Genomic DNA, 221,425 nt, shown 5'->3' with positions numbered 1-221,425 from the left:
CCTAAAGACTTAAACATAAGACATGACACCATAAAACTCCTAGAAGAGAACATAGGCAAAACATTCTCTGACATCAACCATACATCAACCTACGTTTTCTTAGGTCAGTCTCCCAATAACAACAAAAATAAACGAATGGGACCTAAACAAACTTACAAGCTTTTACACAGCAAAGGAAACTATAAACAACAACAACAACAAAAGACAAGCTATGGAATGGGAGAAAATAGTTGCAAACAATGCAATCAACAAGGACTTAATCTCCAAAATATAAAAACAACTCATACAACAAAAACAACAAAAAACAAAGAATCCAATCAAAAAATGGGCAAATCTAAATAGACATTTTTTTCAAAGAAGGCATACAGATGGCCAACAAGCACATGAAAAAAAATGCTCCACATCACTAATTATTAGAGAAATGCAAATTAAAACTACAATGAGGTACCACCTCACATGGGTCAGAATGGCCATCATTAATAAGTCTACAAATAGCAAATGCTGGAAAGGGTGTGGAGAAAAGGGAACCCTCCTACACTGTTGGTGGGAATGTACATTGGTACAACCACTATGGGAAACAGTATGGAGGTTCCTCAGAAAACTGAATATTGAAGTACCATATGATCCAGTAGTCCCACTCCTGGGCAAATATATCCAAACAAAACTATAATTCAAAAGTATACATGCACCTGTATGTTCATAACAGCACTATTCACAATAGCCAAGACATGGAAACAACCTAAATATCCAATGACAGATAAATGGATTAAGAAGATGTGGTACATATATATGATGAAATACTACTCAGCTATAAAAAAAGAACAAAATAATGCCATTTGCAGGAACATAGATGCAACCAGAGATTCTTATACTAAGTGAAGTATATCAGAAAGAGAATGATAAATACCATATGATATATATGGAAACTAAAATATGGCACAAGTTAACCTGTCTACAAAACAGAAAGAGACTCACGGACATAGAGAATAGACTTGTGGTTGCCAAGAGGGAGGAGGGAAGGAGTAGAATGGACTGGGAATTAGGGGTTAGTAGATGCAAACTATACATTTAGAATGTGTAAGAAGGAGGTCTACTGTATAGCACAGGGAAGTCTATCCAGTCTCTTAGGAAGATAATATAAGAAAGGGAATGCATATATATGTATGACTGGATCACTTTGCTGTACAACAAATATTGGCACAACACTGTAAATCAACTATACTAAAAAAAAAAAAAAAATCTATTGCACACCTAGTACACGCCAGACCCTAGCTAGGCATGAGAGATGGGAAGAGAAAACAACCTCTAGCCTTAAGAAGTTTACAGTCTATTGGGGTGGCATGGATGGGGGAGAGAGTGACAGGAAAGTGAAAAGTTATTACAATATGGAAAGAAAAAGGCAGTGAAAGAGGGAGGTGTAAGAATCATGGAAAGCCAGAGAGGAACACTCCCTGCTGTATCTTTAATCAGGCTTTCTGGCCTGGCGAGGGAGCAGGTGGGTAAAATAGAGTGGCAGACTCCCACCCAGGAGCCACCCCTAAGCCTCTTCTTCTAGGGGTGGCCATGGAGATAGGAGGGAGGGGGCAGGGCACAACCTTTAAAAGAATGTCAGAATCAATGAAGATATGACAAATCAAAACCACAATGACATACCACCTCACACTGGTCAGAATGGCCATCATTAAAAAGTCTACAAATAACAAATGCTGGAGAGAGTATGGAGAAAATGGAGCACTCCTGCACTATTGATGAGAATGTAATTTGGTACAGCCACTATGGAAAACAATAAAGTCCTCAGGAACTTAAAAATAGAATTACCATATGATCCTGCAATCCCACTCCTGGGCATACATCCAGACAAAACTGTAATTCAATAAGATGCATGCAATCAATAAAATCCTAGGAGTTCCCGTTGCAGTGCAGCGGAAATGAATCTGACTAGAAACCATGAGGTTGTGGGTTCAATCCCTGGCCTCGCTCAGTGGGTTAAGGATCCAGCATTGCCGTGAGCTGTGGTGTAGGTCGCAGACACCACTCAGATCCTGCATTGCTGTGGCTGTGGTGTAGGCCTGCAGCTGTAGCTGCCATTCGACCCCCAGCCTGGGAACCTCCATATGTGGCAGGTGCAGCCCTAAAAAGCAAAAAAAAAAAAAAAAAAAAAATCCTACTGTATATCCCAGAGAACTATACTCAGTGTCCTATGATAAACCATAATGGAAAAGATTATTAAGAAAAAAGGAATTCCCTTGCAGCACAGCAGGTTAAGGACCCAGCATTTTCACTGCAGGGGTAGGGGTCACTGCTGTGACACAGCTTCAATCCCTGGCCAGAAATTTCCATATGCCACAGACACAGTAAAAAAAAAAAAAAATTTAATTAAAAAAAATTTAGGAGTTCCCGTCATGGCGCAGTGGTTAACGAATCCGACTAGGAACCATGAGGTTGTGGGTTCAGTCCCTGCCCTTGCTCAGTGGGTTAATGATCCGGCGTTGCCGTGAGCTGTGGTGTAGGTTGCAGACGCGGCTCGGATCCTGCGTTGCTGTGGCTCTGGTGTAGGCCGGTGGCTACAGCTCCGATTGGACCCCTAGCCTGGGAACCTCCATATGCCGCGGGAGCGGCCCAAGAAATAGCAAAAAGACAAAAAAAAAAAAAAGAAAAAAAAATTTAAAAGAGTGTATACATACGTACATCTGATCACTCTGCTGTACAGCAGAAATTAATACAAGACTGTAAATCAACTATACTTCAATTTTAAAAATTCAAAAAGATACATGCACTTCTATGTTTAGCTGTGCTGTTCACAGTAGCCGAGACGTAGAAACAACCCAAATGTCCATTGACAGATAAATGGATAAAGAAAATGTGGTGTATACACACACACCCAGGAATACTACTAAGCAATAAAAAAGAACGAAATAATGCCATTTGCAGGAACATGGATGCAACAAGAGGTTATCATACTAAGCGAAGTAAACCAGAGAAAGACAAATATCATATAATATTGTTTATATGTGGAATATAAAATATGACACAGAGGAGTTTTCTGATGGTACTAGTGGTTAGGACTTGGTACTTTCACCACTGGGCCTGGGTTCAATCCCTGGTCTGGTGAGCCCACATCAAGCTGCTTCACACCGTGGACAAAAGTAATAGTAATAATAATAATAATAAATGACACAAATGAACCTATCTACAAAACAGACTCAGGGATAAGGGGAACATACTTGTGGTTGCCAAGAGGGAGCGTGTTGAGGGAGGAATGGAATGGGAGGCTGGCTTTAGCAGATGTAAGCTATTTATTATACATGAAGGGGATAAAAAACAAGGTCCTACTGTATAGCACAGAGAACTGTTTTTTGGGTTTTGTTTTTGGTCATTTTTTTAGGGCCGCACCTACAGCCTATGGAAATTTTCCAGGGTAGGAGCTGAATCGGAGCCGCAGATGCCAGGCTACACTACAGCAACACAAGATCTGAGCCGCATCTGCGACCTACACTGCTGCTCATGGCAATGCTGACTCCTTAGCCCACTGACTGAGGCCAGGGATCGAACCCGCGTCCTCATGGATACTAGTCCGGTTCGTTACCACTGAGCCATGAGGGGAACTCTGAGAACTGTATTAAATGTCCTATGATAAACCATAAAGAAAAATTTGTTAAAAAGTGTATATATGTGTATGTATAACTGAATTACTTTGCTGTGCACCAGAAATTAACACAACATTGTAAATCAACTGTACTTCAAAAAAAAGTCAAATCACACACACACAAAGAATGACAGAGCCATTGAAGATACAACAGAAACTGGTTAGAACCCATTATGCCCAAGATGGCAGAAGACTGTCCTCCCAGTAGACCCTGATCCTCATTACCCGCTCATTGTAATACATTAGCTAAAGGACACACCCACAGGCGCCATAACAGTTTCAAGGCAGACCATGAAAGAGCACCAAGGGGGCAGTAGTCCAAATCCTGGAAATCCCCACCCCTTTCCCCCAAATAGTTGGAATAATCCTCCCACTCATGAGTCTATGAAATTACCCAGCCCATAAAAACCGAACACCCCCTACACCACAGGGCTGCTCTCACCCCTTCCAAGATGCCCACACTCAGTCTTTGGAGGTTCCGGGGCTGCTCTTGCCTTCTGAGACCGACCTCATTCTGCCTACGGAATGTGCACCTCTGCTTTCATTTTACCACGGCTCGCTTTGCTCTTGAATTCTTTCCTGTGTGAAGCCACTTGGAACCTGCCTGAGACCTAAGACATGACCATCCTCTCACACCCCATTTCCCTGCAACCTCTTTACAAAGGTATTAACAATATTTACTTCTTACCGAGCACTTTGCCTCTCGCTGAATTCCTTCTGTGCAGAGACCGAAAGCACCTGAGCTTTATTAAGTCCTGAGATTCAGTTTTAGTTGGAACTAAAACTATTCGGTTTTACTTGGAAGATTGTAGGCTCGCGTCCCATCGGAGATGTGCAGTTTCACCATAAGCAACACACCGTTGGCTGTGCTGGGGCTATGGTCCTTCCCAGTCCCCTTGCTGGAGGTTGGGCAACAGACCGAGCTCTGACCAGGTAGGAGGGCGAGCAGAGTGCGTCACTTCCGGTCTGAGGCAGTTGCAGCTGGTGCCACTACCTCCATCTCTTTTTCTCTTTTTCTTGACCTTGGAAGCCTCCAGTTACAAGTGGTGTAGCTACAAGGTGAAGGCAGGTCCCCAAGACACAAGAATTGTGAGATGAGCAAGGAAGAAACCTATATTGTCTTAAGCCACTGAGACTTCAGGGCTTACTTTGTACCTAGCCTGGCCCAGCTGTACGGTCAGGACACTCAAGATGGCTGTTCTCTTGCTTTCTGTACATCGCCTGCCCGACCACTGCCTGCTTCACCTACACCCTAAGCACAGGAGTGACCTTCCTAGTCCTTGCCCCAGCCCCAGGTAATGATTATTCTTAGCAAAGGAGCAGTGAAGGACTGCCCCTTGCTGGTTTCCCTGGTAACTAACGAGCCAACCTGAAGTTAATTCCTCCTATAACTTGCAATCTCCCCTTGCCCCCCTGGAGTGAAGCCTGCCCCCAGAACTTGCCCTCTGTCTGCAGCTCAGGTAGGATGGTAGGATGTTGCTCCAGGACCTCGCTTCAGATGTGTAAGATCCCCCAATCCATCAAACCACTGATGTCTCTGTTGCTCACTCCTGGCTCTTTCTTCCGTCTTGAAGCTGGGCAAGCACACAGGCCTTGTAGGTCTGTGGGGTGCAGCCCAACACTGTCCTAATACCACTGTAATCCAGCTCTTGTCAAGGAGATCCAAGGGAAGTGTACTGTGGAGTTTCTGGATGGCTATTTCCACGTCCAATAAATTTCCTTTTATTGGATAAAAGGAGAGGGACATAGAAGGAGTGAACATTCATTACCTGGACTAGCTTGTCGGCTTCTTGGTTGTGGAAAAAAAAAAAAAAAAGTCTCATTAGATTGTAATGTTTGGAACTGCAGCAGATATCATGTGAGCCTAAGTAGGGGCCAAGAGAATTGTAGAGATCACAGCCCAGAGCCTTTACATTGTGAAATTGATGCTCTAAACTAGGATTATCTGATTCTGGGCTGCCTTTTTTTTTTTTTTTTTTTTCCAGGGCCACACTTGCGGCATAGGGAAGTTCCCAAGCTAGGGTCGAATTGGAGTCACAGCTGCTAGCCTACATCACAACCACAGCAACTCCTGATCCAAGCTGCATCTGCGACCTACACCACAGCTCACGGCCACGCCGGATCCTTAACCCACTAGTTGAGTTCGTTAACCACTGAGCCACGAAGGGAACTCCCTAGGTTGATTTTTTAACAAACGCTAAATGTGCCTGCATGGTGTCAGCCTTTTCTGTTATGTGCATCTGAGTGCATCTGCACTGATACTAGTCACAAATGAGTATGAGGAGTGGTTTCAGTGAATGAATAAAATGAGCAGCTGTTCTTGAGGGTAGGTAATGTCACTGCCATCTCCTGTCTTCATCCTCATCCACACTATAATCATTGCTGGAAAATAATAATCCTGGGCAGTATTTCCCTGTCCGCAATGTTTTCATGTACACTTTCTGGCTCTAAGGTGTGAGGTGAGTGGCAGCAGAATGTAGGAGGTAACCACTCTGTCTCTAGAGGGAGACACACTTGGGTTCAAATACCTGCTCTGAACCTCTCTTTGCTATGTGACCTTGGACAAATAAACTCACTCAACCGGTTTCCTAATCTATATAATGGAATAATTATAAAAATCCCAGGTTATGTCACTGTGAGGATAAAATGACATGACACATAGGAAGTTTTTAAGCATATTGCATGGGACATTAAAAACACTTAATACAGGAGTTCCCATTATGGCTCAGCGGAAACAAATCTGACTAGCATCCTTGAGGACGAAGGTTTGATTCCTAGCCATGCTCAGTGGGTTAAGGAGCCAGCATGGCCGTGAGCTGTGGTGTAGGTCGTAGATGCAGCTTGGATCTGACGTGGCTGTGGCTGTGGCTGTGGCATGGGCCAGCGGCTACAGCTCTGATTCAACCCCTAGCCTGGGCACCTCCATATGCTGCAGGTGCAGCCCTAAAAAAACAAAAATAAAAACACTTAATACATAGGATTCCCTAAAATAAATTGGATTTTTTTAAGAGTTAAAGTTGTATTTGGATTATGTCTTGGTTACTTAAGAACAATAAATTGGATTTTGATATTCATGTCAGCCTGGGAAGAGAGGTATGAACATTCCCATTTTAGAGTGGAGGAAGCTGAGGCTTAGGGAGTTGAAGGGACTTGCCCAAGGTTGGAACCAGATTTTCACCCCAGCTCCAGTGGTTCCCATTTCAGGGCTCTTTCCATAGTAATATGCTTCCTTAAAATTACCAAAGAAACAATACAAAATAAAGTTTAAATGTTGAGATGCTTCCTTTTTGAACTACAACAAGTAGAACCACTTCCTTTAGGAAAAGGGAATTATGGTTGTAGCATATGTGCAAATGTGAGAGGTTATACTGAAAATAATATGCTCTGGAAGTTTGTCTTTCTTTTTGGGCCGCACCCACAGGATATGGAGGTTCCCAGGCTAGGGATCCAATCAGAGCTGTAGCTGCCAGCCTACGCCAGAGCCACAGAAACTCGGGATCTGAGCCACGTCTGCAACCTACACCACAGCTCATGGCAACGCCAGATCCTTAACCCGCTGAGCTTGGCCAGGGATTGAACCTGCATCCTTGTGAATCCTAGTCAGGTTTGTTAACCAGTGAGCCACCACAGGAACTCCTGGAAGTTTTTTCTTGAGCTTCTAGTGTCAGCTCCACCCAACTCCACCACCACTTACCTCCACCTTGTAAAAATCAGGTGAAAATACACATCTTCCTAATCTACACAAGATGGCATAGGTACCATTCTACAAAATCTGTAAATCAAACAGCAAGGCTGAATTTCTTTTTTTCTCCTTCACTAAAACCTTTATTATCCCTTCTGATATTTAACATTCAAAACCATTTACTTTCTGTATCTCCATGGCGACGTGTCTCTCAGCATCATTAAATGAACAGGATAGGAAGGAACATTTTCACTGAACCACAGTCAGGATCTACCTCACTGCCCTTCCTCTACACCCTCATCCTTTGTCATCAGGAAGTGACTGATATAACACAGGCCATACTTTTTTTTTTTTTTAAGGTTCTGTTTAATGATTCACTTTCGACATAAGCCCAGGAACAAACATTATTAAAACTTGAGTATTATTTGTTTTCTTAAACTTAGCTTAGTCATTATCCCCTTCAGAAAGCCTCTCCTCTCTCAACTGTGGGGTGACCTCTAACAGGGCACGCACTCTGCTGTCATTGGTCTGCCTTGATGTTCACCTTGCTTTGTTTCTGCTACAGGTGGCCTCTGCTTCTCTCCACCTCTAGTGCCTTGCTCCACACCTTGCCCATTGCAGATGGGTTAAATGTTTGCCGCATCAAGTGGTGAGATTAGTGCTTGGTGCATGTCCTCAATGGATGAGAGTCCATCAGGACACTTAACCTGTAATACCTTTTCTTTCTTGCTCTTTCTTTCTTTCTTGCTCTTTCTTTCTTTCTTGCTCTTTCTTTCTTTCTTTCTTTCTTCCTTCCTTCCTTCCTTCCTTCCTTCCTTCCCTTCCTTCCTTCCCTTCCTTCTCTTTTCTTTTTTTTTTTTTTTATGTCGTTTTAGGACCGTACCCATAGCATGTGGAGGTTCCTAAGCTAGGGGTCAAATTGGAGCCACAACGGCCAGCCTACACCACAGCACCAGATCCGAGCCACATCTGTGACTTACAGCTCACGCCAACGTCAGATCCTTAACCCACTGAGCAAGGCCAGGGACTGAACCTCCAAGGATGCTAGATTCGCTTCCACTAAACCATGACAGGAGCTTGTAATACCTATTAAAATGTCTCCTAGTGGAAGACTGTGCTGGTCCTGGGGTTAAATCATTACAGTGAGTCTGGCAGGTAAGAAGATGAAGGTTATTACGAGATGCTAACTCTTACAGTGAGTGCCATTCCTTCTTCCTCTGGTTGCTGGGTTTGGGAGACACAACTTTAATCTGATTCTCTGAGTACTCCTGTCTATCGTGGACCACTTGGGGTGTACCCCAGGGCTCAGCTTTCTCTGCTCCTTTCTCCCTCATCTCTCCAGATCTATGCAAACCCCTAGCTTGGTCCTACCTTTCACCTTTGTTGGGGTGTCACCACCAGATTAGACACTTTAGTATCTTACTCATATTTCCTGCTTAACCATCCAAAGCCAAAAATATCATTAGATTCAAGGCAGAGAGCACAGTACAGAGGTAAGGAAAAATAAAGAGACACAGGGCAACAAACCACTGAATTTGCCTGAGGAAGACAGAGCATCTTGCAGGAATCATGGCACACAAACCAAGATGGTAGGGGCTCTAACAAACCACTGCCATTGGGAATCCGGGCCTCCCTTGCTTTCCTGCAAACTTGCTATGTGGTCTTGGTAAGTCATGCCCCTAAGACTCCATTTCCTCAGGGAGTCAAGGTTGAATGAGTTCAGTGGTTCTCAGTTTACAGTGAGACATCAGAATGCCCTAGAGAGCTTGCTACTAATGGGTATTCCATGCTTCCCACCCCAGCACTCTGATTTAGGAGATCTAGGAGAGGCCAAGGAACCTTTTCAACACACTCCAAGGCTGAGGTGGTTTCCTGGATCCAAAATACTTAAGTAGATTACCTCATAGTTCCCTTCCAGCCGTGACATTCCCCCAGTTGTCAGATTTGGGGAGTAGAGGAAATGCTGGCAACCAACAAGTTGTTAGGGAAATGTAGCCACAAAAGAAAGTCAGATGGCAGGTAAACAGGGCTGGTGAGGGAGGGCCATGTTTACTCCGTGTCCCTCAGGGCCTCTGGACTGAACCTGACTTGGGGAGACCTGTCCTAACACAGCAGGCAGGACTGAGAGCCTACCCTAAGCTTCCTGCCCATTGGGCTGAGCTAACCACTCCTTTTGCCCCGTGCAGGTGCTCTAAACAAGTCATAACCTGGAAGTGCATTTGGCCCACACAAGGTTAAATTTTTCCATCATTTAAACATTGCAAAATTTCCCACTTTAAAAAACAAAACAAATTTCTCTTGTAAAATCTGAAAGATCAGTCACACTGGGTTAGTATTTGCATAGGATGTTCACTGGAGCTGAGCAGCTGCGCCCCCTTTAGGGGAAGACAGGCATTTTCTAGTCTCCATGATCCAGCTGGCTGGCTGGCTCATTCTGTTTCCATCTGGCCCATCAGAAGGAGCTTTTGAGTTGGCTCTGAGATAAGCCAGAGCAGCGAGAGCTACATCCCAGGAGAGTATGGCATTGCCTGCACTTCAGGATTACAGAACTGCCTCTGGACACGAGTTTTCTTCTCCACTGTTAAGAAATCAGCAGAGTGGAATTCAGTGCTGTTCAAGGCAGGGTGGTTGTTGAGGCCATGGATCTCTGGTTAACGTGTTTCTTCTCTACAAAGGCATGCTGGAAGAATCTATAATCTCAGCACCAGGATTGCTAGAGCAGTTTTTTCTCAGCCTCAAACTCAGGGCTCCCCTCTCAGAAGTGCACCATGGCCTGCCTTGGGCTACCATTTCACTTCTTAGTCTTGTTTTACTATTGTACTTTGCTACTTTTACATTTTATCTTAGTATGAGGCTTGTATCTTTGAAGAGTCAGACCCTCAATTTTTTTTTTTTTTTTTTTGCTTTTCAGGACTGCACCTGCAGCATATGGAAGTTCCCAGGCTAAGGGTCGAACCAGAGCTACAACTGCTGGCCTATGCCACAGCCACAGCAACGCCAGATCCTTAACCCACTGAGCGAGGCCAGGGATCGAACCTGCATTCTCCTGGATCCTAGTCAGGTTCGTTAACCACTGAGCCACGACAGGAACTCCCACACTTACCTTTTTAGATGTTGGTCTCTTCTACCAGACTGTGAAGACGGGGCTGCACTGTATCATCACTGTGTCACTAACACCTAGCCCAGAGCCTTGCATGTAGTTGCCATTTAATAAATGTTTCGAGAATGAAATTAAAGAGGTTGCAGAATTGGCAGAGCACAGATCCATGGAACAGGTGGAGGACTATGACAAGGCAAAACTTCCCTGACCAGAGGGATGAAAGAGACCAGCTGTGTTCTGCCATTTTTCTAACTCAAGAAATATCCCTTACTCCAATTATGATAATACTTAAGGATATGAGTTTGGAGAGTTCAAAAGGGTTTTCTGGTGGAAAGAAGATGGGCTTTGACGTCAACCTGGATCTTGAAATCCAAGAATGTCTCTCTTTCTTATGTTTTTTATATTATTATGGACAATCTGCTTGAAATTTCTGACTTCATATAGTTTTTGGTTCCATCCTTAACCACTTCACTGTTTTATACTGTGTGTTTATCTGTCACTCCTTGGCACCCCTCTCGGGGTAGAAGTCTTAGAATATTCATTTGTATATATACATTACACATAGCAAAACTTATTAAATAATTTTATTCTTTTCTTCTTTATATTACTAACAGTAGCCCAGTGTTAAGCATTTTTTAAAAAACTGAAGAAATAAAAAATGTTTTGGTTTACTCACACACGTATAAAAATATATGTTCAGATAAGCAAAGATCTGCTCATTACAGTGCCCAGCTTTAGAGTGCCAAAAATAAATAAATAAAACATCTGCAAATCAAAAGAGAGGGCCAGGTGGTTTCGTTAAAATTCATTTTAACAATTTTAGCTAACCAACATGTGCTGATGAAGTTCAAGTTATGGTTACAGCCAGTTAACGTTATAGAAAACATGGTGTGTGGCTACATAAGAGTATTCCTTAAACTGAATCTGCTTTGTGCTTAGAACATAGCTGGGTTTATAATTTCAACAGCAAGCAGAAATAAAGATCAAGAAAGTCCTAACTTTTCTAATAACCACTCTATCATAGGAAGGAGAAAAAATGAAAAAAGTATCACCATCTTTTCACAACAGACATCAAAGTCAGAATTGCAGGTTTACTAAGTGCTTGGATTAAAAAAATACTAATGACACAATAAGATCCCTGGTTAATTACCTTTGATTTTAAAAATCCATAAAACATACAATGTTTGCTTGCTGGTGTAACAGAGTTGACCCACAAGCAATAACCTGAACTGTCTTTTCTCCATCAAGTACTTTACCAGTGCAAATGTCAGTCATCTCAGCATTCAATGCTCTCCACATCACATCATGTCACCAAAGCCTGAAGATGAACTATCTCAGGGAGGTATCACTGCCAAGCAAGATGCAAAGCAGGCAAAAAAAAAAAAAAAAAAAAAAAAAAAATTCACTCCTATGTCAGAGTCTCAAAGGTAGATAGGCAGTTTCTGATCTGAGGTGAAATAAGTAATTCAAAATGTCCATAAGATACAGTATTGAATCTTTTGACCCCCAAATTGAGAATAATTATATTGCTACTTGGAACAATATTCAACGTGGACAAGCAGATCTCGATGTTCGGTGGCTGGATACTGGATATTGCACTTGGGACATTCCACCAGGCTTTCATTTAGTGCAGCAGTAGGACTTTTTGGTGAGGCAACTTTTCCTCTGTTTTCAGTCTCTCCTTGGAAAGTGACCAATGGTTCTGTGAAGGCAAACTCACGAAACTGCTTCTAAAAAATGAAAGTCAAATGAACACTTCTTTGCATAGAGGGCCTACCTACCATTCAGGGGTTGTAACTGCTCTGTAACTGGAGTTGTAAATACTCCAGTTGTTTCAGTCCTATAGACAGATTTTCTTTTAAAATCTCTGCTCACTAGTATTATGTGCGAACATACAAGGTAGTTATAAATTACTCAAATTATGTAGGAAGTATTAGGGTTGGGTGTTTATATAGATAGGTTTTATTAAAATGCTTAGAGCTAAATGTAAAGGTGGGACAATATATTAACTGTAATAGTCCATTATCCCTAAAATCAGCATTTTTCTCTTTCTTTCTAAATAGAAAAGCGTAGTTTCCAGTTCAGGATCTACAACTGCCCTGCCCGGCCCCTTGCATCACACAGGCCAGGCACTATTTCGTGCCTCTGGAATCACAGTGCCCAGGGTGGGCGGGGGAGGATCACAGGCACTGGTAATGTTGTCATTACCAAGAGGTCCTCCTGTCTAGTGCTCTGGACTGATGCTCAAGGGGCAGCTGCTTCACATGAGGCAGGGGATATGATCTGATTGATCTGAGAAACAGCCATTCTTTTTTTTCTTTTTTGGCAGCACTCGTGGCATAAGGAAGTTTCTGCCAGGGATCGAATCTAAGCCGCAGCTAGGGCAACGCCAGATCCTTAACCCTCTGTGCCACAGCAGGAACTCCAAGAAACTGCCATTCTTTAAGCTGTATCCTCATAGTCTGGGAACTGGTTTGACACATAAATAGAAAGATGGCAGAAAGAAAAAGATGAAAATCAGTTTTAGTTTAACCATTCCAGACTCACCAAGGATTCCAACTGTGTTATTTGATTTCTTGCTTTTCGGAGCTCCTTAAGAATTACATGCAATTGATGCTGCATATTTTGACGGTCAAGTTTTTCATTTTCAAAGTCTAAAGTACATGCCTGTATCTGGAAAAAAATGCCCAGGAAGAGACAATTACAGCTAGTGTATACTGTCTAGTTTTCTTAAGTGAATACTTGCTTTTTTTTTTTTTTTAATTAGCTCAAGAAGCAAACGTGTGTCGTGCCATCAGAGCAAGAATTCCTCTGAGCACAGAGAGATGTTGATAAATGAAGCTTTACCCAAGAAGCAAAGCCAAAGCTCGACGTATTATAAGTGAGTGAGGAGCAGCTTAAGAAGTTGCTGGTTAGAATCTGTCCTCTCCATCCTCCTTTCTGTGGGAAAGGAGGAGAAGGAAAAGAGATGGCTGTTCCCTGGTTGGGAATATACTAAAAACTCTTCTGTTTTTCTTCTGAGAATAACAGTTGTCTCTTTAAGTTCTACTTGAGGTTATCAAGGAGCCCTATTAGGGACATCCTGTCAGAGTAGAAGCCATTTAGGGAAGAATAAAATTTGCTTAGGCAAACATCTACCTGTCAAAAAAACTGCCATATCATCTCAGAGAATCTGGTTTGGCCATAAGACAGTAACAGGGATATACGGCTGGCACAGATAGTCATTTTAAATATTTTAGTTAAAAGTTTTTTAAAACCATTTTTCTTAACTTTTAAATAGTTCTTTGAAGAACAGTGTAAAGATGAGAAAACATTCCATTTTCTAAAAGGCTACAGTGAATTTAGAAGCAACTGCAATGAGTACCTGTTGTTCCAACAGAGCCACCTTTGTTTGTTCCTCTTGCTGCTTCAACAGAGACGTGTAAAGAAATTGGACCTGTAGGATGCAAATAGAACCAACACTGTCACAATGACTTTTTATGGCTTGACCTTGACCTAGGACACACGAGAGGCTCACAAGTTTCATCATATCTCCAACTAGGGCAACACCTGCTCTTCCTGGTGAGTCCTTCCAGCCACAGCTAGACAGCTATCTCTGCAAGCAGTTGAGCAGCACCACCCAGGCTGAGGCTTCCCTCAAGGAAAGACTGATAAAAAACACTAAACTGCACTGGACACACCCACTTTCCTGTAGGTTCTGACAACCACTAATATTTCTGAGTAGACAACGAAGCTGGCAATGCCTTGCCTCCTCAGCCACAGAACTGGAACAAAATTCTCACTTCTGCTTAATCTTTTGTAAATGTCACTGCTCACACCTGTAGGCAGAAGTGAGGTTCATAAGCACTAAGACAAATGGTACAGACTATTTTCTTCCTCTCTCTCAACTTTTAGAGGATTTTAAAAATTACTATTCTAGTAGTTGCAACAACTAACATTTACCTAGCCCTTTAATTTACAAAGCATTTTCACATTCTTTCAGTCGACCTTCACAAAAGTCCTAAGAGGCAAGAAGAGGTTGTTAAATTTTGTGTTGTTAACCTGACACACAAATAACCTGCATGTCAGAGAAGTTAGCTGATTTTCTTAAGGCCACACACCCTCAGCAAGAGACCTGGTGTGGACCCCAATTCATGTTTTTTCCATAATTTCATACTCTGGGGCAACTTTTTTCTTTTTGCTTTTAGGGCCACACCCGAGGCATACGGAGGTTCCCAGGCTAGGGGTCTAATCAGAGCTACAGCTGCCAGCCTATGCCACAGCCACAGCCACAGCCACATCAGATCAAAACCTCGTCTGCAACCTACACCACAGCTCATGGCAATGCCAGATCCTTAACCCACTGAGCGAGACCAGGGATCGAACCTGCCACCTATGGTTACTAGTTGGGTTTGTTAACCACTGAGCCATTACGGGAACTCCCATCCCTGGGCAACTTTTAAATTAATGAGTTTCTGCTGAAGTAGCATTTAATGCTAATAATCCTAACTCAGTAACGCCAATATTACTGAGACATTTTGGATCAAGGAGGATAATGAGAACTTGGATGGTACATGGTGGATTAACTTGAGCACAGCGTCATCACAATTGTGGTGCCAACCTAGGAACCAGCTGGATCCCCTCTTTATTTCCCGTCTTTCGGCTTCTCACACACACCTACCTCCTTCTCACTCAGAGCCTTTGTGTCTACGATTTCCTCCACCAGGAGGGAATTCCCAGTTACTCACCTCACAGATTCTCTCCCCCCATCAGGTCTGTCCAAGTACCATCTCCTCAGTGATGCCTCCACTGGCCCCCAGTTTCCCTTGGTCATATTACCCTGTGTTATCTTCTTTAGTTTCCCAGTTTACTTAGGTATTTGCTTATGGTCTGTGTCCCTTCTAAACATGAACTCCCATGAGGGGGCAGGAACTCGTGTTGTTCCCTGCAGTTCCCAAGTAGTTAAAATACAGTCCCTGACAGTAAGTACCATGAAAAGTGTGAGTTATACACCCTGGAAAACCTTGCTGCTTAGACTCACCTGAGATAAGAGCTCTTCAGATCTCTTCTTCTCTTCTCCCAGTTTTTCCCTGGCAAGATCATTCTCTTCCTTGAGCCTTTGTATTTTCTCTGTTTTATGCCTATCGTCTTCCAGATGTTGTACATCTGCCTTTCTTTGTAAACACAACAGCTGGTTTAAATCTTGCACTTCTTTTTGGGTTTCTTCGTATTTTCTTCGAAATTCACTAAGTTCAAAATTCAACTGAGTTACAGTTTGTCGTTCCACCTCTAGATCCTTTTTTGCATTTACCAAGAGATGGTTGTAATATTTTTGCTTTTCTTCTTGAAGATAACCTATGACAAACAAACCACAGCACAACTCACTTTATAAAATAGATAATTTTTCCTGAAAAAAAATGTAAATGTGTTCCTATGAACAAGATCACATTATTTCCTTACCTTCTGAAATGAAGAGTCAAGAAATAGGGACTATGGTTATATTTAATAGAACAAGATACAGAAGTTCAGGTACATTCCTTGTACATCTGAAGTTACAAAATGAATAAACAGAAAACTAAAAACATTAATATAATTATTCTGAGGGAGGGAAAGTCACTAATGTCTAGAGAAAATAAATCAAAAAATAGGGCCATTAGCTCATTATTTATAGATATGGAGATAATTACCAAAATCAAAACCAGAAACCTTAGAAGCAGCTGCCCTGACGGGAGGAAGAAATAGGGATTAAGATGGGATGGAAAGGTGGAGCAGGGCCTTCTGTACTATTATTAAATTATATTATTAAATTATTTCAACAAGTGCTTATATTACTTTGATAAAACAGAGAAAAAAGCAAGAGCAGGAGAGAGAAAAACAAAAAACATAAACCTATATTACCAAAGAAAAAAACTAGACTTTGGCCATAATGAAAACCCTACCTTTATGTGTAGTAAACTTATAAAGCTTTGAATTATCTCTAGAGACAATCCTTTTCTTTTTTTTTAGCATTAGCTGCATTTTAAATATTCAAATGTGAAGCTCTGAGTGAATGAGCTTGCTGGGTTTTCTTTAGCCTTCTCTTTCTACAATTCAGGCTCCAGTCCCACTAGGGCTGTCAGACATTTAAATGAGTGCTTTTCATGGGGGCTTTCTCTTTTCCTGGCACTTCACCTGGAACTACTGAACCTATTTGTAAAATGAGAATAATGGTCCTTCCTGCCCTACCTCTTACGGTTCTTGTAAAACTCAATGGAGATCAGTTCAGGGAAACAGCAAAGCACTTGGCAAAAAGATAGCATCACTCATAAAAGACTTCACCTCGATTCTAGGGTGAGATTCAAATGACTGAAGAATCATCTATAAAATGTAATCTTTCTCCTGAAATTGATATGAATAAGTACTAAAGGGAAGCAAAGTAAAAAGACAGTCGGTGACAAGGCCAGCACTGGGGGAATTAAAGGTGGAGAAGGGCTTTGAAGGAGGGGAAGGATATACAAGGAGGAGAAAACTTCACATGCCTTCAGAGCTGCAAGCTCCTTTACCCTAGGCCTCATGCCCTCTGGTGCTGGAAATCAAGAGGAAATATAACAGACTGGCTAAAATGGTACTTAATTCAGGGCTAGCAGACCTGCTTTTACTTGACTCTCTAACATATGTGTATACAAATCTAAATTGGATGAATCTCTCCTTGTGAAAATGTCAGGCAGGCCAACCCAAAAGAACATTTGTGTACCAGTACCTTCTGACTCAGTCTTTTTTGTCTGCTGTGGAAGCACATGGGCAGCTGTTTCCGATTTCTGCTGCTCCAACTCAAAGATCTTCGCTAAAAGTCCTTTTACATAGACCTCTCGCTGCTGATCATATACAAGCCACTGCTGATTTTTCTCCAGGGCCTCAAAGTGAAAATGAAAGCAAATCAATAATTTTAAAAGAGCAAACTCTTTTTTTTTTTTTTTTTGTCTTTTCTTTTTGTTGTTGTTATTGTTGCTATCTCTTGGTTCTTGGGCCGCTCCCGCGGCATATGGAGGTTCCCCGGCTAGGGGTTGAATCGGAGCTGTAGCCACCGGCCTACGCCAGAGCCACAGCAACACGGGATCCGAGCCGCGTCTGCAACCTACACCACAGCTCACGGCAACGCCGGATCATTAACCCACTGAGCAAGGGCAGGGACCGAACCCGCAACCTCATGGCTCCTAGTCGGATTCGTTAACCACTGCGCCACGACGGGAACTCCAAAAGAGCAAACTCTTAAAGCAGACAAGGGAGTCCAAGTGATGCAGTCCTTTCCAGTATATAAAACTCTTCAGGCTCATATCACAGAATGATTCTAGGCAACCACTGAATGGCTTCCGACACACAGGTACACTCTAATGGTGCACTCCTTCAGAATACCTAACAACCTGGCAAAGTCACGTTCACACAGGGTTGCGTTCATTTGTCTGCTGGCTTCCTATACACAACTTCCTTTGTGTGTGTGCCCAGATCATTCTCTAAAAACTAGAACGTCTTTGGGGCAGAGGTGGACATTCTCTGCTCAGACAGATGTTCTTTAAGAAAGAGCTGTTTTGCCCAACATAAGGTTCTGCTTGGGAGGTCTCCACGGGGTGGAGAGGTGCTGTCAGATTGGCATCCTGGTCTGACAGTGCCCCTGCCCAATCCTGCCGCCTTTTCTTTTCACAGCTGTCACTTCTCAATAAACTGTTTGCACTGCTAACTCCATCTCAGTGTCTGCCTCCCAGAGAATCACACTTACATTCCATTCTGCCCCCCCCCTTTTTTTTTTTACTTTTTAGGGTTGCACTCGCAGGATATGAAGGTTCCCAGCCTAGGGGTCCAGTCAGAGCTATAGCTGCCGACCTACACCACAGCAACACCAGATCTGAGCCGCATCTGAAATCTATACCACAGCTCACGGCAATGCCAGATCCTTAACCCACTGATCCAGGCCAGGGATCGAACCCACAACCTCATGGCTCCCCTAGTCGGATTCGTTTCTACTGAGGCAGGATGGGCACTCCCTGCCCCCCCTCTTTATCAGCAACTTTCGTCCTATAAAGGACGAATTTTAGAACTCAATTAAAAAATATCAAACTGGGACTACTCACCTGTTTAGGGGCTTATGAACTTAAGCTGTTATCTGTATATACGTCTACATGTTTTAAAAAAATTATTTTACCAACCATCCTGAACTGTGTTTGCTGTTTCTCTCCAATAGACAGTAAACTCCTTGAAATGGCAGACCATGCTTTTCTCACATTTTCTTCCCTTTTTTTTTTTTTTTTTTTTTTTTGGTGTGCCCAAGGCATGTGGAAGTTCCTAGGCCAGGGATCAAGCCCAAGCCACACTGGGAGTTCCCATTGTGGCTCAGCGGTAATGAACCTGACTAGGAACCATGAGGTTGTGGGTTCGATCCCTGGCCTTGCTCAGTGGGTTAAGGATCCGGCATTGCCATGACCTGTGGTGTAGGTCACATACATGGCTCAGATCTGGCATTGCTATAGTTGTAGACTAGGCCGGCAGCTGCAGCTCCAATTCAACCCCTAGCCTGTCAACTTCCATATGCTGCAGGTGTGGCCCTTAAAAAAAAAAGCCACAGCAGTGACTTCTGGAGCCACAGCAGTGACAATGCTGGATTCTTTTTTTGTTTTAAACTTTGTATTAGAGTATAATCGATTTATAATGTTGGGCCAATTTCTTTGCAGCAATATGGATGCAACTAGAGGCATAGGTTCAATCCCTGGCCTGACGCATTGGATTAAAGGATCCAGTGTTGCTGTAGTTGTGGCGTACATCGCAGCTGTGGCTCAGGTTCAATCCCTGGCCATATGCCATGAATGCAACTTCCATATGCCATGAATGCAACCATTAAAAAAAAAAAAAAAAAAAAAAAAAGCCTTGAGATCCTTATACTACAGCAACAATATGTAATGAGGTTTTATCTCCTCTCTCTCCTTTCCAATCTAAGTATTCACTCCAAGAGGAAAGGACTGTCCCCCACTCGTGCTATGTTCCTGAGAAACTGGGGAAATAAGACTCAAAGACTATTTGTGTAAAGAGAACATGTGGATACTGAAACTTGATGCCACAAGTGTAACACATTATGGATGAAGGGCCCCAGGAGGCACACACAGGGATGCTAACACTCCTCCGCAATGGCCAAGCTCATTGCTACTGGGCTCTCTGCCCCTGCCACCCATGCTATGACCTATGCCCACAGGAATGCCTGCATGAGCAATGATTCACTGTTAGGTATAGGTAAACCCTGACTGTTGGGGATTTAGAAATCCTCAGATGGAGGGGGATTTCTCCATCAAGAAGTGGGAGAGGAGGGAGTTCCTGTCGTGGTGCAGTAGAAGTGAATCCAACTAGGAACCATGTGGTTTCGGGACTGATCCCTGGCCTCGCTCAGTGGGTTAAGGATCTGGTGTTGCCATGAGCTGTGGTGTAGGGCACAGACGCAGCTCGGCTCTGATGTTGCTGTGGCTGTGGAGTAGGCTCAGTGGGTTAAGGATCTGGTGTTGCCGTGAGCTGTGGTGTAGGGTGCAGACACAGCTCGGCTCTGATGTTGCTGTGGCTGTGGAATAGGCTGGCAGCTGTAGCTCTGATTGGACCCCTAGCCTGGGAACCTCCATATGCCATGAGTATGGCCCTAAAAAAAAAATAAAGAAGTGTGAGAGGAGATGAAGGCCACAACCAAAACTTTGGATTAATTAATGATCACTCAACGTTTTAAGGCAAAATAGCTACTGCTAATAAGTTCAGTTCAACCTCTTCTTTGGTCCCCCAAAGTACTAAAGAGTTTTAATTATATTAATAACTGAGAACTTTTTAAAGCTTCAGGACATAACTTGCTGAAACTGAAGTTATGTTCCCTCAGGCTGTCATTAAAATTGTCCACAATCTGCTGCTTCCCATCTCTTCAGGTCATAGCCTGGCCTTTCCCCTCCTCCTCTGCTGTCTTGTTATCTGCACAACTATGCATAATCTCTGTGCCTCTTCCCTTTGCATAGAGTGCCTGAGAATCCTTTCTGATGTTATCTGCCCACTTAAATCCCATCTTTTCATCAAGTTCTGGCGAGTCCAGGCTTGTCTTTCAAGCCTCCTCACCATAACTGTCCTCATCAAGCCTTTTCTCCTTCATAAACCAAGAGTGATTTTTTCACATCCAATCAATCTATTTGGCATCTTATACTCATGATCTTGATTGCTTCCTGATGCTACTTCTTATCTTAACCAGATCCTGAGCCCTCTGGACAGCTGGGTTTAGGCTTGTTGAGATATTTTCTTTCATAGTTCCCTTCATGTGTATCTGCAGCAAGTGGCTGCCTGATAAGTGTTTGTGAATGAGGATAACACGGAGTGGGAAAACTGGCTGCAAGAACCAACAAGGTCCTGAGAAAGCCTTGTAGCCCCAAATCAGAGTGTGTGAGTGTTCAGGGAAGGAAGGAGAGGACATGAAAGAATCTAGCAGTTCCTCACACACAGTAGAACAATCCATTTAGAGTGACTCACAAAGAATAAAACACTTCCAAAAATCTCTTACTCATTAAGTAATGTATGAAACATAATCAAACACCTTTGTAATGGAACAATCACAACTATTTCTATAATCTTACAAGTGTATAATATGTATCCTTTGTGTTACAATGCATCCCAGACCTGTTGGAATGTATGATTATCAATGACTAAAGTGTGGCAGCCAGGATGTATTACCTTCTTATCCTTGAAGGTTGCCAGAAAGAGATGATACAAACACAGATTTCTTTAAAAAGTTGCATGGTATAACTTTACTGAAGTAAAATATACATACTGGAAAACATTTTTTAAAATGGTCACTTCTTAGAGGTCCCGTTGTGACTCAGTGGTTAACGAATCCGACTAGGAACCATGAGGTTGCGGGTTCGATCCCTGGCCCTGCTCAGTGGGTTGAGGATCTGGCGTTGCCGTGAGCTATGGCGTAGGTTGCAGACATAGCTGGGATCCAGCGTTGCTGTGGCTCTGGCGTAGGCCAGTGGCTACAGCTCCGATTGGACCCCTAGCCTGGGAGCCTCCATATGCCTCGGAAGCGGCCCTCAAAAGGCAAAAAGACAAAAAATAAAATAAAATGTCCAATTCTTTTTTAATCACCCTGCATTTATTGGAGGTACACTGTAAAAGGACGGGCTCCCCTTCCACACCATCTTACTCTAGAAGGGTGAGATGCGATAAGTGGTAAGGAACACGGTGGAAGTTTTTGGTTACATATCAAGGCATCTTCTTTCATGTAGAAATTTCCATCCTTTAAAGATAGAGGCAATTGAGCTCCATGTCCAAAAAGATCTACTTATCTATTTATTTATCTATCTAGAAAGTTCCTCCAACTTTTGCTAAGCTGCTTCCACAAGGAGCCCACAAACTTATGAGCAAAACTTCTAGGTATGGGGCTTAAAGGATTTTCAATGTCTATTCTCTACAGAACTAGGAAATGGGTTGGGAAGACAGAAGCAGCCTATGAAATCAAAGACTTAGTCCAGGGCCCTTCCTCCAGCGACTTTTCTCTCTGTACCTCAAGCAGTTATAACATCCCATCTCCTAATATGGCTTGAGAGTCCATTTATCAAGTGCAGATACTATATAGCCACTTTGTTTTATACAAATTTAGTTCATAAGAGATGTAGTACTATATGACTCAAAAAACACATATATATCCAAATACTTAAAAATTGTGTTAGATGCTAAAGATACCTAATTTTATACCAAATTTAAAATCTGTCCAGGAGTTCCTGTTGTGGCTCAGTGGAAATGTATCCAACTAGTATCCATGAGGATGCAGGCTCAATTGCTGGCCTCACTCAGTGGGTCAGGGATCTGGCATTGCTTTGAGGTGTGATATAGGTCACAGATGTGGCTCAGATCCTGTGTTGCTGTGGCTGTGGTGTAGGCCAGCAGCTGTAGCTCTAATTCAACCCCTAGCCCAGGAACTTCCATATGCCGTGGGTACAGCCCTCAAAAAAAATTTTAAAAGTCCATATTTAAGAAATACAGGAGTTCTCCTGTGGCACAGCAAGTTAAGGATTTGGTGTTGTCACTGCAGCAGCTTAATCCCTAGCCCAGGAACTTCAACACGCCGTGGGTGCAACCCCCTTGCTCCCCGCCAAAAGGAAATGTAAATGTAAATGTCAACGTTGCATGGTCATGAAAATTTTCTTTTTTTAAATGAGTCTGACCATACATTATTTATCAGAAATAAAATTCTATCAAGATGTGAGAGGCAATATTCTAAAAGGCCATATGATGGCGATATTACTTCAATAAAGTAGTAAACAGTTACTCCTGACCTCACTATGCATCTACTCTTCTTTTTATAGAATCAATAATAAATGGATTTGATAGCTATCAGTGAAAGCTGATATGAGTTTTGCACCGTTAGAGTCCTCCTTGCATCAGTTATCTCTTCCAGCTTTGTGTCATCTACACATTTGTCAGACATGCATTTACCATTTTCATCCAAGTTATCAATAAAATTATAAAACAAGAGCACACAAAAGTGAAGCCATGTGGAATGCTTACTAATGCTCTTCCTTCTGCTTTGGCAGGGATCCATTAAATTATTTCTTGGGCAAAAATTTGAATGTAAATTGAAATTGAACCATATTGGAGAGGGAAAAAATGGGCATCAACTGACAAAACTGGAATATGGGTGGCAGATTACATAGAAGTACTGTGTCCATGTTAAATTTATTAAAGTTGCTATCTGTACTGTACTCATGTAAGAGAATATCCTCACTCTTGGGAATATACATTGAAATATACCGGCTTAAAGAGCTGTGGATATATGCAACTCATTTTCAAATGGTTCAGAAAAAAATAGTGTGTGTGCTGGGGGGGTTGGACTGAAAAAGAAAGAGAGTATGAAATTGGGTAAAATGTTAACAATGGTTTGATTTTGGTATATGTGCCATTTTCATTCTTGTAACTTTTGCATATATTTGAATTTTTTTTCCAAATAAAAAGGTAAGCAATAATTATGATTGATTTTACCTAAATTCTATGTTTAAAAATTATATTTTTAAAATTAAGAGCAAGAAACCCCTATTAGGAGTTCTCTTGTGGTGCAGTAAGTTAAGGACCTGGCATCATCACTGCAGGGGCTTGGATTACTGCTATGGTGTGGGTTCAACCCCTAGCCTGGGAACTTCTACATGCCATGGGTACAGCCAAAAAAAAAAGGAAATTCCTATTAAAACTGCCTTTTAGCTATTTGGTTTCAAAGTTACTGGCACTGGAGAATATGCACAGCATTAACTCCATGTAATTACTTCAAAATATCAGCCAGACCTAAATGGTAGCTGAGAAATGATACAGCTTGGCCTTATGACAGGTAAACATAGGTTTTTAGGGCTTATTTTAGCATAACAAATACTGATTCTTAAGATAGGTGGTCAAACTTTTTCAGGACATTTTGTGAAAGCTTGGCAGAAGGCATAGGACTAGAATTGCTGAGCCCTCAAAAACCAAAAAAATGGGACAGTGTGGGCCTGAGGAGTGAGATTTCTCTTTCCCTGCTCTTGAGTCCTCCAACTACAATTCTCCTTCTGGTCTAAAAGATCTGCTGAGGGGTTCCCACTGTGGCACAATAGGTTAAGAATCCAATACAGCAACTCAGGTCACTGCAGAGGTGAGGGTTTGATCCCAGGCCCAGTGCAGTAGGTTAAAGGATCCAGTAAAATCACAGGCTCAGATTCGATCCCTGGCCCAGAAGCTTCCATACGCTGCAGGTGCAGCCGTTAGGGAAAAAAAAAATGCTGAGGCTCCAAATGGATACCCAGAGTTAAGTCACCTCTTGCTCGTGAAGCGTAAGTAAACGGCTCTCAGAGGGTTGTCCTCAGACACCTAGCAGTAGCATCTAGAACTTACTGAAAATGGAGAATCTCAAGTTCTAACCCAGAGCAATCATCATTACATAAAAATAATTTTAGTTGATATTTGAAGCAGGTAGCATTGAGAAGCTAAAGCCTTACATATGAGTTTAAGAAAAAAGCATTGATTTTTAGGTACTTTGCTAAAAGAGACACAGTAAAATTCTAAAAACTTCACAAGATTCCATTTTGTCATTCTGATTTTCTATATGCTAGGGATAGTATACGACATACAAAAAAACTTATTTTGATAGTTCTTTAAGAATTGTGTTTCTTCATTTTAGTTATCTCTAGGGAAATTTTGATAAGGGTACTGTGGTACCCCACTACACAGATGGCTCAACATATTTAAATTCTTTTGAAGATCGAACAAACCTCAAGGTACACCTGCTAGATGAGATAAACAAGAATCTTAAAAGTATACTTAGATCAGGACAGACATGCCAATAATGTTTCTTTAAACTTTTTTTTTTAGGCCATGTGGAGATTCTCAGGCTAGGGGTCTAATCAGAGCTACAGCTGCCAGGCTATGCCCCCACCACAGCCACGCCAGATCTGAGTCTTGTCTGCAACCTACACCACAGCTCACAGCAACGCCGGATCCTTAACCCACTGAGCAAGGCCAGGGATCGAACCCCCAACCTCATGGTTCCTAGTCGGATTCATTTCCACTTGGCCACAACAGGAATTCCCAATAATATTTCTGGAATCACAATATCTACCTACTGACCTAATGATTAAATCAAGAATTTAATATTCTGCATATCTAACTTGAAAAAATACACTATGAATAATAATCCTGTGTCCCCAATTTATTTAATTTCCAATGACCCACTAATCCATTTAAGACAAAAGTTGAAATAACAAACAGCTTTAACAAATATCTAAAACAACCTCATATCAAATCCTAGAGAAAAATATTGAGTATACAAAAAATGTGTTTCCTTTTCAAACTATGAAAGCAAATCATGGTTTCAAGGGAATAATTTTACTTTTTGTTTGTTTGTTTTTTGTCTTTTTAGGCTGCACCCTTGGGACATAGAGGTTCCCAGGCTAGGGGTCCAACTGAGCTAAGCAGCCGGCCTTCACCAGAGCCACAGCAGCATGGCATCCGAGCTGCATCTGCAACCTACACCACAGCTCACAGCAACACTGGATCCTTAACCCACTGAGTGAGGCTAGGGATCGAACCCGCATCCTCAAGGATATTAGGTTTGTTAACTGCTGAGCCATGACGGGAACTCCTAAAGGGAATAATTTTAAACTAAAGAGTAAATCTTGCATTATAAATGAGAAAAGAAACGGCAAATTAAGTTATATTAAATAATAAAAGAGTTGGGCAAGTTAGATTTAGGTGGAGGAAGGACGCTAGTGAGATATTCGATAGAAATAGGCGATTTCTAGGCTTTCTAGCCTACAAGAGACCATACTTAGAGGAAGAGGCCCTCCTGCTTGCCTGGAAAGAAACTTTAAGGTAGTAACCTAGAGAGAGTTTCTGTTGTGGCTCAGCGGAAACAAATCCGACTAGTATCCACAAGGAGGCAGTTTGATCCCTGGCCTCACTCAGTGGTTAAGGATCCAGCGTTGCAGTGAGCTGTGGTGTAGGTCATAGACGCAGTTCGGATCCCGTGTTGCTGTGGGAATGGCCGGCAGCTACAGCTCTAATTCAACTCCTAGCCTGGGAACTTCCATATGCCACAGGTGTGGCCTTAAAAAAAAAAAAAAAGAATCATTTTGGTGGGGAGTTAAAAAAAAAAAAAAAGGTAGTAACCTAGAGAGATGATCTCAAACCATTCATTTTTCCGTCTCCTCAAAATGTTTTTCCAAGTCATAGCACTAGTGCTGCCAATTTCTATGAAATTTAATAATAAATGAATTATTTCTCTTTAGCCATAACTTAATAAAAGACAAATGAACTTACGTCTTTCAGCTGCACTTCCATTTCATGAATCTCACTCATCGATGGATTGAGGCAACTTGTAGCCACAGTCTGTAAGTAAACCAATATTCATTAACCTCATACATTTAATACTAGAAGTTTCCTCATTACATTTAGTTTCATAATACATACTTCACAGAAGCATCCCAAAATACAGATCAAGTACATGCTGGTGAACCATCATACCAAGAGGCGATGGGTAGCAAAGCAGAATTAAGATGTCCTGGAAGCTTTCTAAGCAGATTGGAAACCTGAGATGTCATATCCCCCCCCCCTTTTTTTTTTGGCTTTTTAGGGCTGCATCTGCGGCATATGGAAGTTCCCAGGCTAGAGGTCAAATTGGAGCTACAGCTACTGGCCTACACCACAGCCACAGCAATGCGGGATCCAAGCCACATCTTTGACCTACACCACAGCTCACAGCAATGTCAGATCCTTAACCCATTGATCAAGGCCAGAAATCAAACCTGAATTCTCATGGATCCTAGTCAGGTTGGTTAACCACAGACCCACAAAAGGAACTTCCCAGAGATGTCATATCTAATTTGATTTCTGAGGTCCTCTGGACCCCAGGATTACCAGAATAGCCTCAGGGCATATGAACAGCCCAGTGGTTTTCACTAGGAGACAAAGCAAAACAACTGGGCTATTTAAATAAAATCTGGAAGATATTAAATTGTCAAATAAAAAACAAAAGTTGTTTTCTAGCATTACATTTGTATTTGCAATAGCATTATTTAGTATTTGTTCATATAGAACTCAAAACATCTCTTTTTTCTTCACTTTCTCATAGAGGGAAAAAAGAGGGAAGTAGATGGTTAGGTATTCAGTCTAGCCAACAAAACTCATAATAAGTTGTATTTCAGTCTTTTAACAGCTATATGGAAAGAAACTTCTGTGAAGGCTGGCAAGGAAGCTCAAAACATTTTTTTTCTTATTCAAAGATGATCTAGACACTCACCCTAGTATAGCTCTTTCTCCCTCTCAATTTAGTCCTTTAGGTGGAAAACTATGACAGAGATAGTTCACCAAATTCCTTTCCTTTTCCCCTGCATACACTGTGGACTACATTTCCCAGCCTTCCCTGTGGTTATTGGGATCATGAGGCTGAATTCTGTCCAATAGAATGTGAGCAGAAGTGAGATATGCTAATTTTAGGCCTAAACCCTACACATTCCCCCAATTCTCCACATGCCCTTTAACCCACAGGTATGTATAGAGGATCTGGTGGAGGAATGCCCCCTGAGGGACGAGGGAGCCACCAGAAGGAAGGACCCTGGATCACTATGGAGTAAAGCCTCCTCCACTCCCACCTGCACTAGGCTGTGACATGAGCAAAAAATAATCATTTGTCATGTAAGACTGAGATTTGGAGATTGGTTGTCAACAGCAGTTAGACATGCTAATTAATACAGAAATTACTAGTGGCTATCCCACACAATTATTACAAGAACACATTATTAAAAACTATCATTTCTACCAAGATTTACATTTCCAGCTTCAAAAGTAGAGAAACTTGGGGGGTCCCTTCGTGGCTCAGTGGAAACAAACCCAACTAGGAACCATGAAGATGTGGGTTCAATCCCCGACCTTGCTCAGTGGGTTAAGGATCCAGCGTTGCCATGAGCTGTGGTGTAGGCCAGCAGCTGTAGCTCCAATTTGACCCCTAACCTGGGAACGTCCACATGCTGTGGGTGTGACCCTAAAAAGCATTTAAAAAAAAAAAAAAAAAAAAGTAGAGAAACTAATCCTTGAGCTTTAAGTAAAGGTTCAGTCAACCACTTAGGATCTGACTATAAAGTTTCATGAGTTTCAGCTCTACGGAACTTCCTTAGAAAAGCTTAACTTCTTTGAACTCATCTGTAGAAACACTCAGTTGTCCACCTATGAGAGTACACAACAGAGGTCTGATCAATCTGAATACCCTAAAGGAGAGAGAAAGTATGAAGACATCTAATAATGTTTCAATATTACACCTAAAAGCTACTGATATTAATAGGTGGTATTAATACTTGTATTGTTACTATTATTCAAACATCCAAATATCCAAAAGATTCAAAGCTCTGACCAATAAGAAATCATTTATTTAGCACTTACTATATGCCAGGCACTCTGCTAGGCAATTTACATACATATAACATTTAATCTCCAGTGTTCTTATCCTGATTTTACCACTGTGGAAATTAAGGTTTAAGGAGAGGGGTCTGGTGAATTCTAGCATTGTCTTTAAAGCTAGAAAGGTTAAGGAATTTGTTAAGAATCACATAGCTAGCAAGCAGAAGAACCAAGATCTGAACTCAGATCTGCCTACCTACAAATCCTTGCTATTTCTGCTACTCTAGTGACTCTAAAACAAAAGAAGGGGACAAAAAGCACATGTAGTAGGAAAAGCATACCAGATATTATAATTGAGTATCTCAAATATGAAAAATAACCAAAAAAACAAAGCCTACTGTTTTCATGAAAGAAACTATAAAAAAAAAACTCAACAAAATCTTCCTGGGCTGTTGCAGATACATAGCAGATTCTGTATTCTGAATATTCCTGAGAGCCAAACAATGGGGAGTGGAGGAAGCCATATTACCTATTTTTGCTTACAAAGTACTAGGCTATTTAAAAAAAAAAGGTAATCTGTTAATCTGTTAGTACAGTATGCTGTTTCACCATTTGACAAATGAGTTTTTTTGTTTTTGTTTTTTTGTCTTTTTGCCTTTCCTAGGGCTGCACCTGTGGCATACGGAGGTTCCCAGGCTAGGGGTCTAATTGGAGCTGTAGCTGCCAGCCTACACCACAGCAACTCGGGATCAATCTGAGCCGTGTCTGTGACCTACACCACAGCTCACGGCAATGCCGGATCCTTAACCCACTGAGCGAGGCCAGGGATCAAACCCTCAACCTTATCGTTCCTAGTCGGATTCGTTAACCACTGAGCCATGACGAGAACTCCTAAAAAATGAGTTTTAACAAACTCATTCTTCATAAGAATTACAAACTGCATCAGAAAAGATTTAAAAAACCTGGGTTTAAAGAAATTAGTACCTGTGATAAACGGAGTGTACTGGCTTTGCCTTCAAGTTCAGCAAGTCTTGCAGTTGTAGCAGACAACTGTTTTTTCAATACATCTGTCTCTTCAGACAAGGATTTCAACAGCTGTTCCCTCCTTTCACCTTCCTTCGTTTTCTCTTCCAGCTGTTCAAGCAAAGCAGTAGTACTATATTTGGCCTTCAGCTGGTCTCTGAGTCGCTGTATTTCTTTGTCCTTCTCTGTGAGGCAATAAGCATTCTTCTCCCTCTCAGCTTCAAGGACTCGAATTTTCTAGATATAAACTAAGAAGAATCTTAGAACAAGGCCAGGTCAAACACAAAAGCAAACAGTACACTAGAGCAAGCATTTGAAAAGAGTTTATTATAAATCAGTCAGCATCATACCAGATACAAGGGCCAAAAAGAAGACAAAGCCAAGGTCTCACACTCACAGGGCTCAGAGAGAGGTAATCCCAACACATTAATGCAATATGGTAAGTGCTGTAGTTATATATAAAACAAATGGGACATGGACACAGAAAGGAGAGACAAACGCTGTCAAGAGAGATGAGAGAAAGCTAAAGAAAAGCTGGCTCTCACTTGAGTATCTGCCAATCATTCCTCCATCATGCCAGTGCATTCATTCATTTATTTATTTATTTATTTATTGGTTGAGACCGTAGCATACAAAAGTTCCTAGACCAGGGACTGAACCTGCACCACAGCAGTGACAACACCAGATCCTTAACTGTTAGGCCACCAGGGAACTCCCAGTTCTAATAATCTTAAAGGCTAAAAGTGAGTCACACAAAGAGATCTGTGTTGCCTGATGTTGAAGTAACAGAACTTAAAAATTATAGAACATTACGGCTGGATAAAATTGCATTTATAAACTTGCTTTTTGTTAAATGATTTGGTATCAGATTTAGAAGGTGATCTTCAAAGGAATGTTCGACATTTTCAAGAATTTGAAAGATAAAGAAGGTATGCTTGTTAAATTCCTGCCAATATAAGGGAGAAAGCACTGAGAGAGACGATAGACAAAGTTAGCAGAATGGCTTACATGATAACAAAGGAAAAACAATATAGAACTAAAAACTTGCATTTGGGAGTGTGGGGACGAAGTAGTTGTTCAAATAAAGACAGCAAAATTGAGTTGGACAGTTGTGTAAAAATGATGAGATTTTAGTTGGCTGCAAACTAAGGACAGTAAGATGATATAATTACCAAAAAAAGCCAATTCAATTTTAAGCTTTCAGAGAGTAGACCATCCAGATTAAGGGAAATAATAATACTGTTTCAACCTGTCTTTGCCACAGTGTGCAATACTGGGTACATAATTCAAGAGAGATAAGAACACCCCACAAAGTAATCAGGAAAGTGAGCAGGACGGAAAAAAAAAAAAAAAATTAAAGCTCAAGAATATGGAGTTGATCTACAGGAAAGTAAGAAGCAAGATTTCTTTGGATATCTGAAAAAGTTGTCAACTGGGTAAAAAAATAGACTTGTTCTGTGTAGCCTTTTTTTTTTGCCACACTCAAGGCATGCGGAAGTTCAAGGGCCACAAATCAAATCAACACCACGCTGCAACCCAGACACAGCTGTGACAATGCTGAATTGTTAACCCACTGCACCACCAGGGAACTCCCTGGGTAGCTTTAATGGGTACAATTAGAACGAATGGGTAGAAGTTAACAGGAATTTTAATTTTAACTGATTATAAAGGTGTTTCAACAGCCAGTGCTCATCAGAAGTGGAATGAACTGGAAAGAGATCTCTCAAGGAAGCTATTAGATTCCTTCATCAGATTACAAAATGATCTTGATGATAAGGAGTTCCCCTTGGGGCCCAGAGGAAACGAATCTGACTAGGAACCCAGAGGTTGCAGGTTAGATCCCTGGCCTTCCTCAGCTGGTTAAAGATCCAGCGTTGCCATGAGCTGTGGTGTAGGTCACAGACTAGGCTCGGATTTGATGTGGTTGTGGCGTAGGCCAGCAGCTGAGGCTCTGGTTCAACCCCTAGCCTGGGAACTTCTGTATGACACAGGTGCAGCCCTAAAAAGCAGAAAAAAAAAAAAAAAGAATTGATGATAAATCATTTCTCAGTGCTTGAGTAGGTATTCACCACAATATGTGTTAAACAATAATAAATCATTGTTTTATGATGTGCCTATAAAACAAAATTTAAAGAACTCCAACAATATTATTTAAAACAAGGCATTTATTTTGTAACTATGAACAATAAAAGCACTTTGCAAAATAAATTAAAATCAAATTAATGATTAAATTTTTAAATATTTCCAGTGCTAACAAATTCCTAACTGCTTTACAGACTATGTCATACCAAATTGTAAATCAAGGAAATATAGTTTAATAGAATGCAAAATGCCAACATATATAATGATTTTACCTTAAAAAAATAGCTGAAAACAAAGATTACTTGGAAAGCAACCTATATACATGATAAAATGGCTTTTTAAACATTCACATTAAAATCTAAATCCCAAAGTTGAAAAGATTTGGTTTGTTAAACTAAATTATATGATCATTAAAAAAAATACTTTCTCATCTTCTACAGTAAAGCTTACAATTTAAAGAGTTTTACCTCCAAAAGTCTGTGTCTATCTTTATCAGTCAGTTTTCCTTTCCCACTTGTGATTTCATCCACCGATGTTTTTAAGGCTGCAATTTCTCCCCTAAATCTTTCTAACGCAGTTTCTGATTTGGAGTTACTAGGCTTTGACCCCCATTTACTTTTAATTAACTCTTTGGGACTTCTGGAAGACATCTCTGAAAGTGTCTGTAAAAAATAAAAATACAATTATATTTTATAAATCTGAGTCTACAAGACTTTTTCTAGGTTTGAACAGGTCTAATAACCTATTTGCTAAATACAAGAACCTTTCTATTTAAACAGAAGTGATATAGACAAATCAGCAGGGTATGGGAGCGGGACTCCAGATGGATTCTAGATTGCTAGTAACAATATGTATAGATCTTTAATCTGAGTGGTAGATACATGGGGAGTATTCAGTATGTAAACGTGTACACTTATGTTTATGCAGGACTCTATATGTGTGTCATATGTCAAAAGGAAAGTTTTGTTTTTTTAAAAAATGGAGGGAATAACCAATAGAGGGTTAAACTATTAAATGAAGCCTGAAAGAAGTAGATCACGATCAAAGACATATTTCACCCAGGAATAAAAAGCTAGTGGTAAATAATATAATACTGAGTATATGGACACTGAAACATCATTATCTGATATGATGGTGGTGTGTCCTCTGTTTTAGAAGATAGGCCTAGTTCAGATCTATCTTAGCTGAGAGCGCACAGCAGGCAGAAGTGAGAAGAATCCAATATGAGGCATTTATAGAAAAAAGAGACACAACATTCATGGAATTCAAGAATGACACAAATTAAGAATAAGGATTGGAGTTCCCGTCGTGGTGCAGTGGTTAACGAATCCGACTAGGAACCATGGGGTTGCGGGTTCGGTCCCTGCCCTTGCTCAGTGGGTTAACGATCTGGCGTTGCCGTGAGCTGTGGTGTAGGTCGCAGACGCGGCTCGGATCCCACGTTGCTGTGGCTCTGGCGTAGGCCGGTGGCTATAGCTCCAATTCAACCCCTGGCCTGGGAACCTCCATATACTGCGGGAGCGGCCCAAGAAATAGCAACAACAACAACAACAACAACAACAAAGACAAAAAAAAAAAAAAGAATAAGGATTAAGGAGAAGCTTGGTACATCTGTTAACAGTGTTAGATGACATTTTAGAAGCAAACATATACTTTGAACTCTAGGAGCAAAATATATAGCAAAACATACTGTACATATAATAAAAGTAGCTTCAATTAGGGAGCTTAAAAAAGCATTTTTCCAGTTATGGATCCCAAGATAAAATAATGGGGATGTGACTAAGGAATCTAGAGGAATATCAGACTACTCATGTATTCGAAAAATATTGGAGGAGTTCCCATCGTGGCGCAGCAGAAACGAATCCGACTAGGAACCATGAGGTTGCAGGTTCAATCCCTGGCCTTGCTCAGTGGGTTAAGGATCCGGCATTGCCGTGAGCTGTGGTGTAGGTCGCAGATGCTACATCTCCTCCGATTAGATCCCTAGCCTGGTTACCTCCATATGCCGCGGGTGCGGCCCTAAAAAAAAAAAAAAAGACAAAAAACCCCCAAAATATTGGAGAGCCTAACTGACCAGGCAGCATAATAGCTGCAGAAAGCTAGAAATGAAAGAAAAAGAAAGAGAAACACTTCTCTCATGTAATGGAATTTTCAATCTAGCAAAGAAGGCAGGTAATAACAAGAAACAAATACAGATTCTCAAGTTATAAAACGTTATCCAGGAAATGAAAAATACAGTGATAAATGATATCAGTAAAAATAGAGACCTACCTAGACACAGTGGTGGGGAAGGCTTCTCCGTGCATTTGACTTTTAGGGTCATCCTGTACGTACTCAGAGAGCATGAAAAAAACCAGAACTCGGTAAACTGAGGTGAAGAGACCTTCTACCAAAGTCAGTCCTGGATTTTTGCCCATTCTAAGGTGAAAGACTAAGATAACCAGCAAAGAGCACATGGCATCTATTACAAGCCATGTCGTCAAGTGGAGACAAATCTTACAAACCCCTCCTGTAAGACTTCACGTGGGAAGACAGGCAAAGAAAAACTGCAAAAAAAGGAGTACCTTCTTTCTCACCTCCAAATTGAAGATGCTTGTGAAATAGGCATAAAAGTGATTGCTAATTGGCTAAATGCTGTACTACGAAAGGCCTTGGCCAAATCACTAGGGCTCTCGGCACCAGTCTGAAAGATGATTGTAATACCCACCGCAAAGCTCAAAGGAGGGATCGAATTGGCGACGGTCTTGAGGCGCCCAGCCGAGTGCCACGCACGAAGTGAGCGCCAGGGAAAGATAACAGGCCCCCAGACGGATAGAGTCCCAGTAGACGCAACTTCCCGCTAACCCCGCCTCCCTCGCGGTGCCGCCTGGCCCCGGGGCTGCGGGCTCTGGCCACTGCAGCCACGCTCCGCTGTCGTCTCCCCGCAGCCAGCCGGCACCTGAGGCGAAGCTCCGCGCCAGCGTCGGCCAACTCACACCCTCCGCCGCGGGAGCCGCTTCCGGGAGTTTGAATCCCGCGGCTGCGGGGCGGGGCACGTCACTGCCGGCAGGGGCGAGGCCGGCAGGAAGGAGGCGCAGTACGCTCGGCGGGGTCGCGGCTCTCCGATTGGCTGCGGCCTCCGAGGGGCGGGGCCTAGAAGTTGAGTGCGGTCGTGAGGTGGGATGGAGTCAGGGCGGGGGCAGGAGGTAGGGGTGGAGGCTGAGAGGTGGAGCCGACGGCGGAAAAGCATCCTTCGGGACCGCCACCTCATTCTGGGGTTTTCTCGACGTTTTTCTGGGGTCTCAGGCCTGAAGCTCGTGTTTCTTTGTAAGGAACCGATTTGTGTTTATCTGCTTTGGGAAATGAAGCAAATTACTGTGCTGAATGAGGGTAATTCCAGTGACTGAACTGAGACTAATTCGTTCGGTGTCCTTGAGCCCTTCCGAATACCAGTTTCCCCCTTAATAAATGGGAGAAGTGGATTCCACAAGGGGGCGTAGCCTCCCGCTTTTCCTCTTGAGATGAGTCTTCTTCCTGCCAAAAACCAGGGAGGAGCATTGCAGAGTGTAGCAGGTGGAAGAACTGATAGGCATGGCCCAGGTTGAGTACTGACATTCAGAGCCCTGGAAGAAGTTGGGCAAGCGTTTGCTCCACATTGCTACGCTGTGGCTCGGTATCTGTTGGTTAAATCCTGGTCATGGTTAACCGCCCTGAGGACTTTCTCCTGCTAAAAAGGCAAAGAAAGCATTTGGCAGAGCCTGCCTTTTCTCAGACCAAGCATAAACTCACCAGAGACTTAACACAATAGAAAAAAGGATACAGTAGCAAAACATATTAGGAAAGCAGTGTCACACAGAGGTTAAACTCTGAATTAGAAATGAATTTAGCTCCCGAATGCCTCTTACTATCTGAGCGGTCTTGGATAAGTTATTTAACCTCTCGAAGCCTAGGTTTCCTGATCTGTGAAAATGATACAAATAATACCTACTTCATAGGGTGATTATGAGAGAATCCATGTAAAGTGCATGGTGTTCAGTAAATGTTCAACTGATGTTAGCCGTTATTACAGAAAAAGCAATAAAATCCTATGTTACTAAATAGAATGGATGAGAAACCATGTAGAAAAAAAATTTGGGGGGAGGGGGGTTGCACCTGTGGTATACGGAGGTTCCCAGGCGAGGGGTCCAATCAGAGCTGTAGCTGCCGGTACACCACAGCCATAGCAATGCAGGATATGAGGCGAGTCTGCGACCCACACCACAGCTCAGGGCAATGTGGAATCCTTAACCTAGTGAGTGAGGCCAGGGATTGAACCCCCATCCTCATGGATGCCAGTCAAGTTCGTTAACCGCTGAGCCACGATGGGAACTCCCCATGTAGAAAATTTTAAGAGTAAAAAGCATGAAGATAGCATTTAGTCCCTTCTTCCAAGGTTGAACCCGAAAACTCATGGATCCTAGTCAGATTTATTTCCACTGCGATAGGATGGGAACTCCAACAAAAGCATATTTGAGGCTGTTGTAAATGAAGATACCTATCACCTTGGAAAGGTTATATCTTCCAAAAGGAAGCTAATGAGTGCCCAGGGCCTTACCAACAAAACACGTGTGCTTTCTTTTTTTTTTTTTTTTTTTTTTGTCTTTTGTCTTTTTGTCTTTTGTTGTTGTTGTTGTTGTTGCTATTTCTTGGGCTGCTCCCGCGGCATATGGAGGTTCCCAGGCTAGGGGTTGAATCGGAGCTGTAGCCACCGGCCTACGCCAGAGGCACAGCAACGCAGGATCCGAGCCGCGTCTGCAACCTACACCACAGCTCACGGCAACGCCAGATCGTTAACCCACTGAGCAAGGGCAGGGACCGAACCTGCAACCTCATGGTTCCTAGTCGGATTCGTTAACCACTGCGCCACGACGGGAACTCCACGTGTGCTTTCTAATACAACTTTCTGCAATCATGGAAAGGTTCCTTCTGATGTATTCAATATGGTAGCACTGGCCACATATGGCTATTGAGTGCCTGAAATGTGACTGCTGAGATTGAGGAACTGAATTTTTTTTTTTTTTTTTTTCTTTTTAGGGCCATGCTCACATCATGTGGAGATTCCCAGGCTAGGGCTTGAATTGGAGCTGCAGCTGCCAGCCTATACCACAGCCACAGCAACACTAGATCCAAGAAGCGTCTGCAACCTATACCACAGCTCACAGCAGTGCTGGATCCTTAACCCACTGATTGAACCTGTGTCCTCATGGATGCTAATCAGATTTGTTAACCGCTGAGCCATGACAGGAACTCCAAGGAGGAACTGAATTTTTAATATTACTTAATTTTGGAGTTCCTGTCGTGGCACGGTGGTTAATGAATCCGACTAGGAACCATGAGGTTGCGGGTTCCGTCCCTGCCCTTGCTCAGTGGGTTAACGATCCGGCGTTGCCGTGAGCTGTGGTGTAGGTCTCAGACTCGGTTCGGATCCCGCGTTGTTATGGCTCTGGTGTAGACTGGCAGCTACAGCTCCAACTCGACCCCTAGCCTGGGAACCTCCACATGCCGCGGGAGCGGCCCAAGAAATAGCAAAAAAAAAGACAAAAATAAATAAATAAATAAATTACTTAATTTTAACTTAGAAACTGATAGTTGATTCGGTTCTCAGAAAACTTTTTTTTTTTTTTTTTTTTTTTTGCCCACGCTCACAGCATGTGGAAGTTCCTGGGTCAGGGATCAAATCCACACCACAGCAGTGACCCTGGCTGCTTCAGTGACAATGTTGGATCCTTAACCCACTGTGCCACAAGAGAACACCAAAAAACTTTTACGTTTGGAACATGTTGGGTATATAAGCCTATTTTTTCAATTATATGTTTTATGAAAGCTAAATACAGATGAGGTGTTTCTTTTTTATTTTTCTTTTTTAAAAATGTGTTTTGACTGTGCCCATGCCATGTCCAAGTTCCTGGGCCAGGGATCAAACACTTGCCACAGCAGTGACCTGAGCCATAGCAGTGACAATTTCAGATCCTTAACTTGCTGATCCACACAGGAACTCCCAGAGGAAGTATTTTTTTTTCTTTTTTTTTCTTTTTAGGATAGCACTCGTGGCATGTGGAGGGTCCCAGGCTAGGGGTCGAATCTCAGCTACAACTGCCGGCCTATACCATGGCCACAGCAACGCCAGATCCAAGCTGTGTCTGCAACCTACACCACAGCTCACATCAACACCAGATCCTGAACCCACTGAGCGAGGCTGGGGATCGAACCCAAAACCTCATGGTTACTAGTCAGATTCATTTACACTGCACCACAGTGGAACTCCCAGGTAGTTTTTCTGATCAACATTTTGTATCCCAATTGAGATGTTTGAAACACACAGCAGATTTCAAAGACCAAGTATTCTGAAAAAACAGAATAATACACCTAAATAGTGCTTTTTAATATGATTACTTGTTGAGATTATAATATTTTAGATATATTGGGTAAAATAAAATATCTTACTCTTGTTTTTTACTGTCTTTTCTGTGACTCTTAGAAAATTCAAAGAAATAAATGCGGTTTATTTTTCTATTGGACAGTGCTGGTATACACAAAATAAATGTAAACTCTTGCCTCCTTCTGCTCCAATTTCCCCTTAGCAGGGATTTTTCTCTTTTTTTTTTTTTTTTGTCTTTTTGTCTTTTCTAGGGTCGCACCCGCAGCATATGGAATCTAATTTTGTATCCCAATTGAGATGTTTGAAACACACAGCAGATTTCCCAGGCTAGGGGTCTAATCACAGCTTTAGCCGCTTGCCTATGCCACAGCCACAGCAACGCAGGATCCAAGCCATGTCTGTGACCTACACCACAGTTCACGGCAACACCGGATCCTTAACCCACTGAGCGAGGCCAGGGATCGAACGGGAAACCTCATGGTTCCTAGGCGGATTTGTTAACCACTGAGCCACGACAGGAACTCTGAATTTTTTTTTTTTTGGGCCGCACCTGTGGCATATAGAAGTTCTCAGGCTAGGGGTCCAATCAGAGTTGTAGCTGCCAGCCTACACCACAGCCACAGCACTGCCAGATTCTTAACCCACTAATCGAGGCCAGGGATTAAACCCGAGTCCTCACGGATATTCGCCAGGTTCGTTACCACTGAGCCACAACAGGAACTCCTCAGCAGGGACGTTTTGAAACAAAGCAGATCTAGTCGTGTCATGTTCCCCAGTACAAACACTTAAAACATTTCATTGACCCGCCCTCTGTTCTCAGCATAAAACACCAAATCCCCAGTTTGTCCTCTCACCCCTAGACTGACCTCCCCAGCCTGGGTCAGCCTCCCCACACTAGACACCTTTGACTCCCCTACCAGGGAAGGTTCCTTCCTATCTCAGGGGCTTTTCACAGGAGGGTCTGCCTGTCTAGAATGCTCTCACTCTTACTCCTTTCCCACCTCCCAGAACTCTGCTCAGTTCTCACTGCCTAGGGGAAGGCTCTCCTGACTCCCAGAGAAGGGGATTTCCTCTTTTTACCACCCATTTCTTCAAAGTCTTTCCTCCAGTTACAACTGCACATTTAATTACGAGTGATTCTTTGATTGGAGTCCTTTTCCCTCAATCCACAATAAATTTCTGGAGGAGTCTGATTTTGCTCACCACCGTAACAGGGTGCTTGAACAAATTAGGTAATTCCTAAATATTTGTTCAGTGAATGAATTGATAGGGGGGTCTCCTCTGCCCTCAACTATTGTGGAGAAACAAGTTCTTTACTCTCCTCCTTTCTGTTATCAATGTTCCTTAACAGGCACCAACAGCATTGTTTTAGAGCCCAGCCCCTTCTCAGGGTAGACCCTCTGCTCTTCCCTGCATCAGAGTTCATCTCCAGCCAGAAAAGACTGCATTTTATTTTATTTTTTGGCTGGGCCCAGGGCATGCAAAAGTTCCTGGACCAGGAAGCAAACACATGCCACAGCAATGACAACGCTAGGTCCTTAATCCACTGAGCCAACAGGAATCTCCTAGGGCTGCATTTTAAATTGGTGAATAAGGAGACACCCTCAGCATCCAGCTGAGATTATAGCAGCCCTATTAGTAAGTGATGCGTTTTGAAAGCCATTGCAGGGGCAGGTTGATCAGATTTTCTCTGACTGGCTAATGTCATATAGGAGAATTCTTACCAGCCAGTCAGTGATGCTTCCTGACTTGGTTCTCAATTCAGGGTGCATCCTTTTTGGAGAGGGCAGCTCTCTGGGCACTGACTGCTCTGCCTATTTTAACTCTTTTTAAAATTTAAAGTCTAGAGTGTGGAGTTTCCGTCGTGGCACAGTGGAAACGAATCTGATTAGGAACCATGAGGTTGCGGGTTCAATCCCTGGCCTTGCTCAGTGGGTTAAGGATCCGGCGTTGCTGTGAGCTGTGGTGTAGGTCGCAGACGCGGCTCGGATATTGCACTGCTGTGGCTGTGGAGCAGGTCAGCAGCTACAGCTTCAATTAGACCCCTAGCCTGGGAATCTCCACATACCGCACCATCGGCCCTAAAAAGACAAAAAAAATAAAAAAAATAAAATAAAAAAAAATAAAGTCTAGAGTGTTTTATTTGTATTCAGAGTATTGGTATGCAATTCAATCATTTTGCTCCCCTGCTGGAAAAATGCATCTTTAATAAGTGCCCACTGCTGTGAGGCCTGGTGTAAGGAGTTAAGAGCAGGGACTCTAGAGGGAGACTGCGTGTGCTCAATTCCCAGCTCCAATTACCATGAGAACTGGGCAAACTACTTAACCAAATTAGGCCTCCATTTCCTCATCCGTAAAGTGGGAATGATGAACCTACTTCAGAATTCCCCTTGTTGCTCAGTGGTAACGAACCCGACTAGTATCCATGAGGATACAGGTGCGATCCCTGGCTTCGCTCAGTGAGTTAAGGATCTGTCGTTGCCTTGAGTTGTGGTGTGGGTTGCAGACGTGGCTCAGATCCTGTGTGGCTGTGGCTGTGGCTGTGGCTGTGGTGTAGGCCGGCAGCTACAGCTCTGATTCGACCTCTAGCCTGGGAAATTTCATATGCCACAAATGTGGCCCTAAAAAGCAAAAAAAAAAAAAAAAAAAGTATTTATTTCATAGGACAGGGCCATGGAAGGATCAAATGAGACAAAATAAAATGCTTAGAATAGCACCTGGCATGTAATGAGTGCTCGGTAGATGTCAGCTGTTACTAACAGAACAGAGCTCTCTGGGCTGGGGCCCGTATGCCTGCCTAAGCTCACTGCTGGACTGTCTTCCCTTGCATGTGACATCTCACCCACATCAAATGGCTTGAGGTTCTCCATGCTCACCATGTGTATTTCTCTATTTCAGATCCTTCTCTCTCACACACAGATACACACACACACACACATTAATCCAACCATTAATACTTAGTCCAGCTGCCACCTCCTCCAGGAGCCTACTCTGCTTACCCACCCTGCCCTGCTGACACTTGTCCTCTTTCCTCTATCATCAAGCTCACACCAATGTGCTGCGATTACCTGTGAACTTTTTGCAAAGAGGAAATGCACCTTATTCATCTTTGTAGGTAGCATTGGACCAAGTAGACTTTTAGGGAAGAAAGGAGGGAAGGAAGGAAGGAAGGAAGGAAGGAAAAGAAAGAAAAGAAAGAAAGAAAGAAAGAAAGGAAAAGAAGCACCAAGTCATGCTTTCAGTGTTTGCTGAATAAATGAACATATGCATGAATGAATAAAGATGCTTACAGAAGAATGACTGGGGGGCATTTGTCTGTCAAACATTTTGAATGAAACAATAATTTGAGGAATTATCATTTCCGTAAAAGTGAACACAAATCTTAAATGATTCCATTTTTCTCTGTTCCAGTTTTTCTAGGTTTTATTTATTTATTATTTTTATTTTTTGGTCTTTTTAGGGCCATACCTGCAGCATACACAGGTTCCCAGGCTAGGGATTGAATTGCAGCTGTTGCTGCTGGAATACGCCACAGCCACAGCAATGCCAGAGCTGAGCACATCTGCGACCTACACCACAGCTCAGGGTAATGCCGGATCCTTAACCCACTGAGTGAGACCAAGGATTGAACCTGCTTCCTCACAGATACTAGTCAGATTTGTTTCCACAGAGCCACAACAGGAACTCCTGGGTTTATTTTAGAAAATATATTAACACTTATTTAGAAAATGTCAGATCAATTCTTGTCATATTTAGCTTCTCCATTTGCCTTGACTAGTGATAATAAAATGATGTCAAATGGTTTGAAATACTTTATCGCCTCTCCATGCCCCACCCCTATGTAGATTTTGTTACTGCCAGACACTTTTTTAAAGGAACAAACTTTAAATGTACTGTATATTAAGTTATTTAAAAATAGCATCCACCACTATGAAAAACCCTATAATTAAACTACTAAAACAACAGTATTTTAGTTCTAAAAAGCACCATAGTTATCAACAATGGACTCTCTGTGTTGTTCAGGTTGAAAATTGCTATTAGATAATACCTAAGATTCTCTAAAACTGGAATTGGAATAAGATATTATGAATCTGTCTTCATTTTTCTTTTGCTAAATCCCCTTTGCTACCTCTGTTACTTTTCTCCCCATGTCTAAATTTTTGCTAAGTTTCTCTTCTCTTCTAACTATTCCTCTTTCTCTCTCCCTTTTGTTTCAATGTCCAAGGCAGGCCCAAGGACACTCACCTAGATTGATGCATGAGTTTACTTGACATAAAAGGTGAGGATAATGAAAAATCAACATGTGTGATGAGCATAAGGGGCAGCTGGAAAGGGAGTAGGGCACTGAAAACATTGGATTTGAATCCTGGCTCAAGTTTTTAATGCTTCTAAACCTAAATTTCATCAGCTATAAAATAAGCCCAGGAGTCCTAGCTCCCAGAATTGTCAAAGGCAGTGGCTGATAGATACGTGAGAGCTGGCATGTGGTCTCCACTAGTTGGGAGCGCCATCAGATCCGAATTGTGACTTTTCTTCACTGCAGCCCCAGCAGCTGGCACATGGTATTCAGACTCTCAAATATTTGTTAAACAAATGGACATATTACTAATGAATAAATATTTGATGACTTTGTGTTAATTTACTCAACTCTCTTATTCTTCCTTGCTTTTTCCAAGAGGAAGTATTTTTCCTTAAATTTTTCTTATGGTGTTGGTTGGAATCTTGCACATTTACATCTAAAACTGACTGTATAAATAGGAAAAAAATTGTATTGGGAAAATAAAAAGTAAAAATAAATACAAGAGAAAAGAAAAAAAAAAGACCTGACTGTATAAGAAAAAGAGGGGCGTTCCCATATTGGCTCAGTGTTTAAGGAACCCGACTAGTGTCCATGAGGGTGCAGGTTCAATCCCTGGCCTTGCTCAGTGGGTTAAGGATCTGGTTTGCCGTGAGCTGTGGTGTAGGTCGCAAACGCGGCTCAGATCTGGCATCGCTGTGGCTGTGGTGTAGGCTGGCAGCTATAGCTCTGATTTGACCCCTAGCCTGGGAACCTCCATATGCCATGGCCACAGCTCTAAAAAGACAAAAGAGAAAAAAAAGGGGGGGGGAAAGAGCCCTGTTGGCTTTTTACATTTGAATGAAGCTGAAGAGAAATCTCCCATCATTTTCTTCTCCTTCCCAGTCTACAACTCTAACACTAGTCAGTGTGTGTCAGCAAAAAAAATAAAGACTTTCCCAAGAGAGGCCACTGGGATAGAGGATCTGAGGGGTTAGCCCCTTCTTAGGCTCACAAAGTGTAGAGATCATTCCAGCAGCCACTAGAGGCTGCCACTGTTGCTTTCTCGGCACAGGAAGCTGGAGAGCTCAGAGGAAAAAGTCCCTGAGAGCAGATGGTGTCCAGGGCTCTGATTACGATGTACCTTAGCAGAGTCATGGCTGGTGCCTTTGTCTCAAGGGTGTGTGAAGGTTGCAAAGCATGTTGTCGGTGATACATTCCAATGGACGGTGGCAGGAAAATTCACAACCAAACTGCTTGGGTTTGGATCCCAGCTCTGCCATTTCTTCGCTACAAACTGAACATGTTACCTAATCTTTTTGTGTCTCAGTTTCCTATCCTCATAAAGTGTAGGTTATTAAAGAACCTAACCCACAGGGCTGTTGTTAGGGCAAACGTAGTGGATAAAAATTAAGCCGTAAGGCAGGAACAGTCCACTGAACAACTGAACGGGGTTCAGGAGGCTGCTCTTGGGCCAGAGGTGGCAGGAAGAGATAAAGCTTGATGGCAAGGATGCCAGTTGTGATGGTGTGTAAGCATATATGCATTGCCTTTGTGGGCAGCTCTGCAGTCTCTGAGGCACAAGTTCGTATTCCCACTACTGAATCACCTCTATTCAACTTCCGACACACACACACAAACACACACACACGCACACACACACGAACACTGCAGGTTGGTGTGAAGTCCGACTGACTGGCAGCCTCTAGGCACCTCCTCCCTTCTCCAAACAGCACCTCTCCTAGTTCTGCCACTGTCTCCCACTGGTCTCAGGTCTTAAATCCCCTCCTTCCCTCTTACTCCCCAGTGAAACATATCTGAAGAGTCTCCTGGAATCTGAGTCTCAACCCCCATGACCTTGCTCCACAGCTCTCCCCGACCTCAGGAGAGGCCACACTCCTTGGCTGTCATCTTTTCTACTCCTTAGGTTTGTTTGTTTGTTGGCCCTGCTGCAGCATGTGCAAGTTCCTCGTCCTGGGAGCAAACCCTCACCACAGCTGTAACCAGAGTCACAGCAGTGATGGTGTTGGATCGTTAACCTGCTGAGCCACAAGGGAGCTCCTACCCTTTAGCTTTAGTTCCAAGTATCCTAAACTGCTTCTCCTCAAATACTTATTCCAGAGGATAAGGACAATAGCATTTCCTTCCAAGGCAAGGCCACTGCAAGCTTGTTAAAAGGAGGGCTGGTCCTTTTACAGGGTTCTATTTTACTAGTTAGCTCATTCTCTCCTGCTTGTGTTTATCCAAAGTTATATAAATCAGTGCCAAATAGAAGACTCCAGGAAATGCTAGGGATTTGAAAGTTAATCCGTTTCAGTGCTTACTTAATAATTTAACAGAATTCTACTTCCAGATATATTATTTCAAACATCCTCAAATACACTTCATGCCACACTTAAAATATTTTTTATTGTGAAAATCTTGAAAGGATTTTTTAATAGTTACATTGTTGAAAATTTGGGTTACGAGTAACTAACTAATGATAGGTTGTGATCTCTTGGTGGTTATCATGCATACTTAGAAATTTTCTTATTGTATGAGAATCTAGCTACAAGTTCTTTTCAACTGAAATGAAAATTTTATGAATCCTAAAGATTTACCATCTAATGAAATAGGCATTTTGTTTTGCCCACATACTTTTAATGAAATAATTGTTTCAATCTTGAAGTCTTTTTTACATTTCTAAGCTAATTTTTTTTTTTGGCCACGCCCAGGCAAGGGATCAAACCTGTACCACAACAGTGACAATGCTGGATCCTTAACCATAAGCAATCAGGGAACTCCCTCTAAGCCAATATTTACAAATTTGTCTTATTTTTTAACCTTTTTTTGGGGGGGAGGTGCAGCATATGGAAGTTTCCAGGCCAGGGACTGAATCTGAGCTGCAGCCTCCCTACAGCGATGCTGGATCCTTTAACCTACTGCACCAGGCCAGGGATCGAATCTGTGCCTCCACAGTGACCAGAGCTGCTGCAGACAGATTTTTTTTTTTCCCCTATTTTTGGGCCAAACTGGCATATGGAAGTTCCCAGGCTAGGGGTTGATTCAGAGCTGTAGCTGCCAGCCTATGCCACAGCCACAGCAACACAGGATCTGAGTCTCGTCTGCAAACTACACTACAGCTGGTGGCAATGCCGGATCCTTAACCCACTGAGCAAGGCCAGGTATCGAATCTCATCCTCATTTTTTGAGGGGACATACCCTTGGCATATGGAGTTTCCCAGGCTAGGAGTTGAACTCGAGCTACAGCTGCTGGCCTACACCACAGCCACAGCAATGCCAGATCCAAGCTGTGACTGTGACCTACACCACAGCTCACAGCAATGGCAGATCCTTAACCCGCTGAGCAAGGCGAAGGATCAAACCTGCGTCCTCATGGCTGCTAGTCAGATTTGCTTCCATTGAGCCACAATGGGAACTCCAAACCTCATCTTCATTGATACTAGTCAGGTTCATACAGCTGAGCCACAACAGGAACTCCATGCAGACAGATTCTTAACCTACTTTGCTATGGTGGGAACTCCAAAATCTTATTTTGAAACAATTTTAGGTTACAGAAAAGTTGCAAAGATAGCATAGTTCTCTTATGCCCTTCACTCAGCTTCCCCTCATGTTAACAACTTACATACTCTGGGAAATTGGAGTTCCCTGGTGGCCTAGTAGTTAAGGATTTACCATTGTTCCTGCAGTGCCTCAGGTTTAATCCCAGGCCTGGGAATTTCCACATGTGGTGGGTGTGGCAAAACAAAACAAAACTAAGACGTTAATATAGGAGTTCTCTAGTGGTGCAGCAGGTTAAGGCTCTGGTGTTGTCACTATAGCAGCTCTGACCACTGCTGTGGCATGGGTTCAGTCCCTGGCCTGGGAACTTCCACATGCAGCAGATGAAGCCAAATAAATAAATTCATTAATTAAATTTTTTTTTGTCTTTTGGGGCCACACCCTCGGCATATGGAAGTTACCAGGCTAGGGGTTGAATCAGAGCTACAGCTGCCAGCCTATACCACAGCCACAGCAATGCAGGATCCAAGGTGTGTCTTCAAACTACACCACAGCTCATGGGAACACCAGATCCTTAACCCACTAAGCAAGGCCAGGGATTGAACTGGCAACCTAATTGTTCCTAGTCACATTCACTTCCACTGCGCCATGACAGGAACTCCTGAATCACTTGTTATACAGAAGAAATTATCATAACATTGTAAGTCAATTATACTTCAATAAAGCTTTTAAAAATGAAAAAAATTATTTTATCAAAAAATCTAGATAGATAATACGATCATGGCAAAATGTTAATAATTGTTGAATCTAAATAATGGGCATAGAGATATTAATTGTACTATTTTTTCAGGCTTTGTATGTTTGAAAGCATTTATTATGCAGAGCTAAAAGAAACGTCAAGTTCCAACATGTCTAAATAAAAAAGATGTTCAAGGTCTTTATGAGATAATTTATCAAACTCTGCTGAGTGATGTTTAGAAAATCTAAGTAAATGAAATGATATCGTATATCTTGAACTGAAATACTTATAATGACATCGATTCTTCAAAAATTGATGTGTAGATTTAATGCAATTGAAAACAGAATTCCAACAAAAATTTAAAATATTTGCAGCTTGATAAGTTGATCCTAATATGAATCTTAAAATGTAGGAAGAGTCAAGACACTTGAAGAAAAATAACAAGATGGGAGAATTTGCTCAAAATCTTATTATGAAATTTTTATAAGACTATTATTAAGACAGAGTAGTCTTGGTACAGAGACTGGCAAATAGATCAATGAAACAGAAGAGAGAGCATAGAAACAGACCCCAATACGTCTATACATCTGATAAATGACCTAGGTTTGGGGAAAGGACAAATTTTTCAATAAATGGTACTGGATCAATTAAATACTCATGTGGGAAAAAATGAAATGTGACCTCTAACCACATATGACATATAAACAATTACAGGCAGAATATAAATCTTAGTGTACAAGATGAAACAAAATGCTTCTAGATGATAATCCTGAAGAATATCTTCATAATCACAGAGTAGAAATGATTTCTTAATATGAAAAATTTACTTATCATAAAGGAAAACACAGCCCACAAAGAACTAGTATTCAAAACACATACGCAGCTTCTGCAAATTAGTAAGAAAAACAGAGAACTCAATAGAAAAATCCACAACATATTTGAATTTGCATGTCCTATATTAGAAAATGTAGATATGAAAAGGTATGCAACTTCATTAGTAATCTGAAAAATGCAAATTAAAATCCCAATGAAATAGTGTTATAAACTCACCAGACAGGCAAACATTGAAAAATCTAACATCGCCAAGTATATGAACAGGAAGACTTCTACACTGTTGGTGGGAGTGTAAACAGTACAACCACTGTGGAAAACAATTTTGAATTACCTAATAATTTTGAAAATACACATATATGCTTTGATCCATCAATTCCACTCACAGGTTAGACCCAAAATGCAACTCATGCACATTCGTACAAGCGAACACGCACAAGCATGTTCAGAGTAGCCTTGTTTGTTATAGCTTGAAACTCTGAATAATCCAAATGTGTATCAACAGTGAAATGGATTAATAAAATGTGGTACACTTAATATGAGAAAGAGAGTGTGTATAGATGTGTGACTGGGTCACTTTGCTGTACAGCAGAAATTGAAAGAACAATGTAAATCAACTACAATAAAATTTTTTTAAAAAGAAAGGATAGGAGTTTCTGTTATGGCTCTGCAGTAACAAAACTCACTAGTATCTATGAGGATGCAGGTTCGATCCCTGGCCTTGCTCAGTGGGTTAAGGAACCGGCATTGCCATGAGTTGTGGTGTAGGTCACAGACACAGCTCGGATTCTGAGTTGCTGTGGCTGTGGTATAGGCTGGCAGATGCAGTGCCAAGTCAACCCCCAGCCTGGGAACTTCCATGTGCTGTGGGTTTGGCCCTAAAAAGACAAAAAGAAAGAAAGAAAAGAAAGGAAGGAAGGAAGGAGGGGAGCGAGGAAGGATAATATAAAAATATGAAATGAGGGGTTCCTTTCGTGGCGCAGTGGTTAACGAATCCGACTAGGAACCATGAGGTTGCGGGTTCGATCCCTGGCCTTGCTCAGTGGCTTAAGGATCTGGAGTTGCCATGAGCTGTGGTGTAGGTTGCAGAAGCGGCTCAGATTCTGCGTTGCTGTGGCTCTGGCGTAGGCCAGTGGCTATGGTTCCGATTAGACCCCTAGCCTGGGAATCTCCATATGCTGCAGAAGAGACCCTAGAAAAGGCAAAAAGACAAAAAACAAAAAACAAAAAAAAGAAAGAAATGAAAAAAATAAATAAAATGTGGTGCATTCACACACAGGAATGCCTTAGAGAAATGAGAGTAAACAAAATAGAGTTACATGGATGAATCTCACGATACAATGTTGAAATAAAAGAAGCCAAAGACAAAAGAATTCACACTTATATTCCATTTCCCTAAAGGTCATACTATATCAAAGAATTCATTCTGTGTGAATATGTGTATGCATGTACATATACATCCACGTAGGTATAAATGTACATATCTATAAAGTTCATGATGTATAAAATAAGTCCTGTGATCATCATTAAGCAAATCTAAACTATTTGGGGGACAGAAACTACAAAGCAAAGCAAAGAAATGATTACCATAAAAATCAGGACAGTCACTACCTATGGGGTGAAGGAGGTGACTGTGACATATGGGACATCAGAGGGACTTCTGGAGTGCTGATAATGTTCTCTGACTTGACCTGGATGTTTGTTTGTTAAACTGGCACATTTATGTTGTATTCCTTTTTCTGTAAATATATTTTACAATAAAAAGGAGAAATAAAAACCAGCCAGGAAAAAAACAAAAAAAAACACATAGTCTGTATTTCACTAAATATAGACTGTCATTGGTCTATGTGTTCACAAAATACAATAAAGAATATGACATTGGGTTCATTGGTTCTTTATAATAAGCTGTTGAGAAATTCACCGAGACAGAAGAAATCTTGTAGGTAAACCATACTTTTTCAGTGCACTTGAAGTGTTGGCTTACAGATGGATCTTTCTGGTGGTGTGTTCAAAGAAAAAGGAAGTCCTATGTTTTTTCACTCCTAGCTTTAGCCTTTTCTTCTGAAACACAATGAGATCCTGATTTAAACCCAACTTGCATTAACGGAAATGCTATGAAATGCTATGAATAAGCAGGAACTTCTGTTGTGGCTGTGTGGAATTTACTGTGTGCTTTTTGCTGGGCCCCACACATTGATCTTATGACAATCTTCACCTTCATTTTACAGATAACTGCAAAGGAGAGGGGTGTAGAAACCTGTGAGATGACATAGCTCAAAAGTGATGAAGCAGGGACCCCACTCAGGTCTGCCTCCTCCAGGGACTGTAATCACCAGGCTGCACCACCTAACACACCCTTCAAGTTGTAAAGATTCTTGGCTTGGCCAAACTTAGTCAAGCTCCTGAACTTTCTCCTAGGCCCATCTGTGTACTTCCTTGTAAAATTTAGTTTTAGCAAGAACTTTGCTGAGTCAGTTTATCCAGAAATCCCCTCCCTCCTTATCTAATCACTCTCTTTATCTTTTGGGGTTCTTCGTTCTCCATCACTCAGGTGATGTCTGGTCACCATGACTTATGTTCAGTAGGAATCTTGTTAGGTTGTCTGAGCCAGAATCCCCCTTTTCTCCTGAAGTTTCCTCCTAGTAATTTCTATCCACTGACCCCAACCTGCTTCTGGGTTATAAATTCCCACTTGCCCATGCCCTGTTTGGAGTTGAGCCCAATCTCTCTCCCTCCACTGCAAGATTCCAGGGCAGTGGTTCCTAAACCTAATCACTAAAGTCTTCTTTACCCACTTTAACAAGTGCCATTGTTTTTTGTTTTGTTTTGTTTTGTTTTCCTTTAACAAAGGAAAGGAAGACACTGCTGGGATTCAGATCCTGAAAGAGTGGAGTCACTTCTCCATGTTCACTGAAGATTCCCAGCAGTTTGGATGGATCAAGAACACTCAGGTCCCCAGCTCTCACCTCTTCAGGAGTTTTTAGGAAATCCTATGCTGAGGCCTTTTGTAAAGAAAAGGATCAGTCCCAAGACACCAATTTTGTAAACTATTACCGCTTCTGGATTTGGGCTTGCTTGAAATAAACTCTTTTATTTCTCTGCTGTACAATAGGGGGCACCCTTTAGCTGACTTAAAAAAAAAATTCTCTAAATTGATGCTGAGTGGGTGTGTTCCACAGTACTACAGAAGAAAGGGTAAAAGAAAAAAGAAAAAGAAAAAAAAAGAAAAGGATCGATTAAAGTTTTAAAACTCCATGAGATTCAGAATAGAATGGAAAAAAAAAAAAAAAAAGAAGAAGAGAATGGAAGGGGTAACGGGAAACCAATTAATGGTGCTTCAAGAATTGTTGCTTTTAGCGGCAGGGTCTCAGGGGTCTCCTGACCTGTCCACGTTTATCAGCTCCGAACCCTTTTCAGTTTCATTTGTTGCCCGTAGTTGTTCTTAGTTGAGGTTTTGTCCCGTTCACTTCCACATTTCTCGAATTCTTAAGTAGGTGCCTGCGGCGCTGCCTTTGGATATCAGTTTACACGTAACCTTCAGTAAATAATCCGTCAGAGACCCACCCATCGCCTCTCCTTCCCCCTTCGCCGGAGAAGTCTTCCCCCGCCTTCTCTCCCCGGGCGGCGCAGCCCGGAGCCCCAGCGCCCAGGTCTTCCTAACTTCATTGCTGAAACTTGCTCTGAACTTCGTTGCTGAAACTTGCTTTTTGCCCATCGAGAGCCATGCTTCGAGTGATTGTGGAATCTGCCAGCAACATCCCTAAAACGAAATTTGGAAAACCGGATCCTATTGTTTCTGTTATTTTTAAAGGTAAGGAAAAGCATTCTTTTTCTCCAGTGCCCTTTGGGAATGTTAGTTTCTTGGGTCCCATTCTTTGAAAGTCAGCGTATAGGTGAATTATAAAAGTCTCTGCGGCTTTAGCTGGAGTTTGTTACCTGTGCAGGTCAGGGGAGAGGACCATTTCTCTGGAAGGCATTTAATTTTCCCCAGGGCTCTGTGATTTCTGAAGGAAAGATTTATTTGTTAATCTCCAAATTCAGGTACCAAAAAGGTCTGCGTTGGTTCAGAGTAAGAGTTTCAGCAGTCTTGTGTGCATTTTTATTGCCTTTGCCTGTGAGAAATGAGTAAAGGAAAAAAAAGCCAATTAAACTTTCCGAGGTATTACTGCTCTGTAAAACAGCCCCCTGCTGCTTTTATTGTGTCTGAGTTTCTGGGAGGTGGAGCAAAATTATTTTGGTTTGTTTTCATGTTCTTTTGTGCCTTTTTGTAATTGTTCTTCATCTCTCCAAAGTTGGGTATTTTTCGTATGTTCTGTAGCTTTTAAACTGCTCGTAGAGCTTGAACAATGCAAGTCTGCAGTTTGGGTATCTAGTTTGGACTTGCTCAATGACTTGGGCAAGTGACTTCATTTCTCTGGATGTCAGTTTTCTTTTCTGCAACACAGGTGAGCGGACTTTAGACTAGGTTGTCTTTAAAAGGCCTTTGTAATCCCAACAGGTTATTTTTCATGACATTTGATGTGATGGAGGGGGACAGGACTGGAGGGTGTGATGGCATACGCCCATGCATTGTAGTGATTCCACTTGGGCTGGAGTGGTGCATCTAAATCTGAATTTAGGAGCGTTATCATTTTCTGTTTGCAAAAGGTTACTGGTAAGATTGCTAGTTAACTTTTTGGCAGTAGGGATGGACAAAGAATGAGAGGAGAGGGCAAAGAAAGTGGGAGCCTTGACGGGCATGCTGTTCCTGACCACACCTTGCCACACTTTTCTTTTCCTCCAGGAAACTACTCCCTTCCAGTTTCTTAGTAAACATGTGCCTTTCTCTTTTCTTTTGTCCATTTTATCTTTATTCCTTTTCTCAAATCTCTCCCTATGAGATGAGTTGAAAAATGCAAGGAAAAAAAAAACAAAACTCAAAGATGTTAAATGGCTGTTTAGTTTAAAAAAAAAGATTTGGGGGACAAAAGTTGGATTTTTTTTTTTTTAATGGCCACACCCAAGCCATATGGAAGTTCCTGGTCCAGGGACTAAATTTACGGTGTAGCTGCATCAGTGCTGGATCCTTTAACCCACTGGGCCAGGCAAGGATTGAAGCCCTGCCTCTGCAGAAACCCAAGCTGCCGCAGTCAGATTTTTTAACCCATTACATCACGGTGGAAACTCCTAAAAGCTGGATTCTTAAAGGACAGTGTGGTTTGAGAATCTGCTTAGTGAATATCATGTAGTCATGTTACATCAGAGTTCCTTTGCATGTATTCTTTCTAAAAATCCTTTTCTCTGGAGCTCCCTAGTGGTCTAGTGGTTAAGGACCTGGCATTGCTATTGCTGTGGTGAAGGTTCAGTCCCTGGCCCGGGAATTTTCACGTTTTGTGGGCATGGCCAAATAAAAAAACCTTTTTCTCTTTTTAATTTTTGATTTTATTTTTATTGAGGTAACATTGGTTAAAACATTTTATAAGCTTCATGTATACAACGTTGTATTTCTGCTTCTGTATACACTACAGCATGCACACCACAAAAAATTTAGTTTCCATCCTTCACCACACAGTTTATCCCCTTTGCCCATTTTACCCTCTTCCCCACTCCTCCTCTGTTCTCTGTTCTCTGTATCTACATGGTTAGTTTGGTTTAATTTGTTGGTTTTTCATATTCCACATGTGAGTGAAATCATCGGGTATTCGTCTTTCTCTGTCTAACTTATTTCATTTAGCATAATACCACGGTGTTGCAATGGCAAGATTCCTTTTTTTTTTTTTTTTTCTTTTCTTTTTAGGGCTGCACCCACAGCATATGGAAGTTCCCGGGCTAGGGGTTGTAGTAGAGCTACTACAGCTGCTGGCCTCTGCCACAGCCGCAGCAATGCCCTGATCAACTGAGCAAAGTCAGGGATTTAACCCACATCCTCATGGATACTAGTCAGATTTTTTTCTGCTGCACCACAATGGGAACTTCAATATTTTTAACTTTTTTTTAATTGATAAGTAGTATTCTATTGCATATACATACCACATCTTCTTTATCCATTCATCCATTGATGGGCATGTAAATTGTTTTCATACCTTGACTATCGTGAATAATACTGCAGTGAACATAGGGTGCACATTTCTTTTCAAATTAGTGTTTTTGTATTTTTTGGATAAACACCCAGAAGAGGGATAGCTGAAGTATATGGTAGATATATTCTTTTTTTTTTTTTTTTTTTTTTTTTTTTGTCTTTTTGCCTTTTCTAGGGCTGCTCCTGTGGCATACGGAGGTTCCCAGGCTAGGGGTCTAATTGGAGCTGTAGCCACTGGCCTACACCACGGCCACAGCAACGCCAGATCTGAGCCAAGTCTGTGACCTACACCACAGCTCAAGGCAACGCCGGATCCTTAACCCAGTGAGCGAGGCCAGGGATCGAATCGGAAACCTCATGGCTCCTAGTTGGATTTGTTAACCACTGAGCCATGACAGGAACTCCTATGGTAGATATATTCTTAATCTTTGAGGAACCTCTGCACTGTTTTCCACAGTGGCTGCACTAATTTACATCCCCACCAACAGTGTATGAGGGTTCCCTTTTCTCCACACCCTCCTCAACATTTGCTATTTCTTGCCTTTTTGATAATAGCCATTCTGATAGGCGTGAGGTGATAGCTCACTGTGGTTTTGTAAATCTTTTTTTTTTTTTTTAATTATTTTCTTGAAGCAGCTATAAAATCAGGAATTAGCACTAAAAGTTTGACATGTAAAGACATGAAAAAATATGTTGGGTTCAATCTGTTAATATATATTTATTTGAGGCAAGTCATATAGATTATAAAGGAATTAGAATTTAACAGTATATTGAAATCTGACTTGTTATTTGTCTGGAGTGTATATGCATTGGTCAAAAATTTTTAATTACTAAAGTATATCTGCCTAAGGCTATGAACATAAATACTCAATTGAAGGTGGAAAACTTTAGTTCAAGTGGACAAATATAGGCTATCTAAACCCTTACATTTACTAGATTATTTAACTTCAGTCTCTTTTCCAGTCTCCTTTGGTTATATAAATTGAGTGGTAAATTCATTCATTTATTAATCTGACAAGCAACCTAATGGAAGAAACAACTCTGCTCAGAGTAGGAACATCTGGACTCTGGCTGGTGTTGACAAAATAGCCGATGAGCCAGATTTAACCAGCCACGTCTCAAATTTCTCAGCTGTGGGAAGATGGGAATTTGATCTCCTTGAGATTTGTTCCATCTTTAAGGTTCTATAATTTTACCATTCCATGTATTGAACACCTGCGTTTAGCATGATGTAGAAGGTGCTGCCTGAGGCAGTCATAGTTATGAATATAGTACTTTTCTTGCTTTCAATCTATTCTAGTGGTTTAAACCCCTTTCCAGATGTACCTTCCAATTTTGAGCACTGGGTAAAATTAAGTAACATTAATTTCTGACAAAACTGAGGCTCCTGATACCATCATATGTCCATCAGTGGGAATGGAGCAAAGCCAGATGCAGAGGGAAAGTGGGGAGATTAAGATGTAAAAAGCCAGATTTCCCATCGTGGCACGGTGGAAACAAATCTGACTAGGAACTGTGAGGTTTCGGGTTCGATCCTTGGCCTTGCTCAGTGGGTTAAGGATCCAGTGTTGCCGCGAGCTGTGATGTAGGTTGCAGATATGGCTCAGATCTGGCATTGCTGTGGCTGTGCTGTAGGCCGGCGGCTACATGTCCAATTTGACCCCTAGCCTGGGAACCTCCATATGCCAAGGGTGTGGCCCTAAAAAGACAAAAGACAAAAAAAAAAAAAAAAAAGATGTAAAAAGCTGTAACGGAGGATCAAGAGGATCAAGGAAGTACCAAAGAAAGCTTCTGTGTACAATTTTTTCAGACTGTTATTCCCCCAGATCTTTTAAAATTCTTAAAAAATATTGTAACAATTTTAATAAAACATTTATGCATGTGGAAACAAAACCAGCTAATAATCTGGAAGGATATATACAACTAAAAAGTGAAAATTCTCACCATGTGCCTCCATTTTCTCTTTCCTCACTCTTGCTACCTAGGGGTAACCACTCTGAACAGTCTGATTTGAATTCTTTCTGACTTTCTGCTAAAGACTTTAAGTTGTTTCAACTACTCTGTGTTAGCAATGAGGCAGCAGTGGACATCCTTATGCTGAATATCTTTGTGAATGTGTGCATTTCTGAAGGACAGATTCTCTGTGTGTTTCTTGGCTTTTCATTTAAAGATGGTTTTGGTGAATATTGCCATTGACTTCTGTTTGGCTCATCTCTGGCCTTTGTGTCAAATCTCTTGAAAAGACTGACTGAGAGGAAATTTTCTTGCACAGTTTCATGTTGTACTTTTACAATGTGGCAACACTGTTCACCTGAGACATTCCACTACTAAGGAGCGTAACTGTGCAACTCTAACAGTTTTCTTATTCCTTATCATGATGTCCCATTCCATTAGCCAGAATTTTCTCTCATTTATGGTATTGTGTAGATCTTTGTGGTCTTTTTGGAATGTTTACTGCTGTAGGCTGGGTGGTCATCAAAGAATTGTCATGTTTTTACTTATTTTCCCAGATACCTGTTATTTCATCTAGACACGTTTCTGGAGTGGTATCCTAGGTATTTCTAGGATCCCTGCAATGAGCACATCAACTCTGTCATCTTGAGCAAAGCACTTGACCTCTCTGAGAATCCTTTGTCCCTCTTTTGAAAAATGGTCCTCCAATGGCTTATCTGAAAGGAAGCAGATCTGTGGAGATCCCTGGAGGCTGTGATTTATGCAATAGACACTTCTCTATTTTTAAGTAAAAACTACTTTGCTATTTGAAAGTCTGAAAAGAGTTGAACTTAAAAAATAGCCTTTTAAGTAAGCAGAAAAGCTATGAGTTTCCATTTAAGAATAGTGAAGTGTTATGGGGGAAAGATCCAGTGGGTCCCATGCACTATCATCTGTGAAGGCACCTGCTGAGGGGCCCACACAGTGACTCCCATAGGTAGGACCAGTCAAAAAGGTTCTCACCAGCTCAAACTGACAACCATGCCGTGTTGGTACAACTGTAGAACTGCTGTATTATTTGTACAATATACTCTGAAAGGCAGAAGGGTTTAATCTACTGAGTCATTCCCATCATTCTGTGAAAACAGGGTTTGGAGACTCACTAGAGGAAAGGGGTACCACCCTATCGAGGCGTGGGAGCTCTGAAAGGTACAGTTCCCAAAGGCACATTTTATAGGCTCTCCATCATTTACAAAGCCACAGCTTAAAAAATGAATCCGTGTGACTTGTTTTGCTCCTCCACAACAAATCTTATATCTTAAGTGCATGCCCTTGAGGCGTGTCCAGGGGTGCTGGTCTTTGTCCAGTTTGGGTGTACTGATGACTTTCTCCATCCCCATGGCACTTGGCTCTGCCAAGAAGGCATGGGTTTTTATATCCCTGCACCATATAGGACGTTGCTGATGTTGAATATATATGTTTTAAAGGTCGACCCTGGGAGTTCCCGCTGTGGCTCAGAGGTAATGAACCTGACTAGTATCCATGAGGATGTGGGTTCAATCTCTGACCTTGCTCAGTGGGTTAAGGATCCGGCATTTCCATGAGCTGTGGTGTACATCAAAGATGTGGCTTGGATCCCGAGTTGCTGTGCCTGTGGCGTAGGCCGGCAGCTACAGCTCCAATTCAGCCCCTAGCTGGGAACTTCCATATGCTTCAGGTGCAACCCTAAAAAGAAAAAATAGGAAAAAGTTGACCCTGCAAATAACAAATTGGCAGGAGATCTGAGACATCTTATTGCTATAACGTCATTGATCCTTGGCCCTGAAATGAACCATCAGAAGTCCACCATTCTCCCATCTTTAGGGAAGAATTACACTTAATATTCTCTCAGGTGCTTTGTGGATGAGGCTTGGCAAAGGGCCAGTTCACACATTTCTGGACACTGAGTCCCCAGCACCTCCTACCCAGGGGCAAATTGGCCTTGTATTCCTTTTTGCATTCTTTTTTGCTGTTGTTTGTTTTTTGTTTTAGGGCTGCACCTACAGCATATAGAAGTTCCCAGGCTAGGGGTCACATCAGAGCTGGTAGCTGTTGGCTTCCACCACAGCCACATCAGTGTGGGATCCGAACCTACACTGCAGCTCACAGCAACACCTGTTCCTTAACCCACTGAGCAAGGCCAGGGATCGAACCTGTATCTGCATGGATAGTAGGTTCGTAACTTGCTGAGCCACAGTGGGAACTCCCTACTTTTTGCATTCTTGATCCTGGCAAGGAAAATGTGAAGTTGCCAGTTTTTAACGTTAAAAATTTATACATGAAACATTCAGTGGTCTATAATGCATAATGCATGTATCATGATATGTCATCGGTCACCTTATCTGCTTTGTAATTTCTACTGAACAGCTGTTCTGTTGAGCCGGGATGTGCTTTGAATGGGTGTGAGTAGAGTTTTCACTCAGAAACAGCTGCTTTAAGCCTCTGACACTTTAAGCCTTATCAGCTGGCTTGGCTTTAAGCATCAGGATATAAAACCTATTGGACATGAGGGCGCACAGGCCTTGGGCTTTGGAGCCAGGGAGGCCTAGGAATGAGGATCCCAATTCTTGCCTCTGACTTCAGAAATACTCATGAGCTAGTGAATTAAAATCTTCAATTTCAGGTTCTTAATAATATCTCCTATGTTGCAGAGGTGTTTGAAGATTAAATGAATACATATGTGAATTTGCACATACGGGCAATCCCTAAATTTCCTTTCCTATGTGGTAACATTTGCTTTTATAGAGCCTTAAAATGTGCAGACAGTATATCAGGAGTCAAGTCTAGAAAAATACGTATAACGTTAGCTTTGGTCCTTAGGCTTAGGGAACCAACTGGTTAAAACACAAGAATGAGTTACAAACCAGAATAGGCATGCAAAAATGACAATGCCTAAGCAGATGGAAGTGTGAAAAGCTTCATGGAGAAGATGTCACTTGAGTTAGTTTTAAAAGATGAGTGGAGGGAGTTCCTGTTATGGCACAGTGCAAATGAATCCCACTAGTATCCGTGAGGATGCAGGTTCGATCCCTGGCCTTGCTCCATGGGTCGGGGATCTGGCGTTGCCGTGAGCTGTGGTGTAGCTCACAGATGTGGCTCAGATCTGGCGTTGCTGTGTCTGTGGCAGAGGCCAGTGGCTACAGCTCCGATTCGACCCTTACTTAGCCTGGGAACTTCCACATGCTGCAAGTATGGCCCTAAAAAAAAAAAAAAAAAAAAAAAAAAAGACGAGTGGAAATTTGACAGAAATAATGAAAAGAAAGACATTTCAGGTTCGGAACAGCACAAAAAAGGCCAGGGAGCCATGGAGGATTACAGAGGAGTAACCTGGTGTGATTGGGATTGCCCCTGACTCATAAATCAGTTGGAAGCCACTTATGGACAGATTGGTTCTAGTCAGTTAGTTAGTTCTAGTCGTGGTTTACTAGTTGAGGCAAATGCTTTCCAGGGCAGAGGGGGCTTATTTCAGGGCCAGAATGAGAAGGAAGGAACTAACGTAGAAGATACTAAGGAAGCAGCTCGATTCAATTAAATTAATAAGAAGACCTCACAGGGCAGGCTAATTGGGCCATCCTTCTCCACAGTCTTCTGTGAAATGGGACCCCCAGAAGGCTGGGTGGGGTGGTGCTGCCAGAGGCCAGCCTGAGCTTTAGCTACCTGAGACTGGAGAGGGAGGTCAGGAAGAGGTAGAAGAAAGGCACAGGAATAGCAAGTGACACAAAAGACATATTTTGCTCTTCTCCCCAAAGCCAAACAGGGAGCTTTTCCTTAACCAAGCTGAGCTGTGGTCTCACTCACACAAGGTTCAACCGGGTTGTCCCATTTGAGGGGTAAAATGTCATGATAGCTGTTGTTTAATGGCAAGGAACTCAGGTTTGTGCAAGTTTGCCCCTAAAGTTAGAAATTTTCCAGAATACAATCATGGCCCTGGGAGAAGCCAGAATCTGGTCGCATGGGGAGGTGTTTACTGCACCCCCCCCCCAGCCCGATACCCGCCCAGGGTTGCGGGCCTCAGGCCTCTGCCCCTCCCCGCACATGCATCCATTTCCTCTCTGCACTTCGGCTGCATCAGTGGGAACCCTTACCTCTGCTCCTTTGCAGTAAGCAGCTTGCATTGGGCTCTGGGTTACCATGGAGGTGACTTGGTCCTGACTTCACACCTGCTACAGCACCTGTGTCTCTTAATTGTGATTCTTGAGAGGAAGGCTCCAATTGGTTCAGTTTTGGTCAGGTGTTCACCCCTGGCCCAATCAGCTGTGCCAAGGGATACAGCCGCCCCGGAGAGACCCAGCGGGGATCTCAGATGCGTCTGAGGCACAAGGTAAACTTCTGAGGGCTCAAAACATGAACCATCCTGCTTAGCTCCCTCCATTTTGGGGATTAGACCTACTTCTGTCCGTCTTTAAGGTGTAATCTGACCTGACCCGTGCCCCTCTGTTAAGGGGCCCCCTTCCTTCCGAAATGAACGCCGTATGTGAAAAGGGATGAGCTTTGGACTGAGCAGAACCTAAGTGTCTTCTCTTGACTTTATCACTAGGAGCTAGATCTCTGGGGCAGCTATATTTTTGAGCCTTTGTTTACTCGCCTATAAAGTGGGGAGAATTATATGACCTTACAGGGATATTACAAGGATCAACAGTGATAAAGTATCTAAAACATTATCATAGTGCCTGGCACATAGTAGCTATGTGGCAAATGCTGATTTCTTGCCCCTTTTATGCTCTACTCCTTCCCCATTGCTCGGGGAACCTACAGAACCCTGGGGGACATCTGAGGTGTTGCCCAGGCTTACATGGATAAATGAGATGCCCTTTGGCGATGGCACCCAAGCAGCTTGAAGGCAGAGCCATGTCTGATTCATGTGTGAGAGTACATCATAGCCTCTCAACAAGGCACATAGCAGCTTCTTTTTTTTTTTCTTTTAATTGTGATCTAATGAACATAGCATAAAATTTATCTTTTAAACCATTTTTAAAGGTACAGTTGAAAGGCATAAAGTACTTTCACATTGTTCACTTTTTCATCTTCCCAAACAAACTCCATACTCATTAAATAATAACTCCCCATTTTCCCCTACCCTCAGCCCCTGGCAACTGTCATTTTACGTTTGGTCTCTATGAGTTTGACTGCTCTTGAGTACCTCATATGGGTGGAATTATGCAATATTTGTCCTTTTGTGACAGGCTTATTTATTTCACTTGGCATAATGTCTTCAAGTTTTATCTATGTCATAGCATGTGTCAGAATCCCTTTCCTTTTTAAGGCTAATACTCCATTGCATGTCTACACCACATTTTGTTTGTCCATTCATCTGTCAGTGGACTCTTAAGTTGCTTCAACCTTTCAGCTATTGTGAATCAAGCTATGAACTTGGGTGTGCAAATACTGTTTGAGTTCCTGCTTTTAGTTCTTTCAAGTTTATATCTAGAAGTGGAATTGCTGGATCATTTGGTAATTCTGTGTTTAAATTTTTTTTTCTGTGTTTGATTTTTTGAGATACCACCATACTGTTTTCCATTGTAGCTGCACTATTTTGCATTCCCACCAACAGTGCAAAAAGTTTCCAGTCTTCACTACCACTTGTTAATTTCTGATTTTTTAATTTGTTTGTTTGTTTGCTTGGAGTTAATAGTTACCCTAATGGGTAGATTGTTAGCAAATCTCTCTTGACTTGGATATTCAGCTCACACTTGCCTCATTAACTCAAAATGAGAATCACTGAAGTGGGAAGTTCCCATTTGTGGCTCAGCAGTAATGAGCCCAACTAGTAACCATAAGGATGCGGGTTTGATCCCTGGCCTCGCTCAGTGGGTTAAGGATCCAGCGTTGTGGTGAGCTGTGGTGTAGGTCTCAGACTCAGCTCAGATCTGGCATTGCTGTGGCTGTGGCATAGGCTGGCAGATGCAGCTTTAATTTCACCCCTAGCCTGGGAACTTCCATATGCAGCAGGTGCAGCTCTTAAAAAAAAAAAAAAAAATAGAATCACTTCAGTGATTCTGCAGCCTCAGTGGCCAGCAAGAGGCAGCCCTCCTGTGACCAGAAGCCATCCTGGCAGGGGCCCAGCAGCAGCCTGAGAGCCTGGTGGCCACTCAGCCACTGAAGCCCTGGCCTTGTGAGGTCTGTGTAGCCAAGGTTATTGTAGGAGCCACAGCAGAGGAAGGCAAGTGATCTCATTCAGTACCAGGTCTTCCAGTTGGCTTGGGCTCCCTAGGGCAAGGCTGGAACCAGAGACCAGCCTGCTTCTCCCAGAAGCACATCCTGGGAGGTCAGAGTAGCCCTCGATCAGGAGCCCTTTAATTCTTTCACCCAACATCCTGTACTCCTTCATGGCACCTATTGGAACACGTACTTATGTATTTTCTCTCTTAGTTGATTTCTCTCTGCTTCCTCCATCAGATTGGAAGCTTCATAATGGCAGGGACCATGTCTCTTTCTCTAGCATCTAGTTCAATGCCCGGCAGATAGTAGATGACTAATAAATGATACTCCTCCCTTCATTCATTCAGTTCAAGGTCTCACAGTTCAAAGGGGACCAGATAGGACCAAATGAAACCGTATCGCCATGCCCACAAACTACAAAACTGGTCTTGAGTATTTAGGACTTCAGGGTTTCCACATGCTCTTTGGGCTCCATTAAGCTGCATCTCATAGGAAGCTGGAAGGCTGGGGAACCCTAGCCTGCCTCTGACCTTGACATTAGAGCATTGGTCTAATTAATGGAAGAAACCTCTCTGAATCTCAGTTTTCCTAGCTCTGAGGTAGGTATAAGACCTACCCTTGAAGGTTATAAAAGTCAAATGAGATGATATATTTAAGGTATCTGAATTAAAAATAGATATTTATCTGTACCTCGCCTCTTGAAGTCTGCCTCTCTTTGCACATTGCAAAATGAAAAATTAGTTGGCTAGGTTAGGGACTCAGGAAATAAAAAGTTTTCAGGGAGTTCCCTTTGTGGCTCAGTGGTTAATGAACCCAACTAGGATCCATGAGGATGTGGGTTCGATCCCTGGCCTCGCTCAGTGGGTTAAGGATCTGGTGTTGCTGTGAGCTGTGGTGTAGATTGCAGACGCACCTTGGATCTGGTGTTGCTATGGCTATAGTGTAGGCTGGCAGCTGTTGCTCTGATTCGATCCCTAGCCTAGGAATTTCCATGTGCCATGGGTGCAGCTCTAAAAAGCAAAAAGCAAAAAAAAAGTTTGCAAATTGGATGAAGATAATTGATGCAGAAACTGTTCTCCTTTTAGAAAGTGAAACTACAAGTCTAGAAAAGAAGTCTAGATGATGTTCGTATTTTGTCAAAACAACTAGTCATTTTGGTGAAAAGAAAACAGATTATTTTACTAATTTTTAAAAAAAATTCAGGAGTTCGCTAGCAGCCCAGCGGGTTAAGGATCCAGTGTTGTTAGTACTGTGGCTCTGGTTTCAGCTGTGGTTCGGGTTCAATCCCTAGCCCAGGTATTTTTGCATGCTGTGGGCACAGCCAATAAAAGGGGCGGGGGATAAATTTTTAAAAAATGCATTAGTCATTTATTTGTGTGGCTACCGTGTGCTCAATTATTTAGAGCAGAGTGTCTGATGGACACTCACATAGACATGTCACATAGTGATGGACACTCATATAGGTCACTCACATAGACTGAACTTTCTATGATGGAGGGGATATTCAAGATCTGCCCTGTCCACTATGATGGCCTCTAGCCACCTGTGGATACTGATCACTGAAATGCAGCCAGTGTGACTTGATGAATTGAATTATTAATATTATTGAATTTAAATCACTTTCAGTAGACATGGACACATAAAGTTATCAATGACCGTACTGGACCACCCAGAGAGTAGGAGAACAGCCACAGGGGTTAAGCATCCACAACGTCCTCTCACTCACTGTTGCCTGGAGTGGATAATAGTCCCGACCTCAGAGAATAATTGAGAAAACAAAAACACATGGAAAATGCTTTAAGTGATTGTTGGTACTTAGGCCTTCTGGAGATGTTGGCATGGTAACAACTGTATACTGTACCCCCACCATTTACTAAATTCACACGCTATGCTCATACCCGCATGCATTATCTGATTTAGTCCTCACGGTCTTTTTAGGAAGTGGGCCTTGTTATGATCTTCATTTTACCCATGAGGAAACTGAGGCAGGTTCGGGTCAGGGTGCAACTCAGGACTCCCTGATTCCAGAGCCTCTGTGTGTCTTCCTGGAGGTCATCATGGCTGCAGAGATAAAACATAATGTGTGCTTAAGACAGCCAAGTCAAATTATGAACCCTTCCTCCTCACTTTGAATGGATTGAGTTGTTCCATGTGCTGGGATCATCTGGACCCAGTCTGAAAGAGAAAGAACAAGTACCAAGAACAAAAGAATAACAAGGAAAAGAAAGAAAGAACGAAAGAACGAACGAATGAAAGAAAGAAAGAGAAAGAAAGAACAAAACCCAGCCCCCCTGGGGTGAGTTTCCACAGGGTAATGAAAACCTTTAGGACTTTCTGTGACTCAGAAGCTCAGAGACAACATAACTTTGCAATGAATCAATTCCCCTGATAGTTAAGCAGGAGCCACTTTATTAGTGGAGACCACAACTCTTATTTATTATGTGTAAAGTATTAAGGTCCTGACCCATCATGGCTCAGTGGAAAGGAATCTGACTAGCATCTGTGAAGTCACAGGTTTGATCCCTGGCCTCACTAAGTGAGTGGGTTAAGGATCTGGCATTGCCATGAGCTGTGGTGTAGGTCGCCGACATGGCTCGGATCTGGCATTGCTGTGGCTGTGGTGTAGGCCAGAGGCTATAGCTCTGATTTTACCACTAGACTGGGAACCTCCATATGCCTCAGGTGCAGCCCTAAAACGACAAAATAAATTAAATAAATGAATAAAGTATTAAGTTCCTAATATTTGAATGACAGGGTGAGTCTCCATTTCTTAGTTTTTTGGTTCATCATCTTTTCATCCTAATAGCAGAGCTTATAAATTTAAAAAAAAATCCCTTCTCTTATTCATTATTATTCATTATTTTTTAAAGTTATTTTTTGCTTACCTTTCCTCATTGTTGGAAATCAGTCCCTGGACAGTCCCTGTCTCTCTCCATCCTCTTTTTTGCTGCTGTTTCTTCCTACTGCTCTTCTCAAGCATAAACTCATTTAACAAATATTGGTCGAGAGTGTACTCTGCCAAGCTGTGGGCTCAGCACTGAGTCAAATGGGGAACAAACCTGACTTGGCCGCTGCCTGCACACAGCTTATAGTCCAGCTGTAGATTCAGCAAGAGTTGAGTGAATTCAGAGAGAGTTAAATGAGTTTAAACTCCTGGAAAGGAGGAGTTCCCATCGTGGCGCGGTGGAAATGAATCTGACTAGGAACCATTAGGTTGTGAGTTTGATCCCTTGCCTTGCTCAGTGGGTCAAGGATCCAGCGTTGCCATGAGCTGTGGTATAGGTCGCAGACTTGGCTCAGATCTGGCATTGCTGTGGCTGTGGTGTAGGCCGGTGGCTACAGCTCCGATTAGACCCCAGCCTGGGAACTTCCATATGCTGAGGGTGCGGTCCTCAAAAGACAAAGGCAAAAACAAACAAACAAACTCCTGGAAAGGAGGTATTATTTTTGCAGGTTATATTGATGATGAGCAAAGCATTTGCAGCAAAAGCTTTGCATGTATTCATTCATTTAACTCCCACCAAAAAATGAAGTCCTTCATTTTATAGCTGAAGAGGCTAAGTTTTGCAGAGGGTGGGTTGCCTTGTTCAAGGTCCCAAAGCAGGTTCCAGGTGGAACTGGGATTCACACACCCACTCTTGAAGCTGTAACATCCCTGTGTCCTGAGGCTGGGCCTTGGCCACATCTGCATTTGACCCACCCTGGGATAGTTAGTGCTCCTGGGCTTAGGGATAAGCTCTCTAAGGCTGACAATCCAGGATCTTTCCTTGGACAAATACAGTCCTGAGGGCATCTGGTTAGACCAGTGTCAGGGCCAAAGGGGCAGTGGTCCTTTTTAAGCCAGACACCTCTAGCTTCAGAGACTTTGTCTGGGGCTTCAGATGCCCCCTGATTTTTCCCAATGTGCTGGCCACCTTAATGTGGCCTCTCATGTGTGATGTGCCCTGAGGAAGGAGCCTCCTCCCAGGGCACTGTCAGTGTAGAAAGCCTTTAGCTTGTCTTGATCGCATTTGTTCTTCACAACAACGATGACAGGTGTCCAAGGCAGGTATTGTTTACATGAATTTCACAGATGAGGACTTTGAGTCTCAGAGACAACAAGAATGGCCTAAGCTGGGTGACCAGGAAGAGGCAAGGACAAGAACCCCAGACCCTAGACTCTGCGTCCCATGCACTTTGCATCACACTGTGCCTGTCTGGCTTTCTTTATGCTTGGCGTCTCTCTTGCATTAAATCTACCCTCCATCCCCTCCTAACAAGCAGCTGTCCACGGACATGCTGACTTCCCAGCTCTCCCTCATACCTGCAGCAACTGACCAGCTTAACTTGTGCAAGAGCCCAAGGCCAAAGCCACACTCACTGTAGGAGGAAGGGCTGAATGCAGTGGATTAAACTGCTAGCCATGGCCAGAATCCAACTTAAAGAGATTGCTGGAGTTCCCATCAAATGGCTCAGTGGTAACAAACCCAACTAGTATCCGTGAGGATGCGGGTTTGATTCCTGGCCTCCCTCAGTGGGTTAAGGATCTGGCATTGCTGTGAGCTGTGGCATAGGTCACAGACTTGGCTCGGATCCTGCGTTGCTGTGCCTGTGGCATAGGCCGGCACCTGTAGCTCCAATTCGACCCCTAGCCTGGGAACTTCCTTCCATATCCCACATGTACGACCCTAACAAGCAAAAAAGAGAGATTGCTTATTCATTATGGGACACCAAGGTCTGAAGCTGAGTGTTGTAATTCAGCTAAAATTGTTGCCCAGGAGGGACAGGGTGGCATTAGCAAGCCTTTGACTCAGTCCTTTGTGCTTCTCTTGAAGTTGTTTTCGGTGACTGTTTTCTCCAGATACTATCTCTTGGAGTCAGGGAGGGCAGAGGAACTGGATCCTCTTCATGTTGTGTGTTGGAGGCCATTTATGAACTGATTCTAAGCCTACCCGTTATGTTACCTGTAGACGTGCACCCTGTGTTCTGGCACTTTCGTGCTCTCTTCTTTGATCCTCAATACAACCCTGCAAGGTGGCCTTCTTCATCCCCTTATCCAGGATGCTGAGGCCTCCAGGGGCCCTTTTGAAACTCTGGGAACTCCTCGTCCCCTCAAGCAGTGTCAAAGTGACTCTGCTGAGTACCAGCTTTAATTTAGTATCTAGAAAATTATGTCTCATGAAACATGCTAGTCAGAGATGCGAAAAGTTGAGTCTTAGGACCAGGACACCTGCATCAAGATTCTGGCTTTGTTTCTTACTAGCAGGTGATCCTGGACAAGCTACTTAATTTTCTTGTGCTTTTGGGCTTAAGTAAAGATAATAATAGCAACAGGTAACATACAAAGCCCTTAGAAGAGTGCATGGATTATTATAAGCCTGAGTTTGGGGGCTATGACTTCTAGGCATTAAGTCCCCATATTTATTAATAAAGAAATCTAGGCATAGAGAGTTGGAGTCAGTGTCCAGGGTCACCCAGCTGATAAGCGGTAAAAATGGGTCAGGTTGCCTGGCACCATCAGCCCAAGGTGGAAGAGCACAGGTTTGGAAATGAGGCAGGCTTGGGCCTGAAGCTCAGCTCTGTGATCTTGGGCAAGTCAGTTAATATCCCTGAAACTCAGTTTCCACATCTGCAAAATGGGGATATTAGTACCTCCCTTGTAAGGATTAGAAGTGAATGTTTTTATTTTTTTAATTTGTATTTATTTATTTATTTGCTTTTTAGGGCCACACCTATAGCACATGGAGGTTCCCAGGCTCGGGGTTGAATTGGAGCTATAGCTGATGGTCTGCACCACAGCCACAGTAATTCGGGATCCAAGCCACATCTGAGACTTACACCACAGCTCACAGCAACGCCAGATCCTTAACCCACTGAGCGAGGCCAGGGATCGAACCTACAACCTCATGGTTCCTAGTTGGATTCGTTAACCACTGTGCCACGATGGGAACTCCTAGACGTGAATGTTTTTAAAGTGCCCGGCACGGAGTAGACGCTCACACACAGAATAAATGAAGAATCCAAAGAGGCCCATGGTTCAGTCCTCGCCAAGGCAGCTGATCCAGGTGCCTGGCACACCTGGGCTCCTTCCACCCGTGACCGGGCAGTTGGCAGAGGTGAGATGTGACCTCATCCCAGGGTCAGCTTTTAGGAAGTAGATTCTGTGTGGGTCTTTCAGGTGGACTGGGCTTCACCACAGCTCTCTTGAGGACTGGTTTTGATTCAAGAGTTTGTGTGCCTGAAGGGGTGGGTCTTGAGGCCACTGGGGCACTGGGTGCGGAAAGTGGGGCGATAACCCAGCCTGCCTTTTCGTCCCCGCATTCCTTTTATCAGTGATATCAGTGACTGTTTCAGAAATGTACAAAACAACCTCGCTTTGTATTCTGGTTGCCATTTGGCCAAAACTTTTCCCTAGAACTTGTTTGGCAACATTTCCTGGAGCAGTAGCCCAGCCAGGAAGTAAAAAGTCAGAGACACTCCTTCAGCAAGACTTACCTGGCTGGGCCACCGTCTCCATGCTCCCCTGGGTCCCTCCAAGAACTGAGGGCAGAGTAGTCTCCTGCTGGCCCTTCCCAGAGCCTTTACTACCTCCTAGTTCCTGTGGAGGTTCTTCCAGGTGCTGGAAGCTGCCAGGCCTACTGCCAGGAAGGAGCAAGCACTACACACTTGCCAGCTGCCTCTGGCAGACCTTAGAGGCCTGGAATGGAGCCACATGAGAGAATGCTTCACCAGGGCTGTGCCAGGCCACTGGGCACTTCCTTTAGTCACTGGGGCCTCACCCTCCAGGGAGGGATGCACAGCCTGGGAAACCTCCTGGGGTCCCCACCGGGTGCTGCTCAGCTGCTGTAAGAAGAAATAGTAGCCCCTGTTGGTTTAGTGCTTACTGTGCACTGGGAACTGTGTGCTGAGCACTTTGTGTTCATTCTCTTACCTAATCGATAAGGCAACTTTAGTAATACTTATATTAGTTTATCAAGTCTAGTTCACTCAAATCATGGAGAAATGACTCTGGGGGATTAATATTAATAAACTACAGTCCCAGCCTTTAAGGAGTCACTGTCTGGTTTCAATCTCCCAGTTATCGAAATTGCTCTGTGTCTCTGTCTACCTGAGTTTACTCCACCACTTACTAGCTGTGTGACCTCTGATAAGTTGCTTACCCTCTTGTCTTGGTTTCTTCTTCTGTGACTGAGATGATCATATAATTGAAGTTAACCTCCTATGGTTTTTAGGAAGATGAACTGAGATAGTCGTGGGAAGCACTGGAAACAGTGACTAGTTCAGAATTGTCAGCCATGCATGGAAGGGCTTTGGTGGGAGGTGTCTGTGAAATTTTAGACCAAATAATGGGTGTCTTTGTGTATGTCGGTGAATGTTTCTCTGGGACCTGGAGAAGATGTAGAAGCATTTCTGAATGGGAGGTCAAGTTTAGATGCATGACTGATCTACTTTGTCTACCAAAGAGCTGAATTACTTATGGAAACTTTGTAAATTGCACCCCCACTTTTCCTGGCACCATTTCAGTAACACATCAGTCTAACCAGTCAGGACTGGGGAATTGCATAAGGCACATGTTCTACTGGACCTGGAGGAAAACTTAAAGATCATCCAGTCTATTTTTTTTTTAATTTTATTTTATCTTTGTCTTTCTTTTTTGGCTGCACCTGCAGCGTATGGAAGTTCCTGGGCCAGGGATCAAATCCAAACCAGAGCTGTGACCTGTGTTGTAGCTGCAGCATTGCAGGATCCTTCACCCACTGCACTGGGCCAGGAATCAAACCCACACCTCCACAGAGACAAGCCGAATCATCAACCCACTGTGCCACAGTGGGAACTCTGAGATCACCTAGTCTACATTCAGTTCACATGAGAGGAACTCCAAGCTCCATGGTTGAATCTTATGTCTTCCTGAGATAATAGCTCAGAGAAATAGAGTTCATTGATTTGACAGTCCAGTCAGAAAAACCGTCCTCCCTGCAGGATTGTTGGGATCAACTGAGATGGTGTATCTTTGGAAGCATGTGAAATGTGTTACCACTGTATTTACTTTTTGTAAATTGTATTTGCTGTTACTTCCAAGTGCACCTGGCGTTATCAGTTGGTTCCCTGGAACCAGTAGGATATGTGTGTGTCTGTGTGTGTCTCTGTGTGTGTGTGTGCACATGGAGAGAAATAGAGGAGAAAGGGAGGGCTCATGTAACTCTAGGGACTGACAAGTCTGAAATTTGTGGGGCAGGCCAATAGGCTGGAAATTCAGTAAGTGCTGATGTTGCAGTCTGAAATCTAGAGGGCGGGTCAGCAGGCTGGAAACTTGGGCAGGATTTCTGGTACAGTCTTGAGGCAGAAATCCTTCTCCAGGAAACCTCCGTTTTTCCTCTTAGGGCCTTCAGCTATTTGGATGAGGCCCACCCACCTTACGGAGAGTAATCTGCTTTACTTAAAGATAATTGGTTGTAAATATTAATCACGTCTATAAAATAGTGTTCATGGCAATGTCTAGACTAGTGTTGGACCAAACAACTGATACCATAGCTTAGCTAAGGTGACAAAAAAAATTTTTAATGATTTTTATTTTTTCCATCATAGCTAGTATATAGTGCTCTGTCAATTTCCTACTGTACAGCAAGGTGACCCAGTCACACATACATATATACATTCTTTTTCTCACATTATCCTCCATCATGCTCCAACATAAGTGACCAGATATAGTTCCCAGTGCTATAGAGCAGGATCTCATTGCTTATCCATTCCAAAGGCAATAGTTTGCATCTATTAACCCCCAATTCCCAGTCCATCCCACTCTCTCCCCCTCCCCCTTGACAACCACAAGTCTGTTCTCCAAGTTCATGATTTTCTTTTCTGTGGAAAAGTGATTCCAGATATAAGTGATATCATATGGTATTTGTCTTTCTCTTTCTGACTTACTTCCCTTAGTATGAGAGTTTCTTGTTCCATCCACATAGCTGTGAATAGCATTGTTTTGTTCTTTTTATGGCTATTATTCCATTGTGTATATATACCACATCTTCTTAATCCATTCATCTGTCGGTGGACATTTAGGTTGTTTCCATGTGAATAGTGCTGCAGTGAACATGCGGGTGCATGTGAAGTTGACAAAAATTAACCATCATTCCCGTCCTCTCAGCATGGATGTATCAATCCGGTCTTAATGAGTCATGGTGTCCCTCTCACCTTTTCCTTTTTTTTTTAGGGCCACACCAGTGGTATATGGAGGTTCCCAGGCTAGGGGTCAATTTGGAGCTACAGCTGTCAGCCTACATCACAGCTCACTGCAATTCTGGATCCTTCACCCACTGAGCGAGACCATGGATTGAACCTTCATTCTCATGGATGCTAATCTGATTTGTTTTCTGCTGAGCTGTGATGGGAACTCCTCACTTTTTCCTTTCTTTTCTTTCTATCCTTTTTTTTTTTTTTAATGGCCACACATGTGGCATATGGAAGTTCCTGGGCCAGGGATTGAATTCGAGCTGTAGCTGGCAACACTGTATTCTTTAACCCACTGCTCTGGCCCCGGGATTGAACTTGTGCCTCTGCAGCAACCCGTACCACTACAGTCGGATCTTAACCCACTGCTCCACATCGGGACCTCCCCTCCCTCCTTTTTAATAAGAGTTCAGCATGCTGTTTGGTAGGTGACCAGCAAAGGAAATGGTTCTGTGGAAGAGGGCGTGGAGGCTTGGCCAGGAGTGCTTGTTCACTTCTCCAGGAAGCCTTATTGGGAGGTTGGCATGAGGGTTAATTGTTGCAATGGTGACCTTCACAGAACTGAGAGAGAAGCAAGTGTAGCTAATCAAAAAACAGGAAATGTCTCAAAGAATACTTTGAGTCATGGTCCAGAGTGTATTTTGCATTAGAATCAGTTATTATGTTCTGGGTTGAAAGCATTTAACTCCTTTCCAAAAAAAAGAAATAGTCATTTTCATAGCAGTAGAGATGGGAACAGGGGGAGGCAGGGGATGTGGGAAGGGGAAGAAGTTTCCTGTAATTTAATCTGATGGTTAGCACCTGCAACTGAGACCTTTTTAAAAAAAAAAAAAAAACAAACAGGTTGAATTGAATAATTGAATAATCTAAATGTATGACTTTGTGGCTGCTGAGAAGATAGGAATTTATGCCCTTTTGGGGGGGGGCTGACATGTTTTTGTGTGAGAATAGGCTTTCAATAAAATATACTGTGTACACATTTTGATAAAAATCAGAGTCTCCTTCTTGGAAGGGATTGAGCTGGATTTCTCCAGAAAGGTAGGAGCTAATGCCAACTTCTTAATCTTTCCTTATTAGCTAGAGAAATAGGAAGTTAGGGTTAGATTAGTCTTGGGTTAGAGGGTTTCTTTCTAGCTCTGTGATCTTGGCCAGGTTATCTAACCATCCTGGGCTTGCTCTGCTCATTTGCAAATTGGGATTAAGAATGGTGCCTACTCTTCACCTTGCTAGAAGGATTAAATGAAATGATGTTTGTGGAGGATTAACACATGTCTGGCTGGGAGTGAACACCCCCTAGAGGGTAACACCACTAGGGCCAACATTATGCGCAAGTACTAGGAGCAGCAGGAGGTTCCACTTGAGAAGTTCCACCCATCTGTGGTTGACTTGACCCCTGTGATTGGTTCTCAACGTATGGCTGAATCATGTGTTCAGGAACATGTCATGGGAGCTCTGTTGAGCAACTTGGTTTTTCTCATTGGATAATGTAGTTTTTTGGGGTTTTTTTTTTTTTTTTTTTTTTTTGTCTTTTTGCCTTTTATAGGGCTGCTCTTGCGGCATATGGAGATTCTCAGGCTAGGGGTCTAATCAGAGCTGTAGCCACCGGCCTACGCCACAGCCACAGCAATATGGGATCCAAGCCGCGTCTTCAACCTACATCACAGCTCATGGCAACGCCGGATCCTTAACCCACTGAGCAAGGCCAGGGATCGAACCCGAAACCTCATGGTTCCTACTCAGATTCATTAACCACTGCACCACGACGGGAACTCCTGGATAATGTAGTCTTGAAGTTATAAAGTCCCTCCCTTCCTCCCTTCCTCCCTTCCTCTCTTCCTCTCTCCCTCTCTCCCTCTCTCCTTCCCTCCCTTTCTTTCTTTCTCTATGCCCACAGCATGTGGAAGTTCCTGGGCAGCAACCCAAGTGGCTGGCTGCAGTGACAACACTGGATGCTTAACCCACTGCACCACAAGAGAACTCCAGTTTCTAACATCCTTCTTCCTAAGTGGCTTATATCAGCCAAAGGAAGCTTTGTCTGCCATTCAGGGCTTCATGGTGTGACCATAACCTTCCCACACAGCCTGGTTGACTCAACTCCCTTACACATCGCGTGGTTCCAGCCCACTGGGCTGTGCAGTGTTGTCTTTTCATCCATGGCTGACCCACCACACTGCCCCCATCAGGAATAATCTTTTCTTCCCAGCTCTGCATTTTTCCTTCCATCCCCAGCTCAGCCCCTGCTTTCTCAGTGAGGCCTCTGGTTCCCACAGTCTGAAGTCACCTCTCCTTCCTCTGAATTTGCATCTTCATCGGTACCCCTCTGGAGCCACCTTTCTGTATCAGCCATCTCTGGCCACATCTACCTCCCTGCTGGACCACCCGGGGGCAGAAACCATGTCTTGGGTATCTCTGATCTCCCACAGTGACCAGTTCAGTGTTTGGCAACCAGTATTTCAGAAATATTTGTTGGATGGATGAAACAGGAAGTTGATTAATGTTGTGGAAGAACTCACTTAGTGGACCATTTCCATGGGTGGATCCAAGTCCTTTGGCTTGACCTGGTCAGTCATCATTCCATTTCCCCCTCTTATGGAAGGGAACTCCAAGATGAGAATAAAGCAGGAAAGAGCATGTTGGGGCTGTTTTGTTTTTTTTGTTTTTGTTTTTTTTTTTTTTGTCTTTTTAGGGCTGTACCATACTTGCATATGGAAGTTCTTAGGCTAAGGGTCAAATCAGAGCTGTAGCTGCCAGCCTACACCACAATGACAGCAACTTGGGATCCAAGTCACATCTGTGACCTACACCACAGCACACAGCAAGGCCAGATCCTTTAACCCATTGAACGAGGCCGGGGATCGAATCCGCGTCCTCATGGATACTAGTCAGGTTCCTTACCTCTGAGCCATGGCAGGAACTTTGGGGCTTTTTGTTCTTGGTGAAAACATGCAGAAATATTTATTTGCTTTTTCTATTTAATAGCCCATAAACTACATTGATGGACTGTTTTAAGACCAGGAACTATAATACACTCTTTTGTTTCCCCAGTTACTGGCACATAGTAGGTACCTAATAAATGTTTGACAATGAATGAATGAACAAGTGACCTTTCCCACACTCTTTGACTGCTGACTCTGGAATAATCCTGGCCCTGCTGGGGGAGGGAGGGTCAGTCATACCAGGCTCAGCATTGAGATAGCCTCACAGTATCACTTTCCACACTCTGATTCCCAGCTATCAGGCTTGGGACTCAGTTCAAGTGAGCAAGTGCCGGCTCTTTCCACAGCCTCCCTGGAGCTCTTGTTCCTGCCTTAGCTTCCCGCCTGGAGTCTCAGGGACTGGGAGGAGACTGGGATCTTGCTTCAGAACCATCCTTCATGGCTACCCCAAGCCTCATACCCAATTTCTCGACATTATATGTTGCTTTCTCCTTGCTTTGCCTGCTTGCTGGGACCTCTTGCAACTGCCCATCTCTCTGGAAGGCCTGCCATGATCTCAAGGTCCAGATTCACTCCTTCCTGACTGGGTTCTCCACCCCCTTCCCCAAGCCCTGGTTATGGCAGCAAGGGTGGTGGTGATCTGCAGAGAGATTAATGATGCCCTTTCATGCCTGTCAGAGGCAGAAATTCCTAACCTTTGTCAAAGTCCTAACTCATTTGAGAATCTGATGAGAGCAATAAACTCTTTCTCCAGAAGAAATCGCAGATATAGTATTTTGTGTCTTGGAACATGTCATCTTAGACACTTGCAGGATACCCTGAAACCTGACCTTGCACCTTCCCTATGGCCATTGCCTAGGATACCAAGCCCGTCACACATATTGTGTCCATGCATCTTTTTTCTTTTTTTCTTTTTATGGCCATACCTGCAGCATATGGAAGTTCCTGGCTAGTGATCGAATCCAAGCCACGGCTGCAGCCACAGCAACACTGGACCCAAGCAGCTTGTGGCAACACCAGATCCTTAACCCACTGAGTGAGGCTGGGGATCGAACCCACATCTTCACGGACACTATGTTGGGTTCTTAACCCACTGAGCCACAGAGGGAACTTCTGTGCATCTTCTTTTTCCAACATTTCTGACAGTTTCCAGTGAGGCACTGGTGCAAACAAACAGGCTTTGAAGCCAGGGAGACGTAGGTGCAGATTTGGCTCTGTTTCCTTACTAGCTGCATGACCTTGGACAAGTTAAGCAGCTTCTCTCAATTCCAAGTCTGTAAAGTGGGGATAAGAATGTTTACCTTTCAGGGTTGTTGTAAGGATTTAGAGACACTGCAGTAGAATGCACAGCCTGGCACCTGCAGTATTTATTTAGAGGGAGCAGCTGCAATTGTGGTTGGAAACCACTTTGTCCACTTTTTCCATCAATTTCAACATCCTTGGCAGGGCTCCTCTTTTTCTCCATTACTTTATGGTGTCACCTGTAACCAGGGCGGGGGGTGGGTAGGGAAGGATTCAGAGTTTTCTGTCAGATGAAGGGCAGCGTGAGTAGGGTTAATATGGAAGTGGGAGGGGAAATCAGGACTGCTATGAGATGACATCAGACTGAGATCCAGTGAAGGGCTCTGGAGGCTGCATAGAAAGATCATAGTCAGAACTAGCCAGCATAGCATAGGTCTGGGCATGAGTCGATGAACAGGGTCGTGCTGAAGTTTAAAAAGGGAAGCCAGTTGGTCAACGGGCGCCTACTCAAGTGGAAAAGTTAATGCTTAGCCGAGCGAGGGTGATGACTCATAGCTTGGCTATGCTGAGGTCGTGGAAGAATGAGGTGGCTAATCCTACAGCTGGCCCTGTTCTGGGAGCCTTAGCAATGTGACATTCAGCTGAACAAAACCCACTACCTCCTACATTCCACAGCAGTAGCGGGGAAGCCAAGGAGTGGTTCAAAGAGTGGCCACCAATCTGAGACTGTCTGGGTTCAAAACCTAACCCTACTTTGCCGACAAACTGGTGATACTAAATATGTTACTTCTCAGTTTGCTTAGCTGTGGAAGTGGAATGAAAATAATTATACATACCTCCCGGGGTTTTAAGGAGATTGGATGATGTGAGATAATGGAAAAGATACATATTGGTCTGTGGGCACCCCCCCCACCCCCTGCTTCGTGGCACAGAGCTCTTAAAACCTTTGTAATTTCCTAAGGAATAAGAGCACCAAGGCCTTCTTTTGTTCTTTTTTTTTTTTTTGTATTTTTACTATTTTCTTGGGCTGCTCCCGCGGCATATGGAGGTTCCCAGGCTAGGGGTCGAATTGGAGCTGTAGCCACTGGCCTACGCCAGAGCCACAGCAACAGGGGATCCGAGCTGCGTCTGCAACCTACACCACAGCTCATGGCGACACCAGATCCTTAACCCCCTGAGGAAGGCCAGGGATCGAACCCGAAACCTCATGGTTCCTAGTCAGATTCGTTAACCACTGAGCCACGACAGGAACTCCCTTCTTTTGTTCTCATGAAGCTACTCTGTCTGGGTGGGCTCCTGGATGGGGCCTGGTCACCAGAAAGACCAAGCCATAGGGAGAAGCTTGGAATTTTCAGCCCCACCCCCCACTTCTCTAGAGCAAGGAGAGGGGCTAGAAATTGAGTTAATAATTGATCAAACCTATGTGATGAAGCCTCCATAAAAATCCCAAAAGTATGGGGTTTGGAAAAATTCTAGGTGAGTGAACACATCCATGTAACAGAATGGAAATACATCCCAACTCCAAGGGGACAGAAACTCCTGTGTTTGGGATCCACTCAGACCTTACCCTATGTATCTCTTCATCTGGCTGTTCATCTGGATCCTTTATCAGATCCCTTAATAACTAGTAAACTTATTAAGTAACTGTTTTCCTGAGTTCTGTAAGCTGCTCCAGCAATTGCTTAATTGAACCCAGGGAGGGGGTGATGGGAACCTCAGATTCATAGCCAATTGATCAAAAGCCCAGGTAACAACCTGGACTTGCTCTTGGTGTCTGAAGTGAGGGTGGGGGCAGTCTTGTGGGACTGAGCCCTTAACCTGTTGAATCTGATGCTAACTCCAGGTAGATAGTGTCAGAATTGCGTTAAATTGGAGTTGCCTTGTGGTGCAGCAGGTTAAGGATCTGGTGTTGTCATGCAGCAGCTTGGATTGCTGATGTGGCACCGGTTTGATCCCTGGCCCAGGAACTTCCACATGCTGTGGGCATGGCAAAAAAAAAAGAAAAAAAAAACAAAAAAAAAACGAAAAAAACCCTACAAAAACCCCCCAAATCCCGACTTAAATTGTAAAGCACCCAGCTGGTGTGGCAGAAAATTGCATGGGTGGAGGGCACATGCCCCACCGAATACATCTAATGTCAGAAGGTTGTAAGTGTTCTGTGTGACAGTAACAGAGATACAGAAGAAAAAAACCTGGTTGTTTTTTTTCCCCCTGAAAACGGGTGAGCTAAGGCTTACTTAGCCTTTTGTACTCAAACACTAGCTTTCATTTTGTTAAGTATTTGGGGATTTGGGGACGCAAATAGAAGCCCCTGCTCTTTGGACTTGGCTCCAAGGAAACTTTAAGCACTAGCTGGATAAACGTTTACTTAGGAAGGCAGGAATACTGTCCAGTCTCAGATGCAGAGAAAGAATATTTTGTGTCTTCAGGAAAAATGAGCCAGGAATAAAGGAAATCCCCAATTGTCTGCTGATCCTAGGAAGTGTTCATGTACCAAGTACCTTGTTCTAGGCTCATGGGAGGGAGTCCAGCTTAATCTTTAAGCTGTGTTGGGGTCTTATCACGTGGAAAAGCAGCGTGGGCTTTGGGGCTGAAATTCCAGGCTTATATCAGGGCACCACTGCTCTATGTGAGGTCAGACATCTTTCTGAACTCCTTTGAGTTTCAGTAGTCTCATCTCTAAAATGGGATACCTGAGGATCAAAGGTTACCTTCGCTGATTTTTTTTTTTTTTTTTTTTTTTTTTTGTATTTTTGCCATTTCTTGGGCCGCTCCCTCGGCATATGGAGGTTCCCAGGCTAGGGGTTGAATCAGAGCTGTAGCCGCCAGCCTACGCCAGAGCCACGGCAACTCGGGATCCGAGCCGAGTCTGCAACCTACACCACAGCTCACGGCAACGCCGGATCGTTAACCCACTGAGCAAGGCCAGGGATTGAACCTGCAACCTCATGGTTCCTAGTCAGATTCGTTAACCACTGAGCCACGACGGGAACTCCGACCTTCGTTGATTTCTTTCAACAAAGGAAGCTGAGGAGATGCACAGACCATGGGTAACCTTGCTCTGTAGGGTTTGTTGAGGGAGAGGTGGAGGGTCACAGCATTTCTGTGATTTTTGAATCCCTCAGCCCTCAGCTCCTTATAGAACTGGGGCTGGAAAAAAATTCAGCCTTAAAAAAATGCTACTCAGTTTGGAAAACTGATTTGGGTAGCCTGCACGCAAGGGCGATGAATGGAAAAGGCAGGCACCTCATTGGCCCTAAGGGAAATGTCCTTTGAATGAACAAATGAATGGTGCAGGCTCTGTACATATTTCTTTCTGTGTGTGTGTGTTTGTGTGTTTAGGGCTGTACCTGTGGCATATGGAAGTTTTCAGGCTAGGGGTCAAATTGAAGCTACAGCTACCAGCCTACACCACAGCCACAGCAACATCAGATCCTAGCCATGTCTGCGAGCTAAGATACTTAACCCACGGAGCGGGGCCAGGGATTGAACCCGAGTCCTCATGGTTATTAGTCAGGTTCATTACCTCTGAGGCACAATGGGAACTCCTCTGTATACATTTCTAATTGACTGGGGGCTCTTATTTTTTCTTTGCAGATGAGAAAAAGAAAACGAAGAAAGTTGATAATGAACTCAACCCTGTTTGGAATGAGGTGACTTCATTGTTTTTCAATTTTATGTCACTGGATAAACTACTTCTGACTGTCCCATCTTTAGTCAGAGGTTAACTCTTCCATTTGAAAAGAGAATCTTTGCATTTCACCCCCACGCCCTCTACCTCCCTTTGTGATCACAGAGACAGCAGAGCAGTTCAAGGAGATAGAACGCAGTGCCATCTCCTTGCAGTTGTGGGGTGGCGAGTGGAGTGAGGAGGGTGGTATTCTAGCCTGGTGCAGCCGTGAGCTTTCTGTGTGACCTTGTCCACTTCGGCTGCAAACTGGGGCACATCTGTAGAGCAACAAGTGGGGTTAGATCATCTCTGGAGGCCCAGAGGGAAAGCTCAATAATTAAAAACGTATCTGCATGTGCCTAGTCAAGTTTGTTTTACATGATAGTTTGTGTCTCTGGAACAGTAATGTCATTTGTTGTTTTTTATGTAGATAAAAGTAATATACTCTTTTTTTTTTTGCTTTTTAGGGCCGCACCTGCAGCACATGGAGAGTCCCAGACTAGGGGTCGAATTAGTGCTGTGGCTGCTAGCCTAAGCCACAGCCACAGCAAACGTGGGATCTGAGCCACGTCTGCTACCTACACCACAGCTCACAGCAATGCTGGATCCTTAACCCACTGAGCGAGGCCAAGGATTGAACCTGCAACCTCATGGTTACTAGTCGGACTCGTTTCTGCTGCACCACAACGGGAACTTCAGTAATATCCTCTTAATGTAGAAATTTGGAAAACTTCAGATCAGCTTAAAAATTACTTTTGGTCCTACTCTACAGAAGCAACTACTGTTAACATCTCAGATGCATCAGTAAATGTTTATTGAGTGGATATATTAATAAAATATATAAAATAATCAAAATAATATCATATAGCAAATAGTTTCCTATCCTATTTTTTTCTATTATATTCTGAGCATATACTCTTATCATTCCAGTCAAAAAAATTTTTTTTGGCTGCACCTGTGACATGCAGATATTCCTGGGCCAGGGATTGAACCTGTGCCACAGCAGTGACCTGAGTCACAACAGGGACAATGCTGGATCCTTAACCCACTGAGCCACCAGGGAACTCCCCAAAATATTTTTAATGACTATATATTATTGAATGGATATAATACAATTTATTTTCCTACCCCTCCCACTGTTGACTTTATTTTATAAATGGTTCAGTGTTTAGTTATATTTATGGATATGTGAAATTTTTAATTCTTTCCACTAAGTAGGATTTTCCTATGCTGACTAATTTTGAAAAGTTGATCATCTGCCACGTTATTTTTCCAAAAGCCAAGTCAAACCTTTTGGATAAGTGCAGTGGTAAACATCTTTGTTATTTTGCTAAGGCACCAGGCTGTGAAGACGTCCCCACCAACTGAAAATCCCTTCCGTTCCTGATTAGTTTCAGTATCCCTAAAAGATAAAGACTACGCATTCTTATTGGATGAGGCCAAGACTAAGAGCTTCTTATGCCTTTCTGAAAAGCCCTGCTGGTCTCACGTAGGTTGAGAGGGAATTCCGCTTCTTTGCAATTTCCCTGGAAGCCAGCACACAGCCAGCTGGACTCCTAGTTCTGTGAGAGCCAGAGCCCTGTCTGGTTGGTCCCCGTGGGCACTGTGGATTTCTAGCACCTTCCACAGAGCTCCGCAACTACAACAAGTAAAAAGTACATACATGTGTGCCTTTAGCAATAACATGGCTCTTTATATTTGAGCTCAATCCCTGTGGCCCATGGCAGAGAGGCGCATGGTTACATGAGTAGGCACGTTCTCCACAGGGCATCATATGTCTCCCCCGTTTGGTTTACAGCACATTTGTTTCTCATAATGCATATGACGGGAACTCCACATAATGCATATGTGTTTATCAAGTAAACTTCCCAATTGCAGCTTTATAACTGAAACCAAACCTAAATGAACTGCCAACCCCAAACCCAGTGGGATCGGTGGGCATGAAGTTGATATATATATATGTATTTTTATATCTGCCATTAGAAAGCAATTTCCTGCATTAAGATGAGACTAACCGACTACAGCACTGACCATGTGGGACTTAAAATGAGGGGCTGATGCATTTCAGAAAATGTTTTCCTAGCTTATTCATCTTTTTGCTCGATAGTAATGTGATTAAGAAAAGCAAGTTATTTCAAGTTAACCATGGACTATGTCTCACCTGGGGTGCCAAAAATAAAACAAATACATAACCACTGAAGAAAGCATTTTGCATACACAGTTTATTCTAGTCATGCTGTCATTGTGGTAGGCACTACGTCTAGTTCTCTGCCTATGAGACCAGTTTGGTGACTTGTCCAAAGCCTCAGAGCCTAGAATACGAGAAGCTAGGAGTAGCCACCAGGTCCTTTGAAGATAAGTCTGGTTTGCTTTCCCATGAGCCTTAGCAGCCTCCAGGCTCACAATGTGATCACTTTTGTCTATAGAAGTGAGTAATTCAAAAGATTGTCATTAGTGAGGATGATCCAATGTTTAGTATCGGTGCATTTTATTATATTCCAGAATCCCTTTAAACAGCCTTTTTGTTTTCATAACCTTTCTGTGGACAGATTTTGGAGTTTGACTTGAGGGGTATACCACTGGACTTTTCATCATCCCTTGGGATTGTTGTGAAAGATTTTGAGACAATTGGACAAAATAAGTAAGTTGATCTCAACTGTTTTTTCTTATTTTACATGTTCTCTTACTATTATTTATTTGACAAAGGAACATATCTTTTTTTTTGTCTTTTGTCTTTTTAGGACTGTACCCACGGCATATGGAGGTTCCCAGGCTAGGGGTCCAATTGGAGCTGTAGCCGTTGGCTGACACCAGGGCCACAGCAACAGCAGATCCAAACCTCGCCTGCGACCTACACCACAGCTCACGGCAATGCCGGATCCTCCACTGAGCGAGGCCAGGGATTGAACCTGCAACCTCATGGTTCCCAGTCGGATTCGTTTCCGCTGCACCATGACGGGAACTCCAGGAACATATCTTTAATAACATAATATTTCCAATATAATTGTGTTTTATTTCTATGCTCTCCTCCCATTTCTGAGTCAATATCAGATATGGCTAATCAATCACAGTGCTTTTCCCTAGTGATTGCTGTATTCCTAAGAGGCTGCAGACACTAAGCCACCACCATTCTATCCCATTTGGCACTTATGGTAAAACCTGTTTATACTGCAGTTTTTTTGTTAACTACATATAGTCACTGATGGTTTATCAGAACTGTAGCTTTATTGGATGCAAGTGAAATCATTTCTTCTGATTATGTATGACCCATATATATCTTGTTCACGTTCTATTTCCAGTCCTACTTCCATTTGAATGTCTTACTTGTTTTTTAAACCTAATAGATCCAAACAAGATCCTTTGTCTTACTGCCTACCAGTCTCAAATGGGTCATGGTGGTACCTAATAGTGGCACCAAGGGTTGTCCCCTGGGCAAAGCTGAGGTTCCCATGGGACTGAATGATCTCAGTAAATTCACCCCAGTCCTTCATCTAGACTTTGGCCTTAGAACCTAGTCTTAGGGTATCAGTTCAAACTAACTAACTCACAAAAGATTTATTCTAAAACCCAAAATACTTATTTTCCAATGGAACTAAACTGCCTGTTGGGGAAGGGCATTCCTACTCCCAGATTAATGAATTTTCCTTCATCACATGGGAAGCCAAATTACTCTGTATCCTTGATCGTAAGATATCATTGTCTGTAAGATGTACTATTAAAGTAATAACAGATTTGGGGGGAAGGGAAGAAGCTGGATACTAAATGCCCATGTCAGCTCTCAGAAGCATCTCAGTTTTCATAATGTCATTGTATTTAAAAATGTAGGTCTTAGCCTCAGGTACATTTGGTATAATCAGAAGGCTTCCATGAGAGCAGTAAGTTAGAATGAGTTAGTTGAGTTAGGTTGGCCATATGCTCTGATTTGCTTTGGATAGTTCTGGTTTATTGTCGCAGCACAATGATTTATGAGGCCCCTTTTGCTGTCAACAGTGGCTTGGTTTGGACAGTAAATTAAATGGTCACCCTAGTCATTGGGCTCTTCTGCTTAATGGCGTCAGACTAAGAGAGCCTGGACAGACATCTGCCCCGTGGACAGTGCTTTTGTAGGTACTGTCCATGTTCACCTTTCATGAAGTCCTTTCTTCCAGGTTTCATTGCTAACCAATGCCCCTTGGGACCGATTCATTTTTTCCCTTGAGTTGTATAAATACATTCTGGCAGGTTCTGGACCTACTCTTTTGAAGGTCCAGAACCTGAGAAACCGTTCTGGCTTTTTAAGGTTATATTCTACCTCTCAGCTTTGAAGAGATTATGTGATTTTCTATCCCTCACCCCAGTTCCCAGAGGACAGTGTTATTTTCTGTATTTCAAAGCTTTGGGGAAGCAGGTGGTTGAACCTCACTGTAGCCTCCTATCTGTTACTAATAATAGTCCTTTCTTTTCTTTGTTCTCTTTCTGCAAGTGGAACCACTGTTTATATTCTAGTCAGCTGTCTCCAATAGAAATACAGTGCAGGCTACATTTGTAATTAAATTTTTCTAGTAGACATGTTATGAAACTAATTTTAATGATATACTTTATTTAACTCCATATGACCAATATGTTATCTTTTCAGTATATAATTAGTATTTTTAAAATCATTGAGGGAATTCCTATTGTGGCACAGTGGAAACAATTCTGACTAGTATCCACGAGGATGCGGGTTTGATTCCTGGCCTCGATCAGTGGGTAGGGGATCCAGCGTTGCGGTGAGCTGTGCTGTAGGTCACAGACCTGGCTCAGACCCTGCATTGCTGTGGCTGTGGGTGTAGCTGTGGCCAGCAGCTGTAGCTCTGATTTGACTGCTAGCCTGGGAACTTCTATATGCTGTGGGTGTGGCCCTAAAAACCAAAAATAAATAGATAAATAAATAATTGAGATGTTTTACATGCATTTTTTTTCTCACTGACTCTTTGAAACCCGGTGTGTATTTCGCACTGCCAGCACCTCTCCATCCAGATTGGCCACGTTTCATGTGCTCCCCTAGTCACATGTGGAGAGCACAGCTCCAGACCACCTGGCTCAAAACCTCAGGTCTCTCTGGATGTCTCCCTTTTGTATCCTATCCAATTTGTTGCCAAATGTGACTTTTCCTTCCTTTCCACTGTTTGTACCACATGCTTCTTACAGCCCCGGCCACCAGCCTGGTTCAAGCCTCCTGTTTGAATGTGGTGATGAAGCCTGGCAGGTGGCCTGGGAGCTCTCAAATATGTTTCATACATATAGTCGTTGCTCTCCTGAATGTTACATGCTTGAGAGTCAGAAAACAACCAGGTGAAGAAATAGAGAATATGTCAGGTACTGTGAAATGCTGTAATCTAAGGAGGAAAGTGTCATAGCCCATGAAGAAAACTAAAGCAGAGTAAAAAGATAGTTATTGAGGGTGGGAGAAAGTTCTGTATGAGATGATAATAAGGTGACAATTGGGCAGAGACCTAAATGATATGAAAGAATGAGCTATTCAGCTATCTGGGTGGGGGTAGAGGGTATTCCAGGCCAGAGAACAGTAAGTGCTAAGGCCCTGAGGCAGGAGTATTCTTGGGGCATTGGACAGAGATCAAGGAGGCCAGAGGGCTGGTGAGGGAAGGAGATGAGATCAGCAAAGCCACAACAGGCATGGCATTGTGAGCCATGGAGCAAGCTTTGGATTTCATTCCTAGTAGGACGGAAATTGATTAAAGGGTACTGAGTATGATCTGACATATTTGAAAAGTATCACTTGGGCTTTCTGTGTAGAGGTTGAATGTAGGCATGAGTGAAGAAGCAGGGAAAACCATAGTGGGAAAACATCATATATTTATTTTACACCTGTTGGAAACACGGTGGGCCCCTTGGAAGACAGCAGGGCAATATTTTTGGTATGTTTAACCAAAATATTTGTGTATTTGACTTCAGATTTTCTTCTTGACTTTTCTACTAAAGGTTTGGCTTTGAGGCAGAGTTCACAGCTCAGTGTGGGAACGTCTGCCTCACCTGGAAGCACAGGGTGGGGCAGAGGATTTTTCTACGAATTTAAGGAATGTCTTGCCTGAGGACTTTCCTGTTGCCATGGAGACTGGCTGTGCAAATGGCTCTCTCACTCTGGAGTCTGCAGCCCTGGAGTGCCTCGGTTTTGCTTGAGCCCCGGGCTCACACTCTCAGAGACTGGGCCAGGCAGTCAGCACACACAGCGCAGGCGTGTCAGCAGCGTTTCTTCCCAGGCGCTGGGAGCTGGTGGGGCTGTTCTGCACAGACTCTCGTCTTCCTCACTTTACAGTCATCCAATAAGAGATGTGGACTGAAAAGGGGTGAGGGAAGAGCCAATGGAACCAGTTGCTTACACAACGAACATGAAATGGTATTTTTAGCTGAAATGTCAGAGTGGAAGGATTTTCCCAGGGGCTGAAGAATTAGTTTACTTTGCAGCCAGGCAGTGTGGTTGTCTCTTTAGGAGCTCTTCAAATGCATTATCCCACCTAATCCTCTCGGACATCCAGTTTTTCCTTAGAGAGGTTTAGTCCTCTGCCCAAGGTCGCACCAAAGGTATGTGTCAGAGTCAGCATATGTATCCAGACCTGTATGTCTGATGTTTCCATTATATTGAAAAAACTCTGACCACCTATAAGAACTAAAATGTAGGTAGAAAGATTATCTTTTAGCTCAAATGGAAGTAATTTTTGTTTCTGATTTTGCCAAAAAAAACCACACACACACACACACACACACACACACACACACACACACACACACACACAAAACCACTCATTATCAGAGTATTGGTCCCTCCTTCCTAGGTAAAAGTTTTAAACAGGCATCTTACACTCTTGAGTAATAAGTCACTCATAGCCTATGATGGACAAGATGAGTTCAGAGAATATATCTCATCTGATCTTCACAGTGACCTTAAGAAGTGGAGATGAGATGAGACTTGAGGCTCAGGTTGAGGCCAGGACCTCATCCCTTGGCATCTTGGCCCTGTCATTCTACTTGAGTTCTTTGTGTGTGTGTGTGTGTGTGTATGTGTGTGCGTGCTTTTTTTAGGGCTGCACCCAAGGCATAAGGAGGTTCCCAGACTAGGGGTTGAATTGGAATCGGAGCTGTAGCTGCTGGCCTATGCCACAGCCACAGCAACACAGGATCCGAGCTGCATCTGTGATGGACATCACAGCTCACAGCAATGCCAGATCTTAACCCACTGAGCAAGGCCAGGGATCAAACCCATGACCTCATGTTTCCTAGTTGGATTTGTTTCCTCTGCACCACATGGGAACTCCTACTTGAGTTCTTAAAGAAGAAGCAACTTCAGGAGCCTGGAAATGTAGGCATGAAAGATTTTTACAAGTTTTCAGATTAGTGCATGAGCATGTTTGTGTTCTGCTCGTACAAAGGTGATATAACAGGGACCAGATTTATCCTCTCAACTGACATAACCAAAGAAGTAGATAAAGTACATGCATAGTGGTTTCAGATATTGGACACTGACAGGCCAGGACAGTGATCCCTAAGAGAGGGATAAATGAGATGAGCCTCTGAGTGCCCAGCTTCATGCCTAGAGAGCTTTTCTAGGCTATAGTGCAGGACAGGAAGATCCTGGCTGTCTCCCAGAGTTGGGAGGTGTAGGTAGGAGTCTAGAGCCACACACACACACACACACAATTCTACTCAGTGGTTATAGAATTAGAAAAAGAAAAAGTCAAGCTTGGGTTATGAAATATACTAACTTCCTGGGCAGGGTTTTTGTTTTTTTTTGTTTTTTTTTAACTTAGATTAAACGGAAAGACTGTGGTTTGGAGTGAAATTAATTTGCTGGGATAGAGTGGTATTGCTTATAAGAAGCTGTCATTCTCTGTTGTACAAAAGACCTTGTGTTCAAGCTTTTAACACTGATTTCCTCCAGCGACCAGACTCGCTTCTGCCATGGCCACATGTAACTGTGACAGGCGATCTGTGGTGGCAGTCCCCATGACCTTTCCTTTTCTCGAGTGTGGTTGGTGAGGAGGGTTGAGGCAGGTTTTCAGCCTGGAGTAGCTTCTCAGGCTGTGTGAAAATCTAAACCAGAGACAGATGTTACTGTGGAACAGAACTCCCAGTTCTGATTTCTTTTTACTTGCATATTTTTGAGAACGTCAAAGCTATGAAAAAAATCAAAACTCGTTTGGGCTGGCTGGCTCCCGGTGCTGGAAAGGCCAAACACCTCACTGTTTGGGGAGGCCTGGTAAGTGGCTGTCGCAGCCCTGCTACCATCTGGGGCGGGGGTGGGTAGGTAAGTGGGGGGATCACAGCCCCAGAGAGAGACCCCCCAGAGAGACTAAAAGAGAAAGGCATTTTATAATGACAAGAGCTGTAATTATCTCCTAATTGCACTTGGAGGACCATCTCTTGGGAGAGGAAGCTTTATAACCTATACATCATTTGCAGGGTCATTGGACTGTCTTCAATGGTATATCAGTTAATTTCTTCACTCAACAAATATTCGCTAATGCCTGCTGTGTTTCAGACACTGCTATAGGCATTGGGGGTAGTCCATGCCTTTCATGGGGCTCACATCTGCGTGGAGAAAAGAGGCAATAAGTAAATAAATCCACATATAGTCTAGCAGATGGTGGTAAGTATGATGAAGCAAAATAAAGCAGGGGAAAAGCAGAGAAAAAGGGTGAAGGTGTGTGTTTATGTGTATGTGCGTGTTTGTGTGTATGTGCTATATAAGGATTTGTCCTGGGGCCTGTTTTACAATGTAACATCTTAGGAACCTATGGCTTTAAAAATCCATTCAGATTCCACTAATTGGATGAGCCCTCTGAGTGCCCAACTTCATGCCAAGAGAGCTTTTCTAGGCTGTAGTGCAGGACAGGCAGATCCTGGTGTTTTAGGAAATAAAAATTGTTTTCCAAACAGATTCATTGGTTATGTGGAGGGAGTTACCTGCTGTGCATAGGAGAAATGACTGGTTTTAAGTATTTTGCACAGTGATTGTGTAGATATGGCTGTGGGTTTTTACACACAGTTCTTATCAGTTCATTCATGCCTGCCTGTCCACATTCCACATAGATAAATCTTGATTTTGGGTGTTCATGAGTTCAGACCAGCTCTCCCTACAAGAACCAATTTGGAGTCGCATTTTTTTTTTTTTTAAAGATCCCTTTTTCTAGAGCAGGGTCTGAAATAGTAATCAAAAGTGATGTTAAGTACTTACCACATCATCCTTTTAATCTGTACAGCAGTACTATTTGGTAGAAGTTGTCATTATCCCCATTTTACAGATGAGGAAACTGAGGCTCAGAGAAGTTTCAAGTCTGGTACAAGGATGATTCCAAATCAATCAGCTCTGCCTAGCTCCAAGTTCTTTTTTTTTTGTCTTTTTTGCCATTTCTTAGGCCGCTCCTGTGGCATATGAAGATTCTCAGGCGAGGGGTCGAATTGGAGCTGTAGCCGCTGGCCTACGCCAGAGCCACAGCAACACTGGATCCGAACCGCGTCTGCAACCACACCACAGCTCACGGCAACGCCGGATCCTTAACCCACTGAGCAAGGCCAGGGATTGAACCTGCAACCTCACGGTTCCTAGTTGGATTTGCTAACCACTGAGCCACAACGGGAACTCCTAGCTCCAAGTTCTTAATCGCTATGTTACCTTATAGATCCAAGGACTAGACGAATGGATAGATGAATGAGTGAATGAATGAAAAATACTACTTTGACTCTAATGGACAAGGGCATTAGGCAGAGGCAGAGCATGGGGGCTTCTGTTGAACTGTCCAGAAGAGGCAAGTGCAGACTCGGACCCTTGAGGACTAAATGATCAGGAGCAAATAGCAGCTTAGCAGGTTACAGTCATTTATTCAAGAACCAACTTTGGAACATCATCTACATGCTAGGCCTTAGGCTAGTTAACCCACACCTGGTCTTATAGCTTTGCTGCCCAGGAGGGCTTTGGGGAGAAGACTTGGGCTTCCGCTCAGCTCCTTCCCCTGTTCAGGTATGCTTGGATTGGGGTGGAGGATAGGGTGGGCTGGAGGGGTACTAGCAAGAAGGGAAGAGGTGCTGATCTTGGAATCCTGCAAATCCTGCCACAGCCTCTAGGCTAGGTCAGTGATGCCAAAATCTGGGAATGGAGTTCATTGCACCCCCACCTCAGAGGGCTTGTACATGGCCAGGTTTGGGAACCACTGTGTGGACTAGGAGTTTCTAGGTTTCCTAAAACCCCTGCCCTCTTTTGATGAACAGGACAAAGTCCTCAAGGCCCTCTGACCGTCCAGGTGTGGAGTAAGGAGGGGAAGCCTGGTGTGGAGTAAGGGTGGGTATAGGTAACCAGGCCTGCCAAGAAGATTTTGATGGAGTTTTGTGTGCTACTTTGTTCTGTTAAATAATTGCATTTCTATGTCTATTTCTTCTCTTTTCTCCCTCCCACCCCCTTTTTTTGTCTGTACCTGCAGCATGCAGAAGTTCCTGGCCAGGGGTCAAACCCACATCACAGCGGCGAGCTGAGCCTCTACAGTGACAATACCATATCCTTAGCCCGCTGCACCCCAGCGAGAACTCCTGAATGTGCTTTTATTTATTCATTTATTTATTTGAGAATTGCAGCATTTATTTCAGGTTCTCTCTTGTTTTGTTTTGTTTTTGGTTGTATTTTTCTTTCTTTTTTTTTTTTTTTCTTTTTGGCCACACAGGCAGTATGTGGGAATTCCTGGGCCAGGGATTGAACCTATGCCGCACAATGGCAACCAGAGCCACAGTGGTGAGAATGCAGGAGCCCCAACCCGCTAGGCCATCAGAGAACTCCCCTGCATGTGCTTTTAAAATACTGCACATGTTCCCCTCTCCTCAGATCATCTTTGCCAGCCGCCTTCCCTCCCCCCTGTGCTCCACCCACCCTTCCACCTGTCCCAGACCATTGTTCCTCAGACTTCCTGGGTATAAGAATTAACTGGCGAAAAAGTCTGACTCAGGTCCTGGGAACCTGTAACCGCCCTGGTGATTGTGCTGTAGGGAAATCCAGGGAACCACATGCTGAGAAACGGTTTATGAGCTAATCCTGAGGGTAAGGGTGGGCCTGTTGGGAGACTCAGAGGGTTCCCCACTGGCAAGGTGGATAGGAGACCCAGGGAGGTGCCCTCTCAGGGGGGGTAATGCTTTCCAGGGTTCCTGTGATAGGCTTCGCTCCCATGGCTGCACCACCTCTCCTACCACTAGGTGCTGGGCTTGGCTGGCCCACCTATTGGCTAGGGGCCAAGGGAGGAGTTTGACGGAAGTGTGGGGAGGGGGACAGGGCTCAGCCGAGCATACCCTCCTGGCCTTCCAGGCCTGGCTTAAATGACATGAGAGCCCTGTGCTTCAAAGGCTGGGCGAGTCCTGTTCTTGCAGGAGACCTGGAAGCCGCTTAGAGAAGTATTTGTCCTCAGCCCAGTTGGGGACTGGGGACTGTTATTCTCCCTTGGAGGATGGGAAGTTGGTAGTCCTGCAGTCCCTGGGGGCAGAAGCAGTGCGGCATGTGATTTAGTTTCCAGCCTCCAGCTTATTTTTCCTTTCCCTGATGAGGGAATTTCCAGTACGCCCTCCTGCAGTCATCCATGTGGGCTGCGTCCCTGCTGCACACAGATCAGCTCCGTATATGTGAGGTCCCCCGATTAAGAATCCAGCCAGCAAAACCCTTACTCACCACAGTGGCATGCGGTTGTTAACATTTGCATCCAGGCCAGTGGGGAGAGTGTTTTCCATTTCTCTTTTTAAAACACACCAGACTCTGTTTTAACAAGAAAGAAACAGCCCGGGAAGTCTACTTGCCATGACTTGCTTGACCAGTTTACTTTTAAACTCTTCAGTTCCCCCAAACATAGCATCTACTTTCCAAGTTGTCGCTTCCATGACTTAGAATTACTTTAATGTCACATAGAGAATCAACTCCAAACTATGTGGACAGTCATGGCCTGAAAGGAATAGGAGCAGAACTGGCTTTTTCTTTATTTCAGAGTACATCTGCTGTTTATTAGCTCCACAAGGAAAGCTGGGGAGCCAAGGGGCCTTGAGAGTCTTTCACTCTAAAGTTGCTTTTTGGATGTTTTAGTGCTGGGTGGAGTCCATGGGGAGACTCTTATTTTTCCATGAAAATACAGAGCAAAGTTTCCCTGTTATTGTCACAGCGTAACATTTTAGCATATTTATAGTGTTAGTAATATGAAAGAAAAAGGGTTGGTTTAGTGTCACTTCCTTTAAAGGCTTGTGGTCTGACTGAACTGTTCTTATTCCCTGTGTAGGAAGCCAGGTCACCATTTCTCAGTCTCTCACAGTATTTTGTATCCAAGCAACATTATAAAAAATAGGCCAGGCCAAGGCCAGGCGTGCCTTCAGAGTCTTATAGGCTCACCCATAGGGGATGTTTTCTTCAACTCACAGTGAAAGCTCTTAGAAGTTGTAACTGTTTACATTTTTCCTTCAAACCAGCCTAGCTGTTAAAAATATTTGGGGGATTAAAGTCTTTGTAGGCTTTCAATCAAACACATACTATCTTTACTATAGAAAGAAGTGTAGTTTATGTTTTCTTTTATGTCTTCCTCCTTCCCACCTCCCCACACAAGCATCAGAATTTCATGACAAAAAAGCAAATCTTAAGAAATAGCTTTAGGAGTTCCTGTTGTGGCTCAGCAGAAAGGAATATCCATGAGGACTTAGGGTCGATCCCTGGCCTTACTCATTGGGTTAAGAATCTCGTGTTGCCGTGAGCTGTGGTGTGGGTCACAGACGCGGCTCGGGTCTGGCGTTGCTATGGCTCTGGTGTAGGCTGGTGCTATAGCTCTGATTCAACCCCTATCCTGGGAACCTCCATAATGCTGTGAGTGTGGCCCTAAAAGGACCAAAAAAAAAAAAAAAAAAAAAAAAAAGAAAGAAAGAAAAAAGAAATAGGACTATAAGGTTTCTGAAAGAAGGAATTGAGGTCAGACTTTACGATTGGCTTCTTTTATTTTACTCTGTTCCTAGTGGATGTGTTACCATCCTCTCACACTCTCTCATGGGGAAGGGGAGCAATGGATAAGATGGATATGTTTGAGTCAGAAGGGAGGTTGTAAAACCATTCAGGGCCATTAAGGATCAGCAGATGGGCTTTATATCTTAGGCAAGCCTGTTCTCTTCAGTTAGTCACAAGACCCACCACTCCCTGTTGCCTTACCTAACGTTCACTGTGTTCCACACTTCTCTTATTGGTCTAGCCTTTCCTCCTGACATCTTATGTGGGTTTAAGTTTGACTCATGATATTTTAGGCCAGTACTTTTGAGGGCAGAAAGCTTGCCTCGTATTCTGGATTATTCATCATAGTCATATTCTAAGATATTTTCCCCCTAAATCAAGGAACAAACACTTGAAGAGAAAATGAATATTTAACGTGAGGTAGTTTTCTCTTTTTTTGTCTTTTTGCCTTTTCTAGGGCCACTTCCCACAGCATATGGAGGTTCCCAGGCTAGGGGTTGAATCGGAGCTGCAGCTGCCGGCCACTGCCACAGCCACAGCAACGTGGGATCCAAGCCTTGTCTGCAACCTACACCACAGCTCACAGCAACGCTGGATCCTTAACCCACTGAGCGAGGCCAAGGATCAAACCTGCAACCTCATGGTTCCTAGTCGGATTCGTTAACTACTGAGCCACGATGGGAACTCCCAGTAGTTTTCTGAGTAGACATACGTAAGCCAGTACCAGACTTTTAGAGTTGAAAAGGGACTGGAGAGTAATTTATTTCAAGCCATTCATTTACAGATGATGAAGTGGGCTCAGAGAGTTGAGTGACTTAGGCAAGGGCTCAAAGGAAGTTGGAACACAGAATTAGGACAAGAACAGGAATTGTCTAACCTCATGGTTCTCAACCTGGGGCACTTCTGCCTATCAGGGGACAACTGGTGATTTGTAGAGATGCTATAAAGATAGAGGCCAGTGACACTGCTGAGCATCTGAGAAGGCATAGGACAGCAGCCCCTCCCCCCGCCCCCCGCCAAACAAAGAATTATCCAGTTCAAAATGTCATTAGTGCCGAGATTGATAAATGCTGGTCCAACCCCAGCCCAGCCCTCTTTCCACTTCAGCACTGTCCGTGCACGCTGTATTTTTTGTTTTGTTCCAAGAATTATTTATTGTTGATAGAGATTCAGGTCATCCTGGCCTTAGCCAAAGCAAATCAGTACATGTTCAAGTGCACAGTGTTATGGTTTTAATCATAAATTGGGTTATGAAACATGGAACCATGAGGAATAAAATCCTGTGTGTTTCCTTGTCTTTCAAGGTGAGTACCAGTCAGATAACTTTTAAACCTCTAGTTTTCTCATTTTGTTCTTCTTTGTAAAAATAAATTAACCAACTCCTTGGCCTACTGTCTTATTTTTTAAACATGGAGCAAAATCCTCCTTGGGCTCACACTAGGTAGGGCTTAGGGAGATGTGGAAGAGATTTTTTTGCCAGGGGCTCTTACCTGGTGTGGGAGGTTTGTTTACCTGTTTCATCAGGTGGAGATGGAGTCATGGATAAACATCATGGGTAGACCCAGTATGTCAGGGGAATAAAAATCCAAGTGAGAAGACAACATACTCATGTTAGAAAAAAATCTAACAAACATACTGAGTGAACATACTCATCTGAAAAATTGCTCTGTGAGGGTTCTATCAGTTCTCAGCATTGAGGAGAGACCTCGTTTCTGTATTGACCTGAAAGGGCTAAGAAGTTCACTCTTAATCCTCTGGAGGCAAAATGTTTCTTTTCCATTGTCAATTATTGGCTCTACTTGTGATCTTAGAAGAGATGAGAATCTCTCCCAGTTGCTGAGCATCTTCTGTCCAAGATGGGACATGCTTCCAAGAAACCAGGTACAAGTGATTTGCATCACTGGGTAAATTAGGTGAAACAGGGCTCCACTAGCAATTTTTGGTCTCGTGCAATGTATCTATTTACAGGAAAGTGAAGTTACTTATTCAGATTGCTGAGTCACTGGATGTATGTGTTTAGGTGACAGACCCCAGATCTATCATCTGGTCCTATTTCTGAGGTCCGAGTGGGGGAAGAGAATACAGATATATGTTAGTTCAAAATGTACCTATGTTGACATCAGTTTTCACCTCCTGATTTTAAAAGAAAATGTACTACATTTTATTTTATTTTATTGAGGGCCGCGCCTGTGGCATATGGAGGCTCCTAGGCTAAGGGGTGCATCGGAGCTGTAGCCGCTGGCCTACGCCACAGCCACAGCAACGCCAGAGCAGAGCCACATCTGCGACCTACAGCACAGCTCACGGCAATGCTGGATCCTTAACCCACTGAGCGAGGCCAGGGATCGAACCTGTGTTCTCACGGATACTAGTCAGATTTGTTTCTGCTGAGCCAGGACAGGAACTCCCGAAAATGTACTGCATTTTAAAATAAAATGAGCATTTCTCTATAAGGTGAACTTTCCTGATTATTTTTGCCTGAAAGCCCAGAGCTATTTTTGTGTTCCAACTACAGTTTCTTCACCATGGTTTTTTTTATATAATGAATCCCTTCTTTCATTTCAAGGATTTGATGCTAAGTTTTCTAATTTTATGTTAATGATATTCCATGCTATCATATCTGCTATTGGTTAGTATAAGTCACTGCAAATATAGAGGGGTAAGTGGTAGGGGCTGAATGTAGTCCCTCATGGTCCAGGAAGAGAGAGAAGTACACACATCCAGCTTTTAAATGATGCTCCAGAGCAAATTGCCCCATCAGTAAACTAGCAACCTATTTATACTTCAAGAAGGTCTACTTGGGAAGCCCTTTTTTGGCTTTTAGGGCCTCACCTGCAGCATATGGAAGTTCCCAGGCCAGGGATCGATCTGAGCCACAGGTCAACCTATGCTGCAGCTCTGGCAATGCCAGATCCTTAACTCATTGTGCCATAGTGGGAATTCCTACAGTGGGCAATGTTTTATGAGTCCTTTTCAATGTCCATTACAGAATAATGCCTAAAATTAGTCCTGCTTTTCTCTCTTCCTGGATTTTTGGGGATTATATTCAGTCTTTGCCTCTTAGCCATCAATCTCATTCATAACTTGAAATTTCACACCATAGTTGACTTTGAAATGACTGTTTTGGAGAACCGATGGCTGATATCTGATGAATACTGCCAAAATGCCCTGCTAGGGAGACCACAAAATGGCCCACATTTCATTATGAGTGATGTTAAAGATAGCAGATGATGAGGGAGGAAACTGGGAAGTCCAGTGAGTAAATGGAAGCCTGCCACTTATTTAGGCCACTCTGTGCTTTCTGTTTCTCCTGCAGATTAATTGGCACAGCCACTGTAGCCCTGAAGGACCTGGTTGGTGACCAGAGCAGATCCCTGCCCTACAAACTAACCTCCCTGCTAAACGAAAGAGGACAAGAGACTGGGGTAAGCCTTTCCTTCTTGTCGTATGGCTTTGAAGTGAGGTGGCCAAGCAAAGGGTCATTAAGAGTGTGAAATTATAGCTAGCTTACTATGCACGCAAGTGCACACATACAGACCTACTGGTTTTGACATAAATAGGTGCCTTTGCAAGTGATGTGGCTTTTTTCCTGTATTCATTTATAGAACTATAAATTAGGTGAACTTGATTTTTCTCTTTCTTTTTTCTTTTCTTTTTTGCTTTTTAGGGCCATACCTTCAGCACATGGAAGTTCCCAGGCTAGGGGCTGAATCAGAGCTGCAGCTGCCAGCCTATAGCACAGCCACAGCAACACCAGATCCGAGCTGCATCTGCGACCTACACCACAGCTCAGGGCAATGCTGGATCTTAACCCCCTGAGCGAGGCCAGGGATCAAACCTGCATCCTCATGGGTACTAGTCAGATTCATTTCCACTGAGCCATGACGATTTGGTGTGTGTCCTGGTTTGTGTGTGTGTGTGTGTGTGTGTGTGTGTACACGCGGTCCTTATTTGCAAAGGCCTCCTTTTATTCTGAGGTTTGTCCTTCCTCATTTTGGTTATGAAAGGTCCTTTATTTTATGAAATGATCCTAATAGTAGATCATCACAGCTGTGGGCATGTTTGGCAAAATAAGTCAATGACCCTATGTTGAGTCCCCCAGCAAACTGTTTTGAAATTTTGTCAGTTCATGAAATATAAAAGCACAGAAATCTCTGCCCTAAAATCATACGCCATGTGAGAGACCTAAATTGGATTTTTAAAACAGAAGTAACTTTATGTCCTGTAACGAGCTAGTATATTTCTTCCTTTCTGATGATGAAAAGTTATGTAACATTCTCTGTTCTCCTTCTTGCCTGGCTTCTAGCCATCATGGGGTCACATTTAATGCAAGAAGGATAACACTTATTTTTCTTTTTAGGGCCGCACCTATGGCATACGGAGGTTCCCAGCCCAGGGGTCAAATCAGAGCTACAGCTCTCAGCCTACACCACAGCCCTGGCAACGTGGGATCCGAGCCGCGTCTGTGACTTACACCACAGCTTAGGGCAACACCGGATTCCTGACCCACTGAGCAAGGCCAGGGATGGAACCCACATCCTCATAGATTCTAGTTGGTTTGTTTCTGCTGTGCCACAAAGGGAACTCCAGGGTCACCCTTATCTTCAGCTTCATGTTTTGCATATTTGTTTCCTCTTTAATCAGACTTGTTTCCCTTTTTTAAAAGCCTTGTTTTATGAATCATATTGTTCTGTCACTTTCTGTTAGTTGCTTAAAATTTTTTTGAGAGAGAAGTGTGAGGATACATTTCAGCAGTTAAAAAGTTAATGAGCAAACAAAGAACCTAATCACTTAGAATGAGCCGCTGTGACTGTAATTCTGTGAGTGGAGGCCATTTTCAGCCTGGGAAGGAGGCTCAAGACAAGTTCATGCTTGCTTGTCACAACTTCCCTCCAGTAGGAGGATGCCCCTTAGCAATGATACACTTGGCCACCTGTACAGGTAACTGCTTTCCCAGGGTTCCCACACCACCTGGGCTCACACGTGAGTGATATCAATAGCAGAGGATGTGTCATCTTTCTTTCTTTCTCTTCTCACTTTCCCATTCCCCTGCTCATCCCTTCTAGACTTCTCCTGCTGAATTAGTTTGTGTTCAGTCTACAGCATTTTTTTTTTTCTTTCTCTTTTTATGGCCTTACCTGTGGCATATGGGAGTTCCTGGGCTAGGAGTCAAATTGGAGTTGAAGCTGAGGCCTACGTCACAGCCATGGCAACGCCAGATCCTAAACCCACTGAGTGAGGCCAGGAATCAAACCCACATCTTCACGGAGACAACCCGTGAACCACAAGGGGAACTCCTAGTCTGTAGCATTGTGATGCTCTGCCCTGATTCTGTTTGCATTGAATTATTTCTTCCCAGGCCACCATTGACTTGGTGATCGGCTATGATCCGCCTTCAGCTCCACATCCAAACGACCCCAGTGGGACCAGCGTGCCAGGCATGGGAGGTAAGCTGACCCCTTGGAAGGCCCAGCCTATGCCAGGGTGCCAGGGGGAGTCTACTAAAGGCTCATGAGGACTCTCCAAGAAAGCGTCCCTTGTCACTGTACTATCTGTAGCTCCCTGCCCTCCTAGACAGGGCCCCGAGAGGCAGGTGAAGCTGCCCTGAACTGGGACATTATAAGGGTTTATGAAATGCCCTTCAAGGGAGAGGGGACAGCAAGACAGGCCCTTCCTGAGCTTCTCACATGAGCCTGTCCAGCACACAGACTCCAGCAGAAGGTCCCAGCAAGGCTTTGCTTTGGGTTTGTGGATTGTACCCCATATGATCTCGCCTGGATGTGAATTTCAGGAGTGGCCTCTTTTCCCTGTCACGTGTCTCTTCCTCCTAAATGTGGAATCACCAGGCTGTGCTGTCAGGGCCAGTCTCATGGTCGGCCCTTGGATTGGAGCCCCTTTCTCCCTGGGCCTTCCCAGCCTCGGAACAGCCCCCGGTCCTTTCAGCAAATGCTTCCCTCCTGTGTTTCTTGTTCTCTGATGTGGGTGAGGTCATCCAGGGCCATGAGGTATTGCTCTGGATGGTGGGGTCTCGGGACTGAGGCTGAGTTTGAGGCCTTAGGTGGAAAAAAGTCTGTAAAATGGTCAGGCCTTTCATAACACTGAGTTAGGCCTCCTCTTAGTGTCTTTCCAAGGTGACATGATGCTAAACATGAATCTGTCCCTTCCTGTGCCCAGAGGCACATCTCCCCAGCCTTGGTATGTACCCCAGGCAGGAAGGGCCCCTCGTCCTGGCACACTCACCTGCTGCCTTGAAATCCTCCCTCCTAGGAAGGTGCCCTGGCTCTGGTTTCTGCCAGGCTTGGCTCCCCAGTTCCTGTCTTCTCTGCATTTGGAATAGACCAACCCTGATCCAGTCTAACCTCAGAGTAACTTGATTGCATCTTGGTTCTGAACTCAGCTCTGTGGCTGCCTATGGGGTCTTCCTGGCACCTGCAGCAGCACCTCCTTTCCCGCCCGGTGATGTCTGCCTCCTTCCTGGGTAACTTCTTGTCTGCCTCAGCCTTATTCCAGCCACTGTCCTTGCTCACCTACCCCTTGGATGGCCCAATATTAAAGTTGGGGCCTATTTCAAGCAATTGTGAATGTCCAGCATGGGTCAGCTGGCCCGCTCTTCCTTGGGGACAGCTGGGGGTGGCATAGCCCCTTTACTTTTGTAAGGGCACCAGCACATCAGCAGCATGCAGTGCCTTCACCCTCTGCCCACTGGCCCCAGGGGCATGCTGCATGGTCCTCAGACACTCTCGGCCCCACAAGGTCCCTGAAGTGGTTCAGGAGCATCCCTGGAACCCTTTGCTGCCACAGCAGTGACAGTGAATACACCACAGAGGAAACAGTGCAGTCCTGAGCAGCGTTCCATCAGGGGCTGAATCCAGTGGTCTGACCCCTTTCCTTCCTGCCTCCTCTGCCCATGCCTGCTGTCACCAGCATTCGCATTAGCCTGGGAATGACAGGAGGTACTTTCTGGCCCCCAAAAGGCAGCCCTGACTTATGGGCTATTAGGTATAGCCTCTGAATTGGGAGGATCAGGGTACTTTTTCTTATACTGATATTGTTTCTAAGCCAGATCCTGTTTATTAGTTTCCTAAGGCTGCTATGGTAAAGTACCACAAACGAAGTGGCTCAAATGGTGGAAATATATCCTCTCACAGCTCTGGAGGCTAGAATTCTGAAATCAGTGTCGACAGGGACAGTTCCTTGAAGGGACTCTGAGGGAAATAGTTCCACGCCACTCTCCCAGCTTCTGGTGGTTGCTGACAGTCTTTGGTGTCCCTTGGTTTGTAGCTCCGTCACTCTAGTCCCTGCCTCTGTCATCACAGTGTTCTCCCCATGTGTCCTTGTCCTCACAGGGACCTCTTGGTGTGTGTCTGTGTCCAAGTTCTCACGTCTTTTTTTTTGCTTTTGAGGGCCACACCCACAGCATATGGAGGTTCCCAGGCCAGGGATCAAATGGGAGCTACAGCTGCCAGTCTACACCACAGCCACAGCAACAACAGAGCCGAGCCACGTCTACGACCTACACCACAGCTCATGGCAATGCCAGATCCCTAACCCACTGAACAAGGCCAGAGATGGAACCCGCAACCTCATGGTTCCTAGTCGGATTCGTTTCTGCTGTGCCACGATGGTAACTCTGTTCTCACGTCTTATACGGGCACCAGTCGTTAGAATAGGCCCACCGCCATCCAGTCTGATTTCAGGGTAACTTGATTACATCTACACAGACTTCTGTTTCCAATACGGTCACGTGTGGTTACAAGTGGGCATGACTTTGGGAAAACACTCTTTAGCCTTGTCCACTGTTAGAAAAAAGAGTTTCATTATGATTTTTCCATGTCAAGAGCCAAAATGTTAAGTGGGCTCTTCTGTGATACCCCTTCAGCCCGGCCTTTAGGGAAAAATAACACTGTTTCATTCAAGTAGAAAGAGTAAACTTAGAGTTTATAGTGAACTGGCACCACACAACTTCTTAGTGTTTATGGAGTAACATGAATGCAACTAGAGATTCTCATACGAAATGAAGTCAGAAAGAGAAAGACAAATACCGTAGGATATCATTTATATGTGGAATCTAAAATATGGCACAAGTGAATCTATGTACAAAAGAGAAAGAGACTCATGGACATGAACAGCAGACTTATGGTTGCCAAGGGGGAGGAGGGAGGAAGTGGGGTGGACTGGGAATTTGGGGTTGTCGATGCAAACTATTACGTTTAGAATGGATAAGCAATGAGGTATAGTTCCTACTGTACAGCACAAGGAACTATACCCAATCTCTCGGGATACAACATGATGGAAGATAATACAAGAAAAAGAATGTATGCATATGTATGACTGGGTCACTGTGCTGTATAGCAGAAATTGACAGAATACTGTGAATCAACTATACCCTATTTTTTTTTCTTTTTTTTTTTTCTTTTTGGGGTTGCACCTGAAGCATATGGAGAAACCCAGGCAGGGGTTGAATCAGAGCTGTAGTTTCTGGCCTACGCCACAACCACAGCAATGAGGGATCTGGGCTACATTTGTAACCTACACCACAGCTCAGGGCAACACTGGATCCTTAACCCACTGAGCAATGCCAGGGATCAAACCCGTGTCCTCATATATACTAGTCGGGTTCTTTAACCGATGATCCATGACAGGAACTCCTATAGCCTAATTAAAAAAAAGATAAATAGGAGTTCCCGTCATGGCTCAGTGGCTAACAAATCTGACTAGGAACCCCGAGGTTGCAGTTCGATCCCTGGCCTTGCTCAGTGGGTTAAGGATCCGGCATTGCTGTGGCATAGGCCAACAGCTACAGCTCCAATTAGACCTCTAGCCTGGGAACCTCCATATGCTGCAGGTGCAGCCCTAAAAAGACAAAAAAAAAAAAAAAAAAAAAAAGATAAATAAATTGGTTGCACGATTTGCTGACACATTGCTTGTTGCTGCAGTGCTGGGAGTGGTAAATTCTTTAAGATATAGATCCTGCCCTCCAGGAACTTTCAGTCCAGGTTTAAAGACAAGACTTTTGTTTCCTGAAGGTGTATCATTATGGATCAGAGCAAGGGCTTTGCAGTCAGACTGGCCTAAGTTGCATTCTGTGTCTATTGTTAACTAGCCATGTGACCTTAGGCAAGACACTTAACCTCTCAGAATCTCAGCTTTCTTTACTGTAAGGTGGGGAGAATAGTAACATGTACATCATAAAGTGGTTGCAATGATTAAATGAGATAATGCATAGAAGGCACTTAGCTCCATACCTGGCATATAGTTTGTATTACCTTAGTGTGGTTATCATTATCATTATTATTGTTATTATCATTAAAAAATTCTGGATGGCTTGTAGTCATAAGTTCAGTTGAAAGCCACAGTCTGTATGAGCATTCATTGTTTCCTCTAAAAAGCAGAGCTGTGAGAGGAGAATGATCTGGTTTGGCTCAGAGTCATGTTGAGATGACTAAATGCTTTAAAAAAAAAAAAAAAAAAAAAAAAAAGTTCTGTCCTAGTGGACCAGAAAGACTTTGAGAATAAGCAGTTTATTTTAGCTATTTAGAGTATAAGGGGCGGTCCCATCTCCCAAGATGGTTGATTTCCTTAGAAATGAGAAAAATACCACCTCTTGAACTTTTAAACCCACTGGGGAGAAAACCCTTGCCAGCCAGGCTTCCTTTGCCCGAGGCCCTTTCTTCTCACCCTGTGGGTTGGCTTGGCAGCACCAGTGCTCCAGCAGTGCCTAAGGGCGGAGAGTCCCCCATCCTTTTAGGAAGCTGACTCCCGGTGGAGCCCATGACAGCAGTTGGCCAAGGTCTGCCTCAGAAGACCTGACACTGCTGGATGGAGATAGCAAATGAGCCAGAACTTGGCTTCCTTTTATTTGGATCCCAAACAAAGAATGTTACCAAGTGCTGACCTGCAAATGAGCCGTGTCCACAGGGCAATTTTATGTGTGTGAAATGACAAAGTGAAATTCCTTCATTTAAAAGACAAACAGGTTTCAGAGAGTCCTGCTGTGGCTCAGCAGGTTACATACTTAACTAGTATCCATGAGGATTTGGGTTTGATCTCTGACCTCGCTCAGTGGGTTAAGGATCCAGTGTTGCCATGAGCTGTGGTGTAGGTCGCAGATGTGGCTTGGATCTGGTGTTGCTGTGGCTGGGGCATTGGTGGGCAGCTGCAGCTCCAGTTTGACCCCTAGTCCAGGAACTTCTATATGCTGCAGGTGTGGCCCTAAAAAAGAAAAAAAATAAAAAAAAATTAAAAAAAGCAAACAGGTTTCTTTGATCTAGAAGCGCTATCTCTTAGGGACTGTAAGATTAACATTCACTTCAGCTAGATCAAGGGTGGCATTCTGAATGGTGACTTCATAATCTGTCTAAAAGAAACTTTTCTGAAGTTCCCTTATGGTACAACAGGTTAAGGATCTGGCATTGTCACTGCAGTGGCTTGGGTTGTTGCCGTAGCTGGGATTTGATTCCTGGCCTGAGAACTTTCACATATCACTGAGTGTAGTCAAAAAAAAAAAAAAAAAAAAAGAAAAGAAAAAAGTTTTTCTCAGTAGTTAAAAAAAATCTATCTTTCTTTCTTTATTTCCTTTCCTTTCTTTCTTTCTTTCTTTGTTTTTTTCTTTTCTTTTTAGGGCCACATCCATGACATATGGAAGTTCCTGGTCTAGGGGTCAAACTGGAGCTGCAGCTGCTGGCCTACACCACAGCCACAGCAACACTGGATCCTTAACCCACCGGGCGAGGCCAGGGATTGAACCCACATACTCGTGGATACTAGTCAGGTTCGTAACCCACTGAGCCACAATAGGAACTCCCCTAAAAAAATCTTTTAATGTCCTAGACTATTTGGATGTTTTCAGAGAAAACTTTTTAAAAAAAATCTTAATGTTCAGTGCAGTTCAACTAAGCAAAGATATCTTTGAGAACTTAGTACAACTCCATGCTAGGGAGGATGCTAAGGAAAAGAAAACCTAACAACTTATCGTCTTGGGGGGAAATAAGACCAACAAACATGAGACAGAGAAGTAAAAGCAAGGCAGCTATATGTCCTGCCACTGCAGACCTTAACATAAACAGAACATCTGGTCCAGAAGTTGTTTTTCTCATTTCCCTTAAATTGCCTTTTAAAATTTTTTTTTTATCATTTTACGTAAAAGTAATGAGTCTGCTTCCTCTAATTTATATAGATCTCTTCAAATTTTGAAACATGAACTTGGGATTTTTTAAGTTAAGAAGCAATATCTGCTTGTAAAAATGTAAACATCACAGAAGATAAGACACAAGAAAATAACAATCTCTTAGTCCCTCCTCCTGTGATAACCACTGTTCACAACTGCTAATAGTGATTCGAAAGGTTACCCTCCACATGTAGTGGGTTCTGCAAAGAAATTTGAAAATTCACCTCTACAAGTTGAAGAAACTAATTCTGACCATAGATTACAAGGATTGATACTTGAGAGGTTCATGTTTTATTTCGTTTTGCTTTTTTAGGCTCTTTTTTAAAGAGCAGTTTTAGATTTATCACAAAACTGAGAAGAAGATACGGAGACTTCCCACTTACCCTCTGCCCCACATGCGTAGCCTTCCCCATTGTCAGTATCACTCACCAGAATAGTACATTTTAAAAATTTTATTTATATTTTATTTTTTTGTCTTTTTGGGGCCACACCAGAGGCATATGGAAGTTCCCAGGCTAGGGGTTCAGTCAGAGCTGCAGCTGCCGGCCTACACCACAGCCATCGCAACGTGGAACCTGAGCCCCATATGCGACCTACACCACAGCTCGTGGCCAGGGATTGTGCCCATGTCTTCATGGATACTAATTAACCACTGACCCACGAGAGGAACTCCCTAGTACATTAAAAAAATTTTTTTTTGTCTTTTTATCTTTTTAGGGCCGCACCCGCGGCACATGGAGGTTCCCAGGCTAGGGGTCTAATCAGAGCTGTGGCTGCCAGCCTACACCGGAGCCACAGCAATGCCAGTTCTGAGCTACACCACAGCTCACAGCAACGCCAGAGCGAGGCCAGGGATCGAAACTGCAACCTCATGGTTCTTAGACTCATTTCCACTGCGCCACGAGGGGAACTGCAGCAATACACATTTAAGGTTCCTCCGTGTTTTTTCATGACTTGATAAACCATTTTGTTATTGCTGAATAATACTCCGTTGTTTGGGGATACCCACAGTTTATTTATCCATTTGCCTATTGAAGGACATCTTGGCTTCCAAATTTGGCAATTATAGGTAAAGCTTCTATAAACATCCATGAGCAGATTTTTGTTTGGACATAGGTTTTCAATTCCTTTGGACAAATACCAAGGAACGTATCACTGATTGGCAGGGTATGTGTATGTTTAGTTGTTTTTTGTTTGATTGTTTGTTTGTTTTAGGGCTGTACCTGTGACTGATGGAAGTTACTGGGATAGGGTTGCGTCAGAGCTGCAGTTGCCAGCCTACACCACAGCCACAGCCACACCAGATCCAAGCCACATCTGCGACCTATACCACATAGGAAATGGGAACTCCAAGTTGAGCTTTTTACTTGATTAACATTATCTTATCCAGACTCAAACAGAGCTCTTTGGGCTGTGTTTCCTAGTTTGGCTCACAGTCTCAATCAGTGAAAGGCAGGTGCGGCCAGAGAGTTCCCCTTGTGGCCCAGCGGAAATGAATCTGACTAGGATCCATGAGGACGCGGTTTCGAACCCTGGCCTTGATCAGTGGGTTAAGGATCTGGCGTTTCTGTGGATATGGTGTAGGCTCGTGGCTACAGCTCTGATTAGACCCCTAGCCTGGGAACCTACATATGCCCCCAGTGCGGCTCTAAAAAGCAAAAAAAAAAAAAAAAAAAAAAAAAAATGGACAAAGTCAGGTGCTGCCAGAATTTCCCTGCAAGCCCCTGTTTGTATCACTGTTGGGTTACAGGCTCTTCCATGGTACTTTCGCTTTGGTCAGTGTATTGGATTCACTCCAGAAGATTCCTAGGGCCCATGTAGTGCTGTTTACCCAAAATTCAAAGTGGAGAGTAATGAATTGCTTATGGTTCAGTGTAGGCATTTATATAACTTCTAGCATGTTAGAAACTCAGCAAAGTTATTATTCAACATTCTAGCTCAGTCAACATGTTATTTCTAATATGTTTTCATGCTTAAAAACTCTCTCCTGCTCTGCCTTGTTACTTTTTAGCTTAAACTGAAGATATCACACTAGCCCTTTGTTCTGATTTTTGCAATGACCTTTGGCCCAAAGTAATGAAATTCTGCCTTAACCAGTATCACCATTTAACAAGATCTCATCATGAGAAGCAAAATTAATATTACAGGCAGAGGCTGGCATTCTAGAACTCTGGATAAACAAGATTGCTATGAGGAAATAGTAAATATTGACCCAAAAACCTTAAAATATTCATGGAGAAAGGACTCTCCATCAAGGAAAGGAAGAGGATTAGGCAGGATGGTGGCCCTTCAGTGCTTAGGCGGAAAAGATGAAAGCCCTGGGAAGTGTTTAAATAAAGGGGCCTGCTGGCCAGGATGGCCCTGGCCAAGCTCATTGCCTGCTTTCTCAGCAAAATAAGAAGGCAAGTCATGGGCTGATGGTGAGAAGAATAGACAGTGTGTTGGAAGCTTTCAAGGTGCAAAATAGGTGGCACATCAGAAGAGTAAAGGGATTTGGAGTTCCCTTCGTGGTTCAGTGGTTAACGAATCCGACTAGGAACCATGAGGTTGCGGGTTCGATCCCGGCCTTGCTCAGTGGGTTAAGGATCCGGCATTGCCGTGAGCTGTGGTGTAGGTTGCAGGTGCAGCTCGGATCCCCTGTTGCTGTGGCTCTGGCATAGATAGGCCAGTGGCTACAGCTGCGATTAGACCCCTAGTCTGGGAACCTCTGTATGCCACAGGAGTGGCCCTAGAAAAGGGCAAAAAGTCAAAAAAAAAAAAAAAAAAGAGTAAAGGGATTTGACCTTGTTGGCTAATCAGTGGCCATCTCAAACCAGGATTTAGCATAACTTCGAACTGGGTGCCTTGAAAACATGGTAGAATGACGGGGCAATTCTGTGAGTCCACTGAAAGTTCGAGAGCATGAAATTAAAGTGACACTAGTCAGTAAGGTGTGTGTTCTGGGTTCAGTCGCCTGAGTGAAGGAGTGTGGTACATGGAAAGTCAGGTGAACCAGGTGAGTACAATGAAGGGAGGGGGAGGGAAGGATTGGGGGGCAAGTAGAGGAGCAATTGCAGGGTTAGATCATGGTATCCAGCAGGTTAGGAGAAAGGCAAGGACATGCAGGAAGTGAGGGACAGGGGATGTGATGCCATCCATAGATCGGGGCAGCCTGTGTGACTGCAGACTTGTGGACTGGAGTAATAGAGGAAGCAAACTGGAAAGATACACAAGACAGCCACTGTAGTGGGTTGAATAGTGTCCCCTGCCTCTCAAATTCCTGTCTACATGGGACCTCAGAATGTGAACTTGTTTGGAAATATGGTCTTTGTAGATGTAATCTGTTAAAATGGGGTCATACTGGATTAGGGTGGGCCCTAAATCCAATGACGGGTATCCTTAGGAGAATAGGTGAGAACCCATGGACACACATGGGGGTGGGGTGGTTGTGGTGGGGAGGTCATGGATCAACAGAGACGAAGAATAAGTGATGCAGATAGTAGCCAAGGAACACCAGGGATTGTCAGGAACCACCAGCTAGTAAGCGGCAAGGAAGAGTTTTCCTCTAGAGGCTTCCAAGGGAGCATGGCCCTGCCAAAACCTTGATTTTGGAATTCTGGGATTTGGAACTGTTAGAGAAGAAATTTTGGTTATTTTAAGTCACTTAGTTTGTAATACTTTGTTTCCACAACCCGGGGAAGCAAGTACAAGTAGTGGCTTCCTATTCAGTCAGCAGTTCCTGACCCTCCTTGGTCACAAAATTGTCATACTTAGTAGGTCTCCTTGGCTGTAGTTCCGGTGCTTGCCTGGGTCTCAATACAGGGCAGGCCAGTACAGCTGCTAACATTGGGTAATGGAACAGCTTGCACAGAAGGGTGTGTTCAGCAGTGCCCTAGGGGTCCCCATCACTCTTTATGGAACACTTAGGGTGTTAGCATTGTTTAAGCCTGTATAGCTTCCTGCCACAGAAAGGGGCGATTTCCTGCTCTGCTATCCTGTTGATGCTGCACGGAGGTGCTGGTGGAGGGCACTACTGGTGTAGTTTCCCTCTGATCCATCCCTTTAGCCTAAAGGCTGACTACCAGAAGATGTTTCCAGAAAATTGGCTCTTTGTTACCTGCAGTCTGTATCTGGAGCATCCATCATGAGCTTCATGACGGCTTCTTCAGAGTCTAGCACTGCAAAGGGCTACAGTTTACCTCTTCTGCCGTAAACAACCACAACCTCAAGTGGAACAATCCCTGGCAGGGAGGAAATCCCACTTGGGCCCGGGAGGGTCGAAGGGAGTTCATCTTAGTTGTGGGAGGAGCCTGAAAGCAGTGAGGCCTTCACCTGCAGCCTGCTTCTAGATCCAGTCTTAAACTACTGAGGGACGGTGAAGACATGGTCCTGGTTTCAGCTCAGCTCCTAATAACCTAACAAGTTGCTTCACCTTCTTGGACCTCAGTTTTTCTACCTGTAAAATGGGATTGGGGGCAGGTTGGACTGAGGCTCTCTAAGGTCCTTTCTAGTCCAACATTCTGTGGGCCTATGACTCCTTGAAAGACTGTGAAGTGTGGTTCCAGAGAACACTGGGCCAGAGGAGCAGAGGGCTGAGAAACAGAGCAGGAAGGCACACTTGATGAATAGGAGACAAAAGGGGTGGCCTCGGAAGACACTGAAAAGATGTAGTTGGAGTCCCAGGAGGAGAGCTGCACAATTCAGAGAGGTATGTGTGGGCCCCATTGTCCAATGCCATGGAAGGTGGAGCATAAGGTTCAGAAAAGGGCTCTGAGCTTAGCAAGAATAGGTCCATGGTTGACCTTTGCAGAATAGGAGCCAGGCTTGGATGGGCTGAGCATGAATGGAGTGGTTGTAGGAGGAGGGGTCTTCCTGGGCTAAAGTCTGAAGCAGAACTTCGGGGAACCTTTTACTTCCTTGTGGTGGAACTGAAACAGAAATTAAAAGACTTAACTCAAAACTGAGATTCAAACCCAAGCAACATGGCTTCAGGGCTATGTTGGAGCCAGGCTGCAAGGCAGGCTGATGGAACTAATTCATACTATGATGTGAGTGACTGACAGATGATTCCCTATGGAAATTAAATCTTTTATATGACTTTGCATTGTAAAGGAGGAGGTTCAGGATCCAAAGGTAGGGAGTGCAGGTGCTGGTATTTTTTGGACAAGGAGGTTAGTTTTCTAGTCTCTCTTAAAATATATTGTACAAATTACTAGGAGTTCAAACCTTTTGTCTATTACAAAAAAAGTATTACAGAAGTTTGTCACTGAGTTTTAAAGAGTTTCTGAATAAGAGAGGAGAGATAGAAGGCAAAGATGAGTTTTAGATGATTTTATCTGTACATATGTGAAGGCAGCAGGAAGGTCTCTATGGGGAAAGAGCCACCAGATGTACTTGAAGTGGAGGGACATTTATAGGTTCCTCCAAAGAATCAGAAGGAAGTGGGATCTCAGGCATGGGGAGGGAGTTTGCTCTACTGAGCAGAAAATGTCTTTTCCCCTGAGTGTGAAGGAAAGTTAAGGAGATAAATGAGGGGATAGATGTGTGTGAAGGTGACAACCAGTGGATAAAGGGAGACAGCATGATGACCACCGCAGTCTGCTTGGTGAGTTTCTCATCTGCCGTGAGGTCCCCGTGGAGAAGGCACTCATGATCATGAGGCTCAGGGTGAAAGCAGACAAACCCTCAACAGTTAAAAAAAAATCTATGGAAAAGACCTGCGGTAAGAAGGCTGGAGTTGAAGTCTCCCTGCAAGACTCCAGTTTTCCCCAGCTTTTCTCTACCTCACTGTCCTAACCATGGAAAGGCCCCTGACCTCAGCTCGGGGTGGGTTTCCAGGTCAGATCCGAGGAATTTCTGGCAGGGTCCCTTCATTTGCGCCATCTCCTCTTCTCACTGTCCTCACGCCTTTGACGTTCTCCGGGTCACCTTGGAGACAGCTGGAATGAGTGCCCAGATGCGTGGGAACACATCTTCCTAAAGATCTATACCCGAGTCACAACCCCTCCCAAGTCTGTGTCACCAAAAGGTGTCTCCTTCACCTGCCGCCTCGGGAACACGGAAAATTCTCTGAAGTGTTCAGATAGGTACAGGGTGAGGGCCATCTCTGACTGGATCCCTTTTTGGGGTTTTAGGAGAAGAGGAGGAAGATGGCGGTGACGAGGAGGAGTTGGACAATACCATCAAGGTCCCCGGACCCAAGGGCCCAGGAGGGATGGCGTCGGAAGCTCACCTTGCCCGGAGGCTCACCAAAGGGAGGAGCAGCCGGCGGATGCTGTCTAACAAGCCACAGGACTTCCAGGTAGGGATGGCAGAACCCCCACCCCCCCTGCTTTGCACCACTGTGTTGTCCAGCTTCTGGCAATTGTGGTGTTGCTGGGAGGAGCCACTGCCTGTGGGCGGTGATACAACTAGTAAAAAAGGACATCAGGGCATCAACCCAATAGGAAGAGCTCCCCATCTTTCTTCTGCGTGCAGCAGCAGATGTAGTCAATCCAGATGAGGCTCTTCCATGAACTAAAATCCCCTCTAGTGGTAGGAAGAGCTCATCCAAGAATAGAAGCACAGGTATGGCATTTTTCACAGCTCTGGCCACGTCCGTAGGAAACAGCCATGCAGTGAGTTGGTACCTCTACGGATCCAGGAAGACCTGGTAGGAGGCCAGAGTCTGAGCTATGGCCTCTGCCCTGTTCTGTGCTTTCCTAGGCCAGCTGTGGTGTATTGCAGCCCCACTCCTGATCTTGGTTTTGGCAGCCCCACCCCAGTTCCCAGCTTGGAATGAGCATAGGTGGCCTCTCCCAGTCCGAAACATTGCAAAGCTGGCTGGCCTGAGCAGTAGTCGTTACAGGTGAACAAGCAGAGGCAACACCCGAGGATTCTCTTACCTGTCGTGCTCAGACAGGATCAGTGACAACTCCCCTTCTGTGCTTGCAGATCCGTGTCCGAGTGATCGAGGGCCGGCAATTAAGTGGCAACAACATCAGACCTGTGGTCAAAGTCCACGTCTGTGGTCAGACACACCGAACAAGAATCAAGCGAGGGAACAATCCTTTTTTTGATGAGGTAAACGGGCGAATGCACATCCTGTTCTGTGAGTCGGTTTTATTTATACGCACCTTCCTGGCTTCCACACATGGGAGGGGAACACGTGTACAGACTTAACAAACTTCCAGCAAAACTTCTGCACTAAGAACCACTGGATCTTGAAGTCACAGGGCCTCTTTCATCATTGGTTCCTGGAGCTGCTGGTGTCTTTCTGGTGGTTTTGCAACAAAATCAGGACACAGCCCTTCCTCTCATGTTCTCGTGTCCCTTAAAATGGAGCACATGAAGCACTTACATCTGCCTTTGCTCCTTAATTAGCAGGTGTCTCTGATGGAGGACTCGGTGTGACCAAGTAACCCAACTTTTTTAAAGTGTCAAAACCTATTTGCCTATAAAAATAGCATAGGTTTTTTTTAAAAAAAAAAACAATTATGGGCAAAAAGGGTTTTTTTCTCTCCATACAGAGAATATAGCCTGTTCTATTGACTTCTGCAGCACTCTTCAAAAATACTGAGTACCTTGACAGTTGTTTTCAGTACCACGGAACTCCATGATTAGGGCTGTGAAGAGAAATGATAAGTTTGGGCACTTTCTCATAGACCAGTCTTACTCTGTGAGGAGATGCATTTCTGAGCATTCCCAGGCCTCATGCTCTGTTCTCTGAGCCCAGGCCTTTCCTACTGCAGTTTCCTCTCACAGTTCGTCTGGGTTCCTTACAGCTTGTCATCCCAGCCCTGCCTCTGGTGTTGGTTCTGTTTTCTGACCTCTATTCACACAAGGAGCTGGGTTTTTTTGTGTGATGTTCCTGTTTCTTTCCCTTTGTTCAAACTGGCCACCAGCTTTTAGAGGCCCCATCTTCTTCCCGTTTGTAACTTCTCCTTAGATCAATCGCCAATGACAGCCCAGGGAAGTAGTGTCAAAGCTGACTGGAAAATGAGGTCCTGCTGTATAGCACAGGGAGCTACATCCAATCACTTGGGATAGAATATATGGAAGATGATATGAGAAAAAGAATGTGTGTGTGTGTGTGTGTGTATAAACTGGGTCACTTTGCTGTGTAGCAGCAATTGACAGAACATCGTAAATCAACTATAATAAAAAACTTTTTTAAAGCTAACAGGAGAGGTGGGGGCACGGGAAGTGGATTTGGGAAAGGCTAGGAAAGGGTCATGTTGGAGGGCAAGACTGGATTGCCCAGAGCACGAGATACAGATACGGGATGACTTGATGCCTAAGGCATAGGACCTGTCAGTGCATTTATAACGCAGGACAAATATCTATCCAGCTACCCTCTGAGAAGACCGATAGGAATCTCCACCTCAGAATTTTCTATTTTATTGAATTCTTTCGAGATTCGATTTCTTGGCAAAAGGGAAGACTCAGATAACTGAGCCTCTAAACAGAACAATTCATAATCAACAAAAAGATTTTACTAAAAAAATCCCTAGTTTGCTCACATCTTCTTAACCAAGTGATTAAACTTAGTATCACCGATAGTGGGACGAATGGACATGTGTGACCTGATGTGAGATAATGGAAGTACTCAGCATCACCTGTGTCATTTCTTGTCCAGTAGTCAACTTGGCTCTAACAGTAAGGAAACACTGACGCAAACCCAGATTGTGAGATTCCTCAAAGCAACTGGTCTTGATGGAAATAAACAAAATTAAGCTGGGAGTACTGTTCTAAATAAAAGGAAACTGAAAGGATACAAGTGGATACAATGTAAGATCTGAAGTGGATTTGAAAAAAGAAAATCTAAGAATAATTTTCTCAGGACAACTGTAGAATTTTGAAAATTGACTTATTTGTTAAATTTCTTTTTTTCCTTTTTAGGGCCCCATGTGCAGCATATGGAAGTTCCCAGGCTAGGGGTCGAATCAGAGCTACAGCTGCTGGCCTGTGCCACAGCCATGGCAACGCTGGGTTCTTAACCCAATGAGCAAGGCCAGGGATTGAGCCTGTGTCCTCATGGATACTAGTCAGGTTTATAACCTGCTGAGCCACAATGGGAACTCCTATGTTAAATTTCTTGAGTGTGATAATAGTGTTGTCATTATATAGAGAGATGTGCTTGCTCTCAGGAGATATGTGCAAATGTATTTTTCAGACATAAAGTGTTATATTATCTAGAACCGTCTTCCATATAGCTCAGTTAAAAAAAGATAGAGAGAAAGCCAAAAGCCAGTGTCTCAAAATGGTAATAATTGGCCAATGTAAGTGAAAAAGAGTGTTTATTTGCCGTCTTTCAATTTTTTTTTTCCTGTAAACTTGAAATATTTCTAGTTAAAAAGTGGGAGAAAAGAGTCTCAGTTTAAATAAATGCTCAGGAGTTCCCTGGTGGCTCAGAAGGTTAAGGAGACAGTGTTGTCACTGTTGTGGCTCAGGTTTGATCTCTGGCTCAGGAATTTCTGCATGCCATGGGTGCAGCCAAAAAATAAATGCTCCATTTTTCTCTCTTAACATTAAAGTTTACTGACACCTAAAACTTTAGATTTATGGTATACTCAATTTTCTTCTTTTTAACTCCCTACCTCCCTCCCTTCCTTTCTTCCTTTCTCTTTCTTTCCTCACTCCACTCACACCCATGGCATATGGAAGTTTCTGGGCCAGGGATTGAATCCAAGCTACAGCAGGATCCTTTAACCCACTTGGTCGCAGCAGGAACTCCCCCCATTTTATTTTCCAAGAATCGACCTTCTTAAATTTAGCTGTTACAGTGAGTTAAAATGTGGTCCATACTGACCCTGCTGAGGCACTGCCATTATCTAACGGGAAGAGTTGGCTTTAAAGGTGTTTTGTTTAAAAGAACAAAATTAGAGTCATTGGATAGAAATGATAGCATTAAAAATGGTAGAGAGCCTCAACTTTCCAGATCATGCAAGTCCTAAGACATGAAAAAACCTTAGATCTTTAGTCAGTTACTAGATATCTGATCTCAAGTATACAATTTTATTTAGTTAAATAAACCCTACAGTTGTTTTTTAGCCACTTTTCCCTTTTTTCAACCTTCAGAGTTTATCTTGAAGTTCATGACATTTAAATTTCAGGGCCTTTTCCAAGGTCCTACAATGGGTTCAAATAGTCACACCTAATTTGGGATTGTCTGGTGTTTTTTAGGAAAGCCCCTCAGATTGTAGCATCAGACCCCACTAAACCTTAGTCGACTCCAGCTGACATTCAAACATTTTTCTCTTTTGTTTCAACAGCTGTTTTTCTACAATGTCCACCTGACTCCTTCTGAATTGATGGATGAGATCATCAGCATTCGGGTAACGGGTTGGGCATGGGTTGGAAGGCAGATTTCATTGCCAGATGAAGAGATAATCTTTTCACTGTTCTCCTTTCCTCCAGGTTTATAATTCCCATTCTTTGCGGGCAGATTGTCTGATGGGAGAATTTAAGGTGGGTGTCAACTGTCTGTTTCTTTCAGTGCACATCAAAGATGGGCACTTTCGTATTGAAGATCTGATTCCTGGCCAGGTCTCAGGATGCCCATCTTGGTGATGTGTTAAGGTTACGTGTTAGGCATTGATGCTGTGATCCTTGCTGAAGGCTGAAACGATAGCAGGATATGAATACCCCAGAGGCTAGAGACCAGTTGAGTGTCCTCGACCTGGGTCAAGTAACCTTTGAAGTATAGCACTTAGTGCCTTAAAGCACGATGCCAGGAAGCTGCCATATCCGGGCCCTTCCCAGAGTTCCTACTGTGGATGGAAGCCAATACGCAGCTACAAAGGGAAGGGGGCTTGACTCTGGCAAGAAACCCAATACCAGCTCCACTTTTCAGTGACCCATAGCTCTATCTACAAAGCCAGTTGTTGTATATCTGGAGTATGAAAGGCAAGCCAGAGAAGAGAATCAAGGTGCTTTTCTTAGTAACTCACACTGGAATTAATGACAGATTCTAGTGGATGCCTTCTTAGCAGTTCTACATGGAATGAGCTACTTCTTGAAGTTCTAGAAGTTGATCTGGGTCAGCTAGATGGGTATTCATACTCTCACTGCCATCAGCTAGCCATATGTCAACCTCTCTGACCCTTCATTTTTTTTCCTATAGAGTGGGGTCATTGTGAAGACTAGGCGATAGTGTGTAAAGCACTTGCACAGCCCGTGGCACATTGGAGTACCTGGTCAATGGTTATATTAGCATTAGCATTAGTTGGAGAAGGGAGGAGAGTACTGGATAGGTGGCTTCCTATTGGGGGACCAAAGTCCAGGTTTGCCTGGTACTGAGGGGAACCTCTGAATGTGAGACTTTCTGTGCTGCTAGAAAAGTCCCAAACAAACCAGGACACGTTTGTCACCATGTCCCATCCAGCTCTAAGATTGGCTCATTCATGCAAAATGATGGATCGAGGGCCTTCTTTGTGTCACACGTCAGGCAAGGCATTGGGTCTTCAAAGAGGGTAAGACAGAAATGTTGGGTCTCAAAGACATTGCCTAGTCAAATGCGTTATTTTTAAATGTGGTAATAAGGATGGTTTCAAGAAGTGACTAAACTGATTTTAAAATCTGTTTGAAGTACTTTAAATTATTTTTTCCCAGATTGATGTCGGATTTGTCTATGATGAACCTGGTAAGTGATATCCTTGTGTGAATGTGAATTTCTGGGAATCAAGAAATTTGGGGGATCAAGGAATCAAAAACTTTTTTCTTGATTCAGAAGAGGAAAGGATGCTTGGTGGGAACTATAATAGTAGCTTAGCATGAGTGTTTTTTTTTTTTTTTTTTAAATCTAAGATGATTATCCTAAACAGTCACTAGCAGGTAACTTTTCTGTTCTGTGAGGATATTTTGATCTTATCAAAGTTGAATTATAAAATCAGTTAATTGGGAGTTCCCATTGTGGCCCAGTAGAAACGAATCTGACTAGTATCCATGAGGATGAGGGTTCAACCCTGGCCTCGCTCAGTGGGTCAGGGATCCGGCGCCGGCATTGCCATGACCTGTGGTGTAGGTCGCAGACGCAGCTCGGATCCTGCGTTGACATTGTTTGGCTGTGGCATAGGCCAGCGGCTGCAGCTCTGATTCAACTAACCTGGGAACTTCCATATGTCACAGATTCGGCTCTAAAAAGCAAATAAAATAAGATAAAATTAAATGTAAAAGTTATTAGCTCTTAGAGAGTCTTGTTTGAGGCACACCAGGACAGGATGTGGGTGGGGAGTTGGTGCAAAGCAGCGGACTTAATATAGAGTCTCATCTGGGCAATTTGGCATGTCATGAAGACACATTGGAGGAAATGCTTATTTATTTTACAGCTGAAATCACAGACCTGTCAGCTTCTCTTTAGAGTGTCCCTGTCCTCTTACACCTTATTTTAGGTCATGCTGTCATGAGAAAATGGCTTCTTCTCAATGACCCAGAAGATACCAGCTCGGGTGCCAAAGGTTACATGAAAGTCAGCATGTTCGTCCTGGGAACTGGAGATGAGCCTCCCGTGAGCCCCAAATTCTCTACCTTTACATTTGTTTTTTTTTCTTACCAAAAAAGAGGACCAAGAGTTAGGCAAGTGGGCACCAATAGTTGTGAATCCTTCCAGTCAGTAACCCAACCCCCTAGTTCCTCAGTTTTTCAGAAGCTGTTGTTTTCTTTCCAACAGAATTACTGACCTAGTTCCCTTAGGCTCCCTCCTGGTATCTATGAGTAGGTTTTTCATTCAGTAAATTTACATGTGTTTTTAAGACTTCCTGCCTCACTTCATCCATAGAGCATGGCTCACTCGCAGAATCAGGCATTGCTGCCAAAAGGGACAGTTGTTATTCCAGAAAACTGGGGGGCAAACCAGTGGCCAGAAAGAAATGAGAACTTGAGGAACTCTCACTCTCTCTATCTGCTATTTAGTGTTCTTATTACAATAGGACACATTATTTTCTTGTAGTGTACTGGTCAGAGAAACATATGAGCATTAATTTTATAGAGCAGTTTTGAGATTGAATTAACTGGTGCTGAATTCTTCAGCCTAAAACACAGGAAATCCTAATGGAAACAGTTCTGATTGGTTTTCTTTTTCAAGTATCCATTTGGCTTCTTATATGTGCTGCTTTTCTATGTGTACAATTTGTTACCATGTGTCCCCCAAATAGCTTGAGAAACGAGATCGTGAAAATGACAGTGATGACGTGGAAAGTAACCTGTTACTCCCAGCTGGCATTGCCCTCCGGTGGGTGACCTTCTTGCTGAAGATCTACCGAGCAGAGGATATCCCCCAGAGTACGTATGGATTTAATCCTGCCCCAGGGTTGTCAGTTATCTGCATGATTAGATGTGTTAAAATCATACTCCAAATAGTGAATGGTGCTCCCTGCCACATGTCTTTCTTCTTAAAGGACTGCATGGAGTTAATTTCATTCATTCTGGCCCCATTGAAAGCTACCTAGGCAGGCTCAGGGGGTAGCCTATTGGTCACTGATAGTGGTCCTTATGGAACTTGTGGCCCATTCTGCTCCATCCCTTGAGTCTTCAGGGTTCCATATCTTCCTCTTATTCTAGAGAATACCAAAGAGGTCAGCAGTGAGCACTGCTAACTCCTTTCATCCCAAATGAAAGCGTAACATTTTATAAGCAAATAAATGTGTTTGCTATTGGATTATTAAAAATGGCTGAGCAGGAGGTCCTGTTGTGGCTTAGCAGTAACGAACCTGACCAGTATCCATGAGGATGTGGGTTCGATCCCTGGCCTCACTCAGTGGATTCAGTATCCAGCATTAATGATGAGCTGTGGTGTAGGTTGCAGATACTGCTCAGATCCCGAGTTTCTGTGGCTGTGGCATAGGCCAACAGCTGCAGCTCTGATTTTACCTCTAACCTGGAAACTTTCATATGCCATGGGTATGGCCCTAAAAAACAAAAAACAAAGAAACAAAAGGCTGAGCAAAGGGTGGCTAAGTGCCAATAATTAGAACTCTGTCACTTCTGTATTAAGAGATTGAATGCATTTAAGAGAATTACTTAGAGTGATTCTATGCACAGAGGCTAGTCCAGTCACTCCTCTGTCCTTGCTGAGGAGGCTATATCCTGTCTTCCTGACCTAGCTTACCTGCTTTCTGTTAGGCCCTGGGACGCAGGACCCCTCTCCCAGTCCCCAAGAGGCAGCATCCACATGGAGCTCTTCAAGATTTGCTTCTTTCCTGGGAACACCCACTCCCTTGTTGAACACCCTGTAATGCTCCCTAGACTATCTTTCCCTCAGAAGTATCTGAAATGAAATAATTAAATTAAACCTCACATTGTACTGCCTACTTGGGCCTGTTCAATTGACTCTGTTTACTTTTAAGTTTTGAAACAGAGGTCTGCTATTTGTAGTTGGTTAAACATACTATTCGTGATTATGTCAAATCTTGAATTTCTCTGGGAAAGTCAGACTAAGTCTATATGTTGACCTAAAGAATCTTTTCCAAATCAAAACTAGACCTGAGTTTGTTTGTTTTGGTTTTGGTTTTTGTGGGTTTTTTTGGCCACACCTGTGGCATGCCCAGGTTCCTGGGCCAGGGATCAAACCCAAGCCACAGCAGTGACCATGCTGGATCCTGAATCTGCTGTGCTGAACCTGGGAAATCTTCGGCCTGGGTTTTGAATTGCCTCTTGCCCTATTTGGAAGGACTTTCTTTATACTACCATTTTCCTCAATAAAGTATCGATTCTCAACACAATAATTTATTGATTGATTTGTCAAGTTACTCTTATTGATTTTAAGATTTTGTGGAGAGAACATGTTTTCTCTTTCTCTCAACTGAGACAAAAAGGATTTCTGAAATCCAGTGCCCCTGGTGCTTGCCACTGTTGAAAACAATTCTTGTTGCAACTATTCATGCAGGAGAAAATTTTTAATTTTGCCAAGTGATTTCTGTTCTTTTAAGGGAGTCAGATTTAATTTCTGCTGTGTGACATGTTGCTTTCCAGTGGATGATGCCTTCTCACAGACAGTAAAGGAAATATTTGGAGGCACTGCAGATAAGAAAAACCTAGTGGATCCTTTTGTAGAAGTTTCCTTTGCTGGAAAAAAGGTTTGTATGTGATTGAAATGCAGATACCTCTAGAAACATACATTTACACCACTGCACTGTCTTTGGAGTAATTTCCTGCGTATTCTTTGTTCAAGCAGCCCCCCGATGAGCTGAGCATTGTGTAGCAACACAGACTATCTGAGTCTCAACATGCCAGACTTTTCCAGAGGTCTATTTTTGGAGTGGAAAGTATGTAGGACTCAAATTAGAAAAGTTGGCCTTTTGGGAGTTCCCATTGTGGCTCAGCGGAAACGAATCTAGCAACCATGAGGACACAGTTTCAATCCCTGGCCTCGCTCTGGGGGTTAAGGATTTGGCGTTGCCGTGAGCTGTGGTGTAGGTTGCAGAGGTGGCTTGGATCCCACATTGCTGCGGCTGTGGTGTAGGCCAGCCGCTACAGCTCAGATTCGACCCCTAGCCTGGGAACTTCCATATGCCATGGGTGCGGCCCTAAAAAGAAAAGAAAAAAGAAAATTTGGTCTTTGGAAAGCTACCACTGAGTTACTTGAATTATTTCCCAGGTCCAAGCATTATCTTAACTCCTAGGCGAGATTGCCAGCTAACAAGAGTAACCCCTGGTAAATGGGGGAGCAGATAGCCCCGCAGTTCCCAGCTGCCCACTCCTATCACGTTCCTCACCACCCATGCTCCAACAACCTGCTGAAACTGGAGGATCAGGCAGGGGACCCCTATCCCAGTCCCCTGAAAAAAGCTGGGGACTCTTGGTGTAGGAAGTCCTGTAACTACCACTTTTACCTACAGAGATGGTGGAAGATTAGAGAGTGGATTCCACAGTAAAATAACAGTGTACCATAGATAGTTGTAGGCACAAGGAAGTAGCGTCTTCTATGTATTTGAGCCATTTATTTGTGAAAGTGAGATTTGGACTGCTTTATTTCCTAAGAGAGTCAGTAGCGGGTGATAGAAAAGCCTTCCGTTCTGGAGGTAAATGGGGCCCGATTTAAATTCAGACTTCACCCCATTCCATGGGCAGTTATGGAAAATTATTTAACCCCGGAGTCTCCGTTTCCTGCACTGTATACAAGGATAATGATAGTCTCGTAGGATTGTTGAAAAGGTTAATCAATTCTAGAAGTAACTGTTGTGAGCCTACTAAATGTCAGATAGTGTCCCACGTGTTGAGGATAAAGGAGTGAGTGAGACAGTCTTTGCACTCGTGGAGCTTACTTTGTAGCAGAAGAAACATCAATAAACAAGCAAATAAGAAGTTGAATAATTTCAGTTCGTGCTAAGGACTATGCAGAAAATAAAGCAGGGTGCAAGAAGTGATTGGTGCCAGGGTGATTGGTATCCAGCTAGGTTATCAAGTTGGACACTGTTGAGGAAGTGACACTTGAATAGAGGCCTGCATGATGCAGAGATATGGGGGTTGGCAGTGAGCAGAGGCTTCTGGACAGAAGGAAGAGCTGATGTAAAGGCTCCAAGGAAGAGGTACATTTACAGCGAAAGAATGCAGGAATGCACGGCTCGGCTGGAGTGAGCAAGGGAGGAAACTAAGAGATGAAGTCCAAGAGGTGGGTGAGGGGAGCAGGTAGGGCTTTATGAGGCAGAGTAGGAATCTGGATTTTATTCTCAGTAAACTTGGTGAGCTGACTGAAGATGCTACACAGAGAGTGACATGAAAGTAGGGAAGCAGGGGAGGAAATGGGGATCCAGATGGGTGCCAACCTCAGGTGTCTGGGGGAAGATCAGATGAAAATAGGGGTGTCAGCATTGACTAATGGCACGTGAAGGGAAGGGGGTGTTGTGGCTGACTCTGGCTCAAGCCTGAATATCCTTGTGAACAGCAGTGGAAAGACAGTAGCGGGTTAGGGGAGCAGGGAGAAGGGCCGGGGGACAGGATCAAAAGATCTGTTTGGACATGTTAGTGAAGAGATGTCTGTTGGACAGTATGTAACAAGTGCTCACTCAATACTAACTCTTGTCTCATGACACTAATCCAATGCTAGTAATCTGGCAATTGAAAACTAACTTTTAGTGCATAGAAACAGAGCAAAGATCAAAATTAAACCCATGTCATATTTTACCAAATTGTAATCAAGAAAAGTCAACTTTTACAAGATTATTAAGTATGCAATTTACAAGTGAACTGCTAGAGTCATAATCCAGTATGCATATATTGTAAACTTTTCAAAATTAGAAACTTCAAAACCTGCTGTTTTTTGTTTTGATGATTTTACAGGTTTGCACAAATATAATCGAGAAAAATGCAAACCCTGAGTGGAACCAAGTCGTTAATCTTCAAATCAAGGTTTGACTTTCTTTTCTTGTAGAAAAAAGTAAAAATACTTACTCTCATAGTTACTGAATGAATTGAGAAGTAACTACTTTTTTTTTTTTTCTCTCTCTTTTTAACAGTTTCCTTCGGTGTGTGAAAAAATAAAACTAACAATATATGACTGGTGAGTTAAAAAGGACTTATGTCAAATTAATTAGAGAATTAAATTAAAGAATCAAACATTTGGATATTGAGGAACATACTTTAGATGGTCTAACTCTTACTTTTCAGGACATTTGCTTTTCTTCCAGAGGGAAGGGATAAACTGCTCTTGGAATTAAGTATTTTCTTTAAAAATAATAATAGTGGTTTCTGCAGAAAAGTTTTGGACATCTTGGTTCAAATTTTCATAAACAAAAGGAAGGAAAATTATCTGAACATACCCCAAGATAAGAAATCAAGCCTTTACATACCATTAGTCTGTCCAAAATAGACTTCAGAAATGGAGTAAACTATCTCCTGAGAAGAATCCCCAGACTGAGAGCTAGTCTGTGATATTGCTAGCAGGGAAGGTGGACAGAGCTCCCTGTCTGATTGAAAGGAAAAAAAAATCTCATTGACAGGTTCTGATGGCATTTGTACTAGACCAATCTCCTAGCAATGATCGGCCATAATGAGGCCATTCCTGGGTATGTTCTAGCCGGATGGGGCATTCAGTTGGCAGCCCTTAGCTCCCTGAGAGTGGAGGTGGCAAATACCTTTACGATCATCTCAGCATCATCATCAGTGTTTATCGTGTTGTTAGCTACTTTGTCTTGAGCACTACTAAGTGCCAGGTGCCGTGCTTTTCGCCTTCCCTACATTATTTCATTTAGTCCTTAGAGTAACCCTATGGACTAAAGACTATTATTAGTTCATTTCACAGATGAAGACACTGAGGCTTAGAGAGATTGGGTGACTTACTTACAGTCACCCAGATAGTTAGAGACCCATTGGATCCTCATCCTTTTGGGCCCTAGTTTTTCCTTTGGCCCAATATATTTGACTTTCGTGTTAGTACCCCCTTGGCACTATGGCAACAAGGCATTTTGGGAGGAGAGGCATGGGCTTTATTTTGTTCAGTGACCATGTCATAGTTCATCGAGGGCCAGGAAGGAGCCTGAGGACAAAAAACGCCTTCCAATGAGTGTGAGCTTGTTTTAAGGGACTCTCAGGTGACACTCTGAAGGTGCTCCAGGGGCCTCAGTTACCCTCAGGGGTGTGGGTTTGAGCCCTTCATAGCTCAGGGGACCACCCTGGCCTGCAGACTCTGCAGTGGGCCAATTGCTGCTTGGCCATCCTGGTTGCCTGTGGTCATTGCAAATGCAGGTTTTTTCCCAACTTAGTCTGCCCTCTCCAAAGCAATAGGATGTGCAGAGAGATCCTATTTAACTGGAGAATTCTTGGCTCCAGATCTTCAGTTACATACCTCATAGGGTATTCTCACAACTGAGGTCAAGTGAAGGATTCTTTAAATGTAGTCTAGACCCTTCTGAATGGACAAGAAGGATGCAAGCCCCATACATGTGGCCCAATACCCATAAATAATCATTTTTTTTCTCATGCATACTCTTAATTAGTCGCTTTCTATAACCTAATATTATTGTACTATATAATGTGTATTATGTAACATATATAATATTACCGAAATATATAATATTATACTATAGTATAACTTTCCTCACAATACTAAGTGAATCTTTCCTCCCTCTTGTGGGGTTCTAACCTTTAGAGTGGGTATGCCACTAGATGGAGTAAAGATGAGAAAGAATTAAACGAAGGATGTGATTAATATAAACTTTGTTTTTATACCTACTGTGTGCCCAGCCAGAGACCATTGCATGAGTTAGGCTGACTGACTCTTTAATATACTCATGGAAAGGTACACAAATTTGTATTTGTATTCAATTGCTTGCTCAGAACCACATAGACAAGATTTAGGTTCTGGGCAAGCAATTGAAGTCAGAAAAAATTGCATCTATTCCATAGTAGATACTCAATAAATACTTAAATTTAATTGAAAGGGAATTTTTTTCCCTGTGAAGGACCCTTATAAATAGCCCACTGTGGTTGTTAAACCACCATAGTAATTAGTCTGAACATGATAAAATAAGATACACACACTTTATGTAATGTGATTTTTCTCTGCACTCATCATATAATGTGGCTGTAATTGATCCACTCATTTTATCACAACGGTATTTATTTATTTATTTTCATTGTGAAGAACTCAGCCTTAGGAAGTGCCATGACTGTGAATGCTTATTAATTATTACTGTATCTCTAGTCCTCAGTTTCTTTACCTCAAAAGTAAGGATCAGTACCTCATTATTTCCTGAGTGATACAGAGATGGTGGAGACAATGCCAAGCTGTTTTGCACCCAGCTGTTTGGGTGGAGATGGATGCCTTCAGACCATGACTGAAGACAGACTGGTCATGGGTTTCAGTCCCACTTACACTGCTTGCCAGCTGTGTGACCTTGGACAAGTCACTTTGCCTCTCTGAGCCCTCTATAAATGGTAGAATAATAAAGGTATCCACCTCCTGCTGTATTTGGGTCAGATCTGGAGTCAGCAGGCTGGCTTAGCCTGGTGACCTTGGAAATGTCCCTGGACCTCTCTGCCTCTTGTTTTCTTCCTTCCTGAAACAGAGTCATAATAGTGAGGGTCCAGTGAGGATGCAGATAAGGTGTCTGGCACCCTGCAGGCTCACAGAGGATCACACAATGGTATTTCCCCCAGTTATTGTTGTTATTGTTGCTGTCATCATCGTTGTTACAACAGTATTTGAGAACTGGGTGCGGGGTCTGGACACAAAGGTCCTGGCCAGATCTGGAGTGGTCTTCCCCGAGCTTCCAATGGATGTGGGATCAGCCACCCAGGAGTCTGGGGCTGTGTGGCCAGAGGGGCAGCTCATCTTAACGACAGTGGTTTGGAGCATGGCCACAGGCAAATTCCCTGATCTCTGTGAAAAACTATTTCTGTAACTGAAATGAGTTGTCAAACTGGATCAGTGTTTTTCACAGGGTGGTTGGAGGACCCTCTGCATCAGAATCAGCTGGGATGTATACTTGCTATAAGTGCAGACTGTTATTCTTTTTATTTTTTAAATGATTTTTATTTTTTCCATTAGAGTTGGTTTACAGTTTTCTACAGTATAGCAAAGAGACCCGGCCACACATACACCTATACATTCTTTTTCTCACACTATCCTCTATCATGCTCCATCATAAGTGACTAGATCTGGTTCCCAGTGCTATACAGCAGGAGCTCATTGCTTATCCATTCCAAAGGCAATAGTTTGTCTCTATTAATCAGACTCTTATTCATCACTCCTGTTTTTATTGAGTCAAAAACTTGAATGGAAGATGATGGGGTGGTTTTTATTTTTATTTATTAATTTTTTTTCTGTCTTTTTGTCCTTTTAGGGCCGTACCCACGGCATATGGAGGTTCCCAGGCTAGGGGTCTAATTGGAGATGTTGCTGCCGGCCTATGCCAGAGCCACAGCAATGCCATATCCGAGCTGCCTCTGCAACCTACACCACAGCTCACGGCAACGCCGGATCCTTAACCCACTGAGTGAGGCCAGGGATCGAACCTGCATCCTCATGGATGCCAGTCAAGTTCGTTAAGCACTGAGCTACAACGGGAACTCCAACAGTGATTTTTAAGGTACGGTAAAGCCTGAGGTCTACGGGACAGGATGATTTCTGAGGCCTCGGGTCTTTTCCAACTGTATCTTGTTATTGTTGAAATGAAGATCTGTCCTTGAAGGTGGAGGCCTTAATCTGTTCTTTTAAACAGGGACCGTCTTACCAAAAATGATGTCGTGGGAACAACATATCTGTACCTGTCTAAAATCGCAGCCTCTGGTGGGGAAGTGGAAGGTGAGTCACACAGCAGAACAAGAACAAAATAGGCAGAGAATTTCTAGAGAAGGAATGAACTGGGGTAGTCACTTGGCAGTGGACTTGGTTTCCCAAAAGCCAAATGTGATGAGCCTTGTGAATCATTTCAGTGATGTTTGGATGATGACCAGCAAAACAGTTGATTAGTAATTAATAATTGAGGCAACAGTTTAAAAATTTTATCTTTCTTGCTCCCACCAAAAATTCTTTCCCATTAGCTCTTTTACAAATTTTTGAGTGTCAATAGAAAGTGCCCCCCCCCTTTTGAGTTGCATTGATACCAGTCTATCCAAATATAAGATAATACTCCCTTCTCTGGTGACTTTCTTGGCAAGAACAAGGGGGTCCAAGGGCAATGAACCATGTAGTCTCCACTCCAGATAATATGTATTTTGTTTTCATGCATTTTATGCTAACAGGCACTGATAACCAATATCTTTTTCTTTTTGTTGTTTTCTATACTGAGAACTAATTGCCTGTACCTGGCATTCTGGTTCTGTGCATAAGTCAGAAATTATAATGGAGAATGAAGGAGACAAATTATGATCATAGCAGATAAAATTTAATGTTAACACATTAATAATATCAGAGGCTTATCGTTTGTTACCAAAATTAAAGTTGAAATTCTTATAATTACCAATAGATTAAACACATTGAGTAAAGTAAGAGAATTTGAAACAAAACTTTGTTTTAGGAAACCTAAGGTTCCTCTTGTCCTCGTCTTGTTTAGGACATCATAGGTTTTTTTAAAATGTATTGTAAGCCAGGTAGTAGACAGTATGAATAAGAACCCAGAATGTAATAAGATTTAGTGAAAAAGATAGATTTCTCCTCTTAAGAAGAAGTAGGGGAGTTCCCATTGTGGCTCAGCAGTAATGAACCCGACTAGTATCCCTGATGTTTTGGGTTCGATCCCTGGCACTGCTCAAGGGGTTAAGGATTCGGCATTGCCTTGAGATGTGGTGCAGGTGCTTCTTGGATCTGGCGTTGCTGTGGCTGACTGTGATGTAGGCTGGCACCTGCAGCTCTAACTCAGCCCCTAGCCTAGGAACTTCCATATGCTGTGGGTGCAGCCTTTAAAAAAAAAAAGGAGGAAGGAAAAAAGGTGATTAGAAAGTCCAAGAGAAATAAAGAGCTGAACCAACACAATGTACCCAAATATGAAGTCAGGTATAGCATTATTTTAAACAAATGATAAAAGAAAGAAAGGTAAACATTCTGTGCTACGTGGCATAGGGGACATGCTGCTGGACCTGTACAGAGGACATGTAATTATGACTCTCCTTTTCTCTGCAGAAAACAATACTTACATGGTTGTTATAATGTAAGAACTATAATTGCTTTAAATTTTTGTTGTTGTTGTTAAACTTGTAATCAAAGCACTAAACAGAAGGTAAATGTCATTGCCTCTTACAACGTAAAAGTACAGAAGAGGGAGCTTAGAAGCGAAAAGGAGAAGGGGAGAGTAGAGGGAGGTTAGGTATACTGTTAGCCTCTTATCAAGTGAGGGATCCAGACATAAAAGTTAGATTAAGTCACTGGTTAGATGAAGATTGGTTAAGACTGGATTAAATTTATTGGTTAAAGGTAACCAATAGAGTAATTAAAAATCATGCTATAACTGTATGGGAAGGAGGGTAAAAATTAAGTTCATTTATCATTAGCAGGAAGCATTAAATAATTACATAAAAATAATTATTCTAGAAGTAGTTGAATAAGCATTTTTCTTAGTGATGTGATGCTAACACCCAGAAGAACTAAAATCAAATCCCTACAAGCAGTTTCAGCCCCTGACTCTGAGGCCTTCTTCTCTCATTGCAGGCCCTACAGACAGGCTGTAACAGGGTCTCAAAATAACAATGAGCAGGAGTTTCCCATTGTGGCTTAGTGGGTTAAGAACCCGACGTAGTGTCTGTGAGGATGTGGTTTCAATCCCTGGCCTCACTCAGTGGGTTAAGAGCCAATGTGACTGCCATTCAGTCCCTACCTAGCCAGGAACTTCCATTTGTCCCAGGTGCAGCTGTAAAAAGAAGGAGAAAAAAAATACAACAATAGTGAGCAACAACCATCCCCCTAAAAGAAACAGATAATGTACCATAAACTATAGGCCCTTTGCCTACATAGCCTTAGCCTAAACTAACTTAGAGTCTCTGGTCAGACACAGGACAAGTCAGTGTTTTATTAAAATCCTAACATGTTGGTTACCTCCCAGGCCCCCTTTGATGGTTGGAAGCTTGTTCTCGGATGCTTTGCTGCCTTGGGGCTCATGAGATTGGGTTGTTTCCTGTGTGGTGGTACTGCCATGTGTCAAAGTCTTGAGCCAGTTTGCATTTAACCAGCGACATTTGTGTAAATTACAGAAGGGCCATGTGATTGGAGTCTGAATGTGGGATTTTTCTGGTGCTGCTAAACCACTTACCAAGCATTGGATTTGATTAACTTTTTCAGTGTCTCTTTTATACTGGCCGTGTTTCCCTTGTTTAACCAACCGTATTTTTACTACTTAGATTTCTCATCCTCGGGATCTGGGGCTGCATCATATACAGGTTTTATGCTTTGTGATTTTGCTATCTCCTGGATCTTTCTGTTTACTATGGTTAAGAATTTATCAACTGATTGACTTTAGCACCTTTTTTTTTTTTTAACATTTTGCTGTCTTAAAATTGGTTTTGCTAGAGTAACACTTTTTATATTCATGTTATATATAGAGAGAGTTGTCCTGCAAAGCTCAGTTTACACAGATGGTGCTAACTCAGCTTTGCTACATGCCTCATGTTTTCACATGCATACCATCTTGTTTGGCTTCCTTGTAAATAATTGCATAACTTTTTTTGTTATGTTGTTTATTTATTGTTGTACATGTTCTCCACTTTGTACCTTGAAGGTTTTCATCTTCTATGTGGAGTCATAACACGTCCTTGGATTTGCACAGTCCTCGCCATTCTTTGCAAGTTTGCTCGATGTTCTCACACTTGACCATCACAACATGCTTAAGGCAGATGTTGTTTTTCCCCAATAGATGAAGACTCTGTGATTTAGAGAGATCTGTCTTCTTTCAGATAAACTTGATAATCCCAGCCATGCTCACGACCCAAGGTTGTAGGCAGAGGGAAAAGAGAGATTGCATGTGAGAAAGTTTGCAAATTGTCTGCCTTTATGTTATTGGCACAACTTGTTTGTTTTTAAAAATCCATGTCAGGAGTTTCCCTTGTGGCTCAGCAGGTTAAGAACTCGATTAGTATCCACGAGGATTCGGGTTCAATCCCTGGCTTCATTCAGTGAATTAAGGATCTGGTGTTGCCGCAGCTGCAGCATAAGTCACAGACACAGCTTGGATCTGGCATTGCCATGAGCTGTGGTGCAGGTCGAAGATGTGGCTCGGATCCTGCATTGCTGTGGCTGTGGTGTAGTCTGGCAGCTGAAGCTACAATTCGACCCCTAGCCTAGAAACTTCCATATGCTGCAGGTGCAGCTCTAAGAAGCAAAAAAAAAAGGAAAAGAAAAAAAAATTAAATTTATCTCATTATCTTATTATCAGACTTTGCACGAATATTAAATAGTCCTTAGGTTTGTAAGGAAGTTGGCATATTTGGTAATACTTCATTCTTTCATTCATTTGTTCAAACCAATCAAAGACCATTTATGTGGTAGTACTCCAAGGTAGAGCCAGGTGTTTAGAGAGTCAGAATAAAACATGTTTGAATCCTTCCCCACTTACCAAAGAAATATATAATGTAATCACAGAGATAAGCAGCTATGTAAAGTTCAAAAATTAAAATACAAAGTTACAACCTATGGAAGTCCAGAAAGCAAAGGAGCCACAAAGAGGTGAAGAAGATGGCAAACTACATGTGTATAGACCTTGCTCAATTGTTTATTAATGGGCATCTGCTCCCCGATATTCCATATTTATCTTTTTCCCTTAGTTTTAAGCATAGAGTTGGAAAGGGTGATAGAGGAGATCTGGTCAACCTCTCATCCACGGAGGAATAGACTCAACAATATACTGAGGAGCAGGCTGAAGTCTTGGCCTTAGCAGTTCCTCTGTCCCCAGTGCAATCCATCCCATTGTTTGACATCACTGATTCATAGAAAGATCTTCTTTACATTGAGTGAACCAAAGCTGGCCTTGTAGTTCTCAACAGTGGTCCTTCCCCTGCTTTTTTCCAGCATCCGTGGCACATGGAAGTTCCCAGGCCGGGAATTGAACCTGTGCCACAGCAGTGACCCAAACCACTGCAGTGACAGCACCTGATCCTTAACCTACTGTACCACAAGAGAACTCCCCCTTCACCTGCTTTGGGAAGCAAGTCTATCCTTCCTCATAAGGAAGTCATGCAGATGGCTGGAGGCCACTCTCACATTTCCGCATCTTCACCCTCAATCTCCCTTTGACTCTGCTATTTCCTTGCATTACTCTCCTTGTTGGAGAGCAGTTTTGCTGAGACCAGGCGGCAGAAATACAGAGCATGGTGGATACTCACCAGAAACAGAATGTCAGGAATGGAGACTTCATGTTGCTTGTGAATATGGTCATAACCGTAGGCAGGCAGTTTATTGTTATATGTATACATTTTAAATGTCCTGTGTTTTTAATAGCATCTGCCAGATTTATACTAACTACCTGAGGCTAAATGACCTTTTGGGGGAACAAATGAAGTTAATCTGATATATGTCATTTAAATGACTTTACAAAAACAATATAGTCTTTACCCCAGTTAGCAATGACGTGTTTACTATGCCAATTAAAACTTGCAAAAAATGTGAAGATCAACTTCTTCTTATTCTTTCACTTAAATAGCATCATCTTTTTGTAAGAATAACATATTTACCTGAACTACTCCCCAGATGTTGTTTATTTAATATTTTAAAGCTTATTCCTTATTGGGAACTATGGGAAATCTCACAAGTGTTTAAAATTTGCACTAATACAACTAACTCACGAAAAGGAGGAAAACAGTCTCACCCAGCTAACTAATAACTAATATCTATTTCAACAGATTGAGTGTTAAAAGCCTCAAACCTAATGATGATGTTATCTCTCAGCGAATACAGGAGAAACAGAGGTGGGCTTTGTTCCGACATTTGGACCTTGTTATCTGAACCTTTATGGAAGTCCCAGAGAATACACGGGATTCCCAGACCCCTACGATGAGCTAAACACAGGAAAGGTTAGTTCTTCAGTTAAGGTTTGTTTTTAATGAGCACTGATGAATGTGCTTCCTTCTTCTAATGGTTATAATTAAGTCTCATATTTAGGGAACACCCTGCCCCCAGCAACTCACCAGATGGTTGATCAAGGGTTGAAGCATAGATGCCTCATGCTCTTCAAGCCTGAGAATGCAGGGATAGGAAAGGCGCCTGGAGATGATCCAGTGCAGCAGTGGCCAGTGCATCACACGGCCATTCCCCCGTCCCAGACTTGGGGCAGATGTCAGTAACCAGTGTTGGCTCTTTCTGAAAAGCAAATGTGCTGCCTGAGTATTCTGTTCAACACCATGTTCTAGGAATTTGCCACATGATCAGAGGTGACATGCTTGATACTACTATCCCTGATCTGGTCCAGCCTCTTCATTTTATAGATGAGGACCTGGAGGCCCACATTCTGCCTATTAGCTCTCAGAGCCCACGGAAGGGACTAAGATAGAGAGAAAGCCCTGGGGGCAGGGGTCGGGTGGAGGTGGAGGGCAGGCTGTGGAAGTGGAAACCTTCCCTTCCTCTCTGGAGGGTTCTGTTGCCAACAGCGCTGGGTATGGTGGGAGGAGTATCCGCTATTAACACCCACACTCAGCCACACCCAGAACATCTTCCTCTTTTATTTCCTGGCTACCCTGGGACTTGCCCTGGTTGCCGACATGACAACCTCCCTATTCTGAGAAGAAGAGAAAAGGAGTCAAGTTAATGCAGATAAAGGCAGAGCTGAAGTATGATGAGGGAGACTTTGAGCCCCTTCCATTCCCACCCCAGCTCCCCCTTCTAAATCTACAGCGTAGCTTGAAAGCCTCTGACCATAGTCAGGGCTGAGAGCCCTTTCAGCCCTGGCTACCCAGCTCTCTTTGGAATCCTTTCTGAGGGCCTTGGCTCTTAGAAACCAAAGACCAGCTGAGAAAGTTCATCGTAGGAAGGAGAAACTTTAAGTTGTAACTGGATTAGCTTTACTACAAAGGCAGAGTATTTTTTTTTTTTTTTTTGCTGTTATTCAGGCCTAGAGGAATAATCCTGTGCTGTTGCTTTTCAGGGGGAAGGAGTTGCCTACAGAGGCAGAATCTTTGTTGAATTAAGCACTTTGCTCGAAAAGACACCACCAGATAAAAAGCTTGAGCCCATTTCAAATGATGACCTGCTGGTTGTGGAGGTAAATGTTGGAATGTGGATGCTTGCTATGGAAAGGGTGTTGCAGAGGGTTGGTGGTGGATCGGCTAGTACCGGAGCAAGCAGGCCTGAAGGGGCATCCTGGGATTGAGGGCTTGGTCAGCTGTGGCAGAGGTGGAGAGAGACCAGAGTTACAGCTGGTTTCCCTCAATAGCCTCTCGATCTGCCTACAACAGCCCTATGGGGGTGATGAGATTTGCTTCACCTTTGAAATGTTAATACCTGAGGGAAAACCTGTAAGAGCAGTGATAGCCTGAAACTGAATGGCCTGTTTGCTACCTGGGCTTGGGTGTACGGTGGGGGTACAAGAGCCGTTCCAAATGGTCTAGCAGCCATCAGTAGTCACTTTCATCTTCAGAATAACTACCATAGGGAGTTCCCATCGTGGTTCAGCAGAAACGAATCTGACTAGTATCCATGAGGACGCAGGTTCAAACCCTGGCCTCAATCAGTGGGTTAAGGATCTGTCGTTGCTGTGAGCTGTGGTGTAGATCGCAGACGTGGCTCAGATCTGGCATATGGCTGTGGCATAGGCTGGCAGCTACTGCTCTGATTCGACCCCTAGCCTGGGAACCTCCATATGCCTCAGGTGTGGCCCTAGAAAGACAAAAACAAACAAACAAAACCCCTGCTCTATCTCAGGCTTCCCAACGTGTGGAGACATGTTTATATTAATGCCGACATCACAGCAGCTCTGAGCCCAACCCTCCTTGAAGACAAGAAGTCTTCCAGGTCTGCCTCCCCAACAATTTTTTTTTCTTAAATCAGCTCTTTCCCCACTATGGAGACAACGTATGCATAACATCCATGATCCATATGATGTATTTTTTCCCAGTAAATTCAAATGTCAGTGTAATTAATTCAAGGCGATAAATACAAAAAGGAGAGGATTCTTATCATGAAACAGGTAAATGCCAAATTTTTCCTTGTCAGTTAGTTGACATCAGCAGTACTGAAGTGTTAGCATGGGTGATGGCTAGCCCAGTATTAAATTAACTCTGTTGTTCACTGAATCATGTCCAGCATATCCTATACCATTATTATGGTTGTTACTGTTTTTGATAAATCATGCTACTTGAATTTCTTTTTACTTTTTAACTCAAAAAAATGGATATATACTTTGCTGTACAGCAGAAATTGGCACAACATTGTAAATCAACTATACTTTAATACAAAATGTAAGAAAAATGGTATATAATTGACATATAGCATTGTGTAAGTTTGAGGTGTGCATCGTGTTGATGGGATACGTTTGTACATTGCAATAGCTAGCTGTAGCCTTCCTAACACCTCCATCATGTCACCGTATTATCATTTCTTTTTTGGGGGTGAGAACTTTTAGGATCTAGTCTCTTAGCAACTCGCAAGTATGTCATATGGTATTACTGATTGCAGGGCTGTGCCTTAGATCTCAAGAACCGATTCACCTTCTAACTGCAAGTTTGTGCCCTTTGATCAACATCTCCTCACTTCCCCCAGCCCCTAGTAACCACCCTTCTGCTCTCTGCTTCTGTGGATTCAGGTTTTTTAGATTCCACATGTATGTGATATACAGTATGTATCTTTTTTAGTCTGACTCATTTCATTTAGCCTGATGCCCTCAAAGTCCATCAGTGTTGTTGCAGATAGAGGATTACCTTCTCTCTTGTGGCGGAATAATAGTCCATTGTATCTGTATACCACCTCTTCCTCAACTATTTCTAAGAATCTTGGGTTAATGCTTACATGTTCCAGAAATCTGAATTGCCTGCCGAGCAGCCAGCTCACCAATGCCCCCTGCCCAGGACCTCTCCTAGCTGGGTTCCACTCCCTGCCCACAACTCCCTCAGGCTGCTGCCCTCCCCTTTACCCTGCATTCCAAGCAGGGGATAGGCCCTTCATTACATCAGAAACCAAATAGCGACTTTAAAAATGCTCTTACTTCCAGGTCTAGGATAGGAATCAGGAAATGCAGTCAAATGAATTAAGTTGAAGTGGCTGCCAAGAGTGACTCTTCTCAGAGCCCTAGGGCTCAGATCAGCTTTCTGGGTTTCCCTCCAGGCTACTTCCTTGTGGCAGGACTCAGCGCTTCCTTTGCCCCAAACTTCAGTCCCACCTTTGCACATTGTCACCTCAAAAGTCAACATTCATGGAGTTCCCACTGTAGCACAGTGGGTTAGTGATCCAGCATTGTCTCTGTCATGTTGCTGGTTCGATCCCCAGCCTGCAGCAGTGGATTAAGGATCTGGCATTGCTACAGCTGTGGCAGAGGTTGCAGCTGTGGCTCAGATTCGATCCCTGGCCTGGGAACTTCCATATGTCATGGATGCAGTCTGCATTTAACTGCCATGAGTTCCCAACCAACCACAGGCTCTGCTTCCATCTAGTAGTATCATGTCTGCCTATGATAAGATCTGCCCCTTTCAGGATGACTCATCAGGAGAACATCCACTGCCTGTAGAGGAAAATCTCCCTTCTCCCCCAGAGCCCCAGGACCTTGCCCGTGGACTCCTAACAATACAGTGCATTAATCCAAAGCAGTATATTCTAGATTCTTCAATCTTGGCATATTTGGAACATCAGTAGTCCAGCTCTTCATGAGCTGCACAAGTTCAATCCAGTTCCTGCATCTTCCCAGTAAGGGGAGAAGGTTGGCTGCACATTTTTTCCTGAGCTTGTCTCCGTCTCCACCCCTCAGCCTCAGAAAGGAACACTGACATCACCACGAGAGCAAGCCACAGGGCATCAGGCTAACTTCACTCAGGGAAAGAAACATTTCTCCCCCAAATTAGCAAAGATTATAACATAGCCCCACCTAACAGTTTATGTCACCAAATAGAACAGCTGAATTCAGGTGTTTTTGTTAGGGGTCGAATCCGAGCTGTAGCAGCTGGCCACAGCCACAGCAACACCAGATCCACGCTGCATCTGCGACCTCCGCCACAGCTCACAGCAGTGCCAGATCCTAAACCCACTGAGTGAGGCCAGGGGATTAAACCTTCGTCCTCAAGGATACCAGTGAGCCACGATGGGAACTCCGAATTCAGGTTATTTAAATTGCAAAAGACCCACGCTTGGTATTTGCTTTACAGTAACACTAAAGATCTACCTAAGGAATTTTCCGAAAGCAAAGCAATGGTCTACCTCAAATGTGAATTCACATCTCTGCCTCCGGAATCAGAAATTACAGCTTATAAGTCACAATTTTTCCAGTTTTTCTGCATGAATGTATCCAATAAAAAATCTTAGGGCATTTTTTTTGCTGACTCAACCTCTTAAACAAGTGGATATAAAGGCCAGGTGATTACAATAACTCATTAAGAGATAACTCTTCAAGAAATTACCAAGTTGTTCCCCATCACCCTATTCCTCATCCTTCTCCCATCCCCACTGATAGACAGATACGTAAATAATACCATTTTGTTATTTATACCATAATATCCATGGCACTATAATGCCCTTCATGGATTTCACATTAATGGTGTTGATTACCCTTGAGTTATCTCAAGGTTTTGCAGGTGTGGTGAGGAATGATTTTGCTGAGGTGAGAATCAGATGTGCAGAGAGGCAGGTGTGTGAATGCCAGCACATGCACCCAGCCAACCACTGGTTCTGCTTGTGAATGAGAATGAGGCTTTGGGCTCTCCATTCCTGAACTGGTACAGCAACTCTTAAGTAGGGTGGAAAGGAATCCCTCAGTATCTTTCATTACTTTGTTACAGTTCATGGGGGAAATGATAGAATATTGTTATGTTTTTGAATTTTAGGGTTTGCTATGATCTCAAGGCCACATTCCTTGCAAATGATGAGTCTTTCATAATATAGTAGGAAAGATCTCAAGTTGCTGGACTTATCCTGGCTTCTCAAACCTTACTTCTACAGAATAGGTTATAAAATCAAGAAGAATTTCTCAGAGTTCCCATTGTGGTGAAGCAGGAACAAACGAATCTGATCCATGAGGATTTGGGTTTGATCCCTGGCCTTGCTCAGTGGGTTAAGGATCTGGTGTTGCCGGTGAGCTGTGGTGTAGGTTATAGTGGTGGCTCAGATCTGGCATTGCTGTGGCTGTGGTATAGGCCAGCAGCTGTAGCTCCGATTCAACCCCTAGCTTGGGAACTTGCATATATATGCCTTGGGTGCAGCCCTGAAAAGCAAAAAAAAAAAAAGGAAGAAGGAGAATCTCTATAAGCAAATTCCATGGGTTCAAGCTCTGGGAACATGCAATGTAAACTCATTTTGTTTTGTTTTTCACTTGTGTAAAGAGAGACAGAGCCAAAAGCAACAGGTTCATCCAGTTAGAAAGGTCTTGGCCTGAGTCTTTCTCTCCAGCCCACAACTCCATCACCTCTGAAGTCCAGGAGTCATAATAGATCTTAAGGACAAGTTAAGAAAAGGGAAAAAGAGGAGATGGTATGTGGAAAAAACGAAACAACCAATATACTCTTTATTGCCAGGATCATGCAAGAGAATGTGTAAAAACCACCAAAGGCTCCGTGGAAACAGATGGGTGCTTCTGGACTTGCATAGTTATAGGTTGGTTCTTGAAGATGTCATTTGGAACTTGGGGTTAGGCAGAAATGCTGTTATGGGTTCTCAGCAGTTATAATGCTTCCTTGTTCCTTCATCAGAACACAATTTAAGTCCATGACCCTTCTTTTTGTTCTTAATTATAATGGAGAGGAGAGGGGTTAGGGAAAGGAAGAAGCCCAACAAAATATAAAGGAAGGAAAAGCCCTCTAGTAACTAGAATGCAAAACCAAATCAGTTTTTAGTTTTCTTTACTCCAAATAATTCAATGCATACAGGCGTAGAAGCTTATGCAGGTAGTTAAAATAAAAGCAAAATACAGAAACAGAGGACCAACCATATATACTGCCCATAGTATCTCTCAACAATATGAACGTGCTTTTTTTTTTTTTTTTTTTGTCTTTTTACCTTTTCTAGCGCCCCATCCGCAGCACATGGAGGTTCCCAGGCTGGGGTCTAATCAGAGCTGTAGCCGCCGGCCTACGCCGAAGCCACAGCAACGCAGGACCCGAGCTGCATCTCTGACCTACACCACAGCTCACGGCAACACCGGATCTTTAACCCATTGAGTGAGGCCAGGGATGGAACCCGCAACCTCATGGTTCCTAGTCAGGTTCGTTAACCACTGAGCCATGACAGGAACTCCTGAAAGAGCTTTTTATAAACTGAAATACAAAACTGAATTAGTTTTCTTAGCTCTAAATAATTAGAATGCCTTCTGTCATAAGTTTAATAAAAACAGAAATGAACTGTATAAACACAAACCCCAAGTTGCTGGGATTCCAAGGATATACCTGTAATTCAAGCAACCAAGAGCCCAGGAAGGGTGTTAGATGAGCAGATTTGCTCATCATGAGAGTGGTCAACCTAGAAAGCGATCAGACCCCTGTCTGACTTACAAAGATCTCATGACCCGGTCATGTGCAAGTTATGAACCTTTCCAGTAGAGTTGAAGAGGCTTCAACTAAAGAGCAACTTAGTTCCTGTGATATAATAGAATATAGAGATCTGTCTCCACCTTCGTTGCTGACACAGAGCTCCTAAAACCCTTGTAATTTTCTAAGTGATAAGAGTACTCGTGAGCATCTTTTGTTCTAATATTTGGTCTTTGACCCTAGTTGCTGACACAGAGTTCCTAAATCCCTTGGGATTTCCTGGATGCTAATGATCTCTGGAGACAGCAGTGAGAGATGGCTTGAAGCCAGATCTAATTCTCTGCTCAGGAATTGAACCTGGGCATCTTGGGTGAAAATCAGGAGTCCTAGCCACTAGACCTACTAAAGGCTAAAAGCAGAATTGCCCTGATTCTTGCCCCTGTTGAAAGCAAGAATGTTTCAAGGAGGTAAAGACTGTAAAGGCAGGTACAAAGTTTATCATTAGAGGCACAGGGCAACATGTGGGAGAGCACACAGAGGAGCCGTTTGTTATTTAAGATAAAACCCACACAGTAATACACACCCAAACGAGGACAGCCATGCAGACATCCTCCTGAGTGAGGAATGCACCAGAGAGGGGATTCCAATCACTTATATTGGACAGCTCTTCTGAGTCTTTGTTTTCCTTTGATCAATTATCTCATTTTATTTCTTATATCTGACTGGACCCAGGACCCTCTCTGATATTCGTTCACGTCTTTTGGCCCAGATGGATTCCAGAGCAAAGGGTTATGGGCCAGTATCAGGACTTATTGTGGCCTCGAGCCCCCTCTCTTTTTGACCCCCAGGAGTCTTTTCTGCACATGTGTAGTCAAGGGGAGGTCTCCTTGACTGCAAGAATGATTGATATGGTCATCTTATCTTTTTACTCCAGCAGAGCCCAGCTCCTGCCATTAACTTTCTCCTTGACGTGTCAAAGAGAAGCAAGGCCAAATTTACTCAGCTTAACAAGTCCCAGATGTTCTCAGCCTGGGGGCCCATCTACCTCCAACCTCAAAAAGAAAGTCTTTTGTTCTAATGATGTGGCTTGATGGGCTCTTGAATGGGACCTGGTCACCAAGTCATGGTTGGAAGCTCCATTCAGAGTTCCATGGCTCAGCGGTTAATGAGCCTGACTAGCGTCCATGAGGATGGGTTCGATCCCTGGCCTCGCTCAGTGGGTTAAGGATCTGGCATTGCCGTGACCTGTGATGTAGGTTGCAAATGTGGCTTGGATCCCGAGTTGCTAGTTTCTGTGGTGTAGGCTGGCGGCTACAGCTCTGATTGGACCCCTAGCCTGGGAACCTTCATATGCCAAGGGTGTGGCCCTAAAAAGACAGAGAAAAAAAAAAAGAAGAAGCTCTATTCTCCAAAAAATATTAATCATTAGTCATACCTACCTATGATCAAGCCTTCATAAAATCCCCCAAAGTAAGGTGTTTGGGGAGCTTCCAGGTCAGTGAACTCCTGGAAGTGCTGGGAAAGTGGGATGTGCAGAGAGGGCATGAGACCTCTGTGCCCCTTCCCAGGTACCTTGCCTTATGTATTTTTTCCATCTGGATGCTCATCTGTATCCTCTATCATATTCTTTTATAATTAACCCTTAAACAGTAAGTGAACTCTTTTCCTGAGTTTCATGAGCTGCTCTAGCAAATTAACATGAGGAAGGGATTGTGGCAACTTTCAGTTTTTAGCCGATGTTTCAAAAGCACAGGTGAAGAGGGGTGGTTTGTGGGACTGAGCGCTTACCCTGTGGGATCTGATACTATATACAGGTGGGTAGTATCAGAATTGAGTTAAATTGTAGGATACTCAGCTGGTATTGCAGAATCCCTCGATATGGGAAAATTCCCCATGTATCTGGTGTCGAAGTGTTGGCAGTGTGACCGCAGTGTGAGAGTCAGAGGCACGCAGGTAGATGAGTGAGTTTTTTCCTGCTCAGTCATCAAAGATCCCAGAGTTCCCCCATGTCCCCAGAGCAGATCCCGAGCTGCTGCTCCAGGTGGGCCTGGTCACGAGACCCTGTGAAAGAGGTAGCAGGGTTCAGCCTGGATGCTTCCCCGAGGAATCACGCTGGTAGAAGAGCAGCTGTTGCAACCCTAGCGTTAGCTCTCCCGTTGGTCTGGCGCACGTGAAGTGCTCAATAAATACTGCCTGAAATGGCACATCGGGATTCATTCGGCAGCTCCTTCAGACCCGAGGTGGCCGTGGAAGCAGCAGGACACGTCTTGGGATGGAGAAGAGTGTTGGTTTTTCCATCTCGGTGCAGAAAGAATTCAAGGAGAGGCAAAGTGCTGGGTAAGCAAAGAGTTTATTAGCGTAGGAAGCTTGTAAGAAGTATGAGCAGGCAGGCAATGGAGTCCTGTGCCCAGAAGTTAGTGAGCTACAGTTTTATAATCAAAAGAAAAGTGGGGAGGGGGAAAAGACTACTTTCTTCCTCAGTCTGAGTAGATGTCAAACTTCCATCATCAGCTCCTCCTCCATGTCAGGTAGGGGAGTTTTCTTCCCCTCAGGGTCAAACTGGGACTGGCATGGCACAATGGAAATGAGCAAAAGTGGGATAACATATACTAAAATAGGGTAAATCATCTCGGGTTTCAGCATAATGTCACCTTTACCTACATTTTTGTTTTTAGTGTGCACAGAGAAGCATGTCCTAGGAATCATTAACTTACTGACCTCACTTGGCTGGATGTGGGTCTCATTTTACCATGGTTTTACTGTTTGGGGCCAAGTCTCCTACTTCTGTTGCATGGTTTTGTTTTTTGTGTTTTGTTGTGTTTTTGTCTGAGAATTTTGTTTTTTTAAATTTGAAGTATAGTTTACATATTTTGTTGTTAAGCAAGCCTGCTTTCCTGAGTGATTATTAATGTACAGGGGTCTCTCATACTGCTGCTGAAACTCAGCCTGTGTCCATCAGTGCTGAACAGACACGCGGAGACAGAATTTTGGGCAAAGAAAAAAAAAAACAGCTTTATTGCTTTGCCAGGTAAAGGAGGCCCCAGCAGGCTAATGCTCTAAAGACTGTGCCCTCCCTTGGGAAAGAATAGGAGGTGGTCTTACAGTTTGGGAATGGAAAATAGGGCTACAGATAGGGATCAGGGTAGATGTAGGCTTTCACTCTTCCTCAGAGCTGGTGTTCAGTGGCTCAGGGATTGGTTCTAGTGGTCCTTCTTTCTGGAATGAAGGCAGTTAACAAGTCATCGAGTAGTCAGCATCTTCATTTGTTGGGGCTGGGGGGAGGGTGTTCAGTTTTGTAGAAGAGCTCAAAGATACTGTTACAAATATTCTGTGAAAAGGAACCAGGACCCTGCCCTGAGGTTGCCCTGTTTCCTGACTGTTCCTCCCTTGTCTCTGCATCCCTCCTTTCCTGGATCAGTGACTGTTTGAACCTACTCTTTGGAACTCAGGGAAGGTCCTGGAGGCTGAATGAGGCCCATTTCCTAATAAAACAAGAAATTTGCCTGGGAGCCCCACTGGGCCCTGCTCAGTTTCCATACTTGTTTGTATTTACAATTCTCTCATAGAATTAATTATTTTATCACCTACTTTGGCCCTTTTCTCTGTCCCAGTCAGCAAGCTGGGCAGTTTTTTTTGGCACAGTCTCCTTGTTACTGACCTTTAATGTCCCATGTCTCCTGGACCGACAGCAACTTTTAAGAACTGTTACTTGCTACCTCATATCAGTATTTTGCTTGACAAACCTCACCCAAATAGACTTTTTTTTTTTAATGGCCATGTTTCAGCATATGGAAGTTCTTGGGCCAGGGATTGAATCCCAGCCACAACTGCAACCTATGCACTTTAACGCACTGTACCAGGCCAGGGATAAAACCTGCACTTCCACAGCAACCTGGGCCACTGCAGTTGGATTCTTAACTCATTGCACCACAGCAGGAACCCCCAAATATACATCTGAAACTACCCTCTACCACCTCCATCTACAATGTGCACTGGTCATTGATAATTAGAAAGAGAGCCCCAAGGCCTTGCAGAGTTTATGGTAACATCCATCAGTGTTATATAATTTATATTCTTCAATTTGCCCTATTGTAGGCAGTTTTGCCCCAAAGTTACTAAGGAAGGGCCAGGAACAAAAGCTGAAGCTGCCAACTTCTCTAAATTGCATTGATCTTACTTCTCTCTGCCTCTTTGTGCCCTGAGGGTGCAGGGGAAGTGGGAAAGGGCTGGGGAAAGGGTGGAATGCTCAGCATCACCATTACTCCAGGACCCTGGGGCTCTGGAACCAGTGAGTAGATGGTGTGTGTGTGTGGTGGGGGCACCCTGTATGGACTTTGACCTGCAAAGTGTTCCCAGGAGCTGCTCCGCTGTGCTTGTCTTGCTTACAGTGTGAACTCATTCTCTTAGGAGTTGTGGCCAGAAACCCCAATTATTGTCTGAGAGCTCAGACCCTCCAGGTTGAGGGTCCTGTTAGGGCTTTTGAAGGGGACAGTGAGTTTTGCATGAGAAAATCCAGAGAGATCTGATGGAATGCTGGCCATGTGGAGGTGGGCAGAGCCAGCCTTGCCAGAGGTGGCATCCCTACCTCTCTGCCATGCCTCCCTACCTACCTTCTTCTCTGCAGTGACAGGTGGCTTGTCTTAAACACTGATCATTTTATTCTGGGCCCTGACTTAGGCCCGAAATTATGTTTCATAATTTTGGTCTTTGCCTTTTCTGTCACCCTAGATGTTTTACAAAGAAGAACTTGGGCTATATATAAAAGATCTGACTAATACAAATGACTTCCTACTTTGTAATTTTCATGCACCAGTTTAAACCAAACCCAGACTTTGCTCAGAATTTCTGAACCATGAATATTTTAGGAGGCTTATTGCGGGTAGTTCAGGGGACTCCTGACAAGTTACAGAAGTCCCCCAAGTCCCACTCTACCAAAGTGGTCTCAGGTCGGGAAGTTTTTAAATTCAAAATACCCAGGCAGAATCTCTGCAACACGGGGCCCAGATAGAGGTATATGTTAAAGCTCTTCACGTGATTCACTGTGCTTCTAAGGTTGTGAACCAATGTTCAAAAAAGACTGAGACTCAGAGGGGTTTCTGATGAAGCATATGGGAGGTTTCAGTTGTACCATGTCAAAAATTTCTTTAACCCAAATGGAGATTTTGTAATAGTGGGATGACCCAGTGTTCTTTTTTTTAAAATTTATTTGTATTGGCGTATAGTTGATTTACACTGTTGTATGAGTTCCAGGTATACAGCAAAGTGAATAAGCCACACATGTAAATATATCCATTCTTTTTTCCATATAGGTTATTACTAACTATTGAGTAGACTTTCCTATGCTATACAGTAGGTTCTCATTAATCATGTATTATATACAGTAGTGTGTATGTGTTATTCCCACCCTCCCAATTCTTCCCCCCTCAACAGTTTTGCTTATGGTAACCTTAAGATTGGTTTTAAAATTTGTGAGTTTGTTTCTGTTTTATAAATTCTTTGGTATCATTTTTACTAGATTCCACACATAAGTGATAAGATATTTGTCTTTTCTGTCTTTACTCAGTATGATAATCTCTAGGTCCATCCATGTTGTTGCAAATGGCATTATTTTATTCTTTTTTGTGTCTGAATAATATTTTATTGTGTATATGTAACACATCTTCTTTATCCATTTATCTATCAATGGACATTTAGGTTGCTTCTCTATCTTGGCTATTGTAAATAGTGCTGCAGTGAACATAGGGCTGCATGACCCAGTTTCTTTAAGACAGCAAACTACAGTCACTGTCAGGTGTTCTTCAAATGTCCTCAAGAAGTTAAAAATAGAATTAGCATATGATCCACCAATTCACTGCTGGGTGTATACTCCAAAGAATTGAAAGGAGAGATGCAAATAGATATTTGTATACCCATGTTCATAGCAGCATTATTCACAATAGCTGAAAGGGGGAAGCAAGCATGAATCCATTGATAGATGAATGGTATATATACAGTGTTTAATTAATTAAGCAAGGAAGCCAGTAGACTGAGGTGGCTCTAATGCTTTAAACCAAAACCTAGGCCTGGCAGTGTCTCAAGATTAAGAAATAAAAACTGAAAGACAACAAATTACAAATAGCCAGCTGGGATTTCCCAAATAATGCACCCATGTAAGCTATAGCCAATCAGATAATCTCCTTGACTTCCTTCTGCCTCTGCTCTTTATTATTATTTTTTTGGGGGGGGGCACCCCATGGCATATGGAGTTCCTGAGCTGCTGTTTCGACCTATGCTGCAGCTGCAGCAATGCTGGATCCTTTAACCCACTCTACTGGGCTAGGGATTGAACCTGTGTCCTGGCGCTGCAGACCTGCCACCGATCCCATTGTGGCACAGCAGGAACTCTTGCCTCTGCTCTTTAAGAAGCCTTTTCCCCTAGCTCCTGTCTGTGAAACACTCCTAATCACTTCTGGTTTTTTGCTACCCAATTCCAATGTTTGCTCAAATAAACACCTAAAATTTTTAATATGCATCAGTGCAGTATTAGTCAGCCTTTAAAAGGAAGAAACTTCTGACATGCTACACCATGGCTAAACCTTGAGGACATTATGCTAAGTGAAATAAACCAGTTGTGAAAGGACAAATGTTTGATTCTACTTATAAGTTACCCAAGAGTTGTCAAACTCAGAGGCAGAGAGTAGGTGGGAATGGAGAGTTGTGTTTAATGGTTTCAGAGTTGTGGGGTTTTGTTTTTTGAGAGTTAAGTTTTATTTGGGGCAAAATTAGGACTTAAGCCTGGGAGGGAGTATCTCAGGTAGCCCTGAGAAAACCATTCCCAGAGTTTTAATTTTGTAAGGTGGAAAGAGTTCTTGGATGGATGGTGGTGATGGTAGCACAACGATGTGAATATACTTAATGACATGGAATGGCACACTTAAAAATACTTGAGATGGTGAATTGCATTATGTGTATCTTACCACAAATTTTTATTTTTATTTTTTTTGTTTATTTATTTTTGTCTTTCTGTCTTTCCTAGGGCCATATCCATGGCATGTGGAGGTTCCCAGGCTAGGAATCTAATCAGAGCTGTAGCCACCAGCCTATACCAGAGCCACAGCAACGCCAGATCCAAGCCGAGTCTGCGACCTACACCATAGCTCATGGCAATGCCGGATCCTTAACCCACTGATTGAGGCCAGGGATCAAACCTGCAACCTCATGGTTCCTAGTTAGATTCGTTAACCAATGGGCCATGACGGGAACTCCAACTACAAATTTTTAAAAAGGAAGTTTTAAAAAGTTTGAGTACTTCTGTAAGTGAATGCCCACATTCTTGCATCAAACAAGGCAGAAAACCCACCAATATGCCTCAGTTTATCATTCAACAGTACAGTGCAGTTTTATTCAGCCTTCAAAAGGCATTGTCAGAGAAGAAAAAGAAATACAAGGAATCCAAATTGGAAAAGAAATAAAACTGGAGTTCCCATCATGGTGCAGCAGAAACGAATCTGACTAGGAACATGAGGTTGCAGTTTTGATCCCTGGCCTCGCTCAGTGCATTAAGGATCTGGTGTTGTCGTGAGCTGTGGTATAGGTCACAGACCTGGCTCAGATCTGGCGTTGCTGTGGCGTAGGCCAGCAGCTGCAGCTCCAATTAGACCCCTAGCCTGGGAACCTCCACATGCCACAGGGGTGGCCCTAAAACACACAAAAAAAGGGAAATAAAACTGTCACTGTTTGCAGATGCCATAATACTACACATAGAAAACCCTGAAAATGCTACCAGAAAACTACTAGAGACCATATATTAATTCAGTAAAGTTACAGGACATAAAATGAATAAACAGAAATCTCTTGCATTCTTATACACTAACAACAAGAGATCAGAAAGAGATTAAGGAAACAATCCCATTTACCATCACATCAAAAGGAATAAAATACCTAGGAATAAACCTACGTAAAGAGGCAAAAGACCTGTACTCTGAAAACTATAAGATACTGATGAAGGAAATTGAAGATGACAAACAGATGCAAAGATATACTATGTTCTTGGATTGGAAGAATTGTTATGGTTAAAATGACTGTACTATCCAAGGTAATCTACAGATTCAGTGCAATCCCTATTAAATTACCAGTGGCAGTTTTCACAGAACTAGAATAAAAAAATTTTTAATTTGTATGGAAACACAAAAGACCAGAATAGTCAAAGCAAATCTGAGAAAGAAAAATGCAGCTAGAGGAATCAGGCTTCTTGACTTCAGACTATGCTACTAAGTACAGTCCTCAAAACAGTATGGTACTGACACAAAAACAGAAATAGAGATCAGTGGAACAGGATAGAAAGCCCTGAAATAAACCCACATACCTATGGTCAACTAATCTATGACAAAGGAGGCAACAATATACAATGGAGAGAAGACAGTCTCTTCAATAAGTGGTGCTGGGAAAACTGGACAGCTATATGCAAAAGAAAGAAATTAGAACACTCTCTAACACCATACAAAAAATAAACTCAAATGGATTGAAGATCTAAATCTAAGATCAGATAGTATAAATACACACGCACACACATAGGAATATTACTCAGCCATAAATAAGAATAAAATCTTGGCATTTGCAATAACTTGGATGGATTTAGAAGGTATTATGCTAAGTAAAATTAGAGAAAGACAGATACCATATTTTACTTGCCTGAGAGGAATGTCATGAGGGGATGGGTAAAATGGTGAAGGAGATTAAGAGCTACGAATTTCCAGTTACGAAGTAATTGTCACAGAAATATAATGTACAGGAGTTCCCATCATGGCACAGTGGTTGGCGAATCCGACTAGGAACCATGAAGTTGCGGGTTTGGTCCCTGGCCTTGCTCAGTGGGTTGAGGATCTGGCATTGCCATGAGCTGTGGTGTAGGTTGCAGACGCGGCTCGGATCCCATGTTGCTGTGGCTGTGGTGTAGGCCGGCAGCTACAGCTACGATTAGACCCCTAGCTTGGGAACCTCCATGTGCCGCGGGAGTGGCCCTAGAAAAGGCAAAAAAAAGACAAAAAAACAAAAGAAATATAATGTACAGCATAGAGAATGCTGTCAATACTATCATAATAATGTTGTATGGTGATACATGGCACCTAGATTTATGGTGATCATTTTGTAAAGTATAAAAATATCACATCACTAGGTTGTACACCTGGAAGTAATGTAATATTTAAGTTAATGATACTTCAATTTAAAAATTAATAAAATTGAAAGATACAAAATAAATTTTAAAAAGAAAGGAAACTGGTTTCTATTTCGGGAAAGTAAGTTCAAGTAATTTCACTTATTTTAAAATCTGATAGTAAAAGTTTTGTTTTTTTTTTTAATTGAAGTATAGTTGATTTTGCAATGTTGTATTCCTTTCTGGTGTACAACACAGTGATTCAGTTGTATGTATATGTATTATTTTTCATATTCTTTTCCATTATGGTTTTATTACAGACTCTAGTTCTCTATGCCATATAGTAGGATCTTGTTGTTTATTTTATAAATAATTCCAAACTCCTAATTTATCCTTCCCCCTTACTTTCCCCTTTGGTAACCGTAAATTTGTTTTCTATGTCTGTGAGTCTGTTTCTCTTTTGTAAATAAATTTGTTTGTATCATATTTTAGATTCTAGACACAAGTGATATTATATGATATTTGTCTTTCTCTTTCTGAATTACTTGTAGAATAATCTCTAGGTGCATCCATATTGCAGCAAATGGCATTATTTTATTTTTTTGTATGGCTGAGTAATATTTCATTGTGTATACATGTATATCACATCTTTATCCATTCATTTGTTGATAGATATTTAGGTTGCTTCCATGTCTTGGCTATAGTAAATACTGCTGCTGTGAACATTGAGGTGCCTGTATCTTTTCAAATTAGAGTTTTCTATATATGTATGCCCAGGAGTAGGATTGTTGGGTCATATGGCAACTCTATTTTCAGTTTTTGGAGGAACCTCCATACTGTTTTTCATAATGGTTGTACCAATTTACATACCCACCAACAGTGTAGAAAAGTTCCCTTTTCTCTACACCCTCTCTAGCATTTATTATTTGTAGACTTATTAATGATGAAATGATGGCCATTTTGACTGGTGTGAAGCAATACCTTATAGTAGTTTTGATTTGCATTTCTCTAATAATCAGTGAAGTTGAGCATTTTTTCATGTGCCTATTGGCCATTTAGATGTTTTCTTTGGAGAAATGTCTGTTTAGAACCTCTGTCCTTTCTTTTTTTTTTTTTTTTTTTTTGATTGGGTTTGTTGTTGTTGTTATTGAGTTATGTGAACTGTTTACATATTTCGGAAATTAAGCCCTTGTTTGTCACGTTGTTTGCAAATACTTTCTCCCAGTCTGTAGGTTGTCTTTTTGTTTTGTTTATGGTTTCCTTTGCTCTGCAAAAGCTTATAAGTTTGAATAGGTCCTATTTGTTCATTTTTACTTTTATTTTTGTTGCCTTGGGAGACTGACCTAAGAAAACATTGGTACAGTTTATCTCAGAGAACGTTTTACCTATGTTTTCTCCTAGGAGTTTAATGGTGTCATGTCTTATAATTTGTCTTTAAGCCATTTGGGGTTTATTTTTTTGTAGGGTATGTGAGAGTGTTCTAATGTCATCAATTTACACATGGCTGTCCATCTTTCTCAGTGCCACTTGTTGAAGAAACTCTGATAGTAAAAGCCTTAATTGTTATTTCTAATTAGAAAATTAATAAACAATTCAGACTGTTAGAAATGTATAAGTTAGGATAAAGTTAGCCATTCTCTTTCTACCTTCCCCAACATAACTACCATTAACAATTTGATTTATATTCTTCCAGCTTTCTTCATGAATTTGCCAATATTAAAAATATGTTTAACAGGTTCTCTAAAAGAGATACCTTTTTCCCATGTTTGTGCATAGGAATCTGCTTAAGTTTTTTTATGAACTTTCTGTGGACGTAACATGATTTTCTTAACAAGTGCCTATTGTGTTATCTTCATTTTTTCCCTAATTTAATCAACTCTGTAGTGAATGTCCTGGTACTTCTATCTTTGCCCAGTTGTACGAGTGCAAGGGGAACTGCTAGATCCAAGAACATTTTCCACTGGCATTTCACTCAGCACTAAGTATTAGGTTTAGAATTAATGTCTGCTAGAAATCCACATGTCAATAAGAGCAAAAGGATTTTCACTGAGTCTTATGTCTGCTCACACTTTGTAGAAATATCAGCGAAGGCGGAAGTACAGCCTGTCTGCCGTGTTCCATTCGGCCACCATGTTGCAAGATGTTGGTGAGGCCATTCAGTTTGAAGTCAGCATTGGGAACTATGGCAACAAGTTTGACACGACCTGTAAGCCTTTGGCATCAACCACTCAATACAGCCGTGCTATATTTGATGGTAAGACTGACACTGGCCATTCTCTCCTGTACACTTTTTTTTTTTTTGCTGTGCCCACAGCATACAAAAGTTTCTGGGCCAAATATCAAATCTGTGCCACAGGAGTGACAATGCCAGATCCTTAACCTACTGTGCCACGAGGGACCTCCTCTCCTCTGTATGTTTACAGTGGGTACACCACAGGATGAGAAGCTTGCAGCGTATTCTCCCTCTGACAGCCATTATCCCCAGCATATGCTTAGTGGAAAGGAAAAGGTTGAATGGGGAAGAGAGGTGGCTGGAGTTCAGGCACCTTCAAGAGTGGTCAGACCCGGAGTTTTCGTTGTGGCTCAGTGGTTAACGAATCCGACTAGGAATCATGAGGTTGCAGGTTCAATCCCTGGCCTTGCTCAGTGGATTAAGGATCAGGTGTTGCCATAGCTGTGATGTAGGTCACAGATGCGCCTCAGATCTGGCATTGCTGTGGCTGTGGTATAGGCTGGCAGCTATAGCTCCAGTTATACCCCTAGCCTGGAAACCTGTGGGTGTGGCCCTAAAAAGCCAAAAAAATAAAAAAGAAGAAGAAGAAAAGAAAAAAAAGAAGCTTCTGGTCTTCACTCTGTTCTCCAAAACTATGACCTTAGCTGCATAACTTAATTCTAACCCTCAGTTTCTTCATCGTCTCCAGAGCTGCCATGAGGATGAAATAGCTGTATTTGAACAAAGATGGATGAGAAACAGTCCCTATTTTTAAGGAGCTTACATTCTAGTATATAAAATAAGTCATAGTAGAAGGCAGAGTATGAGGATGCCCTAATAAAAATATTGATACGCCGTTGGAGAGTATACAGAAGGGAGAGAGAGAGATTCTGATAAAATGTCCCAACAGTGTTGCCATAACTTTTACTTAATTTTTGTTCAGGTAGTGTTAAAAATATAAAATGTGCTAGAAAATGTTGGCTAATCATTCTTTTTCTTTTGTCTTTTGTCTTTTTAGGGCTGCACCTATGGCACATGTAGGTTCCCAGTCTAGGGGTCTAGTCAGAGCTGTTGCTCCCAGCCTATGCCAGAGCCACAGCAACTCCAGATCTGAGCTGCGTCTGCGACCTACACCACAGCTCACAGCAACACTGGATCCTTAACCCACTGAGCGAGGCCAGGGATCAAACCCATAACCTCATGGTCCCTAGTCGCATTTGTTTCCACTGTGCTGGGACGGGAACTCCTGGCTAGTCATTCTTAATCACTGTAAGACTGTAAGTAATAGCAGACCTCACATATCCAGCTAAGGCTTTCAAAAACAGAAAATTCTTTTTTCTTTCCCACTTCCAACAAAAATAATGATATAGGATAACAGTTTTCAGGGACAAACACATATCATCTAACCTCCCAAGTTCTGTATATTTTCTGCTGTATATGTAGTCAGTGACATTCAGGAGTTCCCATCATGGCTCAGTAGAAAAGAATCTGACTAGCATCCATGAGGGCACAGGTTCGACCCCTGGCCTCGCTCAGTGGGTTAAGGATCTGGCATTTCCATGAGCTGTGGTGTAGGTCGCAGATTCGGTTTCTGAACATTGTTCATTCTGGCATTGTTGTGGCTGTGATATAGAACAATGACTGCGATTCTGATTCAGCCCCTAGCCTGGGAACCTCCATATGCCATGGGTGCCCTAAAAAGACAAAAAAAAAAAAAAAAAAAACCCCAGTGACATTCAGATATGTGGTCCTGAATCTCCAAAAGATCCTGAGATCATTGTGCTAGGTTTACTTGGGTCTTTTAGAGAGATTTTTCAAAGCAAACTAAATGAATAAGAACTTTCCACTTATCCCTCAGTTCCTTCGTTGAATAAAATTAAAGTTCCAAGAGTTCCTGCTGTGGCACAATGGGATCGGCAGCATCCCTGCCCCGCCAGGATGCAGGTTTGATCCTCATCCCAGCATAGTCAGTTAAAGGATCCGGTGTTGCCGCAGCTAGGGTGAAGGTTGCAACTATGGCTCAGATCTGATCCCTGGCCCAGGAACTCCCTATGCCCTGGGGTGGCCAAAAAAATGAAAGAAAAAAAAAATGAACCAGAAAACCTCAAACCATTCTCCAAGCCTATTATTAATCAGCAGTCCAGTTTGCACATCTCTCTTGTTGTTTATTTTAAGTGTCCAGTGTTTACTGACCCTCAATATTCTACCCCAGGGAACTACTATTACTACCTGCCTTGGGCCCACACAAAGCCAGTTGTTACGCTGACCTCATACTGGGAGGATATTAGTCATCGCCTGGATGCCGTGAATACCCTCCTAGTCATGGCAGAACGGCTGGTGAGTTTATCTTTTCTACATTTCCTTTTCACCAGAGTGACTTTTGTACTAGTTAGAATGCAGGTTAGGCCACTGTAGCACAAGAGCTCAACATACAATGGTAAACAAGATGAAAGCGATTTCTTTAGTAGTAGGGGAGGTAGGTAACCAAGGCTGGCATGGTGTTGGGGACCCTGGCTCTCTCCCCCTTGCTGCTCTGCTGTCACTAAGACATTGTCATTGTTTGCATGGGAGAGGCAGCTTCCCATTACAGTGACCCTTCAGCCTGAAGGAAGGGGATGAGAGGAGGAGGAGGAGATGACACAGGTCTTGCCCTTCAAGGGAAAGACCCAGAAATCACACTTGATTTCTACTCATTTTCCACTGGTCAGGGTTCAGTCATACAACCACATCTTAGTACAGGGTGATTGGGAAATGCAGTCTTATGCCTGGGCAGACATTTGTCCAGATACATGATGTCTTACGATGGAAAAGAGAGGACGGATGTTGAAGTAGGGGCACAGCTTATGGTTTTTTCCACAATTTGTATGAGAAGTTTGGTATGGAGAATGGTTCATTCCAATAGACATATGCAGTCCTTGGAGCTTTGCTGTTAAAGCAGTAAAAGTCTCAACTCAGAAGTGGGTGCAGAGGAACTTTCTCGTTGGTAGATTGGGGGGTTCCCTCTGGTGGGAACTTGAATACATGTGGTATCTGTGATTTTCCATCCACTTCACACTGATGAGGAAAACATGGTTGGGATATTTCTAAGTCAAAGATAATGTTATTTCTACCAGGTACCAGATAGACTTTATCAGTATTAGTGGTTTGATTTCTAAATTATAGTAGTATTAATTTTTCTAAGATGCAACCTTTGTTAAGGTTGGACCATGACATGTTGGGGGTCTTAGAATATACTTGATCTGAGATTCTGTGGAAAAATCTAAAAATATTGTTTTATGTTATAAAGACAACATTAAAGGAGAATTGTACATTTAATTAAATGAAGCATAACTGTTGACATGATAAAGCTACAATTGATATGCAATGTGGCTGTGGTATTAATTTCCAACTTCCCATCTCAAGGGAATTGGTGAAAAATTGGTCACAGCTCTTCTAATCATGTTTTGGGTGTCCAGCTTTTTGCATCATTCTTCTCATCTGCCCTCTCCATTGACCAACCTGTCATAATTCCATCCAATCTGAACAGGACGGTGGTTTTTTATGATCAGGCTTTTGTTAATCAGGGTGGGCTCTCCCTCAGCATCTCTGTTGGTAGATATTCAAAGTGAAACACAGTATGTTCTGGGCTTATTTTGTGCTTTCTGTGCCCCAACCTTGGAATCACATTTCCTCAAGGAGCCCTGGTTCCCTTTAGTGGGAATGGAAGGTGAAAAATAAGATCCAAGGAGTTCCCATCATGGCACAGCGGAAACAAATCCGACTAGGAACCATGAGATTGCGGGTTCCATCCCTGGACTCACTCAGTGTGTTAAGGATCCAGTGTTGTCAGGAGCTGTGGTGTAGGTCGAAGACGCAGCTCAGATCCTGCACTTCTGTGGCTGTTGGCAAAGTCCAGCAGCTGTAGGTCCAATTCGACCCCTAGCCTGGCAACTTCCATATGCCACAAGTGCAGCCCTAAAAAGCAACGCCCCCCCCCCCCGAAACAAAAAACAAAAGGAAAAAGCAAAAGAAAACGCCACCAACACAAAAAGAATAAGATCTGGGTATTGAGTGCTCACTACTATTGAGATGTCATTGCTCCAAGGCCTCCTCAGCAAACTTGGCTGAGTTCGCACATGTACATTTATCTCTGTATCTCTCAATATACTAAAAGCAGTGAGTTTATTAGGATAACTCCAATTCCATTCTAATATCACAGGGTTTATTCTAGTCTTCCCTATTTCTCTTTTTACGACTCCCTTCTCCAGCAGTGAGAAACCTGGCTTCTCTTATCCTTGATATGTTTACTCATTTGTTCAATTCTAACATCCACAGGTAGAGGACTGCCAACAACAAACCTAATTAGAATTTGATATGTTTATGGTTCTTTGTTTCTTTCAGACCGAGGGAAAACAGTAAAAACGCTGTGCTCCAAAGTTACTTGGGTTAGTTCAACGTAGTTATGTTATTCATCTGAGATGTAGTTAGCATCACTTATTTCTGTTTTATATTCCATTTTAGGGTTCCTGCCCCCGACTATGTTGCTTTTTATTTACTTTCTGAATACATAAATTTGCCTGGTCTTATAAATTCATAAATTTATCTGAAAAGGTTGTCTCATTACTTAAATATATATATCATTGCATTTTGAAGAAAAATAAATAGTGTTAAGCTGTGGTGAGCATTATTAAATGTAAAGGAAAACACCTTTCATTTTTCTGTTACGTCTTTTTGTATATTTTCTCTTGAAGATAAAAGTTAAATCTTTACCGGCTAAAATGCACAATTACCCATTATTTCCTCCCTTTCCAAATTCTTCAGCAATCAAACCTAGAGGCTCTAAAATCTGGGATACAAGGTAAAATTCCTGCAAACCAGTTGGCAGAAGTGTGGTTGAAGCTGATCGATGAAATTACAGAAGACACAAGGTATAGTGATCATATTTGTACCTCAGAGTTCCCAGCCATGCTCCCCTCCCTTAAACTGTACAATCAGAAGAGTCTCTAGAATTGTTTCTAGTGTTTGCCTGAAAAATGAAGTTGAATCAGCCCAGCTTCTCAAAAGGCCATCACTGCCATGAGTCTCTGAGTCACCAGCAGGAAAACTCCACTTTCCAATCTGGTTGCCAATTCTAAAGCAGCCGAGGGAGGCTGAGGCCCCACTCCAGGAAGCACATCCCAGGGCAGCCTCCGGCAAGGGGTGGGGGAGGGAGGAGCTGGTCTGTGCCTCTGCCTCCCTCCCAGCAGTCCTCAAAGGCTGTCCTGTCCTGAGAAAGGTGACTCCTGGTTCCCACAGAGAATGGGAACTGGGGGTAGGGCACTGATTTTACCATTTAGAACATTTGCTAATTCACAAACACATTTTTAGAAACAATAATTTTTTTTTCCTCTTTTACCAGATGCCTAATGAGCACTCTGGCCAAGCCTCCTGTAGGTGAAGTCAGATGATTCCACCCAAGCCCAAGAACCTTTCATAACTATGACTTGAGGAAATTGCCCAGATCTCTGGGCATTTGGAAACCGAAGGCGGAAGTGATAATTCCAAACCTGAAAAAAAAAATATTGGCCAATAAAACAGTGGATCAGGAAGTTGCAAAAGAAAAGCGCTTTGACTACTTCTCACTAGCAGCAAGAAGCAGGGATGTTTTTCCTCCCTTCGAAGCAAATGTCCTAAGTCTCCCCAGTCCTCTCATGACATCTAGTGGTTTAGCTGGGTAATCATCATGCAGAAGAGATCAAGTATTGCTACATGCTTCTTTAAATTAAATTCAGAGAATTTATATCCGGGTCCTAAGAGGTCATCTCTTCCAGTCTTTTTACTTTATAGACGAGAAAACAGAAGCCCCCAAGGATGTGAAGTGACTCGTGTGAGGCCCAGAGTTGGGTTTATGCTCTTTCTGCTACATGTTTTCCACAGTCAGTATTTATTTCTTGAAGGCTTATGTGTGACTTTTGAGCTAGCAGCTTCCATATATATATTTTTTTTGCCTCAAAGAAAAATTTCAGAGACTTAGCCCTTCTAATGCATTGCCATAATTACCAGCGTAACCAAACAAAAATATTTGGTAATACCTTTCAGGTAGAAAATGCCTGTGAATTTTAAGGTTTGCTGAGCAAAACACAGAAATGGCTATTTTTGCTGCTTCTGAATAGTTAGTTTTTGAAGAATCAAATTGGACACTCTAAAAAAATTTTATGGCCGCACCTGTGCCTTATGGAAGTTCCTGAACTAGAGATTGAATCCAAGACACAGCTGCAGCAATGCTGGATCCTTTAACTCTCTGTGCCAGGCTAGGGATTGAACCCATACCTCCATAGCAACCGGAGCCCCTGCAGATTTTTAATCCACTGCACCATTGCGGGAACTCCTTGGAAACTCCTGTGTTTAAGGGAAGTCAGATAGGATTTCTTTAAGAAGCTGGGTGAAATTCTCACCAATGCAAATTCTACCTAGAGACAATGTGAATAGAACCTCCTGGAATAGATGAAAACCTCACTCTGTGGCCTTATCAGCTGCCCTAGTGAGAGGGAGGCCCTGGCAGAAGAAGGTAATTCTGGCTCCAGCTCAGCTGTTCTAGTGGAAGCTTGGCCTGCACAAGTGGTTCCTAACCTTTTGGGAGCTAATGGGTCCCTTTGAATGTCTGATGAGATGATGACAATGGTGATGACAACATTCTTTAGACTTGACTATGCAATAGACATTACTCTGAAGATTCTGTGCATATTAATTCATGTACGTCTCGCCACAACCATAAAGGGTAGATATTATTTTCCCACATTTGAAGATAGGAAAAATCCTGGAAAGCAGGAGTTCCCATCATGGCTCAGCGGTAACAAACCTGACTAGAATCCATGAGGATGCGGATTTGATCCCTGGCCCTGCTCAGTGGGTGAAGGATCCAGCATTGCCATGAGCTCTGGTGTAGGTCACAGACGCAGCTCGGATCTGGTATTGCTGTGGCTGTGGTGTATGTAGGCTGGCAGCAACAACTCCAATTCGACCCTGTGCCTGGGAATTTCCAGGTTCCATGGGCGGAGCCCTAAAAAAATAAGAAGATAGGAAAACAAAAATGAAGAAACTGGCCAAGATCACAGAACTAGTAATGATGGAGGCATAACTTGTACCCAGATAGTCAACTCCAAAGCCTGTGTTCTTCATCACAATGTCACACTACATGTCAACACAGACCTACACTCTTCTTTGTAAATTCCAGGGATTCACAGACCTCCAGAGGCCTGCCTCTAGACTGCCTTGGGGTGCATGGTCCCTAGGTTAAGAAGCCTTCCAATAAATGATGTCTCATCTCCCTCTTCCTTCATTTTGTGGGTCTGTACAGTGATGGTAGGAAGCAAATGAAGGGAAGGCCAACTGTTGCTACTGCTTCCGTCTTCTTCCCAGTGACTCCATGCGCTTTGGGTCAGACCCAGGGATCTGCTTTGCAATTTTCTTTTTTTTTTTGGTCTTTTCTAGGGCCGTGCACCTATGGCATATGGAGGTTCCTAGGCTAGGGGTCTAATTGGAGCTGTAGCCGCCGGCCTACACCGCAGCCACAGCAACGCCAGACCCAAGCCGTGTCTACAACCTACACCACAGCTCATGGCAATGCCAGATCCTTAACCCACTGAGTGAGGCCAGGGATCGAACCCTCAACCTCATGATTCCTAGTCAGATTCATTAACCACTGAGCCACGATGGGAACTCCTGCTTTGCAATTTTCATCCCATGACATTCCCTACATAGAGTGAGGAGAGTCTAGCTGGCAGGTCTGCTCCTCCAAAAGCAGAGATCTTCACCTTCAGCTTAAACCTGTTCACACTTGGGGACTGGTGTGGTTTGCATGGAGGCCAACCATAAATGAGTTTGACAGTCTTGAAGCCTCACAAGCTCTTCCACAAATTCTGTTTCTTTTTTTTCCTTTTCCTTTTTCTTTTTTAGATACACATTGCCTCTCACAGAAGGAAAAGCTAACGTCACAGTTCTCGATACTCAGATCCAAAAGTTGAGATCCAGAGCTCTCTCCCAGATACATGAGGCAGCTGTTAGGATGAGGTCTGAGGCCACAGAGGTGAAGTCCACCTTGGCGGAAATTGAGGACTGGCTCGATAAGTTAATGCAGCTGACTGAAGAGGTAGGGCTTTTAAACTACACTTGATATGGAGGAGGGATTCTTTGGAATGGCACCAGGGGCAGAGATGGCAGTGGGAAAATCGGGTACATTATCTTGGATATCAAGCAGATCTGACAGATGGTGGAAGTAAGGAGTTAACGTGGCTGCAGTGCTAATGGGTGAGCATCATTAAGGCCAGGGCAGGAGAACAGCTTTCACTTGTCCATCCTGGAAAGGTCTTTAAAAGTGGACAAATCATTACTGTTACCATAGTACAAACAGAATGTTTCAAGTAGAGGGAGTTCCTGTTTTGGCTCAGCGGAAAGGAATCTGACTGGTATCCATGAGGATTCAGGTTTGATCCCTGGCCTCGATCAGTGGGTTAAGGATCCGGCATTGCCGTGAGCTGTGGTGTAGGTCACAGACATGGCTTGGATCCTGAGTTGCTGTGGCTGTGGCATAGGCCAGCAGCTGCAGCTCCAATTAGACCCCTAGCCTGGAAACTTCCCTATGCTGCAGGTGTGCCCCAAAAAGAAAAAAAAAAAAAAGAATATTTCAAGTAGAGTGATATTGTAGCAGATATGTGTAGTACAGAGGATTAAAATGCCGCCTTTAGTTGGTGGGAAGACCTGGCTTTGAATCCTGGATCTACCACGTGTAACCCTGGGCAAGGTATTCAAGCCCTCTGAGCCTCAGTTTCCCCATATGTAAAATGGAGATAAAAGGAGTACCCACTTCACAGCATTGCTTTGTGCAGATTAAAGAAGGTGAAGTGTGTAAGGGGCTTAGCAGTGTGGGGCACACAATGAGTGCTGGATAAGTGTGGCTGCCCTTAGCCTCTGAGGGTAGAAGGAAGTAGAAGACCCCTCCTCCTGACCTTCAGAGAAGGGGAGGTGCAGGGTGGGTGGTAATATATTTGTAGGTAGAGATACATTTGAAAAACATGTATGTAATTACAAGTAATTTTTATTGTTTTACTTTCTACGCTTTGTTACTTTCCAAGTTGTCTGCAGTGAACTTATGTCACCTTTATAATTAAAATAGATTTTAAAAAACTATATTAGTATTTCATGTTTGGAAAATAGCAGATTGTGTGACGCAGATGCTCTGTGTCCTCTGAGGTGTATGAAACCTGTAACCGCTTGACCGCTGTGGATGACCTTCTTCAAATGAAGGGCGAGATTAAAAGGGGCTATTTCCCCAAATTGCTCGGAGCTCTGTAGGTGGGGCTTTTGGCAGGTGAAGCGCCCCTTCCCTTCCCTCTGTTCCCTTTGGCCAGTTTCAGGCTACCTCCCAGCCCTTCCGGCTGTGCTTCTAGAAGCTGTGTGTGTGTCCAGAATTTGGGCAGAGCCCTAAACGCAGTGCTCCTTTGCACAATGCTCCAGAGCCTGCAGGGTCTCTGCCTTTAGACTAACTCTGGCTTTACCTCCCTTTCCATCCACCCACGTGACCAGCCTCAGAACAGCATGCCTGACATCATCATCTGGATGATCCGTGGAGAGAAGAGATTGGCCTACGCGCGCATTCCCGCGCATCAGGTTTTATACTCCACCAGCGGTGAGAACGCATCCGGGAAATACTGTGGGAAAACCCAAACCATCTTTCTGAAGGTATGGCTTCATCACTGTGAAATGTGAAATACTTAAATGTAAAGCCCATATTCCCAAGAAGGGCGGCTTTATAAATTGCCAGTCGATGAATGGCTAGGGCGATCCTCATCGATTTCAGCCTATTCTGGCCCTTTCTCTAGGGTGGTAATTCCCAGAGTGGTCTGAGGTCTGCTGGCATCCAATCAAGGACTCTTCCTTAGAGCTCTCTGTGACACTAATAAGTAATATTTCATGGTCATTGCTTTGCTTTCTGGCATGAATTCTCCACTTACTTCCAATGTTACGTGGAAAGCAATGCCTCTCTCCCTTTCCCTTCTGGTGAGCATTTGAGAAGTAGGAAAAAGAGAAGGCAATATAGATAGTCTATGGAATCTATGTCTTAGATTAAAATGGGTCCTCAAATTGAAATATTTTGAAAATGACTGTTTTAGGGCCAGGGTTCTGAACATTTTTAGAGTCATGGACTGCTTTAAGAACCTGATGAGGGAGTTCCCGTTGAGGCTCAGCAGTAATGAACCCAGCTAGTATCCATGAGAATGTGGGTTTGATCCCTGGCCTTGCTCAGTGGGTTAAGTATCTGGTGTTGCTGTGAGCTGTGGTGTAAGTCCCAGACGCGGCTCGGATCTCACATTACTATAGCTATGGCATAGGTTGGCAGCTGCAGCTCCAATTTGACCCCTAGGAAACTCCCATATGCTGCATGTGTGGCCCTAAAAAAGGCAAAAAAAAAAAGAAAAGAAAAATAACCTGATGAAAGCTACTGGCCGTCTTGTCCAAAAGAATGCATATCTCCAATGCATCTAATATTTTGCATCTGATCTAGGGGCTTTGTATAACCCATGAATCCATCCCAGGACCCGCAGTTAAGAACAAGAGGAGGGGTTTGATCCCTGGCCTCATTCAGTGGGTTAAGGATCCAGCTGTGAGCTGCGTTGTAGGTTGCAGACGTGGCTTGGATCCAGCTTTGGGCTGGCTCTGGCATAGGACAGCAACTACAGCTCCGATTTGACCCCTAGCCTGGGAACCTCCATATGCTGTGGGTGCGGTCCTAAAAAGACAAAAAGACAGCCCTCCCCCCAAAAAAAACACCCAAAAACAAAACAAGAGGAGGGCCTGGGAATGAAAACAGAAAGATCTGAATGGTTGCCGGATGCAAGTTTGCCATCCCTCTCTGTGGTAGACTCCAGCTGAGTTCCTTGGAATTTCAGGGAGAGGAATAAAAATTGGGAGGAGAAAAAGCAATCAGGGGAGAGTGTTCCCCTAAAACAAGGACATATATGCTAACTTTTAATAAATGCACTCATTGCTCTTTAATCAAGAGGGTGAAAATAGAAGCAGAGTGATTACCTTCTTTCAAGTGTCTCTTGGTGGAATACATTTTACTCAAGATAGAACCACAAGTATAATTGACCTCAGCGGTGCGTGGAAGCAAACTGATTAATAAATAAAACTTCACAGTGGGTGGGAAGGAGGCAAAGTAGTATTCTCTGTGTTACGTTTTAGAGCTCAGTGGATAAACAGCACAATGCTTTTAAGAGAACTGTTGTATATATTTATTGATTTTGCTAATGCCCCAAACAAATGACACCCTTCTCCAGTTTGAGGGTGTCATTTAAGTCCATGGGGTTTTTGTGTTGGTCTTGGGACCCCTTTACACTCCTAAAGACATTATCGAATACCCCAGAGAGCATTTGTGCATGTGAGTTGCATCTATCAGTATTTACTGTAATAGAAATTAAAATTGGGATGTTAAAATATTTAAAGATAACAATAATAAACCCATTATAAGTTAAACTATATATTTTTATGAAATATAACTATTTTAAAATTCAGAGAGCAGAGTGATACTGTTTTACATTTTTTGCAAACCTGGCTTAACAGAAATATAACTAGATTCTCATAACTGCTTCTACATTTATTTTGATGGACTAAGTTTCTTGGTTGAAGTCTATGAAGAGAATCTGGCCTCACACAGATAGGTATTTGGAAAAGGGAGGAGTGTTTTAACAACTTCTTCAGATAATTGTTGATATTCATCTTTCATACAACACCAAACTCAGTGGTAGCTTTTAAAAGGTTAATTGCAATGTGGAATCTGAGACTGTATCAGTCAACTTTTCATTTTGTGCTACATTAAAATCCATTGATCTGTCTTGTACTTTGAATGGCTCTTTTACCTATGCGTGACTTTGTCACATTAGGTAGTCATCATTTGGAAAATGTTGGTTCACTGAGTTATGCGTATCTTCCTAATGTTGACACATTTAATCATACAATATTTTTAAAAATCACATTCATTAATATCACTTATAAGAAAAAACCTTATGTATTGGGAAGCTATCAAGATGACTCACTGAAGAGACAGAAACAAATTTTCCAAAATTCTAATTTTAACTTGAAAGCTAGAATTTTATCAGCAATGAAATAAAGTCAGTTATTGTCCTTGAAATAACAGGCTCACTTTATGTTCAAGAAAATGTCTGCCCCCACCCAACTATGAATAGCCATATTTTTCAGCTAATTGCTTTTTCAGGTAGAACAGGTATTTCATTAAAAAAAAAAGTTAGCTCAGTTCATAACTCAATTGCTTAAGGGTATTTTGTCCAGACACAGACTAATATGCAGCAGAATTTCATCACACAAAAGAGTAAAAAGACGTATTCGGTGGAGTTCCTATTGTGGCACAGCAGAAACGAATCCAACTAGTACATGAGATTGCAGGTTTGATCCCTGGCCTGGCTCAGCGGGTTAAGGATCCAGAGTTTCCATGAGCTGTGGTATAGGTCGAAGACATGGCTTTGATCCTGCGTTGCTGTTGCGTAGGCTGGCAGTTGTAGCTCTGATTTGACCCCTAGCTTGAGAACCTCCACACACCACGGGTGTGGACCTAAAAAGTAAAAAAAAAAAAAAAAAAAAAAAAAAAAGATATATTCAGGAATCACGATTTAATAGGATTAGTCATTTTTACTGCTTTATCAAAGAAATTCCTAAGTGAAAGTGGCATTTTGTTTTCTTCACTGAGAGTGAGAAACCTACCAGGGCAGTTTGGTGTTACTGCCTGGATTCCTGCTCCATGCTTGTTTTATCTACCAGTGCTTTTGCACTGTCAGTGCAAAATGTCAATACAGTGGAAAAGGCAAGTAACATCCTAGTATTATTAGGAAAATGGTTTTGACCTTGTTAAGCCGCCTGAAAAGGTCTCAGGGATGCCCTGAGTTTCCTGCTTTAGTTGTTATTTTTTATTTTTATTTTATTTTTTTGTTTTTGCTATTTTTTTGGGCCGCTCCCGCGGCATATGGAGGTTCCCAGGCTAGGGGTCGAATCGGAGCTGTAGCCCCCGGTCTACGCCAGAGCCACAGCAACGCAGGATCCTATCCGCGTCTGCAGCCTACACCACAGCTCACGGCAACGCCAGATCGTTAACCCACTGAGCAAGGGCAGGAACCGAACCCGCAACCTCATGGTTCCTAGTCGGATTCCACTGCGCCACGACGGAAACTCCTTAGTTGTTATTTTAATCTTTACAGAATGATCATTTGGAAATATTTTAACTGCCCAAACAAAATTCGTCCACCGAAAGTAATGATTAAATGTTCAATCTACTTGTCTTGACCTTAATGAGCCAGCCCGTGCTGTGCCCAGCATAACAGGTCATGTTATTGTGCATCTCAACAGTATCCGCAGGAAAAAAACAATGGACCAAAGGTGCCGGTGGAGTTGCGTGTGAACATCTGGCTGGGCTTAAGTGCTGTTGAGAAGAAGTTCAATAGCTTCGCAGAAGGAACATTCACCGTCTTTGCTGAAATGGTACATTTAATGACATCACTGTCTTTTCCTCTTTGTGGGGGTGTACATTTACTTTTTATCCTAAGGGAGAATATTCAGATGTCAAACCAAACACCACCATAATCACGACCTGAAATCCCATTCAGGAGCCTTAACTAAGTGAGTAGGGAAAGATGGATGGGGAGGGCTTACCAACTGCATTGGGATACCCCAGAATGAGAAACACGCAAGCAACCCAGGAGTAAGGGCACTTGAGAGGTGCCAACCTTGAGAATCCTGCTTGGGGTCTGAAGTCTTTAAACCCCAGAAGACTCCCACAGAAGACTCATTCCATGGTTAGGGGAAGCCTCAGAGGAGTTTGCCCAAGAGCAAAGAAAATGCTGCCTTGGATACTTCAAAAACAATAGAGATAATTTGTAACTCCTTCACTCAGTTAAAAATCCACTTAGTTAATTAAAAGTCTCATTACAGTTAAACCAATGAAAATAATTTTCACAAACTTTTGCAGCCAAAAGCGGGGTTATTTGGATGTTTTACTCCAAGTGCTTATTGATGTAAATTTATTAGGCATATTTAGTTGGGTCTCTTCTGACAATTTTCTGATGAGCTCCATTCTTCTACAGATGGGCCTTTGTGCTCAAATAATTGGGGAGAAGATGATCTTCATTCTAGTTGATTTGTAATTGTGTTTCTGCTGCCCACCACTGTGCCTGACCACTGGTTCTGATCTTACTGGGCAAGAAAAATCTGCGGCCATCTTTTCGTTTTGCTTTTTATATATTTAAAAGTATCGGGCACATAGTAGGTTCCTATAAGTACTTATTAAATGCATACGCATATACATAAGAGGCGACAGAACTTACCCACCTATCCAAGCTTTTAGGGAGTGGTGGCTTTATGTCAGGCATAGAAGCAAGTGGCCAAGATGATGAGGAAGCCACGCCCTGTCCTCAAGGATCTCGTGATCTATCACAATGATTGTAAAACCAAGTGTCTCATTAAATAGAATCCCGTCCCTGGGGATTCTGATTCTGTTGCTAAATTAGGGATTAGCACCTGCAGTGATTCCATTGAGGGTGGAGACAGGGCGTTGTGGTCCACTTTGAGAAGCAGTGAACCCCATGGGAGACACACGCAAAGTCCTTAGACTTGGAAGTGCAGGCTTAGAAGTATGAGTAGAGATCAATGGGGGTATGCTGGGGGCCACCAGGGAGGCCCTGCGTGGTAGATATTGATGTCCAGGTGTCTGGGCAGCATAGACGGGGCATCAGAATTCACAGGAGAGAGGCTTGCTCCTGCGCTCCTGTGGGATGTCTTGGCCTCCATCTGCCCTCTAGCTCTGTGTCTGAAGCTAAACCCAGAGAACTTGGCACTGAGCAAGGAGCAGCCCTTCCACTATTTCCCACTTCCAGATCCTTCCCTGCACAGAGTGAACTCGTTTCAACTCATAGAGAGAGATGACCCACCCATTTCAGTTGTTTTGTATGACTGTAGTGTCTCCAACTTCTAACAGCCTGAGAGTACCAGGAGGCGCACATTCATAACAGGAATGGAAATGTCACTGGTTCTCGCCTTGCTGGGCTAATACCAAATCTGGGTTCTCTAAAAAGATATCCTGCCCCCCCCTCCCATTTCTGGAGGTAACTGAGGTGCATCACATGTGCTCACAGTCCTGCCCCACAGCTGCTGGTTAACAGCCATAGCCTCAAACCACAGGAGTCTCCCATCTCCACAGCTGCTGCCCCCCTCTCGTCTATGCCAGGATCCTTGCCTGGATCTTATTACAGCCACGCTGGCTTCTGAGTAGAAGTGCAGGAATTGCTCCTCCACTCCATGTCCTTGTCACATGGAAACCAAAGGCACCATGTGTATGCCCCTGAGCCTCACAGCCCCTTGTGATAACAGTTCCTTTAGCTGCTGCCTAAAGCTCAGAGCTGTAGCTGAAACAGGCACTACTGGGTCCACTTGAACCCAATTTCCTCATCAGGTCCCGACTCAAACTTCCTCTGTCCTCCTTCAGCCAAAATGCCCCTGTTGCTTAAGCAAGTCATCTTCTCCCTGAACAGACAGGTGGAGATTCTCAGCTTGGACCCAGCTTGCTCTCACCACTGGCAAGTCTCATCCCTTTTTCTGACTGACATACTGAAAAACAGACCATTGTAGATTTACGAGTTCTAACTTAGAGAGGAAGGCCCTGTAAACCTGAGTCTCCCGTTGCCACCAAACTTGTTTCAGAAAAGATCTTGGTCTACTCGCCACATTCCAGAGGGGAGGAAGGCTCAGAACTTCTGGGCCACATAAAGGCTGGGCGCTAAAGGACCTTCATGTTTCAGATGGGTTCCTTGTGCTGTCTAAGATGTGCACCATCAATTATAATATCATTCCTGTGGGGAGATGTGCTCCAAGTTCTAGGCAGCAGACTTAAACTTTTAGAGGACTATACATTCATAAATTGAGGATGTTTATAGGTATCTAAAAGTTTAGGTTCAGAGAACTCTTCGGAGCCATTCAAAATAATGGTAGAAACAAGTAGCATGATATATCACTGTTTACAAAGCAGTTTCACAATCATTTGTACATTTGAACTACAGAACAACCCTATGAGAAAGGTAGTATTATCCTCAGTTTATGAATGAGAACCCCGAGTCTTAGAAAGATGAATAATTTACCCAAAGTTGTATAATCAGTTACAGCCCAACTCAGGTCAATACCTTCTGAATATAAAGCTTTTTTGCTTTTTCTCATTGTTTAGCCTAAGTCCTAGATGGACTTGAAAATGTATGTGTTGGCTTTATTTCTTGCTCCCTGATGATGTTTCTCCAATTTCTTTTTAATAGTATGAAAATCAAGCTCTTATGTTTGGAAAATGGGGCACTTCCGGATTAGTGGGTCGTCATAAATTTTCTGATGTCACAGGAAAAATAAAACTCAAGAGGGAATTCTTTTTGCCTCCAAAAGGCTGGGAATGGGAAGGAGACTGGATCGTTGATCCTGAAAGAAGGTAAGTTTTCCATTTTCTGAGAACAAAGGATCTTCATGAAGCCTTTCCTTAGAAATTGCTAAATGAATCGTCTCCATCATTCTTGGTCATATTTATGTAACACTCACTGAGCAGAAGTAAGTCCATAGAAGCTTGAAGGATGTCATCAGTGTCCCATAACAAAACAAACAAATGTAAACACCTGGTACTAACATAATGAAGACTTTATTACGTGTGAATGTGTCAAGCAGTGGGCTAAACGCTAGCATCATCTTATTAAATGTGGATTCCAGTCCTATAAAATAGGTGGTCACAACAATCATGAAGAGTCTGAGATTTTTATCCTATTTGCAAGCTAACAAGTCACTGGCCACAGTCTCTTGGATGTTGGCAGGAGACACAGGAATCCTGCATCAGAGGCAAAGGACTTTGTTGCCCATAGCAAATAGAAGTACCAGAGTATCAACATTCACTCTCATTCTCCAAGCCCCGATTCCCACAGGGTGACAAAAAGAGGTCTAGATGACGTTTATACATGAAGTAGGTTGTATAACAGGAGAGGAAGCCTGAGCTTAGGGACCCTAATCCTTTATAATGGGTGGTAAGCATGCCAGCCCTTTGCTCTGGAGAGAGTCACTGTCTTCTGAGGTTGTTCCCTTGACATGATAATCTGTAACAAAGGTCTTTAGAAATGTAAGAGATGCACAAAGAACCATCTTCCAACAGAAAATAGTTATTATCTGCACTTTACAAATGATGAAACTGAGACCTGGCGGGATTAAGTCTCTTGGCCAAAGGCACATAGACTCTCAATGGGTGCATTTATTGAAGGAAACGAGTTTGTGAAGATGGGTTAAGCTTCAAACTAGAGCTCACTCTCTCTGTCCACATTCATTTTCTGTAATCACACAGGAGTAGGGAAAGGGGTGGGGGAGTGTGCTGGGTCTGGTCTGTTAAGACCCAGTGTTTGCACATGATTGCTTTTCACCCAGGACAGCTTGCTTTGGATGGACTGGGGTTGCTGATGAGGAGAAGGGAATAGGATTTGAAATGGAAAGAAGGAAGGTTAGTGAGGACAGGGAAAGGCTGGGGAATTGGAACTGGAAAAGCAGAAGGTCAGAGCTTGTCAGAGCTGGATGTGACTCCAGAGGCGGCAGCCAGTTCTCTCCTCCTCTGAGGCCTAGAGAAGTGATGGATAAGCCCAGTTTACACAAATGGTGGGAATCTCTTGTCTTCTGATTTCTTTCCAGTGCTTGATTCTAAGGGAGCAAATGGCAGGGAAAAGATGCAGAGATAGTAAAGGAAAAAAGAAACCTCAGTTGACTGGGTACCTAGCAGAAGACAAGTCAAAGTTGGAATGTCTGTATTTTCCTCTACGGGTTGTCAAAAGAGTTCTGAACCTAAGAGGAAAACTGGCATGGCAGGGAGTCAGTATGGATTTCTCAAGTGCCCAGATGGACTTGGGAGTCTTAAATGACCTGGTTGGGCTGTCATTCCTACCAAGGAACTGTCCAGAAAATGTAAACTCCCCCCTTCAGTTTGCGTTAGGTAGACCAAATAAGCGGTGAGTAAAAGTTTCCACACTTGGCCCAGGAGGCTGTCTGCCCTCTGTTTTTTAAAACACGGGGAATGAAGAAAGACCACTCTCTAGTCTTTTGAACTATCAGCCAAGCTGAGAAAAAGCTGAATGGCCCTGAACTGAAACAGGAACGGAAGCCTGGTCCCCCGAAGAAGCTGCCCGTGAGGCTGTTTTCCCAGTCCCCACCCTAAGGAGCAGCCCTGCTAATTTGAGAGGTTCTCTGTAATTTAGGTCTCATTGTGGCAGCCGGCCCCTCTTCAAAGGAATGTCAGAAGCTATTACAGAGAGGAGTTGGGGGTGGAGAGAGGAGTGGGGCGCGGAGGGCCACCCCCAGGGCGTAGATGTTTCTCGGCCATTGGAAATAGCTGGGGTGGTCGGTGACCGTTTCTCCTTCACTAATGCGAGCCTCCTCCTCCGCAGCTTGCTGACCGAGGCAGATGCGGGTCACACGGAGTTCACAGATGAAGTGTATCAGAATGAGAGCCGCTACCCTGGGGGCGAATGGAAGCCAGCAGAGGACACTTACACGGATGCGGTGAGCCCGGCTCCTGGGATAAGCCCTCCTGCGGGAGGTCTGTGAATCCACCAACCGCAAGGCGGGGCTCTTCTGCTCCATCTCATGCTCTGAACAGCCTTCTGCCTGTAATTTAAGCCTCCAAAGTACATCTGTAATTATTTCTTAAAGAAAAGACATGGGGCCCACTTAACTAGGTGTTGGTACATGGTAAAGTCTGGGTTGGGCAAATTCTTTTACTGTAAATATTTATCTAACTGGTTTTTTAAATCATGACAAATTGAATGCTCATGTCTTTAGTGTATTCAAACAGCATAAAAGGAAATGAAAAGTAAATCCCACCCCACCCCCCAGAGATAACCAGTGATAGCAGTTTCCTATTCCTATACAAATATATAACTTCTTTTTTTCCCCCACAGAATAGAATTGTGTTGTAGGCACAGTTTTACAACTTGTTGTTTTCACATGATGCTGCATCTTGCACATCTTTTGATATTGATACATGTAGATCTATGAGCCTTCAAAAAAAATGCCTGCAGAGTGTTTTATTATATGCACCCCTCCCATAATTTACTTAACTAATCTTGTCCTTGTGGACATTTAGGATTTTCTTTTTCCCCAGTCTGTTTTGTTTTGGCTTTGGCCATGCCCATGGCATGTGGAAGTTCCCAGGCCAGGGGTGGAACCTGCACCACAGCAGCCACCCAAGCTGTTGTAGTGACAACACTGGGTCCTTAACCTGCTGCACCATAAGGGAATTCCTGGTCTTTGTTTTTTGCAAACGGTGTAACAGTGAACATCATTATATATACATTTTTATTCACTTAGGAACGTTTGTTGGTAGGAGTGGTCCCTGCATTGGTTTGGTCAAGATTTCAAGGCATATAACATTTTGACACATACTGCCAAACTGTTTTCAAAGAGGCTGTACAAATTTATATTTCCAGAAACAGCATAATAGAGGGCTGTTTTTCTAGATACCATCCCACTTTTATATCTTTCTGAATATATGAATAGATGGTATCCTGTTATTTCAAGTTACACACTGTTAGAGTAAAGCTGACTAGTCTTCTGTACGCTATGGACCTCCTTTATTATGAACTTTTTTTATAACTGTTTTAATACAGAATTTAAGTCAGTATTTAACAAAGACCTTGTCAGTCTCACATGTTTAGCATCTACGACCTCCAGTAGCTTTACCCCATACTTGAAAACATGTGTTTTTCATGCTTCATCCTGCTCTGTGGGGTCTTTCTAATATAGCTGCTCATAGCATTGCTTCATTTCATAATATTAAGCTGAACCCTATGAAATTGCTGATATTTAACCTACGAAAACAGTTCCAATGGTTTAACATATCATAGTCCCTCAAAGTGGAAACAAAGTATTCTGAAACAACAACAACAAAAAAAAAACTAGTTAGTGTATAGCAATTGTAGGTAAATAAAGATTAGAGATTTTGGCGTTGCTGTGGCTGTGGCGGAGGCTGGTGGCTAAAGCTCACATTAGACCCCTAGCCTGGGAACCTCCACATGCTGTGGGTGCGACCCTAGAAAAGACAGAAAGACAAAAAAGAAAAGAAAAAAAAAAGAGATTTTTCTGAGAAAGTTTGACATCTGTGTTGGTATCTAAATTAGCATGTGATCTCATAGATAAGTGCAATGAATCCTATTTCAGCTTTTGCATCTTATTTAACACTATGGCTTCTTTCTCTTCATTTGTTGTGTTTTGTTTGTTTGTTTTTTTAAAGAATGGTGATAAGGCAGCATCACCCAGCGAGCTCACTTGCCCTCCAGGTTGGGAATGGGAAGATGACGCATGGGTCTATGACATAAATCGTGCAGTGGACGAGAGAGGTAACAATTGAGATCTAGTACCTGACCTGCAGCAAGGACTTGGTTAACGTAGTAAAGTTTCATTGGGAGGGAGGAGCCCTAAGTCCTGTTGGTCTCAGACAACCAGGTCCTGTGGTGTCACCTGTGACTATTCATATGCAAAATCTGAAGGACAAGAATGTGCTTGGATAGGTTGGGGGTGGGGGTGGAGTGGGAGGCATCAAGAACGAAGGATACAAAGTAACAGGGCACCAGGTAGCTGGACTTTGAGATGCTGGGGGTCCAGCATGAGAATTTGAGAGGGAACTGGAGTTTGGATTTTCCCTATTCTAACCACATCCTACCCTCTGTGGGGTCACCACACACAGGGATCCCCTAGCTCAGAAGACAAACAGTAAAATGCCTCAAAAATCCTCTTCTTCAGAGAAAATGTTGATTATTGACATAGCTTCTGGTAATGTTTATCCTTTTCTATGAATAATAAGGTTAAGGAACTGGAATGTTTAGAATTATCAAAAGAGAAAATTTTTTAATTAATTAATTTTTTTGCTTTTTTAGGGCCACACTCACAGCATGTGGATGTTCCCAGGATAAGGGTCACATTGAGGCTGCAGCTGCCAGCCTATGCCACAGCCACAGCAACTTGGGATCGGAGTCGCAGTTCACGGCAATGCTGGATCCTTAACCCACTGAGCGGGGTCAGGGATCGAACCTGCCTCCTCATGGATACTAGTCAGGTTTATAACCCTGTGAACCACAACAGAAACTCCTGGTTTTTTATTTCTTATGAGATGGAGTAGTGCACAGGAAGGACTAGCACTGGTGAAGAAGATTTCAAATAAGCTATAAGTTTCTTGATGATCTTGATGCACACACCAGGGCTTATAATAATAAACCTTTAGTATAAACTATATGCTAATCATGGTCCTAGTGCTTTGCATGCATTATTTTGATCAATTCTTTTAAAGAAAATATATTTTACCTTTATGCTGGGGAAATTGCACCACACACAGGTTTACTAACTTGCAAGAAACGTTTTTTTTTTTTTTTTTTGTCTTTTGTCTTTTTAGGGCCTCACCCATGGCATATGGAGGTTCCAAGGCTAGGGGTCTAATCAGAACTGTTGCTGCCAGCCTACGCCAGAGGCACAGCAACACCAGATCCGAGCCACATCTACAACTTACACCACAGCTCATGGCAACACCAGATCCTTAACCCACTGAGCAAGGCCAAGGATCGAACCCACAACCTCTTGGTTCCTAGTCAGATTTGCTTCTGCTGCGCCACGATGGGATCTCCACTTGCAAGAAACTGTTTAAGTAAACAGCCAGCATGTGGTGGTGCTGTATTTGAACCCAGGCTGTTAACTACATAGGCCATATCCTTGGTCATTCTCCCCATCTGCCTCTTGTATTGTGCTTTAAAGTACAAATGTGGAGTTTCTGTTGTGGCTCAGCAGTAGTGAACCCGACTAGTATCCATGAGGACTCGGGTTTGATCCCTGGCCCCACTCAGTGGGTTAGGGATCTGGAGTTGCTGTGAGCTGTGGTGTAGGTGACAAACGTGGCTCGGATCTGGTGTTGCTGTGACTGTGGGGTAGGCTGGCAGCTTCAGCTCTAATTCGACCCTTATCCTGGAAACCTCCATATGCCATGGGTGTGGCCCTAAAAAAAGAGGGAAAAAAAAAGAAACGTGGAGGAGAAGCCCGTGACCACAAAGGAAGCTTTTTGAAGAGAGAGCCAGGGGAATAGGGAGGGCTGTGTTCAGTTTGGCTGATTGTAGCAAAGTGAAAGAAGTGATGGCATTCAGTCAGACAGTGGAGAATTTGGGGAGCAGAGAGTGACTGAATGCCTCTGAGAACTTTCTTTGGCAGTCTGGCAAATGGATCTCCTTTGACTAACCATTCAAACTCTGTTCCAGGCTGGGAGTATGGAATTACCATTCCTCCTGATAATAAGCCCAAATCCTGGGTTGCAGCGGAGAAAATGTATCATACCCATAGACGGCGAAGGCTGGTCCGAAAACGCAAGAAAGATTTAGCACAAAGCACTTCAAGTACTGCAAAGGTAAGAGGGACAATGGGGAAAGGCAGGGGGGGACAGACCACACAGAACCCCCTGTTAACTAGACTATTTCTATGGAAACCATTTACCTATAAAGGGCCTGATGCCCTGCTCAAGCTTCTCAAATTGTGTCTCTCTTCCCCCTGCAAACCTACTGATTTAGGAACTCTAAATCATTCTGGGTTCCAACTAGTAAGTCTTCCACGTGCTTCTGGAGCAGTATAAATAGTGAGAACCACTCAAGGGGCAGTGATGGAAATTATTTTGGTAGCAATAGCTCAGGACTTGGAACAAGACACCTAAGAATTCAAATCCTGACTTCATTTACTTTCTTAATCTGTGAAGTGGGTATAATACCATGCATCTAGTTAGGTTATTTTACTTTTAAATGATTTTTATTTTTTCTGTTATAGCTGATTTATAGCGTTCTGTCAATTTTCTACTGTACAGCAAAGTGACCCAGTCACACATGCATATGTACATTCTTTTTCTCACATTATCTCCATCATGCTCCATCATAAATGACTAAATCTAGTTCCCAGTGCTATGCAGCAGGATCTCCTTGCTTATCCATTCCAGAGGCAATAGTTTGCATCTATTTAATTAGGGTATTTTATAGGCTTAAATGGAATAATAATAAATTGAGTGGAACAAGCATACTCATATAACAATAATAAGTGGCCGGAGTTCCCGTCATGGCTCAGTGGAAATGAATCTGACTAGCATCCATGAAGACGCAGGTTTGATCCCTGGCCTCACTCAGTGAGTTAAGGCTCCAGTGTTGCCGTGAGCTGTGGTGTAGGTGGCAGACGTATTTCCATTCTGGCATGACTGTGGCTGTGGTGTAGGCCAGTGGCTATAGCTCTGATTCAATTTGACCTCTAGCCTGGGAACCTCCATATGCTATGGGTGCGGGCCCTAAAAAACAAACAAACAAAAAAACAATAATAAGTGGCATGTTTTATGTGCCTTCTGTAATAATATGCATCGTCTACAATCCACAAAATCTGAATTTTATTCCCGTTTTATAGATCATGCTCAGAGGTTTAATGGATTTACTTTAGGCCCTGTGTCTACTAAGATATAGGATGTTTGAACCCAGGTTAAGCTCATTCCATATAGGAACCCTTTCTCTTCCACAAAGTGCCTGACTCGTCGTAGATGTGATAAAGTGAGCTTTTATTAGACAGTGAGCTTCTTGGTTCTTCTGTGGTTCCATCTTTGTAGCCTTCGTGCTAGCTCAGGAACTTGTTCCTAATAAACAATGGAGTGGGACGAATGAGCTGATGAATGAACATTTGTTTTGCAATCATCCCTATCCCGATGTTTCTAGAGGCCTTTGACTCTCTCCCTCCACATGAGGAGACCAAAGTGAAGTGGAGAGAACACTGGCCACCCAAGTCAGAAGACTGGAAGCATGACCCAGTTCTACCAAAGAATATTGCTGAGACTTTGATCATGTTCCCCGCCTCACTCCTCCTGGCCACATGAAGTATTTCAGTGCCACTAGTAACACTGCTAGAGGGTCCGTTACAAGATTGTGTTTGACCGGGATTTTCTGTTTATTCAAAGTTGGAAAAATAGCCCTGACAATAGTAATAACTTGCATGGTGCTCTTATTGCTGAGATCCTAAATATTATTCTGTATTATTTTAAATCTACTCAATCTATTCGTACTTTTAAGATATTCACATAAAATTTCCACCACTATGGAGTTCACGTCGTGGCTCAGTGGTTAATGAATCCGACCAGGAACCTTGAGGTTGTGGGTTTGATACTTGACCTTGCTCAGTGGGTTAGGGATCCAGCGTTGTCATGAGCTGTGGTGTAGGTCACAGACAAAGCTTGGATCCCACATTACTATGGCTCTGGCGTAGGCTGGCGACTACAGCTCTGATTAGACCCCTAGCCTGGGAATCTCCATATGCCATGGGTGCGGCCCTGGAAAAGACAAAAAGACGAAAAAAAAAAAAAATTCCACCAGTAAAATGTCATCTGTGTGAGGGCAAGGACCCTGTCTTTTTCTTCACTGCTTCCTTAGCTCTTAACACAATCCCTGTCACACAGGAGGCACTCTGAGATAATTTAGATGGAAATAAAGCTAGCAAGTACTATACCCCCATTTATTAATTATTAGCTATAGAAGCTATTAGCTTAGCAAGACACTTAAACCCTGGGGAGCATGGTAAAATGTTTTCCCTTCTTTATGAAACGGAGATAATGTTTTCCAAACTATATCACAGTAGCAATATTCTTATGAGCTAATGAAGTGAGAAAATAGAAAGCAATTTGGAGAAGAATCTACCTGCTTTACCCTCTTATTCCCCCCTCAGCCAGAATAAGGTGCTCCTTCCTGTTGGTACAGCCACCACCTTGGCAATACCTTATTTCACTTTTTATGTTCTTATTTTAAATTTTATTTTTTATTAAGTATAGTTGATTTAAACCTTGTGCCAATTTCTATTGTACAGCAAAGTGATTCATTTAGACATACATATATATACATATTCTTTTTTATATTCTTTTCCATCATGTTCTAGCTCAAGAAATTGGATATAGTTCCCTATGCTATATAGTAGGACCTCACTGCTTATCCATTCTAAGTGTAATAGTTTACATCCTCTAACCCCAAATTCCTCATCCATTCCTCTCTCTCCCCCTCTCCCCATTGGCAAGCCTAGGTCTTTTTTCCTTGTCCTTGAGTCTGTCTCTGTTTCATAGATAGGTTCATATGTGCCATATTTTAGACTCCACATACAAGTGATATCATATGGGATTTGTCTTTTTCTTTCTGACCTCACTTAGTATGAAAATCTGTAGTTACATCCATGACTGTTGCGAATGGCATTACCTCGTTTTTTATGGCTGACATCTCATTTCCCTTTAATTGCCTGCTTATCTCTCTGTCACCCCACAGTCATCAGCTCTGCAAGGGCAGAGAGCCTGTCCGTTTTGTTCTTTGTTGTGTCCCTGCTCCCAGCACAGCGCTTGGCACAGAGTAGATTTGCCTTAGCTATTTGTTGTTTGATCAAATCAATCCACTTCATCAGTATGAGGAAGGTTGTTGTTAGGGTTATTACCATTTAATGTTTTACTTTCTGTTTCAGGCCATGGAGGCACTTGAAGACCGGGAGGGCTGGGAATATGCGTCTTTAATTGGCTGGAAATTTCACTGGAAACAGCGTAGTTCAGATACCTTTCGCCGCAGACGCTGGAGGAGAAAAATGGCTCCTTCAGAAACGCATGGTGCAGCCGCCATCTTTAAACTCGAAGGTGCCCTTGTAAGTAATAAGTAGCTAAAACTCAAATGATATTTATTGGCAGAGGGAAAACACGCAAGTGTTGGATATAACACCACAGACGCCGTAGGGGTCCCTCCAGTACTATAAGACAGCACATAATTTGGGAGAAAGCCACACATCCTAGGTGCACAATAATTCTAGAATGCATAGACCATTAATATGTGAAAGGCTCTGAGAAGCCTGTCTACAGACACACCTGTTGAATGTTGTTTCTTCTAGCCTTTTCCAAATATATCTGTTCCAAAACCTTTGCTGCAGGTGACATCTGTTAACATCCCAGACATAGGTTCTTTGGCTCATATCTTGGAAACTACAACTGTTCAACAGACCAAGAAAGTTAAATATCCAGATGTGAGGGGGAGGAAAACAGAAGGATGGCTCATAAAATTAGAGAACCGTTCATAGAGAAGCACCATAAAAAGGCAGGGAGGAAAGAAAGCAGAAAGGTGGAGGGAATGAATGAGAAAATGGAAGTGGTTGATCTAAAACAATGTGGCGGTCAGGGACCATTATTGGAAATTTGTCTTTAGACACAACCTATTTTTATATTTCTATGCACCGACACTTCTCTGTTCTGCCGTTGCTCTTTTTCCTTCTCCTTTCCTTTTAATCTCCTTTATGCTCTTCCTTGTTTTATTCTTCAGGCCTAGGGTTTGGTAAACCTGGCGTTGAGGTAGAAAGGCTGGATTTGACCTCCTGCTCTGTCAACGTCCAGCTAAGTGACAGTCACTTGCTGTCCTGGGCTTTATTCATCTTTAAAAATGGAGTGATTGGGGAGTTCCCATTATGGCTCAGTGATAACCAACCCAACTAGTATCTATGAGGACGCAGGTTCAATCCCTGACCTCACTCAGTGGGTTAAGCATGGCCATGAGCTATAGTGTAGGTTGCAGACTTGGCTTGGATCTGGCATTGCTGTGGCTGTGGTGTAGGCCAGCAGCTGCAGCTACAATTAGACCCCTTGCCTGGGAACTTCCATATGCCACAGGTGTGGCCCTAAAAAGACAAAAAAAAAAAAAAATTTAAAAATTAAATAAAAATTAAATAAAAATAAAAATGGAGTGATTGGATGAAGATAATCTCTTTTAAAAACAACCAGTTCTGGAATGCTGAAGTCTTACATCTGATTCTGATTTCCTCTCCAACAAAGAATTTATGATAATTATAATTAAACAATGCCACTGTACAATTTAAAAAACAAAACCAAACCAAACAACCAGTCGAGGAGTTCCCACTGTGGCACAGTGGGTTAAGAACCAAACTGCAGTGGCTTGGGTTGCTGCAGAGGTGTGGGTTCAATCCCTGGCCCAGAGCAGTGGGTTAAAGGATCCAGCATAGGTTGCACCTGCAGCCTGGATTCAATTAGTAGCCCAGGAACTTCCATCTGCCGTGGGTGCGGCTATGAAAAAAAAAAAGAGCCCACTCCATTTGTAATTCTTGCCCCTTTGTTTTTAGGCATTGTTCATTGGTTTTCCTGCCTCTTATTTTAGGGTGCAGACACTACAGAGGATGGAGATGAAAAGAGTTCAGAAAAACAGAAGCACAGCGCCACCACCGTGTTTGGAGCAAACACTCCCATTGTTTCCTGTAATTTTGACAGTAAGTTTTAAATATGTATTTGCGAATTTCACTTTATCACTTTTGTCACAAGAAAACTCTTCAAATCATCAAGTATGATAGAAACCCCTTTATGCAAACATGACTTTCATTTTCTTCACTTGGTGGAGAAATTATATTTGGGGTAGAGGGTGGTCAAATCACTGATTTTAACATGATCTGCCTGATATGTACTTGTTCTGTCTATTAAGCTTCCCCCAAAGATTATATTAATTAGGAAAAAAGATTGATAAGTTTGTTTAATTTCAATGAATTTTTTTTTCTTTTTGAGGCCACACCTGCAGCATTTGGAAATTCCCAGGCTAGGGATTGAATCAGAGCTTCAGCTGACACAGCCACAGCAATGTCAGACCCAAGCCACATCTGCAACCCTACACCACAGCTCACTGCAGCACCGGATCCTTAACCCACTGAGCGAAGCCAGGGATTGAACCTGCAACCTCATGTATACTATGTATTCCTTTCCACTGTGCCACAATGGGAACTCTTGGTTTCAGTGATAACCTGCAGGAATTTTGGAATGAGGCAGGCCTCTGCAGTAGTAATAACGAATACTCATAGAAGTCTAGCATGTGCCAGGCACTGCACATATATTAACTTGTTTAATTCTTGTAACAACCCTGGAAGGCAGGTACTATTATTATTCTCAGTTTTACAGGTGAGGAAATCAAGGTGCAGAAAGATTAAATAACTTGTCCAAGATCTTATAGCATGAAAGCAGCAAAGACAAGATTTGAACTCAAGCAGTCCATTTCCCAGAATCTGTGGAGTGAATCTCAATGCTCTACTGTCTCTCCAATTAGGTGGCTTTGCATGGGCAAGTAGAGGGGACAGTGTAGCAGGAAGGGTCGTATATGCACTAACATCATAAGAATAAGGAGTATAAAGACTTTGAAATATCAGAGAAACGTTTAGCAGATAATGGTTTCTTAGATTTGGTGCTGAAATGGTATAGAAGGCCCTATTTCTACAATTTCTGGAGAGTCAGTATCATTTTAAAGGTCAGTGATGTCAAGCAGTACCCTAAATCCAGGTAGCTTGTACCAGGAATATATTCTTCTGGTTGACACTTGCATTGTAGTATTTTTATTTATTTTTATTTATTTTTTATTATTTTTTTGTCTTTTTGTAGTATTTTTATTTTTTATTTACTTATTTATTTATTTTTTGTCTTTTTGCCATTTCTTGGGCTGCTCCCATGGCATATGGAGGTTCCCAGGCTAGGGGTCAAATCGGAGCTGCAGCCACCGGCCTATGCCACAGCCACAGCAACACAGGATCCAAGCCGTGTATGCAACCTACACTGCAGCTCACAGCAACGCTGGATCCTTAACCCACTGAGCAAGGCCAGGGATCGAACCCGCAACCTCATGGTTCCTAGTCGGATTCCTTAACCACTGAGCCACAACGGGAACTCCTTGTAGTATTTTTAAATTACGTTTAATTTCGCAAGAGACAGAACTACTTTAGGAAGACACATCATCACCATTACATGTGTTTTTGACCATGGGGAAATAGATTTGGGTAACCCATGTATCTGAAACGTGTATTATCTCCACATAGAAAAATAGCAGTCTACAGTGTTCCGTTTCTTGTAAGTAACCTCCATCCTGTTCTTTTTAGGAGTCTACATCTACCATCTACGCTGCTATATCTATCAAGCCAGAAACCTCATGGCTCTAGACAAGGATAGCTTTTCAGGTAAAGGAAAAAAAAAAAAACTACAGCAACAAAAAAACTCCATCTCACACATTATTGCACAGCGGGCTAGCTTGAGTCTGCTCTTCATCAAGTGGGTGCTTTTAGTTCTTTCTCACAACAAAAAGCCTTTCTACGTTGAGATTAGTTTGATGTGCATGAGGTCAATTGCTCGGTCATTAGATAATTGCTGAGTGTGTTGAGCATAGTTGCTGAGAAGATACATGGTCTTTTAGTACTAATAATCATTAACTGATTAAGTGATTAAAAAAAATTGAGAAGAAAAGAGTTTCTGCTTTCTTTTTATATATGTAGCTGTGTTTTCACCCCTGGCCTCTTGGGTGGATTGGTAAGTCAAGACTTTTATATATGTGTATTTTGTAGTTTGCTTAAGTTGACCAAAGATCACCAGTTCACCCATTCCCCTACCTTGAAGTCCATCTTAACCTTCACTGCTGCCTGCTCCCCAAATTCCCAGCACCATCAAACCATGAGGCTTCATCACCCCCTCACAGTGACACCCCACCTGGTTTTGTTGCTTTTGGATTGGTTCTCAGAGGAGGGTTCTGGGCACCTGCCACTGGGAGATTTGTGCTGTGGTTGGTGGGACCATGAATAGTCTGGGGCTCCCTGAGCTGTAATGGGGAGCATTCCACTTCCATTCAGGAAGCAGAGAGCTTCCTGGAGCCTCCTATAGAAGCCACTCCAAGAACAGTTGCCTGACACTCTGGCACGCTCACATCAATTGTGAGGTGTGTTCCGAGCACTGATATTATCCAGCGTTTGTGAATGATTTCCTTTTCTGACAAATTAAAGCAGATGGATGATTGTCTCTGTAATACACATCTCCAGCATGGCTTTTGAAGACATTCTGAGTATTCACCACCAGGGGGCACGCAATCATTAAAAGTTAGTTAATTTCTTAAGTAACGTTGCATAAAACTAAGCACATTCCTTTAAGTTTGAGAGAGAAGAGATATCAGGCGAAAGCATGGAATCCCATTCGGGAGATGCTACAATGCTAAAGCCAAGCGTCCTTTTGGCTTATGCAAAAGCTTCAAGTTAGATATTGGAGTATTGCTCTGTAAGTCAGCTCCCAAGCAGTTGCAAAAAGGTTTGGGGAAATTACTTAGCATGGAGAAGAAATGGATTACTTTCTCTTTCTTGTATTTTTCAGCTTTATTGAGATATAGTTGACAAATGAAGTTGTAATATATTTAAAGTGTACAATGTGATGATTTGATATACGTACACATTGTGAAAGGATTCCCACAATTAACACATTCATTGCCTCACATAGTTACCTGTTTGTGTATGTGTGTGTGTGAGAGAGAGAGAGAGAGAGAGAGAGAGAGAGAAAACACTTCAATTCTACTCTCTTAGCAAATTTCAGATATGTTAGTGTAAATTGTAGTCACCATGCTATACCTTAGATCCTGAGACCTTATTCATCTTATTGGTGAAAATTATACTCTTTTACTAAGTTCTCCCCATTTCCCTGCCCTCAGCCCCTGGTACCACCATTCTACTCTCTGTTTCTATGATTTTGACTTGTTTTGTTTTGTTTTGATCCCATGTAGAAGGGATACCATGTGGTATTTCTCTCTGTCTGTCTGGCTCATTTAACGTAATGTCCTCCAGGTTCATCCATGTTGTCACCAATGGTAGAACTTCCTTCTTCTTTTTTTTAATGGCCACAACCACACATATGGAAGTTCCTGGGCCAGGGATTGAATCCAAGCCACAGCGGCAACTTACCATAGCTGTGGCAATGCCAGATCCTTAACCCACGGCACCACAGTAGGAACTCCAGGACTTCCTTTTTTTTTAAGACTGAATGATAGTCCAGTGTGTATGTGTATTTTTTCTTTATTCACTCATAGGTTGCCTTTCATTTTGTTGATGATTTCTTTTGCTGTGCAGAACCTGTTAGTTTGATCTAATCCTACTTGATTATTTCTGCTTTTGTTGCCTTTGCTTTTGGTGTCAAAATTCAAAAAAATCATTGGCCAGCCAATGTCAAAGAGCTTCCCTATATTTTCTTCCAGGAGTCTTACCATTTCAGGCTTCAGCCACAGCCCTCCTCTGACTCTCTTTTTCTGTTTCAGATCCATATGCTCATGTCTCCTTCCTTCATCGAAGCAAAACCACTGAGATCATCCACTCAACTCTGAATCCCACATGGGACCAAACCATTATATTTGACGAAATTGAAATCTATGGGGAACCCCAAACAGTCCTACAAAACCCCCCCAAAGTTGTCATCGAACTTTTTGACAGTGACCAAGTGGTAGGTAATTTAGAATTTCTAAGATGGCTTAGGGGGTGATGGAAGTTTATAGGGACGGTGGTCAGGGAAGTTTAAGGATTGCTTGTTTCTCTAGGGCAAAGATGAATTTTTAGGTCGAAGCCTGTGCTCTCCTCTGGTGAAACTAAACTCAGAGATGGACATCACGCCCAAACTTCTCTGGTACCCAGTAATGAATGGAGACAAGGCCTGTGGGGATGTCCTTGTAACTGCAGAGCTGATTCTGAGGCACAAGGTACGTATTGAGTGCTCACGGATGAATTTTTTCAGAGTTGCTTCTTAAAACATCTGTTAACAAGCCAAGTGCCCTTTACTTGACCTAAAGGGAGGCACTAACATTCCCATGTTTGTTTCACAGGATGGCTCCAACCTTCCCATTCTTCCCTCACAAAGGGCCCCAAATCTGTACATGGTCCCCCAGGGCATCAGGCCTGTGGTCCAGCTCACTGCTATTGAGGTAAGCGTCTTGCTCTGTTTTTATGGATCCAATCAAATGGATGTGGCTGTGGAACTGGAATCTTACTGCATATTCTCTTGCTGTCTCCAGTGTCCTATAGAATTTGTCCCAAAAAATGAAATTGAACAACTCAGTCCCAACATTCCTGAGGAGATCTAGAGTTCTCATACTGGGAGCCAGTGGATTTCTAAGTTTCTTGGGTCAGCTGGAGAACTGGGAGAGAAGGATCAGACTCAGGACGGTGTGTCCAGATGCACAGAGAAAGGAGACCTGAGAGGGAGGTGGAGAGAGGGAAGGGGTAGGGGGAATGGTGACAGGTTGGACTGTCAGAACAGGTATGAGAAGCTTGATGGAGGGTGTTCTGTCTGCTACTGAGGTCTCCTCCCTTGTCCAGGCAAGCAGCTGGAGATTTCTGTTCTCAGGATGGCTTGCTAAGACTGAGGAAGATGGCTTTCAGTAGTAGCTGTCTTTTTTTAAAATTTGTTTTTTATTTTTTAATACAATTTTTACACGTTGCACTCCATTTACAGTTATTAAAAATATTGGCTATACTCCCCATGTTCTACACTATATCCTTGGAGCCTGTCATACCCAATAGTTAGTACCGCCCCCCTCCCCATCCCCCATACTGTCCATCCTCCCCCCACCAGTGAACCACTAGTTTGTTCTCTGTGAGTTGGCTTCTTTTTTTGTTAATAAATATTCACTTGTCTGTTATATTTTTTAGATTCCACATATAAGTGATATCATGCTGTATGTCCTTTTCTGACATTTCACTTAGCATCATGCCCCCCCAAGTCCATCCATGTTGCTGCAAATGGCAAGATTTTGTTCTTCGTTATGGCTGAATAGTATTCTGTGGTCGATGTGTACCACAACTTCTTTCTCCATTCATCTATTGATGGATACCTAGGTTAATAGCTCTTGTATTTGAAGGCTCGCATGTCAGACACTGTGTTAAGTTTACACTTGGTCCTCAGAATCACCCTATGATAGGTAATGCTCTCAGCTTCATTTGCAGATGAGACAGAAGGAGGTTACTAACTGGCCAGAGTCCTCAGACCTGTGATATGGTGCAGCCAGGGCTGATCCCTGCCTTGTTAATGGTTCTGTTTTATAACAAGTGGCTCAGGAGAAGGACAGGGGCAAAAGCATCTTCTCTGTATGACCCCCAGGCTCTGTAGGCTAACACTGTCAGAGATGTTGGGCAAATCTGCACAAGTCAATCTTAAAGAATTTGCCAGTTATTAAGAAAGAGTTTCTAGTGTCACTTGGTCCCCATGCTGTACAGCGGAAAAAATAAATAAAATAAAAAAGAATTTCTTACTTTTGAATATTATTTTTGGATTTCTTCCCTTCTTTTTACATTGTTTTCTTAGATTCTAGCGTGGGGCTTAAGAAATATGAAGAATTACCAGATGGCATCTGTCACATCCCCCAGCCTCATTGTGGAGTGTGGAGGGGAACGGGTAGAATCAGTGGTGATCAAAAACCTTAAGAAGACGCCCAACTTTCCAAGTTCTGTTCTCTTCATGAAAGTGGTAGAGTATCAAGACTCTGTAATAGTCCATGCCTGTTGAATAACTGAATTGTACCTGAAGAATGAATATATACAAATCACACACACATTTATGTATATGTGTTTCCAGAGTCTGACAACTGATAGAAAAGCCCTGCTCCACAGAGTTCCCATTGTGGCTCAGGGGTTAACGAATATGACTAGGAGCTATGAGGTTATGGCTTCAATCCCTGGCCTCACTCAGTGGGTTAAGGATCCGGCGTTGCCATGAGCTGTGGTGTAGGTCGCAGACACAGCTCAGATCTGGCGTTGCTGTGGCTCTGGTGTAGGCCGGCGGCTACAGCTCTGATTAGACCCCTAGCCTTCGAACCTCCACATGCCGCAGGTGCGGCCCTAGAAAAGACAAAAAAAAAAAAAAAAAAAAAAAAAAAAAAGGAAAGAAAGACAGAAAGAAAAGAAAAACCCTGTTCTGTAGTCAGCTGGTCAGTGACTTTTCCTCCTTAGATTCTCACACCATGGTGATAATTTCTTAAGGCTCCAGTGACACAGAAGTATCTATGAGTGATACTAGTGTATTTCTCCAAGAAACTTCCCACCTGTTCAGCTCTGTACAACAGGCTATTGGTCAGTCCCTCATGAGCAGAATATTAACCCTCAGCTGTGCCCTTACAGGTGTCCATGGACTAGAACCCTGCAGATAGTGACTGCTGGCTGGGATACGGGTAGTTGGAGAGTGACGGGGTGATTGGGGCCCCACCTCCAGGTGCCCCTGGATGGCTCCTTCTTTGTCCATCAAATTTCCCCTTTGGTTATTAGAAATGGGGCAGCCTCAGAACAGGTCACAGTTCTCTGCCATTGACCCCAGACTGCTTTGGAGCAAGAAAAGATTATGGGTTTTTTTTTTTTGTTGTTTGTTTGTTTGTTTTTTGGTGACACCCAAAGCATGCAGAAGTTTCTGGGCCCAGGGATCAAACACATGCCATGGCAGTGACAACATGGGGTCCTTAACTCACTGCACTGGGGAATTCCCAGTCTTTCCATTTTTAAAGCCATTAAATCCTTACTTTTTTATAAAAGAAAAATCTATTTTTCTCTACTATATAAAAGATGGAGGAATTCTCATTGTGGCTCAGCAGGTTAAGAATCTGATTAGTATCCATGAGGAGGCAGGTTTAATTCCTGGCCTCACTCAGTGGGTTTAAGGATCTGGTGTTGCTATGAGCCACAGCATAGGTTGCAGATGTGACTTGGATTTCAAGTTGCTATAGCATAAGCTTCAGCTGCAACTCTGATTTGATCCCTAGCCTGGAAACTTCCAGATGCCACAGATGTGGCCCTAAAAAGAAAAAAGAAAAAAAAAAAAAGAAGAAGGAGAGAGAGAGATGGAAAGAAAGGCATTTCCTCACTTTGATGGGATGGAAGGTATAGGACCTTCCCATTCCTTTCCCCACCCCAATCATTTCCTGCCTTTGGCATCTGAGCAGACCTCTCTTGAACTCTAGGGTCATGTGGCTTAACTTCTCTTAGAGATGAGGAGACTGAAGCCTAGATGGGGGAAATGCCTTGTGCAAGTTCCCTAGTGAGTGCCAGGCCTTGCCTGTTATGCTGCAGTGACTGTTGAGATTGCAACAGCAGCTGCACACAGCTCCATGGTGGCTGCATTCTCTCCCTGAATTAGGTCTTCAATCCTGCAGAGCAGGCATGTTCATCCCCTTATGTGTGCTTTGGTGGAAACTTAGAGGTTAATTAATTTACACACAGAAACACCACTAGCAAGTGGGTGGTCTGAGTTTGGACTTAAGGTCCCTCCAACTTCAAAGCCCCTGCTCATCCCCCTATGGTGGTATAGATGAGTGCCACCTGGATGCTCCAAGCCAGAATCCCAGAGTGATCCCCTGGGCCACTCTACCCATCCTTGTCCCCTCCCAAGCTCTAGTCTGGAATCTAGCCTCGGTCAGCAGGGATGAGGAAAGCTAGTTCAGTTGACCCCAGCAAGGACGGAGGTAGAAATCATCTGAACCACAAATGCACCAGGCAGACCTGAGACCAGCCTAGGATCCCCCAACCAGACAATGTCACCAAGGCCACCAGACTCCATGTAGAGCATCCAGGAGGCATTGAGAAACAATGAGCATCCCCTTTTGGCCCTGAACTCCCAAAGCTCAAAGACTCTCAGGCCACAGTTATTTCCCAGGAAAGTCCAGTTTTACCGCAATCATTTCTAAACTTTAACTAATTCTGAATAAATGCTAACTTTGCATCTTGTTACAGAGCAAAGTCAGGTACTAAGTTACTGTCCTAAGTATTTCACATAGATTAATTCTGCAAGCCTACCATTACTGAGGAGATTGCTGGGACATAGAAAAGTTCCCTGAGATCATGCTAGGATTTGGTCCTGGGCATCAGGCTCAGAGCTCAGGCCTTCTGCAACGTGCTGCTTACTGCAAGTGCCCTGGGCTCTACCAACAGCAAAAAGAGCCTGAGTTGGTCCCTTTGAGGGAGTTGATTGGCAAAGCTGCCCTTGTCAGGTCTTATACAGAGAAGTGACCCCTCCCTCTGTGACCCCCAGTTCTTGCCCAAGGAGGAATTGTACATGCCCCCGCTGGTGATCAAGGTCATCGACCACCGGCAGTTTGGGCGCAAGCCCGTCGTGGGCCAGTGCACCATCGACCGCCTGGACCGCTTTCGCTGCGACCCTTATGCAGGAAAGGAGGACATTGTGCCGCAGCTAAAAGGTAAAGTGCAAGTCTCTAAATCACATCTCAAGACTTTTCCTGTTGAGCTGATTTAACCGTTACAAACTTCTCAAGGTAAGTACTCATTGTCCAGATTTTGCAGATTGAGGAAACAGTTTGATTTACAATACTGTGTCATTTTCCCAGGGTAGTATCGTTAGTAAGTGGCAGAGCCCCTCTTGAGTCCTGGCCTCATTTGGGGGACCCAGTGCTCAAGCTATTACCGTATTAAGTATCCAGCGCCTCAGTGAACGTAAGATGTCTTGTATTGTCCAGCAGAGAAGACAAACAAGGCAATGGCAGTTCCCGTGGTGGCTCAGTAGGTTAAGAACCCGACAGTGTCTGTGAACCTGCAGGTTTGGTCCCTGGCGTTGCTGTGGCTGTGGCCTAGGCTGGCAGCTGATGTTCTGATTCGACCCCTAGCCTGGGAGCGTCTGTGTGCTCCAGGTATGGCTCTAAAAAAAAAACAAAAAGCAAAAAAGGCAATGGGTAATTGTAGCTTGGTGTGATACATAATTTGATGGGGAGAGAGAGGGGGCCCCTCTGAGCACTGAGGGAACTGGGGATTTTTATTTTAAATTGCTTTCCATCTATTGTCCCTCCTCATTCACACATCACAACATTGTTTTGATATCATTTGAAAGATACAATTTCCTTGTTCTCCACTGAGGGAAAAATAACACCTGCTGAGTTTAAATGCCTGGGCTTAGGTCACATAACTAATAAGTAAGTGATAGAGCAGGGCATGATACTTAGAGTTCTATACTAAATAATAACTAATGAATAGCATTTTGCTCTTGTTTATTAGTAATGTCTTGCTTTTTAGCTTACCACCTGCCAGGGACTGTGTTAGGAGCTGGGGACTGGGTCCCATCAGTGAATGAGATCCCAGAGCCCATAAGCTCAGGAGATTAGACCCTTGAAGGGCTGACCCCCCTATTCGGCTGATGGTTGGTAGCCTCAAGACTGAAGCAGATGTCTTCTATTTGAGCAGCTGCGCTGCTGACCAGTTCTATTTAATCTTCCATAAGGTTTAGTGTTGACTTTACAGAGCCTCTGAAATTCATCTGCTCTGTGGGTCTGAGGATCCTGAATCTCTGATTCAGAGAAGAGGGAAAAAATCCAGTCACAAGAGAGCAAAAACCCTACATGCATTTATCCATAAGTTTCCCATGCAAAGCGTTTTGTGCCGAGTGATGGTGCCTAAAATAGCAACATTTTAATAACAAGGTTGAATGTAACTGCAGGCATTCTTTTATCTGGGATGACTTAATGGAGAGAAACTGTTTTCCTAGGGTTTTTCCTACAGCTTTCATGCGAAGTTCTTTGATACAAATATATGAAATCATGAGGAAGGTACAAAGGCTGCAAATTTTCTCTGGCCCCCAGATTGTTGTGTGGACAGACTGTGTCTGTGGGTCAGGGGTAGGCAGCATCTCCTGGCTAGTGAGTCTATGTAAGTTAGTGTGACATGTGACCAAGGCTTCAAAGAGCCACTAAAGAGGAAAATTGTTATGGAGTATGGGGAGCACAGTATTCCCAAGACCAGAATCTGTCCTTTTAGATCAATCTGATACTTTCTTAGAACCAAATAGAGGAGTTCCCTGGAAGCCTAGAGGTTCAAGGACCTGGTATTGCCACTGCTGTGGCTCAGGCCACTGCTGTGGTGTGGGTTCAATCTCTGGCCTAGGAACTTCTGCATGCCATGGGCACAAAAAACAAACAAAAAAACCAAAACCAGACAAACAGAACCCAAATGGAAGTAAAATAGTAAGAGTTGAGGAATGTGTTTGGTTGGCCTAATGTTGGAAGCACACAGAATAACTTTCCTCCCATCCCTGAGGCTCTGTTTGCCTGAAGATTGTTAATATAAGAAGGAACTTACCTGCAGTCATGTTCGGGCATGCCTGCCTGCCCACCTGGCTGTCCTGTTCTGTGCTGCTGTAGTTGTTTTTTTTTTTGTTTTTTGTTTTTTGTTTTTTTTTTTTGCGGGGGGTGGCAGGGAGGTGCTATATAGGATGCATAGAGACTGCTGATAGATCTGGGGGTGCCACATGGATATACAGCACCCTAGAGACAGCATAGCAACTTTATATCACAGATACTCAATAGATGTCAGTCTCCTCTGCTTCCCCCGTGTTCCACTGATCAGTTCTCAGACATGTATTGAGCACTTACTTTGCTCTGGTGTCATGGTTAAAGCACAGGCTTTGGGGTCAGACCCACCTAGAGCACTTCTTCCACTTGTGATTAATTGTTCAACCTGAAGCAAATGACTTGCTTTCTCTTAGCTTCAGTGTGTTTGTTTTTTAATCTTGATAATGGCACATATGCATGTTTTTTACAGGATTTTTGAGGGATTAAATGAGATCATGTCTGTAAATGACCTAGCCCACTGCCTGGCACATGGCAGGTGCCTAAAAAATGTGTTTTTCCTCCCTTATGTCCTTTGTGTCAATTGCTAGGTTACACACAAAGTTCTTTTGGCTCGGCAGAGTTTGTCCTATGTGGGTTCTGGCCTCCTGTTGAATGTCTGCCTGCCTGATGATTTCTTCCTTAAAGGGTCGCGGTACCTCTCACCCCACCGCACCCCAAGCTGAGGCTTTGGCACTTCCTTCAGCTGAACCAAACCTGGTGAGCCTGGAGGCTGCTCCTCAGTTCTTGCTCTAACCCCAAAATCCAGAGCAACAAATATTCTGGGAATTATCTAAAGCCAAGATGTGTGCCTTTTCCTTCTATGCACACTGTGAGAAGCATGAGCCGCTGCAAATTCAGCCCTGAAATGTGCAACTATTCACCTTGCTTGGCTTTTCTGTGTCTTAAAACAGATTCCATGAAAAGGAGGCTCCTACTAGTGTAGCCTCCTACCCACCCCCACCTCCATCTCAATCTCACTCTTACATCCTATAAAGATGTGTATTGACATGATTCTTTTTTCAGCACTTCCTGTGCATAGGCATTGGGCTAAGTGCCTAAGGGGGGGGGGGAGAAAAAAGGAGCCATGTAATGCCCTTAAAATGTCTAAAACCATATCATCTTTTGAGAAAGATGATAAATTATTGGGTTATTTTTCTACTTTTGAGTGTGTTCTTCTCCATTCAATAAGTCTCATCCTGGAGCAAACTCTACCGTCCACTGTGTGGCTGTTAAACTTGAACTTGGAGTAGAATGTTCACCACTGTATTTTGTAAATAACCTTAGATTATGAAGTTTTTTTGTCTTGCAGCCTCCTTTTTGTCTGCCCCACCCTGCCGGGATGTCATTATTGAAATAGAAGACACCAAACCATTACTGGCTTCAAAGGTAGGCTTTAGAACTGACCATTGGATGACATCAGTTTTATCTTCCAGGTGTCTATAAGCATTGGGTGAATTCAGTCCAACAATCATTCAGTACAATTAAAATCAAATAAGCCAATTTATACTGGTAAAGAACGCAATTCATGTACTCATCAATAGGATGATGATACTTAAAGTAATACTCAGGTCCATGCCCCACTCCCCAAGAGGGAGAGTGATATAGACATCAGTAAATTTTAAAATCTCCCCCAGTGATTCTAATGTATAGGCAGGTGTGGACAGTCTGATATCATTTGCAAAAAAGAAATTTCAGGAGCAAACACACAGCACTGCAACTTTCAGAACAGGGCTACATGTAGCACACCACTTTTTTTCCCTACTTAAAACGAAGTGTCATGGATTTTTAATGACCTTATTTGTCAGTGTATGGAATATCCTCAATTTTTCTATTCACTGTGGTTTCAAAGTCAAGAAATTGGTGGAAATGCTCATTCAGGACCCTATTTTAACACCAGCCAATTCGCAAGAAGGTAAGTGAAAAAAAAAAAAAGTTCTCAGCCCAGAAAAAAGAAAACATCAAATATCTCCCTGTTTCTGTTGGCATTCATCACGGACTTTCACAGCACGTTTTAATGTGCAAACTGGCCAAAAAATGCACATGATTGCACTTTAATGTGTTATGTCCATAAACAGTGCCTTTAAAGAAATCCACTTTCTTCCCACTACATTAAACTCACTAACAACTGGACCAGGTTAACTGTGGGCTCCACAGCCAGCACTGTGGAGCTATGAGGATTCTATTCCCTGAGAATCCTCCACAGTCAGAAGCGACAATATCACATTTGCAAAACCAATATGTCCACTTTGTAAACAACTCCAATTATTTCCAATAATATGGTAGTCGCCTAGGAAGAAGTCAAGTACAATACACTTAAGATCTTTTATGTACATTTTCACAACAGCTCGGGAAAAAGGCGGTTTAAGATTCTGCTCTATAGTCTACCTCCAGCTTTCCTGCCTCCCCTTGACAATCAGTTCTTCTCTGTGCCTTCTGTATACCCAGGAGCCCTATGTATGGGGGATCAAGAAGAAGCAAGCCAATCTGTGCCCCTCTTCTCATTCCGTTCTTAACAGTGCTTAACAGATGAGGCTACTATAGCAACACGCTGTGAAAGTTCAGTTTACATCATAGAATTTAAGTTGCAGCCTGGGCAGGACTGAGGACGGTAGTGTCAGTCATTCTCACATACTGTAAATGACTTTTATCAGCTGCTCTCCTAACACCTAGGAGAGGCATTCTGTGTTGATAAGAAAGACTATTTGGAAAAAAAAAAAAGAAAGGCTATTTGGGAGTTCCTGTCATGGCTTGGTGGGTTAAGGATCCGGTGTTGCCGTGAGCTGTGGTGTAGGTCGCAGATGCAGCTCGGATCCCGTGTTGCTGTGGCTCTGGCGTAAGCTGGTGGCTACAGCTCCAATTAGACCCCTAGCCTGGGAACTTACATATGCTGCAGGTGTGACCCTAGAAAAGGCAAAAAGACAAAAAAAGAAAAGAAAGGCTATTTGGAATCACCCCTAAAAATCTGATTCCACCGTTCCTTGAGGAAGACAGCACACATCTATGCAAAGCCCAATAAGCAAAGTTGAACTTTGGAAGAGCTGATAACAAGCTTGCTGATATCCTGTATATGTGCATACCTGAAATAACATGCATGCATGAAATATACATGCATGCATCTGATACATGTACATGCGACGAGTGTGTAATGAACATCTGTTATCACTAACCCAATTCAGGCCTTTTACCTGGGTAAATTGAAGGAGTGGGTCAAAAGTGTGCTGTTGGTGGGAGCTGGAGGCTGTGGCTTCTGGTGACAGTCTCATGCTCACAGAAACTCACCCCATTACCCTGTGGTGACCGTGGTAGCTCTCAGCAGATGGGCTCAGCCACCACCACAAGTGGGAAGTAAGCATTGGGGGCAAATCGCGAAGTGCTAGCTGGATGACACGGACATTCCTACATGGCCGTTTCAACAATTACCTTCCAATTCCAGTGCTTAAGCAGCATGTCAACAGCACTCAGCAAAATGGCTTCTCCAACGACAGTGCATGTATGTATGATAAGAAAATGCGTGAAGCTGCTTGGGACTGTGGGGATCTGGGTCTAAGGACTTGAATTCTCCTTTCAGACTCTTTCTGGATTTTGGACTGGAAGATGTTCTTTAAACATATGTGATTGTTTTAAGCCTCAGGGGAGAATCTTCTATGCTTTTTGGATATAATAAAGCAAGTTACTTCAGCTGCTTTAGTTACTTTTCCATGTGAACTAAGAAGCATGTGGACACAAATAAATTCTCCCATATTAATTTAAAATTTTAACATCAGCCATCTATTTTGAATTATGCTTTTTAAATCATGAACTCTTTGCTTTGAAATGATTTCGAATAGCTGAAAATTGGTGTGCATAAACAGACTCTAAAAATCTGCATTCAGGAACCATTCAGAATGTGAAAGCACTTTTGGTATAAAATCCCCTCTCCAAAATCTCAATTTGGCTGCAATGATTTATCTTTTAATCTCTCTTTACCTTGAATCTAATAGAAAAAATTGTTATGTCTGTCTCTCTCTCTGCCTCTCTTGGCATTCTGGTGTGCTGAACAAAAGTCAGTCTTGAAAATGCTGAGGGCCACTTGCAGAAGAAGCCCAGTGGCCACCCTGCAAAGCCCCTGCAGGGAGTTCACATCCTGAGGAGTCACTGTCTCCTCACATTTGTAATGAACTTGAAGTTAGGATTTCAGAAAAGGGATCTAGGTAGCAATTCCTGCAGCTGCCCCTGAGGCTGAGCCTGGCTGATGTTCCAGCAGGTACGGAGAGAAAACTCAGGTCCCAACATCCCAGCTCTCCATTTTTATCTCCTGGTGGATGTTCCATGTAGAAGCTCAAATGGAAGGATTTGGCCAGTGAGAAACTTGACACTGTAAAATAGGTTTGATGGATGGGTGTATACTTGGTACTATAACATAGGCATGGGGAGAAACCAAGAAAAGATACTTACCTGATGACATTATAGCTATCCTAGACATAAGCATCTTGTGAGAGGAGTTTTTGATGAGACTTAGGCCAAGTTGGGAATATACTTAAGAAGCTAAAAGGAATGAAGAGTTTAGGGCAGGAAGGTGAGCAGCTGTACTCACCCCCACTCCACTCAACCCTCCGTGTGACCACTGACTGTCTTGGTGGACAGAGAGGTTGTCTAACTGTTAAAACATGGGATATGGGTGCCTACCTCTGAGTCTTCTATTTTAATACTATTTGTAACTCTTTTGCACATTTTCAGAGAAGAAACCAGTAAGGTGTGTTTAAATAATTGAATAATTTAAATAAGCCACAAAATGTTGGATAGCAGTCCAAAAATGTTGATAATATAAAGCATGCATGAAAAAACAGTGTCTCTTTCTCTCTCTCTCTTGAAATCTAATGCTCCTGGGATCTCCATCACTGTGTGACCTGTACGTGGTTTGCCCTCTTTCTGCCCATGTGCATGATGAGCAGCTCACAGAAAAGGTAATTGTTGTACATATGTTGCTAGATTTAAGAGTCATGTGTTTTCTGCCTATGGCTGATATGTTAAAAAAAAAAAAAAATCCAGGATTGGATTACTGACCATAAAGGAAGGGGAAATAACTGAATGTATGTGTGTAAATGTAAATATACTGTACACAAACAAGTAGCTGTTCTTTAGTGTTCTTACCTGCTTCCCCCAGACAGAACAGAAGGCTATGTTGCCGGTGACACTCTGTATTTTGGGCAACATCACTCTTTCCATGTAGACTAAAATAAGCCACGGGTAGGTCTGATGGGGATCTATCTTTGTTATACATCTGAGTGGAATTTCTAGTACTTCTGTATAAACTACAGCCCTCTGGAGTTTGAGAATGTCCCACAAGTGATTCTAAATGCTGTCCCATCTGCTCAGCCAGAGAGCCACCAGAGGTTCTCAACCCTGCTTGCACGTTGCAATTACCTGGGGAACTTTTGAAAGCTTACTGGACGCCCTGCTCTCACCCCAGGCTGATTGAATTAGAATCTCCAAGAATAGGTTGGGAGCCACTGGTCTAAACCATAAAGACTCTGTACTCTTCTTCTTTTTTTTTTTTTTTTTTTTTTTGCTTTTTAGGGCGACACCTGTGGCACATGGAGGTTCCCAAGCTAAGGGTCCAGTTGGAGCTGTAGCTGCTGGCCTACACCACAGCCCCCACAATGCCAGATCTGAGCTGTGTCTGCGACCTACCCACAGCTCTTAGCAATGCCAGATCCTTAACCCACTGAGCAAGGCCAGGGATGGAACCCGCAACCTCATGGTTTCTAGTCGGATTCATTTCTACTGTGCCACAACAGGAACTCCTTGCTTCACATTTTATAATCTTCAAAGCTCTTTCTCCTACTGACCTTGTTTGATGTCCAAAACAACCCTCTGAGATGGATGGAGTCAGGTAGTGTTATTATCCGATTCAGTGGATGAAGAAAAGAGATGTTAAATATCGTCCCTGATCCGGTGTGGCTTGTAACATAAGCGTATGGCTTATAATGTAAAGAAACTTGAATTAGAACCAGTTTTTCCAACTCTTAGCTTAGTGGGCTTTGTTTTGCAATGCATTGCTGGCTAAAAGGGCTAAGGAAGTGAAATAGGAGAAAGCGAATACTGGAGAATGAAATAGTAAACAGATACTGGAGGTTTTCTTTTAATATATCTGTATATGTAAATATTAAGTCAACAGGGTAAAGAAGTAAAAAGAGGGAGATGAATAGATTGTATCTAGAAGATGTAAGAAAATCATCTAGCATAGCTATGGCTGTGAAAACCAAGCACATTTCATTGGCCAAGGAAGGATCATTTTACCTACCTCCAGCTTCCTGGTAGAAGAATCCTGAATGCTCTGGTGCCTGGAACACAAGTCATAATCTTGCCTCTTTCACATTCAGATGTACCTGTTTCTCTTACACATGAGTTTTCTGGCATGGATTGTAAATCTAGGTCATCACCAGAGATTTTTCCCTTTTTATGTCCGTCTTTAGGAGGAAGAAATTGTTGACTGGTGGAGTAAATTTTATGCTTCCACAGGGGAACATGAAAAATGTGGACAATATATTCAGAAAGGCTATTCTAAACTCAAGGTACCTGAACCTATGCTGCGGTGGGTGGGGGATCGACATCTGTTAAAACTGGCCATGGCAGGGCTACGCGAAAGACGGAAAGGTCAGATGGTGGGTGCTGAGGAACAGGGGCCGGGAACCCCTCTTGCCTCTTGGGGGGCCCTCTTGCCGTGGTTCTTGGCTTTGCCAAGATTCCCTGGGCTTGAGGACAGTTGTTGATTTGTGGTTATGTGACTGCCATTTTGGGGCTTGGGGATATCTGGCAGAAGGTTGGGAATGGCTTGGCACCATGTTAATTAGGCCAAAAATTGTCCAGTTTGACCCAGGAGAGACCTAAAAGTCACCGTGCTCTTGTCCAACAGCATGAAATGTCAACAGGTAATCACAACTGTGTCCAGGAGGAAGACAAGCTATCTGGCTGGGGTAATCTTTCTGCAAATGTTTTGGGTTTTCTAATTTTTTTTTCTTGTCTTTTTAGAGCCACACCTGTGGCATCTGGAAGTTCCCAGGGTTGGGGTCAAATTGGAGCTACAGCTGCCAGCCTACACCATAGCCATAGCAACTCAGGATCTTTAACCCACTGCACGAGGCTAGGGATCGAACCTGCATCCTCATGGATCCTAGACGGGTTTGTTACTGCCAAGCCATGACAAGAGCTCTTGTTTTCCAATTCTTTTTTTTTTTTTTTTTTTTTATCTTTCGTCTTTTTTAGGGTCACACTCGTGGCATATGGAGGTTCCCAGGCCAGGGGTCTAATTGGAGCTGTAGCCGCCGCCCTACACCATAGCCACGGCAATGCGGTATCCGAGTCACATCCGCGACCTACACCACAGCTCATGGCAACGCCGGATCCTTAACCCACTGAGCGAGGCCAGGGATTGAACCCACAACCTCATGGTTCCTAGTTGTATTCGTTAACCACTGAGCCACAACGGGAACTCCTGGTTTTCCAATTCTTTATTCAGTTTTTCAGATTGTAATACACTCAAGTCCAAAGAAGTAAATCTAAAGCAAACATGGACATTTTCAGAATGATGCGTGGAAGACAACTGATCTGATTTCATCACTGTAGATTGGTTTTGCCTCTTTTTATACTTCATGTAAATGGACTCATACGATAGGTTGTGTGTGTGTGTGGCTTCTTTAGCCCAACACAGTAATTTTGAGATTTGTCATGTTGTCATGTGTATCAGTAGTTTGCTCCTTTTTATTGGTGAATCATATTCTATTGTATGGATATACCTTGACTTGTTTTTCCATCCTCCCAATGGTGAAGCTGCTATGGATATTTTTATTCCATGTGGACATGATTTCATGTCCCTTGGATGAATACCCAGGAATACAACTTCAGCATCAGAATAGGTGGATATTTAATATCGTAAGAAATTGCCAGACCCTTTTCCAAAGTGATTATACCATTCTGTACTCCAGCTTGTGGTGTGAGCATTTCCGGTGCTCTATCTAGATCTCATGCCCATTTGCTATTATCAGTCTTTTTTTTTAAGAGGTGGGCCCCTGGAGTCAACTGTGTATGTATTCATTTTTGTTTTTTTCTTTTTGGCCAACCCCAGCCAGGGATTGAACACATGCCACAGCAGCAACCCAAGCCACTGCGGTGACAACCCAGGATCCTTAACCCACTGTACCACAAGGGAACTCCTATTATCAGCCTTTTTGATTTTAGATTCCACCTATATGTTAATGGGAAATTAAGAATCTGTTGGTGGTTTGCAGATATATGACTGTGAACTTGAGAATGTGACGGAATTCGAGGGCCTGACAGACTTCTCAGATACTTTCAAGCTGTATCGAGGCAAATCAGATGAGAATGAAGATCCTTCTGTGGTAGGAGAGTTTAAGGTGAGTAAAATGTGTGTGTCCTGTTTAAAATCCACTTTCTAGACCTAGGATAAAGAAAAACCAACCCCTGGGTCAGGGAATCTCCTCTGATAGCTGAAGGATGCTGGAAAATGCTAACAAGCAAGAAGGCAGTGGGGTCAGGGACAGAACTCTCAAAGTCATTCTCAGTGTCTTTCTCCCTGCTCTTGCCAACCAGCCTTAAATCTGTAGAGTCAACCTCTCTAAGCTCTAGTCCTTCCCCCGTACCCCAACCAGGTCCCCTGCCTCCTCCCAGTCTTTCAGCAGGACCAGTGTGACAACTTCCCAATTGATTGTCCTTGCCACCTTTCTCATCCACACTCCAGTCCATCCTCCAAGCAACCAAACCTGATTGTGTCTCTCAACTGCTTAAAGACACCAGGTCAAGTCTCAACTCCTTCCTAGGGTGGAGCCGGCCTTTCACAAGCTTCTCCTCTCCCTTGCCACCGCACCCTCTCCAAGCCCCAAACACACCCTGTCCTCTCACAGCTTGGAGCCTCGGGACAAGCTCTTCTTCATTCCCTGGATGCCCTTCCTTTCCTCTCCATGGTCTGACAAACTCCTACTCATTCTTTCAAGTGCCAGCTCCCATGTCGCATTCTTTGGGCAGTGTTCCCTGATCGCTCCCGCAGGCTGACTCACTCCTGCTCCGGGCTCCCTGGGTCCCCGCCACTACTAAAGCACCTTTGACATTGTAAGTATCTGCTTTCACGACTGCCCCTCCCTCCAACCACAGTTGGCAGATCCTTGGCAGACGTGCTGCTGCTTCCTAATCCTCCCCGATAGCAGACGTCGCTAATCGATCAGGCCTTTTACTCTGCCCGTGGTCTCAAAATTCTTCTCCTTACAGCTTCCCACCAAGCAGTCAAAGATGGCATGAGAGTCAGACCTATTTAACATCCTTGTGCCAGACTGGACTCCTTGAGTTCATTTTCTGGTCCCCAGTGCCTGGCGCATGGTAGGTGCTTACTTCCTGCTGCTTTAGTGAATGAAAGTAGCTGGAACTAAGCCCCATGTGTTCTGAATCCAACCTCAGTGCTCTGTCTTACACATAAACTGCTTTCAGGATAAAATATAAGGTTTCAGAATTCCCTGGTGGCCTAGTGAGGTAAGGATCCGGCCTTCTCGGGTTTGATCCCTGGCTTCTCCAGCAGGCCTGATGGCTCACTCATTCAAACATCATTTATTGTTCCCCTGCTTCCTGCCCAGCCTTGTGTTAGGTCCTAGAGTTAGAGTCATGAACAAGAAATACCTCCCATCCTCAGAAAGTTCACCGTCTAGTGAAGAATATAGACAGTGAATAGATGGTTACGATGCAGAGGTTAGTGCTGCAATGGGGGCAAGTGCAGGGTGAGAAGAAGAGCATTAGGATGTTCATCTAACCTGGGGGCAGTCAGGGAGGTTTCCTGGAAGAAGTGACACTTTTTAGCTGAGACATGAGGCATGATCAGGAGTTTGCTTAGGAGTGGGAGGGGGTTTACAGGGGTGATACAAGAAAAGGGACCTCACTCTTAATACTTTATTGGGTTTCAAAAATAAGCATTTGGGGAAGTTGCTGCTGTGGCACAGTGGGTTAAGAATCTGAATGCAGTGGCTTGGGTTGCTATAGAGGCTCAGATTTGATCCTCAGCCCAGCACAGCGGGTAAAGGATCTGGGGTTGCTATAGCTATGGCATAGGTTGCAGGTGCCCCTCAGATTTGACCCCTGGCCTGGAAACTTCCATATGCTGTGGGTGCAGCCAGAAAAAAAATTATTTTAAAAAAGCATTTTTATTCCTATCTTTAAAAACGTGCAGAATTTCCCTCCTTACCACCTCCTTTGCCATCAGACTGGTCTAGGCCACCTCCATGTCTCGCCTAGGTTTTTTGCCTGACTTCCCTGCTTCTGCCCTGCTCTTTCTTCTTCCCTGATCTATTCAGTAATTATTTTGTCGTCATTCACTTTCCCCACGGGAAACATGCAAAGCACAATGTAGCTGTTTCTTTCACCACAGTCCAGCCCCGCAGCCCTGTGCTGCCCCCTGCCCTGTGTGTCCTGGGGGAAGAGGGCACCCCGAAGCCCCTGCCCTCTCCCCTGGCCTGCAGAGCCCTGTGAGCCCACCTGTGTGTCTCTGCCCTAGGGCTCCTTCAGAATCTACCCCCTGTCGGATGACCCCAGCGTACCAGCCCCTCCCCGGCAGTTTCGGGAATTACCTGACAGCGTCCCACAGGAATGCACGGTTAGGATTTACATTGTTCGAGGCTTAGAGCTCCAGCCCCAGGACAACAATGGCCTGGTAAGAGTTTTGGGTGTGGGGCCTTCTCCTGTAGCAAGATAATTACAGTCCTCGGCCAGAGTAATTGTCACATTCTTTCTTTTGGGGGCATCTGTTATCTCAAGAAGGGGAAAGAGACTCGAGATGGAAACAATCTGTTGGGAAGATTTGTCCTACCGGGGATTTATCTAAGAGCTTGAAGGGGCTTTGGAGCCTCTGGTTCATCCTTCTCACTTTACAGACGTGACCGGCTTTGTCACTGCTCCCTGCCATCCCCTCTTCACCCCACTCTGCTCCTCCAAAGGCACCTTGGCCGCATAGCACCATGAGGGAGCTTTGCCCAGACCTGGGCTGAGGCCGCCCCTTCTCATTGGGGTGGGAGCGGGTGAGGAGGCACCCTGCGTCCGTCCCACAGGCTGACTCGAACTGGCCCCGTACGGTGACATAACCTGCCATCTGTTCTGTCCCCACAGTGCGACCCTTATATAAAGATTACACTGGGCAAAAAAGTAATCGAAGATCGAGATCACTACATCCCCAACACACTCAACCCGGTGTTCGGCAGGTAACAGGCATCGCCTGACAGTTTTCTGTCCTTCTTTCCTCCGTCGCCTCTGCGCTAAGGATCCACACGTGCCAGGCTCTGTCCTAGGCCGTGAAAGTGTGAAATTATGACATAGAATCTGCCCCAGTCAGTGGGGCAGGTATGAAATACGCAAATGCACAAGTAATAGAATTTTGTGGAAGTGAAAAGTGCCATGAAGAAAATTAAGGCAAGTCCAGGAGACTGGCTGTGAGACCTGGGGGCGGGGAGGTGGGTATGAGGCCCAGGCATCCAGTCAGCTTGTGGATTCCAGGCGAGAAGCGTAGGCAGTGACTCACCGCAGTGACAGAGTGGGTCTCACGCCCCCATTTCATTAGACCTCTCTTTTCTGGGATTCCACTGTTTTGTTTCCACTGTTTTGAGCCAGTGAATGTATTATTGACTCTGTTACCAAAGCTGAGAAGGGGGGGCAGAAAGTGAGGGGGTCATATGTCCTGCTCCCTCTGTCTTCCGTTGTCAAAGGTTTTTTTTTTGGTCTTTCTAGGGCCGAACTCATGGCATATTATGGAGGTTCCCAGGCTAGGGGTAGAATCAGAGCTACAACTGCCGGCCCAGGCTACAGCCACAGCAACGCAGGCTCCAGGCTACATCTGCAACCTACACCACAGTTCACGGCAATACCAGATCCTAACTAAACCCACTGAGCGGGGCCAGGGATCGAACCTGCGTCCTCATGGATGCTAGTCAGATTTGTTTCCACTGAGCCACGATGGGAACTCCTGAAATAGCATTTTTGTCCTTAGCATTGCCACTTTACATTTGTTTCTGGATTGTTACAAGGATGTCATCAGAACCTTCTCAAGGGTAAGGCAAACCCAAGTGACAGCTAAAGAGGACCGGGTTTTTTTGGGCTGTAAACTGCTTCCACATTTAACAAAAGCTACTATTTGCTGGGCTTTTATTGTGTGCATGCACAATGCCGAGCTCTTAATAGAAAACATCTCAAATATGTCACAACTCTGAGTGCCTGCTGTTGCCCCCATTTGACAGCAGAGGAAACTGAGGCATGGAGGGAATTAGCACCAGCTGGTGAGAGGCAGAGCCCCAGGACTCAGGCCCCAGCCATGTGGCGGCAGCGTCTGCATGGCTGCCATGCTGCACTCGGTGCGGCTGCCACCCTCTGACTCTCACCTCCCTGTCACACCTGGTAGCACAGGGCGAGGAGTCAAAGCCCCACTTTACAGGTGAGGAAAACAGGGTGCCAGAGCTGTGTGCACAGCACTGGTACATGGTGCAGCCAAGAAATTCCTAACCAAGCCCCAGCCTTTTCCAACACTGTTGGTCATGCTTCATATTCACAGCCAAGCCATCACCTGTATAAAAAATGTTCTTTGTACAAAGCACTTGTGAGAACGGTGTTATTTTTCTCCAGAGCCTTGCCGAGAGGGAGGACACTTTGTTCTTATTTGATGTGTGGCCTGTATTTTAATCTCCGGCTTTATTAACCTGCCCATCTATGTCTGTCTACCTGTGCCTGTTGGTTGGTGGCCTTATGCATTCCCTCCCTCTCTCATGTGTGCTCACACACACACACACACACCCCGGGGCCGCGTGCTGGGGCCAGGCAGTGGAAGTAATCCTCTGGCACGGCAAGATGATCGTTTTCCTTTTCTTCCGCTGATCCAGCCCTGAGGTCTAGACAGGAAAAGGCACGCAGGGCAGGAAGGAGGGCTCCATGTGAAGGAGACAGGCAAGCAGGGAAAGCCAGCTTTTATGCGAGAAAGGCAGCCCTGTCTGAATCGCTCGTCTCAGAGGAGCCAAACACCAGCTTAATTAAGTGGCAGGAAAAGTCTTGCTCAGAGCCACCCCGGGAGGAAGTGATGCTGTCAGGCTCCACTCAGCCAATCCCTGTCTGGCGGTCGTGCGGACTTTACCCGGTCCAACAGGGTGGAGCCAGGGAGACGCCGGCACTGCAGCCCCTCAGCTGGCTCCGGGTCCTATTGTAGGGTGACTTTCTTTTTAGTGGAGACCCTCAGGGATTCCAGGACAGGAATTCAGGAAAGGCAGCCTTTGCTATGTGCTCAGCCACTGTTCAGCATTGTTGTCACATCAGGGCACCGTCCATATCATGTTCCATGGAATGTCCGTCTGCAGTAAGTGTTCATTGGTATTCCAAGGAAACACGTATTCCTTCATCACACCAAGACACTTGGGTAAAAAGATAACTGCAGGACTTCTCAGAGCCTTCAGTTTTCCCAGAGGAATGCCGAAAGAAGTAGTTCTCAACCTTTTTTAACCAAAGGATCATTTTTCTCAAAGGACACGTGTTACTTCTCCCTTGGGATACAGAAATGGAATTGGGGGCATGTGTGGATATGGTGCTTCAGTTGTGGTCCTGATTCCAGCACCTTCTCTCCCGTGCTGTCTTTGTCCTGCAGGCTCCCCACCTGGCTATCACAATCTAGAGAAGCCACTTAGGTTTTTCTAGGAGACACCCTGGAAGTTTTTCGCCAGAGCCTCACCAACACATACCCTTTTGCTCAAGGGATTAAAACTCCTGGCTCTTTGGGCAAGAACCAGTCCACACACCAGAGTGGCAGGAGACGGGGCGGAGGCACGGGGAGAGAGGAAGGATGTGAGAGGCCTCTCAGTTTTCCATTCACCAGGCTTACTGAATACCTTCCATAGGATCCAGCCCTCTGTGTACAAATACAGAACCAAACCCTGCCCATCCGGAGCTTATGCTGTTCAGTTATCACCCCTCTTAGAACCTGCACCCCGTTGCTCACCTACCTCAGAAACTGCTCTTTGATTATTTATCTTTATCTCAGTAGTGTTTGTATTTTAATACAGATTCTATAGAGAAACAACCAGTGGCAGAGCCAGAGGGCTTGGGAGGAGGGAGGGAGCCCTCTGCTACCCTTCTCCCATCCCCCATGCTCCTAGGGGGTGAGTCCAGAACTTTCCATGGGGTAGTGGTCTCTGTTGAGGCAGAGAAGGGAACATAGTAGGGGCACAGATAGGGGCTGTAATTCAAGGTGCTTGTGCCTTTCTAATCTCCCAGCTAGGCTGAGGTGCCTGAGTGCCCAGTTAGGACATGTGTGTATAATAATGTTAATACTACTATACTTGTTGATATTATAATTTGAATGACTAGATTTTGAGCAATGCACTCATGCCAAATGCTTTCTAAACATTCCCTCACTTGACCCTTATAATGCAGGATGGTAGGGATTATTATCACCATTTTGCAGATGAGGAAACTGAGCACAGAGAGGGTAAGCAGTGGCCTTGGGTCTCAGAGCTATTAAGCAGCGAAGCTGGGATTCACGCTTAGGTATTGAAAACCCCAGATCTTCTCCTGAGCAAGTGTATAATCAGCTGTTGTTTCCATTACCAGTGTAGGCTTCTTATTATCAAGCCACCCATCTGGTTATCCTGGCCATGATGTCCTCTTCCAGCAGCCCAGCCACTGCCTGGGGAGTCTTGGTCCTCAGCCAGGTGTGGGTCATGGCGATTCTAACCTTGCATTTGTTTATTTAGAATGTATGAACTGAGCTGCTACTTACCTCAAGAAAAAGATCTGAAAATTTCTGTCTATGACTACGACACCTTTACTCGTGATGAAAAAGTGGGAGAAACGATTATTGATCTGGAAAACCGATTCCTTTCCCGGTTTGGGTCCCACTGCGGCATTCCTGAGCAGTACTGTGTGTAAGTGTCTTTGGCCACAACTGTAGACGGTTTGCTCCAACTAACGTTAATACCTGGGGAAGCTGTGGCTCTCCACCTCAGGGCGTGTCTTCTCTGAAGCCCCTGCTCCTTTGAGTGAGGTAGATACTGTTTTTGATAATAGAATGATCTTAAGGAGAATCAGGGCCATAGCATTGCTCAAGTCTTGGGGGGGAAGGGGTGCCATTCTCACTGGCATGTGTAAAACGCTGGCCCCCAGAGCAGTGTAGTGCTCTATGGGGATGACACAGGTAGCAGGACTTAAAACCAGTCCCCTCTCTCCCATTCTCCCTCTCCCTCCTTGATGCCAGGGACTGAGAGGGGCAGGGGGATTCCCTGTCCCCGCCCCCCCATTGATTGATTTTGTGATGTCCCTCTTTCCCTTGGTGTCTTTTTGTAATAGCTAATGAGCTATAGCCTATGGGTTTTTTTGTTTTTGTTTGGTGTGTTTTTTTTTGTTTTTTGGGGTTGTTTTTTTTTTTGTCTCTTTAGGGCCACACCCACAGCATATGGAGGTTCCCAGGCTAGGGGTCAAATTGGAGCTGTAGCCGCTGGCCTGTGCCACAGCCATAGCAACGTCAGATCCGAGCCTCCCCTACAGTTCATGGCAATGCCAGATCCTTAACCCACTGAGCGGGACCAGGGATCAAACCTGCGTCCTCATGGATGCCAGTCAGATTCATTTCCACTGAGCCACAACGGGAACTCCAGCCTGTGATGTTTAATTTATGGTTTTGCCTATTATGATTACAGTTATCTCAGCCCAACTCATCTTTTTACAGAGGAGGAAATTGGGGGGGGGGAACAGGTGAGGAAGAACCAATAAGCTGAGGCCAAAATAATTGTGGATTTTAGGTTTCCAAATCCTAAATAGATTTCTAGGCAAAGACCAATGTGTAGAGCATATTCCCTGCTCCCCCATTACATGGGAGCGCCTGTAAGCATGTGAAAGTATATGAATCCAAGAACCCCTGGCCCCACTGTAACCCTGGGTGTGGGACGTTATTCCCAGTTCTGGAGTGAATACCTGGCGAGATCAGCTGAAACCAACACAGTTGCTTCAAAACGTAGCCAGATTCAAAGGCTTCCCACCACCTGTCCTTTCTGAAGATGGAAGTAGAATCAGATACGGAGGACGAGACTACAGCCTGGATGAATTTGGTAAGTACACGGCCATGGATTACAAGCTGGTCACAAGGGATAGTAGCCCGTTTAGGCTGCTGGGTTTGTGTTGGGGGGTGTTGGGGGATGGGCAGAGCAGTACCTTCATACCGTAGGGGATTCCGAACACATGACTGTCTAACAAAAGCCCCATTATAGGAGAGTTTTGCTGTCACATCAAGTGTCAAAGTGGACACATTTTCTTGTCTGTCTTCTGTTTCACTTGACCTTTTAAGGTCATGGCCATTTGAGCTTTGAACACAAAGTGCTAATAATTAACTACTTTCCATGTAAAGCATAATTAGCTCAAAAGTGCTCAGATGGCAGTGCAAGACTTTCTCTTCCAAGTTTATTCTATTGCTCTTTCAGCCCTTCTACATGAAGATCTCAGAGATGCTGGGGATTGGTTTGAAGAATCTGCTGTGTTTACATCTGGCCCACGTCTGAGCTTGGGGCTTGCTCTTTACCAAGCAGTAATTTATAACGCAGTTTGTCCTGACACATAGACCGCTTAGATGCATTAAGAAAAAGACTGAAATAAGCTTAATATCGCATAAGAGCTATGGCATGATGCAGTGTTTGGTAGGGAGGAGGGCTTCCCAGAGGGGCTGGCAGAAGGGCTGCCTCTGGGGGCCTATATGGGACATCCAGAGAAAGCTGAGCAAAGCCACACAGGAATGAAAGTGCTTCCTGTTCCTCAACTGCTTATTCTTGACATTGTGAAAAAAAACTCTTTTTGTCTTTCTATCTGAAGAGGATTTAGTGTCAGAGATGATTAGACGTTTTAAGTAATGTTGGGGTTCCCACTGCGGTGCAGCTGAATAGGCAGTATCTCTGTAGCCCCAGAACTCGGGTTCAAGCCCAGCACAGGGGGTTAAAGGATCTGGCGTTGCTGCACTGCAGCTGGGATCCGATCCCTGGCCTGGGAACTCCATATGCCACAGGGCAGCCAAAAAAACAAAGAATTGTTGATGCTGCTGTTAACATGAGAACTTGCAAAGGGATTGGAAATTAAGCAGAATGGCCTCATGGAGAAGGGTACCCCTAGTAATCAAACAACACCCCTGAAAATCTTCATCAGTCACAAGGATTGTTTAGTTACTTTTGTCACATGACAGATTTGGCTCAAAGCTTAGCTGCTGAAAACAAACATTTTGCAGTTTTGTGGGTTAGCCATTCAGGAGGGGCTTACCTGGGCAGTTCTCACTTGAGTTGCTTATGCAGTTGGTTGCTGTCAGGTGGTGGCTGGGGCTGCAGTTATAGGAAGGCTCAACTGAGCTGGATGTGCGGGATGGCACATGCCCATGGCTGGCACTTGCTGCTGGCTCTTGACCAAGAGCTCAGCTGGGATCTATGACCAGAGCACCTACCCTGATGCTTCCCACAGGGTGACCTCTAGACACCCAGGCTCCTTACATGGCAGGTGGCTTCTCCCAGAGCAAGTACCCAAGAAGACCAGCATGGCCTTCAGCTTAGCCTCAGAGTAGCACAGCATCTTTTCTTTAGTGGTCAAATATGTCTCCAGATTGAGAGAGGACATAGTTTCCACCTCTCAGTGGCAGGGAGTCTCAGAGAATATAACGGCTTTTTTTTTTTTTTTTTTTTTTTTCCCCAGGGTCACCCCTGTGGCATAAGGAGGTTCCCAGGCCAGGGGTCGATTTGGAACTGTAGCTGCCAGCCTACACCACAGCCACAGCAGTGTCAGATCAGAGCCGCATCTGCAACCTACACCACAGCTCACAGCAACACCAGATCCTTACCCACTGACTGAGGCCAGGTATCAAACCTGCATCCTCATGGATGCTAGTCAGATTCATTTCTACTGAGCCACAACGGGAACTCCGAGGGCTATTTTTTAAGGTGTGATCTAGGTATAATTAAATGTACAAATTTCAGTAGTTAACACAATAGAGGTTTTGTTTTTTACAAATTCAAAGTAAATATTCCTACACGTGGGTGACCCTTTTCAGTGTAATGCTTCATCCACCAGGCTCTTCTGTCTTACAGCTCTGCTCTTCTTCAGCTTGTTTTGCCAACTTCAAGATGTTTTCTTCTGCATCTGGAAAAGAAAGGCACATAGAAGGTCCTACACAAGAAGGTTTAATATGTCTTGAAGTGGCACATATATCATTTCCACCTACGTTATAGTCTAGCCTTACTTGTTTGCGTGGCCACACCTATCTGCAAGGAAGTCTGGGAGACAGTCTGGCTTCGAGCCTCCTATGGCAATGTAAATAGGTGCTGCACTCACTCACATTCTAGAGTATTCTCGTCTCTTTGCTATGGGTAGCCCACAAGTCAGGCAAGAGCCTGGTTAGGGCAGGGTCCCCACTCAAGAATTGTTTCTGTCATTGACTCTATCATCAGCTGAAGTTTGCACACGGGCACTGCCTGATCATTTTTGCAAAATCTGGGATGAATGCTGTAGATCCTTCAAGGCAAACTGGCTGAACTGTTCCTGGATGGCTATTCCTTTTTTTTTTTTTCTTTTTTCTTTTTTTGTCTTTTTGCCATTTCTTGGGCCGCTCTCGCGGCACATGGAGGTTCCCAGGCTAGGGGTCGAATCGGAGCTGTAGCCACCAGCCTACACCAGAGCCACAGCAGCTCGGGATCCAAGCCGCGTCTGCAACCTACACCACAGCTTACGGCAACGCCAGATCCTTAACCCACTGAGCAAGGCCAGGGATGGAACCCACAACCTCATGGTTCCTGGTCGGATTCGTTAACCACTGCGCCACGATGGGAACTCCATGGATGCCTATTCCTATTTCACTGTCCTTTTCTATTGCAGAAGTCAACAAAATCCTGCACCAGCATCTCGGGGCTCCTGAGGAGCGCCTTGCCCTTCACATCCTCAGGACTCAGGGGCTGGTCCCTGAACATGTGGAAACGAGGACTTTGCACAGCACCTTCCAGCCCAACATCTCCCAGGTAAGGGGCACTTGGCTTTTGACAATCACCACCTACACCATGGGCAGTGGCAATAGCTGACCCCCACCTGCCTCTTTTTATCTCTTTTGGAGACTTGTAGATATGCAAGAAATAGAAAAGAAACTCAGATTAGCTTCATCTTCAAGGGGAATTCATTGTAAGAATTTTTAGGTAACTCACTAAATCTAGCCAGGAGAGTGATTTTGACTCCCAGCAATCTTGGACCAGGATCTCTCTATCTCTTGCCTATTCCTCTGAGTTTACTTTAGCCTGTGTTCTTCTGTGACCCCCTTCCCCTGTGTCAGAATATTGTGGACGGTTTCTGAGTTTGTGTTATAATGTAGCCCCATCTACTTCAAAATGTGGAAAGGATTGGTTGCCCCAACTTGGCCCATTTGTCCACCCCTGGACCTCTCAGTTCTAGCCCCTGGACCTCTTGGATACGGTATACAGGGTGGCTCATCACAGGGACCATGTGGAGAGTGATGGGAAGGGCATGTCCCAGAAGCTAGTGAGCAGTTCCTAGAGAAGCGAAGAGAGACATGGAAAATGACGACCCATGAGAAAGTTTGTTATAATAAAGATTCCCAGGCCATGCCTGCAAATTTGGTTTCAGTAAGTCTGAGTGGGGCAGGAATCTGAATTTTTAACAAGTACCTGGAGACGTTCTGATGCAGATGGTTGGGAAACCACACTTTAAGAAATATTTGGGAGTTCCCGTCGTGGCGCAGTGGTTAACGAATCCGACTAGGAACCATGAGGTTGCGGGTTCGGTCCCTGCGCTTGCTCAGTGGGTTAACGATCCGGCGTTGCCGTGAGCTGTGGTGTAGGTCGCAGACGCGGCTCGGATCCCGCGTTGCTGTGGCTCTGGCATAGGCCGGTGGCTACAGCTCCGATTAGACCCCTAGCCTGAGAACCTCCATATGCCGCAGGAGCGGCCCAAGAAATGGCAAAAAAGACAAAAAAAAAAAAAAAAAAGAAATATTTGTCTGGGAGTTCCTTCTGTAGTGCAGTGGGTTAAGGATCTGACTGCAGTGGCTCGGGTTGCTGTGGAAGTGCAGTGGGTTAAGGATCCACTGTTGCCACATCTGTGGCTTGGATTCTTCCATATGCCTCAGGTGCAACCACACGCACACACACACACACAAACAAAAAAGAAAAATATTAATTTAGTGGATGCAAATACTGTCGACAATGATAGGAGAACCATGGTCTCTTAAGAAGTGACCACAAGTGGCCTGGGCTTACTAGGTTATTTTGTCACTTTTACTCTGTTCCATAGTTTCATTTCTTCCTTATTATTCTTCCTTCCTCCAAAGAGCCTGTTTGACCTCCTCTCTCCCCTCCTTTCATCAATGGGATAGTCTTGAGAAGTTACAAAGTGAGGAAGATTTCTCCCAGGGAACCCATCACTGCTTCCATCACCTTTACCTGTTGTATTGGCCAGACTGGCCGGGGCATAGGAGACACAAGGATACCTAATTTCTGTAGCACGTTTGATATATGGTAGAACCTCTGCCCTAGAGTGTCAGGATCACAGTAAAATATATATCCCTTTTCAGGAGCTCCAGTTAATTCATTTTGATCACAACGCATTAGGAAACCAATCTAGTGGTTTCCTTGGCCACGTTCTTAAAGACCAGTCTGTTTTTGTCATGAAGGCAGAGTCTACAGAGCATCCAAAAAAAGTCTGGGGAATTTAAATTGACTCGTATGGTTAATACGGTTTGTTGATGGAATTCCTAGCTCTTCTGGAAGAACATTCATCAGATAGATGGGCCTGGACTGTGGCAAAGCCCAGAGCCAGGGCCTCACCAAAACAGCAGCACAAGTGTGTCAGTCCAGGCTTTCACCCTCCCCCTTCCTGCAAGCCGTCTCCCAGGCAGTGGGCACTAGCAAACTGATGGCAAGGAGTCCTCAGTTTGGGGGAACAGTAATGTTCCTGTCATTGTTTGAGTCTCTCTTTTGAAAGTGCCGTGCTGTAAGACTTTTACAAAATTAAATGCCTTTTTACATTTTTTGATTTTTCTCTCTGGAGGTAAATGGAGAAACGCTTGGGTATCACAAAACTGGGACTGATAATAAGTAGGCAATGTGATAGAGTGACAGCGTGAAGACTGTTCTGAGAGTGAAAGGCTCACTTTAAGTCATTCTAAGAGGGTGTGTGTGTGTGTTGGGTGTTGTGTTAGCGATGGGAATCCCTTCATTTCATTAACCAGGGAAGACTCAGACTATGATATAGGTGGGTACATGCAGCCATCAGAGATTCCTGGGAGGTAAGGGGGGAGTGGATCACTGGTATAAGGTTTATCCTGGTTCATTCTTTTACTCTCTTTCTTTTTCCCCTTCGGTGTTTGTTTTTAGGGCCACACCTGAGGCATATGGAAGTTCTGAGGCTAGGGATCACATCAGAGCTGTAGCTGTTGGCCTACACCACAGCCACAGCAACACCAGACCCAAGCCACGTCTGCAACCTACACCATGCTTTCAGCAATGCTGGATCCTTAACCCACTGAGTGAGGCCAGGGATGGAACCTGTGTCCTCTTGGGTATTAGTTGGATTCGCCACAATGAGAACTCCTACTCTTTTTTTTTTTTTTTTTTTTTTTTTTTGCCTTCCATATGGACTGATAAATTAAGAGAGGCCTGAAGAACTAGTTTCACCTAAGAGATATGACAGAAAATGATGGCCTCTACCACCCAGAATATAACTGCATTTCTCTTTTCATTTTTCAAATGGCTTAGGGAAAACTTCAGATGTGGGTGGATGTTTTCCCCAAGAGTTTGGGGCCACCAGGCCCTCCTTTCAACATCACACCCCGGAAAGCCAAGAGGTAAGTAACCTTGAGACCCCGTTGTATTATATTGGGGTCTTGATTCAGGACCAGATTAGAAAGTACCTTCAAAATGTTCTCCTTTCAGATACTACCTGCGTGTGATCATCTGGAACACCAAGGAAGTGATCCTGGATGAGAAAAGCATCACAGGAGAAGACATGAGTGACATCTACGTCAAAGGGTGAGGTTGGCAGACAAGGGCCTTTGACAGACTCAGACAATGAAGCAGCCTCTCTCTGTCATGACTTTTCAATATCGAGGGACCCTTGGTTATTCGAAGCTGTTTTATCCTGTGAATGCAATCTGCATAGGAAGCTCCAGGGAGACAAAGGGGGAGAGAACAGAAAAAAAAGGAAAACCTTTTGTCTGTGAGCAGTGGCATCTAATGCCTGTAAGAACTGATAAATGGTTGTTTCCTTTCTAAGAAAGTGGGTTTTGTTCAGCTTATTATGAAGATTTGTTATTTCTAACACTTTTTAGTTGTGTAGTTCATTTTCATTCCTTTTTGATATCTTGCGTAACTAGCCTTAGAAATACAACTAGAGCTTCCAAAAATTTTTTCTATACATTACCAGTGGCCACTGTCTATGAAAAAGAGGAAACAGCAGAATTTTTCGTCATTCATTCCACCAACATCTGCATGCAACGTGTAAAATGTCATAGGTGTTCAATATTCTGTTACTTACATAGCTCAATTCTTGACAATCCATGTCGATGTCAATTTCATGTTATATGTTGATGGTGAGTATGGACCCCAGTGATTAAGAAGCCAGACTCTGGAGCCAAACTCCCTGGGTTGAAATCCAGTACTTTCCCTACTAGCTGGGCAAGTTAGTAAACTTACTGCTCCTTGTCTGTAAATGAAGATAGTGATAGTATCCACCACTCTGGAATGTGCAGAAGATTGAGTTACTCAAAGTGTTTAGGATAGTGCCTGGCAGATCATAAACACTATGGGTGTTAGCCAGGGTTCTCTAGGAAACAGAACAAGTGGGGTGTGTGTATGTGGAGAAATAGAGACACAGAGAGAGGGAGATTTTAAGGAACTGGCTCACACAGTTATGGAGGTTGACACATCCCCTGCTCGGCCACCTGCAAGCTAGAAGCCAGGAAAGCTGGGGGTCTCGTTCAGCCTGCATTTGAAAACCTGGGAACCAGGGCAGCCAGTGGTATAAATCCCAGTCTGGGATCAGGAGAAGAGATGAGATGTCCTGGTTCAATCAATGGGGCAGAAAAAAAGAGGATGAATTCTTCCTTCCTCTGCCTTTGTGCTCTTCAGGCCTCAGTGGGTTGGGTGATGCCACCCACACTGCGGAGGGAGGGCAGTGCTTTACTGGGTGCACTGATTCTGAGTCCAGTCTCATCCAGAAACGTTCTCATGTAGACACACCCAGAAATAATGTTTAAGCTGGGCATCCCATGGCCAGTCATGCTGACACACAAAAGCAACCATCACGCTATGGGGAAGTTAGCGAGGGTTATTACTATTGCACATGGATGGAGTTTGGTTCCTTGATAGGTAGAAGATAAGACTTGTTGAAATATAATATAGTCATAAACTGAGAACAAAGTTTCACTTATCCCAAGTGGCCTTCAATCAAAACTTTTTTAAAGACGTAATGACTGTCATTCAGGTTCACTATAAACAGGGAATGTTTCATCAAGTTCTTCATTATTCTTTCTCATTTCAGGATCTTATTACCATTCCCCAGGGAAAGCTATTTCCATCTAATTATATATATGCAAATTTGTTTTCCTCACATATGCATTTTTTTCCTAATCAGGGAAACAAACTCAAGTAATGCTAGACTGAGAAAAAGCTCCAGTAATCAAAGAATAAAGCACAACCTCAAGTCACATGTCATGTTTGGAATGAAAATCTAAATGCTATTTGTGAAAAGATGAACAATGCAGAGATAACATGCCACACACATGGGGATTACATACAAAGTTACACATTCGAGTACACAAATACACTTAGAGTAGTTGTCTAAATTGTTTTCAAGTTAAAAATGTGAAATGATTCATGAGCAAAGAGACAGAAGAGAGCTACAGGGGGGGTGAGCCATTCTGGGGGAGGATGATGATGGTATTTAGGGGATGGGTTAGGAGGGATGCTACCAAGGTCTGAGCCAAAGAGTGTGGACTTTCTTCAATGTGTTTGTTCAAAAGCTTAAAAATGAATTGTTAAAACAACTCCTTTAAATAAATCATCTAGTTGGTTAATTGACTAACAAAAACTAAAACTATTGTAGGAGTTCCCATCATGGCACAGTGGTTAACGAATCCAACTAGGAACCATGAGGTTGTGGGTTCAATCCCTGGCCTCTCTCAGTGGGTTAAGGATCCGGCTTTGCCGTGAGCTGTGGTGTAGGTCGCAGACATGGCTCAAATCCCACGTTGCTGTGGCTCTGGCGTAGGCCAGCAGCAACAGCTCCGATTGGACCCCTAGCCTGGGAACCTCCATATGCCACGGGAGCGGCCCTAGAAAAAGCAAAAAAAAAAAAGACAGAAAAAGTAAAACTATTGTAAAACTGTTGTACTTGATTACTATTAATATCCCTACTAATAATAGGACCTAATATCAGCACATGACTTTGGAAGTCTCCATGGTCCCTTGAGGCAGAGTAATAGTCCTGGACTCTGGAGTCAGACGGATCTGAGAGTTAGACTTCATACTGTCCGTTCCTGGATGTATGAGATGCACATCCTCTTTTGAACCTCGGTTTCCTCATCTGTGAGATGGAGATGGTTATACAGTTGGGAAGAATAAAATAAGGCATGCTTCATACCTGGTTCATAGCAGTTGGTCGTAAACATGAGTCAAGGACTTCCCTATTCCCACTCTGGCCCTTCTCACTCTGTCCTTAGGTTAACCATGGGAAGGGAGCATATCAGTAACATCATTGTAATGATAGGAGATGAAGCTCAGGGAGTCAGTGACTAAGCAGGTTCACAGCCAGGCCTGCCTCCTACGGAGAGTCTCTATTTTTGCGGTCCTGGCATCAATATTTATAAAAGCTCCCCAGTTGATTCCGGTGATTACAGTGGGCATTCAGTGTTGAGATCCATGCATCCCATCTCTTTTCCAGTCGAAAATCTCGTGTTCCTTTGGTTCCAAACCAGGAATCTTCTTCATAACTGGCAGATGGGACAAAACTTCTTCCCAGCCATGTACATTCATTCAACCCTCCTGCTGGTCTGCTCTGTGCCAGGCACAGGCCAAAGGGACCTTTCCAGATGTCAAAAGTTAAGATGTTCAGCTGTTGATAGAAATGAATTTCATAGATAAGCTTATGGAAATGAGACTCCCTTGCTAGTCTCATTACTGTGATCATAGTAAATTTAAGAATAATGGAAAAAGGAAGCTGTAAGATTACTCATGTCATGCCTGTTTTGGTTGCTTAGGTAAAATATGGAAAAGGAAATGCTAAAATTTTGAACTAACCCATATTCATTGAGCCTATCAGTGGTGATGACAGACTCTGATGAGTTATAGTGAGAGAGACTAAAATTATAGCCAGCAAGCTTCAGTGCTCCCCAAATAGAAGCTAAGTTGTTGATATTTTCCAGAAAATTTTACCTTATCCCTGTTAACTGAAGTCTAAAGGATTTCCTGCTTTGGTTTTAGAGGAATTATATTTTATTTGGCTACAACCTGTGTTGGATGCAACTGACTGCCTCCCCTTCATAAATCACCCCCCAGCTCTGTAGATAACTGGAACCTGCCCAAGAAAAGTGCATTAATTCTCTTGCCCTTCACTCTCGTAATCACGGCACAATTTTGCGGCTAGATCACTTGTCACTCACATGAAGCTCAATGTGTTTGCTTCTGCTTTTCAGCTGGATTCCTGGCAATGAAGAAAACAAACAGAAAACAGATGTCCATTACAGGTCCTTAGATGGAGAAGGGAATTTTAACTGGAGATTTGTCTTCCCATTTGACTACCTCCCAGCTGAACAACTCTGTATCGTTGCTAAAAAAGTGAGTGCTGAAATGTGCCAGTTGGGAGTGGGTGTCATGGGTCTTCCTTATTAAATATAGATGCTCGGAGAAGGTTGGAGCCCCTCAGAGGTCATGGGTGTCTAGCTCCCTCTTGGTACAGATGAGGAATCTGCATCCCCAGTGGTGTAGATACTTGCCCCAGGTCACACATCTCCGGCAGTCACTTGGGTAGTTAGAAGCATAAGGAGCACAATTTTTCTACCCCTAACATGTTGGCAGTAGTGGAAAGATCTGATAAAGGATAGATGTGGGGATTTAGCATCAATACATATGTGTTTATGTCACTGGGAGACCAATTTCTTCCAGTGATGAGTGGAACAACTGGACTAATTAACCATAACAAAATATTAAAGTAGGTGAAATTTCCCTCTTGCCTTCCTTATTAAACCTAAGCATTTGCCTTACTTCAGAAGCACTTCCATCAGGGTTCTGAGCCCTCCTGGTCTTAATTTGTAAGACTCTCAGTTACAGAATTCAACTCAAACTGGCTTCTACCAAAAAGGTGATTTTTTGGGTTCACATTACTAAGAAGTGCAGGGTTGACTGGCTTAAGGAACACCTGTCTAAAGAAACTGCTCTCACCTCCTCCACCCCTGCTCTGCCTTCTTCCATGGGCTTCATTCCTGCCTAGGGCAAGGTGGCTGCCAGCAGCTCCAGCTCATGTCCTGTCCTCTGGGCAACCTCAGCAGAAGGAAGAGAACGAATCCCTGAAGGTGCCAACCAGGGGGGTCACATGACCATCTCTGAACCAACCAGTGGTGTCCAGGGATGCAGGGCTCTGATTGGCTCGACTGTGGAGTTAGGGATAGAGTCAGTTCTCCCCAAAAAGTGGAATCGCCAAGGAAAATCTGGGTGCTTTCATCCCCAAAGTGGGGGGGGGGGGCTGAAACCTAGGCAGGTAGTAATAACAGATGTCTTTTATAGGCCCTTGTTCCATACCCCCCTACCTTACCCACCCTCCCAGCCATATTCTGTAAATTTTCCTGAGCTTTGCACAGTCACCTCCTCGTCCCACACCTGGTCAAAATATGCTCAGCTCATGTCCCATCTGGCCAGGCCCCACCCCCTGCTGGTCCTACTCAGGCTGATGCTGTAGCGAGCACTTTTTCTGTCCAGCTGAGATGGATGCCTTCACAGAGCACTTCCTAGATACACAGAAGCTCATCCTGATGTTGAACCACGCACATTCTCAGACCATGAGACAGCCCAGGGGGATGGCAAGGGATCTGGGGTCGGGTCAGTCTTTAGGTAAAGTTATCTTTCATGTTTACTCACATCTGTAGCTGGACCTCTCAGTATCCTGAGTAGTTTTTGAAGCATGAGCCCACACAGGACAGTCCAGTAGAGCCAGACATCAGCAGAGTGGGCTTCTTAGCACCTCCAGAGCCAAGCCTTCTGACTCCTGCAATGGTGAACATTCCTGGAATGTTATCTGAAAAACAGGAAACAACCCAACAATCTCCCTTCAGATTCATGAAACATTAGGGGAACGCCCTTTCTTTGGGGGCCAGAGGTACTTAGGTGTAATTGGGCTGTGGAGGTGTCATTATCCTTGGCTAATAGTGTCTGGACGGAGGCAGGGACCAGAGGTGAGAACTTGGAGGACCTTACCCTGTCCCCTCCCCCCAACTCTAGCCTGAGAGATCTGAGGGTCTTAGCTGACCACAGTACGCAAAATCCAGCAGTATTTTTCAGAAGCCAAAAATGCCGAGACATTTAAAATCTGCACTGATACGAGTGAAATCTGGGCCCCCGTCTCCCCATGCCCATGGGAGATGAGAGTGCTCAGACATCTGTGGCAGGTGAGGGGGAGCCACTGTGCTGAAGCAACACCCCAGCAGGGGACAGTGCGGTCTGGCCTAGGGGACAGCTTGGCTGGGGAGGATAATCTGAGCAGGCCTAAAACGTAATCACTCCCCATTCCCCAGGAGTGGCAGCAGGAAGTCACACTGATAGGAACGTGGCAGGAAACCTTCTGTTTGGGAATTGCCTGGGACATCCTTTTTGTCACCCAGCTGGTGGTCTTGAGATTTCCTGGGGAGGCCCCACTGCCTTTTGTACCCATGGGGGTGAGGGGGAGGCCAAAGGGAGGGGTTTCAGGTGTGGGATGCAGAGGAGAGCAGAGGCCCATGTCTGTTTCTCTTGGCATTTCAGGAGCATTTCTGGAGTATTGACCAAACTGAATTTCGGCTCCCACCTAGACTGATCATTCAGATATGGGATAATGACAAGTTTTCTCTGGATGACTATTTGGGTAAGGCTATACTTTTCACTAACAAATTGTACTTGAGATTAGTAAAATCAATTAAAATTTAGGGTCACTTATTTAAATCTCCAATGCCGTGGGTAATTGGGAGTGGGATCATGCTCATGGCCTGGATGTCCTCTGGGCAGTGCGGGCTGGCCATTCGCTGTCCCAGGTCCTCTGAGACAGCGAGGACCTGGGACAGGGGCTCCACCCTCAGGGGCTCTGGTGTAGGCTCCTGCACCAGCTCCTGTCTCGCTATGAGACTCAGATTCTGTTTTCACAAGGTGATGCCACACCCCTGCCTCGACTTCCACACCTCTCTCTCCCCTCAGCATTGGCTCCCTCCTCCTCCCTGCTGCTCTCAAAAGTCACTGTGGTCCCGTAAGGTCCCCAGCTGTTGTTCTTCCTCACCCCCTCCATCCTCTGTGGTTAAAGGCACTGGTTAAACACCCCTCCCCTTCTTGGCACAGCGCTCCCCACCCCTGAAGCAGGCCTTGGGGTGCCTCATTAGTCTGCTCTGTTTCTTTGCCTCACTCTTTAAATACAGGCCTCTGCCTTCCTTGTGGTTTTGGGTGTCTTCCCCAGGCTCCCCCAGTGACTTGCCCACCCTCACCTCAGTGGAAGGGGAAGCTTCAAGTTTCACTTTGAGCACAGTGTGACTCCTAAACCCGGAGGTGCAGCCTGATGGCCCAGGATACCTGCCGTATAACAAGAAATACTATGATGACTCATATTGCAACATGCACTGCATGAAATCAACACACTGTAACTTACACCATGCTCTATGTCAGTTATATCTCAGTTTAAAAAAAAAAGAAAGAAATATATTAACATGATGGTTAGTCTGCATTCCCCACCAGAAAATTTCACCTTTCTCTTCAGCTAGCAGCTCAAATTTGTCATGGCTGACATCAAACTCAGCCTTTCTTCCTTGACCACATACCTGCTTGCCTGGTGAACTGCATTTGCTGTTCACAGCCTCTCGTCGCCCAAGCTGCCCAGATGTACTCAGAGGCCTCTGTGGATTCTCCTCTTTTGCCACCACTCAGTCCAAACAATGTAAACTGCTTTCTCATGCATATTTATTTTCTTATTTCTCTGATCTCTGCCACTTGCCAGTTGAACCACTCACTGGCTCACTAGCCATTCTAAAATAGAGTCACTCTCTGTATTGGGTGTCAGACTATTTCATTTAAATCCTAAGGGAAAACCCTCGTGTGTTCTTCCTGCCGCTTTCTCTTAGCCAGCTCTCATAGGGTCCCAGCTCATCTCCCTATTTCCAGAGCATCTTTCCTGGCAGAGGAAAGTCCCACTGTGGCCAATGGCTGTGTCTTGTTCATCCCTTTACCATTCACAGCACTGAGTGCCGTTGCTTCAACTTAGTTGGCCCTCAATGAGAGTTGAACACACAGATGAGTATGGAAGTGTTGACTGAATAAAAATGTACAAGCTAAAAATTGTGAAAAGAATTTTATTTTTATCTGGGGACCTTAGTGAGGCCTATAGCCCTGAAGACAGACTCTCAGAAGCTCTGAGGCACTATTCCCAAAGAGGTTAGGGAGGAGCCAGGATATAGGAGTTTTTGGCTGGGGTGGTGGGGGCGGGGGGGGACTCATATAGTCAAACATCAAAAGATGACTGCTAATCACAAAGAACAGACATCTCAGGTTAATGATTTGAATGCTTTCCTGTGTTTGGAGCGATGTTAAGATTCTGGTTTTATTGAAATTATTCCTTAGAATGCTTCCTGTCTTTTTCCATCCTGAGATCCTCTCAGGGCATAGCCTCAGGTGAGCAGCTGCAGTGACTGAGGGCTTGATCCTTCTAGAACTGGGATGATGGACAACTTTCTTTGTTTACTGGAATGCTGGGCACCATCCCCTGTCCACAGCAGTATGCTAACTTAGCATGAAGAATAGTCGAGGGTTTTCCCTTGGAATTTAAATGAAATAGTCTGACAACCAATAAAGAGATGGACTCTATTTTAGAATGTCTAGTGAGCAAATGGTTGCAGTTTTCATGAAAAGGAGAGACAAATAAAAACAAGCATAAGTTTCAGGAAGCTCTGTGGACTGTGGATCTATTAAGATGAAGGGCAGTTTCTGAGCCTAACAGCCTATGGACAATCTGCCACAACCTCCCTATTGCTCTTTGCTGCCACTGTTGAAAACCAACTCTTGTCCCAGGAGTGTAGAAACCTGACCCAACATACTCATACCATTTTCTTTCTCTCTCTTTTTTTTTTTTTTTTGTCTTTTTAGGGCCACACCTGTGGCATACAGAGGTTCCCAGGCTACGGGTTGAGTCAGAGCTGTAGCCGCTGGCCTACACCAGAGCCACAGCAATGCCAGATCTGAGCCATGTCTGTAACCTACACCACAGCTCACAGCAACGCCGGATTCTTAACCCACTGAGCGAGGACAAGGATCAAACCCACAACCTCATAGTTCCTAGTCGGATTCATTTCTGCTGAGCCACGACGGGAACTCCTCAAGCTCTTGTTGCTGAAGTTACATTAGGAGAGACTTGAATTTGACTCTTGAGTGGAGCGTCCATGTTCTAAGTACCGGTTGGTTGTCTTTGGCCAAAGCCAAATAAATGACTGTGTTCAGAGCAGTTCAGAACCAATGTGAGCAAATTCCAAGTCCAAGTTCAGTGGAAATTTTACCTATAGATGTTTAATTATTTTGAGCTTGCAGAAGAACTCTGTTTATGCTCCTGTCTTTGAGAAATAAAACAGGTAGTTCCTTGTGAGATGCAGAGCAGTGGACAGTTACTTCTTCTGCAACTTTCCATCCTATCTGGAAAGAATGTTAGCCATCTGCCGGGGTCTCTTTTTCTAACTCACCTGTCACCTGTTCAAAATCACGGTCTACCTCTCTTCTGACAAGTACATTCTGTTCACTTGAAAAACAGCTGATGCATTTGATGTTTATTTGGGTTTCATATTTCCTTGGCTAGGTTTCCTGGAACTTGACTTGCATCACACCATCATTCCAGCAAAATCACCAGAGAAATGCAATTTGGACATGATCCCGGACCTCAAAGCCATGAACCCCCTCAAAGTGAAAACTGCCTCTCTCTTTGAACAGAAGTCCATGAAAGGATGGTGGCCATGCTATGTAGATAAAGACGGCTCCCGTGTGATGGCTGTATGAGTATTTCCTGGTTGGGGGTCATTTATTCCTTTTCTCTTGTAGGTTTTGCCCTTTAGGAGTAGATTTGCTCTTGATAAGATAAGGAAGTTTAAACTGGTGGTCCTTTATGTTACAGGAGTGGTTTGTACCTGGGATGATAAGAGAAGATGGCAGATGCTATGAGCAAGTGTCTGGGGTTAAGTGGAAGATAGAGGGTTTGGAATTGTCAAAAGACTGGGAGCCCAACTGGTTGCGCTGCATTTCTTTAGGATTCTCCGTCACCAGAAATGCTAATTTATGCTGAGCTTCCAGTCCAATTCAGTACAGAAAAAGCAACTTCAAATTTGAGCTCTTCCCACTTAAATTTTTTTTTCCTTTTTCCCACGGCATATGGAGTTTCAGAGCTGGGGATCAGATTCTAGCCATAGCTGTGATGTATGTGTAGCTGTGGCAATCCCTGATCCTTTAACCCACTGTGCTGGGCCAGGGGATTGAACCTGCATCCTGACGATGCAGAGACACCATTGATCCCATTATGCCACAGCAGGAACTCTTAAAATATATGAAAAATACATATATAAGAATATATATCTTAAAAGATGGAGGAAGCAGGGAATGCTGACATCCATTGAACATGACAGCCATAAATTATAAGCATGTTCAGAGAACTCAAGTTATATTCTGATGTAGAAGCAAAAGTGTGGGTTGCGAAGCCTTGTCACAAAGACTCCCTAATTCACTATGTCTTCCTACTAACAGTTAACGTTGTACACCACTGATTATAAACCAGGCAATGTACTAAGTGCCCTACATTCATAAACTTGTTTTTTTAAGACAACTTAGAGATAAACTTTACATAAACTACACCCTCTTAAAGTAGAATTAAAGTGTCCAATTTGATGAGTTCTGATAGATGTACATGCTCATGAAACCACCACCATAATCTAGAGCCAGAACATTCCCGTTACCCCAAAAGTTGCCTTGTGCACTTTGCAGTCCATGTCTTCCTCCACCCCCAGCCCAGGAAACCACTTAGCAGCTTCCTGCCGCTAGATTAATTGGCACATAATCTCATTTAGGTTCAGCTGACAACCTCATGAAATAGGCATTATCTCCACTTTATAGATGCAAAGAACGGGCTTGGAGAGAAAGACCACTTTACCATAATCAGACACCCAACTCTGACTCATCAGCAGAGGAGGCTCTATGCTCCAGCACCTCAATGAGCAATAGAGTCAAGTCAGCAGTTCTCAAATCGCTGATGACCTCATGGACACACCAAGTTTCTAGAAAGTCTATTACAACCTTAGTTAAGCCTGGCCCTAAAAGTGGGCAGCTTTCTAGAACTCTTGCAGCCTCAGTGCCTTCTGTGCACACAAGGATCATAGCAGTACCTGCTTTATAGGGTTGCCCTGAGCATTACCCGAGATTATCCACAGAGAAGGCTTAAGCAGTGCCCAGTGCATCGCACAGGAACCTGTGAACTGGGAGGCAGCAGCCTTTCATTCCCCCGCTCCTGCATCTCTCCAGCTAGTGTATATCAAGCACCCACTAAGTGCTGGCACTGCTCCACACAGTGGGGGTACCGTGGTGGGCGTGAAGCCCAGAGGCTCTCTTGGAGCCCACACTTAATGCTCAATGTGAACTATTGTTACTAGCAGAAATTCAGGCTAATCTGGATCCAGGTAGAGTTACAGAGGGAGGTGTGTGAGCAGGCAAGGAGACGGATGTGAGAAAGTTAGAATGATGGGGATCCAGAGGCTGAAACGCAGGGAGGAGGGAATGCAATTTGTCCTCTCAGTTTCCCACAAGGAGGTGGTTCAGAAACACATGCAAGAGGAAATGTGATGAAATCTCATGAGGAAAATTTAAGGCAATCTAAGGATTGTTTTACAAGACTAAAAATCGTTGCTCAGGGAATATTCCTTGGGTCGAAGTGAAAATATTTGTGAAACGTGATGTCATGTGTTTAACCTGCTCTGCTTAACTGAAGGGGAAAGTGGAGATGACATTGGAAGTCCTCAACGAGAAGGAGGCCGACGAGAGGCCAGCCGGGAAGGGACGGGATGAACCCAACATGAACCCCAAGCTGGACCCACCAAAGTGAGAGGCCCTCTTTGTTCTGCTCCCCAAACACCTGCGGTCTGAAAGCCCCCCTTCCAACTGGGTTAATGCAATGGATTAGCCCTTGTCTTAATTTTGTGCTGAGCAGGGGAGAGGGAGGATGGAGAGGTTGAGGATCTGGCTTCATTTTAACCATTCTCCTTCCCGGGAAACCAAAGTCCAGTGTGTCTTCAGCATCTTAGGAAGCCATTAAAGTTAGAGTGTCTTTCTCAGCTAACCCAGGGGGAATTATATCTTTTCTCAACATTATAAATGTTATTATTATTTAAACTATGTCACCGCTCTGAGGTGTAAAACCTCTGTCCTTCCCAAGCTGAGTAGGTAAATCCATTTCTTTGCAATGCAGCCGACCGGAAACCTCCTTCCTCTGGTTCACCAACCCGTGTAAGACCATGAAGTTCATCGTGTGGCGCCGATTTAAATGGGTCATCCTCGGCCTGCTGGTCCTGCTGATCGTGCTGCTCTTCGTGGCTGTGCTCCTCTACTCCTTACCGGTAAGAGTCCCCGGCCTCTGCCTTGGCTTTCTGTGTGGAAATTGCGGTCGGGCATCTCACTTGGCATTTGCCTTTGTTGCTGTCCACCAAAATGACCCGCGTCACCATTGTGGTGTTGCGACCTGTCAACCTTTGGGGCATTTAATGTGTCCTGTGATGAGGATTAGAATCTCAGGGTTTCACGAATTACAGGCAGAACTTCATGGTCTGAGAAAAACTGTCGTCTCCGGAATTGTAGGAGAAATCCCTCAGGCCTTTATCAGTGTGTGTCTGAACGAAAGCCAGCATTTCCGACGGGTCTTCCTGCCTTCAGATGTTCTTGTTCTAAACTGTCATGCATCCTCAATTTTTCTCCTGGCATTCACAGATCCCAGGCTCATTCGAGGCCTGCACACACCTTGAACACCACCCAAACTACAGAGTTGGCCTCCCCAAAGAAGTACTGCCCTTACCTGCCAGGACAGCTTCGCCAGTGATGCTCCTTTGCCTAGTCCTGTCTCTGACAACCTCCCTTATTCTTTAAGGCCCACATTTCACAACCTCCCTCTCAGATCTCCTTTCCACAGTCATGAATGGAGTCCAAATGGGAGGTTTGTCAGTGTGCCTAGAAGTAGTACCTCCTTCCTCCATCCAAGGAAACGTTGAGCATCTGCTATCGGCAAAAAGGAATTGGAATGTAGAGACACCCAAGGCAGGATTTCTGCCCAGAGGCAGTTCATATCCTGCATACAAGCAACACACGAACTAGTAAATTACTCCAAGAGGCAGCTGTTCTAGAGGCATGACCAAATGACTAGGATCCTGTTGCTGAGGATGATTTCATAAAGAAGGGGGCTCGCCAAGGGGAGAAGGAATAGACAGGCATCCAGAAACCCTTCCTTCCATTCATGTTAATGATATAGACTATTTTGTAATTAGTAGCACAGTCACACAGTTGCAATAGCAGGAATTTAGTATCTTCAGTTTCCTCCAACAACACTTTCAGTTCGCTAACTCTGAGTACACGCATACTGTTTCCTAGTTTTAGGTAGTCCAGTCTGTCTTGACCATTTAAAAAAAAAAAAAAAAAAAAAACCTCAGGAGTTCCCATCATGGCTAGCAGTTAACGAATCCGACTAGGAACCATGCGGTTGCAGGTTCATTCCCTGGCCTCGCTCAGTGGGTTAAGGATCAGGTGTTGCCGTGGGCTGTGGCATAGGTTGCTGACATGGCTCGGATCCTATGTTGTTGTGGGTGTGGTGCAGGCCAGCAGCTACAGCTCTGATGCGACCCCTAGACTGGGAACCTCCATATGCCGAGGGTGCATCCCTAAAAAGCAAAAAAAAAAAAAACAAAAAACCTCACAGTTATTTCTTTTATTGATTTAAACCAGTGGATCTCAACTAGGAGCGATTTTGCCCCTCGGAGAACATTGGTGATGTTTGAAGACATTTTGGTTGTCACAACTGGGATGTGCTTTAGTGGATAGAGGTCAGGAATGCTGCTAAACATCCTGCAATGCAAAGGACAACCCCCAACAAGTCATCTGGTCCTAAATTGCAAGAGTGTCAAGGTTGAGAATCCCTAGGTTTTATATATATGTGTATATATTTATATTATTATTATTATTTTGTCTTTTTAGGGCCACACCCGAAGCATATGGAGATTCCCAGGCTAGGGGTTGAATCGGAGCTGAAGGCACCAGCCTATACCACAGCCACAGAAACGCGGGCTCCAAGCTGCATCTGCGAGCCTACACCATAGCTCATAGCAATGCCAGATCCTTAACCCACTGAGCGAGGCCACGGATCGAACCTGCGTCCTGATGGATACTAGTCAGATTCATTTCCCCTGAGCCACACAACAGGAACTCCTATATATATATCATTTTTAATCCTGTTTCTGTTTTCTTTTCAGAACTATTTGTCGATGAAGATTGTGAAGCCAAATTCATAATGGAAGTAAAAGCTTCTTTTCAAGAGTCATCCAGTCATGAGGGAGTCCTGTCTCTGTTTATGGACCAGAACCCAAGAGTGATTTTGTTTATGTCTGAGACTACATTCCAGGGGCATGTTACACTACTTCACTGAGGCCCATCAGTTCCCAGAGGGCCTAGGTCAAAGTCAGGCCAACAAGCAACAATTTTATCTTGTTATCTTTTGAAGTATTGCATTTTAACCATGTTTTTTTCAGAATATTTTTCAAGGTGGCTGGTTCCATTTAAAAATTGTCCTTTTTTATATATCCTAGTTCTGTAATTCAATTTTTGGAAATTGCTGAAATCGAACTTGAAACTTTCTACATCTTGACTTCATATACTTTTCTTATCTGTAATCAACCAAAAGGACTGTGCATTATAGTTAGGAGAGTTAATTTTTATTTATGCCTGCAACCATTACTCTATTTTGTATGCATAAATGTCATGAGACTCTATTCAAGCTCTGTGATGAACTCAAATAAAAACATTTCACCTTTGACACACTCCTGTTTCTTGTACCTGTGGGCCAAGTTGGGAAGGAGACAGGTTCTAGTCTGGGTCTCAGAGGATGGAATGCCAGGGCATATCACTGGGCTATAAACCCTTTATATAGGTGTGCTGTCGCACCTTGGCAAGTAACCAAACTGAGGCTAATATATAACAGTAACACTTAAAGTACTTATTCTATGCACACTATTTTCTATTTTTAATTTTGTCTTTTTTT

General features: G+C 43.6%; 2 protein-coding genes and 1 long non-coding RNA gene across 15 annotated transcripts; 1 reads left to right on the top strand and 2 right to left on the bottom strand.

Annotated features, from left to right (window-relative positions):
* Window positions 1-10,994: 10,994 nt before the first annotated feature.
* CEP55 (centrosomal protein 55) lies at window positions 10,995-34,442 on the bottom strand. 5 transcript variants are annotated; one of them, XM_013983572.3, is made up of 10 exons: window positions 34,112-34,276; window positions 33,676-33,728; window positions 31,872-32,066; window positions 29,284-29,559; window positions 26,227-26,295; window positions 17,147-17,300; window positions 15,449-15,762; window positions 13,793-13,864; window positions 12,976-13,101; window positions 10,995-12,158 (listed from the first exon to the last, which is right to left on the bottom strand). In XM_013983572.3, the coding sequence occupies exons 3-10, from the start codon at window positions 32,052-32,054 to the stop codon at window positions 11,958-11,960; spliced, it is 1,395 nt and encodes a 464-aa protein (XP_013839026.1). In that variant the 5' UTR covers window positions 32,055-32,066; window positions 33,676-33,728; window positions 34,112-34,276; the 3' UTR covers window positions 10,995-11,957. The 5 variants fall into 5 exon arrangements, with proteins under 5 accessions (XP_013839026.1, XP_084851009.1, XP_084851008.1 ...); XM_084994883.1 differs by lacking the exon at window positions 31,872-32,066 and having other exon boundaries at window positions 34,112-34,442; XM_084994882.1 differs by lacking the exon at window positions 33,676-33,728 and having other exon boundaries at window positions 29,284-29,570; window positions 34,112-34,442.
* A 12,340-nt stretch (window positions 34,443-46,782) lies between these two features.
* On the bottom strand, window positions 46,783-59,360 carry LOC146396987 (uncharacterized). The gene is made up of 2 exons (XR_014826646.1): window positions 59,263-59,360; window positions 46,783-51,260 (listed from the first exon to the last, which is right to left on the bottom strand). It is a non-coding gene; the product is annotated as an uncharacterized LOC146396987 (long non-coding RNA).
* On the top strand, window positions 50,718-221,200 carry MYOF (myoferlin). Of its 9 annotated transcripts, XM_021073852.2 has the most exons (55): window positions 50,718-50,959; window positions 78,319-78,374; window positions 80,941-81,032; window positions 94,690-94,798; window positions 96,733-96,820; window positions 108,654-108,820; window positions 109,453-109,581; window positions 112,773-112,835; window positions 112,918-112,968; window positions 114,112-114,142; window positions 114,891-115,006; window positions 115,653-115,779; window positions 117,469-117,572; window positions 119,776-119,844; window positions 119,952-119,995; window positions 123,657-123,739; window positions 126,268-126,306; window positions 128,807-128,931; window positions 129,999-130,115; window positions 146,723-146,900; window positions 149,071-149,195; window positions 151,659-151,765; window positions 154,773-154,965; window positions 156,399-156,554; window positions 160,230-160,361; window positions 163,178-163,341; window positions 165,320-165,434; window positions 167,164-167,269; window positions 169,169-169,314; window positions 172,419-172,592; window positions 174,104-174,212; window positions 175,854-175,931; window positions 178,037-178,218; window positions 178,313-178,471; window positions 178,595-178,693; window positions 180,073-180,234; window positions 182,782-182,947; window positions 186,174-186,250; window positions 188,298-188,354; window positions 189,796-189,807; window positions 191,320-191,418; window positions 193,132-193,257; window positions 195,396-195,551; window positions 196,004-196,095; window positions 199,618-199,788; window positions 200,819-200,967; window positions 203,759-203,898; window positions 206,644-206,732; window positions 206,821-206,916; window positions 210,579-210,720; window positions 212,896-212,995; window positions 215,951-216,141; window positions 218,120-218,229; window positions 218,597-218,744; window positions 220,641-221,200. In XM_021073852.2, the coding sequence occupies exons 1-55, from the start codon at window positions 50,872-50,874 to the stop codon at window positions 220,677-220,679; spliced, it is 6,243 nt and encodes a 2,080-aa protein (XP_020929511.2). In that variant the 5' UTR covers window positions 50,718-50,871; the 3' UTR covers window positions 220,680-221,200. The 9 variants fall into 9 exon arrangements, 5 of the variants coding, with proteins under 5 accessions (XP_020929511.2, XP_020929514.2, XP_020929515.2 ...); XR_014826642.1 differs by lacking the exon at window positions 189,796-189,807 and having other exon boundaries at window positions 188,298-188,358; XM_021073855.2 differs by lacking the exon at window positions 188,298-188,354.
* Window positions 221,201-221,425: the final 225 nt, after the last annotated feature.

Source organism: Sus scrofa, chromosome 14, assembly GCF_054392235.1.
Source record: "Sus scrofa isolate SSC_HxYL_T2T_F1_AM1 chromosome 14, Sscrofa_HxYL_maternal_Yorkshire_Landrace_v2.0, whole genome shotgun sequence".
NCBI classification, from domain to species: Eukaryota; Metazoa; Chordata; class Mammalia; order Artiodactyla; family Suidae; genus Sus; species Sus scrofa.
This window is presented reverse-complemented; position numbering and strand designations above follow the sequence as displayed.

Coding starts and splice junctions, on each gene's coding strand:
- CEP55 (XM_005671296.4), bottom strand. CDS start 32,054: ATGTCTTCCAGAAGTCCCAAAGAGTTAATTAAAAGTAAATGGGGGTCA. Junction 15,763..17,146: donor AAAAAAGACTGAGTCAGAAG/GTACTGGTACAC, acceptor TGTTTGTCATAG/GTTATCTTCAAGAAGAAAAG. Junction 13,865..15,448: donor CTGAAGAGCTCTTATCTCAG/GTGAGTCTAAGC, acceptor TGCATCCTACAG/GTCCAATTTCTTTACACGTC.
- MYOF (XM_021073852.2), top strand. CDS start 50,872: ATGCTTCGAGTGATTGTGGAATCTGCCAGCAACATCCCTAAAACGAAA. Junction 115,007..115,652: donor GAACTGGAGATGAGCCTCCC/GTGAGCCCCAAA, acceptor TCCCCCAAATAG/CTTGAGAAACGAGATCGTGA. Junction 128,932..129,998: donor ATGAGCTAAACACAGGAAAG/GTTAGTTCTTCA, acceptor GTTGCTTTTCAG/GGGGAAGGAGTTGCCTACAG.